Below are 288,358 nucleotides of genomic sequence, written 5' to 3'. Positions count from 1 at the left end.
TGCTATTACAAAAGGGCACTGAACTTTTACATTCATGGGAAAAAGTGTTCAGAGCTCCAAATATTTGATGAATAAATGAATCCTGTTGATCCCTGAGGGTCTCTTCCAATTTTCTGGAATTGGAATTATAGGATGAGGCTTATGTTTGCTGGACTTCTTATATAAAGTTGTATTGGTTGATTTAAGTATTTCTGTGCTTGAAGCCAGGAGGCGGGCTAGGTGACCGTAAGATTTATTCTAGTGCCGTAATTCTAATGTTTTCTTAAAGAACCCAATTTCTGTGCATCTCTAATCCCCAGGGTCCAGAGGCTCCTTGCTCCCCAGTCGGGGAGGGATCGGAATTTTGGCCAGTTTTAGGGTTTTTTTAATTCATGTCTTACTATGTCTGGAAAGAAAACAAGTCAACTCAAACTTTATATATTTACTGAAAAGTGTAGAAGTAGGGAAACTGAGAAATAATTGTCAAAATTCAAAATAAAAGTTGGCTAAAAGTTGATCTACAAAGTCTTGGTCTTTCTACTTTTGAGACAACCCTTTATCTCTCATACATTTATTCTTTCTTTCAACAAATAGTAGTTTGTTGAAAATATTAATTTGTTTTTCCCATAGTTTTGCATGGAGACTCTGCTCTCATGGAGCTTTTGGCCTAGCAAGTGAGGTGATTAAGGACTTTCAACCATTTATTTGCCATGTGATCTGAGACAAGGCTGTGCCTCAGTTTCCCTGAGAGTACAACAGAGCTGGTGAATGTATTAAATGAAATAAAATATGTGAAATACTTAGAAATGTGTCTTCCACAGAAAAAGCGTAATAAATGAGGGCAGATGTGTATATCATCCTTTTTCTGACTCTTTTGAACCAGAACAATAAGATTGTGAATAAACCTGAAGATCAATTAATTTGGAAATATTACTGAACAGCCCCATTCTCCAACCTTCTTTCTGCAGAGGGCTGCCCCTTTCTGTTTGCTGAAGCGTCATTATAGTTGGGATGAGGGAATGACAACGGGCCCACATCCAGGTCTTTTTGCTCGCTGTTCTTCTTCAGTGTTGCCGTCTCTTCACCACAGGGATAAGGAATGGAGTTCCTCTCACCTAAATGGAAAGCCCTGCTGTTCCAGGATAGGCAGTATCCCGAGCTCACTCATCCTGGTCCACTGTTGCCATGTTCCTTTCCAGAGCCACCTGGGTGGACAAAATCCATCCATGCACCATAGCATCAGAGTTGAGAAGTACTTGGGGTAGGATGTTCCGAGAGAGCTTGTGGGGACACTCAGACTCTTGCAAAAGAATCTGAGGTATAAAATATTCATCTCACGATTGTCCCTGATGTTTCAAATGAAATAGTCTTAAATGCAAGGAACTGGAAATTTGTGTGGGAGTTGGGAGAGAAAATGCATATGCCCATAAAAAGTGAAGTAGCAAAACAAGTAAGCATTAAATAAGAATATTCTGTTTATTTAATAAGTATTGTTGATTGGGGTACTGTATTAGGTATTAAGACAGATAAAAATATATTTTGCTCTGAAGAAGCTTGTAGTCTGGAGGGGAAGAGAGGTATAAAGCAGCAGTCAAGTTGTATGTATGGCAGCAATATGTAGGTATTTAGCTGGTGAAAATATTTGAAAGGTCACTGGAGAGTACAGAATAAATGCCAAATATGAAAGAAATAATTATTATGCAGAGGAGAGAGAGATGGAAGGAAGCTTAACAGGCAGGGAAGGCCCGAGGTAGGCCCTGAGGGATAAACAGCTTAGTCAGGCAGGAGGGCACATGCCCCTGCTGGTCCTTTCAGCAGGTGATGGAGGCAGGGCAGGCACTGGCAGAGGGAGATCAGGTGGTTTTCAGAGGAAGCCTGATGTGCAGCTGACAGAGCTGTTGGCTTAGGAGACCTGGGTTCTAGTCTCTGCCTGCTATTAACTGCGCTGGTGGTTTGTGTTAGTCTCCTCACTTCTTTGGGCCTCTCCTCCTTCCTGGTAAAATAAATGAATTGGGTTAGGTGATCTGCAAATCTCTTCTCCCGTTCCCATCTATGATTGTCCAGTTTTCTCACTTGGAATGTGTGGATAACTCAAATGATGAGAATTTGAATGAGGATCCTCAAACTTTGGAAAACACTGTTTCTTTCATGCCAGAGCAAGCAATGTGGGCAAATGCACAATACCCTCTTAATGTTATTTTATTAAGTATTTCTTTGCACTAGGACATTTCTCTTTAATCTCTTGCAAATGTGTTGCCGGTATGATCCTCCTACTCATTATTTCAGAAGGGACATTTCTCCCCCACATAGCACTTGCTCTTTGTTGTTTTTATTTCCTAGGGAGCAGTTTGTCCATTAGGCTTCTCCACAGACTTGGAGAAATACCTCTGACTGGAAGTTTTATGGATCTGTCATTTTGGTGGAACTTTGTCAAGCTGGTCTACATTGTAACAGAAACACTCTTAATAGACTTCTCTACTCAAAGACTTTCTTTTTGTAAAGGTAATATGCCATATACCAAAGACCACTATGGCTGTGGGTTGGCGTGGCTACCCATACAGAAATATATTGTGCTTGCTGCCATGGAACTGAAATTACAATTTTTGTGAAAGAATGAATCCTGTTCTTTTCTCTGACCACTTTCAGTAGCATAAAGGGCTGTGTCTACACAGAATCAGATAAAGGGAAGGTCTACCCATTATACAACTATTCTGATCTTTGTAGATTATCAAAATGCTGACAACTAAAAGGCTGAAAATCTTTTTGTAGTTTTTACTATCAGAATATCCTGAGTGGTTGCTTGCATGGATTAGATGCAATGGAAAGTGAGTAAAAACATTTCTTTTCTTGCTTTGTGTGATAGTTATACAGTGAGCTACATGACTTACTTCTTTCTGCATTTCAAATGGAAGGACTAATAAAAGGACTGCCTCTCATCCACCCAGGTTTTCTTTTCCTTTCTCTCCTGCAGTTCTTCAAGTTAGGGAAGGGTGGTGCTGCTGCTTTATTCTTGTGTCCCTGTTGTAAGTAGCTTAGCTCAGGGCTTTCCCCTCTCTGGGTCATTAACAAGGACTGCAGCCAGGTGAAGAGCGAAGAAGGTGCCATTCAACACCAGGACTCAGGACACAAGCCAGTGACTTCTAAAGGTCGGGGGAGGACCTACCAGTGTCTTCCTGGCTCACGTGCCCAGTGTCCCACAAGGTTACCAGGTGCACTGGCTGGGTCTCTGTCGCTGTTGCAGAGAACAGATATTGGCCCCAGCTGAGGAGGCAGAGCTGATTGCAACAGACTGATAGTGTGGCCTGTGGAGGCAAACCCCAGGCTTACTTAACTCATTTCAGAAAGCTCTCCGATGTTCCCCAAAGGACAAATCAGGTCAGAAAATCATGAATTAACTCTTGAAGAAAAGCACAAGGACAGTAGAGCTTTACAAGTGGGTGGAGTGGACAGGTTTCTGTATTCCCACAGCCTAGGAGCAGAGAAGCTGTAGGCATTTTGCGCAGAAACCTTCCGAAGACAGACTAGAATATGCATGCGGGCCTCCAGGGAAAAGCCCGGTGTGTCTTGGGTGGCCTGACCCTGAGGACAGTTACTCATTTCTCCCCCTTTGAGGGCTCACTGTTGAATCTATTGTGTACACAGCGTTCTGACCTGCCCCACTCCCTGTCCTCCTCCCTTCTGGTGCCTAGGGGAGGGGGGACCTTCTTGTCCCAGGTCCCGGAGTTGTGGTTCCAGCTTCTGTTCAAGGAAACCTGGCCATCAGCAGGACAGACGACTATGGCAGCAGCCTCGTCCTCAGCCCTAGCGGCACAGTTTCTATTCATATGACCTTTTCCAGTGATCTTTGGAGGGTCTCTGCTTTCACAGGGAGATGGACAGCTTTGGCCGGCTTCCTCTTCCCATTAGCTTGTCTACAAGGCACTGCCCTTGGTTGTGTGGGTCTGAATGGAGGCAGTCGGGGCCGTTCTAGGGCTAAAATCATAAAAATTTATGACAGCTTTGAAGGCAGATTCTCCTGCTGGTTTTAAATCACAGGCACTGTTCTCTGCCGAGCTCCATGGAGCTATAATAAAAAGGAAAAACACAAAAAAGCAGGCTGGGAAGAGCGGGGGCTTCTTGGGCGTGGGCGGGATCATCTGGGGAGTGTTTCCAGGGAACTCTGGCGGGAGGCTTCTCGTTCCTGAAGGATTTCCCTGGCGCTGCGCCCGCTGGGGCAGGATAACAGATGGGCTTCTCTTCACTGCAGGATGGAAAATACCTCTTGTCTTCGCCAGCGCCCTTCACTGCAGCCCAGCAAAGCGCAGAGCCGTGCAGACGCCCCTTCTGCTCCGGGATGCAGTCCCACTGTCATGAGGCATGCCATTTTTCTTTGTAAGGATAGAAATTGTGTTTTCACAATGTTCTGCTCCGTTCCCCAAAGCTGTCAGCCCTGAAGAATGCCCGCCATGTCCTTGTTCAGAAGCGCTGCTTGTGGAATGCTTGAGCGAAAAGCCAAAGGCATTTTCATTTTTAGAGACTGTCAGACATATTCATGAGCTTCCTGTTTACGACCCACGCCCCCAACCCCTTCCCAAGGTGGCTGACCTGATTCTTTATCTTGAGGCTTATACCACACGTGGAGACAGGAATCCCCAGGGCGGGGTATTATAATTTTTACAAGGTTAGCCTTTTTAAAACCAGACTCTTCTCACACTTACCATGGTGGTTAAGAAAAGCAGCCATCACTGAAATTCTACAAAGTATTCTGCACTTTGGCTTGTCATTGTATAATCCTCTTGAGTTGTTTCATTTATACCTGCATACACAGTCTACTAGAAAGTGTACACTAAACCAGAATTCTTCATTGAATTCTCACCACCACTGGGTGAGGTAGATATGTTTAAGTTCCTGATACGGAGGAGAGAAACTGAGACTTAGAAAGGCCAAAGTCTTCTGAAAAAGCCATACCAAAGAACAGTCGGTTAGTGTCTTTCAGAAGATGTGGACTCTGTTCTGTGCTCTGCCCACCTGGTGAACGTGGGGGTGAGTGTTGATTCTGCTTCGCCTTCCTGTCCCACAGCCTGGGCCTGGGCTGGGCAGGGGCGTGGAGGGGGAGGATGTGTCTTTCAAGCTTTGGTGGCTCTTGATCCTCAAGCTCTTGATTCTCAGATGCTCCTGAGCAGATGCTAATGAGGAGTTCAAATCAAACCTGTTTGTTTTTAGTGCAGAATTTTGGCTTATAAGTGCGTTATATACACACCATGGTTAACTGCTATCGCTTTTTGAGCTACAACCCTATTACGCCTCTCTGCTTTTCTTCTTCCTGGCCCTCTTTTCTTTCCCTCTACCTCTTGCTCCTTGCCCCCTTTTTTGAGAACAGGAGACTATTTTGAAACCATCCCATGGATTCTAAACCAACAAATGACCCACTTTTTATTGTTGTTGTTTCTGAGGTAGATGTTTTGGAGAATCTGGCTTAAGTGGCTAGTTCTCAAACCACCTGAATACATGAGTCTTGTAATCCATGTGGAAAGCAGGTGATAAAAACAGCTTCCCAGTACAGTCATTTGATGCCAATGACTTTATGTGCTTGTGCTTTTGTCAATATTGGGTAAACTGCTGAAGTGTCTGTGCTCTGCCTTCCTGAATGCTTCTGGGTGTCCAGGATGGTCTCACTCACTTTTCTAACCTCTGTGGTCCCTGGAAGATATATTAGGATTTCAGCTAATTTAATTTATTCTTATAAAAAGTGTGTATGTGTTAGAAAGCTGGGGGAAATGACTTATGTACAACCGAGAAGGGCAAAACCTTTTCATTTATGGATTTCTAGCTGCTAAACTATTGACTGGAAAAATTAATCCTTCTGGATAGTTATAAACTAGCTGTAGAATTGGATCCAGGGAATAATTCCAAGATTCTGTTATTTCCACAATGCTGCCAGGCATATTTGAAGAACTTGTGAAAACTCTTGGAAACCGACTAGCTTGTGAAAGGAAATGTCTAGAAAAAATGTTTTAAACATTTAAAACTTCTTAACTCTCATAAAGCCAGAGTAGAAAATAATGTGTTTAGTACAGAAATGTGTACTGGGGACTGTAATAAAAGAAATCTAATAAGGTTAGTTTTTTTGAGAGAAACTGAAATAAGGTTCAGTTTTTATGAAGTGTTGTCATTTGTATGGGGTTGTTTGAAGAAGTGGGAAAATTCTTTCTTTTATTCTAACTTCTCCAGAGAGCAAGATACTAAGGACTATAAAGAACAGTACAATGATTCATTAACTGTCATGATTGTATTAGTAGAATTTGTTTTTTCACTTAGCAGATTCCTTCCTAGGAAGAGCTATGTTGGTTGAGTGAATAAGCTGATAACCCACCGGAGAAGGGGTGTGAGACGTCCAAGGCTGTGCTCAACGGCTTAGAGCTTTTGGTCCGGTTACTTTCAGAGGGCGTACGTTTAGGTAATTGCAAGGATTTTGTTTTGCTGACTGAAATTTGCAAGGTTGGTAAAAGAATTAAGTTGCTTAGGACAATAGAGAGAATGTTAGAAGAATAAAGGACAGAAGGGTGATGAAGTGTTCAGTGCCTAAAGCAAGTCTGAGGGAGAAGGAAATCATTGTCTCAGGAGGATTTTTTTATATGAAATTTTGTTGTGCGTTCTAGTTTTCTTTTCTACCATGCTCCCCTCAACCCACTCCTTCAGTCTTTGGTAAAATTTGTAATACTTATTAATGAAGCTGGGTTTTCTTTTTGTTTTTGTTTTTTTTGGTTGCAAATGTAACAAAAGGCTGAGTGTGGCCTCAGGGTTGGGGTGGAGGCTATGAACCAAGACTGCTTGTGGAAGATGAGCTATATCTCTCTGTTCAAGGAAGTCAACTCTTTTAATCCCCTAACATATGCCAGAAATTAGGAGAAATCAACTTGGATCTATGTACTAGGCATGTCATTAGCTACTATTAAATTTTAGTGAACATCAATTACTTGAACCCTACAGAATATTTTTAATTTATCTAAACTTTTGCAGAGAAGATGTTGTAAGCTGAATAATGTCCTCCAAAGATATTGGGCTCTAAACTTTAGACCTGTCAATGTTCCCTTATATGGGGAAAATGTCCTTGAAGATGTGATGAAGTTGAAGATCTTGAGGTAGGGAGGTTGTCCTGGATTATCGAGGTGGGTCCAAAATGCCATCACGTGTATCCTTATAAGAGGGAGGCAGAGAGAGATACAGTCATGTGCCATGTAATAATGTTTCAGTCAGGAACAGATGGCACATACCACAGTGGTCCCATAAGAGTAAAGGAGCTGAAAAATTCCTATTGCCTAGTGACATTGTAGCTGTGGTAACCTCATAGCTAATGCATTATGCAAGTGTTTGTGGTGATGCTGGTGTAAACAAACCTAGTGCACTGTCAGTTGTATAGAAGTAGAGCACACACAATTATGTACAGGACATAATACTTGATAATGATAATAAACGACTGTGTTACTAAATGACTAGTTTATGTATTTAATATACCATACTTCATCATTATTTTATATAAGTGTGCTCTTTCTACTTACTAAGTTTTATTTTTGCTGTAAACCCGTATGCTGTGTTACACCAGCAGTAGCCTCATTGTCCCCTATTTATTGTGTCTCTTGATTGCACCATTTTCTCTGGGGCTTAATTTAATCTTCTGCTGTTTTGTGTAGTAGCATGTCATACAGGCTTGTAGCCTAGAAGCAATAGACTATATATCATCTAAATTTGTGTAAGTACACTCTATGATGTTTGCATAATCACCAAATCGCCTAACAACACAGTTCTCAGAAAGTATCCTCATCATTAAGTGGCATGTGATTGCACTACCCAAAGACAGAGGGGAACATGTTATGACAACAAGGCAGAGAGAGGTGAAGGTGCCAGCTTTAACGATTGGAGGGATGTGGCCATAAGCCAAGGAATGCCAGTAGTCAATGTAAGCTGGAAGAGGTGAGGAATGGATTTTGCCCCAGAGCCTCCAGAAGAACCACAGTCCTGCTGGCACCTTAATTTTGGCCTGATTTCTGATTTCTGACCTCCAAAACCATGAAAGAATGTGCTAATTGTCACAGTAGCCAGACCTTTGTATTTTTTTGGTTGGCATGAGTTTAGTAGTTTTTGACATTTTTTAAATATCTAAATAATATACACCAATAAGAATGATGTCAATAATATTAATTATAAAGATTCAAACATAGACTATACCACCAATTTGGAACCTAAGCCAATTGTACATGGCTTAGTTTGGTGCAAATATTTAAAATAATTAATATTGAAAGTGGTTCCCTTTTGAAACCTAAAAGGTATAATGGATGTGGCAGGAGAGAAAGAATAAGGACTAATTTAAGGAAAGAACTTGAGGCTATACTACCTTGGCATTTGATACTTAAAAAGTACAGTAGGATTCTAATAATTCTATTGTATATTAATTAATACATGTCTCATTTGGGGAAAATGTTTTTCAGAATTCTTGGTGGGAAGAGGCATAATTAAAACAAACGTGTAGTATATAGTCAGATTTAGTTCAGCTCAAAATCACATTTATATATATTGATCACCTATAATGAATCATTCTTCCAGGCATGGAGAATTCAAGATGGGGAACATATGGTTCCGTTTTTCAAAAATTAAGAGTGTCATGTATTTTGCCAATGCTAAGTTCTAGAGACAGTGAATAAGGTGAAATAACACATAGGGTCAAAATACCCTTGAGAATTCCCTAGGAAGGCACAGTGTTTGAAGTCAGTGATATCATCTCTCAGTCCAACTCCACATATTTTTCTTCCAGCACTGAATCGGGCAACTATTTTTCTAGTGAAGCACTTGAAGAAATATTTGACTTACCCATTGGAACCATATCATAAAATGATACTTTTTAACATCAGTGTCACAGCAGATGAGAGTTGCAGAAATGGAGACAGAAAGGAAAAAGTGAAACATGTTCCATGCTATATTTACTTCTCGGATATGCTCACTGCGTGAGTCATGGCTAGGATCTCCCTGCCGTATGTAAATTGTGGTCTGTCTCTCCACTTTTTGCCCCGGGTGTCTAATGAATCTGAGTTAAGTGCTCTGTGATGCGATGACACTTTTTGCCATTTTATTTGTTTATTCATTTAACATTAACAAACAGCTAGTGGGGGAGAAGGTATGGCTGAGGAAGTGAAAATGAATAAGGTGGGATTTCTGCTCTTAAGGGGGTTACTGTCTACTGGGGAGAGAAAACGTGCACATTTTGTATATTACATATTAGAAGGTGAACATTGTCAACAGAGTTCGGAAAAGGGAAGTTACTTCTGGTTGGGGATGCAGGAAAGACTTTATGGGGTAAGTGGTATTTTAGGTGGGTCAGATATCAGAGGTAGGAGTTGAGGATGTGCAAAAATCTGGGACATAACTTGCTAGATTGAGATAAAATGTGAGGAAAGCAGAATGCAGGTAAACTTCAGGCTTTCTTGGGAAATAACAATTTTGAGAGAGAATTATCAATGTCCACTTCCAGTCAAGGTTGAGTTAGGGGATACTGTTTACGTTTCTGTCTGGAACAACTAATAAATTGGACAAATATATACAACAATGGTTCTTAAGTGACCCTTGAGAGCTAGGAAGCCAATTAGGTGGCCCCTACAGTTTCTCAGACCACGACCTGGGGAGAGGTACCCAGGGAGCCTGGCAGTCTCCCTAAGGTAGGGAGGGGGGCTGGGAGTTCAGACAGGCTAGCAGGGGTAGAGTTTTCAGGGAGAGTGCTAGAAAAAAGAAAAGTTGCACAGAAATAAAAAATCTCTGGAGCTCTGCAGAAATTATCCTTAAATATATAGTAGAGCCCTGATCAGCACATGTGTATAAGGGAGCCCTCATGACTGGGAAGGAACCACCCTAAAGGGTCAGGGAGAATGGAGCTGGGAGCTCACACTAGGGCAGGGAATATGCTAGTTCCCAAGAGCTCTCCTGGGACACCTCGTAAAACCCTGGGCTTTGGCTCAAATACTCTGAAGGATCTTGTCCCAGCAATGGGGCAAAATTAACTTTAGGACACATGTTGCTGTGATTTTGCCAGACAAAGCTTAAATGTAAGATCCAAAAGGATCATAGTGTTACCAAGAAACTTAATTGTATCCCAGAATAAAGCTCAGGAACATTTGTAGAAATACATAGGCATTGAGCTCTGAAATTGGTGTCTTGTTCTCTGTGCCTCCTCCTTCTCTGTCCGCCTCAGAATGGTTCGAGCTTCAAGACCCTGTGGGCGCCTAACCCAAGGAAGCTTCAGAATGAAGCAAATGGCTTCCTTTTAGAAATGATGTCAGAGACTATTTTCATGGTAGACACATTTCCTGATTAATTAGAATGGGCAAATGTGTTCTCCCCTTGGTCTGGCTGTTGCTGCTCTGCAGAATTTAGTGAGAAGTTGGCCCACAAAGGGGGTGTACTCTGATAATGGTCCAGAAAATGAACATTTAATTTAGTGATTTATTGGTACCAGGGGATGGAGGATGATCTGGTATAGGATTCTCATTTCCTTTTATTATTCCAACTTTATAAGCAGGCAGACCATCTGTCTTCACAAGAAAAAATGTAGAAGCCTGAACAATTATGAAGTAATGAAGATCTTGTAACACAGCTATCAGGAAAACACAGGAGAGGCAGCACTTGTAAAACTGGAGTGAATATGAATCAGCAAAGCCTGCAGATGTGTGCTCTTCAATCCCGAGAATGCTACTTAGCTCATTTCCAGACTTGTTGGCAATTCATTTCAAAAGTATTATGGAAGAGAGAGCAGTTTGAGATATTTTTATGTAGAATGGTTCTTGGCAGGTAGGTTCTAATAAATCTAACTCTCTTGGCTATGTAAACACATGAGCAGATGCTGAGATAAAAAAAGGCAGAAGGACATACAGCATAGTGGTCAGAGCACAGATAACTGGTAAGTCCATCCTGGCTCTGAGTCCTTGAACTGTCATTTTTCAGCGGTGTGATCTTGGTTAATTTGTTTAATCTTGCTGAAACTCAGTTTTCTCATCTGTAAGATAAAGACGACACTATCTAACTCAGTATTCTTACAAAGATTCAGTGAGGTACTAGAAATAAAGCACTTAGTTGGAGCCCTTTGGTATATTATTTGATAACAATTATTAAAGGAGAAATCATGTAAGTCCTCATTTATCAATATTTTTGGATGGAATTACAATCATAAAAGATAAATGGCTTCAAACAGAGTCTCACATCATTTTACTGACATTGCACAACTCAGATTCTCCAGGAACCTGGCCTTGTTGCATACAGCCTTAGGAACAAGCTGGGAGGGGTAAAACTGATGGAAGTGCTTTTCTTAAATCTTTTTTGCTTTGCTTTCAAGATTTGATCTTAAATCATATCCTGTTGTTGAGTAAAGCAGGTGTGTGGCCCATGCATGCAGTGCAGTAGAGGTCCAGGATCTGAGAGATGCTTCTCAGGGCTGCCATTCAGGACAAACTCTGGCACAGGAGTAAGATGGCACTGTGTCGCAGATGCCAGATCTAACCTAGATCAGACTAGTAAGTGATCAAATGGGATTTCTACTGAACAAAGGAATCTGAACTGCTGCTCTACAAAGAGGCACAGACAACAGTGTGGGGATGGCCAGAGGGAAGGGGGTTTGGGGGCTGGATGGAGCTGGGCAAAGGGAGAGGGGATGGGGACATCTGCAATAGTGTCAACGGAAAAAATAAAGTTAAAAGAAAAAGAAAAAAAGATTCACAATCTACACTTCCATTAGGAAAAAACTGAAGAAGAACAGGCCACAGGGCTTGACATGAGGGATGGCAGATAAAACATCAGTTTTAAATGTGCTGTGGCATAGGAACATCTAAGTTTGATATGATTGAGTCCCAATATGATTTTTGGAAGCTGGTGTAAAAACTCCTAAAATTTAGGCTAATTAATTATTTGTTGTTCCTAATTTCTCTCTTGTTGAATATGAAATGACATACCTGGAAGTTGAAGAAAAGTGATTCTTTCACCTTTTTATATTTATAATTTAAAAAGGTTCCCAGGTGCTCATCTTAGAACGGCATCAAAAGCAACCACTTGGCACTGTGCTCCCAGCACTTTGCCTTGGCTGGGAAAGACTTCTGAGGAGAGCAATGAGACTACGTGGGAAATTAGAAAGGAAAGGTTGACTCGTGAGAACAAATGAAAAGGATGATCTCTGTACAGGTTGCTAACAGATGATTGATATTTTCTTGAAGAAAGACATGTTTATTGTGCCAAGAACCAAGGAGCAGAAGTGTCCAGGAGGGAGGGTGGATTAGCAGACCTGCGGCCAAGGACAGGAGCCTTGGGAGTCTGTGAACTGGAGTACGGTGTGGACTTCAGCAGACAGACTAGGCGGTCACTAGACCGGTTTGGCCAGGTGGAGTTGGTCAGCTCTTTAGTGATCATTCTGTCAGGAAAAAACAAGCAGGATAGTATGTCTAGGGGTTTAAGGACCAGAGATAGTACATCAGAGAGGTTTTGGGAGAGCAGGGCAGGCCAGCAGGTGACTCTGAAATACTGGCTGTTCTGAAAGCAGAGGCCTCTCATTCTTGGGGCTCTTGTTTCCTGCTTCCTACTGGCATGGTGGTCCTGCGCCCCGACCTGTTACCTGTGGACAGAAATGGATGAGGGCCCTCAGAAGCATTTCACCCCTTTGTGAGGATGGGGTGAGAGTGGGGTGGGGCAGAGCCACATTACTGCCATCACTGAGAGTCCTGGAATTTGTAAGTGACTCCTCCTTGGAGCCAGGCTCAAGTTTGAGTTCATGGTTCGATTCCATGCACTTGTAACTAACTTGAAACCAGCTGACCATAATTTAGGTCTGGATTTTGGTGTTTGCAGGGAGGAGTGAGGAGTTAATGTATTTGTTTTGAGTTATGATTCCTATTCTAAATCTTATCTTTTCTGCATATAGTGTCATTCAGGCCCACAAATGTCATTCATGTTTTCCTATGACTGTTAACTGATTTTTTAAAAAAACCCTCATCCCCCTCATCCCAATTTCTAGGGATTTTAGATATGAGACAAGGTATATGGCATCTAAATCCAATCAGTCTTAGCCACCTAAAATATTTTTATTTGGAAATAATTTCAAACATCAAAATTATAGAAATGGTAGAATTTTAGTATATCCTTTATGTAGATTCACCTGTTGTTAACCTTTTGATCCATTTTGACACATTTTGCTTTATAATTTGCTCTGTCATAAATTATTTTTTGTAGCTGTTTGAAAGTTGCATATAATAGAACTATTTACCCCTAAATATTTCAGTGTATATTTCCTAAGTAAGACTAATTTCTTATATAATCATGGTACAGTGATCAGCTTCAGTAAATTTGGCAGTGACCTAATTCTTTTACCTAATTTACCTTCCTACTGTCAATTTTGCCAGTTTCTAAGACTGCTTACAGTATTTGTGTATGTTTGTGTATTTTTCTCCTGAACTGCAGGATCCAGTTTAGGATCAAGTACTACACTTAGCTGTCATTTTTTTTTTTTTAGTTCCCATAATTTGGAACAATTCCCTAACCTTTCTTTTTCTTTTACAACATTACCACTTTGAAAAATACAGTCCCTTTTTAAGGTGGAACATCCCTCATTTTGGGTTTACTTATGTTTTGTCATGATCAGTTTTAGGTTGTGTAGCCCCAGTCAGAATAGTACACAAATGATATTGTGTCTCTTTCAGTGAATGTCATCCAGAGACACTCAGTTTCCACTTGCCTCCCATCTATGATGTTATTTTTTTATCAGCATCACCCAATTTTTACACCGTATAGATACTATTATCTTTCCTTGCTTTTAATAAGCAATCTGTGGTGAGACATTTTAAGACCATACAAATATCTTGCTCCTTATCAAAGTTTACTCCCCAAAGGCAAATAAGACTACCATAAAACGTACCACCAAACACCCACTGGAATGGCTAAATAGAAAGACTGACAATATAAAGATGTAGAACAACTGTGATTCTGAGGTATTAAGGTGGGAATGTAAAATGAGGCAACCACTTTGAAAACTACCTGGCAATTTGTTCTAAAGTTAAAAATGCACTTCCCATATGACCTAGGACCTTGCTCTTAGTTATGCAAGAGCAATTAAAATATATATCCATGGATAGAGCTGGAGAGTATTATGCTAAGTGAAATAAGCTAGGCGGTAAATGACAGATACCATATGATCTCACCTCTAAGTAGAATCTAATGAACAAAACAAACAAATGAGGAAAACAGAACCAGAGGCATGGAAACAAGGAACAAACTGACAGTGACTAGAGGGGAGAGGAGAGGGGGATAATGGGAGAAAGAAGGGGAAGGGTCTAGTCAAGGAACATGTATACAGGACCCATGGCCATGGACAACAGGGTGGGGATTGACTGTGGAGTGGGGGGGGTGGGTAGGGCAAGGGAGAGCAATGGGGGGGAAATTGGGACACCTGTAATGGAATAAGAATAAAATATATGTATACCCATACAAAGACTCGTACACAAATATACATGGCATCTTTATTCATAATAACCCCAAGCTAGAAGTAACCCAAATGTCCATCAACAGGTGAACACATATACAAACTTATACCATAGAACACTACTCAGTAATAAAAATGAATTACAATTTGATAGATAGAGTGGATGAATTTTAAAAATACACAGGTAGGTTTACAGGTATGAGTATGCACAACACAGTTTATTCTTGTATTACTTTTTATTGGTTCTTGCATTATTTTCCATATGAACAACTGTAAACCTACTTTTGCCCCACCCTGCATTATGGTCCATGAAAAGAAGCAAGACACAAAAGAATACGTACTGTATGATTATATTTATATTGCACTTTAGAAAAAGTAAACATCTAGTGATAGAAAGCAGATCAGTGGTTGACTAAGGCTGAGGGTGGGGGTGAGGTATTGATTGCAAAAGGGCACATAGGAAGCTTTAAGGTGATAGAAAAGTGATTATTAGTGGTGGCTACACAGGTATATCAATTTGTCAAAACTCATCAAATTGTACAAATATGAGTATATTTATTATGTGTAAATTCTGCCTCTATAAAGTTGGTAATTTGCCACCTAAATTTAGCACCCATTTATGATTTTTCCCTGAACCAACCTTTATGGTGATGCTTACAAAACGATGCTTTGTCAACTCCAACATTCACTCCACATTCACCTCTTGGTTCGTTGCATGCTTCTTAAGAAGGCAGTTACCTGATATGAGTGAGTATGTATGTGGGCCTGTGTGAGTAATGTATGCTGTGTGTACATAAAGAGAAGTATGACATGAATGGGCAGAAAACAAAAGTTGAGTCTAGAGAGTAAGCTTTGGAGTTCCATTTCCACATCAAGCAGGGCAAGGGAAGAACCTGGACTTCACATCCCTTTTTCTTGGATGACCATTGATAACTTCACAAGCTTCTACTCAGAGTTAGTAAGGCAGCCTGGCCAAGGGTATAGAAATACTAAAAAGCGATCTTCAGATTTGCTTCCTGTTACTGGAAATATCTGTTACTGAGTCCAACTTATGGTATTACTGTTGTGTCATCAGAACTTATGAACTGAGGCCTGGCTAGAAGGTCCTCAAGCAAGACCTATTAAAACTCAATAATAAGGTGCAGATTACCTTCCCTCACATTTTTAGTGCATTTGTCACTTGGCAAATGCAAGATGTTAGCCTCTAGAATGGGAAATAGATGCAACCCTGACACGTGAGTCATTTAATATTGAGCTAAGAGAACCCAGGAGAATGCACCACAGGAATCATCGATGGGAGATGAGGAAGCCTTCTGAAGCTCTAATTTCTATTATTGAATAAGAGGAAGACAGGGATGCCTATTAAGTTATTGGAAAGGTCAGCTCAGCTTGCATTTCCTTTTAAAATGAATTCCTATGAAATCAAATTTACAGAATGAAAACTCCATTAGAGTATTTTCTTGAACTCATCCAACAAATATTCTGAACACATTATAATAGAAAGTCACATGGCAATGCTAACATTTCCTCTTTTTCATCTCATTCCCTGCCCCCCATTCTTATTTTTCATTTTGCAGACAGTAGACCTCACTGGTTTTGTAAAAAGAATATAAATTTTAGGACAAAATTTATGTAATAAGGAAAACTAAAAGAAGATTGAAACAATCAAAAACTCCTTTAGAAATAATGTTCTTAATATTTGGTGAACCCTATTCTACAGATGTTTTAATCCATATATTCATGTGGGATAGAAGAAATAATTGAGAAAACTAAGATTGTATGTTACATGTTAAATAAAATATATTAAATAAATTTTTTCTTGACTTTCACTTGATTTTGCTAAAAAGGTACTAAAATAAAACTGAAGGAATTGCTGAAATCTAGTAAATATTTTTCCCTGGTATGGGAATTTCCAAAAGATCCACCTACAGTTAAGCAAAAGTATTTGGAAAAATTAAGATGTACACATGTGTGCATGTCTGTTTACATGTGGTACACATGAGGCTGTGTTTGCTTGTGTCTCGGGTTTGCATGTGCATGCATGAACGTGTGCCTGTGCATACATGCACATGTGTTTGTGAAAGGAATCTTTGGAAATTTGTAGGCAACATCATACTTTCTTCTTATTGCTGTGGAGAAACCTAGGGATAACCTGATTTTTTTACCCTATATAACTTGCTTTAATGTTGTATTGTGTATAGGTGATTTTTTATGTATTTGAACTTCAGTAACTTCTTTCATATACATTTTAGTCTTTTTACTAGCATAGAATATAAATAGCCTTTTGAGTTACAGATTTAGATCTTTCTTGATTTCAGAAGAGATACTAACATCTATTTGATATGTCAATATTGATTTTGGTAGCTAGCTTTTGCTGTATCTCAGAAGTTTCCTTCTATTACTATTTGATTTGGGGTTTTTATTTGAAATGACTGTTGGGTTTCATAAATTTTTTCTCCTTTAATATGATAATGAATGCATTATGTTTGTAGATTTCCTAAAGGAACTGTCTTTGTATTCCTGTAATAAAATATTTCTTATATATATATATTATTTCAATATACTGCTGCATTTAATTGCTAATATCTTATTTTGAATTTTGTATGTATATTCATAATTGGAATTTGTATACTTTAATCAATATTGGAATTAAGGTAATACTAATTTTATAAATAACTGCTTATTTTTACTGTGGTCCAAAACAGTTCAACTATCATAGGAACTATCTGTTTTATAAGTTTTATTTTAACGTGCCTATAAAGCCCACACATAAAATTACCTAGGGCAAGTGCCTTTTTAAAATGGCAGATTTAAAAAGTTGCTTTTTCCATACCTCCTATGTTCTTGGTCCCTTCAGATTTTCTACCTTTTCTGGGACCAATTTTGCCACCTTCTATTTTGCTAGAAAATCATTGATTCCTTTAGCTTTTCAAAAATATTAATGTGGGATTGCAGATGATATTCTCATGTCTTTTGATTTCTTCTGTACTTTATAGCATTCTTGTTCTACTGACTATTCTTAATTTTTGTTTTGTCCTTTTTTATTAATCATGTCTCTAGGGACTAATCTACTTCACTTTCTTTCTTAGAAGCAGCTTTTTTTAAAATTTATTTATCCTTTCTTTTATTTGTACTTTCACTTTTATGAAACTTAGCTTTTAAAAACAATAACTTAATTTCTTCCTACCTATGTACACTTCCTTTTTGCTTCTTTTTATCACTATATTTTCAATGTCTTATTTTGTATACTTAAATTCACCTATATTTATTTTATTTTATTTTTCCTATTTAATCTAGTTGCTGGCCTAATTAATGAACACAGCTATGCTTATGTGGGATTCGGCACATGGGTGGCTTATCTTCGTAATATTTTAACTTCTTCTATTTCTTAAATTCTGCCTGCTTAATTTTCCTTCATTCATGTTAATTTAAAATTTCTTCCTTGAATCATCAAATCTCTTCTTCAAGCTCTTTATTAAAAAATTAGTTATTTTTCTGCAATTTCTTTGAGATTATAAACGACCATTACTCTGAATTTTTTAGTGTTTTGTTTGGCATTTCTTTTCCATCATGTTCTCTATTTGCCTGCTGCTTATATTTTATTATACCTCCCTCTTTTTTGCAGATTTTTAACATACATATCCACGTTGGTTCCTTTCTGATTGTCCCTCACTGCTGAGTTAGCCTGACTACCTGCATAGTATGTGGGGGGAGGGGGCAGGTTGGTGGAAACGAGGGGAAGAATGATCAAGGGGAAGCAGATGTCCTAAACATCTACCATGTTTTGGTGCTTTTTAATCTTAAATCTCTCTCTCCCCTTAAGCCTGTTATTTCCTTTTTTCATGTGTTTTTTAGGTAATAGACTTTTTAGTTTTGTGATTTGGCAGCTCCTGACTCTTACCTGTGGGAGCTTCCTTGGCTAGAATGCTCCATCACAGGCAGCAGAAGTGACCTGGCAATATGTGCCTCCTTCAGTCCCATTCTCTCTGCTTTTCTACAGTGTTGGAATGGGTCTCTCTGAGAACATTCCCAATTTTTTTAAGACATGGTGCATGTCCCTCGATCTCAGCAATCAATCACAGGATCAGTAGCAACACATGCGATGGCTGTAAATTCACTTTTGAGGAAATGTGAATCCTGCTGGAGGCATGGGCTCTGCAAACTTCCTTGACTTAACCCAGATTCACAGGGTTTGGCTGGTAGCCTCAGAGACTGTAGTTTGTGGTTCTGCATTCAGTCCTGCTGAAGCTTTCAGAGAGCAGCAGGAAAGGCTTCTGCCTGGGCTTTCACCTTCTGCAGCTGAAGACAAAGTACAGTGGGGAAGATGGAAAGAAGCTAGGAAACTCTACCACCAGTTTATCAGTCCTTGAATTACTGAGAAATCCGTACTCACTTTAGAATAGAAATGAGAGGCGGACCACTTATACAGGAGAAAATGACTTACTGGGATTGATTTTGTTATTCTTTGAAGTCTCAGAAAGCTATGGTCTACTTACATTTTGTCAGTAAAGATGCTACATCTGATCAAGGTTGTATTTATTCACCTCTGATGTTAGCCTGTTTTAGTAGAGATTTAGTCAGTGTCTTGTGTGCTCCATTTCAAAATTAATAACTGAAAATCTGTATCTGTTTCCAAAGGTAAACCAGTTGAATTCGACAGCTGAGCAGCTTCCAGGTAGAGTGAGCCTTTGTTGAGTCCTGACAGCAAGTGAGAGAGGGGTGTGCTACTTTTTCTCAGCTCCCAATCCACCAGTCTCTCTCCGGCTTTGTAATGCTGAGGCTGGGACCCAGCATGATAGAACAGCTTTCTCTCGTGCCTGCTGGCTTTGGTTAGCTCTGCCTGTAGGAGGCACTAGAGAGGGGCTAGAAAGTTGGAGGAGGGAGAAGGGACAGGCTCTGCCCAGTTTGCTCCCTGTTCCTGTCAGCAGTGCCCCTTCACCCTAGCATCCCAGTTGGTTCATGTCTCCCCATTTTATTTCCACACTTCAAGAACCAACCTCATCACCTCCCCTGGGATACAGTAGCACCAGTCAGGTGGCACCTCTCCTCAGAGTTTTGAGAAGTACTCACAAGGACATACATATTTTAAGAAAAGTTTATCATTGAGGTCAGTGATTTATTGTAAGTAGTTCTCAGTCGGGAACTCTAAAATAGAGAGAATTAAATTATAAATATTAAAGAAGAAAATGGAAGAGGCTTTAGGGTTCTGATAATAAAATTCCTCTCTTCGGGTGTGCTTCAGTTGGCAGTAGTAAAAACACATTTCACAAACGCTTTGGTATATGTTTTGCTGATAGCTACTAACAATTGCATTGCTAGATTTCTAGGTTTGTATCTGATTATACTATGACACAAATGCAAATCACAGCTGAAGGTGAGCTCAGCTTGTGCAGTGAGAGGAAGAGACTGATCTAGATTCGGAAACGAAATCTTCATGCAAACTAAAAATATGAAATGCATCAGTAATTTCACAGCCCAACGCTGTGAAAAATTGACAAAGACGCTAGGATCCTAGATCAGGGACCGATTGCCTTTCCAGAAGCATCTGGGTAGCAAAGCTGGCCATCCTGTGGTGGAGCTCGGCCATCTGGTCATCCACCTGAGAAATCAGCTGAAGAATTTAAGCCTATGGGCCTTATCTGCTTGGGATTTTGATACTATCGTTACTTTAAAAAATATGTTATAAGCATTACTCTTTACTAATCAATCCTTTTTTAATCTTTTAATATATGTGAATATTACAATTCCACAAACCTAGACTTTGATTAGTGCTTTTCTCTAATAACATGGATATGCAACTTTTATTTACAGTGAAGTTTGTCAGGTGGCAGTTTAAGGTTTTCACATAATTGGTGCATCTTTTCCTTCATTATCTAGACTGCTGCTGTACTGAAGTGTTGTAGCTTGGAAATTCTTCAGTCTTGTGCATATACAGATGCAAAAATACATAAGTGTTTATTTAATGAGCATTTGATGACTCTCCCAATTACCTTGCTTTGTTAATATGTTGTTATAACTTAATTTCCTGGCAAGATGTTATATTTACAATCTTTTACAAAAATTTCTATTTATGTCTTTGAAATTTCAGCTTGGTTAAAGTGATTTATAAAATGTTCACTTTTAAGAGAAAAACATCAAAATTTGATCTATGCTGCTACAAAAAGGGGATGTTTTGTGTTAAGTTCTTAGGTCAGTTGGTACAGACTGACTGCCTTCATCTGGCAAACCCAGTTACTGTGGCTGACATCAATGTGTTGGCTGATTTCCACGTCTGGCTCTGTTTCAGAGCTTGGGAAGCTGATACCTTTGTCTCTGTACATTGAACCAGGCTATGCGACTACATTGGAAATCTCTGAAGATCTAGTTTGAATAATCCCTGCTTGTGCAGAATGTCTTGTTTATAAGAACTTATTCCTTACTTAATGCAAAAAATACAGTCAGCTGCTGTCATGTGCCAGGCACTGTGGCTGTGGGTAGAAGTTAGCACTAGATTACTGTGCTGGTGGAGGGAACATTCCAGTGGAGAGACAGACAGCAAACTAGTAAAAAACATACTAATAAGGTTAATGATAGTTGTAGTAAGTGCTTGGAAGGAAAATAAATGGGGTCACATGCTAATAACTGGTGTGTGGGTAAGATGGCTTGTGGGAGTCTGTGTGAAGAGGGGGCATTTGAGCTGAGGCCTGAGAGTAAGAAGGAATCAGTCATGCTGAAAAATTTTAAGAACGAGCACCCTAGTGTAGGCTGAAGAGAGAGCAAGTACAAAGGCACTGGGCAATAAAGAGCTTGGGATATTTGAATAATAGAAAGAAGGGTGGGAAATGGAGGATAGGGAGCAAGTAGGAGCATAAGAAATAATTGCTGTCATGTAGGGATCTTTAGAGATTTAGATTGGATACATAGTGCAGTAGGATATCAACAAAGCTGGTGAATGGCAGAATCTGATTTATAGCAGTAGTTATGTGCCCAAAGTATTATGGTATAAAGTAGATATTGTTGATTTTCACTAATGTAGAAACAACTCTTATGTAAAGTTTCTATTCCATAAAAGGTGCTCAGATGATTATTATTTCATTTAAATCTTTAAATTAGATTAGGTTTGATCCTGGAAAGTTGGGGAATACAGGTAATACATGAATTATTTCTTTTTATCCCCTACTGTCTTTTATGAAGAGGATCCATTCCTTAGAGAGCAATCATTTTTAATGCTTAATAGTCATGAATCTGATCAGGACCTTAAAAACTCATGCATTAGAAGCTTTAGAGGGCTCTAGAATAACTTAGTTTACTTGCGGGTTGAATGGGCATGTGGAAGGTGGGAAATGGGAAGTTTATGCATTGGAAGCTGCCCTGGGCTCAAAGTAGGCCCCCTTTATACAACTGGTAGGACTTTGGAGCAGGACATTATATCAACACTCCTTTCCTCTTTTCTTCTTCCATCTTCCTTCACGAGGCTGTGCCCAGCCCTTGGAAATTTCTGAACTGATGCTGCAGTGTAGAATTTCATGCACTGATGATGTGGTCTAGTTTCCAATTTCCCAAGCATTCTATATTTCTAAAAAATCTTACTTCATGTTTTTGTTGTGAGGCACATAAACGCGCTAACTGGGCATTAGGATTGTTTTTATCTGGGAGTGAGACTATGTCAGGGAGTTGGGGAAACAAAGAGTGTGACCAGAGGTTCACCACCTAGCTTTGGCAGTGTGGAAGCATAATGGCATTGTGGAACTTTAGCTATGAAGATAGTTTTCCATTATAAAAGTCTTAGTTTTACTTGTTGACATTGTAAGGAGGAACCAAAAGGTCAACAGTCCCAACATATTTAGGCAGTGTAAAGAGGCAGGAGTGGCACACTGATTCTTTGAGAAGAGGATTTCTCAGCCTTGGCACTACTGACATTTGGGATCATGTAATTATTTTATTTGGGGGGTGGTGAGCCTGTCCTGTGCACTGTAGGAAGTTAAATGGCATCCTTGGCCTGCACCCACTAGATGCCAGTGAAAACTAAAAATGTCTCTAGACATTACCAAATGTCCTCTGGCAGGCAAAATCACACGCTGTTGAAAACCATTATTTTAGACCTGCAGCCAGATTATTGGTAGGCCCCTCCTTTTTCTCCTGTGCCTTAATTCCTTAAGCATCATCTATGATAGTGAGAATCCAGACCATTTTCAACTTTTTCATCAATTTCTTCTGTGACATCCAGTAAACTTGAAACTATGAAGTATATCTGCAGAAGCACCTGCAGTTATTCAAATTGCTCCCTATTTAGTTGAACTTAAATGTTAAAAGATCTACGTTTACTCTGGTTATCAGGCAGGAGAACTTAGGCACAGTTGCTTAGAATGATATTAAGTGTTACAGGTGGTAAACATGAAGTGAGAGCAAAGATAACATCAAGAGAAGGAGGCAGGAAAGAATCCTTTTTACTTTATCATTAGAGCTAACGTTTGATCATATAATTCCTCAAGGTGAATAGAACCAAAATATTTTGTAGAGTTTAATTTTAGCAAATGAGAGAAAGAGAAAACAAGTCAGAAGATGTAGTATTTTAAGGTCCTAAAATAATGTTGATAAAATTTACCTTAACTTCCTAATTTTATAACAAAAATGATACTTATTAATATGTTAGAAATTTATGACATTCAACCAATTATCTTAAATGTGTGATTTGAAAATATTCTGGAATGATAAAATAGGCAAAACCTGATCCTGGAAAAATGTAATTTGGGCACTTAGTCGGTAAGTGTGCTTGGACTTTCATTCTTCAATGTAGGGAAACATCTTCATTAGGTATACATATGCACAACTTGAATATGGATAACCATCATTTAAAGGCCCTTAGTGGAAATCATATATATAATATCATTTCATTACTGTTGACTATATAATAGATGAAGAGAAATATACTTTCTCTGTATTTTAGGAGGAGGAATTCAAGCCTTTAGAGTCTTACTGATTAACCTAAGTTAAACACTAGGAGCATCATAGAAATAAGCCTTATTGGACCAACTCAACCGATCGATTTTCAGTTGTATAACTAAATTTCAACTTAATAATCTTTATAATTTTAATCATTTTTATTTTTTCAATTACAGTTGACATACATCATTATATTAGTTACAGGTGTACACCTCATTGGCTAGACATTACATAACTTACTAAGTGATCATCCTGATAAATCTCATGCCCATCTGGCACCACACATAGTTATTAGAATATTATTGACTGTATTTCCTATGTTCCTAAAACTTTACGCCCCATGACTATTCTGTAACAACCAATTTATACTTCTTAATCCCTTTACATTTTTCACCTATCCCACCAACACCCCCCCCATCTGACAACCATCAAAATGTTCTCTGTACCTATGAGTCTGTTCCTATTCTGCTTGTTCATGTACTTTGTTTTTTAGATTCAGTTGTTGATAGATATGTATTTATTACCATTTTATTGTTGATATTTTTTATCTTTTTTTTCTTCTTCTTAAAGAAGACTCTTTAACATTTCACATAATATTGGCTGGGAGGTGATGCACTCCTCTAGCTTTTTCTTGTCTGGGAAGGTTTTTACCTGCCCTTCCCTTCTAAATGATAGCTTTGCTGGGTAGAGTAATCTTGATCATAGGTCCTTGCTTTTCATCTCTTTGAATATTTCTTGCCAATCGCTTCTAGCCTGCGAAGTCTCTGAAGAGAAATCGGCTGACAGTCTTATAGGAGCACCCTTCTAGGTAACTAACTGCTTTTCTCTTGCTGCTTTTAAGATTCTCTCTTTGTCTTTAATCTTTTGCATTTAATTTTGATACTTCTTGGTCTGGGCCTCTTTAGGCTCATCTTGTTTGGGACTCTCTGTGCTTCCTGGACTTATATGTCTATTTCTTTCACCAAGTCAGGGAAGTGTTCTGTCATTATTTTTTCAAGTAAGGTTTTAATTTCTTGCTCTTTATCTTCTCCTGACCACCCCATGGTATGAATGTTGGTATGCTTGAAGTTTTCCCAGAGGCTCCTTACACTGTCCTCATTTTTTAAAATTCTTTTTTCTTTTTGCTGTTCTGATTGGGTGTTTTTGCTTCTTTATATTCCAAATTGCTGATTTGATTCTTGGCTTTATCTACTCTGCTGTAGGTTCCCTGTATATTCTTCATTTCGGTTAGTGTATCCTTCATTTCTGACTGGTTCACTTGTTCTTTCTTATGGTTTCCATGTCCATTTTTATGCTGTTGATGTTGTCTCTAAATTCATCTACAATTCCCCTAAGTTCCTTACAACCAGTATTTTAAACTTTGCATCTAGTAGATTTCTTGTCTCCATTTTTTTTTACTATATTTTGCCATGTGTAATGCTCACCCATGTTTTTGACCAATTTTCAGAAAAAAAAATTTTTGTTTTAATTTTTAAATTCAATTATTTATTTATATTTAAATACTTATTTTTTGTATTATAAAAGAATTTTAGCATTTATTTTTGAACATATTATGGTAGAAGAAATTTTATGTAACCAGTAATTACAAAACACAAGAATAGATACAAGGTATTTCATGTACTTCCTGTGTATAATGCACATCCTTATATTTTCCTCAAAAGTTTGGGCAAAAATGTGTACATTATATGTGGCAACATATGGTAGTTCTTTTTCTGGAGTTTTATTTTGTTTTTTTCATTTGGGTCATGTTTCTTTGTCTCCTCAGTTTAGCATTTCCCCCTGCCCCATGTTTGCTTCTATGCATTAGTTAGAGTTACTACATCCCATGGGCTTGGCAGAGTGGCTTAGTGTAGTAGGTGTCCTGTGGGGTCCAGTGGCACAGCTTCCCCATTTACCCAAGCTGGTCACTCGAGATATACCCGCTGTGTGGGCTGTGTATACCTTTCTGTTGTAGTTAATCCTGGATTGCTGTTGGTATGTCAGTGGGAGGGATTTACTCCCAGGTTGACCAGCTGCAGGGTCTGGCTGCAAACACTATGGAAGATCAGCTGTCCCACAGAGCAGGTTTTACTTCAGCAGGGCTCTGGTGCCCTCTGAGTCTGTCCCTTTAGTGTGACGCTATGGAGGTGATTGGGTGGAACTTTGATGTGGTCGGAAACTTTCTGTTATGTACACTGGCTCCAGGGCCTCCTGAGAGATGCAGGCCAAGGTTAACCACCTACTGTGTTCTGCCCAGGGCCAGCTGGCATGAGCTATAAAAGTGATTTGCAAATGGCTGCTACTTTTGCTTGGTTTGCAGGTTCCCAGATGAGGCCAAGCTATGAGCCAAGGCCATCTGCTTCTAGTGCTGGGCCTGGGCCACTTAGCAAGTGGTACAGGGCCTGTCAAAGCCAGATGTTTCATATTTGTGATTTAAGGAAGTCTGAAGTATAAGCCAAGACAGGCCGTTTTATGGAAAAGCCACTGGAAACACTTTGGGTGAGCCTGAAAGTGGTGTGGGGCAGGATCTCAGGGAATCACCAGGGTTGAGCAAACAATGATAGCCAGGCTGTTGGAGTCTCAGATATGGTGCTCACATGCTGGCTTTGTTGGAGATGGCCCAGAAAAGAAACAATGGCCTCTGCCTTCACATCTGTTTGGAAGAAGCTGCCCCTCCAGCTCTTACCCTGATGCCAGGAAATTCAGCTCCTTTTCTTGAGTCCCTGGTGCCTTTCAAGCTGCTGCTCCAGTGTTGGGGTTCATAGAGAGTGAGTCCAAGTAAGCCTGTGCAGGTCATTTAAGGGGAACTTCCTGGGATTCCAGAAGCCCTCCATCTAACTCAGCCACAATCCCCACAGGTTATTACAGCCAGAAGTTATGGGGACTTCTCTTTCTGGCACTGGAACCCAGAGCTGGGTGGTCTGGTGTGTGGCCAGGACCCCTTGCTTCTCAGGGGGGACCTCTGCAGCTGAGATATCCCTCCTGATTTTTATTTTCTGCACTAGCCCATTCAGTGTCTCCACTCTTTCTGCCAGCCAAGATGGCTTCTTTATGTCCTTAGTTGTAGGACTGCCATTCAGCTGGTTCAGCATTTCAGCATTTCAGGTGGTTTGGAGTGACGGTTGTTCTGTAGTTTAGTTGTAATTCTGATGTGGCTGTTGTGGGAGTATGTGAGTGCCACATTGACCTATGTTGCTATCTTAACTGGAAGCTCACTAGCACTTATAAAGCTATTAAAGGGGAAATCTGCCCACTCTTTGTCTTCAGGTCCATGCTTCATCAGGAACACTCACACAGGCCCTCGCTAATGGTACAGCTTGCCTCCTGTTGCCTCAGCCTCCAAACCTTCAACCCTTCTCATGTGTTACTTGTATCATGGCGAGCGGCAACCTTCTTGCCTACCACATTTATCACATAGCTCTGTTGCCATTTCACAAAAGTCCATGATAGTTTTTTCATGAAATTATGAAAGAAAATTTTGAGAGTATATAATTTCTTAATACCAATTAGCAACATTCTTTGGTCTTTAATAGGAAATTAAGGGGGTTTAATCTGGAAGCCTTTAGAGTTATACTATACTTTCAGTTGTAAAACCCATCAACATCTATTAAATGCTCATACTTATTGTTCCTAACTAATGTTATACCTCAGCCCTTATCTTTCTAATGTATCCTTCATGTTGCCAACAAAATTGTATAACAAATAACATAGTTATATAATTAAACAATAGGTGAGATCATGTAATTGTTCTTTTCGAGAATCCTTCAGGCTCCTCATGGTATCTAGAAGCCTGAATTCTTTAGTATAGCATTCAAGACCTTCTACAATCTAAATTATTATACAGATTTAACACTCATGATAGCCTCCTGCATAGGGTATTTTAAGACACAACAAATTATTTTTCATTATCTGTGTAAGGATCTTTGACAGTCTACTTACTGTTGATTCACCTTAGCCATGATGGAGCCAAATAAAACAACACCTAAGCATGTTATCTGATAGTAGAGAGGCCTGGTAGGATATATGGAACAGATGACCTATTCTGTTTGAGGTCATTTGTTAGGGCAGCAATAGGAAACCAATATAGTCCATATCACTCCCTAGTCACATCACGTAGTCAGTCTGTTTTCTTAATGGCTCTTCTGAAATAAAATGTTGTTTTTGTTTATCTGTCTGTCTCCCACCCCCTCGCAGCACCTGAAAAGTGAAATGTGAGGGCCTTATTCCCAAGACCCAGGTCCCGGGCGTGCCACAGAGGAGCGGAGGACACAGTTGTTGAATGAGTTCAGGAATGAAGGGCTCTTTTCTGATTTCACAAAATCGTCTGAGATAGTGAAAGGGGTCTCGTAGTATTCGGATGCTTGAAGGAACGTGAAATATAGGCCTAAGCAGATTGTGATGAATAGTGATTGGATTATATGTTTGCGATTTCCTTCTATTAGACTATGGTGGGCTCATTATTAACATATAAATACATATGATTTCTTAAACCTTTTTGAAAATCCTGAATAAATAAATTTATGAATGAATTTTTTTTTTTTTTAATGTGAAAACCTGTGTCTCCATTTTTGGCTCAGAAATGCAGTAGCTGTTTTATGAGCTGCCTCATGGAGGGAGAGGGACCTGACTGCAGGCCAGGTTCACGCTAGGATTTGCCTCCCATCCCCCAACCCCCCACAGGGCAGCCCTTGCGCTCTGGCAGCCAGCTGACCCACAGAGCTCCTAAGGCCTCATCTCATGTTCCCCTGCCCGGTGTTGCTTCCGGCAGGGAGAGGGGACTCTCTTCCTGGGGCAGTGGTGGCCCTGGTGATCTTAGCGCCTGGAGTTCTCGTTCATTTCTTACTTGGGGGCTAGGAATGATGGCCATTGGAAGGACAGGCAGCTCGGATGCTGCTGGTCGTGGCCGCAGGCCTGTGGGGGACCAGGCGGTGCGGGGCAGCCGCTCCTGCAGCCCACCACAAGCTGACCCCCTGCCCGGCTGCCCCTTCCTGGATGGCAGGTCCCCTCCTGGTTCCCATTGAGGTTCCTGGGGACAGTTTCAGGCATAGAGGGATGTCGGGTGTCTGGAAGGATTAAGAAAGCGGATGCTTTGGAATGAGGAGGTGCGGCCAGGGCTGCCCACAGAGGAGGCTGCTTCTCCCTGGGAAACGCTTCCCGTCCGGGGACACCAGCAAATCAGAAGGCAGTTCTGTAGAGGGACGGGTTTTGCCTTCCAAAGATGAAATTATAAAAACTAAGAATCAGTGTGCACTCTGCTGAGAAAACTCAAATAATTTTAGGAGTTCTGCACCGCGTGAATGTGTACAGGAAGTGGAAATGACAGGCACAGTGGCAGATGTCAGGCCCAAAAGTGTTTTGCTCACTGACATTTCAGCTGCTGCTATGAAGGCCCACAAAGAACAGCAGCTGCCGGCGGCCCCTGTGGTGTTTGCAGGGAGTTGCTCCCCTGACTGTGGCAGAAAGGCATTTGAACAAGAAGACTCTGTGAGTCTAGGGCCTGAGGGTTGTTGGCCCAGCAATGACGGGAGAGGATGCCCTGCCTGCCCTGCCTGGGACGTTTGTTTCTTTTGGGTGGCCGGACCTGGCTGAGCGGAGGCCACCAGCCCTCAGCTATCCCCCTGTCACCACGCAGCTCTCGGTGACTGCTGCCCTGAGCTCAGACCGAAGCAGCACCCAAGGCCAACTTCAGACCCCATCATCATCAACAAGTCAACCTTTGTTTCAAATAACTCACTTCCCAGAGAGCGGCCCAGTGATCAGGCCCTCAACCCCTCCCCCAGGCTGATAATAATAGTAGGTACTGATTTCCTGTCCAAAGCTGCAAACTCCAGAGAATTGAGTTATATCTCTAGGAAAATAATATTCCAATGTCACTCAGCCCCATCTCCAGCATAAATCAAGCACTTTATGTTTCTGGTTTTCTGGACACCTGGGGCAGCTTTTCATTTCCTCTCTGCCTTTTCCTGCTCCACCCCACCTGTAAATCAGGTTGACTGTCATAAGCCCTGTGTGTGATCTGCACAACCTCCCTCTTTGACATACAGCCCCTCCTGCTCTGACCTGCACAACCTTCTTTTCTGACCTCCACACCCTCCCTCTCCAGCCCGTACAACCTCCCACTCATGTGCACAACTTCTTTATTGAGCAGAGACAGCAGTAGCAATGTGGGTAGGTGAGCACTGGCTCATTTTTACAGATGAAGGGTTTCAATAAATTTATGTAATTTGGCCCAGCTGAGGTCTTTAGATGGTGGTAGAAGAGCCAGGATTGGGAATAAGACAGGGATGTCTGCTTTCACCTCTCTTATTCAATATAGTACTGGAGGTCCTAGCCATCGCAATCAGAAAAGAAGAAATAAATGGTATGCAAATTGGAAAGGAAAGTAAAACTGTCTTTATTTGCAGATGATATGACACTGTACGTAAAGAACCCCAAAGATGCCACCAAGAGAACTGATAAATGGGTTCAGCAAAGTAGCAGGGTAGAAAATTAATGTCCATAAATCAGTTGCATTTTTATATGCCAATAATGAACTAACAGAAAGGGAAATTATGAAAACAATCCCATTCGCGGTTACTTTAAAAAGAATAAAATACCTAGGAATAAATCTAACCAAGGATGTAAAATACTTGTACTTGGAAAATTATGACACTGAAGAAAGAAACTGAAGAAGATAGAAATAAGTGGAAACACATACAGTGTTCATGAATAAGAAGAATTACAGGTGTTTTATTTAGCATTACAAATAATAATAACTGTCTTGGGTGCTGTCTCAATTTCTTTACACTGAAAATTTTCAATTAATGATTTTCCCTGTTATCCTTCCAGGCAGTTGTGGAAGTAAACTTCTTTAACAGAGCTCTGTGTCAGCAGGGGAGGGAGGAAGGAAGGGAAGGAAGACATGGTTCTTCTTACTGGTACTAAAAGTACTCTAGGTTGACAGCTATGCAATCAGGGATAACACTAAAAAGTATTGAACAATCAATGCTACATAGGGCCCAACTGTCCCATCAGAACACGGCTGGATCAGAGTGCTAGAGGCCGCCTGCGGTGCCAAGTGCACCTCTGTTTGATGGACCAAGAGAAGGCAAGGTGTGGCTCCAGGCAGCAGGTACCATAAACCAGCATTTCATTTATGGATATGGACACATCTGTGCACACTGGCTGATTATCAGGTCTATGCTTGATGGTCCATGATATAATAGCTCCAAATCTATCCTTCCCCCATATCTATAATCACTTCTAAGTGAGGGCAAATGACCTTTACTGGTGAGAGAAGAGTGGTAGATTCTATTAGGTGTTTTAAAATTTATGTTGGTTTTGATATGCAAATGTTTTAGTTCTATTGACCATATAAACATTTTTCTTTATGCTTTTGTTGATTTGCCCTTATGCTGTAATGAACTTCCTCATATAGCTAGCTATCAGATAAATATTAGGCTATATTTTCTCTGAGTTTATTAAAGATGATATAATTTTTAAATTCAACTCTTTGCTACCTGTTTTTGATATCATGTGCAGCTCTCATCTGCTTTTTACCCAAAGATCCATCAGCGTCATTATACATTGAAAAATGTGTGATTTTCCCATTGATTGGTATTATATTATTTATCATGTTTTAGGTTTTTTTCTATATACTGTAGAGTTATAAGAATTAAAGAGTTATCTATTGATGTTTTGTTCCATTAATTGGTCTAAATTACCATAGATTCATGTGAGTCACTATTTAGGGGCAGAATAAAATGCTCCCTGGAATTGTACAACATGGCAGCTTTGTCTAGAAAAGCTCGACTGTTGAATTTACCTGAATCTGTGCTCCTGGAAAAGAGTGAAAGAACTTGTCCACCCTTTGTGTTCTATAATGACTTGTAGCAAAGAAGCAATTTTGCCCTTATGCCTTCCATAAGACTTAAGGATGCCTCCCTATTTACCTATTACAAGGCCACATACAGACCCCCCAAATTCCCATTTGTAAAGATTAACTAAACTGTTTTGTCCCACTGATGAATGGGAACAAATGCTTATTAATCAAAGTTGGTTAAGATTCTTTTCTTCCTCCAAGCCCCTGAGCCTTGAGCCAGCACAGAGCCCCTCCTTCACAGCCCCTCCAGAGATCAGGCTGGCCTCTGGGTAAAACAAAACAAAACAAAACAAAACAAAACATAACAAGAACCCCCATCTTTTACAGATCAAAGAGAAGTAGTTTTTGTTAGAAAAAGCATTTATTCCAGAATATTATAATCTTCTTTCCTTACCCTTTGGAATGTACTGATTCATTTATAAGCACTTTTGCAAATAAATTTAAAATATATTCAGTTCTTCTATAATTGGCTCTATAAGATTTCCATTAGAATCAGTGATAAAACACTGAATGGAAATGAGGATCAATAGGAAGACAACTGATTGGCTTTAGGGCCTGAATATATATATTTCATTGTATGTTACCTAACCTCTGACATTTTAATCCTGGTAAAATTAAGGTTAATGATAAATATGGTCAGTCAGTGATAAACATGACACATAGCAACGGAGGAAAAATGGGGACTCTACCAGGCTGGGGAATGCATGCGGACATAGATTTCTGGAAGTCACTTTACTCTGCTTCTTGTAATGAGAGACTACATGGGTTTTGGGTCTTACCTCTTAAGCTTCTGCATCTGCTGAAAAAGTCGTTTGTCCTCCCTGCCTTCAAAGTTACTATCCTCCTAGTTCAAGGTCATCACCCTATGTCACAGTTTATCTAGTGTTTTCTCAGTTTTGGATCCTTTAAAAACATCTTAATTATTTTTAGTCTGATTTTACACTTAGGTTTTCATGACTACTTTCTACAACTTACTGAGTTAGTAGGTGCATGTAATAGCTGCAACCATAACTAACTGAGAGCCTGTGCCAGTTTTGATGTTTAATGTTTACATTCATCTTAAAATGACTTCTTGTTAACATTTATTAGTCTCATTTTTAAAAAATCCTCACCAAGGATGCATATTTATTGATTTTTAGAAAGAAGAAGGGAGGGAGAGAGAGTGAAAGAAACATCAATGTGAGAGAAAAAGATCAATTGGTTGCCTCCTGTACATGCCCTGTCTGGGGACTGAACCCTCAACCTAGGCACACACACTGACTGGGAATCCAACTCGCAATATTTTTGATGTACATGTCAACGCTCCAACCAACTGAGCACCCCAGCCAGGGCTATTAGTTCCATTTTTATAGATGAGGAAACTGAGCCTGAGACCTTTTAAGTAACTTGCTCAAACTAAGTAATAGATGAAGGATTTGAACCCAGGTACTTTTGGTTTTAAAGCTTCTGATCTCATTTAAGATCTTGCTGGGTCCTCATGTCCTTGTGTGTTAAACTAAAGATTTTTCCATGCATTGAGACTCTGTTTTATGCGCTGTAAGATAAATGAAAACCTTGTAGGGAAGTATAATTCTTGGAATCCATACTTTTGATTTAGATTCACTGGATCACATAAGTATCTTTAAAAGAAAAAGAGCTTTATTTACATGTGAATGTGTATAGCAGACCCCTTCATCAATGGTTTCACTTTCCTCAGTTTTAGTTACCCATGATCAATCACAGTCTGAAAATATTCAATGTAAAATTCCTAAGTTTTACATTGTGCACATGCTGAGTAGTGTAATAAAATCTCTTGCTGTCTTACTCCGCCCTGCCTGGCTATGATCACTCCTTGTCCAGCATGTACACACTATGCACACTTGGTTATCAGATCAACTGTCATGATATCACAGTGCTTGTGTTTAAATAATCCTTATTTTATTTAATAATGGCCTCTAAGCCATTCATATAACATGTGTTATAGTGTATTATTAGAACTGTTCTATTCTATTATTAGTTATTTTTGTTAATTTATTGCTGGGCCTAATTTATAAATTAAAGTTTATCATAGATATGTAAGTATAGGAAAAAACAAACATGGTAGATATAGAGTTCTGTTTCAGGCATCCACTGGGGAACAATGTTTTCCCTGTAGATGAGGGGGGACCACTTTATAGAAATATAGATGTTCATGGTGTCTTCTTTAGTATTAAATATTTAGAAACTTAACCAATATTTTAGAAGTTGCGAGGTATAGAAACCCCTCAAATGTGCCATTAGCAGTAGCTTTCCTTGGAAATATAGAAAATATTTTAATTATTTTTTGATAATTGACATTATAAATCTTAAGCGCATTTTCCAAGTGATAGGACAAATTGATACTCTTATTAATGATTATTTCTATTAATTCGGTTGATGACCTTACCTAAGAGCCAACATTTAAATGCTTTAATTAAAAAAATGTATTTCAACAAATAATTAGTAAATGAACCTCAGTTTTTCTGGAGTTTGTGCAAAATATTACCATGTGCTGTTGATTTTACTTGGGTGGAAGAAGGTGAGGTATCCTGCTACCAGAAACTTTATCTTTCATTTTGAGAAGTTGGTGAGCAAAGCCAAATTAAGCTGGAATAACTTCTGCAGTCAATGAAAAAGAAAATACAAATCCTGTTTCCCAGGAAAGTACAATCAGCGATGACTCAGACGAATGCTGCGGCCTGATAAGAGCCCTCCTTCAGGTTTTTAATTGAAATGTGACTACAACAAGAGATTGACAGAAATCACCTCTGATTTCCTGATAAATGCACAAATCCAATGCCATTGAAAGCCGATAAGACAGATTTCTACAAAAGAAATTTTTTAAACTACCTCCTGCCCTGTTTATTCCAAAATAGGACAACTCTTTTATCTGACAACTGAATATTTAAAAGCTATCTGGGTGTCGCTGGCAGTAAAGTAGGATTATTTCCATTTTCTCAGACTTTTTAAAGCCCCTTTGCTCCCTGTATCTATCTAAATGCAAAGTAATAAGATAATATCAATAGCTACCATAAGAGCTTTCATTTTAGTTATTAAAGCAGAACACTCCCCCTCTAAGGCTGTTGGGCTCCCAATGTACTAAGAAATGTATCTTTCTAAGCAAAGTCCAATGTTTGCAATCCTCTCACCCTTACTCATACACCTTGGGGCAAATATTGCACATCAGAGCCTGGACATTGGAAAGGGAGTTGTGTGGGTTCCCTACTAATTTACTCCCCAGGAATGAAGCTTCTTGTATTTGATGCAAGTTAGAACTGAACATCTGCTTGCCTGCTCTCCTTCGCCCTGTACACGAGCAGAGCCCTTCCCTTGAATGTTCCTTACTCAATAAACACAAGGGGTTTTAAAGAGACTTTTCTGAGTTTCAGGGCATAGAGGAATGGGAGAGGTGGATTACACTGTCGAAAAGGAAAACAAACCTGTACATCTCTATTTGCTCTCTGGAGTCTACGCACGTGGAACATGTGGGCCCCCTACTGACTCTTTTCCTTCTTGGCCCTGGACGGCCACCATGTTGCTGGAGGCTGTTAATCTTCTGGTATGATGAGATTCTCCTTTCTCACTTCCATGGGTCTCAGGGCCCCAACACTTTTTCTTATATGCCAATGAGGAAACAATAAAGCACCTTCTAATTTCAACTTAAAATTTTTTTTTTATCCACACCCAAAGACATTTTTTTTCATTGCTTTTTGAAAGAGAGGAAGAGAGAGACAGAAACATTGATGCAAGAGAGAAGCATCGATTGGTTGCCTCTCAGACTGGCCCAGACTGGTGATTGTACACCCTCCGACTGGGGATCTAACCAAAACCCAGGTATGTGCCCTGAACGGGAAGCTGACCTACAGCTCTTTGGTTGTAGGATGGATTGTGCTCCAACCAACTGAGCCACACCAGCCAGATCTCAACTTTTAACATTATTTTTACAGGGCAATTTAAGTTTAGCTACTCTTTGGCCCAATATGTGGCTTCCTGATAAATGCACAAATCCAATGCCATTGAAAGCCGGTAAGACAGATTTCTACAGAAGAAATTTTTTAAACTACCTCCTGCCCTGTTTATTCCAAAATAGGACAACTCCTTTATCTGACAACTGAATATTTAAAAGCTATCTGGGTGTTGCTATCAGAAAAAGCTATCAGAAAAGCATTTGCTTTTTTTCCCCCCCAGCTTAAAGTACATTCAAGTGTTCTGTTTGGTATTTTTCACCAGTATAGCTCTGGCTCTTAAAAGACCTTCAAAACTTTGAGATGATGAATTATCCTTAAAGGGTACAACAGTCCCAAACCAAATTATTAGGCAGATGTGTAATCAAAGTACTTGAACTTTCCTTTCCCTGAGTCAGTTTCTGCCAGTTTCAGCTAGTGGAAACTTTCTTTCCAAGAAAATACAGCTGTATGGGTGAACTTCCAGAAGTTAAAACAATTTCTCCTTATTACATTAGTAGTCCTGATATTGCATAATGTACCTTATAGGGACGCTTAGCAGAGGAGAATATTTGGACAAAAGCGTAGTCATACAAAGACTTCTAAAAGAACTTGGGGAGGAGTTACAGGGAGTAAACTTTACTCCCAATCTCTCATATCTATAAATCCTCGAGACATGTTAATGCTACCTCCTTAATGTCTCTCAAATGTGTCTCTTCTATCTATTTTGCAGGTACGTGCTAAAAGGCAGTGTCTGCTATTTTGTATTTCTACCTCCTAGCCAAGATCAGCAAATAAAAGGTGCTCATTCAAAGATTATTGCATGATTGAGTGAACTGAGGAAACAATGAGAAGGAACTAGTTATGCTAGAGCTTTGAGGGTGGAATCCTAGGCAGGCAGGACTGGGGGGCTGCTCTTGCCTGGCCGAAAACTGCAAGAAAGCAAAGGGAGTAAATTCAGGGATCAAAGAACAAAGCGGAATACAGAATGCAAAGCTTGCAATGGATTTTTAGAAATCAATTAAGCAATAGTAGGGGCGTGTGGTTCAAGGTCCTGTATAAAGATAGAAGGATTTTATTTATTTACAAGCTAAACTTGTAGCCATAAATAGGAGAAGATAATCAATAATAATCAGTACCATCGTTTATTAGATGCTCACCTGTATCTAGCATAATACTAAGCATGTTATGAACATCTCATTTGGTCCTTACATCGGTTGGTTCTGTACAGGTAGATATTATTATCCTGATTTTATTTATGGAGGACTTCAGGCTTGGAGAAATTAGTTAACCTGCTTAGCGTCACATGACTAGTAAAAGATGGAGTCAGGATTTGAAACCAGAACTGTCTGAATCTAGATACTGTACTCTTAGCCTCTGTTCTATATTGTATATACATATCGCTTATGCACTGTATCTCTGTAATCTTAGTGTGGCTTGGTTATCATGTTTAGAAGAAAGAGGCAGCATGAAGGCAGGAGTGTAAGTTCAAAGAAAAACAAGAAATGCAGGGAGGAGGGGCTCTAGGCCATCTTGACTCATTTCACAACTTTGCCTGGGGTTGCCTTAATTATTGTGGGATGTGGGCTAACTTTTTAAATGATAACTATGTACCAGGTAAACACTTAATTCTCTCTGAAATGCATTTCATGGCTGCAGAATCTAAGGTTCAGAGAGCTAGTACCATCACAGTGATGGTGTATCAACATTCAAGTACTGCAGACATTTGACAAGCATTATATAGTAAATATTTAAATTCACCCAAGCAAAGTTTGTGTCTCTGAGATCCCTAATATCTGCTGAACTGTAGAATTTAGGAGTTCATAAAGCAAAGGGAAGGCCGATAAAATTAAACTAACTTGGGAACAACAGACGGCTTTTCAAGAGTAATCCTCTGTGTGTATATTATGTATGTATGATTTTCTCTCATTTTCATGACCGATTATCAGGAAGTTCCTTATAGTGAGGTGCAATAATTTTATATAATTGCAGCAGCTTCAGCAGTTTTGAAGGATGTTTCCATGGCAGAACACAGTCTCAGGGAAAACAAATTATATTGATTTATTAGCAATTCTGCAAATTTTTTGTCTGGAAGGAATCAAGGGGAGTCTTTCTATGAGGCACAAAGAAACTGCTCACTATTTGACATTTTAAATTGCTTACTTGGAATATGCAAAGCTGCAGACATCTAATTGCATGTTGTTGTTTCTGAGGAGCCACCATTTTGTGCTCAGATTTGGAGATTTTCTGTGTGATGATTAAGGGAGGGAAATGATATTTATTTACTCAAGTTGTAGAGGGCAGAGCAGAGGCTATGAACATCCAGGCAAAAGCAAAGAAGAGTGAGTCTACAGCTCTACTGGCTCTACAGTTTTACTGAAATCAGTTTATATGAATGTTGTCACCAAATGTGCAGCATGAGAAAGGAAAGCACATGGCAGCCTAAGGATCTCCTTGTCTCATAAATTCCAGCGCCGCCTGGGCTTTGGAGGCGATCTAGGCTGTGCTGCTCTGCGCGCAGGGACCCTGAGAGGTCAGGCTTGCTGTCCAGCGGGCTGGCAGCTGAATGTGGAGGAGCCGAGGCTGAACCTTGCTGGCAGGGGCTTCAGGTCCCATGAGGGTGGACAAGCCTGGGCAGTGTGATGCTGTTCGATAGTTTTGCAGAATTTTTTAAGCACTGTATGGCAATTTATTTATATGCTATTGGATCCAAGAAACTGATAATTTTTTTTTGTTTTTTTGTTTTTTTCCAGATGACCAATTGTGACTAGTTGCTGAAGCAGATCTGAAAGTGCTTGACAAAGTGCCTAATGCAGTATGTGCCCATGAAGAAATGTGGCTTGGCAAGGAGTCTCAGGGCTTCCAAAGTTTAGTGGGCCCTTCTTTGGTCTTGTGCTGAAAACGTTAATGAGGTGTTAGGATTTGGGGCTGTTACTCTCCCTCTGACGAAATGTTTAAGAAAACTCAACTTTCTTCAGAGAAATTCTGGCCTGGACTGATGGAGTGCCAGTAATAAACCTGTGCATTCTTTATTTCTTTAACCAGAATCGGTTTCTAAAAATTAAAAAAAATTTTGCCCTGGCTGGGGTTGTTCAGTTAGTTGGAGTGTCACCCTGTGCAACGAGAGGTTGTGGGTTTGGCTCCTGCTCAGGGCACATACCTAAGTTGTGGGTTCAATTCCTGGTCAGGGCGTGCAGGGAGGCAGCCTATTGATCTTTCTCTTTCACATCGATGTTTTTTTGTTTTGTTTTGTTTTGTTTTGTCTCTGTCTCTTCCTTTCTCTCTCTCTCAAATTAATAAACATATCCTCAGGTGAAGATTTAAAGTTTTTTAAAATGTTTTTTTTTAATCTGCTGGATACTTTCAGCTTTTTATCTGTATTATTTATGTGGGACTTCTATATGATATTTTACCCTTATTTTGTTTTACACTAGATTAGATAATTATAGAAGACAGAGTCTCAGTCTGAAGTAGCTTTCAGCTCCTGCTCTGCTGAGCGTGGTGGTGTCTTACACATGGAAGTCTCAATAAACATCACTTAATAAATGGACACATCCCTGACCATCTCTGGACCTTTCACTCCCAGCACCTGCAGTCGCATGAGCAAGGTGTCTGCTCCCAGTTTCCCTTCCTCCTCGATGTGGTGGGTAATGGGCACGGGGCTTCTGTTTCATGCCTGCCATCTCCTTACTCGCTGGTTTCTTCTTCCAGGACTTGTCCAGGGTGGCGCAAAAGTAGGCTTATCGTTGTTCATATGGAAAATAATACAATAATAAATAATAATACAAGAATAAACTCTGTGTTTCATGCACTCACAACTGTAAACCTACTTTTACCCCACCCTATATAGTCAAGAAAAATCTCAAGACTGTCCTCCAAACATGGAGCTGGGAGCACATCAATTTTCTCATTTCTAAGTTCAGAAACTCAGTAAAAAAATATTTTTTTACTGCTTAGACAGTACAAATTATGATTATTATATTTCTAGTGAGTTTGCTTAATGGGAAATATAACTGCCCCTGGTTTTAGTGAATTAGGCCCTTTTATTCATAACCCTGACTAGTCACAATTTTTGTTTGTTTTTCAAGACTCTTGCAAGAACAATGAACTGTTTTTAGTTTTTCTAAAGCTACTATCAACCTTCTACCATTACAATTCAAACTACTGTAGTGGCATTATTTTTTGGCAGTCTCTCTGGGAAGTAGATTTAAGGCTAATATTTAGTAATTTGAAGGCCAGTTTTAGTAATTTGATTCTTAAGAAAACTTAATCTTAGCATTGTAAATAAATCTTGGATTAAAATACATAATCCTCCCAAATTCTATGTGTATTCTGTGTGCACTCCCATTTGAGATCGAAGTCTTTGGATCACATCCTTACTTTATAATTCTAAAATATAATTTTAGTAAGTTATGCCAATGCAGGTGGAGTAGGAGGAATGTGAGGAGGTGACAGAGGTAGAGCTGAAGACCAGAGTGGATAAACTTGCTACCACAGAGAGGGAAGTGAAGAGAAAGCTTGAGATGGAGGAGAAGGGGAAAATAAATAAAGAACAGGAGGAAGGATAATTGCATAGAAACTGATTCAGACTGCGTGCTCTGGAATTCTAGCAAGTGTGAGATGTGTGATCTGGGAGGGGGCGGAGTGAATTGGCCCATGCCAGGCAACCAATGAGGTATGCGGTATGAATGGAATGTAGGGGCTGTGTCTAGAACTTAGCCAAAGAGGAACTGGCATCCTATCAGGTACCTGGGCACTAAAAATGATCCAGAGCCAGTGAATGTCTTCTCCCTTTAAGCATAAGCAAGGCTTAAATCATTCTATTCTAATAATTTTATAAACCGGGGCACATAGGACTTCCAAGGAACATATACCATCTTTGAAGATGAGCTCATGTTCAAAAATTGCAAGTTACATAAGTAAGTGATATCCAGTAGAAGCTAACAAAGTAATTAGTATCCCAAGACCCAAACATTTTAAATCAGAAAGAATCAATAAAATAATAATAAAAAGAATAGATAACACAATAAAAGAATAAAGTAATATGTAAAAGAATAAGTGAATTAGAAAAGATGAACCAAAAATTTAAAAATAAAAAAGTAGTCCTTGAATTTAAAAACATGAGAGATGAGTAAATAGATTATTAGGTATAGAAGAACTATTAGTTGAATTAATATTATTAAAGAAAAATTCCTAGGGCTTCCTGACCGACAGATAATAAGATGGAAATATTAGAGAGCAGTTAATAGGGAAAGATGATAGAAAGCCACATAAAATACACAAAAAAGAATGGAGAAGGGGTAATATTTGAAAGGATAAGAATTTTTTGTAACTGAAAAGAGATGTAAGTTCTCAGATTAACAAGAATCACAATGCATTCAGAAAAGAAATTTTAAGACCTCACTCTCTATAGTTATCTAGTATTATTGTTCTCTTCATTACAAGCCTCACATGTAATATACTCATGATAATGTAAGTAATGCACCCATGAATAAAATATGGACTAAAATAGCCCCTATAGTTGGGGAGTTTAGAGTAACCATCGTCATCATATTCACAATCATCCTCAGCATCATCAACAGTGCCATATATCAAGTCTCAGCAACCAAACTAAGCATCTTAGGCCAATTACTTCATTTACTCTTGAAGTCCTATTTCATAGCTTTGCTAGATTAACTGGAAGATGATATCTTATATGTCTTTTTTTTTAAATAAAATAAGGGAACCAAGATTAATTTTGCAGTAAAATCTTTTATCTTTTCTTACATTGTATCATGGAAACATTTAATAAATAGACCTAAAGTAATTCAAATGAATGACCAGCACAGCCAGCTTAATTTATTAAATAATTTAGTAGACAATTATTGGCCACTTGCTTTGTAGGCTAAGGTTTGTAGGCTCTCTAAGTCCTCTGAGGGTTGTGCCAATTATAGTTTATTGTGTATCAATATAATCCAAGACTTCATGGCTCAAAACAACATCCATTTATTCAGGTCCTCCAAGGAGCTGTTTGGGCTTTTCCATGGTGGTGGGAGAGTTCCCAATAAACAAGCACTTTTAGGCCTTTGTTGCATTTTGTTTGCTAATATTTCATTGGCCAAAGCATGTCACATGGCCAAGCTCTAAGCTTTATGGAAGAGAAAGGGGGGCGGGAGGGGGAGAGAAGGGGAGAGAGAGGGAGAGAAAGAGAGAGAAGTGACCAATGGGCATGGATACAGGAAGACAATTCATTGGTGTTATTTTTATAAGTTTATTTCAAGGGTAATTAAAAATTTAACAGGAGTTGAAATCTCAACTATCCAAAAATTATATGACAAACAAAATTTGAATTTTGCTATCCTTTTAAGATTATCAACCTTAGTCATTCCTTAGACTGTGATAGTCTATCTAAAGTATTCACCAAGGGAATTTAGTGTAGATGGAAAGCCAGTCTGAATTCTTTATGTAAAAGCAGGCTTCATTAAAACAGCTTCTAAAGATCTGCTCATTTTAGCTGAGTGATTGGTCTGATACAGTCCCTCAAACATGCTCCTTTAGAGAGCTTGCCTTTGAGGCTGTGAATTATTGCTTCTGTGGAAGGATCAAGTGACTAACCTTCCATTCCTATCTCACTGCCACAAGCAAAGAATCTCTTGGCCTCTTTAGAAGCTGGAAGAAAGATGATGCCCTCTAGTACATTAGACAGTGTAGCCTGCAAGAAAATAATTAATCATTACTTTCTGGGTCAGCTCCTGAAACAGTCCCTTTATCATCATCCATCTTTTTCTAAACAAGATCTTTAAATTCCACTTTCTTAAAGAAAAAAATAATGTGGCTGATTTTGTGGGGGTGGGATAAGAGTTTTTGGAGGGCATAATTTTCTTTTTTATTAAGAAAGAGATTTTAAACATTTATAAGTATATTTTTAAAGTCCTAAGTTTTCTGAGGAAAATTATTACTTGTATAGACTGTAGTGGACATTTACTGCCAACTCTATTTTTCCTTTCCTTCTTCCCCCAAATCCAGATTTCCGTATGGAAATTTGTGTGTTTCATTGAAAGCTGGTTCTGTCTTTAGCTTCAGAGCTAGAACCAGAGATGGTAGCAAGTCAATCAGTGAATTTGAAACCACTGGCCTTGGTTCAGAGGAGGGCAGATAACCTAAACTATTATTATCAGATTGAATTTGTGGGGACAATTATACTTTCTTTTCTGCATGATGAGGAAGAAGAAGCATGTAGCCTGTGGAGCTGCTGACAGCTGTCTCTCTCAGGACCACAGTGGGGCCAGCCCTTATAGAAGAAAACCACGCTGGAGGTGGGGAGGCAAGAGAGGGGGAGATCCGATCCAAGGTGACAGCAGGGAACTGCTGGAGCCCGCTTTACCCAAGTGACTGTTCGGTTACGTGAGCTAATAAATTACCTTTTGTTTAATCTAGTTTGAGTTAGGCTATATTATTTGTCACCTAAAGCATTCTAACTAATAACCTCATAGAGAAGATGAAGTTCTCATTTTGTAAAATCCCTTGAAGGCTACAGGGTGAGGACGAGGATACCTTTAAAGGATGATAATGGAGGAGAGGATGATTATAACCTAGAGGAGAGGAACTTTGTCTAACACATTGTTACCAGCAGAGCCTTGTATAAGAAAGACCTCGACAGATGACATTCAATTGCGTAGAAACCAATGATGAAAAACATACAGAAGTGGAACTATGCTCTTTTATACAGTGATAAAGACCATTTTTGACTGGGACCAGTTTGTTTTGGTATTCCTTTTACATGCAGAGTCATTTATATTAAAATTAATTTAACATTAATTTAAATTAAAATTAATTTAGAATTAATTTGTATTAAAAATTTATTCCACACCCATGATGTACCAGATGCTTGAAATACAGAGCATCATCATCATCATCTCTATTGTCAAAAATTAAAAAATCAGTGAGAAGAGGGTAGAAAAGATCAAATAAAATAAAACTCAATGTAGCAAACCTATACAAAGTGATAGAAGACAATTGATGGGATAATAATTCCACCTGCAGTCTAGGATAGTGGTTCCCAAATGCAAGTCCATGGCTATTTTTTTGTTTTCCTGTGGCAAAATGAGAAAATTAAGAACAACCAAATAGGTGAAATTTTTATAAAACTAAATCATGAAATTGAAAAACCGTCATGTATTCTGAGGTAATATTCTTCCGTTTTTTGTCTCTAACTTAATCTACATATTATGATAGGTATATATTTGTGTGGTCTTACTTGGGAAAGTAAAAATGGACAATCCTATATTACGATTCCTTATTTTTATAATATTAATAATGTCCGTATTATAAAACTTTGGTAATCACTTGTCTTGGATATAGTTGGAGTAGGCTTTCAGTAAAGATTATTCTATAATGGATCTTGGAGAATATGCACGGTTTTAATAGGCATAGTAAGGAGGCGGAGGTCTCAGCATCAGCCGCCTGATATGAGATGGTAAGGCCTGTTGGAGGAAGAATGGCATGTATTCTGGAATGTTTTAAGAGGAAAGAATGTGCAGGGAATGGCAAGCACTGCAGTTGAAATCATTGGCTTGGTTCAGGTATTAAAAGGCCTTGAATGTCATGTTGAAGAACTGAGATTTGACCTATAGACAGTTGGAGCCACTGAAGTATTTTAGAGTAAGGAAATAACATGCTCAGATATGTGGTTTCAAAAGATAATAAAAGTAATAGGGAAATGTGTTCATTTCCTTGACATTTACATTTTCAGTGGATCTAAAAATAGAAGCTAATTTTTAAATATGAGGAATAAAACTGGTAAAAGGGCTCTGATATTTATCAGCAGAAAGAATTTGTCAGTGATTCATGCAAAAATATGAATCACAAACTTGGCTATTGCAGGTTATTTTCAGTCTCTCCCTCTCCAGACACACACACACATGCACACTCATGCATGTACACACATGCATACATGGGTATACACACACATACCAGCGACTTCAGAGCACATCCCCTATCCCAGTAGTTCCCTTTCTTTCATTTTATTTTAGAGTTAGGAACAGTTTCTTGCCTGACTCGTTGCATTGAATGAAATCTGTTGGCCTTCCCAGAAGCCAAACTGTGTTTCCAAAGGAGTACCTTGGGAACCTTTGGAAGGCGTCTCGCGACTATTATGAGGAGACTGGGAAAAACAAGCTTGTAGAGTCTGGGTCTCTCTAAGGAGACACTTCATCTGGATTAAGATACAGTTGTTAGTTCATTTTTCCCATTCTAAGTGAAAATAAAATCAAAGAGCAAGTAAATTGCCATTGTACCCACATCTCAACACTGGATTAAAGTGAGGCCTAATTTAGTGGAAAGAAAATGCTTTGTGTTGTGAAGAATTTTGTTGAAGTTCTAGGTCCTGGCTATTAACTACGTGATCTTGGCCAAGCATTTTAACCTCTTCGGTTTTCAGTTTGTTCAGGTGTCTACTCCATCTCATAAAATTGCTAGGAGGTTTAAATAAAGTGACCCAAGTACAGCCCAGTTCCTGGTTCATCGTGGAGGACCACACACTGGCGTTGACTTCTCAGAAGGTGAGAATGGCAGACCGTTATCGGTTTACATGTATAGGATCTGGCAAGAGTGTAAATGGAGGCCTCTGTATCACATGTCTAAGTCCTTAAAAGTTATAAAACAAACTCACACACATATAAATAAATATGTTATATGCTTCTAGAATGGCAAATATACCCTGGCAATGAAAAAGTTCAAAACTATGTGTAAAGCAACAGTTTATAACAAATATCTGTGGACAGTGCAGGTCCAAATTAATTTCATATTTGCCAAGATAGCGATTCCTTCTGAAAGGTTTGTTGGCAATGGCCACTGGGCTCTGGCAGGAGGAATGGAAGGGAAGGGATTTCTCTTTGACTTGCTGGGCAGCCCGTTCTCACTCCTATTTTCCTCCTGACTTTCTCTTCCTCTTTCTGTGGGAGAGACCCCTTTATCCCTCCTAAGGATGGACTGTTTACTCATCTAATACTTCTACCCTTGCCCCACCACCAGCTACTTTGTGAGGGTCAAAATGTTAGAGCTTTAGGACTTTTCTTCCCCTCCCTAGTCTCATTCAAATGACCTCTTGCTGCAAATTGCCATCAACACCTCCACCCCGACTAGCAGTTCCCTTTTAAGTTTCTCAAAGGAACCTGAAGGTGGAAGGCCAGGCTCTTACATCCCCTCTGACCTATGGTCCAACACAGCCTGTCCTCCTTTACTTTTCCATATCTGGAAAGTAGCTGGACATACCAGCTGGTAGGTCTCTGCTCTGTCCACACACAAAGCAATAGCTGTCCTTGCCTATCCCTTGGGCTGAAGGGTATAAAGAGTGGTGCTTTCTCTCAAACAGCTGGACCAGGGGAGAGGCCCAAGCAGGACCTGGAATTGGAAGTAGGACCACTGGGGCATGGAGTCAAACTTCCTGTACCTCAAGCCTGGTCTAGCAGGGGAAGCACAGCCTACTGTGGGCACAACACCTCGACCCCTGGCTCTGTGAGCAGGGGCGCAGCTGGAGGAGAGCAAGACTGGGAACCCTCTAAAGCATAAGGTTCAGCACAGGGGAGCTCCTTTTCTAGTTCTCAAGGGAATGCTGGTTTTAAGAGACAATTGTGTGCACTATCTTGTTTCCTGTCACTCCTGTCTGCTTTTCAGGGCCTTTGACTGTCTTCTTCCTCTTTGTTTGATCTTAACAGTGTTTTTCCCACTTGTTCTTACTTTCTCTTCTTCACCCTTTGTACATCCCAAATGGCTGTGTGTTCTCCTCTCTTTTTCTGGACTTGCCAATGTGGAGTTTCTAAACAATCACTTTTCATAGCTTGTTCATATTAATTACTAAAATGTCACTCCTCATTTATCTCCCCCTATAGTTGATATACACGCTATTTTACCCTCTGATCCAAGAACTCCATTCTTAATTATAGTGAAAAGGGGATCTATAGAAGGGTATTCATTGCCATGGTGTGTGAGAGGATGATTCAGGGGAGGCAAAACTTTACCTCTACCCCTCTTAGGTTTCAGCTGGGATTCTTTAACAAAGAAACAAATTTACAAGAAAAAAACAAACGGTTCATTAATACATGCAGCGCATATCAGCAGGAAATTTTAACAAAAGGTAACTCAGTGCAGTGGCTTAAAATTTTAGCTTATAAAGCATGTTCAACAAAGAACAGCACATTTGTAGAGCAATGACAGTATAAAGGAAAGAAGTTTTAGCCTTGTAGGGTGGTGAACGGGGGGAAGGTAAATGTGTGGGAGGGAACTGGAGGAGGCAGGTTTGTTTGCAGATTCCTTTTGTGCCATCTCTGGGCTAAGGGTTGGTCTCCAGTAAAAGGAGAATTTATATCTTACCTTAGGCAGAAAAGGAGATTTTCCTGTGTTTGTTGCTTCTTAATTACTTATATCTGAGAATAATTTTTATGTCAAGAAGGCATTTTGCGGGGTGACATATTCTGGGTTTCTTCAATGGAGAGCTGGGGGCAGTTTGGAAATCTCCTGGAGAATCGAATGGGCAGAATGTGGTAGGTGCACACGTGTGATGCTTCGTGCCACTGACAGCCATAGAATAGGTGTTCAGATAGCAACATGTATGGATTATTAAAGCATTTTAATGCATGAAGAAGTAGCGAAGTAATACCATTTATGTAAGATAAAACTTTATATTGTTGACTTTAAACAAATAGACATCCAGATATTTCTCTAGCAACATAGGTTTATTTGGGACTAACAAAGAATTGCAATTTGGGACATGTAGTCTAATGGTAAAATCATGCACAAGTTCAGAGAACAAAGGAGAGGAACTTTATTTTATAGAGGAAAGGGGGAGTTCAGAGTGGTTGTTGTAAACAAAGAGTCTGATAGAGGAAACTGGGAGTTCAAAGTGTGGCTTTTCATTGGTCAAGTTGTAACAGTCTTTCATTGGCTGAGTGGTTATTGGCCAAAGTGAAGATCACTCTTTTTCCTGCTGGAGCAGTACACCCCGCTGGGGAAGTTGGAAAGTAGGGCTCTTTTTGTTTGGGGTAATTCATGAGTGGTAGGGTGTGAGAGCTCCCCCTACCGGCCCACCCAACTCCGATAGAAATGAGACTTGCTCAAACCCTTAAGGTTCTATAAGTGGTGATACAGCATTGATGTACCACTGAGCAAGAATCTTTCAGTTTTCCACAGGTTTTTGGGGGATGATTTGTACTTTTTTGGGGAGGTGAGTGGGAAGGATTTACCTGATTGCTCCAAAACATTTAATGGCTTACTTATTATTGTCTAAAATGTCAGCCCTTAGTCCCAGAACATTCCCTCTTGATCCTGCAATGTTTCTCAACTTAGAGGTGCTGGTGGAGTTTGGGGAGGGACAATTCTGCCTGGTGTGACACTTTCTGGGTATCGCCAGAGGGTTAGAAACCCTGACCTCCACCCTCTAAAAGATAGGGGGGCTTACCCATTCTTGGCAATAACCCCAAATGTCCCAAGATTTCCTCAGGCCCCCAAGAAGGGGTCACTACCCATCCATCTAAGGACAATTCTCCCTGAGACTTTGCTGGCCCTTTCTGGACTTTCTACAACCACCTGATCTTTCCATAATGCCCTCCCTGACTGTACCAACCCACAAAGATCTCTCCTTCCTAGGAATATACAGTATCATGTATTTGGCAGATATGTAATCTTGTGGTATCTATTATATTGTTGTCTTATGTCATTTTTAGTATGTTATATAATTTTTTATGCTTCTAGATATTATTTTCCCAGTTAATTTATGAGCTGGGAGACCTGAAAGGTGAGGGAAGGTAAAGAGAAGGCCTCCACGGTGTTTCCTGTTCTGATCAATGCCTCCCTCTAAATAGCTTTCTGGGTTAAAAGGTTTCTAATTTAGATTCTAGGAAGGCTTAGAATAATTGGCTCCAAGCAGTTTAGGAAGGGCCCGGGAAATTTCATTGTGGCTTGAGAATTTTACATTTCTGTTGTGGAGTTAAGTTTAGCTTTAGGCCATTTTGGTTGAGTGAGCTTCAATAAATGTATCAGGTAAATGAATAAAAAGTTTTAGCAAAGAACCACTTGTGAGGAGCTGATTGAAACAGCTTTCTTCCCTCAGTGTGATAATGGGAAAATTTCCATTTCTTCATAGCAAAACAGGAAAGAATATTCTTTCCCCAAATGTGTATGTCTTTTGTTCCCTCCATCCAGATTCACGGAACATATCAAAATTCTATATACAAAATGACCTGGATCTGCTGCTTCAAAACATAATCCTTTTTAACTAATATCTTGATAAGCTAATTCACAGTGTCAAAAAGCAGTTTACTCTAAAATTAATACAAAGTGTGCAAAAGCACATTAAATGAATGGCCTAACTTGTGAAACCTCAGTCATCTGTAAAGTAATTAACATAGGTAGGGTCCAGTCCCTGGAACAGGCTGTGAGAGAACTGACATGCGATGTCACGAGGCCATTTTGTTCACTGCCAAAGTGATGCCATCATGTCTCTGGATCATAACAGTCCCATTATCTGATTCTAGACAGCCCACAGGAGTGTCGGTGGGGTCTGAGTTTAGCTTAGTTGCTTGCTGGGCTAGAACAGGTATCACCCCAGCATACCTATCTGACAGGGTCCCACAGCAGCCCAGATTAAGTCCTTGTGAATCTGTGCACAGGACACCAGCCATGGGTGGATCTTCACTGTCCTCTCCGTGCTGCTCCAAGGTCACCTGCATCCCGCCAGCCGTCCACCCCGACCCAGAACCCCACCGTGCGTTGCTTTTTTCTCCACCATAATCCTCCCGCACTCCCAAATGTGTGTCTTGACATTAAAAATCACCCAGGATTTTGGAAGCACTTTTGCTAACATCGAAAGCTATTTTTCCTAATTTAGTAAAGTGAGGAGAAAGGCAATGATAATTTAGGTAAGTTTTGTTCCCCACCCCAGAAACATTTTGGAGGAAACTGGCCTTGCTTTCAATGACCTTCCTACACCTTCATGCTTGTTACTTTCAGTCTAACAGCCAATTAAATTTGCATGGGGAGAGACCTAAGAGAGCTTCTAGCTGACAGAACAGAAATGTTAGGGAACATTTAATAAGTTGTCAGTGTATAAATCACCACAGACTAGGCTTTGAGAGCTTGTAGCAGAATCCGTAAGAATTACTGAGTTAAGGGGACCTAGCACCTGTATCTGACAGGTAAGAGTGTGAATTGGTAGAAGTGAAGGAACAGAGCAGTAGGGCTCTGGCCCGCCTGCTGCCAGTGTGAGGGACCAGAATATGCCACCCCAAAATAGACCATTTGGCCTTAGGATTATCTTGACCTGAGGGCAAATGAAAATCAACAGATACAGAATGATATCTTCCTGGATCTTCCGTTATCTGACTAAACGCAGAAACTTCTGAAAATGGGAACTTCCACAAATCACCTTTTCCAGGAAAGTTTTATGGCCCTGAAGAACACAGGAAGTGGGCACCAAGGTGGACCTGCACAAACAATCTTTATTCTATTAGTTTCCCCTACATATTTACCTTCTCACAGTCTGCTGCCCCTGAAAGCTGGCAGCCCTTTCCCTTGTCTTGTCACTTTTCTACAAATCAAGCATCCTTTTGCTAAGGTGCTAATAAGCGCAAGTTCTAACCACCCCTTTGGTTACTCATTCCAGCTGTGCTTCCATGCACACGTGCAATGCACATGTTAATAAACTGGTTTGTTTTTCTCTTGTGACTCTGTCTTTCATCAATCTGATTTCATAGGGCCCTGCTGGAGAACCTAGGAGGGGTAGAAGGAAAAATAATATTTTTCTCCCGGACCAGGATGCAAGCACCCAAGTATCACCTGGGTCGGCCCCAAACAGTGAAGATATATCAAAAATCTTTTTTTATTTTATAAAGTTGCCAGTTATAAAAACAGTCATGGGGAATATAGTCAGTAATATTGTAATAACTATGTATGGTGTTAGATGGGTACTAAGACTTACCAGGGTGATCACTTTGTAAGTTATATAAATGTCTAATCACTAAGTTGTACACTTGAAACTAATATAATATTGTATGTCAACTATAGTTGAAAAATAAAACAAGTAATAAAAGTTAAAAATAAAACGCTGGGCCTTGACACAGATAAAGTCTTTGTAGTGCACTCCACAGTGCATTTGTTCTATGAAAAGAAATCATGCTGCCAGGCCAGCAGTGCTGAAAATGAATAGCAGCAACATTCTCTGCAGGACATGTGTGAGTACAGAACAGTTCTGAATTCAGAGAAGCAGGTTAGCGTCAGCTGGGCTGCAGCCGCAGTCCTCCCCTTCCCGCTCTGCCCTGGCCGCACGGCCGCCTGCTCTGTTCCCCAGCTCCTGCCTTGCCCTGACCTCGGGGCCTTCGTGCTTAGTTTTCTCTGCCCTGTTAGTCACCTAGGAACTCACATGGTTCACCCACTTGCTTCCTTCTGGTCTTTACTCAAATGACACTCTCTCAGTGAGGCCGTTCCTGAACATCCCATCTAAAATTGCCGTCTTCTCTGTTATTATTTTTCTCCTAAACTCTTATTTAACAGATTATAAAATGTACTCATTAATCTTTTTCTTTCACCACTTTGCACTCTAAAACACAGTAGTAACTACATAAAAGGGAGGCTTTTGTCTGCGTCGTTCACAGCTCTATCCTCCACATCTAAAATAGCGTAGGACACATAGGTGTCTTCACTAAATATCGATTGAAGAAATTGAGGGATTGGCCTCTGTAGCTCCTTGCAGCACCCCGTTGGCACAGTTTTCATTCTGCGCGCCTGGAGCTCAACCTCCTCCAGCTCCTGGCTTCTGACCTCCGCGGCCGCCCTCTGGCACAGACAATGCACGCTCACCGGTTCTCCTCCCTCTCTCTCCTCTGCCTCTCAAGTCCCCGCACAGCCTTCCAAAGGGAATTTGCTGCTGGCAACTATTGGTAAGGAGCTTCTTACCAATAGTTAAACAGTTCATTTGTGGGGGTTTTTTTTTTTCCTGTAAGAAGGTTCTAGTAGCATGTAGTTGTCTTTAACTTTATTCAAAACAATTTTGTTAGATTGTATGGTGACAACTGTCATATCAGTGTGCATAAAAAAACTTATCCACATTGGTGAATTTTTGTGTAATCATTTTAATATTGAAGATGGAAAAAAATATGCAACATTTTTGGCATATTATGCTTTATTATTTCAAGGAAAGTAGAAACACAACTGAAACACAAAAGATTTGTGCAGTGTATGGAGAAGGTTGCTGTAACGGAGTCGAACATGTCAAAAGTGGTTTGTGAAGATTTGTGCTGGAGATTTCTTGCTAGATGATGCTCCCTGGTTGGGTAGACCAGCTGAAGTTGTTAATGATCAAATCGAGACATTAATTGAGAACAATCAATGTTATGCCATGCAGGGCATAGCCAACATACTCAAAATATCCAAAGCAATAAAGTTATTGGTGAAAATGAAAAATGTGTCTATTATTTTACCAAAAAAACTGTAAGACATTTTGTCAAACCCAATACATAGAAGCAGACAGGTTTAGCTAAAATAACAATAATACCTGGTGGCGAATTCACCAGTTACAATGAATCTCACAAAAATATAAGTAAATATTACCCCTGGTTTCCAGCACAATGTAGAGGGCCTAGACTTGCATCTGTTTTTCTGTCTCCCTCTATCTCCTTATTAGCAGAGCCTGTAAAACAGCTCTGTCCTCTTAAATTATTTTGTGTTTCCACTTTTTTTTTTTAATCTGAAGTCCTTCAAAGTCAGTTTCCCATTCTTGTCTCTCCTACACAGTTCCTGGGAAAGTCCAGATTTTCTTGTTCGGTGTGATTACTAGGTGAAAACATCTCAGGGACTCTTCCGAATGGTGGCACCAAATGTGAAATCCCTCCCTTTCCCCTGGCTGTGGCCCAGCACTTTGACTGCTAGGAATCCGTTCCACAAATGAAATGACGTATGGATACAGCAGAATGCACAAGGATGTTCATGGCGGAGTTACATGTGGTAGGAAAAACCGAGAAATAACCTAAATTTTCATCAGGAGGAACTGATTCAACAAATGATGGTATGCTACAGAATTCTATTGCCTGTCAAAACAAGGAGGCAGATTTTCAAGAGGTATTTAACTATCTAGTCTCACAGATTGTATCTGCAGAGAATAGCTCTGGAAAGAGAGGGGGTGGATTGTTTCTGAGAAAGAGTGCCGAGGCACTGCAGTTCACTGTGTGCATCTTTGATTCAGGTCTTCTTTTATTGTCTTCAAGACAGTTTTGTAAATTTCCCAGTAAAGGCTTGCACAGGTGGTGTGAGGTTAATTAAGTCTCTAAAACTTTTTGATTCTGTTGTGAATAATGTGTTTTTCCTTTTCTCATTTCTTATTAATATGCTGTAAGAATGTATTGTATGAATGTGGTTGATCTTGAATCCAGCATCTTTCCTGAACCCTGTTCCTAGTTCTAACAAATTAGTTCTAATGGAACACATAATATTCTTATATTCAGAGTCCCTTTAACTTTCTGTGCAGCCAACCATATCCTTTGTAAATGACAATTTAGTGTCTTCTTGCTCAAGCCCTCTTTTTCTTTGCTTCATATCTGCTTTCTTTTCCATTTTTTGGCAAATCAATCAAGTATTCTATACCCTCGCAATTTCTTCCTTTTGTTGGCTTGGAGATAGTTATCTCTAAGTTTTAATATGTATAGTTACTTCATTATATAACTTTTTGTAAAGAACTCCCATATGTATTTATTTACTATACTCATTTTAAGGGTTCAACAAGAGACTTATTTTTCTGTACACAAATCAAAGAAAGGGCCAACCATCTGAAGGAAAAATAAAACAACGCAGGAGACAGGCTGGATAGCCATGTCAGGACTCTTGGGGGGAGACCTGCCCTAAGGTTTCTTGCAGATTCTTAAAGGTTGTGGGTGTTTCCAGAATTGAGCAGAGCATGTGTTCAAAGCCGTATTGATGTTAGGTTCTCCCAGTAGGCCCTGCATGGGAGCAGGATGGTTCTGATGTCGTAGGGTTGACCACTTGTCCTCCAGGATGTCCAGGCAGAAGTGACCCTTGTGTCCGTGTGGCGGTGGCGGTGGTGGCAGCATGTGAGGAGCTTCCCTGTGAGTGTGCTGTGAAGGCAGGCGCTGGGACAGTATCCACTGGGGAACTCCGTGGAGAGGGGCCTCAGGTCTTTACAGACTGTTCAGGCTGTTCCAGGGGTGGTCCTCCCCCTCCCTCACCGCTCCACCATTTGAAGAGGTGGTTCAAGTCAGGAAAGGCAGAAGTTCTCTTGTCGCCAGACTTCCTGTGGATTATCAGACTGGGCGCCTCCTTTACAGGTGGCAGATCTGGGAGGCCATCCAGACCTTGGAGACAGGCCTTGGAGAACACAACTGCAACTCTGTTATATAATTTCTATTACAATCAGAAGTTGTCTTACTCAAAGCAATAGGGATTCAGAGGCAACAGCAGTAGGAAGGAAGCTTCCATAGAAGAGATGGGTCTCGGGATAAAAGGATTTCGTTTGGCCCACACTGCAGTATCTTAAATAGTACTTAGGAGTGTCAGTGCCTCTGTTCTTGCTCAAGGTGTTACCAAAAAGGGGATAGGTCAGTGAACAGTTCACCTGGACACATGTGAGGGAAGCCAGGAAACCAAATTAAAGCCACTAATAGAAAGAACACTCAGCTCATATCCCCTCCTCAGCTCTTCCAATCACTCTGGGATCCCCTGATCCTAATTTCCTGTTTTTTTTTTTCATGGCCCCACAGTTAAATCCTTAATTGCCTTTTCATTGTCTTGAATATGGACGTTCTCAGAGATCCTTAAATTTAGGCAGTATGTCCTAAACTTCAGTATCGTTCAGGGTACAGTACCAGAACCTGTGGAATCAGAAAGTGTGTCTTTAGTGTGAGAGAACTGTGGAAGGAAATTGTATGTAAGTCTCCTCTTACTTAGCCCTGAGTAGAAGCCAGTTAGGGGTATGGGTGTCCAGGTTTGCTACATCACTTCATGTCTTCAGGTTCTGTGCCCTTTCAGTTACCTTTCTGTATGCTATTTAGTAAGGTGAAGGTTGAAGAATCATATAATTGATTAATTAGGCTGAAGAGGTCTTCAATAAGATGAAATTTGTCTCATCACAAATTATTGACTTTCTCTGTGGTGTTTTCCTGACATTCAATGCAAAGTAGTAAAGGCTCTTAAGGTCAAATCGTTTTCTTACAGCAACAAGTCCTGTATTAACTGGAGAATATAGCCCCCATAACCCCCAGGTTTGTCTTAAATCCAGAAGTTTATAGAACATATTATATGTACTTGGAATAATATGTATTTATTATAAGGAGTAGTATAATTTCATGAAACATAAATGCCATATTACACATGAGCTGTAAATGACCCACCTCTCTAACTCTTTTCTCTTTTTCTTCTTTGTTCTGATATATAACAATATTCCATAAAACTCTGGGAGGAGAGAAATCAGTGCTGCCTGCTTTCCCCCCCTGCAGTTGCTGGTATTAGAATAAAGATACCCCCGGCTGTTTCTGATTCAAATCCAACTCAAAGCTTTGTTTCTTCCAAATCCTCACGTTAAGCACATGGCAGGTGTTCAATTCATACCTGTTGATTGACTGAATTGAAATTGATTAACTTTCTTTAATAAGGAAACTGGAGACCTGCAGGCATTTTCCTTTGGTGTTTTACATGAGAATGTGTCTGCCCTGCATTCGGAGTAATCATCTCTGCTGGACACAGACTCCGAGGCCTGTGGTGAAGATACAATTTCTTGCCCCCAAAAGTATACTGGAGAAGAGTCCATGGTTCTAATTAAACTTTTCTTTTCTGAGTTTAAATTAAAGTGAATTGAATGCAGGTGGTAGAAAAACATTGAAAAGTTATTACTACATAGGCTTTTTCTCTCTCTTTTTAAAACCTGAAGTTTTAGCTAATAATCTTATGAAAAAGAATATCATTCCAATAGAGGCTGCTGCCACTTCTGCTCTCCAGGTTCTTGTTTTGTTTCCTTAGCTGGTGACATTTGTTGTGGTCCAGAGCCACTGCTGACAGCAGGATCCTTCAGGGCAGCAGTGTACTGTCTGACTTGTTTGGTCCAAAAGCACTTCTATGCCCTGGAAGACTGACAGCAAATAGGCTTGTAGCTGAATAACAAGTAGGGTTGGGTAACAGACTGACATTCCTCAGAATTTCTACAGTAACCAGTCAGTCCTTGGGCTGTACCTTGGGCCCTACTCAACCTGCAGTAAAACATTTAGAAAATCTACAGAAGCCCCAGTTCCTGTCCAAATGGAGCAGAAAAGCTTAATTTCAGGACTGGCAGGCAGTTTAAAAATCTCTCCAGAGAAGTGCTTTTGTGGATTAAGTGTGTATACCATGGCGGCTGCTGTCCATTACTGAAATGGAAATGTGAATAAACCAATTTGTTTCTGTTCAGAAAACACTTTCTTTTAGATTTTTCAAGTGAAGCCTGGGAAATAAGAAGAATAAGAAATATACCCCCCCCAATCCCCCTCCAAGAGCTAGATGTGTCAGTGTTAGGGTGTAAACCTAAGAGAGAGAGAATTCATTGATTTGGATGAAATTAAATAGAATTTACTTGAAATTAAAAAGTTTTATATTGCTTGAAATCATATATATGTATAGGATGTCATATACACGGGTACCGGGGGAAGAGAGTGTGCCACTGGGCCATGGAGGAGGAACCACCGGTGGTCGACTTCACCTGCTCTGCACTGTGAATTGGGAAAACTAACCATGAGAAGGGAAGTGGCTGGCCCGTGTCTCTTCTGTTTTCTGATGTGCTTCATGAATGCTGGGTGGAGAGTCTCTGCAGTGAGAAAGTTCTGAGGTTCAGGCACTTGGCAGGCTGATGATGAATGAAGGAGCCCCAGGGAATGACTTGCACAGGAAAAAGGAAATCATTGTTAATATCATGTTCCAGCAGAACTTTAGGTAATAATTTCTTTCTTCCCTCCCTCCCTCCCTCTTCTCTCTCTTTTTTCTTTTTTTGTAAAAAAAAGATCTATTTAAGCAACACAGAGGAGAGAAAGCAAAAAGTAAAAATATCTTTTAAAAGTCTCATTACGCAGATAAAAGCACTGTTTGCCATTTTTAAAGACAGGAGATATTACAGCGTGTTTAGATGTTGGGAGTGGTCAGGATGGAGGGAGAAATTAATGATGCAGGAGAGGGAGAGAAGGGGGCAGTCTTTGGAGCTTTGCCTTTGAGCAGGTGAGAGAAGATGGGATCTAATACCCAGCTGGAGGAGCTTGCTTCACGGAGGAGACAGCAGGTGTATTAGTTAGGGTGCTGCTTATTAGATGCTATAAAATAACCAGCAGTTCATTTTTCCCTCCTATCAACAGTCCAGTGCCAGTCAGGCTCCTGTCCCAGGCAGTGTCCCTCTAAGTGGTGATTCTAGACCTGGAGCTCCTTCCACAGCGTGGCTCTCTTGCACTGGAACCTTTCGCTTCCAGCCAGGTAGGCGGGATAAGAGAGTAGGAGCCAAAAGCTCAAGGGAGACTTTAGGGGCCAGGTGTGGAAATGGCTTGTATTACTTTGCCTATATTCCCTTGGCAACTATTCATGCTCTAACCCAGTGACAAGGAAGGCTGGAAAACATAGTCTCATGTTTGAGAAAGGAAAGAGAGAACTAATGAGCTTCTAGCCAGTCTCTGCCATAGAAAGAAGGCCGAACATATGGATGCAAATGATCTCTTGTTAGCAAATTTGGGATTGTGTGGAAGTTCTCTTCATTTCTCAGTGAAACAGAGAGCGAGGAAGTAGGGCAGCAGGAGAATTAAAGGTTGGAGGATAGAGAGAATGCTGTGTAATGGTCATCGAAGTGGACGGGTAGTAAATGCTCAGGGAAATGTAGTCAAGTGCTCGGGGCTGGCTTGTGGCTGCTGTGGGTCAGCAGGGTCCGTCGTGAAGAGGTGAGCTGAGAACTGAAGCCCACCAGGCACATATACATCTGTCTGTCACCCTCTGTGACAGCCATGGCCTTTGGAAATTATTGGCCACTGCTTTATTTCTACTTTCTAAACATGAAACATTCCTTTTTTTTAAAAACTCAAACCTGAAGCCCTAGTGGGAAAGGAATTCTGGGAAATGTAGTTTCTAGCCATAGTCAAGGTAACAAGAAAACGCAATCCTATATACTTGGCTTTATTTTTCAGCAAAGTACCTATCCACCCCTATCCGAAGTATTATACATGGACTGCCTTTATTTGTTTTCTTGTTATTATGAAATTTAACTCCATGAAGATATTTTGGTTCACTTTGTCCTCTGCTATTATCCTCTGCACTTAGAACAATGTCTGGCATTCAAAGTATTTATTGATGAATGAGTGAGTTTTTTGGATATCTTTCCAGGTGTCTTTCTATGTATGTATAACACACAACCATGTACACATAAATATAGAAATAAAATTTTATGAAACTGGGATCATCATACTCTACACTTACAGTTCTGTAACCTCTTATTTTTTTTCACTTACCTCAAAGTCATAGACCTATTTCAGTAACAAAAACTATTGCTCACTATCACTTTTTTTAATTGTTTAAAAAAAACCCTTAATGTCTGTCACAACCTAATTAATGAATTACATTGGTGTAATTAATTGGTCCCTGACTGGTAGATATTGTGCAAGCCTGGCTCAAATTTGATAAAGCAGTCTTGATGGAAATCACAGAATTGTCTGGATTGGATTTTTTGAAATATGACATTTTCAGTATAATCCAAGATTCATAAACCTATGCAAATATAGTTTGGCATTTACCCCAGCCATAGAGTGCTCCTTTAGGGGCACCTGTGTGCTAGAAGAGTCTAGGGTGAGTAAGATCTGGCATATACTCACCAGAAGTTTTCCATCAAATACTAGATTAGGCAGAGACACCTTGTACTTACTGAGTAATGTGGTCTAAGGTTTCTGAAACTTAAAACTTAGTGTGCCCAGACTCACGAACCCTCAGATGCCTGTGTATTTTATTCTTACAAATGTTCTCCATTCCTCCGCTAATAAAGTATGAGAGGAATGGGGCAATGAAAGATGATGTTTATGGTATAGGTGTTTTGGAGTGGCCAGTTGAAGCCCCATCATACACAGTCCTCTACTGGGGCTTAAGGCTGGAGGTTTAAATTGGGGAAGCGATTATATAAGAAAACTCACTGAGGAAATATGCAAAATGCTCTGCATTCAGCCCTGAGAAAATGCAGAATCTCCTTGTTACTTCTGAAAATATGGACATGCCTCAAAATCAAGAGTTTACAATCTTTACAGTATATGTGAACCACCTTGTCCTCACCACAGGCCAATTAAATCAAGCGTCTGGGAAAGGAGCCAAGACAATGACCTTCGTGAAGTCTGAAGAAAGTGAGCATGAAATTCGCCACAAGTGGATGGGTTTCTCCAATTTCCATCTGTGCTTTGGATTAGGGAGTCTGGGCGCCTGTGACTCTGTGAGGCAGGGGAGAGCTGTTTAAGTACACAGTCAGGTGGTGTCCACGGCAGCTGCGGCAGTGGCCTGGTCAGAGAGTCTACTTGTCAGTTTTCAGTGGGGACCTGCTGTCACCCATGGCTGGCAAAGCGGGAGCCCAGCTGGTGGAGCTGTGGAGCACAGATTCCTACAGTGGCCACCATTCACCTCGATTTTGATGGTTCAGTCTCTGCCTACATGCTCTTTAGCTCTGTTTTCTGCTGTCACAGATGGCTGCTGGGGCTTCAATTTGCAAACATTTCTAGCAAATAACACCGTATGCGTAAAGTGCTTACTCCCTCGATGGAAGCCACTGAGGGATCTTGAGTGAATTTACAGAGATACTGGTATTGTTATGTTCCTTATGTAATTGTCCTAAGGTTTCTTTTTTTGTTTTGTTTTTCCTAAGTGAGAAAAGTATATTATAGTAAATATATATTGTATGATCCCATTTTTGTAACAGCTAAGATAACCAAGCTTAAAATATTACTAAATCTTGGTAGCTTCATGGAGAAAGTCCTGGAATGAAATATATCAATTACTAATTTTGCTGTCCTGAAGTAGATGTGAACAGTAAGGATGAAATGGGAGAGGGATAATTAATTAACTTTTTTGAATTGTGTTATAATCACAAAGAACACATGACCTTTGTAATTTTAGAAAAAGGGATTTCCAAAATTTACAATATGTAATCAGAGATTTTTTAATCCCATGATGCTTAATATTTAAACTCAAGTAGAAGGAGGGCTTCTTACAGAAAAAGATAGACTCTTGCTACTGATGTCACTATGAAAACTTACAGTCAGTGTTCATTCATCCATTCAACAAATGTTAACTGATCCACTACCATGTCCTCGGCACTGTCCTGGCATTGTTCTAGATGCTGGTACAACAGCTATTGAAGCAGTTTACTGCCTTCTCTTGATGGAGAGATAGATAATAAACAACTGGTAGATACGTCTGGGAGCGAGAAGCGGTGGTGGAGAAAGCTGAAGCAGAGCTAGGGATCAGGGATGCGGCTGATGGTCAGGGCAGGCTCCACAGGCTCCACTTCAGTGGAGATTTAAATCAAGCAAGGGAACAAACCATGGAAAGGTGGGGGCAGTGGGGAATAAGGCTCCAGACAAAGGGAAAAACGTTCAAAGAATAGTAAGAAGGCACAGTGAAAGTAAAGGAGTGAGAGGAGGTCTAGTCATGGCCCAGATGATACAGGTCTCATTGGCTGGTGGTAAAGACTCTTCTAAACGTGATGGACACCAGTCCTTACAGGCTTATGAGTAGGGCAACACAGTCTGATATATGCTCATACATGTTAAAAGTCTCACTCCGGATGCTGTGTGAATAGACTATTAGGGGATAAAAGTTGAAGTCAGTGGCCAAATAAGAGGTGGTTTTATTGGTCCAGAGAGAAGACTAGGGGAATCTTGACCGCTTTAACTTGCTGGCAGGTGTTCGCTGTTGCTTTGATACCTCTTCTTTGTTGCTCCTGGGCATGAGGAAGACAAATCCAAAAGGAAGTCCCTCTGAGGTCACAGATGGGGATTGATGGAAGGAGCTACTCCTGAAACAGATTACCTAAGTATCTGAGCCCCTTGATCATGTAATTTGTTTTTGTCTTCTGGGCCTCCTCAAGCCCAGTCCAAAATGTATCACTTCTATGATATCATGGTATGCTTCTAACCTTATGACTTGATGTATCATATAACACAAAGCTCTTAATGGGCAACTTGAGTGGGATAGTTCGTTAGTGGTGTCCTATGCTCAAAAACACTGGGCATGACCTTATGAGGTTATGCCTCTGAAAAAATGTCCCACTTCCCCACACTCCAGTCACTCGGTTTATTAGACATTTTAATATTTTGTTACTCTGATGAATATGAGTTGAATTTTATTTTGGCACTTTCATTCATTTTAACAGCTGTATGACACTTTCAGTGAATAGACTTTCTCTGATTATTAGTGAAGTTAATCATTGTTTTATATGTTCATTGGCTATTTAGATGTTGTATGATTTCCCAGTTCTTATTAATTATACATTTTTCTCTTGGATTGTCTTTTGTCATGAATTTTTATTTGGGATATGTATTATTAATATCTTCTTGTAGTCTTGTGACTTTCCATTTTTACTTTGTTGAGCCTTTTGTAATAAAGTATGTAATTTAATATAGTCAAATTAATAATTTTCCTTATAGTTTTGGCTTTTTGTGTTCTTAGCAAAATAGTTTTTATACAGAAGTCACAGAGAATTTTTTCAAAATTTTATAGATTTGCTCCTTATGTTTAGGACATTCATTTTTAAGCATGAGTTAAAGATCTTTTCTGTTTTGCTATGTGGATCACCAACATTTTTAGCACCATTTATTGAGTAGTATATTTTTTCACTGTTTAATATATAATACCTACTCTATCATCTATCAGTGCCCATGTATATCTGGGATCCCTGAGCCAATATTACATTGTTTAAATTATTATAGCCTCATAGTAAGTCAATATCTATAAAAGAACCCTCATTAATTCTTTTCCTTAAAAACAGTTTTGGTCATTCTTGGCCTACTGAGTGAGTTACTGATCAACTTGTCAAGTTCCTTAAAAAGCTCTATTGAGATTTTGATTGAAATTATACTGAATACATTAATAGATTTTCTAATGTTAGATGACCCTTACGTTCCTGGGACAATCCTTGTTTCACCATGTTCTATCATTATTTTTCTATATCGCTATATTCTGTTTGCTAACATCTTATGCAGGATTTTTTACTTCTGTATTAACAAGTGAATTAACTTGGATTCTTAAGAAGAGGAAAAGGGTTTAAAACTGACATTTTGTGAATGATGGGTAGAACTAAGATGTGGAGTAATGCTTGCCAATAGTCTAACTCCAGGGAAACTCTATAACAAATATATGCATTCTTCTAGAATAAATAAATCAGGCAAAACCCTTAGGTCTTAATATTGTGATACCAAGAAGCAAAGATATAAGGGAACATTCCTCCTTACTACTGTGGAAACAACTGTAGCAAAGCAAAAATGACATAAAACTGTTCAGCAGAAAAATTGCCCAAGTCAATTAAATGCTAAATGTTTATGGAGGAAGAAAATTGAAAAGAGAGAGTTGAGGTTGGTATTAAAGGAAAGAGACTGATATTATAAAGAAAATATTGAGAACCCAAAAATGGGCCAAGGGATTTTGTTTGTTTGTTTTTGGAAATTGTGCAAACACCAGAAAGGTTTTTCTCAGAAAGACTCTGGTAAAATAAGCATTCATTTTCTGCGGCCTGTATCTCTAGGGCTCAGAGACACAAAAGGCCTACAGGTGGGGCCCTGGAGGGTGATGAGTGTCCTTTCCAGATGTCATGGCGGTAGATGTGGTCGGGGAAATGCCGGACTGCATTTCTCTGACAGGCAGTGATGGTTCAGAGCGCAGCTAAGCGGCCACCTTCCCCTGAGTGTGGTCAGACACCGTTTGTGAACAGTCACTTGTTAAATGGTTGACAGGTGCCCTGGCAGCGGACACAGTGCAGAAGAATGGAAGGAGAGGAGGGTAAAATGCAGCCAGTGATTTTGAATGAATTGCTATCATCCTCTCCACAGTTCCAGGGAAAGCCTCCAAACAAGTCCCAGGGTGCTCTGCTCAGAAATGCCGAGTAACACTGCGTTCAGTCGCCTGTGCGGGCTGGGCTGTAACAGCACTGGATTGAGAAGACAAGGTCAGGAATTCGGGGCCAGCCGTCCTGTGTCAGGCTCTGCCACTGACCCCTGGAGAGACCCAGAAGAATCACTTGACCTCCGGGGCTTGGTTCTCTCTGCTTTATCGAGAGACCATGGGCTATACCAAATGTTATCCCTTAGCCTTATACCACTGTTGAAAAATAACAGGCTACAACAGTGTTACAGAAACTTGAGATTTTATCTTTTAAAAAGGTGTTTAATCTTGTTTTAGTCCCACAAGGCTTTGTTCACATGAGATATTTCTTTCTTTTTTTTTTTTTCAGAATACAAAGGCAAAGCACACATAGGCGTTGCCACTGGGGCTGAAGCGGACTTGGGAGCACAGAGCTGGCCTGCGGCCTCCCTCTCGCTCACACCTCAGCAGTGCCGAGGGCGCTGTGAGGGAGTGAGATTTAGAACAGGTTGGAAACCACTCTTTTGCAGACTGAGAGCTCTGAAACTGAGAAGGAGTGACTAATTGGCTTACAGTTAGTGAATGGAAAGCTCTGATGAACACCTAGAGCTCTTGACCCCTACCTAGTCTAGTGCTCACTATTAGATACCAGGTGACTCCTCTAATAAAGATTGTCAGAGTCCAGGGGGCACAATCTAGCTCTTTGAAATTAGCCTGGGACTTGTGTTCCCACGACATGTTTTCTAACTAACCTGAAAACCCTCTAGCTACAACTAGAACGCTAGGTGGAATATAACAAATATATTGTTTGTTTGTTTTTAGGGGGTGGGAAGAAGTAAAGGACAAATAGTATTTTAAATACAAAGTTGAACTCACAAGAAAAAGTGAGTGCATTGTTTGCTAGGGTTTGCCATAACAAACACAGACTGGGTGGCTTAAGCCACTGAAATGTATTTGCTCATAGTTACATAGGCTAGAAGTCCAAGGTCAAGGTGCTGGTAAGACTGCTTCCTTTTGAGGCCTCTTTTCTTGGCTTGTAGGTGGCGGCTTTTTCACTCTGTCCCTCACATGGTCTTCTGTCTGTACCCGTCTAGGTCCAAATTTCCTCTCCTTATAAGGACACCAGCCATATTGAATTAGGGCCCAGCCTAATCACCTCATTTTAACACAATTACCTCTTTAAAAACCCCTTCTCTAAATATAATCACATTCTAAGGATAAGTGGACGAGGACTTCGACATGAATTTGGGGGTTGCTTTGATGGGGGTAATGAGATTCAGCCCATAATGCCGATTTCCTTGTTTCCAAAATGAAAGAGAGACTTAAACAGCAGTGGTTAGTGTGTGTGGGCTGATGTGGTGGGCTCCCTGAGTGGGGGGGTGAATGTCTCCGCAACAAAGCACTTTGACCTTCATCAGAGACAAGAGATGAAGTCCTGAACCTAAGTGAGGCAGAATGTTAGAGCCAAGGTCTTTGAAAGCCTATGTCTTCAGGGTAAAGATGGGCTTGAATAACCTGCTCCTTATCACAGGGCGATGGCAAGAAAGTCTATCTCAGGGCAGATTTTGGTGGGTATGACCCCAGAAGCTATGAGCTTAGAAATTAATAATTTTTTAAAAGGTGATTGGATAATAATACCCTTAATTTGTCAACTACTGGTGTAGAGTAATTTCTATAATACTGTTCCTTAAATTTGGTAGATATAGCTTATAAAATTATCTGGTCCTAGTGGATGTGTGTGTGTGTGTGTGTGCAGATTTTAATCTACAGGTTGGATTCATTATTGCTTACATATATATAACTTACATATAATATATATCATAATATATATTAGATATTCTATTAATTCTTGAGACAAAAGTAATATTTTCAGTAACTTTTACTTTCTAAGTAGAATGTCTATTTCATTTGAGTTTTCAAATTTGACAGAAATGCCATCACATATATTCTATTATGATTTTTATATCCCTGAACTATAGCATTTATTTTGATGTCCCTTTTTCCATTCTTAATGATGTTTATTTCCCCTCTCATTTTTTGTGGTTAATCTTGTTAGAAGTTTAACAGTTTCATTTATATTTTCCAAGAATTACCTTTGGCTCTGTTGGTGTCCTCTGTTTTCTCATTCTTATTGATTTTATCAATTCTGACTTTCAATTAAGAATCCATTAATTTCAATAAGATTTGGAATATCAAATGAAAATATTTCACATTTATTTATAACCCTTTTTAAAAGATTCTCTTATGTAGTCAAACAAATTTGGAACCAGAAGTAACATTAGCAATCATACCTTATATGGGGGTATTTCTTGGTCTTTTTTAGTAAAAGAACTCATTCTCTCCGACTCTCTCCAAAGGTGATTTTGGGGGAATTGATTCTCTCCCGCCCTGGCTCTAGGGGTCAACACAGAGCTCAGGCCTGGCCAGTTAGCATATTGTATCTCTCTGGACTCATTGATTCGCTCAAGGATAGAGTCAGGACCCTTACTTTAAGTGTTAACAGATTTTGTTTCATTCCTGGACTTGAACCTGGTAGGTTAGTCTCATACGTATGTATGGGCACCCAATTCTGTATATCTAAGCTCTGTCCTCAAAATCCCTGAAAAAAGCCACCCTTGGGCTACCCCTTGGGCCTAGGAGTGTGCCTCCTGGAGGGGTGTTTTCTCCTCAGATGGGCAGACTGAGGAAGAGGTCTGCGCAGCCTCTGGAAGCAGGCTCAGGGAGCATGATACCTGGATCTAGTGTGCGAGGAACATGATCTTGAAGGAAGTGAGTGCAGGGCGTGGAGCACCTCCCCTTGGCCCATGGCTTCTAGGCCCTAAGGAGAGGGACCTGGTCAGAGCCCAGCATCCCTTTTGCGTGGGTCTTCGGTGATGCGGGCCTTGCCTCCTCTACTCCCTCGCTATCTAGTTTTGTAAGAGCAGTTTCTTAGGGAATACCTAGATGGGGGAATGCCTAGCAGGGTTAAGTAGGTTGATGGGCACTGTGGCAATGCTGACAGCCTACTGTTATAACTGAACCTGCCCCCTGTTTTCAAGGACCAACAAAGACGGTGAAAGGGAGTGAGAAAACAGATTGATGACTTTGATGCCTCTGCTCCTTTTGTTTGTATAATTGATTCTCTGTCTAAAATAGGTATTTGGAGTTAAACCCGTGGACTGGACAGGGTCCTTCCAGAGTCTGTGTGTCTCATCTAACTACCTTGACCACTGACTTCCCTTGGCTGCTTCATTCCCACCTTTGAACTCTTCCCTCTCCCTGACCCTACCTTCCATGTCTACATTTCTTGTGGCTTTTGACATTCTTTTGGTGACATTTGGAATTCACCCTTGAGTCACAGCCGTAGCTGCACTTCTTGGCTGTGGATCCTTGCACACCGCTCCATCGCCTTAATGTGTGCAAAGGAGTCCCTGGGCACCGTGCTGCAGCCCTGCCCGGGTCCCCTGGTTCTAATCAGAGTTTAGCTTTTTCAGTTTCCTGGGTGGAGTATGAATATGGGTTTACAGTTATAGAAACATTCAGACACTTGGGAAAAAAGGACATTAGGAATCCTCTCTAAGATTATTTAAGCATCTTTTGGCTCAAATGTATTATTTTATAGAATGCGAATTTGACCCCATTGAAGTCTTGTGAAAGTCACACAGCCCACTAGGGACGCAGCTGGGCCTTGCACCAGGCCGCCTGCCCCTTCCTCCGCGCCCTGCGCCCAGCATGGTGACTCCCATCACTGCACAGATTTTCTCTATTTGCTGTCAACCTATAATTGCTGGAACCAACCTCCCGTGTAAGACAATACATTTCAAACATTGTATATCTTGTTTTGTTTCTTCTTTATTAGCTTAGGTTTCTCTTCTGCTTTGTTTATCCTCTTAATATCTTCTGGTTTATGCATCTAAAACAGATATGTGATTTGATTCACCTTTAATTCCCTTTCCTCTCAATTTCAACATTCTGAGAAGAAAGAAAAGAAAAGAAAAAAAATATAATTTATTTCAGAAGCCAGTCTGTGTGCTAGGAGGGACACCTCAGAATAACCCTGGGATGTTCAAGCTATTTGCTACTCACTGGCCTCAGAAAGTGGTGAAAAATATGCATAGATGTTAATTTCTCAATTTTATTCACTAATAAGTTAATTATTCATATACTATAGCCATCTAAGGTCTAGTCTCTTTTTTGTATTCTCTTTTACAGTATTGGAGCGCACACATACACAAACTGAATAAAAATGACTTATAATCTTTTGTTGAATAATCAGATCATCTTTGTAAAGAATCATGTGTTCCAAGACTGAGAGCAATTCATAGCACATAGAAAATAGTCTCTAGCCTAATTCAGTTCCTCTGTGTGTTTATGTTGCATTATTGAGGAGGGCCCATGATTTAATACATAATTTATTCAAATCGGCCAATTAGAAAAGATTTTTTTTTTGGCCTCCTATGTGAGTCTGGAGTTGTCCATATTCTGTGAACTTTATCACATTTCTCTATTCCCTTGTGGCACTTGCAGTCTGGTTTATTCCTATCTCGTCTCCTTTTCATATACATAATAGACATGGAATAAATGAATTCAGTAAATAAATATATGATAAATTTAGTTAATAAACCTAGTAAATGGATCATATGAGATATTTATAGTCAACATAGTACATCAATCTGTAAACTCATTAGTGAGGCAGTTAATGTAAAGAGAATTAATGTAATTTTCAAGTTTAGATAGAGTGAAAATAGAAGAATTTAGACAGGCTAATTTTTCCTTTTGTTATGTGTGTAATTCTGGGATAATGGGTTGGAAAAATATCTACTGCTCTATATCTCAGTTCAAAGTTTCTCGGTTACAATTATTCATAACTTGTGTCTGTAGAATTTGATAAAATATTGAATGAGTATGCAATCTATTCTTGATGTAACATCTGTTTAGTAATGTCTTTATTCTCTGCTGTCCTCACCAAAGGGAATCCGGACATTTACTGAGCACCTGTGTCTTACCAACATATTTAATCTCATCATCACAATGACCCCGTTGAGTGTGTGTATGTGTGTGCACACATGTGTACAATTATTATTTTCATTTTTGAGATGTGGAAACTTCAATTTGAGTGGTTCATGCAAATTGTGTTGGGACACAGGACTAAAGAATGACAGAACTAGGACTCAGAACTGAGTCTGACTGCTATACATGCTTCATGCATCAAAATCATGCTACCTCTCTAAAAGTCTGAGGTGAGCAATATTCTGAGTTAATGGCCTAATAACACTCTTAATTCATTTTACTTCTCTGTCAATGCTCATTTAACTTTACTGTAGTATCCTCTATTGAGTCTTCTTTGGAAAAGAGAAAAGGAATTTGATATAAATGAGGTGTGATGTTTTCTTCCCATATAGTGTTCAAGCTCCTGGAAATGGTCTTTAAATCAAAGAGTTTTCAGTAAAGACCATCTTCTGGAACCTTTCTGAAAGCTCCACAGTAGAGAAGAGATGAACGTTTAAATAAGGCTCAGTCATGTTATTAATCAAACAGTGATCATTAAGTGCCTAGCAATAAATAGATAATATCAATGATAATACTTAGTTTGTTTCAGGAACCATACTTTGTATTTTTTTTACTCAGTCATTATTGATTTCATGGGCTGCGAACACCCCATGAAAATCTTTGCAAATAGCAATATCAATTTTCAGATACTGTCAAGAACTCTTGAATTATAAAATATAGCATTATTTCCCACAATAGTTTATGTTCAAAATAAAAAATTGTCATTGGTATGTGGACTTTTTATACTTAAATAAAATTAGGGACCTGGGTTAACTTGTGAGTTAAGGGATTTTTGTTTGTTTGTTTATTTATATTGTATTTTTTCCCATTAACATTTATCCCTCATATACCCTCTTCTACCTCTACTCACTCCTCCACCGCCCAGGAAATCCCATACTGTTGTCTATGTCTATGAGTCCTTCTTCTTTTTCGCTAGGTCCCTTCATTCCCTGACTGCCCTACCCAAAGCTGTCAGCCTGCCCTCTATCTATGAGTCTGTCTCTATTTTGTTCGTTCAGTTTGTTCATTAGATTCCACATATTAGTGAAATCATATGGTATTGTCTTTCTCTGACTGGCTGATTTCACTTAGCATAATGTTCTGCGGGTCCATCCTTGCTGTTGCAAAGGGTAAAATTTTCTTCCTTTTTATGGCCAAGTAGTTTTCCATTGTGTAAATGTACCGTAGTTGTTTTATCCACTCATCTACTAATGGATACTTGGACTGCTTCCAATGCATTTTATATCATAATAGTTATATAGCATTGTTTGATTATTAGGTGAAGGATACTATGGTTTGCATAAATCATCTTATATTTATTTTTTAAATATTTCAATGAAGTAGAAATATTATCTCCATGTCAGCTTCCATGAGGTTAAGTTACCTAAAATCATATAGCTAATTAGTAGCAGAGGCTAGAATTGATTTTCTAAGTAGGTGATTTTTCAAAACTGAAATATTACAACTAATAGACCAGTAAAATGGTTCAACTGAATATTCTTTGTCAGAGTGAAAACTCAAAGAAATTAGCAGTCCTCTTTCCCAAAGAATTTCTGAGCACACTTCCCATGTGAGCAGCTGTCTTCTTGTGATGAACTTTGGAGGATGTCCAGACAGTGACCTTGCCCTAAACAAGTTTGCAGCTTACATAAGAGAGATTGAACAAGCACACAATAGCCATGCTGCCATACAAACAGGAGCCCATGGGAGGCTAAGAAGAAAGGAAGGGTCTTGCTCAGCTTTGTATTTCTTACTGGTATCTAGCAAAAAAAAAAATTTGTTTTTAAATGACCAAAGCTTTGAAAACCAGTTTAAGATTCTTAGTAAGCATTTTTGGGGGAATGAATAAAAAATGTCAAAAGCATTTATAAGGAAGTTTTCTTAAATCTGTAAAAAATATGATTTTTTTTTAAATCTTTAGCTTCTAAAGCAGACAGAGGGAAAAGGAAAAGAAAATAAGAAAACTTAGGAGAAAAGGAGATGGAATGGTGGGGAATGGTAATGGAGATAATAGCCATTGGTTCCAATTTTAGGAGCAACAAAGATAACAGAAAATGATTTGTGCTTTTTCGCTTTCTGAAGGAAATACTGCTCTCGGAGTTGCCCATGTCCTGTGAGTAGTAGGTAGAAGGCTTAACCTCCTGAAGTAATTCTAAAGAGTGATCTAAGAGATGGGACTGTAGACTTGGAGAAAAGGCTGTGATATTTGAAAACTGGAAACTGAAGGTGTTAACAATTGATCTAAAATAGCCATTGCTAGTATTTTTTTTAATTTACCTAACAAATATCAACTGAAATATATCTAACTTTGTTCTTGAATCCTCTGTATTTCAGAGTCAGAATTTTTAGTATGGTGATAAAGAGGGAATGAAGCTTTGAATCTTTAGCTTTCTATCAGAGGTTCTGTGAGAAGTAGGAAGAGAACATGTTGTCTCAGGTAGAGAGTCACCTATACACTTGGAATTTAGGTTGACATTATTAAACTGAAACATATGTTTTTGTGTATTTCTAAATTCTCTGTATATATCTAATTGCCCATCAATATACAGTTGACTGGTGAAAAACATGGGGGTTAGGGTTGCTTATTCCCAGTTAAATATCCACGTATAACTTTTGACCCTCCAAAAACTTTACTAATAGCCTAATATTGACTAGAAGCTTTGCTGATAACATTAACAGTTAATTCACATGTATATCATATTATATGGATTATACGAGGTCTGTCTGGAAAAAGTCCAACCATTGTCAATATAGCATGAACGGTTTGTGTGACATCAATACAACGTGGTAGCCAAGGAGAGTGGACTGGAATGCGTTTGCTTGAACAATGACGACTTCACTTTACTAGTCAGTGGGGATGGTAAATGCCATTGAGTCAGCATGTGTATTGTGTGGCTGTCATATTCAAAATGACTGAGCAAGTAGAGCAACAAATCTGCATCAAATTTTGTGTTAAGCTTGAACATTCCTCCGCAGAAACTATTGGGATGATTCAGAAGGCTGCAGCTACGGGCAACTGCTGATTGGCAGCTTTATCACAACAGTGTGCCTCCTCATGCATCATGTCTTGTGCAGAGTTTTTTGGTGAAATATCAAATCACCCAGATGACTAAACCTCACTATAGCCCAGATTTGGCACCCTGAGACTTCTGGCTTTTCCCAAAACTAAAATCACCTTTGAAAGGGAAGAGATTTCAGACCATCAATGAGATTCAGGAAAATATGATGGGGCAGCTGATGGTGATTAGGAGAACTGTGTGAGGTCCCAGGGTGTCCACTTTGAAGGTGACTGAGGTGTCATGGTCCTATGTACAATATTTCTTGTATCTTCTGCAATAAACGCCTCTATTTTTCATAGTACATGGCTGGATACTTTGTGGACAGACCCTGTGTATTCTTATAATAAAGTAAGCTAGAGAAAATGTTATTAAGAAAATAATAAGAGAAAATACATTTACAGTATTTACTGGAAAAAACCCCCACACGTAAGAGAGCCTCTGCAGTTCAAACCCGTGTTATATAAGAGCCAACTCTACTTTATATATAGAGAGATCTGAGGAATTCCCAAGGCTTATTGATTTTGAATTCCCTAACAGCCAAGTTAGTGCTATAAATGACTTTGCTTCCTTTTCACATAAAAACTTTCCACTTCAAAAAGCCAGCATTTTACACACTTCTCTATACAAAAGCTGCTTTGCTGGTGATATTCAGAGGCCTTGGAAGATGGCCAGTCCTTATAACAGCTTCTATGATGGCTTATTGAGCTTCGACTATATATTTTGATAAATTCTCTCTTGATTTCACATTGAAAAAAATATCCTTTTGTGGTTGAAGTCTTTGCTGATAGCAGTGTCATCGCTGTGTTGTGGCCTTATTCCTTATTATTTGTGTTACAAGGTCTCTACATTGTGGTTAGTGTGTAAGAGTTTGGGGATGGATTTACAAATATTTAATGTGTCAAAACCCATTGTAACCCAAAAATACAACAAGGACAGCATCAGGGCAAACTACTAACAGCATAGGCCCCAGAACTTGTACAGTTTGGGAGGCCATTTTTAAGAAAAAGTGTACACAAATATCTTAATTTCATAATTTGCAGATGCATATGATCATGTGAACATATTGCTAAGAACCTCCTTCCTCCGCAGGGCCTGTGGACCTGAGAGTTTGTGCTTCATTAACATCACAGTCAATTTGCCTCTGGTTCACACTTTGCCACACTACTTTCAAAATGCCTTTTCCTATTTCTTTCCCTCTCACTTAACTCCAAGTCCTTGGGGGCAGAGGGCAGGCTTTTTAAGCTGTGTATATTTAAGACGTTACAAAAAAATTGCTTGTTAAACTCAACTGAACTGAAATGTGTGTTAGGAATAGGCAGCCTTAGTATTCTCACACCTTGTTCCACAAAAACTAGGTCAAAAGATCTCAGTAGTACGAAGTAATCCTCACTAATTAGCTTTATGCTGTTTTTTTTCTCTTGACAACTTAGGGCATGATCTTGTTCTGTAAGGTCTCAGGGGGAAAAATTTAAGTGATTATTGTCATGGCAATAGTTAACAACAATGTAGATGTCAAATTGTGATATTGCTTGCAGAGTAATTTTTTTACATATAAGGAATAACTGTCTTTGGGCTTCTAATTGACTATACCAGTAAAAGTATTAGGAGGAGTAGTACAGAAAGAAAAGATGGATGTGATTTACAAAGAGCTGGGGTTTGCTTGTGTACAGTCACTTCTAACTAAAGCCTGAAAACCTAGTGGATTTCTGAAGACGAGGACAACTGATCCAGATCAAAGCAGGTGTGCAGATATTCTGCATGTAAAGGGTTTTTACCTCCCAGCAGGTTTGGTAAGCTGATCTCATGTTCTGCACCTTTTGTGTTTTGATCCAAGGAAGGGTAACCTAGGTAAAAAGTCTTAAAGGTAAAAAGACTTTTTTATATTTGAAAAATCAAACTGGCTATATTCCAAGACTAAAGTGCTCTAACCTCACCAGCTAACTCTGCTCATTGATTGATCAACAAGTTATTGAGGGAAGAAGATGTGAGGCAAATCAAGTGTGCTAATCAAAATGTTAGGCTTTTTAAAAAGATTATGAGAATGGTGCTTCCTGGAGACATTCTAGCAAAACCGCAGATGAGGAAGATGCTTTCCGTGTAATTAAGACAATGGTGTATCCCTCTGAATAGATTAAATTAAACTATAAATTTTGTAGGAGGGTTTGTGGTATGTAGATGTGTGTATGTAAATAATATCTTATGGTGATTGACATATCTGTTGAAAAGTGGAAATTTATGTCCTATGATGCTTTGACTTAAAGTCTTGTATCCATAGATAATGTATAGTATTCCCTTTTAATTTGTCACGTGTTCTTTTGTTTTGTTCTTTCCTCCACATACCCTGAATCCTTTGATCTGATTTAATGTCTGAGTACACATAGATTAAATGGAAGTGGCTTTTCAAAACCTAGTGTGGTTGGAGGGTGTAAGGGAGGGAAAAATATTTCCCTTTACCCTCTCATGTTCAGTAGTTTGGGCCTGCTAATTAAACTGATGAAAGAAAGATTAACAGAAGACATTCAAATTTTCTTTGATTTTAGTATATTTGATGTTTATTTCCATGTAGGCCTTCATAGATAAGATGTGAAAAGACCCCAAAGGTGGTTATAGTTTAAAAGCTTATATATTATTTTAACAAGTGGCAATAAATTTAGGGGGAAATGACAGGAAAAAGGAAAAGGAGTTTGAGCTCCTGAGGGTGGTAAATTGTGGGAAGGTAAATATATTGGGGAAGCTAATTAAAGATAATCGTAGTTTTAGTGAGGTATGGTTGTGCAGACACGTCTGAATAATGATGTCCTGTGATGTGAAGGAAGGAGCCCTACCTGGGAGTCAGAGACTTGGCTTCTGGCCATTGCGCTTCTTCCAGCTATATGATCTTCCAGGGAAAATCACTTTACTTGGAGGGCCCGTGTGGGGAGGCTCAGAATAGACTTTTCATCCTCAAAAATATTTTCCCCGAAACACTAGTCCTAGGAAGAGCCCCTTCAAAATATGGTTCCTTGGACAACTCTGCAAGCAACACCCCTTTCCTGGAGATTCACAAGGCACATTAGCACTGAGAATTGCTGCAGTAAAGAAATATGCCAAAGATTGTTTTATCCAACATTGTCAAATATTAATTTGACCACTGAAGAACCCTCCATTTTGATTTTTTCTTTTAAAATAGCAACTTTTAAGTACTCCTGGGACTATAAAATACTTTGGAAAACACCTAAGCTTGATGATCTGTAAAGACACCCCGCTGGTCTTACCCTTTATAATTTTAAAATTTAATTCACTTTAGGAAATAACTTATTTGTACACAATAATGTATTGAATATTCTACAGATGGGGTTCAATAAAGTGCATTTTTCAATTGAAGACTTAAAGCTATTAACACAGGAAATACGTAATACACCTGATGGTATAAAACTTGATGGTATAGGCAGAAAAATAAATTCAGCCAATAGGCAAGATATCTGCAATACAATTAGCATGCAATGGGTGGTTCAAGAAAAAGAATTTTGAGAGCGTTCTAGTTGCGAGATGCATGGGATAGTAGTGGAAATATTCAGAGTCATGTGAGAGAAGCTAATGAGTGAGGGGGAACTAGGAAGCATCTTAAAGAAAAAAAAAACCCAGAAGTTAAATTTTGATGTTAAAAAAGATGGTGAGACAGTCTTTGAAGCAGTAAGACACGGCAGTGTGTGGGCAAGGAGCACCTGAATGGAATCGAAGGTGTGGAATGCCGAGAGAGGCAGCTCTAGGAGATGGTGCAGTATTCTACTTAGGAGGGCCCTGTCCTGAGCTAGGACCTCCACTGTGGTTACAGAGGTGGAGATAGATACAAAGAGAACACTGTGACAGATTGCATGTGAGAAAGAATGGGTCAGGAGGAGGGAGTCAGAGATGACCAGGCGTAATCCATTGGGACTGGTCCAAAAGCTTAGCTCCCTGTTGCCAATCAACGGCCAGCCTAGCATTCAGGCCTTTGTAAAGATAGCAACTTCGGGCCTGCGAGGTTAGCTGTCTCCTCCACAGGGAGTATATGAAGCTATTTTCAGTGCAGGTATCTGAGAAGAGAAGGTTTATAGGGTAAAACTAGAACATCTCAAAGGGATTAAAAGAATGCATAGAGAGAAAGCAGTTTCCTATTAGAATTTAAATGAATGGTTTACACTATTTGGCTGATTTTTAAAATTAGCTGCCCTTGGCACTTATGGAAATTCTTCATGTACCTTTTTGGTAAAAGCCGTGCATAAAAGAAGAATAAAAACACAATCAAGCTTACTGAATATTTGAAAACTTTGATTTCTTGGGGGTTTTCTGTTTTAGAAGTGTTTTTTTTAAAAGAGGTGATTTGTCTAATACAGAGAAATTTAGGACTTGCTATCTACCAAAATCAATTTAGTAGCTTATCTTCTTTCTCAGTTGCCTTCCTAGGCAAAAAAAATTATCATTTGCTTTATTCTTTCTAGCCTTTTCCCACTTGATTGAACATATAGGGCCTGTTGTTTTTAATGTCTGTTTCCTACTAGATTTAAGTTCTGTTAGGGCAAAGAGTATACCTCAGTCATTGTCCTATTTCCCCTTGGGCTACAAAGCGCAGTACTCAGAAATTAAAGAAATATTTTTAAGAGTGAATTAAATGAAATTAACCAAGTTATATTGTATATATTCTATAAAAATTGGAAGTTCAATTCTTTATTAATATAACATAAAAGGTATGCAGTTTTAAATTTCCTATAAATCAATATTATATTTAATATCTGACATAATTTTCTACATAATCTGGAATGGCTGATATTACTAAATCTATTAAAGATGTTTTTCTTAATATTTAATCATGATTTAAACTCTAGAACATTGACTCTCTCAAACTTTATATAGCATATTTCCTTAAACCTTGAATGCTGTTCACAAAGTTCATTAAAATTTACCTAAACATTTCAGTTAAATTACAAGTCTTAGGGGTCAGTTTCTCTGAAATGTTTTATTTATCTTTAAAGTACATTTAATTATGGCAATAATTATAGAATGTATAATTAAACCTATTTTAACACTTTTAAAACATTAACACTGTAGCTAGGATTACTTTCTTTATTATTTGTACATCTGTTTCTATGGCTAACATTAGGTACACTTATCTATTTTAGACTTGCCTTTGAGAGAGGCAGGGTGTTCAACCTGTGGCCCGCAGGGCGCATGCAGCCCAGGATGGCTATGAATGCGGCCCAACACAAAATGATAAATTTACTTAAAACCTGTTCTTTTGCTCATCAGTTTTCATTAGGTTTGTGTATTAATGTATGGCCCAATACAACTCTTCTTCTTCCAGTGTGGCCCAGAGATGCCAAAAGTTTGGACACCCCCGCAAGGACTGAAGCTACACTTTCTAGGTTGATGCTTGGTGGCACACAGGACCTGGCTGTGTCCTCCACGGTGATTTAAACTTGCAGTAGAAGATCTTGGAGTGGGTTATTGCTATGCTTAAATTCACCCGCTATGTATGTGAGATTGTAGAGCCATAGTTCTCCTTGCAAGCTGGTGCCTTGTTGCTCCGTGTTCATCATCCCTGAGTTCCAGGGTGTTCCTCCTTGGTTCTCAATTTACTTCTTTATGCCTCATTAATAATTGACTTTTTACTTTTCTCTGTTTATGGTTGCCGCTAGTATTTGCCTGTTTTTGCATATTACTGGCCTTATTCTAAAAGGATTTCTGGAAATTTATCCAAAGAAACCCAAAACACTAACTAGAAAAAACATAAGCCCTCCCACGTTCATTGCAGCATTATTTACAATTGCCAAGACATGGAAGCAGCTCAAATGTCCATCAGTAGATGAGTGGATAAAACAACTGTGGGACATTTCCACAATGGAATACTACTTAGTCATAAAAAAGGAGAAAACTTTACCCTTTGCTACAGCATGGATGGACCTGGAGAACATTATGCTAAATGAAATAAGCCAGTCAGAGAAAGACAAATGCCATATGGAATCTAATGAACAAACTGAACAAGCCAAATATAGTCAGGCTATAGATAGAGAGCAGGCTGAAAGCTCTCGGCGGGTGTGTTTAGGGATCAAGCAGAAAGGAAAAAGGACTCGTGGACGTGGACAACAGTGTAGTGATTGTGGGGGGAGGGGGAGTACAGGAGGGTAAATGGTAATGGAAAAATACAATAAATAAAATAAAATAAGAAACATGTACAAGATAAAAAAAAGAAACAACAGTAAAAACAAATAATATTATCTATGAAAACAAAAAGGGGATGTGTTGCTATCAGAGGATTTCCAGACCCCACTGGGAATGGAGATTTACTGGGTTTTCTCTAAAACTTTCTATATTCTGCAAGATTGTCCCATACTTGCATTTTATTTTGTTTTATTTTATTTTTTAAAAATATTTCTCAATTTTCTTTTTTAAAAAGATTTCATTCATTTATTTTTAGAGAGAGGAAGGGAGGGAGAAAGAAAGGGAGAGAAACATCAATGTGTGGTTGCATTTCACGTGCTCCATGCTGGAGACCTGGCCTGCAACCCAGGTATGTGCCCTACACTGGGAATCAAACCGGCGACTGTGTGGTTTGCAGGCTGGCGCTCAATCCACTGAGCCATACCAGCTAAGGCCCATACTTGAATTTTAAAAAGGATTTCTGTGAGAGACATCCAGAAGCCTCTCTTAACTTCCTATTTCAATCATTCATTTATCCATAGCCAAATTTTCTATCCACAGCCAAATTTTCTAGAGTGGAATCCAGGTGTTAGATATAGTGCTAATCCAAGAACAGCATGTAATTGGGTTTAAAACAAACTTTTTCTACAAAGGTTTCTGTCAGCAGGGACAGGGGATAAAGACCTTGGTCTCTGTACTACTGAGTTTGGGGTACAAAAGGAGCCCCATTATAATAGCCTCCAGGTTTAGGAGGAGGAATAGCGCCCAGCGTGAAAGAGAGGAGCTGTGCACCCTCAGCAGCACGGCAGTGCACACTTTTCATCCTTCAGGTGTTTCAACTAGATCTTTATTATCAGAAATGTTGGATAGGCATTAGGACAATAAAAAGTATAATTAATCAAGGTTTGAATACTTGTATAAATGTATATATTGTCAGCGTGGCAAACTTGTTTTTTCATTTCTGCGGGGGATACTTTTCACAAATATATAAGTAAATAATTAAGGAATGCAGGAATAAATTACCATAAGAAGACTGTGATGTTTTACTGTCATCTTTGAAGCACAGATGTTACGTATACGCTCTTCAATCTTAAATAACTCAAGTAAGCCACTGAAATGTCCTGCCTTGATAATGATGTCAGCAGTAGATGCATCACATCAGGGATATGTGGGAACACAGGGCGCTGTCTACGTATCAGGGTGGGAGCCATGATCAGTGCAATTAGAGTTTAATCTGCCTCAGAGCATGTCCTGAACTTTAGTGGAGAGCCATCTTAAACCCAGGCCTAGCTCCATTGTTTATGGAGCCATTTCTCATTTTGCACCGGTATAAAATAAAGATGAGGGGCCTTTTTCAAAGAACAGGGAAAAAGTATAGTTAAAGATGCTCAAATATAATAAATACATAAACACAATAAAATTCTAAGTAAAGGGAAAAACAAATTATTAGCATGAATTTTGTCATTCATCTTTATATTGTAGAATGCTAGTTCTGAATACAAACCGAAGAGCCATTCACTCGTACGTGGAATTGCTGACATTACACAATTTGTATTTTGCAGCTTAAAACAAGCATGTGTATAAAAGTAATTACTTCTGACATTTGGATGGGTCTTCCAGTTTATGGAGAATTTTATATTAGTTTGTTTACAAATTAATATATTAGCTACTATCATTGTTTTATGGATGAGCCAACAGGGGCTCAGAGAATATATTACATGCTTACTGTCTCTACAAAGATAGAGAATCTTACTTAAGGTAATATATTCTGTTAATGCTGTGCTTCTACCTCTTAAATTATATTGCCATCATAAAAGTTTGAACTCTTATAAAACTGCAGTTAGTTTCCTTTCTCAGCACTTAATCAGACCCTGTTCCTTGTGTGATATCAGAGGCAGTGGGCTTTCTCTGATAATAAGCAGTAGTGTAGTGTGTAATGGTGCTGCACACACCCTTTACAAGCTCTGCAAAGCCTTGGACAACTAAGAATAACCATAGCACTGAACCTGAAGGATCTTCATGAAGATTAAATGAGGTACCACATGTCCAGCACTTAGCACATTGCCTGGCTGTGGTATGTAATCAGTGTGGAAAAACTAGTGTTATTATTCTTTTGGGGGGGGTCTTTTTGTTGCTCATTACTCGTATGGCAGAAGAAGATTAGGGAAAGGAAAACAAATCCAACATTTGTTAGGTTTTATACTTCCCCAAAAATATGATGAAAAATTTAATTGTAGGACTAATTGAAATAAAAGAAGATAAGACCATTTTTAAATAGTTAAACACTACATTTTAATAGTTGAAACTCCACAGTTTAGTTATTCCAAGTTCCCAGTTGCAACCCAGTTCATGTGGTAGTTATCTCTCATGAGTAGAAGCATTAGCCTCCTCTGGGCCCTGCATGGTAGGAAGATCAAAAAGAGCATATTAGTTAAAATCTCTCATCCCTGGGAAAGGAACAGACCTTCCTTTCAGTAGTTCTCAGCTTTAGAGTGAATGGTTAAACTGCCCATGTCCAGTTTGGAAGATTTAGAAAGATACCCAGCACCCACCCCGCAAAAATAAATTTCTTAACCTGGAATAATCATAAACTGTAAAATCCATCTTTGGAGAAATGTTATTGCCTCACAGCTCCTCTTTTATATTGCAGACACCCCCGGGAGCTTTACCACATTTTTTAAAACTATATTTTATTGATTATGCTATTAGAGTTGTCCTGATTTTTTCCCCTTTGCCTCCCTCTACCCAGCACCCCCTACTCCCTCAGGCAATCTCCCCACCATTGTTCATGTCCATGGGTTATGTGTATAACTTCTTTGGCTACTCTATTTCCTATACTGTACTTTATATGCCACTGGCTATTTGTAACTACCAGTTTGTACTTAATCCCTTACCTCCTCACCCATTCCTCCATATTCCCCTCCCATCTGGCAACCATCAAAATGCTCTCCATATCTATAATTCTGTCTCTGTTCTTGTTTGTTTAGTTTGTTTTCTTGATTCAATTGTTGGTAGATATGTATTCATTGCCATATTATTGTTCATAGTTTTTATCTTCTTTTTCTTAAATAAGTCCCTTTAATATTTCATATAATAATGGTTTGGTGATGATGAACTCCTTTAGCTTTTTCTTGTCTGGGAAGCTCTTTATTTGCTCTTTGATTCTAAATGATAGCTTTGCTGGGTAGAGCAATCTTGGCTGTAGGTCCCTTCTTTTCATGACTGTGAATATTTCTTGCCAGTCCCTTCTAGCCTGCAACGTTTCTTTTGAGAAATCAGATGACAGTCTTATGGGAACTCCCCTGTAGCTAACTAACTTCTTTTCTCTTGCTGCTTTTAAGACCCTCTCTTTGTCTTTAATTTTGGCATTTTAATTATGATGTGCTTTGGAGTGGGCTTCTTTGCATCCATCTTCTTCGGGGCTATCTGTGTTTCCTAGACTTGTATGTCTATTTCCTTCACCAAAGTAGGGAAGTTTTCTTTCATTATTTTTTCAAATAGATTTCCAGAGTCTTGTTCTTTCTCTTCTCTTTCTGGCACCCCTATGATGCAAATGTTGGAACTTTTGAAGTTTTCCCAGAGGTTGTTTATACTATCTTCGTGTTTTGGGATTCTTTTTTCTTTTTGTTGTTCCAATTGGTTGTCTTGTGCTTCCTTATGTTCCAAATTATTGATTTGATCCTTGGCTTCATCCACTCTGCTGTTGTTTCCCTGTAAATTGTTCTTTATTTCAACTAGTGAATCCTTCATTTCTGAGAGGATCTTTTTTATGCTGTTGAAATCCTCACTAAGCTCCTTGAGTATATTTGTAATGAGTGTTTTGAACTCTGCATATGATAAATTGCTTATTGCCTTTTTGTTTAGCTTTTTTTCTTAGGTTTTAACCTGTTCTTTCATTTGGGCCATGTTTTTTTGTCTACTTGTTTTGGCAGCATCCCTGTGTTTGTTTCTATTACGAAGTGGAGCTGTATGACTCCTTGTCTTGGTAGTGTGGCCTAATGTAGCAGATGTCCTATAGGGTCCAGTGGCACTGCCTCTGCTATCACCCAAGCTGGGTATTTGAGGTGCACCCTTTGTGTGGGCTGAGTACACCCTCCTCTTGTAGTTGAGCCTTGGTTGCTATTAGCAGGTCAATGGGAGAGATCTACCCAGGCCAGTCAGCTTCAAGAATTCCTGTAACCACTGACCACCAACCACTGTCCTCTGTGGAGGCTCAGCTGTGCATGGTCAGTGTGGTGGTGCTCCAACATGGTCTGTAGCTGTCCACTGGGTGCACAGGCCCTGGGGTTTCCTGTGTGGTACAGATACAACCACATCAAAATTACAACTAATATGTTGAACAACCATTGCTCAGAACCATCAGAAATTGAGTTAAATGGAAATCTGACAACTATAGAATTAAAGAAACAACATTCATCCAGACTGGTAGGAAGGGTTGAGATGTGGAACAGACTGGACCCACATGCCCTTGTGGTGGATAAAAATTCAGGAGGAATATCTTGGGAGGAAGGAGTCTTAGCTCCACACCAGGCCTCCCAGCCAAGAGTTCCAGTACCAGGAAGATGAGTCCCTATAACTTCTGGCTGCAAAATCCAGTGGGGTTAATGCCAGTGGAAGAAACTTCTGGAATCCCATGCAGTTCCTCTTAAGGAACTCACACATGGACTTATTCAGACTCCCTCTGAGCTCCAGCACTAGGGTAGCAGATGAAAGGCACCAGAGGTGTACAAGGAGGAACTGAAGTGTTTAGCATGAAGGCAAGACCTGGGGACAGCTTTCTCCCAGATAGAAAGATGGTCAGAGGCCATTGTCCCTTTTCTGAGCCCTCCCCCAACAGAGCCACAGAGTGGGCAAGTGGGTGCTATATCTGAGACTTCATCAACTTGGCTAATAATGTTTGCTCCTCCCTGAAGATCCCCTGAGACTTTGTCCCACTGAATCCACAGGCCCACCCAAACTGTTAACAGTGACTTTTCCATATGAATGGCTGGTCTTCACTCATGCTTCACAACAGCTTAAATCCTCTCAAACAAGCAACAGCCCACCTCAATAAACCCCCAGCCTCCATACCTCTTGCTAAGTGGCCCCCGGTCTGCCACTAGTGGCAGCCAGCCTAGATTCACAGCTTGGATTCACAGGGGAATCTCCAAGCTCAGTGCAAGCAGCAGCCATTTCAGATTGCTTTATAGCTCAGGCAGGGTTGCCCCAGGCAAAACACAGGTAGGGCTGTACCACTTTTAAGCTGCTAATTTCCCTTTCAAAGCTTCTTTTCTTTAAGTCTGAAGTGGCTTTGGAGGTTAGAGTGGTGAATGGGATGGAGCAGTGGATAAGGAACGAAATAGGAAGTGGACAGGAGATGGGGAGCAGAAGGCAGGTTCTGCCCTGCGGGTAGTGTTGACAGGCGGGAAAGATCAGTAGGCTGGAGTCAGGGACCTGGCTATCCTCTTGTATTTGCACCAAGTCCTTGAGCAGCCTTGGCAGCCCACAGAGCTAACTCTTTGAGGATCATCCCTGTTCTGACATTCTGTGATTCTCTTGTCTCCATTGTGTTCAGTCTGGTAGCTGGACCCTCTCAGTCCTTAAATGAACAAATGGAGCTAGATCTTAAGAGAAGGTGATGAGTTTCAAACTTTCCCAAACATTTGGGAAGGTTTACTTTGTATGCTGTCAATTTTATCCATTAGCACCCTCAGAATCTTAATCATAGTTGTTTTAAATTCCTGGTCTGATAATTCCAACATCCCTGCCATCTCCAGGTCTGATGCTTGGTTTGACTCTTGAAACTGTGTATTTTGCTTTCCTTGTAATATTTTTCTTGGTAGCCAGACATGCTGTACTGGGTAAAAGGAACTGCTATCAATAGGCCCTTACTAATGTGGTGGTCAGGAATGAGGAAAGGGGAAGCATTCTGTAGGTCCATGATTAGGTCTCGGTCTTCAGTGAGTTTGTGCCGCTAGTCTGGTGTTTTTCACAGGCGTTTTTCAGATTGTTTTTCTCCTCTTTTGGGAGGTACAGGATGGCTAGACAGGGCTAGAATTGAGTACAGGTAGACCTTGTTTCATTGAACTTCGCTTCACAGATGTTGCATTTTTATACAAATTAAAGGCACAGCCCTCCACCAGCAAAAATATTATGACTGGCTTTATTTATACTTGCTTTATTGTGGTGGTCTGGAAGCAAACCCACAGTAACTCTGGGTATGTCTGTATTTTCCTTCATCTAGGTCAGCTGGGCTCTAGTTAACTAGTTTCTTCTGAGGACAGACCTCATTAGGAACAGAGCGCTCAGTTATATTTCAAAATGATTCCCTTTCCCCTTTTCCTATCAGAAACACCAGGAGATTTTTTTTTCCATGGTTGTTATGAGAACAGTTTGAGCTCCCAGAAGTAAAACTCACAATGGCCTAGGGCCTTGCTCTGACTGGCCCCCCCACACCCCCACTGGAGTTTTTAATTTTCCGATTTGTCCACACTGAGCCTGCAGCAATTAGTTCATTACAGTTCAGGTTTTCCTTCTCCTGGCACTGGCTCCCATGGAGGTTTGTGCTCTGGCAAGTTGTGATTTTCTGTATTGGCCTGCCTGACTTTCCAATCTGAGGAACAGTAGTTTTCCCTATGATTTCAATTCTCTTGCATATCTAAAGAGAGTTGTTGTTTTTGCTTTTTTTGTTGTTTTTTGTTTTAGTTTGTTCAGCCTTTTACTTGTTGTTAGGGCAAAGTGGAAACTTCAGGCTCCTTACATGTGGACCTGGAATCCAGAAGTCTGGAAGGTTTGCTTTGACATACCTTTTATCTATTGACGCTAAAGTATGGCCCTATGTTTATAGGACAATCTGCTCCCCAACTCTGGGTTAATGTTGGGGAACCCACAATCTCTAGTTTTATAATACTTCAGTGAGTCTAGTTTTTTCAGGGGATATAACTTATTTGTGAACTTTTCTAGACTAATATGACAATATTCAGTTTTGTTTTAAAACTAGTGGTTGTGAGTTCCACTAACCATAACTTCCATTCTGGGTCTTGAGCTTGCTTGCTTCAGCCCCTAGCCCCTCTAGAGCAGGTGTGGGGCTGCTGTTTGATGCTGTCGTTGTATTGATAGCCAGTTGAGGCCATTTTAGGCATGTGTCCATGGTATTTAAGAAATTAAGGACAGACCTAGGACTGGTGGGTGGATGAGACAGTCCTGCCTCTGAGTGGTAACTTGCTGCTGCACAGGTGTGGATGGGCAGAAGTATGGAGTCAATTTCCCAAGGCCTGTGGGTGGTTGTAAGAAGGTTCTCAGTGTGAAGGCTGCCCAGGACTGGATGTTGCTTGGCTTTTGGTGTTCACCGGGATTTCCCAGGCAGTGTCCCACCTTGGTCCTCAATACCAGGCAGAGAAGGGCTGCTACAGGCACATGACCTGACAAAACTTTTGCTTGGGCAAATTCCACCCAGTCTTTCCAGGACCCTCCCTTCCTTTTGCCAACGCAACTACCATTCTTCCAAACCTTCTTTATTCTTCCCCTCAAAAGCTTTTGTCTTTTTGTTTTTTGTTTGTTTACACTAGACCTTCATGGTTCATTAAAACTGAAGCTGAATGACCATTAGTAACCCAAAACGAATTGCCCTTTTCCTTTTTTTGAAGGCAGAAAGGCCAGTCTTCAGTCATTCCTAAGAGGGTGGGTAGGTGACTTATTTACATTTTAGGCCTCCCTTCCATGAGTTCATTTCTTTCAGTAAAAAGGGCAAATTTTTAAATATCCATAATAAGGTGATTAAAATTAAAAATCTCATTACTCACTACCTTAAGGAGTCATACAAGCCAAGGAGAACCATGGATTGTTAAAATACTTTAAATGTTGAAGATTATTGCTCAAAGACCCACTTTATTCCTTTTATACTTCTGGTATTTTGCCATGTAAGTTAGGGGTGATTCTGCCTCCCACGAAGTGATTAAAGAATTAAAAAACAGAGTCTGCATTTCTCAACTATCCAGAATATTTTATCTATATTTAGTTCAGCAAACAGGTATTAATCAACATAAAAGCTAGACTTGTGCTGGAGAATTGGCAAGTTCTGTGATAAATAGGACATAGTTGTTGTCCCAAGAAGCTTATAGTCTAGAAGATAAAATAGATTTTAAAAATACAAGCAACATGGAGAATATGGAACAGAGATGAGAAACATTATACCTTACTTTGTGACTAAGGACGGATGCCATGAAAGGATTGAAGAATGGGAGAGATTTTGACAGTTAGAGGTATGTTGTTCTGGTCATGCGCTGAATGCCCCACAAGCTAGTCTTATCTATGGTGCTTCTCGTGACCCCAGAATAAGGATTAATTGTGCCGTGCACTCTGAGTAGCCCTGGGTGATAATGACAAAAGACAGATTAATACCCTATATCTCAAAGGAAGGATTTCTTTTTTGTTTCTCTTACTTGTTTGTTTTGCTTTCTCTTATAGTAAAAGCTGCCTCTCCTCTGGAAAATGTATTCCATTCAAAATGTGAAATTTTGTGTGCCAGGAAACAATGCATTTACTGTATTCTTTTAGATTTATTGTGTTGAGTGCACACATGTAAGGGATAGGAGGTTTGGAAGAAAAGAGACTGGATGAATTATGGTCTAACATATTAACTAATATAATTCTGTATGGGCACTCAGCACATGCTTAATAAATACTTTTAGATTTGACTAATAGATCAGAAGATATGAATTTTGTGTGTTTACAAATTACACTCGCCTTCCATTCATTAGCCTACACACCATCATTTATTAACCCTTTTAGTGAAATTCTCCAATGTTACAGACACTTGTCTTTTGAGCCCTCCTACCACTCAAATATGAGGTGTGTACCTCTTAGGTGTGTACCTAAATAGAAATAAAGCTTAAATAATATGTTTAAACATGCAAGCGAAACAATTGGCAAATATATGGTACAAATGCTTAAAAAACTCTCAGTATTTACTAAAGCAGAATGTATTCGTTCCCTGTGATGTATCTAATATGTTGTATAGCAACAGAAATGTGTAGATATGTTTACCAAAAGATATGCACTAGAAAGGGCATAGCAACTCTATTTATTGTAGCCATAAATTGGAAGCTACCCAAATGTCCTTCAATAATAAAATGGAAAGTGGAATACAAGTGACAATGAGAATGAACACTACAATCACATGCATAGACAATTATATTTTGACAAAGGCAGCAAGATGTTTTAATGGGGGAAAGAATAGTCTTTTCAACAAATGGTGATAGAACAACTAGATAGTAAAAATCAGGTATTGGAAAACACCTTTCACAATTTGCAAAAAATAATTTCAGATTAATCATAGACTTAAACTATAAAGCCAAAACTATAAAGTTTCTGGGAGAAAAAAAAAGGGGAGTATCTTCATGCTCTTGGTATAAGAAAATTTTTCTTACAGGGACACAAAAGACACTAACTATAAAGTAAATGGTAAATTGGACTTAATCAAAATTATAATCTGTGCTTTTAACAAAATACTTTTAAGAAAATGAAAAAGTCAGAATGGAATAAAATATTCACTCTATGTATCTGACAAAGGACTTGTATCCAGAATATATAAAAACTACAAATCAGTAATCAAAAATATGAACAACCTAATTTAAAAATGAGCAAGAAACTTCAACAAACATTTCACAAGGGAAATGTAAACTTATAAAATGGTACTCAGCGTCATTAATCATTCTGCAAATGCAAATTAAAACCACAATGAGGTCCCACATCATACTCACTAAAATGACTAAAGTTTAAAAAGACTAAGGTCACTAAATATAGGTGGGAATGCAAAGTGGTACAGTTTGGCAGTTTCTAATAAAAATCAATCATGTATCTCATTTCTATCTTTCCTTATATTGATAATTGGCTACAATCTCCACTATTATGCTGGACCAAAATTATGGTTATGGCCTCCTTTGTATTGTATCGGAATATACTAAAACCTCTTCATTAAGTAGAAATTTGATTGTGTTTTTTGGATATATCCTTTACCAATTGAAAGGTATTCCCCTCTACCCTTACTTTGCTGAAACTTTTTAACATCTTATAGATTAAATGAATGTTATATAATGTGCATTCTAAATCAAACTATTCATAGGATATTTTCCTCTTATCTTCCAAAGTGGTGAATCACATTAAAAGATTTGCTCAAGTTCAACTTTCTTTGCATTCCTGAAATAAACCCTACTTGAACATAATGTATTACTATTTTTAATTAACAGTAGGTTTCCATCCAGATAGCTGATATTTTATTATATTCATAAGTGTATTCATAAGTGAAATAAGGAATTTAAAGGAAATTTGAAGGAAAAAGATAAATTTATTATTTGCAAATGATATATACTGAAAACAAGTAAAAAAATCAACATGAAATAAGAGTAAGGTATGACACAGTTGCCAATTGTAAGATTTTCCTATAAAAAGAAAAACTTATGCCAAAATATCCATCCAAAAATATTAAAATTATTTCATTCATAACAGTATCAAAATGATAAGTGTATTAAAAGTAACAAAAAAATTCACAAGAAATTAATGAAGAACAATTTAAAACTCTAATAAAAAAACTGAAAGAGCTACTCTATCTTCTTTGAGAAGACAAATTAATATAAATATCAATTTTCTCCTAATTTCTCTATAACTATAAAATAGTCAATCAAAATTTTAGTTGGAGTTATTGAGGAATTTGATAAACTTACTCTAAAATTCACATGCAAATTACCTAGTTTGTTATAAAAAAGAAGAAAACTACACAGAGGAATTAGGCATACCAGATATCATTGCTCCAAATATAATAGTGTGGTGTTGGTACAAGAAGAGACACTCAGAGCAAGAGAAGAGCACAGAGACTTCAGGTTCAGAACTCAGATTTCAGGGCTGAGCTCCTTTGGCTTCAGTCTCCCGTGATCTGTTTCTTCCTATGGGAGCTACTTTATAACACTTTTAAAATTTATTTTATTTTTTGCTGTATGCTGTTCTCATAAGATTTCCTGAGCTAGACTTCAGCAGCAGCTCTGTGTCTATTTTCCTCTGCGTATGAGTTCTTGCTTAGTGACATCTGAAGTGAAGCTGTTTCCTTTAGTGAGCTTTGAAAACATCTGCTGCACTTGTTGACCTGTGAGCGGCACCACTCTCTCACCTGGGTACTTGCTTATATATCTAAGAATCTGTGAGAGACAGAGTAGAGCACACATCAGAGCTATTCCCCCCTAGAGACAAGGAAGCTGGGGTATTCATCTACCAACCCAATCCATCCCTGGATAAGGGATGCCCCCAGCTCACCCCTCCTCTCACACTCTAGTCGACCCCTTCTGTAACCTGAGAATATTTTCCTTGCCAGACAAAGCTCTGAGTCTGAGAGTCACAGGGGCTTGCTGTAAAATGCTATCTGTTGGCCCATATGGGAAGGCTGGGAACCAAAACAACTGCTATGGTACGTGACTGCCACCTTTTCCCATGTAGACTCGAGAGAACCTGGTAAAATCCTGGGGTTTTGAAGAAGCTGGTCAGAAAAACCACAGAAGCTGGGTGGTGGTGTTGTGTTCCCGTTCCTGGGGACTCCCTGGAAATGACTGAAGTTGGCGCTAGCTGCCTCCAACCTACAACAACTGGGCTAAAAACAAAGTGTAGTTTCTCTTTGGGGAAACCCCTCAGAATTGAGCCCCCAAGCTCTAAGGAAATGATCTCTTCCCTTTGCTGAAGCTGAGCTATTTATAATATTCAGTTTTTCAGGAGACTCCTACTTGTCTTACCATTTTAGAGATAAAGTTTCTACTCTGACCCATATGAAAAAAAGCACACTATCCTGACTCCTGAGAAAACCACCAGCCGCACAGTCACTCGCACGACCAGGGAGAGTCCCTGTAGCGCGAGCTGCTCAGTGTTGAAATAGAACACCGATGGCCGTCAGAAATGAACTGAGTTCCCCTTGGGAGCTAGTGGCAAAGATAATGGCCCCTTTTGCAAGCAAACAACTTAGTGATAAGGCCTCAGCCTTTGGTAAGGAGTTGAGAGGGCAGTGCAAATACTAGAAAAGGTACTATGCTGCCAACAGGGTAGGACCCAAGATTTCTTTTGACCATTTATTAGTTGTATGAATTTAGATATATAATTTAACCGCTCAAGCATCAGCTTCTCTTTATGTAAAAATGCAGGTTAACCTAACTTACAAGGCTAGTTTGAGAATCAAATGGAATAAAAATAAGCAATGCCGACACCATGGAAAATGTCATTGGCATGGCCACAAGAAAAAAAATCTCTTATAGGAAATAGATTTTACTTGTTCAAGGAGTTTGTTAGTTACTGGTTTTATCCCTTTCTTAGGGAACTCTGGAATGTTCTAGATTAATTAATTAATAATTAATGCCAGGATGGAGGGTATTATATGTGCTCTTAAGGGCTTTCCATAGCCACATTCATATATTCATTGGTTTTCAGGACTTGAAGAAAAATATTCACTGGTTTTGACAGGAGATCCTTATTGAGTCATCAAGACTTGGAAAGGAGCCCCATGGAAGGCACTTTGCATGGCAGTTAAGTAGGAAATGCTTTCCCTGGGCAGGAAAGGCTGCCCAGGGAACTCAGTCCATTCTGCAAACAGGTGGGTGTAGTGCTGTCAGCAAATACAAAGGAGCGGGAGAAGTCGGGGCTTCCATAGGAGGGCTGCTGGTTCTGGGAGCATCAGTGGCAGTTTCATATTAAAACTAGGTCACATCCTGCTATACCTATGACCAAGAGGTTCAAAAAGATCATGCTGCAGACAAGAGGAAAGGTCATTGATTCCTTGAATATATATTGAAGCATAATGTGAATCAGACAGGAATAAAGGCGTTGGGGGCTGGAATGGTTCAGAAAGATTTGTAGAGGAAGTGGGTCTTGTGAAGTGTCTTAAAGATGGTAGGAACTGAAAAAGGCCAAGGAGAGAAATGAGGAATTTAGAGGCAAGGGGATGTTACTTATGATGTTTAATTTGAATTACATCATGGTTGTTGTTTCTATTATAAACAGCACAGTATTTTTTTCTTATTGCATTATTTAATTGGTTTTGCTAATGAATATTGATTCTAATACATTGACCATCTACCAGCAACTTCACTAAACTTTGTTATGATCTAATAAATGAAACATGTGTTTCTTCATTTTCTCTTCTCTAAGATTTGGGTATTCCCTAGTTTTTATAATATTCCTCCATTGTTTCTAACCCTATGGAGACATAGGCTCTCTCCAAATTTAGCCCTCATAGTTTCTTGTCCTAGCTGATTGCAAATACTTTCTTTGTTGCCTAGTCAGTTGGAGTTGAGGGGAAACTTATGGATGTTTTCTTACTCAAATGATCCTGTAACAGCATGATGCTATCAGTTGCCCTTGGCTTATTCTTGTTTCTTGTATTTATCGTCTCTTGAGAATGGAGCTCTCTTGGTATCTCTTCCAACTTTTTCAGCAGTACTCTCTTGACCATGTTCTGGACTGTGATTAAAGGTTCACACTGATCTCATCTATTTTCTTTTGTTTCCCCCACTTCCAGCTCATAATTTGTTGTTTGTCAAGGGTTCTACTTATTATCTGTGAGCATAGTAATGTGTATGGACACATATTGAAATATAGAGAAATAAGACTGGAGCAGTTGAAATAGAAGCCTACTTTTTCCCCTGCTGGACAGTCATGTGCTCAATTACCATTTATTAAATCCTCCATCTTTTCCCAATGTTTGGAAAGGTTCTTTCTTCATAAAGTGAAATTTCAAATTTTGTTAGAATTTTTAATGAATATTTTGTACATGGAGATTAATTTAGGTAGAATTTATATACTTGAATATTCTTTCTAGCCGCAGACATGATATAGATCACCATTTATTCATGACTTCTTTTATATTCTTTAGTAAATTTTTATATCTTTCTCCATACAGTTCTTACATGTTTCTTCTGTGGCTTATTCTTAGATGCTTTATTATTTATGTTGCAATGTGAATAGGATCTTTTGAAAAGCAACATTTTCTAAGCAATTATTGCTGTTATACAGAAAGGTCACTTTTTTCTATTCTCTTTTCTTTCTGTGGTTCATTTTGAATAATTTTATTAAAACATTTTTCTAGTTCACTGATACTTCTGCTAGATCCAATATGCTATAAACCTATCTATTGGATCCTTGATTCCAATATTATAATTTTCAGTTTTAGATTGTCCATTTGATTCTGCTAACTTCAGTATCCAATATCCATAGTCACCTATGAGTTTGCTTGTATTGGCTATTGTTTTTCTTTTGGCTTTGTCATGTGGGTCCCATGCTTTGCCATGCCTAGTAATCTGTTATTGATTGTAGGACCTTGTTTATAAAAAAAAAAAAAAAAAGTAAGAGACACCAGATGATGCTCTTTGCCATCAAAGAGGGTTTACGTTTTCCTCCACCAGAAAATAGAGAGATGATTCCTTGTATTCAGCCAGGGACTAAATCAGAGCCAAGCCCAAGCTGTAGCTTTGGTAAGGCCCAGTCTACCTGGTTTTCATCTGTTCTGAAGCTGTGGCTTTTCTTGGCTTTCATTTGAGAGTGTGGCAGTTATTTGTCTCAGGATTGAGAGACTGATGGAATATCTGTTCTGCGTTTAGAAATATTAGACTTACCTCTTTTTTTTCCCTGTCCCATGAAGCTACAGACATTGACAGTTATTCTAAAGGGAGATCAGTGGTGAACTTGCAGTCTCTCAAATCTCCAGTTTTGTCTCTGTAGCCCCATATAACTGCCAGAAGCTCTGCTAGTTTTCCTGTTCTTCTACCAGGGCCCAAATCTGAATTCTAAGCCTCTAAATCAGCCCAGATTGGCATGTGCTCCTTACCAAAATGTCAGTTGCAGCTCATTGGTGTGAATTATTTATTCTTTCTAGGAGTTTGAACTCTCTAGTCCCCCTCCTCCTGGCAGGTATTTTTCTGTTAAGCACCGTGAGAATGCAGAAAATTCTACTTTGTCATCAGAGATTTCCTTCTTAGCACTTCAGCCCCCTGCCAGCACAGCTTTGGGAGGCCTATCGTTCCCATTGCTACCTAAGCTCTGGATTTCTTAATTATTCTTAGTGTGACTGTTAAAGTACTTACCCAATACTAGAAATGTCAGGCTGTTGATTTTTATGTTGACCTTGATTTCAGCACAGTGTTTTCTTCAATGTGGCTTCCTAATCCCCCCATATGGCCAGGGCTTCCTGAATTGCTTCAATCTTAGGTCTCATGTGGACACCAGACATATGGGAATAGACTTGGGTTGTGAAGTTGGCCAGAGTCCTTGAATGTGAGCACTTATATGATTGAGGCGTGACCATTAGAATTCGCTTTCAATAATAAAGGATATACTGCTCTTTTTATATAGTCACATTCCAACTTGCAAACTCTTGGTGCTAATTCATTTATTGATTAGCTGATATATATATCTGTAAGTTTTAACATCATTTGGATGGTATGTTTTCTGAGCCCTTGTGTATTTAAATTTTTCTGTTGTTGTCATACATGAATAACTACATGGTTTAGGTTATTACAACATGAACAATGAACTCTTTGTCCCCACTCCAGGGCTCTGTAGGTATTGCTTCAGTGTTTTCAGTCATTTAGGAAGTCAGAGGCCACACTCATGTTTCTTTCTTAGTAGGGAGCCCGTCTTTTCTTCCTAGCCATTAATGCTTATAGAAATTTTTTACACACTGTTTATAATCTTTCTGGTCCAGATAATTTTCTTTAATTTTGTCTGTTGACTTTAGAGTAATATCTTGCTTTTTAAATTACAATATGACATGTTCACTAAAAAAGTTTTCCAGCACAATTTAAAGAATATAAACAAATCATAAGTCACCCTAAATTCCACTGGCCTGAAGTAACAAGTGTTAACATCTGATCATAATCCAAATAGACTCAATGAATATATACAAATATACAGATGGGCAGTTTGATAAATAGATATAAATAATGCCAGAAGAATAATGGTATAAAAATATATGTTTAACTATTCAATTTCAATTGTGGTGATCATTTTGCAATATATACAAATATCAAATTATTATATTGTATATCTGAAACTAATATAATGTTGAATGTCAATTATATCTCATCAAAAAATCAGTGAGTGCTGAAGACAATCAAAATACAATAAATTTTATTTCACTTGAATTTAAATAAAAGAAAACTGAAGGAAAACCAAATGAATTATTGAACTTCAGATTTTTAAAAAACATTCCTAACCTTAACACATTTCTAAAATGTTCCTCTAATGTTAAGACAAAACATAATACATACATATTTATTTTAGAAAATATTTATTGACTCCTAGCTATGAATAACAAATTGATCAGATCTCTTATACTTCCTTTTCCTTTCTTCCTGCCTCCTCTACATTTTCTACTGTTTAATTTTATTTACTAAGCATTTGTAACATTTACATAATTTTTTTGGAAGCATAATTCCTTTAGTTTTCATTGTATGTTTAAATGGATTCAGCCCTTTTCACTAGGCCTTCTGCCACAACTTCTTTCTTGCTCTATACTTTATTTCTATTTTTTTCTTGTCTGGCTGGATTTCATTATGAATTTTTTTCCCCCCGAAAGTTCCTGTGGGTGTTGTTGTCCTTGGTTGTTTTCATATTTGATTGTGTCTTCCTGTTACCTTTATACTTGAATTATAACTTGTTTGCATAGGATATTGTTGGTTCCTACTTGTTCCTTAGCCGTGCTCACGTGTCTCCTCATCTCTGGCATGGATAATTGCTGTGGAGGTAACTGAGGCTGGCGTGATTTCTCCACTCTTGTGGATAATTTCCTCTTCATATCTGGATGCCTAGAGAATATCTTTTTGTATTAAAGTATATTTCCCAGAAATCTTGATATTGTTCCATTTAATTAAAAAGATTGTTTTTTAAATTGCAGGTTCAGTTCTTCCTTCATTTTGGGAGATCTTGAGACTTTCAGTGGGGTCCTTTATTTCAGACATCTTAATCATCTTTATATTGTATTGTATTTGTCTTCCACAGTCCTCATTTCTTCTCTGATTGCTTTGGTCTACATATTTTCATTTGCATTCATTGCGACTTTCTCAGTGTCATTAATTTGCTTGTCAGCTCTACTCATTCTATTTTAAATTTTATTATTACATAGGTCATGAATGACAATAGTTCATTGTCTTGGTTACCAATTTGTTGTCTTATTTCTATAATTTCCTTTAAAATTTTTTACTTGATAGTCTTGTCTTTGAGCTCTTATTCATTGAGTTATAGGCTTCCACAATCCACTGCAAAAATATACAAGGAATTTCTCGTTGCTTGAGTTATATTTTTCTCAGTTGTGGGCTATTACTCTCTTTTGTGTGCTGTTTCTTTTACTCTATTCCATTTTCTATGTATGTTTCAGTCTAGGTCTGGCAGGAAATGGATGGTACATACAAAGTAAGGTGGTTGACGAAAGTTTAATAAAGACACTGTTTACAAAGATATAGGTAGGATTTAGGGATGCCCAACCCAACATAGGCTGGTGCAGTATCCCTCAGCCAGCAGTGACAGGGACCCATTTCCTCCCTGAGGCCTGAAGAGGCAAGGAGAGGGCATGGCCCCTGGAGCTGGGAGAAGATGGCTACAGAAAAGGCCACCTGATGAACCGTGGTCTTCTGCAGAGAGACAGTTTATCCATGGCTGTATGTGTTTAAATGAGAGGTAGAGAATAAATACCCCAACCTTAATCTTCTCATTTCCTCTAACCTTTTGTACGTGTCTTCCAAGGGGAGATCAAAAGGCAAATGCACATAAAGGTCAACCTTCCAGGGCACAGAGAAAACAAGAGAAGGATGGAGAGAGGTGGAGAGAGAGGTAAATGAGAGACACCCAGCGCAGAGCACTTGCACAAATGCCATACCACTGCTTTTCCTGTTGCTTCTGTTTGAGTGATTCTGTTTAGATCTTCTTTATAACAATGTAGGATAATTCTGCTTAGTACCCATCACACCTAATCTAAGTATTTTTCTCTTTCCCTCCAAATCATACTTTGAAAGTGAGGCGTTGCTTCCATTTTACTTCTCAGGTGCTGGAGGCTCTCACAATAAATATGGGGATACAGGGGTGGTGGAGTTTTGATATACGATCTGGATTTTGTTTTCTCTTCTCAGATTTCCTTTAAAGTTCCTATTTCAATGTTCTCTCTGCCAACAAAGGTATACTTCCACTCCTAGGATTTGACTGACTTCTCCAAGTTTTTTTCCACATCTATGAGTTCAAATTCTGTAATGATACTTTTGCTTTTCCTTCCTTTAGTGAGGAATTTACTTCTTCTAGTGAAATTTTCATTTTTTTATATTCTTTAGCAATGTATTGAGATCTTTTTAAATATCTTTGCAACTAATCCTATTGTATTTTCACCTTGCCTTTACTTCTTATAATTTTCTTTTTTTAGATGATAGCTTCTTGGGTCTCTTAGGGACACTTGTTTTCCAATATAACTATGTATTTCTTATGATAAGTATTTTCACACATTCACTACTACTCTGAATCTTTAGGTTAATATTCCTTTCCCCCTATTTTTTTCACATATTCTCATAGGTCCAAAGCTTTTTTTCTCATTTTTATTCAAAAAAGTCAGGGACTATTTTGACTCTGTATTTGTCAAAAGACTATATGTGTGGAATTCCCTTTGCTTTGTTCATTGTCAGCTTGGGTACAAAATCAAATCCCCTCGTCAAATCTACTGTTAATAGGAGAGATTGATGTGGACAGCATCCAGTCAAATTCCTAACACTGAGCAGGCATTAGTCTAGCACAGCTTGTCTGTACTGAGGGGAGAGTTTCCCTTATTCCCAATTCTTGGCTGTCTGACACTCTGAACAGATGTAACTTATGAGAAGCTATAATCACAGGGACAACCCACTGCCAAGGCTTTTTCTGTCAGGGAATTTCCATGCCCAACTAGAGCATCTCCTTGTGGGGTCTACATGTCTGAGATTAAACTGTGCCACTGTCAGTGCTTTCTCCCCACACCAACCCCACTCTCATGTTTGGTCTGATGATTCGTTGCCTCTCAATGGATACAGGGAAACAGCAAAGAGGACAGTGAACTGCCTACTTGAGGAAGGCAATTAAGAACTGACAGACCATACGGGGAGGGGCAAAAGTAGCTTTAGAGTTGTGAATATGCAAAACACAGAGTTTATTCTTGTATTATTATTACTTTTTAAAAGATTTTTACTTATTTTATTTTTAGACAGAGGGGAAGGGTGAGAGAAAGAGAGGGAGAGAAACATTAGTGTATGGTTGCCTATTGCACGCCCACCACTGGGGACCTGGCCTGCAACCCAGGCATGTGCCTTGACTGAAAATTGAACCAGTGACCCTTGGGTTCGTGGGCCAGCACTCAATCCATCCACTGAGCCACACCAGTCAGGGCATATTCCTGTATTATTATTAATTATTATATTCTTTTTCATCTGAACAACTATAAACCTACTTTTGCCTCACTTTGTATTTAAAAATTGTTTTCAAAGTTAGAGTTTCCAGGTGAGGAGTAAGTTGATAGAGGAGGAATAGAATAATTTTTATCTTCCTTTAGACAGGTGGCAAGTCAGAATCTTTTGTCAGACTCACTCCACCACTTTTCATAGTTAATGGAAATTCTGCGCAGTATCTGCAGTGGTTTTTGGTGGCAATCTTGATTATCGTCTTTTGGGAGTCTTTACCATAGGAAGTTTTGAGTGTATATCAGTGTATCCCAAATGATGCAGTTTTCAACTGCGAGCCACGTTCCACTGGCCCTTGAAAATACTATGTGAGAAATTTGGGCATAAAGTACGCCATCAGCCTTTCTTGGTCTGATGAAATCTAAACAACTCCCTATTCATCTAGACAGACTTTTCCCTGACTGGTTGGTGCCTTTAGTTGAAAGAGGAATTCCATAGGAAGTGTAATTTTATTTAAATTTGCTGTGTATGTGAGTCTAGAAGCATTATTTACTATGTGCATGAACTTTTTGAGTAAATTAACTTTAAGGAGTGATCACTGACTAAACGAATCAATAAAGGGAGGTATGAGTAATGACTATGACATTCCTTGCTTGGCTGTTTTGTAATAATGTGATTGAACTAAATGTTTAGCTTCTTCGTGGTGTGACTGATAGAAGCAGATCCTATTAATTGACTGTGGGGCCTCTGTGACCTTTCAATGACCCCACAGCAAACATATATTTTTAATACACTGAGACCAGAGACACCAGTGTGGCTCCTTGGAGATTCATTCTTTTTCTTGGCTCCTCCCACCAATACACATAGAGCTCAGTTGCTCTAATATTTTTCTTTTGACAGCTAATTTATCTTTTTATTTCTCTGATACTAAAAATACAACTTTTCTTTCTCTTCCTCCATATATATCCATGCCAATCCTTTCCTCTTGCCATGAATACACATGGCTAATTTCCTAAAATTCTCGTCTTATCTTTTCAATAAACTCTACTTTGACAGCCTATTAAAAATTTGCAACCCAATATTTCATCTTGACTCCCACAATCACTCTTATAATGCTCTATTTTTATTCTACAGCATTTTTCATCTTCAAAAAAACCCCATAATTTATATATTTGTTATTTATATCCATCCTTCCCACTAATATCACTAAGTTATAATGTTCATGAGGGCAGGCTTCTTTTTCTGTTTTCTTCATGAATATATCCTAAGTATCTAGAACAGTGCCTGGCATATAGTAGATGCTCAATAAATGTTTTTAATGGTATGAATGATTGCGTGAATAAATGACATGTTGTTTCTCATTTACATGCTGTTTCCTCAGTCTGTCCCTTAGAGCCTTGTGTCCTCTGGAATTTTGCTTATTAGTTATTTTTTTCTTTTTGAAATATGCAACTATTGTGTTTTCCTGCACACCAACTACTCTGTAGATGACATATTCCCTTAGTTTTGGTGATGGTAGAAGGTGTTTATTGAAACTGAGGCTTATTTGGCCATGGTGTTTTTGGATAATGAAGTTCAGACTAGGGTAGTGGTAAAAACCGGTCAGGTTTGAGATGTATTTTGAAGGCAGAGCTAATAGGTTTTGCTGCTTAGTTAGATATTGGAGATATTGGACAGGAGTCGAAGAGGAGGAACGGAACTGTTATTTACTGAGAAGGAGAAGAGTGCAGGAATAACAAGTTGGGCAACAAGGTGGGGATGGGGTTCAAATAAAATACTTAGTATATGATATACAAAGTCTTAGTCACCTATTGGACACCCAGTTTGGAGATATTGAGTAAGCAATTGAATATGACAGACTGAGGTTCAGGGAAGAAGTCAGGGCTGTAAATATCAGTTTGTGATTCCTGATTGTATTGATTGTATTTAAAACTTTAGAATTGTATGAACTCACCTAGGAAACAAATGTAGACAGAGAATGGTTCAGAGGAGTTTCTCTCCAGGATTGCAGTCTTTATTGATTCAGAAGGAAAAGAAGATCCAGTAAAGAGGACAGAGAAAGAACACATATTGAGGAAAAGAATACTTAGGAGAGTGTGATATCCCAGAGGGCAGGAGAATACAGTTTTAAGGAGGAAGCAGTGCTCAGATGTGACAAACGTTATTCGTAGTTCATGTAGGATGGGGACTGTGAATTGGCCACTAAATTTAGCAACTGGAAAGTCATTAGTGAACATAATAAGAGCATTTTCAGAGGAGGACTGGAAGGACAAAGCATAGTTGGAGCAGGTTCAAGAGCAACTGAATGGAAAGGCTACAAACAACTCTCTTAAGGACTTCTGTTATAAAGAAGGCCCCGGAGTTGGCTAGAATACTGACACAGGATAGCTGGAGGATCACAGGAATTATAGGAATAAGGGATGAGGCAGGCAAGAAAGGAGGCATCTGGAGGCACCATGTTCTTGAGCTGGCAAATGCAGATAGGCTCCAGGGCGCCAGAGAAATAGTTTCTGGAGGAGCACAGAAACTTCTGAGACCTGCTGAGTAAAGGATATAAAGTTGTAAAGTCTAGCTGTATGAGAATGACTTTTAATAATATATTTTAAAATTTTGAGTTTACTATGTAGGTCATAGGGAATCACTGTATAGTTTGAGCAGAGAAAAGTATAATTGCAGAAAGACTATGATCTGCTTTCAGGTCAAAAACTTTAAAATGTAGTAACTCACTATCGTTCCTTTCTTCCCACAGACTTCCCTCCAGATTCAGCCTTCTTTTATTTATTTGACTGTAGCTAGATTGTTTATAATTTGCTTTGCATTTTTTACATTTTATCCAGAGTTTATCGTTGTTACCTGCCAAGATCAGGTCCAATATATACTACTTGGCTATACTGGAAGCAGAACTTAAGTCTTATATTCTTGGCAGAACATGCCACTTGTATGAACCTAAGGCCAAATTTGTAGACCCTTTGGCATGTTTTGTGGCCTCCTCTAGATGTCAGCTATTGCTGACTCTCACACATTGGAGTCCTTTAATTAGAATATATTATCATGGTGCTGTAATAGTTTCCAACCCAATGACATTATGAGAAATTTTACTATACTCCTAAAAATACACTGAGCATTGAAAGGCAGAACCCAGATACTGACAATAAACACTATATTTTTTTCTAAATCAATCATCTGGTCTAAGGTAGATGCTGGCTCTAATACTTCATCACTTTCTTTGCTTGTTTGACAAGGTCTCTTTGAGCATACATATTAGATAATCAGTGATTTCCCAATGAGTATAACATTGCTTCAAATCTGTTTCTTGCTTTCTCTTCATAATGACTAATAGGAATAAGCCATATATAGAGCTAAATTATCAAAGCATCATTCCTGAGAAAATCAATTTATATTTACTCAGCTTACTCAATCAATGTTAGATTAAACCAAGTTAAAATATAGAAAATGAAAGCTGGATCATACCAAGCCACTGATTCACCCAAGACAAAGCTATTTGAGTCCCTCTTTAAATGGGGCAGTAATTTTTGATGTTAGACACTCAAGTTATGGTTCAAAATCATGTTGGTCAGGGTAAAATCTTCAAGCTTCCTGCATGTTCAACATAGCATAAACATGAAGTATCAAGTCTGTGGGGATTTTGACAATAATAGACTAGGCTTTCTAGAATGTGGTGAGTGAAGAATTGAATGATTATTAACTGAGAACTCAAGGTAAAGATAAAATGATAGACTCGTTACTTGATAGGACATAATTCAACAATGTGGGGAACGTGAAGCATTATCTTACTATATTAGGGGGTCAGCAGTGTGGCTAAAATACCAATAAAAACAAACATCAGCTCCACAGTTCAGGACAGATAGCACCATTATCAGCACAATCAGCTGAGCATTGTAGTGTGCTTGCCATGGTATACAACAGGGGACAGAATGGGAAGTGTGTCTTCTTGTAGACATTAACTCATTAATTTAGTCATTCACTCAAAAATATGTATATGCAGGGCAACATGCTAAGATGAGTAAGACATAACATCTGGCATTAAAGAACTCGAGATTTAGCAGGAAGTGACAAAATGTTACCAAAATGTGCCATTAAGTGTCATAAGTAGCTCTGTACCAGTATGCATGGGCTACAGCGGGCTATAAGGGAAGGGGTTAGTGTCCCTGGCAGGGCTGCAGAGCATGCAGAGGTCAGGAAGGGCAGGCTATCAGGACGTAATCTTGCAGCTGAGATGAGGAACAGTTTATTAGGCATAAATAGCAGGGGAGGGCATTGCAGGCATAAGGAGTTGTTAGAGCAAAGACAGGATGGCTTCTCTGAGGACACAGCAATAGTTTGGGATGGTAGAATATTAGGGGCATGGCCCTGACTTGCGTGGCTCAGTCGGTTGGGTGTCATCCTGCAAACCAAAAGGCTGCTGGTTTGACTCGTGGTCAGGGCACACACCTGGGTTGCGGGCAGTGTCCGCAGTTGGGGGCGTGTGAGAGCAAATGGACTAATGTTTCTCTCACACATCACTGTCTCTCTCCCTCTCTTTCTCCCTCCCTTCCTCTCTCTCTAAAAGTAAATAAAGTATTTTTTTAAAAAGAATATTAGGGGCACAAGATGAAACTGGAGTCAAAGTAAGAGTCACATCAGGTGAAGTTATTAAAGCAGCCAGAGGAGCAGATGGGAATCAGAAGGACAATTGGAGTAGCTGATTGGAGTCCTGACTCTGCCTCTTCCGAGCACGTGTGAACTTAGTTTGCTTGCTTAGCTTGTTTAAGCATTAGTTTCACAATTCAGGAACAGAAATACGATGTGGCTCCTGAGCCCTCTAACCTTAGCTCATCTAATTCTCTCTTGTTCACTAGGATCTTGTAACACAGGACATCCTTTCTGCTTCCAAGGAGTAAAATTTACTCCTGCCTCCAAGCCTTTGCTTTTGTTGTTCCTTAGCTTGAAATGCCCTGCCCAGATTTTCAGGGTGCTGGATCCTGCTTGTCATTAAGCTTTCAGCTTAAATGTCCTCTCCCTAGAAGGGCCTCTCTTGTCTTTCATCTCTAAAGTAGTATTTCCTGTCCTCCATCTTCCTCACTTACTCTCTATCTTATCACTCTGTCTCATATACTTCTTGACCCTCACAATCATTAGCAATTATCCTACTTATAACTTATTTGTTGCCTCTGGCATATAAGCTTCAGAATTCTTCCTGTATCTCTACATACTCATTTTTCTGGAGCTAGGTTCTATAACTTTCATTTGAATCTTAAATTGGTCTGTGTTCCTAAGATAACACAAAAATCATTTATTTAAATCCTGATGATTCACTTCTTTTATTCAAATAAATTTCTAAATAGTCCAACATTTATATATTTTAGAAAATAAAACCATACTGATTTTAGAATTGCACTATCCCATCCTGTGTAGCCACTAGCCACATGTGGTTATTAATTAATAAATTAAAATTAAATAATATTGAAAAACTTAATTTCTCAGTTTTTGTCATTACATTTGAAGTACTCAGTTACCCCTCTGGCTAGTGCAGACCACATCCATCACTGACAAATTTCTATAAGACAGCGTTGGTGTATGTTCTTAAAGCTTTGATAAAAAATGCCTGTCAAAGCAGGTCACAGAACCTAGAAAGGGACAACTTTGATAAATTCACTTACCTGAAAATTAGAAACCTCTGCATAGCCAATTGTATCATCAACAAAGTAAAACAAAAGAACAAAGAGGGAGTCCTGCCTGGTGTCGCTCAATTGGTTGGGTGTTGTCCTGCAAAGCAAAAGGTCTCTTGTTTGAGGTTCGATTCCTGATCAGGGCACATGCCTACGTGTGGTATCTGGCCAACTGATGTTCTCTCACATTGATGTTTCTATCTCTTTCTCCCTCCCTTCTCTCTCTAAAAATAAATAACTAAAATGTAGAAAAAAATGACAAAGAGGGGAAACATTTTCTACTTTTATGACAGATAAAAAGTTAATTTTCACAGGTTTATGAAAAATTTACACAATCCAATAAGTAAAACAACTCAACTGAAAATAAAGCCAAATGTCAAAAGAATATGGAAAGATTTTTAATCTCATCCATTATGAGAATATACAAATCTAAAGAATAATGACTGTCCTTTAACTTGGCAAAAATGAATAGTTTTAGTACTAGTAAAGCTATGGGAAGTTGCCCTATTAATTAAATAAATTATGTATTTTCCTGAATAAATTAGGGGTTCTAAAGGAAAGAACAAAAAGTAAGGAATTAGACTATACCAAGTTTTTTGGTCAGTTTCACCTGCTATAACAGAAATACCCTAGAACTGGGTGGCTTAAACAAACAAATATTTATTCCTCCCAGTTCTGGAGGCTGGGAAGTCCAAGATGAAGGTGGCAACAGATCCAGTCTCTTGCAGATGGTTGGCTCCCACTCTCATGACCCAATTACCTCTCAAAGTCCCCACCTTCTACCACTGTCAAGCTGGGGCTTAGAGTTTCAACATACGGCTTTTGAGGGGACACAAACATTCAGCTCATAACACCAACATTGTTTGCTACCAGTTTTAAAAAATGTGCCCAGCAGGCATCATGTTACATGTTTCTACCCCTTTTTTTCTTATTTCATATTAGATTTTTGAAATTTTCCCTGTCAGCCAATAAATAGTTTTTAAAATGACTATATGGCATTACATTGTAGATATTAATTTTCTTTTGAAGACCCAGGGGTACACCATGATTGGCCTACATAAGTTATGGTGGTTCCATTCCTGCATGTCCTCCCCCTCCCCTCACCCCCTCACTCACTCCCATAGGCCTAGCGTTTGCTTTAGAAGTCGGCATGTGATCCTGCCGATGAGGCAGGAGAGAAAGCTATCAGGAGGGCTCCTGGACAATGTTTGCCTCTAGTGTTAAAAGAGATACTGATAGGAAATGGTACCTCTGCTACTGGATGTGGCAACCCTCGCTTTCAAAGCCATCTCGGGGCCCGATGCAAGCTTGCCGAAGGGCCATGCTTGCGTGCCAGTGATGACAGGGCAGACACATGGTCACACCCTGGGCCCTTGTGGATGCTGATGACACTTAATTAATCAGCCCCAGAGAGACCCTATCCCCATACTTCTTGTGAGATGAGAGAATAAGACATTTCTATTTTTTAAGTCAATGGAATTAGAATTTTATGCTACTCATAGCCAAAAACATCCTAATTTTTACAGCTGGTATATATGCAACTTTTTCACACATTTAATTTTGAAATCAGTATAGGCTCACAATAGGATGCATAAATAGTGTAGAAAGTCTGTCTAGCATCCCTCAATGGTAAGATCTTGTACAACTATAGTACAATATCAAAACCATGACATTGTCATTGGTACAACACTACAGATGTGATTCAGTTTTCATGTTTTACATATATTTCTCTGAGTATGTGTATGTGTGTGTATGTGTGTGTAAATTCTATGCAATTTTATCCTATAGATTTTTATAGCTACTACTACCTCAGGTCATAGACTTGTTCTGTCAGCACAAGGGAACACTTTTGTGCTATCCCTTTAGACCCTAAGCACCGTGACAACCACTAATATGTTCTGAGCCTCTATAGTTTTGTCATTTGGGGGATGTTGTATTAATGGAATCATATAGTCTGTAGTTTTGGGGGACTGATTTTTTTTTTTACGAAGCATAATGCCCTTGGGAACCATTCAGGTTGTTAAAATGTATAAACAGTTTGTTCATTTTTATTGATGAGGATGTTCCATTATTTGGATGTTCCAGAATTTGTTTAACCATTCACCTAAGAACATTGGAGTTTCCAGTTTTTGCTATCATAAGTAAAGCTTTCAGGAGCATTCAGATACAGGTTATTTGTGTGTGTGCATGTAGTACTGTAAGTTTTTAGTTCTTTAGGATAGATGCCCATGAGTGTGATTTTTGAGTTATGTAGTAAATACAGTTTTATGATAAACTGCCAGACAATTTTCAAGAGTTGCTGTGCCGTTTTACATTCTGACCAGCAACATATAAGAATTTCAGCTTCTTTGCAGTCACCAGCATTTGGAATTACATTACATTTTTTTCAGTTATTCTAATAAGTGTGTGGTGAGATCTCATTGAAACATTTTCAAAGGAGACAGAAATTATTAACAATTGTTATATTAAGGGAAACTGCAGACAAGAGGAAGAGTAGACATTTTATTTTTAACCTTTCTATTTGGTTTGGGTTTTCTTAGGTGAATATATTTGTTACACTTAATAGGTGAGCAGAATTAAGAATTATAGGCCATTGTTTTTTGTTTTATCTTTATGTTTAAAAATCCATAATAAATATTTAAAAATTCTGATATTTCAAATTTCAGATAAATGTATACATATCTCTCTCTGTTTTGACAATAGAATTAATGTCAAGAAAGAGCTGTAGGCTCCTAATACCATTGGCTGTCCTTGGTTTACATTTTACTATCTTAACACTCATTTACCCAAACTGAATATAATTATTCCCTTGTGCCTACAAATTTGCCAGATTACATCCCGTTCTAGAAATGAATCCATTTGTTGTCTTCTGAAATCATACAAAGCAGAATACATTTTCCTGTAAAATGCCACACCTAATAGCAGCTTGGGATTTATTTGCTTGCCTTTTATGCAGCTAAGACAACACAGCAAACATCCCATCATTCATAGCCTTCCTTGAAGTCCCTGTTTATTTTCCCACAATACTATTTTTACTCTTAATTTGATCATTTTAGGAAGAATGTTTATAACTTTGTTGGTTTTTTTAGTAGGATTATATAAGAGTAAACATGTAAACACTGGTTACATGTCCAAATAATAAATCTCGGAAAGGCCTGCAAGCCCCCTGCATTTATCAGAGACAGAAAAATTGCCTAATCCAGCAACAGAAAAGCAGCAGAAATAGAATGAAGTAGGAGCCGATGGCACCTGACACAGCAGGTGCATTGCGGCTGGGCAGAATCATTACCTTTAAAGTCATCACCTTGGAAGCTGAACGGATTGATTGTGTGTTAAACCATGCTGATTGTTCACCTTTGGCCAAAGACCACTAGTCTGAATTCCTTATTCATCACAATGAGAGAGAACCCACACCACAGGAAATTATGGGTGGGTGTCTGAGTAAGAGGATGGTAGAAAGAGACTGTTAGAATAAAAGTTTTCACTGGGTCATTTGGGAGAATGTCTGAGAAGCTGAGCTTTTCTCTGCATTGGCTGTCAGGAAACAAAAAGGCAATTCTATGATTGGGTATCTAAATATTATCCCTAGAGAGGGGAGATGAGAATGCACATAGAATGCAAAGGGGTAAAGGAGTAGTAGCAATTACTCATCTTAGCCAAGAAGGGGCTGTACAGTATTTTGTGCATGGCACAGTGTCCTTGATTTTGTCTCTGCTTATAAAAATTATGTAGTGGCCTAGTTATTTTCTCATTTAATTCATGGTCTCAAAACTAACCTTGTCCGAGGTTGGTAGCTATGAGATTGTTAATTCAGTAAAAGAGTAACTTGATCTAGCTATGGATGCAAGACTGGCATCTGAATGTCAGTGGTTGCTCCTGTATTTTCTTTCTCACATGAGCAAAATTGTTGATACAATCACACTATAGCTTCCTATATGGACCACAGCTTGGCATGTGCAATATCATGTGGCTTTTAAATATATTTCATTTATATGCCACGGCTTTTGGACTTGGCTTTCAAGTGTGTTGTCATTATTCCAAGGTTAAATGCAAACATAAAATGCACAACTTTCCCATCATCCTAGAAACCTGTCTCCAGAGCCTGTCTGATCCAGCCTTCTGCCTCCAGGCAATGTTGCCCATAATGGCTATGAAAAATTGATCTCTTTTCTGCTTTTAATGATCTAACTGAAAGGAAGAAATTTCCACTGCTGCTTTCAGAAGTCCATAACCTTCACTCTGACTCTCTGAAAATGTTTTTCTACTCTACCCTCCATGGAGACACTTGCTCTCCTGTGTACTTGAACTCATTTCCTGGAGCAGCCTTTAGAATCAAGGACTCAAAACCAGGCAGTCTTTGTGCAAGAACTGGCCAGCTGACTTGTTTTATTTTGTATGCAGTGTGTTTTACAAAGAGGAGCAATTTCATATAAAATTTATCTTATCACCTTCCTTAAAGATCTGGCTATCTGGCCACACTGGACAACAATCTGGCTGGAGCTGAGTAAAAAGTTCCTTTAAGTGGTCCAAAGGTTGCCGGCCAGAGCCTACCATGCTACTGCCCTCTGCCCCTTATTTGTGTTTCCTGCCCAGGCCTCCTACCATTTGGGCTTCCAGCCCTGGCTTAGGCTCCTTTATGCTGCTGTTTATATGTATTTCTCAAAATGGATTTTGGAATATAAGGTGGTCTATCAGGTATGTTTAATGTCTCTCATTAAACATAGTGGATCTTTCTAGAGTGTTAATTGTGCTTTGAGGTTTAGAAAACACATTATTTTTATAATAACTTCAACATAGATATATGATGGAATATAATGGGAAATGGATTTAAAGACAAATCTATAAATTAAAAAAAATAATCCTTGTTTCAGGCACAGCTGCTTCAGGCTCTGTCCCAGACTAGACCATGAGTGTCACTAAGGAGCGATATATACAAAGTCTGTTCTGGAAAAGTAGAGCCATTGTTAATATAATGAGAATGGTTTGCCTGACATTGGTGTAACCTGGCAGCCAAGGAGAGTGGACTGGAATGCATATGTGTGAACAATGACAACTTCACTGAACTAGTCAGTGGGGGCAGTAGATGCCTGTTGAGTGAGCATGTGTACTGTGTGGGCATCACATTAAAAATGACTGAGCGAGTGGAGCAATGAATCTGCATCTAATTTTGCATTAAGCATGAACATTCCTCTGTGGAAACTATTTGGATGATTCAGAAGACTTTCAGGGACAGTGCAGTGAGTGCAGCACAAATAAAAGTGTGGCACAAATGCTTTAAAGATGGTCAAGAAGAAGGTGTGGCAAAGTCACAGCAAGATCAAGACCATGTTAACTGTATTTTTTGATTGGGAATGTGCTGTCAATCACAAATATGCCCCTCCAGGCCAAACAATTAATAAGGAGTACTACTTCAATGTTCTTTGTCAGTTGAGAAATGCAATATGACAAAAAATGCTGTAGCTATGGGCAACTGGTAATTGGCAGCTTCATCACGATAACACACCTGCTCATACATAATGTCTTGTGCAGAGTTTTTTGGCAAAACATCAAATCACCCAGGTGACTCAGTTCCCCTGCAGCCCAGATTTGGTGTCCTGTGATTTCTGGCTTTTCCCAAAACTAAAATCACCTTTGAAAGGGAAGATTTCAGACCATTGATGAGATTCAGGAAAATACAGTGGGACAGCTGATGGCAATTGGGAGAACTGCGGGGTCCCAAGGTGCCTCCTTTGGGACTGAGGCATCATTGTCCTGTATACAATGTTTCTTGTATTGTTTTAATAAATGTCCCTATTTTTCATATTAAATGACTGGATACTTTCTGGACAGACCTCGTACCTTAATCTTTGCCATGGGAGTCATTTTGGTGGAAAATTATAGAAAAGCAGTGCTAATATGATAATTTCAAATCTATCTGTTTCTATTTTTCAGACTTCCAGAGTATCACAGAATTGTTGAAATGCAAGAAAATGCAGACATTAACTAACCTTTAATTAACCAGTTTGCTGAGAGCATAAAAAAAGTACACATACATAAAGCCAGTCTAGGCAGAAAGAGAATTGAGATATCCAGATTTCCAGTCCTATTAAATGTATAATTGCTAAACACAATGTCAAAAAGTTATACTTATTATTATATAGTATTACTATCTCTTTGGTTTGATGATTCTATTTGTTAATTATAGAATGACAGGTATAAGATAACTTATTTCTCAAAGAAATTCAAAATTCTTCCCTGACAGAGTATGATAAAAAGCTTTTCTTGATGATAAACTGAATTATCTCAGGTAAGACTCTAATGGAAATTGCTGGTTATATCAGGAACTACTGATTTGATTTTATAGGTTGGCACCTTTTAATCATGAATTTTTTAACTATGATAGTTTTAACCATGAATTCACAATTATCTGAAGCACTATAGTTGCAGGAGAGAGAGAGCGAGAGAGAGAGCTAATGCTTTTATTTTTGGCACTACAATGAAAATGGCATGTTCATAGATCAAACCTTATGCTTCTAGTTTAGTAAGAGTCATACATTTGTTTTTCTCCTTTATAGTCTCTTGATACTTATTCTTATTATGTAGTTGGTGATTAGATTAAATTTGCATACCTACAGTTGAATAGTAATTGGTAAAATTTTGAAGAAAATGGTAGTACAACAGAAAGAACTTGATAAATTCTTTGAATTTGTGGAAGCTGTAGCTTGAGTTGCAGAAGTAGTGAACTGATCTCAGAGGAGTAACCATGAGTCATACTTGAGTTTATTTCTTGGCCAATCTCCAATTGCTTCTTTTTCAAATTCCTTTAGTTATTTATATCAACTACTATTATGGATCATAATTACTTTGATTTGTTTTGAAAGAAAATGATTAATAACTACTGCCAAAAATACATGATGATGCATAAAGAGTATTTCACATCCTATGCAAGTTCGAAACTTATGTATTCTTTATAAATGGCTCTGTTGTATGAAGTGTAGTTAGTGTAATAATTTTGCTTGGTGAATCTTTAGTGTTTGCTTTTTTATATATAAGGGCAATAATATCACTGTTGGTTGAAAAGGAGCTCCAGGAATTTATTAGATCCAAACATATAAATTGCCTTGTGTTGGTCAAAGTGGTTGAATATTAATAATTTCATATGGTTTAACCTCAACCCTCCAGTTGTCTTACTTCTCATATTCATAGGATCTTAAGGAACCTCCTACTCAACAGATCCAAGAACAAACTCAAAATCTTCTCACACAAACCTGGTGTCCCTGCCTTAAATAGCACCACTGTCCATTCTGCTCAGTAACCAAAAAAACTATACCTCATGCTTTATACCCGATACTATGAAGTTTGGTCCTTACCTGTCTCTAGGACTGCTTTCTATGCATCGCTACCATGGCTTACTGTCATTTCCTCAGGTCTGGGTACCATGCTTCCTGCCTGGAATACTCTTGGCATATACCTGTCACACCCCTCCTCTGCAACATAAATTTCTATTAATCTTTCAGAGTCCTTCAGCTTTAATACCTTGGGAAAGCCTCTATGTTTTAACATATGTCAAATTCCTATAAATATCCCTTCTGGAACTGTGCTCTTTTTCTTTCTAATGTGTACATCATTTTTTTTTTTAGGTATTTGGAAGTATTCTTTATGTATTAAAAAATTCACTCCTTCCATGTGGATAGTTCAGTGAATTTTGTCAAACTACCACTACAATCAAGATAAATAATATTTTCATCAGTATAAAAAGTGACTCATGCCCCTTTACAATCAATCTCCTCCCTTCATCCTTCAGCTTGTGATAATCTTTGATGTGATTCTGTCTATGGTTTTGCTTTTTTCCCCAGGAAGTCATATAAATGAAATATATATTATGCAGCTTTTATTTTTTAGATTCTTTGTTTAGCATAATGGTTTTAAGATTCGTCCATGCTTTTGCATGTATCAGTAGTTCATTTCTTTATTTCTGAGTAACTTTTTTTTTGTTAGGTGTATGACAGTCCATATCCATTCAACCCATTCATCTCTTAATAAATATTAGGCTTGTTTCTAGGTTTGTTCTATTGAAACAAAACTGCTATAAACATTCACATACAAGATTTTTTAAAATAAAGGTTTTATTTATTTATTTCTAGAGAGAGGGGAAGGGAGGGAGAAAGAGAGGGAGAGAAGCAGCAAAGGCTGGTTGCCTCTTGTGTACCCCCCATTGGGGACCTGGCCCACAACCCAGGCATGTACCCTGACTGGGAATCGAACCAGCAACCATTTGGTTTGTAGGCTGGCAATCAATCCACTGAGCCATATCAGCCAGGGCCACATACAAGTCTTTGATGAACAGATATTTTTATTTCTCTTGGATAAACACCTAGAATAGGAATTGTTGAGTCATATGGTAAATGTACAGTTAGTTATTGTTGTGTAAAACTACCAAACTGTTTTCCAAAAGTGATTGGCTAGTGGTTAACACTATTAGAGTTCCATTTACTCTGTGCTCTCACCAGTAATTTGTATCACAGGCCTTTTTACATTTAGCCATTTTAGCAGTGTAGGCGTATTTTATTGTGGCTTTAATGTGAGTAGTTAACTATCTAATAAGAATGATGTTGAGTATCTCTTCATGCGCTTATTGTTATTTGTAGAGCTTCTTTGGAAAAGTATGTTCAAGTCTTCTGCCCAGTTTTTAGAGGTTGTTTGCCTTCTTACTGTTGAGTTATAGAAGTTTAAAAATATATTCTGGATGTCAGTTTGTTTGTTTTTAATCAGACATCTGATTTGTCAAAGTGTTTTTACAAAGTGATTGTACTATTTCCATCCCTGACAGCAATTTATGAGAGTGTTAATTCCTCCCCATCCTCATCAACACTTGATATAGCCAGTCTTTCTCATTTTAGCCATCCCAATAGACTTTATTTTATGTGAAAGTTTTGATTTTTTGATTGACAGAAAAATTGATAAAATAATACAGAAAGTTTTTATTTACACTGCACCCAGTTTCACCTACTATTAGCATATTACATTTGTATGGTACATTTCTTAAAATTAATGGATCAGTGTTGATGCTTTATCATTAACTAAAGTCCATACCCTATTTCAATTTTCTTAGTTTCTCATAATTCCTTTATTCTATTCTAGGGTGCTATTTAGAATGCCAAATTATACTTAAGTTATCATGAATCCTTAAGATCCTTTTGGTTATGAGACTTTCCTATTGTTTTTGATTTGAATTTTCTTTACGATTAATGATGCTTAACCTCTTTTTGTGTGCTTACTTGCAATCCGTATATCTTCTTTGGTGAAGTGTCTGTTCAAGTATCTTGTCAATTTTTTCCATGTTAAATTCATTTTTATTTATCAGTTACAGTTGATATACATTAATATATTAGTTTCAGATGTATACCCCAGTGATTAGACATTACATAACTTACTAAGTGATCATTCTGATAAATCTTGCACCTATCTGACACCATATAGAGTTATTAGAATATTATTGACTACATTCCCTAGGCTGTACTTTACATCCCCATGACTATTTTGTAAAAACCAATTTGTACTTCTTAATCCTTTTGTCTTTTTCACCTATCCCCCCACCCCCTCCCATCTATCAAAAGTCAAAGGGTTTTCTGTATCTGTGAGTCTATTTCTGTTGTGCTTGCTCACTTATTGTGTTTCTTAGATTCAATTGTTGATAGATGTGTATTGCCATTTTATTGTTCATATTTTGGATTAATTTTTTTCATCTTCTTCCTAAAGACAACCCTTTAAATTTCATTTAATACTGGTTTAGTAGTGATTAACTCCTTTAGCTTTTTCTTGTCTGGAGAGCTCTTTATCTGTCTTTTGCTTCTAAATGATGGCTTTGCTGGGCAGAGTAATCTTGGTTGTAGGTCCTTGTTTTTCATCACTTTGAATATCTCTTGCCAATCCCATCTGGCCTGCAAAGTTTCTGTTGACAAATCAACTGACAACCTTATAGGAGCTCTCTTCTGGGTAAGTAACTACTTTTCTCTTGCTGCTTTTAAGATTCCCTCTTTGTTTTTAACATTTGACATTTTAATTATGGTATGTCTTGGTGTGGGTCTCTTTGGGTTCCCCTTGCTTGGGGACTCTCTGCACTAACTGGACTTGTATATCTATTTTCTTCACTAGGTTAGGGAAATTTTCTGTCATTCTTTTTTCAAATTGGTTTTCAATCTCTTGCGATCTCTCTTCTCCTTGTGAAATCCCCATGATGTGAATGATGGTATGCTTAAATTTGTCCCAGAGGACATTATATTATCCTCATTTTTTTTTCTTTTTTTTTCTTTTCTGATTGGGTGTTTTTATTTCCTTACATTCTAAATCACTGATTTGATTTTTGGCTTCACCTCCTCTACTGCTGTTTCCCTATAAATTGTTCTTTACCTCAATTAGTGAATCCTTCATTTCTCACTGGATCTTTTTTATGCTGTTGAGGTCCTCACTAATTTCCTTGAGCATCCTTTTTTTAAAAAAAGATATTTTATTGTTTTTCTATTACAGTTGGCCCATTTTTTCCCCATTTATTCTCCTCTGCCCAGCTCATCCCTTACTCTCACACTCAATCCCCATCCTGTTGTTCATGTCCATGGGTTCTTCATACATGTTCTTGACTAGTCCCTTCCCCTTCTTTCCACCTTTGTCCCCCTGACTCCCTTGAGCATCCTTATAACCAATATTTTGAACTCTGCATCTAATAGATGCTTGTCTCCATTTTGTTTAGTTTTTTTCCAGAGTTTTGTTCTGTTCTTTTATTTGGGACATGTTTCTTTGTCTCATCATTTTGGCAGCCACCCTGTGTTTGTTTCTATGTGTTAGGTAGAACTGCTATGTCTCTTGGGCTTGGTAGAATGACTTAATACAGTAGGTGTTTTGTAGGATATGGTGGCACAGCCTTCCTAATCACCTAAGTTGGGCACTTGAGGTGCTCTCCACCATGTAGGCTATGTACATCCTCCTGTTGTAGTTGAGCCTTGATTGCTGTTAGCACATCAATTGGAGAGATTTACCCTTAGGCCAGTCAGCTGCTAGAACTGGCTGGAACCACCAATCTCACACCACTGTGGAGAATCAGCTGTGGAGGGACCCATCCCACAGAGCAGGACTTACTTCATTGGGGTTCTGGTGCCTGCTCGGTGTGCCCCTTGAGTGTGTCACTTTTGGAAGTGGTCAGGTGGTGATGCTTTGATGTGGTGTGACACTGTCCACTGAGTGTACTGCATGTAGGGACTTCCAGGGGGTGCAGGCCAAGGTCAGTTGCTGCCTGTGTTCTGTCTGGGGCCATCCAGCATGAGATATAAAGCAGCCTGCAGATGGCTGCTCCTTGTGCTGGCATTGGAGGTGCCCAGGAGAGGCCAAGCTATGAACTAAGACTGGCTACTGCTAGTGCCAACCTTTGGGCTACTTAGATGTATTGTGCATGCTGAGGCCAAATACTGCTTGTATGAGAGATTTTAGGAAAATCTGAAGCATGAGCCAAGACAGGCCTTGTGTATGGAAAAGTTACTGGAAACAGCTTAGGTAGGCCTGCAAGTTAGGTATGGCAGGGTCTAAGGGAATCACCAGGGTGGGGCAAATAGTGATAGCCAGGTTGATGGAGACTCAGATATGGTACCCACCTGCCTATTCTTGGGGGAAGGGCTTAGATAAGGAACAGGGCCTCTGCTAGCACTTCTGTTTAGGAGGAAGCTGTCCCTGAAGCTCTCCCCTGACACTAGACAACTCAGCTCCTCCCTGTGTATCCATGGTTCCTTTCAAACTGCCCTCCCAGTGCCATAGTCAGAGGGAGCAGGTCCAAGTAAGTCTGTGCACAGGCCCTTTAAGAGGAACTGCCTGGAATTCTAGTAACCCATTGTCTCACTCAGCCATAATTCCCACTGGTTTTTACAGTCATAAGTTATGGGGGCTTCCCTTCCTGGCACTGGAACCTTGGGCTAGGAGGCCAGGGGTGGGGCCAAGACCGCTCACTTTATAGTGGGGAACCTGTGCACTTGAGATATTCTTCCCAATTTTTATCTGCCACACATCAATGTGGGACCAGCCTGTTGTGTGTCTCGGCCTCTCCTACCAGTCTTGAGGTTGCTTTTTCATTAAATCCCTGGTGGTAAGACTTTCATTCAGCCAGATTTCAGATGGTACTGGATGATGGTTGTTCTGTAGTTTTAATTTTGATCTCTTGCTTATTTTTTATTGCTTTTTATTATTGAGTTTAGAGAATGTTTTAATATTCTGGATGCAAGTCTTTTTATCAGACATGTGAGGTCTGTCCAGAAAATATCCAGCTGTTTACTATGAAAAATAGAGATATTTATTGAAGAAGATACAATAAACATTGTACATAGGACAATGACATCTCAGTCCCCTTCAAAGTAGGCACCCTGGGACCTCACACGGTTCTCCCAATTGCCCTCAGCTGCCCTGTCATATTTTCCTGAATCTCCTCAACAGCTTGAAATCTCTTCCCTTTCAAAGGTAATTTTAATTTTGGGAAAAGCCAAACGTCACAGAGCACCAAATCTGGGCTGAAGGGAGGCTAAGTCACCTGGGTGATTTGATATTTTGCCAAAAAGCTCTGCACGAAATGTGACGCGTGAGTGGGCACATTGTTATGATGAAGCTGCCAATCACCAGTTGCTCATAGCTGCAGCATTTTGAATCATCTGAATTGTTTCTGTGGAGGAATGTTCAAGCTTAACACAAAATTTGATGCGGATTTGTTGCTCTAATCACTCAGTCATTTTGAATGTGACAGCCACACAAGGGCATGCTCACTTAAGGGCATCTACCACCCCCACTGACTAGTAAAGTGAAGTCGTCATTGTTCACCCTGTACATTGCAGTCCACTGTCCTTGGCTGCCAGGTTACATCAATGTCGTGCAAACTGTTCTCATTATATTAACAATAGCTGGGTTTTTTCCAGACAGGCCTCATATATGTAAAAGTTAGTGTTTCTGGTGTTGCACACAGCATGCTCTGGCTCATCTTAAACCAGATGCTTTATACTTTATAGACTAAAAACAGAATATGACTTTCAGGGATTGAAGTAGAGCATCATACTTGTGTTTTATCTCTGTTTTAAGGTTGTTAATTTGGAATTATATTTGGCTGCAAGTAACAGAGTTTTTGATTAACAGTTGATGAAACAAATGGAGTTTTGTTTACCTCATATAATAATCTAGACAAAGGCAGTTACTGGTATGATTCAAATGCCCAGAAATGATATTAGAGATTCAGAGTCTTTTCTATTTTGTCTCTACCCAAGTATTTCTCCTCATGATTGTAAGATCGCTCCTCTTACTGACCAGATATACTGCCTATTTTCAAAGCAAGAATTGGGGGGGGGACAATTTCAATAAAAGTGTGAGAATAGCCAACTTACTAGATCTGATAGTCATTGCTAAAACTGAGCTACCATATACAGCCACAAAGGAAGCTAGGGACATGAGTGTTTAGATGAATAATATCTCAGCCTTAATAAAAATGGATTTCAATTAGCAAAATAAAAGAGGATAAATGATTAGGCAAGTAACAGAATTTGTATGGGGGTAAGAGATAAAATGGGTATTTTAAAACCTTCTTTTACAAGAACAGCCTTAATAATTACTATTCTTTTTTGACCAGACTTAACCAAGCAAGGTATTTTTTATTAAACTAAATGAAAGATATTACATTGGCATAGAATGTTAGAAATGTAACAGATATATAGAAGTGGAAAGAAAGTGGGCTTTAGAATTAGAGATTACCTTTTTAGATTTGTCACTGGCTTTCACTAGCTTACAAACTTTAGCTAAATTTATTACCATAGTGTCACTTTCCTTATTTATAAAATTCTTGTTTGCTGTGAATAACATTTTCTGTTTCTCATATATCAAAATAATTTAAAATGATGTCCTGAACATTGTTAATGACTCACTCTAAAGAATCTGAGTTCTGTCACATTTCTCAGAAGATTGACAATTTTTGTTTGATTGCTTAAACAGTTAACTAACATGATTTCAGTCTGCAAACTCTGTCTCCCCGTAACTGGCACCAACTGAAATTTCAGTTCAGGTTCCTCCACTGTAGCTGGGGTGCTTGGTGTCTGTCTCACACAAGCATAATTCAGGGATCAGCCAGCTATTTGGGCATGCTTCATACACAGAATTTGGAGCCCTTCCTCTCTGAGTTTTTTTCTCTTTCCAGCTTCTGTTTGTATTGAAATCTGTCCCCTGTCTTCAAGCCAGTAAAAAAATATAGGCTTCTAGTTGACTTTTAGCTGTGCCTGTGTGATTCAGTCTAGGATCTTACTTCAGGCTAAAAGTAATAAAAATATGAGAAACTTCTCTGATGCTTTTCCTGTCTTCTAAGTGTTTATCTCCTTCCAGAACTAGCCTATTTGGGGATATAGTCTAGTGCTTTGGGGTAGTTATTTTTTCTATTTTCTTAGAGTATATAAACAGAAGAGATGGTTTGAAAGGAATCAGTCGGTCATGATCAAAAGCAGGACCTCAGTTTTCTTATCTATAAAATGGGGAATAATAATTATGTGTCACTGTGTCTTATGGAATGTTTATGTATATCAAATAAAATAATACATATGAAAATTGTGAACTGCATAGCACCATTCAGTAGTAATTTGTTATTATTTCACGGATGAGAAAATTCGGGCCCAATGAGGTTAACTGATAGTTGAAATAACTGACCTAGTCAGTATTAAATCTAAGACAGCAATCTACATTCCCAACTCCCAGTCTAGTCTTATTTCAAATACACCATGCAACTTCCTTCTTTTTCAAAGTTTTTCCTCAAGGTACAGATGAAATATACCAGATTTATCCAAGTTTGGTGAGACATTGAATGAATTCAGTGAATCAAAACTAGCCAGAGTGGTTGTGTGCCTGAATAAATGAAGTGACTGACCAAAATCATTGCTCCTATAACAGCTTAGAGAACCAGAAGTGGCAAGTTGGGTCTTTCATTGGTTGAACAAAAAGTACAGTACCTCAGGGAGAGGAGATGCTCATAGGTTGTCCTTTGGGAATCTTCAACTGCCCTCTGAGCATCCCATGTTCTATTTTCCAATTCCAGGCTGGTTAAGGTCCAATATTTTTAATGGTGTGGGGAATATTAATGCTTTTTTCAGTGTCTCCTCTTACTTTATATAAGACACGGGTGATTGAAAATAAAGTCTCATTTGAGCAAGGTTATACATTACTTTATTTTTGCATATTACATCAGCTGAGATGCTCCACAGCCTGTATAAGAACAGAGATATGAGTATGTGGTGTCTTTTCCTCTGTCTACACCCCCAGCAAGAAAGTCACAGGGGTCATCCAGATTCTTGCTAAAGCTGGTGAATTATTCCAGGCTATTTGTCCTTTTGAACGGGGAAGCAAGATGTGAACAGCAAAATGAGGAAACTTTACAACTTAACCATGTGTTACCAAAATTTATTAAGGAAGTGCCTTGAAATCTTCAAACTGGATGCTGAAATGCATGGGGAAAAAATCTGTAGAACATGAACAAGGTCCCTAAAGTAATTTCAAACTTTAAAACTCTTTCCTTTTATAGTTACCAGCTTATCGCTAGTGTGGCTTTTAGATAAATTTTGCAGACTATACAAACCTTGCATCTTAGTCTAAGTAATTCTTCATCCTTGATTTATCTTGCTCTCAATGTGCTGCTGATCACCGTAGGATCTTGTGCTTGGGAACCAGACTCCCAAAGCAGGTTTTCCCAGGGTTCCATTTATCCAACCTTGAAGTAATACGTAAATACCCAGGCAGAAAACTGGATACTTGGATTTCCTAGGCCAGTGTTTTTCCTTTTTTAAAAAGCTTTTTTAAAATCCTCACCCGAGGACATGTTTATTGATTTTAGAGACAGGAGAAGGAAGGGAGAGAGTGAGAGGGAGAGAAACATGAATGTGAGAAACACAGATCAGTTGCCTCTGTACACACGCACATGCATACACGCCCTGACTGGGGACTGAATCTTCAATGCAGACATATGCCCTGACCTGGAATCCAACCCGTGACATTTTGATTTACCGGGATGATGCTCCAACTAACCAAGCCAAAACAGTCAGGGCTAGGCTGGTGCTCTTCAACATGTGGTCCACAGACCAACAATGTCAGAATCTCAAGGTATTATTTAAAATGAAGAGTCCTGGGCCCCAGGCAAGCTGTGGCATAAGTATGTCTACGGAGGGTGGCGTAGGGCAGAAACCTGTATCTTTAACAAGGGCTACAAGCCATTGTGAGAACTGGCTGTTCCAGATAAGATCTTACATTTAACCAAGGAGAGGGCATTTTGATTGTGGAATCAAACCTTTGAAATGTATTTTTAGGAAGGATTTCAGGCTTATACCATGCTGACCTAAAGAGGACCTCTGAGCTTCAAGGTAGAAGATATGAGGCACTGAAACTCCTCTGTTTCTCAGTAAATCTCATGTTGATATGCATTCTTTAGAAGAACACATGGCATCCTTTCTGATGAAATTTGAGTAAAATTTTAAATTCTTAGAAAATATATTATGATGTCTTTAAAAATTCACTCTTTTAACATGTAATTATCAAACAGCTATCATGAGTAGCTATTAATTTTGCTAAGAGAAAAAACAGTAATAAATAGCCCTTCATAGACTGGGAAGAAGTTTAAATAAGCAAGACATCTATTTTACTAAATGTGTTTATGAAATATGAGTATATGACTCGGCATTTTCTCCTGGCCATGATTTTCAGAAATTAAATTAGCGAAGGGATTGTCTTTCAATTTGCTTACCAAACTATTAGGAAATTCTATTTTTTTTAATAGTTCATTTTTTATTGTATTTTTCCCATTACCAGTTATCCCCCATACCCTCTTCCAGCAAGAGTCACAAAGTTGCCATATCACTATCCCACAATTCATTTCCTTTTCAGTTGAGTTTCAATGCAGTCAAGCAATTTTCTTTTGTATTCACTTCTTTTATCTAAGCAGTCAGTCCACCCATTTTTTCATTTTACTACTTTAGTTTTGTGCTGGTGTACTTACCATATTGGAGTCATAACAAAAGAGAATATATTCTTATCGATAAATTAAATTTTATCCTTAAAAGCATGCATGCTTTCAAACACGTAAAATATGACTTACAAATGAGAAGTCCTTGTTCAGAGCAAGCTCTAATACATTATATGTCAAAGTTAAAATAAGCAATTGCAAATTACAAAGATAGAATAAAGATATTCTGTCATTTTGGTACATGTAGTGGGGAAAGCATGAAAGAAGAAGAGCTCATATATCAATCATATCAGTGTTGTATAGTTATTGAACCTTTATAAGCAGGAGTCCCCAAGTGATTACTCAGTGCTGAAGGTCTGGACTTATTACATAAAGTATCCGTCAAAGCCAAGATGATGAAGGATAAGCAGCTTCTGTGTGATTAATGGGTACAAGAGCGCAAAACAAAGGAGATTAAGAAAGACAATGGGTTTTATTGATAGAGTAAACTTCAACTCTCACCAAGGCAAAATACTCCTTTAGCCAGCAACCCATTAAACTGCCTAGAAAAATACTTCTATGCCCCAGGTAAAGACCTAATATGAGCTTGTATATCATAGTACAATTAGCAAAGTCATTCATGAAGTTCAATGAGAAACATTTGCTTAAATTAAAAATTATTATTTTTAAAAGAGACCAAATCAAGATAATCTTATGAAGAAGGGACAGAATTTTATTTCATCCATAAAACCCTGTGAGCTCAGTTGAAATATTATACTGAAGCTGCTGCAGGTACAATTAAGAAGGAATTCTGTAGACAATGTTATTCCAGAACCTGCTTGTATGTACATCTTCCTACCTATTGATTCTTTTAGAGAGAGAGAGAGAGTGTATGTGTGTGTGTGTTAGGGTGGCCATATTTAGGAAGTAAAAATACAGGACATCCACTTAAATCTGAATTTCAGATAAACAAATACATTTAGACATAGTAAACATTATTTGTCGTTTATTTAAAATTCAATCTAACTGGATTCCCTATATTTTGTCTGGCAACGTAATATGCCTATGTATGGATGTCTGTGTGTATTCAGTTTTCTTGCTATAAATACTGTTCTTAATGCAAGAACAAATAATATTTACCTAGATGATATTGTTAGAATTGCACAATTTAAAGCAGAAAGAGACTTAGACATAATGTAGTTTAATAATTATATTCTATACTTAAGGAAACTAAGACTCTTAACAGATTAAAAAACCTGTCCAGATCCCAAGCTAGTTAATATCTAACGAAGGAACTAGAATATATTTTTCCTGGCTCCTGGTTTATTCTCTTTCTAGAATAAATTTTGTCTCTTAAATCCAAACTCCCCATTGGCTTTTTAGTGACAAATTTGGGCCAGAGAGATCACGTTATTTAGACAGACATATGGAATGAAATACACACACATACACACACACACACGTGTGACGTGGAAGGAGAGTTCACAGCAGCATGTTATATATAAAGAACATTTGCTATTTGGAACTGCTGAGCATCAATCTTGCCTTTCAGTATTAGCACTCAAAACTTATTTTAGGGAAGAAACTTTCCCCTCACTGAATATAGTCTGATGGACTATTGATTAGGACAGCATTCCTATCCAAGGAGGGGGCACATGGCCAGCCTAGGCCAGTAAGTAGTTTTTACCTCCAGCCTTCTCCTATTGACTGGTTTGAGTTGTAAGGCAAGAAACAAGAAGAATATCCCCCACCATTTGTCCCTACCTAGGCAGTAAGGTGGTATCAGGTCATTTATTGCAGTAAAAGTGACTGGGAAAGACAATGGAGCAGTTCATACTTCCAAGACCCTTTGGAGCTAATTATTTCCTTCTGTTTACTGTCTGGTTCCTCAACTCCTTTATTGCTTCCCAATAAATTATTTGTATAGCTCAAAAAAATAGTGTTGGTTTCTATTGCTTACAACCAAAGAACTGTAATTGACATAAAATATTTATAAATTTCTAAAAGAAACTGAATTGTAATTAAGGCATGGAAAGAACTTTTAGTGTCATGGGCAATCCATGAATTGAAGAACGTAAAAGTCACTGAGAATTTAAAATGTGTATCTTTTACTTGTATGGGTACAAAATTGGTCTGAAAAAGTTCAGTTGCCAAAATCAAATATAAAATTCAGAGTTTTATGTAGATTATTATTAACAATCTTAAAAGATCTAAATATAAAAGCTAAAATTACAAAGCTTCTAGAAGAAACAGAATAAAATTGCTTGAGAAGTCACAAGAAGTATAAACCATGTAAAGAAAACTTTGATAATTTGGACCTCATCAAAATTGCAAACTTTTGCTTTTCAAAAGATACTGTACAGAAATGAAAAGATGACAAGCTACAGACTAGAGGAAAAGTTTTACAAAGGATTGTTTATAAGATCTAGGTTTATTACAGCAATGTTAAATTGTGTGAAGAGGGGCAGTCAACAAGGAATATTGCTTAAAACAACATGAATTACCACCACATACTTCTAAAAGTGGCAAAAAAACCCCCAAACAAACTCCACACAAAAAAAAGAACAAACAAACAAACAAACAAACACAAACCGAAACAAACTCCCCACCCCCAAACTGATAGTATCAATTGCTGGCAAGGATGAAGAACAATGGGAACTCTCATTCATTCCTGACGGGAATGCAAAATGATATACCTACTTTGGAACACAGTTTTGCATATTTTTATAACTGTAAATATAGTTTTATCACATGATCTTGCAGTTGCATTCTTAGGTATTTACCTAACTGATTGAAAACTATGTCTGCCCCAAACCTGTATCTGAGTGTTTATAACAGCTTAATTTATAATCAGCAAATATTGGAAGCAGTTGGTATGTTCTTCAATAGGTGAATAGATAAACTGGTACATCAATAGAGTGGGTTACTAGTCAGTGATAAAAATGAATGAGCTATCAGCCCACATAAAAGCAAAAATGAATATTAAATGCATAATGCTAAACAAAAAAAAAGGCAACTTAAAAAGGCTGCATACTGTATGATTCCATTTACAGACCATTATATCACAAAGTACATATACATATTAATGTATATAAATTAAAAAGATAAATTAGAAGTTGATAGATCCCAGGATGAAATGAAAACAACCTAATTGTATTACAATTAGTAAAATAACCTGACTAAGGAAGACAATAGGGGGAGGGAAGGTACTGACCTAAGTAACTTGGTAAATGAATGGAGACTGCAAGACAAGAGGAACTGTACGTAAGGGTAGTATTCTACTTGTTAAAGTTATTTCTTGGGTGTATGGAGTAATAATTCTGAAACCTCTCTACATACATATTGGGAATAAATAAGTAAATGGATGGTAGATACTGGGAGCCAGGCTGCAGACAAACAAAGGTTAAGCTAGAATGATCCATGTGGTAATGAATTCAAATTGGAGACAAAAGTATGAACTTGTATTTATCTTAATATAAATATATATGTGGCTACAGATAGAGATATGTGCATATATATGGATTAGTATACATACATATATTTTCTTACTCTGTCATCTAACAGAAACTAGAAGTAACAACATCTCAGTGGCAACTTCTAGCAAATTTATTACCTAGATTTGGGTTTTTAATATCATCACAAAGAGAAACAGTGCTCCTTGGAGAAATGGCTGAATCTAAGGCTGGGGCAGGAAGTATTGAATGTAAAAGATAAGCTAGACCACCTTGAGGTGCCAGAAAGTAAGTCCTCGAAAAATTATAAATTGACTGGGAGCATATCAAAGGGACATAGGAGCCAGCTAACAAAGAAAAACCCAATGGCAAAAACTGGAATAATTTAAGAAACAAAATAATTGATTTAATGTTAGATTATGACTCAGAATATAAAATAAATATCCATGAATCTATAGTGATATAAGTTAATAACTGAATAGATACGCAAAGAGACTAGATTAATATTCTACACAGAATTCAAAATTACTTATATAAATGTTCTTACCTCAGAGGGTAGAGCAAAACACCCCACCCCTTAACTGTGGGCTTAACATATTGACTTCCTTCTAGATAGTTTAGTGTGGAAAGAGGAAAAAACGGAGAACTTTACAGTGGAGAGAGCTGACGGACACTACCTCAGCCAGGTGATCAAGGTTACATCCATGATAAGTCATGCTGATAGCATGTACTCTTGAAATAATGTAATAAGAAATGGTACCTCACATCTGTTATCTTCCCAAGGCCACATAACTCCATTTTAATCAGGAGAAAATCATCAGACAAGTACAAATTGAGGGATGTTCTACATAATACCTAACCAGCACTACTAAAAAATGTCAAGGTGATCAAAAGCAAACAAACAAACAAACAAAAGACTGAGAAATGGTCACAGTTCAGAGGACCTGAAGGAAATGTGAACCTGAGGTAACATCATATCCTGCGTGGGATCCTGGAACAGAAACATGACATCAGTAAAAACTAAGGACATCTGAATAAAGTATAGACTTTAGTTAAAAATAGTATATCAACATTGGCTCATTAGCTGTGACAAATGTACCTCATGAATGAATGTCAGATGTAGAAATTAGGATAAGCTGAGTATGGGGTATACAGAAACTCTGTAAATATTTATAACTTTCTGTAAATTAAAAAGCATTTTCATAATATTTATTTAAATATGCATGTGTGTGGAGAAGGAGAGCATTTCTTAAAATCTAGGTAATATGGCATTCAGGTTTCTGTTTGGTTGTGTTGGTTTTCCAAAAACAAGTAGTTGGTTCTGAACTCATTTAATGATTTTAAGTCAGAACCTTTGTATCTTCTCAGGAAATTGTTTGTTTTTGTATTTTCTTCTAATCTGTCAATAATTCCATGAGCAGGATTAATTGACTTTGTGCTTAGAGAGATAGCATTAGAAACATGAACAATGTGGTGGTTACTGAAATAAAACTTGACTTTTCCTAACAATTATTGCTTAAGTCCTCTTGACTTGTGAGGAAATATTCCCCCCCAAATTAGAGTTTTTATACTTCTTAAAATCCAGAGAATTGAAAAGAAAGGTAGACATAAAACTTTTAAATTATTCTAATGAAAAAATTAAGTGTTGGAAGCAATTCAACACATTGAAATGTTTGGAATCCAACCCATAAAAATGCCTGTAGCCACCCTGGCGAAAGAATTTTTATAAAAATAGAAAGAATGTCAAAAACAGGAAGCTATAAATACAAGCATACCTCAGAGATACTGTGGGTTTAGTTCCAGACCACTGCAATAAAGCAAGTATTGCAATAAAGAGAGTCGTAATCTTCTTACTGGTGGAGGGTCTTGCCTTCAGTTTGTAAAAAATGCAACATCTGTGGAGGGTAATAAAGCGGAGTGCAATAACATGAGGCATACCTGTACCGTAGTACATCATTGAAAATAGCTCCAAATGGGGAATCTGCTTAGTTAAGACATTGAATGGTCAGCAAGCTTGCATTTCTCCTATTTGTTTCTCCTCCCTTATCATTTCTTTCCTGCTGAATTTACAGATTCACCATTGCAAAGTAACCAAATTTTAAGCCTCTTAACACCTTAGTTTTTCGTAGCTGTTTGCACAGTGTGAAGGGAAAGGAATGGTATTTTAAAAATTAGCTGTTTTGTTTTGTGTTTATGCTTTCGTAAAAGCTCTACTGTGAAATCAGAAAGGTATAGAAATTCTCAACTGTCCCATATTAGCTGAGAAAGTATACGCGTGCACGCGCGCACGTACATCCACTCACAGACGTTGCACTACAAAACCCGCAGACTGCATGCTCACCTGTGTCGAGAGGCTAGCTGCACAGAGAGAGTAAGCAGTGCCGCTTAATCCAGAGAGGCTGCTAAATGAAGAGAGGTTAAGAAAACTTCTAGCATATACAGGATAAGTTGTCAGACTTGTCAGCATAATGTTTGCTGAGACTAAGAGAGAACAGGGCATAGGACGGGTGAGTTTTAGCATAAAGGAGAGGGATTGTGAGCAGGAATTGCCCACAAGGGAAATTGAGGATGGGAAGTTGGCATGAGAATGCCTCAACAAACAGGGGCAGCAGGACCTTTCTTACCTCTGCAGGAAAGAATAAAACTTCATTTTGCAATTTTGTGCTGAGGAACCCTCTGTAGGGAAAACTCCAGTGTAGCCTCATAACCAGAATAACTGGTTTTGAGAGTTTAGAGCAGAATATTTCCCTGTGTTTTGTCACATGTAACAGAGAGAAAAGGTTACTGCAAGAGGACTCAGGACCTGCTTCTCGTCTACGCTGTTCTTCTAATTTAACTTACAACTTTGGGGAAAGCATCTCACTTCTCTGACCTTTGTTTGTTTGTTTGTTTTTAGATGGAATTATTTGACTAGAAGCTCTTTAATCCCTTCCAAACTTACTTTTCTAAGAGGCTAGGAGGGTGATGTAAGTTATCTGATCAAATTTCTCAGATACCTTCCTCGGAAAACTAGCACATTAAGAATGTAGCTTTAGATGAGGGTTACAGAATTCAGATTCCACAACTAAATAGATGGGTTTCCGTATTATGTCATTCCCATGCTCATTTTTTCTCTTTTCTAAAGTTGTGAATATAAAGATTCTTTTGTATCTGACGAAATTGCTTAGCTATCCCTCCATTGTTCGCCCATAACTTTCTCTCCCCTTTATACGTTGCTCATAGTACTTAGAAGTGAAGTTGAAGCAAGGTCAGATATTTGTTGGCTTGAGTCCAGACTCCAGGGCTTGAGGGACCCCATGCAGCAGAGCGCATTCCTATTTCTAGTGGCTGCGGACTCATTCTGCGTCTCGTATATTGTGTGCATGTCACCCTCAGAACATTGCAGAAAGATCCCTTATTGTTCTTTGGACTAATTTGACCGCTTGGAAATATTTAAGATTATATATGCTGAGTTCCTGGAAGTGATTCCATGGCTCGATTTAGGCTTTTGACTCTGATATTTTGAGTTCAGCAAGACTAGTTAAGAAAGTCCGTTCTGCATAGGACATATTTCCATTACACCCCCTGGAGTGGGTCCCTGACCACGGTGGCGGTAATATCATGCTTCACTGCTTTGGACTTTGAGGACTCTAGGAGGCTGGCAAGCTGTTGGTCTCTCTCTGACTGTTGTCTGTCAGCCTTGTCACTGGAGCATGGATAGGCATTGGCAGGAACACTCTTTCTCACAGGAAGCAGGCATCTGAAAGGGGAAAGAGAGGATTTCTGCACGTCAGCCATCTCCAGGATTTTGAGATGGCAATTGAGTAGGATACAGATGATGTACTATGTGAAGCTCCTAACCACGAGTCTTCAGCTGACAAATTAGGGGATTTTTTCAGTTATTAGCTGCTTGACTGATTATCTGAGGGCGCAAACTGCTTTGGACTGATTCTTGGTGACAATCTTGTTAAGCTGTGACACTCCATGTCTCTAATGTCTTCATTCTAGTATAAAATGTTCATATAAAGTCCATTCAAAGGAAATAGTAAGATTTCAGCAGTCAACTTAAAAACTACCTTCACATGTTACTTATGGAGTGATTTTAAATACAGGAGAAAAGGAAATATATTAATCAAATAAAATTGACCAACATTTCCCATAAGGGCAAACATAAAACTTGGAATGACAAAATCCTTGAGTTAAAAAATATGGTGGTTCACTTATATTCAACATCTAACCACAGTGACAATAAAAAGCAGACAAACATTGAATTCATTGTGTTACTGTATTAAACTCTCTAAAGACAGTGCATCCCTTGGTGCTTGTGCCCAAGGGACATTCTCCTGTCCCCCTTCATCTTCGTCATATACCACTGGTTGTGAAAGAGGTATGATTTTGAGAAGTAGAATAATTTAAGCATCCCTTTCTTCTGTAGGATGTTTCCTAGCATGTTCTTAAAAAAATTAAAAGCTCAGCCCTGGCTGGTGTCACTTAGTGGATTGAGTGCCGTTCTGCAAACCAAAGGGTTGCCGGTTTGATTCCAAGTCAGGGCACATGCCTGGGTTCAGGGCCAGGTCCCCGGTAGGGGGCACACAAGAGGCAACCACACACTGATGTTTCTCTCCCTCTCTTTCCCTTCCCCTTTCTCTAAAAATAAATAAATAAGGTCTTTAAGAAAAAATAATATGAAAACTCAGTTCTTTACAAAGAAGAGCTGGAATTCTTCCCGTTTTGGAGGGCATTTTAGAGAAATTGCTCTGTGTCTAGTGACACTGATTCAGTTTATCATTTTGGAGTTGCATTCCTACTTTGCTTGACACATAACTTTCACTCCCCACTATTTTTTTCTCCTTTTCGCTTCTATTTCTCTAACCTTTAACATTTCCTTGTTTCCTATTTCTGTCATTTCCTTTCTTTTGTGGTGTTTCCCTTTAAGGGTATGGATATAAGTTCTTCGGGGCTGAAGACAGTTATTATTCTTTTGCACTCCTCACCGCCTAAAGTAGTTATTAGGCGGTGCTGAGTCAGCTCATTCTGGTGACGCTGTGAATGAGCTGTATCCCCAGTGTCCTATCTTCAGCAGCCCTGCTCAGCTCCTGTGGACTCATGTCTATGGTTTCTTTTGTGCAGTCAGTCCATCTGTTACAGAACGTGGACATGTTGGGAAGGGGGCCTAGATGCTATTAATGGAACAACGCCCCTCCTTCCCTGGTATCAACTCTGCTCTAGGTTCTTTGCCTGTCACCCTTAAAAATTATGGCTCTCAGTGGCAGAGTTTGGTGAAAAAAAAAAGGAACTGTTTATTTAAGAGCTATACAGGTTTTGAATAATGGCTAAATGTTGCTGTTAAATCTCAAAATCCCTTTAAAACACCCACCAACACACACAGTCCTGCCTTCCCCGCTTTGCCCAGTCAGGCCAGCCAGGCCAGTTAGGGGTACCATCCTTCAGAAGAAAAAGAACAGAAGTCCTGGGCTTGGCTAGCAGGCCTCTTGCTGTTCCCAGCGCCATCTGCTGCGTTGCCACAGTCTCCAGTTCTTAACTCAGAACCACATGGCAGCTTCTCATGGTCCACTAGCAAGAGTCCTTTCTCCCCTTTCCTTCCTGCATGGTCTTAGCATTGTTCCCTCGCCCCGCGGAGCAAACAACCTCCAAGCTCTCATGCACCCGTGCTGTAACCCGGGGAGCTGCGTGCATGGCTGCTATATCTTGCTTTCCTGCTTTCTAAGCTGCCAGGTCAAGGGAGACCCGACTCCGCTCCCAAAACTGCCTGGTCAAAAGCCTCTAGCATGGCTGCTGCGCCTGGGTTTAAATCTTGTCAGGAATCTTCCCCCACAACCCTACTTCCGACCTCTTGGCGGGCGCGGTAAGCGCTGTAACCCCAAGAGCTGCTTCCCAGTCAGGTCGTGGGTTTAAGTTACACAAAACCTGCTGGTTAGCCTTTGATATGCAAAGTAACTATCTTTGCATATGAGGTTTGAAGCTATCCTGCTGTTACTGACTTGCAAAGTAACTCTCAAAGGCCCTGCTCCTTGTCTCCCATTTCCCCATAACAGCCCACCTTGGGGATGGGGAGAATATCCTATGTTTTTCTTGGATACCACACGTTTTGGACCCCATTACAAATATCCCCTTTGGGGGAGCCCTGGCTGTGCCCTGTTACACATCTCATATTTAATATTTCTCTTTTCCTGATGCCTTCTGTTTTTCCCAGCATTATTGTCTTTTCCAAAGAACCCTGCCTTCTCATGATATGCCTGAAGTAGGACGGCTTCATGTTGTTGCTTTTTACGTCCAGCAATGCTTCAGACTTAATTTGCACTAGGACCCACTTGTTTGTGTTTCTGGTGGTTCAGGATGTCCGTAGATCTCTCTTCCAACACCATATGTCAAATGAATTCCATTTTTTCCCCAATTAGCATTCTTCACTGTCCAATTTTCACATTCATACACCGTAATTGGGAATACGAGTATATGGATGACCTCAGCCTTGGCCTCTAAGGACACATCTTTGCTCTTGGGCACCTTTCCCAGTTCTGCCACTGCTGCCTTTCTGAGTCCCCGCCTTCTCTAGCTTTCTTGGCTGCAGTCTCTATTTGAACTCAAGGCAAGCAAACTCTTTAACAATTTCAACGTTTTTGTTCTCTATGTTAAAGTTGTATATTTCTTCTGTAGTCATGATTTTTGTCTTCAGGATGTTCAAATACAATCCTGCTTTGGAACTTTCTTCTTTCACTTTCATCATTTTTACATTCTGCCAGTAAGATCGTATCATCCGTGTACCTTAAGTTATTGATATTTTTTCTGCTAATTTTCATTCTTTTTTCACCTTAACTAGTAAGAGACTATTATTAGGTTCCTACATGTAGCTGTTATAATGTTATGCACTTGATAGTTGTCTGTTAATTTTTTTCAGTAACCACAAACAATAGGTTTAATTATCTGAATTGAAAGATTAAAGTTCACTATGCATGGTGACGGATGCTAACTAGATACATGGTGATCATTTCACCATATATACAATATTGAATCATTAAGTTGTATACCTGATGCTAATATCATGTTATGTCAACTATATCTCAATAAAAAAGATTTAAAAAGTAAGATTAAAAATGATTAAGTAACATTCTTTATATCAAACCCCAGTAAATAGTAGAGTTTATATGTCAGTGCAGAATTATTTGACTCCAATGATCAATCTTTTGAATTTACAGATTTATATTGGACATTTCTCTGAAGTCTAATAACCTGTTAACATTTTACATTATTGTGCATTTACTGTGTACCAGTCATGGTGTTAAATATTTCATACATATTACTACACTGAGTTCTCAGAGCAGTCACCTGCAGCGAGGATAGACACCTCACTGAAGAGGTTAAGTAACTTTCCCGTGGTCGCACAGGTAGGAAATGGCAGCGCTTTAGAGCACGGCTCTGGTATCCTGTGCCACAAGATGCTAAATCTTGAGCCAGTTTTCTAGGGTAAATTTCATGCAAGAATTATATGTATTCATATGTGACCCTGACTGCTTTCAGCAGGAATAAAGGACAAGTGACAACTGCAAATTTATACAGCATGTGTATTTTTATAAATGTGTTCTTTCTGTTTTAGTTTGTTTTAAAAAGGGACCTAGCTGTATTAAAAATGTTCAGTTTATTCAGTGACCCTGGCTAGATTTGGCTTGCTATGGGGTGAAACACTAGGCTTTGGGGGCCAAATTATTTGAATACCAAATATACGTTCTTCCAATTCAGTCATTTGCTAATTGGTTTCTTCCTACCTGAGAGGAGCTGGCCTGGTGTTTGTGTCTACATTTAAATAACACTTGCTGACCTGAACCTTTCAGTAGATCCTGCAACCTGTGATTATAAGGAAGTATTTATACATTTTGAAATCATGAATTTCAGATTATGGGGGGTAACTATGAGCAGCATGGCAACAACAACCGCTTTTGCAGAGCTGCATTTTATTGCTTTCTTTCATGTACAAAGCACTAGAGAGAGACATAGAAAACTATGACATTACATTCTAAATCTTTGAGAAATCAAACATGTATCGAACGTGCTGTGGATTTCTTTGAAAAGCAATTTACTTTGCAAATAAAATTAAAATTTCAACTCTCATATGTGCTTCTTCATGCAGAAAATGCTTTGCACTATGTTAGATTTTGCCCAGAAAGTTATTTTTTAAAGCTGGCAACTGAATACTTTAAAGTCTTTCAGGTCAAACTGGGCTGGTATTAAATTATGGATGGACTTAGCCAGGCATGGTTCATTTATATTGTACTTACATTTAGTGGAGAGCTGAACAGTGGGAAACCTATCAAAATGCTTAATCAGATAGTGATCCCACATTCTAAAAGGTGCTGGCGTTTCTTAATGCAGTAAAATTTCACGCAGAACAGCCGAGGGCTCAGCTGCACACAGTTGACGCCCACACAGTGCATCCCAGCTCTCTTCATTGCTGTGCAGTCCATTTATGGGCAAGCCATTCTCATGGCTCCTGGGAGACTGGCGCTCAACCGCTGAATCTCACAGCTAGAGATTCTTCTGCAACCCGTTTGTTTCCTTTTGGGTTTAAATCCTGGCTCTACCAGTTACCAGCTCTCTGACCATGGACAGGTCATTTAGCTTCTCTAATACTGTTTTGTCCCCAATGAAAGGAGATGAGAATACTTATAGGATTATATAAAGGTTCTGCGCAGTGCTGGGTAAGTAGCACATACTCAATAAATTGGTAGCTATTAATACTGTCTGTAGGCAGAATTCCTATTTACTCTAACCCAGGGAGTTGTGATATTATCCCGTCATTAAATATCATTTGAGATGAGATTCTGTTCATTTTTAAGCAGCATATTTCTACTTTTAACTTTTGTTTAAGTTTATTTTCTCCTGCCACATTAAAGATTTAAGACAAATTATCAAGGGCAAATTCCTTTTTATAGGTAAAATGTCAAGTCATGCCCTGTAAACATTTTTCAGGCAGTTTTTCAACACCCACAAGAGATTCCTTAAGAGTTAGACCTACAAGGTCTGAGGATCTGGAGAGCGGCTCTCTGCCTGTGACACATGGGGCTGGGTATGTTAGGAATAAGCACAGCTGACAGCACACCGACCCCGTGCCAGTCTGTGTACTCAACAAGGTGGATAAAAAATAAACAAGACACAGTTCTTTACTGCTGAGCTAGCTGGGGAACATGTAACCAACCTCATATTATTTAGCTTGTCACAAATTTATTGTTCTAATGAATACTCGATTCTAGTCTCTCAGTCCCCTTCTCCCCACCTTTTTTTGATAGTTCCCTCTATTTCTACCCAGGCATCCAAATGGTCTCCTCCTGCCAATCTGCACAAGGCCCTGGCGAAACTGTATACCTCTCCCGCCCCTTCCCGCATCTCAGAGAGCTTGAAGGCAGTGCTGCACTATTCCCGTAAAACTCCCTGACAAATGCCTAGGGGGTCTAAAACACTTGACACAATTTCCAGTGGTAAATTTCTAACACTTCAGGCCACCAGGCAAACAGCCATTTGACACTGATCCTGAGGAGAAGTCTGTTCCTCTTTATAGTCCCCAAAAATCTGGTAACTGGAAGGTTGCCTGTCCCTAAATTCTACGAAGGTCTAGGTAAAGCTGAGTAAAATGGACCAAATATTTAGCACCTCTCCATAGTAAAGACTAAGGAAAGACTTTTATTCTGGAATTGGTATTTGAGGGACTAGGAGTACTGGGTGTGGAGCCCAGAATAATCTTTTTAAAAATCATTAGTCCCTTTTGTGTGAGAACTTGTGATTTTCTGTTCTGTTCTTAGAGTGGGACACTTGAGTGAGGTCTTGGTTGGAGCAATGGGCTCAGAGTTCTCGGCCTGGGTAGTTAGAAACTATCCAGTTGGCAGAGTTCTACTCTTTCTATATCCCCATAGAAATCGTGTGTTCTCAAAACAAAAACAAAATAACCCACACAGCACTTGCACTATTTTATAAAGCCCTAAATTGGGCGGATAGAAAAGAGGAAGATGAGGTTTAGAAATGCTGAGCTCAATGGCCTTCAAACTTTTATGTTCACAACACCCTCTAAAAGAATTTTGTAAAACATTTACATGGTAAACTTTTTGTCATAAGTTTAAATAAATTATTTCTGATTGGAAATATTGATGTTTAAAAATAAAACACCATTCCTTTCATGTATCTAATAGGTTATAAATATAACAGGCATTTGGTAGCCAGCAACATCCTTTAAAATTTACATGAAAAACTCTCTAACTAGACATTTTGCATTATCCATTTTTCTCCTTGAAACGGAGGCAGGAGATGGTCAGGAAGCTGGAAACTCCAGAGGTGCCCCAGGGCTAAGAACAAAGAAAAACCGAGACCCTGTTCTAAGACTGCTAGTTTCAGCATCTGGAAAAGCATTGAATCCTAGTAGATCAGGAATGCACCTGTGCAGAAGGTGCTACCTGACCCCTGCTTCATTATAATATCATTATAGCAAATTAGCATTGTGGGACCCTCTTCCCAGAAGCCAATCAAAGAAATCATGGGAGACCCACCCTAAAGGAATAAAAGCCCTCTAGCCCCTGAGTTCCGGGCTACTGTTAGGCTCTGCTCTGCTCCTCTCTGCTCTGCTCTGCTCAGAGCTGGCCTGCTCCCATGTTCTGTGTGGCTTAATAAATCTGCTTTCTCTCTTTTTCTGCTATAAACTTTGTGTGTTAAGTTCAGTTTTTTGTCCGTGATCACCAAGAACCTGGTTACCTGTGCCCACTTGTGACAAAACTGCATTTCCATTTCAAATCCCACACAGAATTTATTCTAATTGCTAGTTTAACTTTAGTTTTGAAAGCCTTTTCATTGATACTGGTCATCCTCTCATACATTTATGCAACTGTGTGTGTCTTTAATTTTTCAAAACATTATCACTTTAAAGTTCTAAGAATTAAAACTTTTTTCTTGAGTGAGTTATTACAATTATTAACACACACTTGGTTAAAACAATATTTATAATACGTATCATTATTAAGCACAAAAAGTAACATGTTATTGCAAATATATCTCATCAAAATCAGTGGAGTATCCTGTTGCTGATTTATCCCTTGGTTTGCTGCCCTGGGGAAAAGTACCTCAGAGGAGTCACTGCTTAAGATGCTGGACTGAGGAGGGAATATACATTTTTGTTATAGAGTAGACAAAGAGCTGCTGTGAAAAGTGGTGGGGGAGAGAAAGAAAGATAACTTTTCAAGCAGATGAGTTTTAGAAAAGAAAACACGTAAGTTGAGAATACTGGTACTTATTTTCCTAAAACTCTCCATGCCCACTCACCATTGGAAGGTGTTTGAAAACTCTGAGGGGTACTCATGCCCGTTTGCAGAATAGTGACCCATTCTGCAAACACCTGCTCATTTTACAAATGAGGAATTTGAGCCCCAGAGAGAGGAAATTGTTTGTTCTAGTTTCAAATGGTGAATGAACGGCATGTCTGGGACTTGAGTCAAAGTCCCTGGACATGTATTTTGGTGCTCTTTATTTCATGCTACAAGAGATGCATTGTCATACTGCCAGTGGGAGATCACTTATGTCCTTTGTGACATAAACTCACCTGCAAGTCTTGAATCATATTCCATGAATCACCTCATCCGTTTGACTGGACACCAGAGGACTGCATCTCCTAGTTCCATAGGCTTTGCTATGATGTTTCAGTCATCATGTTATGGAATTAATTTGTCTCTGTGTCTGAGGCTCTATCCTTTAGTCACCAAATAGTTGCAAGTAATGGTTCCCCCACAGGAGCTAGTATCTCCTTTTTTTTTGTTATTTATTTATTTTTTAGAGGAGCACATTTTCATGCCAAAATATATTAGTGAAGATTAAATGAAACTCAACTGGTTTGGGCAATCTATCCTTCTTACAGATGTATCAGCTATTCTAAAAACAAACCCTAAAAAACCCTAAAATTGCAAAACAGTTCTGTGTGGCTGATAATTGCTTTATTTAAAGTTATGTAAGGTTTTGTCCAGACTCTTAAAAGCTATCAGAATTAGTGTTCTAATAACTGTTTCTTTTTTCCTGAAATATCCTTCTTTGGACACACTATCATCTATTCATTCCAAACAGCTACAGTGTGGTATCACTTTTGATATTCAGCTACTAACCAGAGCAAGAGAATTACTTACTACTCTTGCAAACACGGGTCTTGTTTCTCTATAAACATAGTTCTGCCCTGTGTTCAGAACTCCCAGAGCAAAGTTGGTGAAGACAATGTTCCCTATGGCTCAGTTCCTTGTGATGCCTTATACTGGCCACCAAGTGTCACTCTTGCTCTTTTTGCTATTGAAAAAATATTTTTATTGACCAAAGCACACTTAATCCCAGTCCTGATTCATAGATTCTAGTTCTGATTGCATGTGGTTGCATCTTAACTATCTTTCTTTTTAAACATCACTTTAGCAACATAGTGCTGCTAGTTTGGGTCTTGCTGTTTGGGTTAATAGCATAAAGAGGTAATAGCAACAGTGTATAGACATGATGGATGTGGGCTTTTGTGCCCCACTTACCTGGCCCCGCTTATTTCTCATCTTGGAGGAATTATTCTGACAATCCTCTATGCAGGTGACCATTCAGAGTCAATCACTTGTAGATTCATGTTAATAGGAATAAAATACTGGTTATTTGTAGCAATAGGACCATATAATTGGAAAGGAGTGGAAAATGATGGGAATTCTTTTTCCTTACTCATATGAAGCCAATTACAGATGCAAAACATAGAGTACACTTTTGAGAAAGAGATGGTTTGTGCTAAGGAAACACACTCCTAGAATCTCAATGACAAGATCCTGTAGTGTATGGCATTTTAGTTCATTCTTTTAAGTTTTAGCCTATAGATGGGGAAGGAGGCAATCAAACTGGATGTTACTAAAACATTTTCAGAGTTGATGTCAATACCAACTTGATGTCTATCAGGGCTTGCAGGTAGAAATATGCTTTTGATAAATAGTTACGTTAATTTTTCTAGAATGTACATTCCTAGTTCAATGGTCAATAGAAAGAAAATGATACTTGAGACTCTTGTCAAAGGATTAGTCACATTGCAACTTCTTGTATCTATCCTTTGACCTTCTGAAATTCACAAACCAGAGCTGGAAGCCTCAGTATTGGATGAGACCTGATTTGATATGACCTAGGGCTGTGATTAAGAGATTAGACTCTTGTGTGTACTGCAGCTCTCTGATTCCCTAGAAGTTCTCTTTACTGGGGCAAGCTGAGGTGTGTAGATTAAAACTAAGGGCTAGGGTAGGATTGGAAACTATGCTCACTGACACCCTCTCACCCCCAATCCTATGTAAGAGGCATTAATTTTAATATTCCATGTACATCTTTTGGGTTGCTCTATGAAAATAAGGATGAGTATAGCCCTGATGTGGTAGCTCATTTGGTTAGAGTTTTGTCTCTATACGCCAAGGTGATGAGTTTGATTCTCTGGGCCACTTAGCAAGGGATACAGGGGCTGGGGGCTCACTGAGGTTGGCTGTTGTTTGTTTGATGCTTGTATGAGAGAATTTGGGAAGATGTGAACCTTGAGCCAAGACCAGCCATTCATATGGTAAAGCCACTCTTAGCAGCTTGAGTGGGCTGGTAAGTTGGGTAGGGTGGAGCCTCTGGGACTCTAGGCTGGGCAAGCAGTGTTAGCCAGGTTGATGGAGTCTCAGATATGGTACCAACCTGCCCACTCTGTGGCTCTGTGAGGGGAGGGTTCAAAAAAGGAACAATGGCCTCTATCTGCCTTTCTGTTTGTGAGAAAGCTATGCCCAGCTCTTGCCTTAATGCCAGACATTTCATTTACTCCCTGTATGCTACTGGTGCCTTTCAAGCTGCTACCCTGTGCTAGAACGCAGAAGAAGTGGACCAGTAAGTCTATGTGCTGGTTCTTTAAGAGGAACTGCTTGGGATTCCAGAAATTTCTTCCACTTCCTTAATCCTCACTGATTTTTGTAGCCAGAAGTAATGGGGATTTATCTTCCTGGCGCTGGAACCCTGGGCTGGTGGCCTGGTGTGGGGCTGGGACTCCTTACTCCCAAGATATCCCTCCCAAATTTTTATCCACCATACATGGGTGTGGGACCAGTCCATTCAGCATCTCTGTATCTCCAACCTGGGTGGGTGTGGTTTCTTTAATTCCATAGTTGTGAAGCTTATATTCAGCTCTATTTCTGATGGTTCTGAATGATGGTTGTTCAACAGTTTAGTTGTAATTTTAATGTGGTTGTACAAGGCAAGCCGCGTTTACCTATGCCTCCATCTTGACCAGAAGTCTAATGGAATCTTTAGTAAGGGTGCTGGTGGAGATGAAGTAGGACCACAAAAAATAGGATAGAGACATTGGGCTGACTTGGGAAGACCAAATAGTCTTGAACTTCTCTTCAATTCCTTTTGCTATCGAGGACTTCCATAAAAGCCTTTCAGTGACTGTAATTGAGATGCTAGCCACCTACACTGATGCCATTTCTCTTCAGTACCCATCCCTACCACCTCTTATTGCCTCCAGGACAGTTACAAGATTTAGAAACCAGTACAGTTAGGAGGATTAAATAGAAAGGCTATTCAGAGCAGAGATAGCCTGTAGGCCAAAATCATATAAGACCTCAGCATCTATAGTAACAGCAGCCTGGGAAGCTTGTGGGACTGAATTCTAAGGGTACTTAAGCAAGTGGGATGAGATAAAAGACTCAAAGAGCCAAATACTTTGCTATGGATGTACCACCAAGGAGCCAGGATTTGATATGCTGATTTAAGCACTTGGAAATGGTATTTGTCATCTGCTTGGCCAGTCTAAACCTAACCTCAGAGATGGCCTTGATTTTTAAAAAGTTGGAAAAATGAAACTTCCCTAGAATACCATAAAGGTGTGAATCTAAAGACTCAGGGAAATGGAGATGTTGGAATGACCTATTATTTGCAACCTGCAAAACCACTCTCTAACTATTTTCCCTGGGACAGCCTAGAGCTTAACACATGCATTGATGTTTGACAATAAAAGGAAATTCCAAGTTTTTAAAAACAATATTTTATACCTGTAAAACTTCTTTCCTGAGTTCTCTTATAAGATTTTCAAGTATAATTTGTTAGAACATTTATCACAATAAACTGTGGAAATAACATTATAAAACATGAGAGTTATTCAGAATAACAGAACAAGATTTAGAATTAATGGCCATAGTTATGATATAAACCAAATAACTGCCTGATGTAAAAAAAAAAAGTCATTATTATAATACTATCCTCAAAATCAGAACCTTGGTAATGTCTTTTGATAAACTGAACTTAAATAAATAATTTCCATTGCAAAAGCCACCTTTATTTAGACTTGGGCACTAAAAATCAAAAGAATCCCATGAAGCTCTATTCTTTTCTTTTTTAAAAAATAATACTGTTTGACAATTGTATGTCAGTTTGCTTCCTGAAAGTATTTTTATATATTATTCATATATTGTATCACACCTTTATTTTCAAATGAATATACATATGATTATAATTTAATTAATCCTCACAAAGGAAATTCTTCTGCAATCATTACTCAGGTCAGGAAGTAGCACCCGGCCAGCACCCTCAGACTCCCTGTTTGCACCTAATTGATTACAATCATAGTCCTCTCCCTAAAGTTCACCACTCTTTTAGATTTAACTTGTTTGGTTTTTTTTTTTTTGACATTTTGCTACTTATGTATGCACTTTTAAGCAGTCTAATTTATTTTTCCTGATTTTGCATTCAAAATTTTTATTTAAAAGTGTCAAGCAAAGAGAAAAGTCACAAGTGTAGGTAATTGAAAGGGACATTTCTGGCATCATTAAAGAAATTTAAATACAGACTGAATATTAAATAATTTTAAGAAATTTTCATTTTTCTTAAGTACAATGATGTTATTTTGGCTGCATAGAAAAATATTTTTAATTTTGGAAATACATACTAAAATATTTAGGAATGCATGATTAAAAATATTTAAGTATAAACAAATGAGTTTTAAAAATCTAAATGCTGCCCAAACTGCAATAGGAGAACAGAAGATTTTAGAGTAAGACCTTGTCATGCTTTGCCAACAACTATTATCTACTTAAAAGCAGCTCCTGGCTTGCTATTGGGTCCTGGTAGAGACTGAGTGAATGGCCATGAGTCACCAAATGAGTACATGACCTCAACTGCCAATCATGGACAGGCGTTATCTAATCCACTGAACCTTAAAATTGGACATGCACAGAAACACTCTCTTATAAAATGGGGACAGGTCTGAGCAGGTCCGAGAGGCAAAAGTGAACTGCATGATCAGGTGGCTCAGACTCCGCCAGTGCCTGCTCCTCATGCTTCACTGCCTCTCCCCCAACTGACATCTGTGACTTTATGACTGGTTTTCTCTGACCAGTTAATGGAAAAGGGAAAAGTATGGTATATCTACCCCACATGCCAGGGAAAAACAGCTATATATACTACACTCCCTCAGGGTGTGGTGGGGAGAAGGTGGGCAGTGGTAAAGGGAAATTTTTCCATTCGGCAGAACTTAGGGTGGTGCATCTATTGTCTACCTGGCTCGGAAGGAGAAATGGCCAGAGTTGCAAATCTGCATTGATGCATGGACGGGAGCTTACACTTTGATCAGCTATTCAGAGATTAGAACAAATTGGAAAATTACTGAGAGGGACTTCTAAGGAAAAGGGAAGTAGATGCTGCTTTCAGAATGGCACAGAGTAGGAAGATACTCCTGTCCCAGGTAAACGTGTACCAGAGGGCAACCACTTTGTAGGACACCCTCAATAATCAGGTGGATGAGGTAACTCATTCTTCAGATGTCAGCCTCTTTTCCCAGCCTCCTTGGAACCTACTTAATAGATCCATGTACAATGTGGGGATAGCAGCTGGCTGATCTGGCTACTGCTGTGCTGAATGCCCAATCTTCTAGAACCAGAGGCTGATGCTGATCCCCCACATGATAACATTCAGCCATCTACCTAGTGACACATAAATTCTGTCATCGCTCCCATCACTTGGTGTTTATAGGGAAAATACACACTTCGCAAGGGATTTGTCTTCATTGTCTATAAGATTTCTGATAGTGCTACCATTTGTGGACTAACAGAATGCCTGATTTGTTCATTGCCAAAGTATCTCATGCAATATCATCACAAATGTGACCAGGGAACACATTTCACAGCGAAAGAAGTGAAACAATGGTCTTATCCTCATGAAACACGCTGGTCTACCCTACCTATCACCCTGTGATAGCGGGCTTAATAGAGTGGTGGATCACTTGGTAAAGACAGTCTCCTGGAGGATTTGAGTGCTGTCCTGTAGGATGAAATTCTTACCTTAAACTTACAGCTAGTATATGGTGCTTTCTCTGAAGTCAGAATGCATCAAAGCAAATGACAAAGTTGTAGTAGTCCCTCTCACTATTATCTCTAATCATTCACTTGATTTTTTTGTTTTGCTTCAGGTCTTCATGAATGGTTAGTTAGAGGCCCTAGTGCCCCAGAAAGGAATGCTTCCACAAGGAAACATAGTCATAGTTTTGATGAAGTAAAAAATAGGACCACCCCCATAGCCATTTGAGGATTTTCATGCTAATGAACCAACAGAGAATTGGGTCACTGTACGGGCTGGAGTAACTGATCCAAGTTAATTTCCAAAAAGAAATTGTGTTTCTGGTTCAGAATAGGAGAAAAGAAGATTGTGTTTGGAACCCAAGAGATTTCAGTTGGAAGTATGACCAAATTAACATCATTTTGTGTTAATTTGGGAGGTGAAGGAAATGCGTGTCTCTTGTATTGGGGACATGAGCTTTTCACCCATTTCAAGAATAAGAGGGAACTAAGGAGGGGGAAGGGATGGATTCTGCTGCCTACCTGCCATTTGCCATTTCAGAGCTGTCTTCATCTTTCTTCACTCTTGTCTATGCCACAGGAAGCTGACCTGTATGGGTTATATAAACAAACCATCTTAACCTTTGTCTTCCAATTGAGTTTGGCCAGTGGGGAGCCCCAGTCGGAGGATGGAGAAAGAGAGGAAAGTACATTCATAATATTTATTCTGCTATCCCTATCACTGTGGGAGGGAGGCTCTGGCCAACTGGTTCCCTTTGCTACTTCTCTCAATAATCTTTCTGTGTGATTGGCTCTCATTGAGTGCTAGTACTCTCTTCCTTCACTAGGGATGTAGGCTTGGTAACAGGGTCACTCTTACCCTGTAGTACTGCATACCTTTCATATTTTCTCTAGATGCTGCTTTTGCTTTTCAACTTGGTTTTTTTTTTATGAATCTCCTCAAATTATTGTAATTTGGTGCCATCAATTTCCTGCTGGGCCCTGATAGATATTACGGGTGTTATCTTAGCATGTTTGTATGATGATGGGGATGACGTAGTAGAGAAGGAAAACTGGATGCTGCAAAATATACTTGCAAGAGAGAATGTGTTTCATAGATGACAATATGGGAATGGTGGCAGGTTTGGTCTTAGTAAGGAGCTGGGAAAATTTATCCATTGTAGCAGGAGGGAAAGCAGAGTACATGAACAGAAGTGCAAGTGTGTTGATAAATTTGTTGTTCAGGTATAGAAACTGTTATTTGGTTGCTTTTATTTTCTCAGTAAATTAATAAATGTAAGTTCATTAGCAAAGACTTCTTAAACAGTACATAAAAAGTACTAACCATAAAGTAATGATAACTTGAATAAAAATTAAAGAATTCCCATTAAAATTAAGAATGTCTAATCATCAAGACACAAAAGAGTGAGAAGAAAACACAAATGTATCTGTATATCTATCTACATCTCTATCTATCTATCTATCTATCTATCTATCTATCTATCTATCTATCCATCCATCCACCCACCTATCTACATAAACACAAAAGGGTATAGATTCAAGATATATGAAGAACTACAAATAAGTAGGAAAAAGACAAATAGCCCAATTAAAAAATGGACAGAATACTCACACTACTACTTGACATAAAATGATATCTAAATGACTAAACACATATAGAGAAGTGCTCAATATCATTATTCATTCCCTTTGAAATGCTGATTTAAATCACAGTGAAATATACTACACTCAAATAGTAATGGCTAAAGTGTAAAAGACTTCCAATAGCAAGTGTTGATAAGAATTGGACTTAACTTAATGAAATTAATTTGTTTAGTGTCACCAAAGGGTAGTGGCAAGGGAATTGAGCCTAAGGACCAAGAAGTGATTACAGCATGGACTCTGGAAAGTGACCACACAAAGGAGGAGATGCACAGTGAAAAGATCAGTGATGGGACCTCATGTGCCTAAAGTAGTTTTGGGGTTTTAACTCACTTTTTGTACTTAGTATTAAGAACTTTCCATCTCTCCTCATCTTGTTTCCATGAATTGTACCTCAGGGAGATAGGGACAATAAATCCAATGTTTTCAGAATGTATGGGGGAGGTATCCACAAAATGCTGCTTGCCCTTGAGGATGCTTTTGTTCCAGTTGAGTAGATAGATGCATGCCTTTAAAATGTCAGTTAGTTGATATAAACACAACGTTAATCTTTTTGTATGATCTTATATTTGTGTAAGTTGAAGCTATTCCTTCCACAGGAAAACAGCTGTGCAGTAACTTCATTTCATGATGAAAGTGTGACGAGCTAATGGGAGGTGACTGTTGGAATGGCCAAACTGTCTTCAGTACTCATTTCAATAAACATAAACTTTCACCCCGGTGTTAAAAGTAAATGAATAATTTATATAATAAAGAAAGAACTACTTTAATTATTGTGCTGAAGAGATTCTCAGGGTTGTTAGACAAGCTGCCAGGCTAACATATTGGCTTTTAAATTATTTCACTCATTCAGCCAGGAAAATGGTTTTATGTGTTTTCCCCCCCCTTCCTGAATACAATAAAGAATGAAAGATAGCCAGCCTGGCTCATGAATACATAATGAACGGTGACTAGAAGAGATGAGTCTGGTAACACCTCAAAGAGTAAATCAACTATAAACTATCCCCTCGTTAATTTTTTTGCTCAGTTAAGATGCTGTTGTGCATTGGAGGCAACATGTAAAGACTGAGTCTTTGGGAAAACTTCAGCTCTGGTGACTTGTAGGGCAGGTGCAAATGATGTTCTCATCAGGTATCACCTGTGAAGGCTAGGCACTCTGGCTACAGTGTTTTGCTTGTTTTTTTCTTGAATTATGTTGTTCTCTGCCTCTAAAAAAATTGTTTTTATTTCTTTCACAGTGCAACTGACATCCATTTTCTCTAAGGACTGCTTAAACAAAGAGATTCCATACCATTTCCTTCTTCTCAGTATTGCATGGTTTATCACTCTTATTAATCTATTATGACTGAGAATCAATCTATTATATGCTTGTTTTATTTCTAGGTTTCAATTTTATATCATTTGTTTCTCAAATTACACTGTAAAATCCTTGAGAGTCAGAGCGTTGTCTGGCTACTTTCCTCATTTTGCATATCACAGTGTTTTGCACTCAATGTCATTGTTTAATAATTAGATGAGTGGAAACATGGATGGTGGGTGGAAGGATGGTTGAGTGAATGAATTTAAATATAACTGTGTATCTGGTTTGATGGATGGGTGGGATAAGAGAGGATGACAAAATATTAATATTCCAGGCTATGTTCTTTTTTGTGTGTTTGTTATTAGTTTTATGTATGGAAGTAACCAGCCAATTTCTTAGCAAATTAAGCATTTTGAATTCAAGTAATAAAAGCTGTAAACTAGGAAAGGCAATATTCACCAAACACCATGGAATATGAAAAACAGTGACATTTATTCAAGAAGATACAAGACACAAGAAACATTATACACAGGACAATGACACCTCAGTCCCCTTCAAAGTAGGCACCTTGGGACCTCACACAGTTCTCCCAATCACCACCAGCTGCTCTGTTGTATTTTCCCAAATCTCATTGATGGTCTTAAATTTCTTCCCTTTCAAAGGTGATTTTAGTTTTTGGAAAAGCCAGAAGTAGCAGGGTACCAAATCTGGGGTGTAGGGAGCTGAGTCACCTGGGTGATTTGATGTTTCACAAAAAAAAAACAAAAACTGCATGAAATGTGATGAATGAGCAGGCCCATTGTTGTGATGAAGCTGCCAATCACCAGTTGCCCATAGCTGTGGCCTTCTGAATCATCTGAATGATTTCCATGGAGAAATGTTCAAGTTTAATGCAAGATTTCATTCAGATTAGTTGCTCTACTCGCTCAGTCATTTTGAATGTGACACCACACAGTACGTATGCTCACTCAACATTGTCTACCATTCCCACTGACTAGCACAGTAAAGTCATCATTGTTCGTGCATGTGCATTCCAGTCCACTCTCCTGGCTGCCAGGTCACATCGATGTCGTGCAAACTGTTCTGGTTTCATTAATAATAGCTGGACATTTTCCGGACAGACCTCATATGTATCTATATATCTATATCTATATCCAAATAGTTTGATCTTTGGTATTTCAAAATACCATGATCTTTTGGTTTTGCCATCAAAATGATCAGATCAGTGAAGCTCTCATAGTGTGGAATAGCAATATCACAAAAAGCAAGAGCTTGTAGGAGCCTCAAATTATTCCACACACTTCAGGAAAAATAAGACCAGTAGCAGCCATAATGTTTTATAAAATACTATTTTTATTGTAAAAGAAATATATGCTCATGAAATAAATTTTAGACAATATAAGATTTAAAAACAAGTGGTCATGACATGTAACTACAACACTGAAACGTAATTATTGTAAATATCTGAACAAATTTGCTTTTTCTCTCTGTGTGTGTCTGTTTATATACATGCACATGCATTTGTATGTGTGTACTATTTTGAAGTATAGGTTGAATGTACGGGCTCAACCATCTGTCATCCTGAATCAGAACAAGAGATGAGAAATGAGAGAGAGAGTTGCTTCTCTTTGAGGTCTGCAGCAAAGACTGTTTTCAGATCTGTTCTTTCCATAGTCATCTATTATCAGCTGTCTGCTGTTTTTCCCCCAGGGAGCCTTAAAATCTGTGAATTGTACCTAAAACTGTTGGTAAAGCAAACTTTTTGCTCTATTGCTGATTTTTGCTTCTTCCCAGAGTCAAGAAGAATGCAGCCCCCTCCAAGATCTCTATCCTAAATGCTCAGCAGAAAGTCAGGAGTGGGGAGATTTCAGGCTCCGGCACCCAGGTGGCCATCTTCCCAGAAAATTGCTTGGGATCTTGATAGAATGTTTTCTCTGTTTATTATAAGCGAGGCTTAAAAAAAAAATCAGTAATGGATTTATTAAACTATTTTAACCTGACTGCTCTAAATTAAGATAAGACACCTAACCTGTTCTAGATCCTGATATGGTTTCTTGAAACTCTCCTTTTAGATGCGACTCAACTTGAGGTAAAGATGGCAGAGTTGACAGTGCCTATGACAGAGGGGTTTTAGGCAGAGAATCCTGTTGCTTTCACTGAGAGGAGCTACCTCAGAGAGGTCTTTGAAGAGGCCTCCCGATTCTTCTGACTTCAGTGGGACTTGGGGAAAGCCTGCATTGACAGGCAAAATTGCTGCCCTTTTTTTCTGGTTTGGAGAGAACTGCTGTGTGTGAGACAGAGCATGGAGACAGGCCTCCCAGTACCTCAGCAGGTAGGTGAGAAGTTCCTGTTTTACATGCCTGGCCCACAAATGTGGGAAATGCTATGCCGGAAGGTCTGCCACTGGCACAGCAGAGCGATCCTGACAGCCTGACCTGCATGAGGGCGGGAGGAAGGCAGGACAGTGAGCAGCTGAAGAAAATTTATAACCCATTCAACGGACTCCCTGACTTGGAAGAGAGGACCTAGCTGATCAGGACAGGTGGCTCCAAATTAACTAGAATTAAGTAAAAGCCTGTGGGAACTTTCAAGGAAATAAAACTAGAGCATTAAAAGTACTTAGGGAACAAGATATGATCTTCTTTGCATTTGAAAACTGGAAAGATGAGCACAGAATTTAAAAGAAACATCTCACAATAGGGAGCTAAAACACAGAGAGGTGGATCTCATGGAGAAAGTGGTAAGAGGTTTGGAGGACAACTCCAGGAAAGCTATGCTGGGTATCCTGAATTCTAAGGGTCAAGAATAATTCATAATAGATTCTAGCAGGGTGGAAATATTGCACATATATATGTCAAATAGCTTAGGATATCTTATCAGTATCACTAGAAACTAGAAGAAAATGGGATAAATGGTATAAATCATTGAGAGTGAAGAACTGTGATTCAAGAACTCAATTTTCAACAAATAATAAAGTAAAAATTAAAATAACACATCATTGTCACAATCAGATTAACATGTGTTAAAAAATACTGGTAATAGCAAGTATTGGCAACTGTGAAAGGAATTGGGTATTCATACACTCTTTTTCTTCATCTTCTTAAAGGAGTCCCTTTAGCATATTTTGCAGTGCTGGTTTGGTGGAGGTGTATTCTTTTAGCCTTCTTTTGTCTGGAAAACTCCTTATTTCACCTTCCATTTTAATTGAGAGCCTTGCTGGGTAGAGCAGTCTTGGTTGCAGGCCTTTGCTTTTCATGACTTGGAAGATTTCTTGCCTTTCCGTTCTGGCTGGTAGTGTTTCTGGTGAGAAGTCAGATGCTAGCTGTATCGGGACTCCCTTCTATGTTACTGCCTCTTTCTCCCTTGCCCCCTTTAGGATTCTCTGTCTTTGATATTTGCCATTTTAATGATGGTGTGTCTTGGAGTGGGCCTCATTGGGTTCCTCTTGAATGGGACGCTCTGTGCTTCCTGGACTTGTGTGACTTTTTCTCTCCTCCAATTAGGGAATTTTTCCATGATTACTTTTTCAAACTGGTTCTCTATCCCATGCTCCTCCTTGTCTCCTTCTGGTATCCCTATTATACAGACATTACTACATTTCAGGTTGCCCTGTATTTCCCTAAATGCCTCTTCATTCTTTCTGAGTCTTTTTTCATTTTCTTCCTCTTTTTGGGAGCTTTTTTCTACCTTATCCTCCAGCTTGCTGATTCATTACTTTGCTTCATCTAGCCTGCTTTTGATTCCTTCTATTGTGTTCTTCAATTCAGAATTTGTATTCTTCATTTCCTCTTGCCTTTTATTGTTAGTTTTTATGTTCTTTTTCATGCTGGGATAGTTTGCAGTAAATTCCTCTTAGTTTTTTGTAATTCTCTCCGAGCTCACTGAGCTCATTGAGTGTCCTTAGAGTCGTTTTGAACTCAATATCTGATAATTTACTTGCCTCTATTTCATTTAGTTCTCTTTCTGGGGATTCCTTCTTTCCTTTCGACTGGGGGATGTTTCTTTGTCTTCCCAGTATTTGTGAGACTCTTCTTTTTTGCTTCTGCTTGTTAAATTGATCTGTCTTGATTTCCTGACTTTGTTTTTGTATATTGCTTGCCTAATTCTATTATTTAAAAAAAATCTTTAAATGACTTGTTGGCATTCTTTATATATTTTTTTGATAAAATGTTTGTAGAATTTTTTCCCTAAGAAAAAAACAAAAAAAAATGTATTAACCATTTTTTATATGTGTTGCAAGTATTTTCCTATTTTATTACTTGTCCTTTAATGTTTTTATATGTATATAATGGTATAATCTTAAATGTTTAATATAGTCATATTGTCAATATTTTACTTTATAGCTTCTGGGTTTGAATATATTACCTCAGGGTAAGAAAAACATTAGTTCATATTTTCTTCTAAAACTCCTTAGATTTTACATATTGATTTTTAATTCACCTGAATATTTTTTGTATAATGTGTGAAATAGGGCTCTATATTTGTCCTATTTCAAGTAATAGTGGTCCATGAACTTTATTGGTTGAATAGCATTATTTTTCCCATTGACTTGAAATATCAGTTTAATCATATTTACATTGTTAGATATATATGTTTGTTTCTAGAATTATCATTTTATTTCATTGATCTTGATTATTTCTGTTTTGGTGTCATGTTGTTTAAATTGCTGAGACTTTATAATGGATTTAAATTTTTTAATACTTTATAATGGATCTTGACATTTAAAAAACAAATAAATAAAATCATCTACATTTTAAAAAAAGAAAAGAATGAACTCCTGCCTTTTGTGACATGGATGGAACTGGAGAATATTAAGCTAAGTGAAATAAGCCAGTCGGTGAAAGACAAATACCATATGACCTCACCTATAAGTGAAATCTATTCAACGAAATAAACTAACGAGCACAATCAACCACAGGCATGGAAACAGGGAGCAGACTGAAAGTGGCCAGAGGGGATGGGAAAGGAGGACAATGGTGGAAAGAAGGAGAAGGGAGTAGACAAAGACCATGTATGAATGGCCCATGGACATGGACAACAGAGTGGGAGTTGACTGTTGGGGGGGGTGGGATGGGTGGAAGAGGGCAAAGGGGGAAAAGTTGAGACAATTGTAATATAATAAACAGGATTTAAAAATTAAAAATTAAAAAAACTTAATTTTCAGTCAATATATCATTTATTATCCATCCAGAGGGCACTATGTTAGATAAGATTGTAAAGATTAAACAATATTACAGTGATGTAAATACTGACATGAAGGGATTTTGCAGATATAAAGATCCAAGTTAGTTGACCTTAAGATATGAAGATTAACCCACATGGGTCCCACCCAATCAACTGAGCCTTTTAGAAGCAGATAGTTTTCTCTGATTGGTAACAGGAGATGAAGCCAGAGATTTTTTACCATTGCTGGCTTTAAAAGATGGGGAGGTCTGCTTGCCAAGAAATGTGGGCAGCCTTTGGGAGCTGTGAATGACCCACCTGAGAGACAACAAGCAAATAAGGACCCCATTCTACCCACAAGGAACTGAATTTGATCACTGCTCTGAATGAGTTCAGAAGTGGATTCTTATTAAGAATTTCCAGATAAGAACCCATTTAGGCCAACACCTTGATTTCAGTCTTGTGAAAACTTAAGCAGAGATTCTAGCCTGAATTTCTGACCTATGCAATTTTGAGATACTATTGGGTGTTGTTTGAACTTTAAAGGGTTTTCCCCCCAATTTTTTTGGAGAAATAATTGACATACATCACTGTACTTTAAGTCATACATACAACATTATGGTTTGATTTAAATATATTGTGAAATTATTACCACAACAGTTTCAGCTAATACCCATCATCTCAAATAGATACAATGAAAAGAGAGAAGAAAAAATGAAGAAAGAAATTTCTCCTTGTGATGAAAACTCTTAGGATTAATTCTGTTACCAACTTTTCTGTAAAGCACTGTTAACAATAGTCATCACATTGTACATTACATTTCTAGTACTTGTAACTGAAAGTTTGGACCTTTGATCACCTTCCTCCAAGTTCTCCCTCCTCCACCCTCTACCTTTGGCAACCACAAGACTCATCTTTTTTTCTGAGTTTTTTTAGATTTTACAATATAAGTGGCTGACAATATTTGCTTTATTCTGTCTGACTTATTTCACATAGCATAATGACTGTGAGGTCCAACCATTTTGTTGTAAATGGTAGGATTTGCTCATTTTTAATAGATAAACAATATTATATTTGTATATATATCACAACTTCCTTGTCCATTCATCCATTGATGGATATTTAGTTTTTTTCCATGCCTTATTGTAAATAATGCTGCTATGACCGTGAAAGTGCAGATATATTTCTGAGTTAGTGTTTTTGTTTCCTTTGGATATATTCCCAGAAGTAGAATTGCTGGATCACATGGTAGTTCTATTTTTAATTTTTAAAGGATCCTTCATACTGTTTATTTCTAGATGTTTTTTAAAATGTATTTTAGAATTCCAGTTCACATACAATATTATATTAGTTTTGGATGTACAACACAGTAATTAGGCATTATATACAATATCTTATGATGTTATCATCCCAATAAGTCTAGTACCCATCTGACCCCTTACATAGTTATTACAAAATTTTGACAGATACATTCCCTACTTTACATCTCTGTGACTATTTTTATAACTGGTAATTTGTCCTTCTTAATCCCTTTCACCTTTTTCACCTATGTTCCCAATCCTGTTCCCATCTGCTAACCATCAGTTTGTTCTCTGAATTTATGTGTTTGTGTGTTTTGTTTATTTCTTTTATTTCATTTTATAGATCTCACATGTAAGCTGAAATAATAATATGATATTTGTCTTTCTGTCTGATAAAATACCCTCAAGGTCCAGGCAGGTTTTTGCAAATGACAAGAATTTTTTCATTTTATGGCTGAGTCATATTTCCTTGCTTATATGAATTACATCTTCTTTATTCATCCATTAATGGACACCTAGGTTGCTTCCCTATCTTGGCTATTGTAAATAATGCTGCAGTGAATATAGAGGTGCATTTATCTTTTCAAATTAGTGTTTTTAATTTCTTCAGATAAATACCCAGTAGTGGAATTACTAGGTAAGATGACAGTTCTATTTTTAATTTTTTGAGGAACCCATAATCATACTGTTTTCCATAGGGGCTGCGCCAATTTACAGTCCCACCTACAGTGCCCAAGCGTCCCCCTTTCTCCACATCCTCATACTCGTTGGCTGGTTTTTTTTGATGACAGCATTCTGACAGGTATGCGTCAATATCTCATTGTTGTTTTAGTTTGCATTCCCCTGATGATGAATGACCTTGAGCATCTTTTCATTTGTTTATTAGCCATATGTATGTCCTCTTTGGAGAAGTGTCTATTCAGGTTCTTTGTCCATTTTTTAATGTGATTGTTTGGTTTTTGTTGTTAAGTTGTATGACTTCCTTATATATTTTTGATATGAACCCCTTATCAGATATATGATTTGTAAATATTTTCTCCCATTAATGAGGTTGTCTTTTTATTTTGTTGATAGTTTTCTTTGCTGTGCAAAAGTTTTTAGTTTGATATAGTCCCATCATCCAAAAAGAAATACAAAAAAATATTGCTAAGAGCAATGACAAAGACTTTACTTGTTTTGTTTTCTTCTAGGATTGTTACGGTTTCAGGTCTTACATTTAAGTGTTTAATACAGTTTGAGTTTATTCCTATGTACAGTGTAAGAAGGTGGTATAGCTTTATTTTTTTTGCATGTATCTGTCAAATTTTTCCAAAACCGTTTATTTTCTTTCATTCATTTATTAAAAATGAAGTTTTTACTCCATTGTATATTCTTGCCTTCTTTGTCATATATTAATTGAACATAATAGGCATGGGTTTATTTCTTGGCTCTCTATTCTGTTTTATTGTTCTATATGTCTGCTTTTGCATTGTTTTGGTTACTATAGCCTTATAGAATAGTTTGATATAATGTGGCATAATACCTCTAAACTTGTTTCTCCTCTGAATATTGTATGGGCTATTTTGGGGTCTTTTGTGTTCTATATCAATTTTAGGATTATTTTTTCTAGTTCTGTGAAAAATGTCATTGGTGTTTTGATAGAGATTGCATTGAATCTATAGACTTCCTTGGGTAGAATGGACATTTTAATGACATTAAAGATTTTGGGAACATCTGCAGAGTGAGCCAAGGTAGGCAGCTTATGTGGAGGAGATGCTGGAAGAGAACTGGGCCAGGAGGGCAAGTTGGGTGAGACAGGGTCTCAGGGAATCCCCAGAGTTTACGAACAGTGTTAGCTAGGTTAACGGAGAGCTCAGATTTGAGGCCCCGCTGTACGTGCTGGCTGGGTTACGGGAGCGCTCCACAAAGAAACAGTGGCACCTGCCAGTTATTTTGTCTCTGGACAAAATTGTCCTGGCTTCAGCCCCTGCAGTCCTTGCCTTGAAATGAGTCAATTTAGTCTGTCGTCATATGTCTCTGTTACTCTTTGAGCGGCTGCCCCTGCACTGGAGCTTAGAGCAAGTGAGTCTGTGAGGGAGGGAGGCTGTGCACGATCACTTGGAGAGAAATCTCAGTCTCGAACTTGCCTTGGTCTTTCTCAAATGCAACCCCTGCTGAATGAGCCACATGTATGGGTACTCCTCTTCCCAGCACTGATGCCCCAAGTTGGAGGGGGCTCAGTGAGGGGTGAGACCCCTTATCCCTCAGGGAGGACTTTTACCGTGAAGACATTCCTCCCAATTCTTATTTGTCACACCATGAGCATGGGACCTCCATGGTCCACATATCCACCCCTCTCACCAGTCTCACTGTAGCTGCTTCTTGATTTCCTTCGTTATAGGACATCTATTCAGCTAGTATTCAGGTGGTTCTCAATGATGATTGCTCTATAGTTTAATTCTGATTTTGTTGTGGATGAGGGAGGAGGCAAGGAAAGAGTTAATCTACTCTGTCACCTTGACTGGTGACCTCCCTTTATCCTGCTGTCCATAGTGGCTGCACTAATGCACTACTCGACAAACAAAGCCCAAGGGTGCCCTTCTGTCAGCATCCATGCCAGCACTTGTTATCTCTTGTGTTTTTGATGGTTATACCTTTTAACAGCTGTGAGGTGATATCTCATTGTGTTTTTTTAAAGTTGTATGGTTTGTGTTCATTTGTTATGCAGCAAGAGAAAATTAATAAAAAGATATTTTAAAATACATACATTTTTAGAGAGCAAAATGCCCCAATGTCCTGTGCTGAAGGAAACACTGTACTCTCATTGAATTAAAACAGAAATCTCAAGGTAGAAAAGAAAATATGAAGAACAAAGAGGAATAAGCAATGAGGCTTTCATTGTAAGTGATTACATCGACATGAAAATAACTGAAATTTCTAAGATGTAGTTTGTTGCAAATGTTAATGAGTTAGCCTGGTAATTAAAATTCTGAATTATCTAATCAAAACCCAGAATGTGAAAGGGATTAGTGATCAAGTATAAGCATCGTCCCCCGGTGTTTTATATGGTCAGAGAGGGTAGGGACTGGAGAGCAGAGGGAAGGGTCAAGCTAGGTTTCTGTCCAGGAGTGAAGGTAGAAAGAGAAGAGGGTTCACTCATCCAGTAAAACTAAGGAAAAGAGAAAAGAAGAAACCACTTAGTTTATTAAATAGTAAAAGTAAAATAAGATGGAGAAAATACAGCCCTGTATGTTAGTTGTTGCAGTATATGGGAAGTACTGAATTTACCTGTCAAAACACAGAGTGGCAAAGTGGGCTACAAATCCATTATGCTATTTGTAAGAAGTATGTTTAAAAAATAATAAATGTCAAAAATAAAATATTAAGCAAAGATATATAAGGTGAATACAAAGTAAAAGAAAATTGAAACATATCTGATGTGCTGATAAAGGGACCTTCCAAGCCAAAAGCACTTAATGAGACAGAGAGGGGGGTTATGTGCTGGTGAAAGTGGCAATCCACCAGGGAGATAAAACAACCACAAACTTTAATCACCAAATAAGAACGGCTAAATATATAAAGCAAAAATTCCTCAAAATACAAAGTCAAGATGAAAACAAAATGATACCTTTTAATATATGTCCCTTAGAATTTAATGAATCAGGAGGTAGAGGATTGAAATAATGCAACAAACATAAATATATATCTATGCAAACTTTGTACTGCATAAAAAATATGCTTTGCTTTTTCATGCTAATAGAACTGTTACTTTTTAAAAACCAGTCATGTATGTGGACAAATAAAGGTTAATAAATTCTAAAAATGTAGAAATTAAGCTATATTTCCAGTAAAGCCAACTATGTGAAAAGTAAGAATTCTCTACCAGAAAATGTCTGTATCAAAGAGAAAATCAAAATTGTAAACAAATATTATCCTCAAATTTTCAAAACTTAGAAAAAAACTTCCAAACAGGACTAATAAAACATAATTAAAGATGCGCATAGAAGTTATATGTCCTTAAAAAGGAGAGACTAAAAATAAACTAAAAATATGTAATGATTAAACATCTTGCCATTTCTGGGATAGCATAACATCATAATAAATATTTTTATATTGCTTCTTTGGTTTACTAATTTTTTTTAGGATATTTGTACATATTTTATCATTAACAATGGCCATAATTTTAATTTTTTTAGTATCTGTCATATTTTGATATCAGATTTATATTTGTCTCCTACAATGAGCTGGGTTGTATTCTTTTTTTTTTTCCTTTGGAAGAGTTTGTTTAAGCTTGTTATTAATGTTATTATCACTATTATAACTATTTCCATTAAGTATAATGTTAGTAACACTTGAGTAAACAATTATCTAGATTTGATTCTTTCCTTGTGGGAAAGAATATTAACTGGGTGAAAGAAGCGAGACACAAAGGAGTACATACTGTGTGACTTTATTATATGAAAATCTTAAGGCGGACACATCTAATCTGTAGTGATAGAGAGGGAATCCGTTGCCACATGTAGTGAACGGGAAGGGATGTGAAGGAAATCCTTTGGGGGAGCCGAAAGTGTTCTGTATTTTGATTCATTATATGTAGTTAACAAAACTCATCATATTGTATACTTTAAAAATATACATGTTCTTATTTGTAAATAAAGCTGATTTTTAAAAATATGGTCATTTGTCTCTTAATGGCATGCTAAAGCTTGCCTTTTACTCTTCAAAGTCAAGAAATTGTATTTTAACACTGCAAGATTCTGAATATTTTGTGTTCTCTCTGCTTTCTCCCTTTTTTACTTGAAAACTAGCCAATTATTTTATGAGCTCAACTCTTTTTTATTTTACCTTGTCAAATGCAGCCTGAGTTAGTCTTCTAAGGCTGCCATAACAACATACCACAGCGTGGGTGACTTAAATAACCAAAAGTTATTTTCTCACAGTTCTGGAGGCTGGAAGACCAAGATAAGGTGCTCATATGGGAGATTTCTCCTGAGGCTTCTTTTCTGACTTGCAAAGGATAGCCTCTTTGTTGTATCCTCACATGGCCTTTTGTTCTGTGCATTGGTCCTCATTCTCTCTCTCTCTCTTTCTCACTCTCTCTCCTTCTCTGTCTCTTTTATAAGGATACTAGTCATACTGGATTAGAATATCACTCTTACGACCTTATTTAATTTTGGTTACCTTCTTAAGGTCCCTATATCTTAATATAGCCACATTGGGTGTGTTAAGGCTTGAACATAGGAGTTTGGGGGGGCATATTTCAATCTATAACATTCTACTTTCTAACCCCTCCACTCCCCAGATTCATGTCATTCTCACAGGCAAAAACATTTACCTCATTTCAACAACCCCCAACTTCTTAACTCATTCCAGCATCAGTTCTAAGTTCAGGGCTGCATCTAAATATCATCTAAATCAGGTAAAGGAGAGACTTGAGGTATGGTTCCTCCTGAGGCAAAATTCCTCTCCAGACAAGTTATGAATCTCTGAAACCAGACAAGTTATGTGCTTCCAAAATATAATGGTGTCCAGGCACAACACAGACATTCTCATTCCAAAGGGGAGTAACTGGAAAGAAAGAATGGGGTACACATCCCAAGCAAGTCCAAAACCTAGTAGAGCAAATCCCATTATATCTTTCTTTTCCCCTTATTAGATCTTAAAGCTCATGAATAATCCTTTTGGGTTCTCTCCTCTCTGCTCTCCAAGCCCACAGAGGCGTGATTCTAGGGGCCTGGACGGCCTTCTGCCTGGTCTCTGAGTAACAGCCTTGGCCCTGAGGCAATGGGTGGTAGCATCCTGGCCGGGTAAAAATGACGAGGAGACAGCCTTGCCCTTGGAAACCAAGGAGGAGATGGCCCTGCCGCCCCGCTGTGGTGGCAGTGGCAGTCTTGCTGAGTTTTGAATTACCCTTAGGGTCATTCTTGTCTTTTCCTGAACAGTGATGCGTGTTGGCAGCCAGACGGCTCTCTTGTCCCATCCTGTAGAGTCCCAGAATTCTACCAGCCTTTCTTCATTTCATCCTATCTCTGTCCCCTTTTGTCCAAATATTAGTATCCCTACTGGTAACAATCCCTTCAATGTATCTTTCTCTCCTCTCACATTTTACTATAAGCAATCAGGAGAAACCAGGCTGCATCTTTAACACTGCTTAGAAACCTCAGCTAAATATCAATGTTCATCATTTCCCACAAAACATAGAACAGAATTTGGCCAAGTTCCTTTCTACTTAGTTGGCACTGTGTCTGTCTTCAAAGCTTCACTGTTCTTTCAAGCCTGCTGCGTCAGCATGGTAGGAAACATGATAATACCAGTGAATTCTATGAGCATCGGTCTGTTGCCTTGCTTCATTTGCTGGGAGGTGACTTCGTTGATCAGAAGCAGTGCTGTGTAGGAAATACCATGACAATGGACAAGGCAAAGGCATCTCTAAGTCCACAGATGGTAGTTTTGGAAGGAGCACTGCATGCAAGGAAGACAAATCCACATCCAGAGTTAAGTGTCTCTTCCAGTAAGAACAAAATGTCTCCCAGTCCACGATGGAAATGGTTCAATGTAATCAGCCTGCCACTAGATAGCTGGCTGATCATCCCAGGCAATGCTGCCATGTTGGGGACTCAATGTTGTTCCTAATGCTGCAGGCTTGCACACCAGCTAGAGACATTGCCTGGTCAGCCTTGGTGAATGGAAATTCTTGTTGCTGAGCCTATGCACAACCTCTCTCCCTGCCACCATGGCCACTTTGTACACGAGCCCATTAGATGATGACGGGTGGCTGGGAAGAAAGGCTCACTGGTGTCCACAGAATCGGTAATCCTATCTTACTTATTATTAAAATCCTCCTCCGTTGAAGTCATCCTTTGGTGACATGGGATACAAATATATTCACATTTTTTGCCCATTCAGAGAGATCTATATATATAACCCTTCGCAGACTTCCTTGTCACCACTTTTTCATTGCTGCTTGTTCATTGGTGTATAATCCACCCCCAAGTTTCTGTAGGCAACAATGCTGCCAAGTATTTTTCTGTGTATAACATGGATACCACTTAGAGAATGCCCATTATCAGTTTCCTCCTTATCCAAAGAATGACTACTTAAGCCACTACCATATATTTTAAGATTTTGTTATGCCATCATCCCACTCCTCATACCAAACTATGAATTAATTAGATTAGTAAATAAAGCATCTCAGGGGTTTAAAGCAGCAAACAGTTAATGTTGAATGATTCTGCAGTAGGGCTCTGCTCATCGCTCTTGCTCAGGGACTCAGGCCAAGGGAGACCTTACACATGGCTTCAGGGTGAGAAAGAGTGAAAAAGCTTTACATTGGCAAGGTGGTGAAGTATGATCCCTTGTGTACTCAGAATTAGAGGAGATCTGGCTATTGGTGTACTTAATATTGTCTACCTTAAGAGCATAAGGTTAGACATTAAAATTCATCACTTCCTCCCAGTCACTTAAGACCTATGCACCTCTAAAACCAGAACACTAACAAGAGCAATTAAATTCTAATACAAATTCTTGCATGGTTAAAGGCATAAATGCTATAATAAATATAGGCCTTTATTTGAGAAAATTAAAAGGTAAGCATGGCTTGCAGGAAACTTACAGCTGATGAATAATGAAACTGAGAGCAAAATATGCAGAGTTCCAGAAGAATCAAGAAAAATGCCCTCCAAGAGAGGACACTTGGCTAAACTCAACCCAACAAGAATGTGATTGGATGGGTGTCATGCATGGATTTATATTCCTCTGTGGCTTTATGTATTTTGGTGTTTAGTGTAGTTTGTTTTCAACTGCTATTATTTGTGTAAAACATTAATATGCTGGAGAGAAAAAATCATGTATGAACCAACAGTACACAATTATCCCCTATTTAACAATGACATATGAGCTTATTATAAACATAATTGCAGAAATACGCATTGTAGCAGAAAGGCTGTATTCAGTAGAAGAGTGGTATGGCACCATATACTCTATAGTTGTCAGCCTAATTCTATTCTGAATGAATCAGGGAAGGCTTTCTGGAGGAAATGATTAAAGCTGAAGGATTTTTCATTGTTCAGCTGTTGTTAATGATAAGAAGAAAGCATTTAAAATAGAGGGAAAATTGTGGGAGACATTCTTAGAGGCATAAAACAAATACACCTGGGATTTTTGCAAGGAACTAAAGGAAGTTCGGTATTTTTGGAGGTAAGAGGGCAGTTGGCATGAGATGAAACTAGAGATTGAGAACACAGCCAGACCATGCAGGGCCTTCAGGCAGTATGAAGTATTTTTTTTCCCCTTAGTAAGAATAGAAAGGAGTGACAAGATAAAATGTGGCAACTAATGATGAATAGATTGTTACAGGACAAGAATGGGAGGGGGAGCACAGTGAGAAGGCTATTGCAGTTGTCTAAGAAAAAGCTGATGGCGGCTCAGACCCAACTAATTACAGTGGGGACAAGAGCATATGGGGAGCCTGTGGAGTCCACTAGATGAGGTTAATTTTAGATCTGATATCCCTAAAATATTACAGATCTTGTCCAGTCGTTGGCCAAATATAGAAGCCTGTATATCAGAAAACAAGTATGGCCTGAGGATAAATTTGGGAGCTGACAGCACAAAGGTGGTTATTAAAACCATGGAATGAATGTAAGAATTTAGGAAGAAAGTACTTGGGAGAAAGAAAAATGAGCTTACATGATGCTTATCTCACAATTTTTTTGTACGCAGCGAAGTTTCTCTAGCTCTCCATCCTCTAGGTCAATAAAGCTTAACCTCCAAGGAAACAATGGCTATGGTAATACTGCAAAGGGAGCAGTTTACGAATCAGATTGTGCCCCAACGGGGCACATGGCTGTGCCTTCGGTGGTATTTATCCATGTTGGCTGCTCAGTGGAGTCCCTGGAAGAATAGGAGGTAACCAGCTTTCTTCTCCTAGTCTAATCTTCAGGGGAGTTATGTTGACTGAGCAGCTGCCAGTGGCCTGCATTGGGTCTGGTCCAGGATGCTGGGCTGCCATTCTATAAATAATATCACTGAGGTACATTGGCTCTACCACCTACTAATCATGACACTTCAGGCAACTTCTCTGTGGCTTGATTTGCTTATATTTAAAATGGGTATAGTTATACTAATGATAAAGTTGAGACACTATGAGGATTAAATTATTTAATACACATAAAGCACTTAGACCAGCATGTAGCAAGCTTTAAGTTAGCATAAGTTACAATTATTACCTATCTTTAGATTCAGTGTGGGCACAGAAGCACGGGTCAAGAAAAAAATGATAGATAAAAAAATATAGTTTAATGACTTCCCTCTATGAGTATAGCAGGAAATTAAAGAAGTTAGTGGGTACAATACTGAAAATGCCCATGTGTTTATATAGCTACATAGCCAACTGCTAAATGGTTTAATGCCTCCAGCGCCAGGCACTGTGCATTCCTACAGTAACTCCACGAGCCAGTGAGTCAGAAACTCCCCTAAAAAGCAAAGTTTTCTTTAACATCTTTGTAGGTTACCATTCAGACTGGGAAATATCAGTTCATGAATCTGAGTTGAAAGTAAAACAGTGTTTAATGAGACAGAGTTTACTGGGCTGGGTATCGGCAGGACTTGAATCCCTAATCTGTCCTCTGGTTTACTCAGAGAGGCTGAAGTTGTCCTTCATGGCAAACATGGGTGTCACTCCTGTATCACGCATTCTTCTTTCATTTGGCAACTATTTATTGAGAGCCTACATTGTGCTGGGGTGCCTTCCAGGATGTATCAGTGATCAAAACAGGCAAAGATTCCCATTCGTATGCAACCTGCATTATAATTTATAAGGAAAGCATGGAGGTGTGGGTAATTCATGGACAACAGTTCACATAGGTTTCCTGGAGATAAAATTTCCATCCTGACTAAAAATATGTTTTACTGGTTCATCCTGACTTTCTGACAACTTTGTTTGTATTGGTGAGCACCCCTTCTCTCTGATGCTTCCTATATTCTCAGCTGATACCACACACTTCAGATCTGTAAGTATACTGGAAACCACCTGGTTCAAACTTTTCATTTTGTAGATGTGACAGTTGAGGTCCAAAACATTAAAAGAATTTGACTGAAGTCTTCAGAGGGAGCAACTGCTTTGTAAAAGGTAAGATTACTGGTGACAGATTTCCCCTGAAAATTAGGTGAAAAGGAATAAGTAAAATAGTTCAGTGACTTTTTCTCCCACTCTATTGTATGATGCCATAACTTTTAAGCCTTCCGGCTGATGTTTACTTCTAATGTATTTCTATTGCACATCAGTCAGAAATGGGTTTGTACCAACATAGCAGGGGCTTAAATAAAATAGAAATTTATTTCTCTCTCAGATAAGAGAAATATAGAGATAGGCTGCTCAGGGGCGGCATGGTAGCTCTGCAGTGTTCCTGATTCAAGTTTTTGCAGCCCACCTCTCCACCATCCCTGCAGCGTGGCCCTTGTCCTCATATCCAAGTTCACTTGTCTAGCAGCCATCATACCTGCATTCTAGACAGCAGGATTGTGGAAGAGAGTGGCAAAGTATGAGAGCCATTGTATTAATATCAGTCAGGGTATGATTAAAAAAAGCAGGACCACTGAGAGTGAAGGAGAATAAGGGATTATTTTAGGAACTTAACTTCCTAAACTGTGGGCATGAGTTAAACTGTTCAAGTTCTGCTGTGTTGGTTCTGTGTGTGGTGCTGGGCCTGAAGACAGCAGGATAGGCCCTTTAGATGGAAAGATGGCCATTTCCATGGTCAGGTTTTTGTGCCAACCGGGCTAAGCTGGCCCAGTTAAATCAGTTCCTGTGAAGGTATTTTGTAGATGTGACTAAAGTCTATAATCATTTCTCTTTATTTTTAATTTTTATTTTATTTTTATCCTCACCTAAGGACATGCTTATTGATTTTAGAGAGAGGAGAGGAGAGGAAGAGAGCGAGGGAGAGAACCATTGATGTGAGAGAGAAACATCAATTGGTTGCTTCTCGAACGCACCCCGACTGGTGACTGAACTGCAACCCAGACATGTGCCCTGATCAGGAATCAAACCTATGACCTTTTGGTTTTTGGGATGATGCCCAGGTGAGCCGTACCAGCCAGGGATAATCAGTTTACTTTAAGTAAGAAAGATTATCCTTGATAATCTGGGTGAGCCTGATTCAATCTGTTGAAAGGCAGAAATGAGGCTTCCAAAAAGATGAAATTTTACTTTTGGACAGTGGCTTCACCTCATGCCTGAGAGGGCCCAGCCTGCTCTTTCTGAAGGGCTGCCTGACACATTGTGGACTTGATTGGCCAGCTTCCAGTGTGGGCTGATTTCTTGTAATGATTAACTTTATATGCTTCCTACTGGTTCCATCTCTCTGGTGTAGTCCTGAAGGACACAGACATGATGTGACAGAGAACAAGGATACACTGGAGCCCAAGAGGACACAGTAAAACCTGCACTAATCTACATCTCCAAACCTCCAACTCCGATGGTGCTGGTGACCTTCAGGAAAGGCTGGTATTCTTTGTCATGGAGCTAATGTGTACTTTGTCTAGGAGCTGGAGAAACAGCAGGATCCAGCAGGAGTGGCTGCAGACTCAGCTGCTATGTCATGCTGACAAGATGAGCCAGTAGGTCAATGAGAAGGTGCATAAGTGGCAACAGCACCTGACTTTACAGTGACCTTCAGGGTGTAAACATGGCTGCTGCTTTACTTTCCAAACTGTGCAAATGTCTCCTCAGGATCCTAGCCCAGAACCATACAGAAAGGGAAATTCTGAGAAACGTTGCTGCAGTTTCATAAGCTAGGTTGACACAGAACAAAATCACTACCCCCAGTACCTGGGAGCTTCTACATAACAGTTTATTTTATATCTCACATGCAAAAATGTGCAGACCACATCTGGTTGCATGTCTCAAAATCAGAGGTTCTCTTCTAAAGAGAGGGAGGATGGGCAATGGGGTTGATGGCTAATACTTTTTGTTGCAGCGCTAGTTTTATGGGCCCAGTTCCTACCTTCCAGAGCCTAAATTTTAGGAGTGGCAATTAGACATTGCACACACCCGTGTTGATCTTTGGTTTTCAGCTAAATAGAAATACTTCACCTTCATAGATAGTCCCTTGGAAAACTTCATGGAGTGTTTTTATGTTTAAAGAACTTTTCATATTTCAAAATATTATCCCCAGGGCAGCAGTAAACCCCTATAAGCAGCTGATTCTTTATCCTGGATGTCAGATGGGTCTTACAGATTAGCAGCAGCCTTTTAAAATGCCTTTTGAGGGGATGTTTAGTTTCCCTGAGAGAAGAAAATGCAGGATCAGTGACCAGGGACCTCCTGTCTATATAGAATGCCTTGGGGATCTGCCCTCATACAATGAAAAGGAAACCCACTCAGTTTGTTCTCTGTATCTATGAGTTTGTTTCTGTTTTGTTTGTTTAGATTCCACATGTTACCAGGTTTATTGTGGTGATCACATCACAAGGTATATAAATGTCAAATTGCTATGTTATATACCTGAAATATACTATAATATTGTATGTCCGCTCTACTTTAAAAATGTTTTTTAAAAGGACAGAAAAAAAAAGAAACCCACTTATATTGTGAATTTACACAAATAAAATAGATTTTCTTTAAATGCTACTTTGTACAAATTCAACCAAATCAACTATAGCTCCTTTTTGTGCAATAATAATAATACCTAATGTTTTGGCCTCGAGCACAGGCCAGGAATTGGTCTAAGCAGTTTAGATTATGATATTTCATCTCAGAAGGACCCAATGAGGTATGTACTATTACTGTCACCCACATTTACAGAGAAGAACCTAATGTACAAATTATCTTAACAAGATGTTGTAAGTGCCAGGAAGAACTCAGGACATGGGGCTCCAGAGCCCCATGCACTTTTCTCTTGTACTTTCCTGATGGACCCCTGGATCCTGACTCCTCTCAGAAATAGCACATCCAGAATCTTCTCTGTATTAGAGCAGGAAAGTGAAACACAGGGAAAAAGGCTTTTGATAACAAGGACCTAAACGAAAAGAGGTTTCTAGACGGATAACTAGAAAGTTAAAATTAGAAGGCCTCTTCGAGGATCATTCTGATTAAATACAGTTAAATAAATAATAACCTCTCACTATTAGGATCAGCTCTAAAAGAAAAAACCTGAGGCCAGCAGGTGGAGGAGAGGGGAAAAACTGGCCGAGGTCGATGGGTGCGGCTCCTGGCCTCAGACCTGCAGGAGTGCCTGTGGGGAGATCAGGTCTTCCTTCCACGCCTGTCAGTTAGGTTCTGTGAGGGTAGATGCTACTGGTGTTTCTCTGCAGCACCCAGGGGTCCTTCAGGGGATTTGCAGAGCGCAAGGGCTCAGGAACTGGTTCAGTAAGGACTTGAAGGGAGAGACTTGGGGAGCCAGGTGTCAGTGGGGGGCCTTCTGGACGAGTGCACTAGGCTTCATTGCACGCTGAATGTAAGGCTTAGAGCTTGTGTTGTTTTCTGCTGTGTCACCAGGACCCCTGGGGCTGGGAAACCCATATGTGACACCATAAATAGCCTTTTTGTTGTTGTTGTTTTTGAGGGGTGGCTGGGGGGTTTGACACAGAGACCGTCCAGATGTGTGTATTATGCTGACAGACAGTCCTGAGATCCCCACCCCGATCCCCGGTAAGGAGGCAATCAGATGGCAGAGGGTGTGATTTTTGCATTGCTGTTGACATGGCTTCATACCTCCTTGACCAAGTGACTGACAGACAAAAACCCAAACAGGTTGAGTGTTACTTCGGAAAATACGAAATGAGCCTGAAGCCTGAAAATCCATGGAGGACTCCTCTACTCACCTCCCCCCAGCCTGATAACAAAAGGTCCCCAGCATGACAAACTGCCTGCCTGAAATTCACCTGCCTCAAAGTCCTCTTGGCCCCATGCTCTTTCTTTTTTAAACTTAGAAATGGAACACATGAAACAGAGTGAACAGTAGCAATCAAAATCCAGAAGGCTAGGGACATTTCTGCCATTCTGAGAATTTATGAACATCCCCTGTTTCTGGAAGGCTCTCGGAGCCGAAATGCTCAGCTTGGCTGGTGAGTTCCCTGCAGCAGCAGCTGGCAGTGGAGCTATAAATAGAACGAGGCGGGAAGCTCCGCGCGGGCGGGAGCGAGAGAGGAACGAGGGCGGGAGCGGGCGCGTGGAGATTCCCGGCTCTCCCTCCGCCTGCCTCTGGCGCGTTCAGGGCCGGGGATGCCAGTGCAGGGGGAGGGCGGGCGGGCTGCTGCGAGGGCGGTGTTAACCCCCGCGATACCTCGGGGCTCCGCGGGGCTGCAGAGGACCGCGCGATGGAACACTCTGGGCATGGGAATGAAGACGCGTTTCTAACCTTGTAGAGGGAAAACCACCATCTGCGATTTCCATCCCTCCCTCTCCTTCCTCTTAAGCACTGGTTAACTCTTGAAATTCGGCCTTGCGCGCGCGCGCACACACACACACACACACACACACACACAGGAATTTGTTCCATGTCGTGTTTTTTTTTTTTTTTTTTTTAGGGGCTTAAATCCAACCCTGAAAATTAAAACCATCCCCAAATTTGGTCTTGGGAATCATGCTGGCTTTCATAGTACAGCGCAGGGCTCCCGCCCGCCCCCGTTCTGTTTTATGCTGCTTAAGGGCAATTACTTTCCTCTGGAGAGTCCATCAAGGGGAAACGGGGTGTGTGTGTGGTAGGGGGTGTGTGTGTGTTATTTTGGGCGCAAGCACACCCCTCGGTAGCCTCTAGGTCTGCAACACCCTGAGCATTCTCGGCCCCCGCCAGCCGGGCTTGTCCCTGGCCAAGGACTGGAGAAGGAGGGAGTCTCCAGTCCTGGCAGGGCATCCTATCACTAGCTTCGGCATTTTTCACCTTCGGTGCTGAAGCAGGGACCTGCAAGTAGGAGTTGGATTCTTCAAAGGTGGACCCCGACCAGCCAGCTACCAGTGGGCAGCCCCGTGGTGTCCCCTGCCCGGACCCCTCCCAGGGACTCCTGAAGCCCCGGAGGAGGGGGGCACGGAGGGCCGCGCATTCTCCCGGGCTTAGAGCTGTCACGGAATTTGACACCCGGAGAGGCAGCTGGTCTTTGGCCAGGACTCTTGATCCTTCTCAAATGGAAACAGTTTCTCCCAGTGAACCTGCTGGAATTCTCAGTGGAATCTCACTTCGTCTTTGCTTCCTGGTGCATTTAACCAAGGCCGCATTTCCCACTTTGGAGCAAGGAAGGCTCCAAATGGAGCGGGGCTCCAGGTTGCAGAACGAGGTAAGCTCGCGCTAAGGTGACATTGACTGGGGGCCATGGATTTAACCGGACCATCCTCCCCCAGGCAAACGGTGAAGTGAAGTTTACCTTGGGCTTCCCCTTCCCCCATCCCCCTCCTTGGGCCTCTACTCTTCTTCACCCCTCTCATCTTTCCCCTGCCCCTTTTCATACCTTAAACAGAAAAATTTTTCTGGGTGGGTGGTTGACAGAGCGACTCCTTTATGTTATTTTCAGTGTTTTAATGTTCCACACCAGAGGCCAATGCCACAGTGTGACCTGAAATTCCCATCTTCCCCCATCCCCACCTTCCATCCTTGCTCCCTTCTCTCAGTTCTCTGTTCCTCTTTCCTTACCCATCCTACTGATATTTCTTTGCCTTCCCCCATTCTAACTTCTCTTTCCTGTCTTTGAAAATACGAATCCGACTAAAAGGAGAGGGGGGAGAATGTCATGACTTTGTGTGTAATATTAATATAAAGCTAGTGTTATAGGATGCATGGATTGATGGTTTATGAATCATTGGTTCATCAAGTATTGCTGAGCACCTACTCTGAGCTGTTATTTAACTTTTTCTTGTGTGGGGCCACCAGACTGTTCTCTTAAAAATAAACTACCCCCTGAACTTTTCTCCAAGTGCCCCTCTACTTTTCTCTAGGCTGCGGGCATATGAGGAGGTGGTGTGGCGCCTGTGAGAGAGGGGGAAGCTCATTCTGACCAGGCTGGTTTAGTGCCTTGTGCTCTGAAGCCGTGGAGTAAATAACGAAAATCATACATTAATAATAATAACTGACATTATCAAGCGCTTTTTGGTATTGTTCTAAGAAATTTACAAGCATTAACTTATTTAAAACTCATAACAACCCCATGAAATAAGGAATATTATTATCCCTTGTTGTACACATGGGGCAACTCAGGAACAAATGACTTAAGTAATTTGTTTGTGATAACGCAGCGAGTCCGTGGGGGGGGGGGGTATTGAAACTGATTCTAGAGCACAACTCTTAATCTATTATATATCTCTCAGCATATATTCATCCCTCCACTCTGCGCTCAGCACTGTTCTAGGCACTGATGATGGAAGAGTGAATAAGGCAACCAAGATGCTTGAACTTGTATTTTAGTTGGAGACAGACAACATATCAGCAAACAAACTAGGTAATTTCAGGTAGTGGTAGATGCCACCAAGAAAACAGAGTAATGCACTAGAGAGTGGCGACCTTCGCATGGTGAGAGGTCTGAGGAGTTCTCTTTGTGCTGGTGACATTCAGGTTGTGAACTTGAAGCAGTGAGGGAGGAAATGCAAATAGCTAGTGAACATATGAAGTGATATTAATTTTCCTTAGTAATTATGGAAATACAGATCAGGCCACATTGAGATATCCTTTTACATCCATTTGGCTGGCCCTGAATTTAAAAAGATTGACAATTTCAAGTGCTTGGAGAAGATGTGTATCCACAGGACCTTCCAACATTGCTGGTGGGAGCGTGGCTTGGTACAATAACTTTGGAAAACAGTTTGGCATTATATCCTAATTTGAACATTTGTACACCTGTGATCCAATAGTTGAACTTCATTCTAGATTTGTACCAATAGAAATTCTTGCATGTGTTTAGCAGGAGAAGTGAACATAAGTATTCATAACTGGTTCCCAATAATGAACACCTGGAAAGAACTCCAATGCCCACCATTGGTGAATAGATGAATAGTGCCATATTGTCACGCTGAGAAATATTATACAGCAGTCAAAATGAATAAACTAAGTGACACATTCTATAACTGGATTTGAGCAATATAATATTAAGTGAAACTTGTCTATACTATCAAAGACTGCTAAAATAACACCCCCCCATTATGTAGGATTACATGTAGACGTAATACTGTTATATAAATAGGAAATCAAGAGAATGAGAAATGAGAATTGTATTTACGGTTACTTTAGTTGGGGAGAAGCAAGAGGGACCATATGGTTAGAGGCAAGTCAGTGGCGAAGTCCCAGCTGTGTTTTGGCTGGTAGGGCCAGGAATGCTTATCACATTAAAAATAACTGCTAAATAATGAAATAAAACTAACCCTGTCCTATGTACTGTGGTTCAAGCTGGAAGGGAGAAAAGAAGACACCTCAGTCAGAGGGAAGGGAGCTTGATGTTTTATATTTCTAAGGGAGAGCAAGGTGGTCAGAGGAAAGGTGCCGGGAGGTCAGAGAGGCAGGCTGGGACCAGATCATTTAGGGCCTTGCAGGTTAAGGTGATAATAATCAAGAGTTTTAAGCAGGGAAGTGGAGTGACAGGGTTTAAGACTTTAAAAGGCCACTGTGGATGCTATGTGGAGCAGAGACTAGGGGAGGGGCACTTACAGGGCCACTGCAGTAGTAGAGAAAAAATGGCGGCAGGAGAGTGACTATGATTCTGCAGGTTATTTACTGCACAGGGTGCTAGTCTGGAGGTCAGGTGGAGGATGAAATCCGGCCTGTGCTCTGCTCGTCAGCAAACATCCGGGCGCCTGGCTGTGAAGGCCTGGAGGAAGGGCACCTTTTCTCAAATATGCTCAAAGGGCTCTGTAGGCCTGCAGTAGCCCAGTGGTGGATCGGGGTGGTGAGAATGGACTTGAAGAGAAGTGGATGGATTCAGGACATGTGTTGAAGGTAGAATGGACAGGACTCATTAATGGATTATATATAGGGGCCTGTAATTTGACTCTGAGGACATTGAGGCTGTTACAAAGAAGAGGAAGAACAGGAAGGGAAGAAAATCATAATTTAGATATATTAATCTTTAAATGCTATTGACAGCCAAGTAAACATGCCAGGTACAGAGCAGGTGTGAGTCTGAGGCCTGAGGGGAAATTTGGAGCAAGAGACATAAGCGTGGGAACTCTGACACTGTACGCAGGTGGTATAATGCAAGTTCCGCTACTTAGTAATCATTGTCAGATTGTGAATTCATTTGGGACAGAAAGTTTTTATTTGTCTTTTTTATGTCTAGAAGAGTGTAAAGTAGAATAGCTTATCGATAAGTTTTGGTTAAGTAACCCTGGCTGATGTGGCTCCATGTTTGAGTGCCGGCCTATAAACCAAAGGGTCGCAGGTTCATTCCCAATCAGGGCTCATGTCTGGGTTGCAGGCTAGGTCCCCCAGTAGGGGGTGCACGAGAGGCAACCACACATGGATGTTTCTCTCCCTCTCTTCCTCCTTCTCTTCCCTTCTCTAAAAATAAATAAATAAAATCTTAAAAAAAAAAGTATTGATTAAATCGATGTCAGAAGGTTACATAAACAATATAGATGTGAAGAAATAGAGAGGAGACAGAGGAGGCGTCCTTGGTGTCTGGACCTTGCCAGTGTCTACAGATGAGGCCATGTAGTTTCTAATCCCTCCTGAAGCAGGTCTAATGGGGGTGGCAGCCCATTAGGAGTATGTAACCAGGGGTCTCTGGGCCAGTGTCCCATGTTGGCACTCAGAGCTGTTCAGAGAAGCCAGGAATGGCAAGGACTAGTGAGTGAAGACACAGAGTGGCCAGGAGAATCCTGCAGGTCAGAGAAGGAAGATGAGGGAGCACTGAGCTAGATCAGGGAGTCACCAAGAATGTGGCAGGCCTTGCAGGTGCTGGAATAGAGTGAAATCAGAAAGTACAGAGGACCAAGAGGCTGAATGAAAGGATCTAAGGCCGTTGATAAAATAGAGACACAAGTTTGTTTTAAAGGCCAGTGAATTGCAGGCATATGAGGTCTGTCCAGAAGGTGTCTAGTCATGTAATATGAAAAAAAGGAGACATTAGTTGAAGAATATGTAAGACACAAGAAACATTGTACACAGGACAATGATGCCTCGGTCCTCTTCAAAGTAGGCACCTTGGGACCTCACACAGTTCTCCTAGTCTCCATCGGCTGCCCCATCGTATTTTCCTGAATCTCATTGAAATCTCTTCCCTTTCAGAAGTGATTTTAGTTTTGGGAAAAGCCAGAAGTCACAGAGCACCAAATCTGGGCTATAGGTTGACTGAGTCACCTGGGTGAGTTGATGTTTTGCCAAAAAACTCTGTATGAGACGTGATGTGTGAGCAGGTGCAGTGTCGTGATGAAGGCTGCAGTTGCCCAGAGCCGCAGCCTTCTGATCATCCAAATAGTTTCTGTGGAGGAATGTTCAAGCTTCATACAAAATTTGACACAGATTTGTTGCTCTACTCGCTTAGTCATTTTGAATGTGATGGTCACACAGTACACATGCTCACTCAATGGTGTCTACCACCCCCACTGACTAGTACAGTGAAGTTGTCATTATTCACACATGTACATTCCAGTCCACTCTCCTTGGCTGCCAGGTTACACTGATATCACACCAACCATTCTTGTTATAGTAACGAGACTTTTTCCCAGCAGACCTCATCTTTGACCATGTTCAGGTAGCTAGCTTGGGATGGACCACAACATTCCTATCAAACCCCAGCCCCACAAGACCTCAGGCTGTGCTGTCCGTTGTGACATCTCATTTAGGAAATGGTTTCTGAGTCCTTCCCAATGCTAGGTGTCCCATCTCATCACCCTCCCAGGCCTCCTCTGCAGCACTTGCCTCACAATATACTCCTGATGCCAGGCCTGAGGGGCTGACCTGCCCTCCTACATTTGGGCCTCACAAGGTTCTTTCTTGTCACCACATTTCATCACCTTGTTGACATCTAGCTCCCCCGCTACCACCCTCTTATTGCACTTCACATCTCTTTACCTGTCTCCTTTCCTCGAATGGACATCCTTTGACTCTGCTCACTCACATATCTCTACTACCAGCACAGTGACTGGCTTATGGTATGTGTACAGGAATTGGGGAAGGAAGAGAGGGAGGGAGGAGGAAGAATTCTCTTTTTTTCACTTGGCATTAAGTTGATGAAAATGAGACCGTGTTATTCTCACTAATAATACATGAGGACGTCTCTTTTCCCAGACAGCCGGTTACAATATTACTTAAGAATGTAGACCTAGAGTTCAGTTCTAGCTCTACCACATACAGCTTGGTGAGGTCACTTACCCTATCTCAGAGATTCAATTTCTTCATCTGTAAAGGTGGGTAATAACAAAATCTGCTTATATTGTTGAGGTGTTTATTTTTCAATCCTTACCCAAGGATAATTTTTTTCTTTGCTTTTAAAGAGAGAGGGGAAGGGATGGAGGAAGGGAGAGAAAGAAACATAAATGTAAGAGAGAAACATTGATTGGTTGCCTCCCATACACACCCACACCGGGGCCTGAATCTGCGGCCTGGGCATATGCCCTGACCAGAAATCGAACCTGCAACCTTTCAGTTATGGGCTGAGACTCCAGCCAACTGAGCCACACCAGCCAGGGCTTGTAGTGAGTTTTAAATAGGATAATATGAAGCTTCTTAGCATAGTGCCTGTCAAATGATAGGGACACAGTAAAGTTTAGTTGTTATTATTTTCCAAGGCATTTACTTGTCAATTCCTCCTTTGTTCACTGGCTTCAAGGAATGCTTCTAATTCTGAGAATTTAGGCTTTTCACTCAGAAGAGCCAGTGTTCTGGTGCAAGGTAGTAGTCATTTTTGGCAGATGGGGAACTATTCCTGTGCACATGGGCATTTCCTGTTTCATTTCTCACATTATTTCACATACTTCATGGCCAACCAGGAGTCTGAACAACAGAGCAGATTCAGAATTTATTCATTGAACCTTCCATAAACAGTGATTGAATGTCTTACTATGTATGTAGATAGAGACAGTGTGATGAGTAAGACACATTCCCTGCTTTCAAGGAAATCATAGTCTAGTTAAGGAGGCAGATAAACAGATGATTACAATGTACATATCACTTCTGTTGCAGGCCCTCCCCACCCAATGAACATAGTAGTTGTTTGGCCCTTTGTGTTTCTACATACACTTCAAATTATTCCAAGTGATTTTCATAACAGCTTTATGAAATGGGTAGTGATTACTACCCTCGTTTTGTGAATGAAGCTTATAATTTCATTGAGCAGATGCTTTCAAATAAGGCAAACTGTCTTATGTGGGACACGGCTGTGATCTGTCTTCCAGCCTCTTTCATTGTCCTTCTATTGTTCTTATTCAGAGGTCAATCTAGTTTGCCACTCTGGTGTGGCTGGGGTTTAGGTTTGATTCTGTTTATCCCCTTGGACTTGATGGCCAAGTTTAGTTTCCCTACTAAGGTTCCCTACTGGGACCTTTGCTTTCTGTTGACTTAAATTGACAAATCATTCCATTCAGATGGCTTTGTACAACTATTCTGACCTCCAGGACTCCACCTTGGTACTGGCCTCAAATCAAAGCCCAGGTGCAGGGCCGGACAACTCCCCAGAGGGAAGGGACTAGCGAGAGAGAAGCTTATGAAACTAGGAAGAAGAGCAAGTAGCAGAAAAATCTTCCCATTTCTCAGTTTCACTATGTTTGTTCATTCATTAGTATTCTGGATGTCTCTCCTGAATGGGGAAAGAATAGAGAAGTCATTAAAGCTCCTTAAAAATGGAATGACTTATTTACACTTTCTCAGACATGTTTTAAAAGCAGTTGGTTATTTATGAAATACTTAGAAAATCTGTGGATAGAGAACACATCAGTGATTAAAATCTGCTTACAGTTACTCACGTAAGAAGTATTTTTTTTAGTTTTAAAAATATTTAGGGAAAGTAAAGCTCACAGACTTACTTGTCATGTGATGACAATGTGAAGAAGTGAGTTTGTTGCTGAAAACATAAGCTTTTCCAATCTAATCCTGTATTTTTTATTTTTGTGGAAGACATCGTTAGTATGGGGATCTGTGCTGTCCACAGGACGCCTGCTCAAGCATCTGCCAGCCCTGCGGTGCGGCAGGAGGAAGGCTTTGACTGTAGCAACGCAGAAATGCAGAGAGAGCAATTCCTTCCACAGTGACTTAGGTTGCTTATACTACCTTATGCAGGGGGAAAATTGGTTAACTGGTTCTTCTCTTTGAATGTAAATATCAAGTGTGTGAAACACGTGAGAAATCAAAACCATCATTTATCAAAGGTGAGTTTTGAAAAGGCCTTTTCAAATTCCATTTGTGGCAACATATTAGGGATCAAGTTATATGCTAATTGACTGGTAAAGAAATCCTCCTAAAATTTTTATTTTGTATGCAGGGAGACTAATCTGAATTAGTAAAAAGTCTAAATTATAGAGTATGTGTTTTAAGAAATAGCTTTATTTTACTTTGAATTCGTGCAGTAATAGTACCAACAAAGTATTTTGCATGAGTTTCTTTTTTCATGTATGGATAAGACTCATGTAATTATTAACATCGGTTTAATATAAACAGGTAAGTCCTTAAAAAAAAAACACCTGTTTTATTTTTAAGGTGGCTAAATATTTATGGTATTAATTTGCTTGACAGAACTCTTGAGTACATCTAGTTCAGCCCAAGCTAGTTCAACAGAGCATATAATTTCTAAATTACTAAAACCTCAATGATTTTGACTACAAGTTCACATTGAAAACCAAGTATCCAGTCACAGACAAATCTTGACTTTCTACTTAACTTTAAGGCAGTTTTTTTTCCCCTTTCAGGTTGGAGAAAAATTTACCATCTGATTTATATTGACAGCTTTGATGTGTTCTGGAAGAGACAGGCCTTGCCAATTGCAGACAGCTGTGTTCAGTACACTCCTAACTCAAGAATCCAGCCTCTACTGTGCATATAAAATTTTTTTATACAGCTTCTCAAATAAATGACTGACCACAACTAAGCCAAAAATGATGATTTTCATGTATGTATCTGAAGAAGCTGGCTGCTTTTTGTCAAGGCATCTCTGGCCAATTAGCATTGATTGAATGTTTCTGTGATGTTTTTTCCTACCTTGATTGCAAATCAGAAATCTGATTTTGTCTTATGTGGAATGGTAGAGATAAATGAAGGTGGAACATGGCCAGGCCAAACCAGTGCTTCTTAAATTCATGCTTTTCAATACACAGATTCCTGGGCCCCATTCCCAGAGATTTTGACTCTGAGTCAGGATTTCCCAGAATTTCAATTTCTAACAAGTGTCCAGGTGATGCTAATGGGACAGGTCTGTGGAACACACTTTCGACAACACTGGCATCGGCCATTAATTTTCAGGAAACTCAGGTCATAACAATAACACAGTATTACAGAAATCAATAGGAGTGTCCAACATTTTGGTGTCTCTGGGTCACACCAGAAGAAGAGTTGTCTTGGGCCACATATTAAATACACAAAGTAATGAAAACTGATGAGCAAAAACAAAGGTCGTAAGTAAATTTATGATTTTATGTTAGGCTACATTCATAGCCATCCTGGGCTGCATGTGGACCATGGGCCACGGGTTGGACTCCTCTAGAATATGAACAATCTAGCTGAGGGACATACAGCAATGCTAGGGTAACGAACTGAGCAGCTGGCTCAACTGACATGGTTTTAGCATGGAAAGTCCCAGGACACCACTCAGTCCCAGGCAAACTGGAAAGTTGGTCACCGTAAAAGGCATGCTAGGCTAGCTTGTCATGGCGGCTTTACTATTCTTTGAAGTGATTGGTGTTTTGCTTAAATTTAAACCCATAGTGGGTTTCAAGACAAGCCACTGAGCATACTGTGAAATGATATGTAACCAAGTGTAACTGAGGCACTGCGGGTTGGAGCCGTCAGCTTTTCAAAAGCTCTTTTCTTACAAGCTGTGTGGTAGATCTAGAGTTCCTAAACTTGTGTGCACATTGGAATCACCTGGGGGAGCTTCAAAAGAAAGAAACAGCTGCCTATGTTCCATGCCCCCCAGTCCCACTGTGAGTTAATTGTTTAGTGTTTGGCTTCTCCTCTTTGTAGAATCCAGATGATTCTAATCTGCAAACAACTCTGAAAATCGCTGCAGGAAGTGGTTTCTGAAGGTGGCAGCTATACATACCTCCCCCTTTCTGCACAAAATGCATTCATCATGTGAAGAGATAGGATCTGTTTCCTGCTCCTTGAATCATGCTGCCTTTTGTGACTTTTTTTGAACAATAAAATTCAAAGAAACTAAATTCTGGGACTTTGAGTGCAGGCCCTGAGAGGACTGGTGGCTTTCGCTTCCTCCCTCTTGGAGTACAGCCTCCACGTGGGGATCAGACTATCCCAAGTCTACAGGGCTGTGAGGCAGCTCCAGCTTGCCTCCTGGAGAGCAAGCCACGGAGGGAAAGAGCAAGGAGGTGCAGATTTTTGAGTGAGGCTTTGTAGGACCTTTTAGTCCAGCCCAACTAACAGCTGACTTTGGCCAAGTGAGTGACCCCAGCTGGTGCCACCAGGGCTGGAACCATGCAGGCAAGCTGTCCATATCTTTGCGTTAAGTCATTTCATTTTGGGTGGTGAGTTGTGGAACACTATATAGCTGAAGTACAAGTGTTTAAGTGTATTCCTTCCACTGATTGGTAATAATATTATAAAGCGGCATTTTGAAAGGCCCTGTATAAATGAGCAATGCTTTATTTGTTATCTCCAGATCCAAGTACAAAGCAAAATCAAAACTGTAGCACTTAATATTTGAAGGGAAATTATTTTATTAATAAAATTATTAGTGTTAGTGGGCAAAGAGACTTCACTGTTGTCAACAAAGTAGCTTCAATATGCTAGAAAGCAGAGCCCAAGGCAATGTTTAGAGTGCTATCAATTTATTTGGGATATGCTACCGCAGAGTGTGAAGGTTAACAAGGCCAGAGTAAATGCGATGTAATACGGGGCGATGCCATGTTTTACCATACCAGCTACTGTTTAACAAGGAGCTGGGGAGAGACGCAGTATGTCCGACCAACACATGCTTACTTGGTATTTGAGACTTTTCCAGAAATGTTGCAGGGAGGAACTATATGTTGTGGCAATTTATGGCAGAGAAAAAGAAAGAGGAGCTTAGCTTCCCAGCTCCCTGTTACATCATTTCTTGTTGGTGAAGGTTTCCCCCATGGGAAGCGAACTCCACATACTCTTAGCTCTTCAGTGGCTGCTTGGGAATTGGGCACCATGCCACAAAAAGTTATTTTTCCCGAGTCCAAAAGTGGAGGGGCACTTGATCATGGAAGAAGTACTCACCAAGAGAGACAGAAGAAAGAGGGAATCTGAGAAAGTGCAAAATGCTATTGTGTGGTTTTTGTTTGTTTTTTTATAAATAAAAAAATTAATTTATTTTTTACCAAAACAAACATTATAAGATAACTTGGATACTACTTTTGCAAGCTGCATCCTGAGGCTGAATTTATCCATTGGTATACAAGTAGATCCCCCTTCTGATGTTAGACATATGTGCAGTATCAATTCCAACATGAATGCTTTCTTCTTCGGCTCCAAGGATTTGGTTCTTATTTTACTGTTGTGCAGAGTCAAGTCTTTTCTGGCAAAGAATGGAGAGTGCATGCTTTATAGCCTTCAGAGAGAAGCAGGTTAGCAGTGAGCTGTCACTCCTGAACATCCATTCTCTTTGATAAGCTGTTAAATCTTACTAGCCAGGTCTCTTTTTGCAACAGGAAAAGAGATTTTGAGTGTAAACATTGTGCCATGTTTAAATATTTCATGAGGCAGAGTTGTTCCTAAATGCCAATGCTTTATATGACTGATTCCATGACATGTTGCAACCTAGTCCCACCCTGTCTGTAGGAGCCATTATGTAAGAGAGTTAGAAGTCTACTTAACACATTATAGGGTTTATTGTTTGTGCATACTTTTTCTGGAAAAAAATGTTTTCATTGTTTTTTCAGCCATCTGCTGATGATATTTTTTCCTTTTAATTGTTTTACGTCTGTAAGCAGTGAAGATTGCCAAGTAACACTGAAAGGGCAGGAAAAAAAGAATTTTATCTGCAATTAAAGTCTGTGAAGTTAATGTGACCATTGCTTTTCCTGTGAACAGGAAACTTCCCCTCCTATTTCCCATAATAGGGTGACTGATTGTGATGATAGTCATAACTGAAATGACTGATTGACTGTGATGATATCCTTCTCTACTTGGGGCACCAAAGGCAGAGGGGCGGGTCTTCCTCTCATATTTAGAGAAATATTCATGAATCGTAAGCACTGAAAGACTCTTGTAGCATAGATCAAGATTTAAAGATTTGTAAAATATCTCATGTTTTTGTTCTTATGCCATGTGGCAACATGTGAATGGTTTTTGGAAAAGCCTGTGTCACTGTTTTCCAGTGACAATTATTAAGTTTACCTTATTCTCAAATGAAGATTTAACATGCAGCTAATGTCCAGTTAGTCTCCACTTCCTGTGAGGATGGAGTTTCTAAATGTTCCCTTGAACAGTGATAGATTTTTGGACCTAACTGTGCTCTTGAATTGAAGGTATGCTCTGTATGTTGAGATAGAGAGGTGTTATGTATATAATGCTCTTTCTTTATTAGATGAAAGAACTCCAATCCAAACGGGCTCAAAAATAAAAAAATAAAAAAGGAAATTTGTTGGCTCAGGTAAGACTAAGACTGCAGGTATGACCATCTATAGCCAGTATTCAAGCAATGATATTGTGAAGAACTTTCTCCCTTTTTCTTTATCTCTTTTTAATTTTGTCTCTAACTCTTGATTCTTCTTTTGTCTGCGATGGTTTTGTTCTCAGGCACACTTTTTTTCTTGTGGCTCCATGATGCCCACCAAAAGATCTAAGCTTTATCTCAAGCTTAGCTTTGTATTAACAAAAATTCTAAGATTCATTTTAAATGGAAAGGTGTGTTCAGATTTGGAAGGAATCTGAGAGTAGAAGAGGGGTTATTTTTAGGGGAAATTCATGATGCTATAACAGAAAAATGGAAAAACAGGCAGGCAAAATAACAAACATCCACTACTGTGGAAATGAGACTCACTACCTCCTTGTTGAAGAGATTCAGCTTTGAGAACTCACATGTCCAGTTTTGTTGGTTATCAGAAAATGGACCCAAGTTTCAGAAGCAGACTCACATTAACTAAGCCCAGAAAGACTGATGTATAAACCAAGTGCCAATTTATTAGTTCACAATGAAACAGGCATTCTAATAACCTCAAATGCCACTGTGGACAGAGTGGTCGATTTTCTTTCCTTAGGCAAAAGACAAGGAAAGCCACTCGAAAATATTTGCTAAATGAGAATGGATCAGAACCAGAGGACCGCAACGGTCCACTGGACGACCTGCCCTGGGAACCAGAGGGCTGACTTTCCTAGGGACAGAGCCACATTGTGTTGGGATGGAATATGAGAGTTTCTGTGAAATTTTGATCCTTTGGACTTTTCTTTTGACTAATATTTATCAAAGGGTGGCCCACACCAGCTGCATTAAAATAACCAGGAGGCATGATAAAATGCAGATTTCTGGTCTCACCCAGACCTGCTGTATTGGATTGATGGAATGAATCTTTATTTTTCAACAAACTCTCCTGATTTTATCTCTGTAGTATGAGAATTACTCCTCTAAGCTAATTAAACTCTTCCATTCACACAATGTTCTAACAAGATATAACTGAGTAGATTTCTGCTTAATAAATTATTAAACATTTTGGTTTTGACTGTGTATCTATCATAGCTCTCAATTTAAGGTATTTTTAGGTTCATTTTAATTTAAAAATTCTGATTATGAAGTAATTATGTAGAAAGTTAGCGAAGAATGGAAAAATATAATAAGGGATTTAGTGAAACCCTCTGTAATTTCATTACCTTTTGTTATCTTTCTCTTTTGTGTGTATGGATCCATACCCTATACCTCCCACACAGGGGTCTGGGTATATTATACATAGCATTTGAGCCCTCCTTTATCTACTTCAATTTAATCTGAGAGCATCTTTCACTGTGTTGTTAGTTTTCACTTACATGAAACTAACATTTTCTGGGAGGGAGACTTTTAGATACATTCTTAATAAGGGGATGTTACAACAAAGTCACAGCAGTCATGGTTGATGGTTAATTGTCACAAGATTGGTAAGTACATTAATTCTCCTGTTGGTGAAGTTGTTTACAAAGTTTAAGTGGAAGAAGACTAAATTTACATGAAATAGTCTAATGAATGTATTTTCCATAACAATTGTACTCAGTCTCAAGGTCAGTCATCCTTGGAAAATAACTATTAAATTAATTTCTGAATAGTACATGAAAGATTTTGCCCCTTTTAGAAGACAATCTTGGGCAGACACTCATCTTTGAGCTTATAAGATATAGAAAAAACATGGGTTTCACAGAAAATTTATGGCCACATAGAAATTTTATGGCTACATAATGGTCTGCAATCATACCAGACCCTATGATTCACTGTTCCAGGTCAGCTGAGCCTGTCGTCCTAGGCCTCAGGTCCCCAGCCAGAGCTGCCTGACTGTCCCCTCACACCGTTTCTATGGGTGAGAGCCTGGCTGCTGTTGCTTCTGCTGGCTTACATTTCAGGGTCCCCACACACAGCACCCACTGACAAGGAGAGATTGCAGAGGCTCTGCCTTCCCTCTTGGTGCTGGATGAGCCAGGTAAAGATCCAGAGTTTGCAGGATTTACTGCATAATGAATGGACTTTGACCAAAGAGAGATCAGAGAGGAAGAACCCATGGACAAACTCCTTGCCTTTCTTCTCATATCTGCAGACTGTTTGAAGATGCAGGAGTCTGCACAGCCTACCCGGCATGGAAGATGCACAGCTGACTTCGTAGTAAAGTTATTGCAGCTCATTATATACGGCTTTGTTCATGGCATAATTATGCTCAGAGACTGAGATTGTGTTTGCTATAATTTATTTAACCTAGGTTCACTGTGGGAATTATAGTTCATAATAATATTCCACAAGCCAGGATAATGTCTCTTAATAAGCCAATAAAGGAATAATATACTAAGAACCAATGTTAGAATAATTACACTATGATTCCAGGCAAAGGGGAGATGAAAGGAAGAAAGTGCAGCCTTAGCTGAGGTGTTCTTTTCTACCAGTTTGTTCTCAGGAGAGTCAGGCCTTCCGTCTCTCAGCTGCTGGCTTAGGTCCCTTGCTGCTGGGGCAACTGGGTAGTGGAGGACCACAACAGTGTTGGCAGGCAAGGTGGGGTGCTCTGCAGGTTATTACTGCAGGCACCGTTACACAGCTTGGGTCACAGCCTATGAGGAATAGCCTCATCAAGGCAAGAACAGACGTCCCTTCTCTTCCTGAGACTGCCGCACAGTTTAATACCACTGCCCACCAAGAGCAACTTGGCCATGGCAGGCACCAATGTCTCAAGATCTTGGGAGAGCTATTTAAGGCAGCAAGAAGTAGCCTTGCCCAAACCAAACCCTTTCAAGTGCTGTTCAAACCTCTTGGTTTTTACAGTGTAAAAGTCCATCACATGATGGACAGCACTGCCTGCAGTTACTAAGGGGTCAGTGATAATGGTCCTCACCACTCTAAGTGCGAGAGTTGGATACGGAAGTGCTAACGTTCCAGCTTCCAAAGAATTTCATCAATACGAGTTCAAATCACAACCAACTTTATCCAAAACAAGCTTTCAAAACATGGATTTGAAATCATAAAAATTCAGTACACAGCAATCCACCCTGTGGTTCCAAATCGCTTATATTTTATTTATGTATCCTAAGGACCTAATTCCTTTAGAAATCTAAGTTCACTTATCAATACACCCTGTGATTCTAAATCACTTACAATTCAATCACAGTTGTATTTTGTGGGTAAATTTCCTTTGACACACTCAAGTCAGTAGACAAAATATAGCTCCCCTACTTTGCACTCCATAACGTGGGATTTCATTCTCATGCGATTGGTGGTAGGTAGGCATTGTTTTACTTTCAGGTTTCTCAGGATAGGATTTGAAGGATAATATCTACAACTTTCAGAAATTTGCCAGAAATTTATTGGGGCTTCTTATTACTGCCCTTATTTATTTTTTTAAAATGGACAGAAAAATTATCTTTCCATTTAAAAAAATTTCTCATTGATTTTTGTTTTCTATGAGGATCTAAGACATTTTTATTGAGCTATAATGGACATATAACATTATATTAGTTTTAGGTGTACAATATAATGAGTCAATATTTGTACCTATTATAAAATGGCCACAATAGTAAGCCTGATTCACATCTGTTATCACGGTTACACATTTTTTCTTTTAATGAGAACTTTTAAGATTTACTGTCTTAACAACTTCGAAATATACAATACAGTATTATTAACTATAGTCACTATGCTGTCTATTACATCTCATGACATTCATTTTATAAATTAAAGCTTGTATCTTTAATCCACTTCACCCATTTTTCCCACCTCCCACCCTGTACCTCTGGCAACCACCATTCTTTTCTCTGTATTTATGAGTTTAGGTTTTTGTTTGTTTGTTTGTTTTGTTGTTCTTTTTTAGATTCCAAGTAGAAGTGAGATTATTTGATATTTGTCTTTCTCTGTCTGGTTTATTTCACTTAGCATAATGCCCTCAAAGTCCATCCATGTTGTCATAACTGGCAAGATTTTCTTCTTTTTTGGTGGTTGAATAATATTCATATACACACACATTTTCTTTTTTCATTCATCCATCTATGGACATTTAGGTTGCTTCCTTGTCTTGGCTGTTGTAAATAATGCTGCAGTGCATGTATTCTTTTGACTGATGTTTTAATTTCCTTCAGGTAAAAGCCCAGAAATGGAATTACTGGATCATATTGGAGTTCTATTTTTATTTTTTTAAGGAAATTCCATACTGTTTTTCATAGTGGATGCACCAACTTAGACTTGCACTAATTTAGATTTCCATCAACAGTGTATAAGGGTTCCCTTTTTTCCATATCCCCACCAACACTTGTTAATTCCTGTCTTTTTTTTTTTTTTTAATATAATGGCCATTCTGACAGGTGTGAGGTGATATCTCATTATGGTTTTGTTTTGTATTTCCCTGATTAGAGGTGTTGAGTATCTTTTCATATGCCTGTTGGACATCTGTATGTCTTCTTTGGAAAAATGTAGGAATTTGAAACTGATTAGCAAAACTAGGTAAAATTTATTTGCTCTAAAATTAATTGGCTTCTTAATTGATGGGATCTGTCTTGAGAGTAGGTATGTTCTACCAAAATCTTTCTTTTGCCATATTATCTACAATTTCATCAATAGAGTTAATCTCTTGTGAATATTAAAAGCTACTGTGTCTGTGACAGGGAGAAAGAGAGAGGAGGGCCTTTCAGGTAGCCTATTAAAAAAAACCTTCTGAAAGGGGTCAATACCATGAGTTGCTATCCAAAAACAGAAAAAAAAAATAAATAAACAACCCCCCCCCAAAAAAAACCCCAGCAAAAAAAAAAAAAGAAAAAAGAAAAAATCCTTGCAATTTATGTAGTTAAAATAAAGAGGAAACACCAAGAAGAATATTTGAATGGATGAACAGATCAGAGGCCAAAAGAGGATTTTGCTTATTTCATATTTGTTGAGAAGCAGCATTTGTGGGTTTTTAATGAAAAAAACATTAGGGCAATGACACTGGCCTCTGTTTTCAGCCCCTCCTCACATTGTGCCAGCTCTACACTGTGAAGGAGCGTCCTTTGAAGTATTATCTAAGTGAAAGGATGGCTCTGTGTAAGAGGAAATTGACTCAGAATTTTTTTTCAATGGCCTAAGGAAATTAATGTCCTCAGAAGGAGTCTGAGGACACTGTCAGAATTATAAATAACTTGGTGACGATTTAACAATGGAAAGAAGAGTCACTTTTAAATCTTCTTCAGAGAAGACAGACTCCATGAAAATTAAAAGTGATCCACTGGAGGTTGTTTAACATGCAAAATTCACTTTAATATTGAAAATGAAGTGATGTTGTTGAACTGTAGTCCATGCAAAAGTTGCTGGTTTACACTCCACTGAACCACAACACATTAAGGAGACAAGTTCATTTCTTCCCTGCCTCCCTCTTCCCCTCCCTCCTTCCTGCTCTGTTAAACCTAAATCCTTAGCACAGTGCCTAGTGCATCATTAATTGGGAAGAAACATAAATTGAGTGTGTATCGAATGAAATTGGTGTAATGCTCAGTTTAATTGCCAAGCACAGATTGCAGATTGCAAGAAGTGGTATACATTTCATAGCCACGCACTTCAGAGATTTAAAAATTCTAATTGACCTGTGATTACTCATGAGTTTCTTAAAGGTGTCATTGAGTGATTTGCCTGAAGGCATGAGCTCAGAGGGTTGGATTTTGAAAGAGCAAGGATATGAGATACAGAAGCAAATGATCCATGAGGAATTCTCTATATTTGTACTTCCATGTAAAATTTTGGACAGAGTCCCAAAGGTTAAGTGAGGCTGACCATTTACAAAAAAACTTTCCAATTCCTCTTTGATCTGCAGGCTCACCAATTTCATTTGTCCTTGAGATTTTACATGTGACTTACTTTAGCCAGTGGGGCATTGGCAAACATGCCGCAAGGAGAGTCTTGAAAAATGCTTGCACATGGGGCTTGTATTTTGGTGCTCCGGGGACCCATGTCACTGGTTCTACATGAAGAAGCCTAGACTCGCTTACTGCATGATGAAGGGCACATAGCTCAACTGGCAGGCAAAAGCAGAGCCACATAGCTCACCGCGGGTGCGTGACTGAGCCCATGTGACACAGGCAGAAGGAACACCCCACTGTTTCTAGCCCAAACTGTAAGCTAGATAGTTATTTTAAGTCACTAAGTTTGGAATGGTTTGTCATTTAGCTATAGGTAATTAATACCCCAACAAAACCCCGGTAACACTGTATAGAAATCCCACCCTTTCTTAAATTCCTCCTCAATAGTTCTTAGGGTCCTCAGTGGGTGTCATTAGTGTACTTTCTCGGCGATATAATATTCTTGGCCATTGGGCCTCACCTGCATTCTCCCTCTTTGGCTCAGGGTCCCTGTGCAGCTGGTGTCAATGGCAGTTGTCAGTGCCCAAAGGGGCAGCGCTGCGGCCAGTTGCAGTGGACATGATGTTCCTCCTGGCATCTGCTGGAGATGCCCACACTGTAACGTGCAGTCCAGCTCATGTTGGGACCTCTGCTATCTCACTGTTAGGACAAAGTGAGAGGGATAATTAGGACAAAACCAGAATAGATGTGACTTCAGGGCTCGGGAGACCTTAGAGGTCATCTATACCAACATGAAGATGTGAGCTTCATAGCTTATATCCATAGATGGTACTTCATGAAAGAGGATCCTTGCAGAGAGAGCTCTGTCACTGGCCCAAGCTCCCATGGTACATGAGTGTCAGATCTGGGACCAAATCTAGAACTTATTTCAATTTTAATCACTTTTGCTTTCCTTATATAATTTAAGATTTTCCAAAAGAGAAGTGTAATTTTTTGGAAAACTTATTAATAGTAATAAAAAATAAAGCTGAGGTATGATGAATTATTCCTGCGAAGCAATTTGATTGTAATGGCAAAAAGATGCCCATTTTTCTTTTAAATTTGTATTACTCTATTGAAATGGCTGTTTTATTTAGAAGAGTTTTGGAGATGGAGCTACAACTTAGGTAGGCCATGGCATTTGGAGACCTAAGCATCTTCTCCCAGTCAAGCCAGGGTCACATGAAGTTGGAGTGGTGCACTCCGGAAACTTCTGCCACTTCCAGCAGGGGCCTGCCTTAACTCAGACACTGATTCCATGCTGCATCAAGCTGGGTTTGAATGGGGGACCCCAGAACCGCCCTGACATTACCAAGACCTGATGTGGAGGTGAGGCTCAGTGTGGCAGAGAGAGGCCTGGAGTGTGGACAGCCACAGTCGCCACCCTGGACCCTACATGACGGGGCTCCACTGTACTGTAGGGGCAGTGGGGCATGGAGGATGCAGGGCACTAACAATGCTGGGGCGTTCATAGCCCAGGAGCAAAAGGAAGAGGGCCCTGCCCTGAATCTCAAGGGCCTGTGGCTCTTCTCTCCTCCACAAAGCTTTTTTGAAGCATTCCCTTTCCTTTTTATCTTCACTCTTGTCATGGCAACTGGCTTTCATGCGCAGTCCTTGGGAAACTGAGAAGTAGGCGGCTGGAGCCAGTGCGGGAGTACGGACCTGTCTTCTCCCGCAGGCCCCGAGCCCACCCAGCACTGGGGCAGCAGGGCAGTCACTTCAACACATCATCTATAAAAGCAAAGCTGCTAGACACAAAGCAGGTGTGTGAGAATGGAGAACACAGCTCTGCTCCAACGAGGAGGAGGCCTCCCTGTGGTGGGGCATCAGAGAATGGGCACCGTGAAGGCTTGCCCCTCTCCTCAGCTGCCTCTTTGTGCCGTCGGAAATGGAGGTCAGGGGATACTCTATTTACTGAGATTAATGTATTTCTTAGGTATATTTTAAAAATATTCTCAAACTTTTCTCTCTGTGTATAGTCTTTCATCTATGTTACTGGTTTAATAACACTGCTTCAAATAAAGAAAATAAGTATTCCTTGAGGAAAATGATCAGCATAGTTACAGTACAGATCTGAGGAGACCACCCGCTGTGCAAATGTAGCACAGAAAAATCAGGGCAAGCTAGTCATAGCATTTCAATTTCAAGCTTCTGATAGGTATTAAAAACTGATTAACAGGGATTTTAAAATATAATAAAAAATACCTTAAGGGTCTTGCTTTAAATTGGAAATACAAATTGAGACTCACATCAATGACTTAAGGTAAATTAGAATATGAAACACACAGGCCCTACAAAGCAATGACCTTGGTCGTGAATACAGAATGGGGGGCTGGCTCATCCCTGTTCTGTTGGCATGAAAACTAGTGGAGCTTTGATTCTTAGCTTGATTTCCTCTCCATACACATTATTTCATGTATTTGCAATTCAGTGCCTATTTGGGGTCATCGCTGAGCTAAGAAGGAATCTAAGAAGGAAGGACATGGTCCAGGCTCCTGCCCCAACACCCTGTGCCGTGATAAGGACCAATGATGAGGTCACCAGAGTTGAGTAACATTCTTGGAAAAACAAGTGGAAGGAGAGATCAACTCCTATGGGGATGGGACTGTCTAGATGAGAAGGTAGGTGTGCCTTACAGGCTGCTAAAAGGTGGAGATGGGGAGATCTTTCCCAGAAAAGAATTTGGAAGCCTATAGGAATGTTTAGAAAGTGGTTTGCTTTTGTTGTGGCTGAAGTATAGTTGGGTAGAGGAAAATGTGGATGGTGAGACAGGAAAATGTGGAGTTGGGGTATACTGCCAGGGGTTTTGGATTCTAAATCGAGAATTTAGACCTGATACATCAGGCCCTGTTACTTCTTCCTGCAAAGTACCTGCTTACATCATCAGCAGACAGGGTATTGATCAGAATTATTAGTGAGGAAGAATGTTATTGTGTGTGTGTGTGTGCGCGCGCGTGGGCATGCGTGCGTGCATGCGTGTGTGCGTGTGTGTGTGTCTGTGTATCTATCAGCCTTATCATCTGGCATCAGAAATTTACTTGGAAGTTCTCTGTGTGGTGCGGAGATTTGGATTAAAACTTGACTTTTGTAGTTTGAGTATACTCAGACCTTCTCCCTATCCCCAGCCTTAAATATACCCAAACCATTTTAAGCATTTTTGCATTTCATACAAGCTGGCAGAATTTCAAATGTATTCTAATACAAACTCCAAATCCAAAATCAGTCATTCAACAACTTGACAAGCAGTGACTATAATACAGCACTGTTAGCCATGATAAAATACAAATAAATCACTATTCTCATGAGATATAACATGTAACCAGAATTATGTTAAGCTCTTTCTTAATTAAAGAGCATGGCAGAGTGGAAATAGGTTGGACTTTGGAGTTGGGCAGACCCAGGCTCAAATGATAGCTCTTCTCCTTCACGGCCTTCCTGACCTCAGCAAGTTACTCCAAGCCTCAGCTGCCTCAGCTCTAGAATAGGGATAATAATAGTTAAAATATAGAGTCACTCAGGGACTAGTTGTTGTTCTTGTTTATTCCAGTCTGTGATGCCGTAGAATGCAGACCATACATGAGGACAAATGGCCTGTTTGATTTTGCTTACCTCATTGTCTGGCACACAGCAGGCTCTCTGTAAATATTTACTGGAGGGAGGGGGGTCTTAAGGTTCACCTGCTGAAGCATTTCTCAAATGTTTCTTGCCACAACCATAAGGTCTAAAAGGAACATCAATAAGCAATACTTCTTTAATGAGAGAAACAGAGACAGGCACACATAGTGGCGGTGGGAGGGAGGACAGGAAATTGTATAGCCTAGGTTGTCTCAAAGCATCCTCTCTGTCCTGGCGCCTCCATAATGCATGGCTGCATTTCCATCAGGCTCACCCTTGCCCTCCTGAGCTTCATTGTTTGGAATTTACTGATTTTGTGAAAAGAAGACCTAGAAGGAAAGAGCCCGAGCCAGTTCACGTTTGGTTGCTATATTTGGAAGTGGGAAGAGATGTGGTATCTGCCACTGGGAGCATCTCTCCTGAGACCCACGCAGGAAACCAGCAAGATGCGGTCTCTCCTCCAGGCTCTTCTCCACAGAGCCAGGCTGCAACCAGAATATTTGACTGAATGGTCATGGGTGAGAAAAAGTAACTTGCTCAAGGTCACACATTTAACAAAGAGCAGACTTGTTGCGTATTTATGTTCTGACGTTGTCATCAAGGGAATTACAGCCACATAAAAAGATTTGGGATTTTTTTTCTTTTCATCTATTTTATGAAAGAATCTGTGTTAGATCTATGCAGGCTTGATAGAATATACAAGTGAAACCTTCTGGGCCTGGGGAGATCTGTGTGGGAAAAGTTTTATTTACACATTCAATTTCTTTAATAGACATGGGAGTTATTTCAATTATCAGTTTCTTTTGTATACATTTTGAGTCTTTTGTGGAATTTGCTTATTTTTTCTATTTTGAGAAATGTATTGCTATAAAATTGTTTGTAATATAGTCCCTTTTTGTCTGTATGATTCTGTAGGATGCATAACAATGTGTCCTCTTTTAGTTTTGATCAGTCTACCTAGAAGTTTATCTTTAGAAAAAAATAATTTTTTATTTCATTGGTTTTTTATTATTTATTTATATATTATATGTCTGTTCTACTCTGTGTTTAATTAGCCCTTTTAGACTTATAAGATAGAAACTTAGATAATTGGTTTTAGGCGATTTTTTTTCATGAATATTCATTTGAAGCTGTAGATTTCCCTCTAAGCACTGCTTTAGTTGAATCTCACAAGTCCCGAAATTTGTATTTATTTTCATTTAGTTCAGAATGCTTTCTAAGTTCCCTTATCATAATCCTTGTTGATCCATTTTTGGAAGTTTTTTTTAATACTAGAATCTTTCTCCTTTTATTTTTTAAAATTTATTTTTACTGTACTCTTTCCATTACCATTTATCTCCCTTAGGCCCTCTTCCACCTCCTCCCACACTGTTGTTCATGTCCATGAGTCCTTTTTCTTTTTTGCTTGATCCCTCCACCCCCTACCTCCCACTCCCCGCTTAGCGGTCAGCCTGCTCTCTATCTAGGAGTCTGTCTCTATTTTGCTAGTTAGTTCAGTGTATTCATTAGATTCCACATATAAGTGAAATCATATGGTATTTGTCTTTCTCTGACTGACTTATTTCACTCAGCATAATGTTCTCCAGGTCCATCCATGCTGTCACAAAGGGTAAAATTTTCCTCTTTTTTATGGCTGAGTAGAATTCCATTGTGTAAATGTCCCATAGTTGTTTTATCCACTCATCTACTGATGGAAACTTGTGCTTCTTCCAAATCTTGGCTATCGTGAATAATGCTGCAGTAAACATAGGGGTGCTTATATTCTTTCAAATTAGTGTTTGGGTTTCTTCAGATAAATTCCCACAAGTGGAATTGCTGGGTCACAAGGCAGTTCCATTTTTAATTTTTTGAGGTAACTCCATACTGCTTTCCATAGTGACTGCACCAATTTGCATTCCCACCAACAGTGCACAAGGGTTCCCCTTTTTCCACATCCTCACCAGCACTTGTTGATTTATTGATGATAGCCATTCTGACTGATGTGAGATGACAGCTCATTGTGGTTTTAATATGCATTTCTCTGATGATTAATGACATTAAGCATCTTTTCATATGTCTGTTGTCCATGTGTATGTCTTCTTTGGAAAAGTGTCTGTTCAGGTCCTTTGCCCATTTTTGAATTGGATTGTGGGTTTTTGGAGGTTTATTTGGTCTTGAGTTTTATGAGCTATTTATAAGTTTTGGATATTAACCCCTTATCAGATGTATCAGTGAATGTTCTCCCATTCAGTGAGTTGTCTTTTCATTTTGCTGATGATTCCCTTTACTGTACAAAACCTTTTTATTTTGATGTAGCCCCATTTATTAATTTTTTCTTTTGTTTCCCTTGCCCAAGGAGATATGTCAGAAAAATATTGCTGCAAGTCTATGTTTTCTTCTAAAATTTTTATGGTTTCTGGTCTAACATTTAAGTCTTTAATCCATTTTGAATTTATTCTTGGGAATGACATAAGAAGGTGGTCTAGTTCCATTTTTTCTGCACATATCTGTCCAATTTTTCCAACACCATTTATTGAATAAACTCTGGCCTATTATATGTGCTTGCTTTCTCTGTCAAATATTAATTGACTATAAAGGTGAGGGTTTATTCCCAGGCTCTCTGTTCTGGTCCATTGACCTATGTGTCTGTTTTTATGCCAGTACCATGCTGTTTTGATTACTATGGCTTTATGATATAGTTTGATATTAGGTAGCATGATTCCTCCAATTTTGTTCTTCTCAAGATTGCTGAGGTTATTTGGGGCTTTTTGTGGTTCCTTATACATTTTTAAAATATTTGTTCTACTTCTGTGAAATATGTCATTGGTATCTTGATAGGCATTGCTTTAAATCTATAGATTGCTTTGGGTACTATGGACATTTTAATGATGTTAATTTTTCCTATCCCTGAACATTGCATGTACTTCCACTCTTTTGTGTCTTTTTCAATTCTTTCATTTGTGTCCTATACTTTTCTGAGTACAGGTCTTTTATATCCTTGGTTAGATCAAGTAGGATTTATTCTGGGGATGCAAGTATGGTACAACATCTGCAAATCAAAAAATGTAATATACCACATAAGCAAAATGAAGGATAAAAACCACATGATCATATCAATAGATGAAGAAAAAGCATTTGATAAAATCCAGCACCTACTTATGATAAAAACTCTCAGCAAAGTGGGAATAGAGAGAACATACCTGAACATACTAATGTCCATATATGACAAACCAACTGCCAGTATCATATTCAATGGGCAAAACTACAAGGGTAGTTCCTTAAGATCAGGAACAAGACAGGGATGTCTGTTTTCACTTCTCTTAATTCAACATGTTACTAGAAGTCCTAGACACAGCAGTCAGACAAGAATAAAGACAAGGCATCCAAATTGGAAAGAAAGAAGTAAAACTGTCATTATTTGCAGATGACATGATACTGTACATAGAGAACCCTAAAGATTCCACTACTAAAGAAACTACTAGAACTGATAAATTAATTGAGCAAAATGATACGAAATTAATTTCCAGAATCAGTTGCATTTTTATGTGCCAATAATGAACTATCAGAAAGCAAAATTAAGAAAATCTTCCCATTCACAATTGCTTCATAAAGAATAACATACCTTGGAAATTATTTTTATCTAAAATTTTAAAAATTGCAGATGTTTATAGACAGAAGATTCTTAGAGACTATTTCTATTACAATTTAAGGTTTATAGAAAATTGAGCAGGCAATACAGAGAGTTCCTTTATAACCCCCTCTCTCTCTTTCTCAAAGCTTCCACTGTTATTAACATATTAGCTTGGTACATTTGTTAGAACTGAACCAATACCAATACATTATTATTAACTACATTTATATTAAGGTTCACTCTTTGTGTTGTATATTCTATGGGTTTTGACGAAATTAAAATGATGTGTAACCACCATTTTAGCAATAAACAGTTTCACTACCCTAAACATTCCTTGTGCTTCAGCTATTATTATCCCTCCCTCCCTACACCAGCCCCTGGCCACTTATCTTTGTCTTGTCTTAGCAGTTTTGTCTTTTTCCAGAATGTCGGAATCATACAATATGTAGCTTCTCTAAGATCGGCTTCTTTCACTTAGTAATATGCATTTAAAATTTCTCTTTGTCTTTTCCTTGGTTGATAACTCATTTCTTTTCATTGCTGAATATTACTGTACTATATGGGTGTATCACTTCTGTTTATACTTCGAATTTTCAAAGGACATCATGGTTGCTTCCTCTTTTGGGCAATTGTAAATAAAGCTGTTATAAACATTTTTATGTAGGTTTTTGTGTGAATATGTTTTGCAATAGGTTGAGTAAACAGGAGTGTACAACTGTTGGATCATATATTAAGGCTATGTTTACTTTTGGGGAAAACTGTCTTCCAAAGTGGCAGTATCATTTTACATTCTCACCAACAATGAATGAGAGTTTTTGCTCTGTATCTTCATAAGCATTTGGTATTGTCAGTTTTTATTTTAGCCATTCTTATAGATATACAATGGTATCTTCTTGTTGCTTTTATTTTCAGTTTCCTAATGACATGTGATATGGAACTTCTTTTCATATACTTATTTGCCATCTGTGTATTTTATTTGTTGAGGTGTGTTTTCAGATTTTTTGTTTATTAAATTTTTTTTATTGTTAAGTTTTAGGAGTCTTTGTATCCTGCAATTTTACTGTAATTCCAGATTTAAAAAAAATTGATGTCCAGTTAAATTGTGTAAGAAAATACATTCTGTAAAATGTCAATTATTTTAAATTTACTGAGACATGTTTTATAACCCAGAATATGATTGAACTTGAAAAATGTTCCAAGTGCACTTGAAAATAATTTTATTTTGCAGTTCATAAATAGATTGTTCAGTAATAAATTAGTGTTACTGAATTTTATCTTTTATTTCATCAATTTCTGAAAAAAGATTATTGAAACTTCCAACAATTATTGATAATTAGCTTGTGCTTACTCTGCATAATGTGGATTAAATCACTGTCTTAGGTAATAGAATTTAAGTTTGAGAAAATTTCCAGAAATTTTCAGTCCTCCTCTTTGTACATTAAGTACTAATCTGTGATCTGAATATTTTTTGTTAATATTTACCTTAATACCTTTATTGTTTTAATTGTTTTACATATTTTCTTTCTGAGATTGGAGGTTTAGTGGATATTTATTCTCGTGGTTGTGTCTCAGGAAAAACTGAAGGGTTAAATCAGTAGATATCTTCTAATTAAATGGGAAAATCTGAATTTCAAAATGTGAACTATCCTGTGCTGTCGGTCCCGGTATGTTTCCATGTATTTAGAGCAAAGATAATTTCATATATTTTTAATGACCCAAAATTTGATGTGGTATGTCTTACAGTACTGTATGAGTTGATGGGTAAGGATTTTGAAAGTATTTATAGTGGTTAAGAAGACTTAAGGGTGAGAAAAAAATTCAGGATATTTTGATTCTCTTGAGGCTTCTTCTATGGCACACTCATATATCATAATGATGAGCTAATATTTCCACAAAAAATGCATCAATATATGTGTAACCCAACGAGGAAAACTAGTTTTATGTCTTTGCTGAGAACAGATGTGAAAAATTACCTCAAATTTGAAGGCTGGATAAAACCTTCATAGGTTTATGTGCCCTACAGGAAAGAATGTGTCCATAACCAGTACTGTATATTTGTGTCTCCTCTTATTAAATTCCTTCAATGAAAAAATGTCTATAATTTATTGTATTCTTTTTCAACCTTCTCGTAGAAGGAATTCTTCCCTTAGTCAAATCTTAATAAGGATTGTGATACTTCAGAACCCAAATCTCAAGATATACGGAGGACCACAAACCCATCACAATAGTCAGGCACTGTGACAGAATCTAAAAACCGTCTCATAATATTCTCTCTGTGTATTACTCTTATATATCTTTACAGTTTTTGAATGTAGATATAGTATGTATAAATTGAATAAGGAACATTTGAGTAGAGGTTTATGGTTTAGAAATTATTTTTCACGTTATTTCAATACTCATATTACCATCCTGAGAAAGATACCTACAATTTTCTCTGCCCAGTGTTTTTTCCTATTTCTTTTCTTGTGGTACCAATAGCTGTCTTCCTGTTTCCTTAGGGAAATCCCTGCCTTGCTCACATGGTTCCTGTTAATCACAGTCCTGTGCTGCCCTCTTGCTACAGAGTCTGGCCAATCGAAACAACCACCCTCACCGTCCTATTCACAGTGACCGTTAAGAAATTGCATGTGATTCCAGTGGGCCCTGTAGGAGTTCTCCCTGCTGCTTTCCTGCAGAAATTTGATGTAGAGAAAAATGTCCTCTTGCTTTTGGGGTCGTGCTGCTAGATGGATATTAATTTGGAGCTGCTTTGAAAATCCAAGTTCTCTAGAGTAGGATAGAATGAGGTCAAAATGTTGAGCTGAACATAAATGAAATAAAGAGATAAGAATTACTTATTGGGTTGCAGTCCTGAATCCAGCCATATTTGATCTGTGCTTCATGAGCTAATTTTCTTTTTCTTTAAGGTAGTTTAAGATGCGTGTCATTGTTCCTTCAAGCTGCTATGACAAAGTACGATACACTGGTGAATTATAAACAAATTTATTTCTCACAATTCTGGAGGCCAGAAAATGAGATTAGGTGCTGGGGTGGCTGATTTCTGGTGACAACTGTCTTCCAGGCAGCACATGGCCAACCTCTCATTGTACCGTCACAGGCAGAGAGCCGGGAAAAGAAGCAAACTCTGGCGACTCTTATTAAGGGCACTAATATCATACCTGAGGGCTCTACCAAAATAGCCTTGTCTAATCATAAATTTATCTCCCCAAGGCCCCACCTCCTAATACCATCACATTGGGGAGTAAGGTTTCAACATTTGAACTTGTAGGGGAGGGATACAAATATTCAGTCCATAACAGTGGATATTTTTTTTTACTTGCAACCCAAAGAATTTTCCTAATTATAGATATTTTTGCCTTGTTTTACAGATTAAAAACTGAGATTCTGTGAGATTAAGTAACCAGTCTGTATCTGTACATAATGGGGAGGCTCGAATAAATCCAATTCTCATTTCAACTAATCACCTTGTCTGCCAATTACCATGCTGCTCACGAATAGACATCTTTTGGTGTTTTGGGTTTTGTTTTTTTTTTTAGTTGTTTTTGTAGTTTTGTCCATCTGTCTTCCTTCCTTCCTTCCTTCCTTCCTTCCTTCCTTCCTTCCTTCCTTCCTTCCTTCCTTCCTTCCTTTCTCTCTTTCTTGCGGCTGACCTTTTTATTTCCCTAAAAACAGCTTGCTGACCTGACTGTATAAGGCTTTCTGCTCATGCCCTAGCACTTGGGTGATATCTGTGTAGCTACCTGGCTCTGTTGTGACACTGTGCTTGTCCTCCTTCCTCCAGACCAGATCCCCATGCTCCAGTTCTTCCTCTCAGAATAGGCCATCACATCTCCCAGGCTTGAGTCATATGAAATCTGGTTCTGAAGATGACTGGGATGGATTCAAGATGGCCATTTTATTTTAGAATGGAACAGCTCTATTGCAGAGTGCAAAGATACCCTGCAGTGGACAGGTGAAGGTGGAAGAAAGGATTCTCCTATTTATTTCAACATGTGTTGCTTGCCCTACCTGTCCCTAGAAAGCCCATCCTGTGAGCCCAAAAGGCAAAAGACAAAAAAAAAAAAGGGGGGGGGTGCTTAAAAAGTACTGCCACATTTTTTGAATAAGAAAAGGAAAAAGTAATGTGATCCTTTAAAAGTTCAGTAAGGTAACATTTCACGATTCAGCTTTGCTGGAGAAATAGCTGCTCCATAGTGAATTTTAAGGAGATATTTTAAGCAGCAAAAGCCTTATAAAAACATATTTTGACCATTATAAGATGTAAATCCTTCTAAGATTTTTGCACTGTCTCCTGCTTTGCTCTCTGACTCAGAACGCTCCTAATGTAAACCATTTCCTTAGAGTCCTGGGGGGTTGTTATTGATAATTTCTGATGATCACACAACATAGTGTTCCGTGCTTTTTTATAATTCAATCTGCTTTTTATATATTAATTTTCCTTTGTATTTTAAGTGCTAATTTTCTCTACCAACTACTCCTCCTTATGACTGTTAGTATGTTGTTTGCTGTTGCTCTAAATCTACTCTCATATTTTATACATATTCTGCATGAGACCTGCCTCTAGCCTCCTCTGTGGAGTAGGGGATGAAGAATTCGTGGCAGCTTTTTCTCTCTGACCACAAACATATCTCTTCCATTTACCTCTGTTGCCTCAAGACAGGCTTGGACACAAAGCACCATGAGGTCCCAGGGAGAGAAAGAAAGCAGAACTTGGCTAAAGGCCTGCTCACGCACTGGCATCTTGCTGACCACTTTTAGTTTCCCAGCGCCCTGCCTTATCTCATTTAAACCTCACAACAAGGCATAGGGCAAAATGTGCCAGGCACTGTGCTAGATGCTTTACACACATCATCTCATTCAGTGCTCTGAACATTCCTGTGCCCCTCACAAGAGGAAGGTTAATTTGAAAATAAAACACAGTATAGTGCCCTGGGCCCTGGGGCAGATTTGGCAACATGATGGAATTACAAGTTCCATCCTAAAAGGCTCTCTTTAACAAGTTCAATTTCCCAGGGTCACAAAGCAAGTGGCAGAACTGAGATTCAGTCCTGATTATTCAGAGGTCATGCTCTTAATCACCATCCCCATGGTCTTAATTCCTTATCTACACCTTGTACTTTTTCCCTCTGCTTAACACAGCAGGTGGCCTTGAGGGCTTCATCTGCCTGACTCCTCCTGCCTCTTCTTCCTCAGGGTGAGAGTCCACTCTCTGTATATTCCACTTACCTACAGAGGATCTCCCTTGGTCCCCAAGAATCCCTACCTGACTCCCATATTGGGCCCTGTAGATGCACCTGCTGTATCCTTTTGACATATTGGCTGAAATAGTTCAGTTGTCCCAGTTATCCAAATTTACATTTACGTAAGTGGGCCTGTCTCTTACCAAGCTCGTCAGCACTGCATATGTTTGAAAATAGGCTATATTATGGATCTGGTCTACAGGAAATGCTCATGTGGATTTGCCGAGCCCTTGCCATAACGTGATGGCCCCCTGGGTATGGATCCACAGGCTGTGATCACTGCCTTGGAACAGCATAATTTCATGGCAGAGAGCCAGGCTCAGCAGTCAAGCAGACTTGGGTTCAAACAATGACTCTGCAAGTCCCTAAGTTCCATGATCTTGGCCATGAATCTCAACTATCACCCCACAAAACTACCTTTCTCTAAGGCTTGTTGTCACATTTAAATGAGATCAGGCATTTAAAATGCTTAGTACATATTATCAAAGCAGCAATCTATTCCTGTATGGGAGTCCATGGTTTGGAGGGTAAAAGGAGGTAAGACAGAAAACTAGGCACCACCTTTAACCACAATGCACTGGATCCTGGGCCGATTTCATAACACAATCTGGAATTACAAGTTGTGTTTCCTAATAAAATCAAAATAAGGACTTGCATTGTCTAGTTGGCGAAGAGAATTACAATCAAGTTATATGATAATAGCCCATACCTCACAGGGCCATTCCATAGGGTGTTATTGCCCCCACCCCATCATGGGCTTCTGTTCAGAATCCAGACCTGGACTTTCAGAAATTCCTCATCTCCTCCAGGTGTGGGTAGTACCACTGTAGCCTCAGGACAGCCCTTCTCCCCCGCTGGGTACTGCCAAGCTCTGCCCCTTCCCACAGACCTTCTTCTCCTTTCACTGTCTCCACACCCTGACCTCACGCCCAGTTCTCCTGAAGGCTTAGGCTTCTATCACAAAAGCCAGGAAGCCATTACAGGCTACTTCTGTCTGGGACTCTGTGCAGACCTGTACCAGGAATGGGGAGCAGAAGATGTGTCTGTGCTTAATGCGGAAGGGAACGTGGAAATGGCACAAAGGGAAATTCCTCTTTGCATACTTAGCCTTTCTCACATGCCTAACATGCATGGCTCTAGTAGAAGGTGCTGTGGAGGATCCAGAGCCCCACAGGTTCATCCTTCCTCACAGGGAAGTCCTGAGATTCTGCCACAGAAACTCCAAGGATCCACCAGGCCAACTAAAAATCACAGATATGGAGAAGAAAGGGCTCGAAGAGATAGAACATTCATTCCGAATCCTTTGGAGGGTGGCCCAATATAACAGCAACTGAATTAAGCATACTTTGTATACTGTATCCCATGTAATCTTTCCATGACCCTAATAAAGCAGGTTCTGCTCTTCCATTCTGTGGATGAGGAAACAAACTCAAAGAGACCAAGTAACTAGTCCATGGTTACCCAGCAAGCAAATATGTAGAGGAGCAAAGATTTGAATCCAGGTCTCTCTGACTCTGTGCTCTGGCAATTACATCTCTTGCTGTAAAGGGATCCTGAATGTATTAAGTCTAAAGAGTAGATGTAGCCTAATGGTTAGATGCGATAAAAGTTTTTTTGGAAATAAACTTTTAAGAAAGTTTTTTTTTTGACTGGGTGACATTACAAATTAATTGTGGGTCCTAACTTAGGTGGTGGGATATGTCTTTGGGTTTGGAGGTAATTCCCACAGAGTCCAGTCAATTTTAATCTGTTTGGATTGCAGACTGTCTGACCTACAAATGAGTGCCAGCATTTAAAAGGAGAATGAAAAGCAGAACGTTACAGTGTCTGTGCAAATCCATTAGCACTGCTGGAAACTGGCTGTGTCCTATAGTAGGTGAGTCACAAGTGTCATTTGTGTATGTTTAACATTCATTCATGCTTCATGGATAAAGCACATAAGTTTCCCATCCGTTTAAAGTAGTAGGGTGCAAACCTTTTGATTAGAATTTCTGTTCTGCTTTTAGCTCTGAGTGTGGCCACAAGCCCCACCCACGATCTTTAAGTGAGCCACTTTGTCAGGCGTCCTCCTTCCTGATTCCTCCTCTCAATTTTCTGCTTACTGGTTTCCAGTGTCCTAAGTTTCTTCCAACCTGTATTAGTTTCTTTTGATGCTGTAACAAATTACCATAAACTTAGTGGCTTAAAATGACACAACTTTATTACCTTGTAATTCTAGAGTTCAGAAATCCAAAAGGAGTATTATGGTGATAAAATCAAACTAATGGAAGAGCTGTTGCCTTGCTTTTGCCAGCTTTCGGAAGCTGTCTTTCATCTTTGGTTTATCGCCCTTTCTTCTTTGGTTTCAATACTTGGCCCTGTTTGCCTGACCTTCCCACCTTCTATTTTTTTTTTTTAGGAAACTTATGATTGTATTGGACCCACCTAGGTAATTTCCCCATCTCAAGGTCTTTAACTGCAAAGCCCCTTTCACCATATAAGGTAACATTCACAGGTTCTAGGGATTAGGGACTATCTCCATAGCTTTGGAAGAACTGTTCAGTTTACCATACCTTCTTATGAAGGACTTCTCAAAGAAGAGAAAGGATCTGAGGTGTCATGAACATAACATGAAACTTTGAGCAAAGAGACTTGACTCCAGTCTTGAATTTGACACTACATTGATTGTTAGACTACAAATTAAGCACCTCACTTCTCAGATAGAATTGTATAATTGGGTCTTTGAATTAATTCACTAATATTCCTCCAAGCTATAAAATTGCATAACTTGATAAATTATTTATATTAAAATATAAGTGACTTGAAGCAATTTCACTGTGGATTAGTCTTTTCTTCAAAGGATTGACTTTATTCTGAAAATAATAGTTCATCAAATTTGATGTAAGAAGTATTTTCTTTAATCAAAGAAACATTCAGACCTACTGGAATTAAACCACATAGGCAACCAAGTTTCTTCTTCAATATTAAGGTCTGTTCAACTTGAGGCCGGTCACATACATGAATATACAGACCAAAGTTTTTCAAAGTATGGTCCATGGATCTCTGAAATTGAATAATCTAGGACACTAATTTATTAAAAATGGACATTTCTGAGCCCCAGTTCAGTGTGTTATAAGGGCCAATGGCATATAGTAATTGACTCAGAGTGAATCATATGAACAAAAAGTTTGAGAATCATTAAAAAATAAACATTTTTAGTACAACTTATAGCATGATAAAAAATAATAAATTGTTAGACTAAAAAAGGTTATTTCACTCCCTTTCCCACTTCTGTATTTATTTTGCAGATAAGAAAACTGGGGCTTAGAGGAGTGAAATTTCTTGCCCAAGTCCAAGAACAACTTAAGGCAGAGTTAAGACTACAAATCAAGTCTCCTGACTTCACATTTAGGGCTCACTGACAGTTGAGCTATTTAAGTTTTTCTTTGGGAAAAATAATTTTTTGACCAGATTACAGTATTTTTCTGTCGACATAGTAGCCCCTACTTTTCAAATGATACCTAGTCAAAAGGACTGTCTATAGAATGACTCACCACATATGCCATCATTTTGTAACTGACTTCTATCATTGATGTTAGGTCCACAAATGAAGTTTCTTTTGAATAGCATATTTAAAGAAAATTTGATTTATAAAATATTAAAATCAATATTCAATAAGTCATTAAATATATTTATGCTCTAAAATGTAAACTATCATTCTTAAAATATGCTCCATTGTATTAACTGTATAGCAATATGAGATGCCCTATGTATTACTTCACAAATTACAATCTATTATTTTATGTTTGTTCCTAATTTAAACTTCACTATAAATCACAATATTATGGACCATAAATAAATGATCTACAAGCAGTGGATGAAAATAGAGTAAAAAGAAATGAGACATCTCAGAACATAAATTTGACTTTTTGAACCATGTGAATATTTTACTTATTCCAAAAGGAAAATTGAATTTAAGAGGATGGGGAAAACCACTAAAATTAAATTGTTTTTAAATATTAGCAAACTGGATCCAGTAATACATTAAAAAAGACTATACACTGTGATCAGGTAGGATTTATTCTGGGGATGCAAAGTTGGTACAATATTCATAAGTCAACAAGCATCATACACCAAATAAACAAAAAAAAAAAACCACATGATCATATCAATAGATGGAGAAAAAGCATTTGATAAAATTCAGCACCATTTATGACAGAAACCCTCAGCAAAGTGGAAATAGAAGGAGCATACCTAAACATAACATAGACTATATATGACAAACCCACTGCCAGCCTCATACTCAATGGGCAAAAACTGCAAGCTTTTCCCTTAAGATCAGAAACAAGACAGGGATGCCTGCTTTCACCTTTCTTATTCAACATAGTACTGGAATCCACAGCAATCAGACAAGAAGAAGAAATAAGAGCCATCAAAACTGGAAAAGAAGAACTGTGATTTGCAGATGACATGATACTGTATATAGAGAGGCCTAACGATTCTACCAAAAACCTCCCCACTAGAATTGATAAATGAATTCAGTAAAGTAGCAGCATACAAAATAGATACCCAAAATCAGTTGCACTTTTATAGAAATGATAAATTATCAGAAAGGGAAACTAAGAAAACAATCCAATTCATAATTGCTTCAAAAAGAATAAAATACTTAGGAATTAATTTAACCAAGAATGTAAAAGCCCTGTACTTGGAAAATTATAAGACATTAAAGAAATAAACTGAAGAATATACAAATAAATAAAAGCATATAGTGTGTTCATGGATAAGAAGAATTAAAATGTCCATACTACCCAAAGCAATCAATAGAGTCAATGTAATTTCTATCAAGACACCAATGGTTTTTTCCACAGAACTAGAAGAAATATTCCAAAAATATATATATGGAACTGAAAAAGACTCAGAATGGACTCAGCAATCTTGAGCAAGAACAAAGTTGGAGGAATCCCACTACCTGATAGCAAACTATACTACAAGACCATAGTAATCAAAACAGCATTGTACTGGCATAAGAACAGACAAATAGATAAATGAAACATGATAGAGAGCCCAGAAATAAACCCACACATTTATAGTCAGTAATTTTGACAAAGGAGGCAAAAACACATGATAGGGTAAAGATAGTCTATTCAATAAATGGTGTTGGGAATATTGGATGGATCCATGCGAATAAAAGAAACTAGACTACACTCTTACACCATACACAAGAATAAACTCAAAATGGATTAAAGATTTAAATGTTAGACTTGAAATCATAAAAGTCCCAGAAGAAAACATAGCCAGGAAAAACTCAGATGTTTCTCATAGCAACATTTTTTCTAATATATCTCCTCAGGCAAGGGAAACAAAACAAGAAAAATAAACAAATGAGACTACCTCAAACTAAAAAGTTTTTGTACAACAAAGGAAATCACCAGCAAAAAGAAAAGACAACCCACTGAGTGGGAGAAAGGATTCATCGGATTCATCTGATAATGGGTTAATACCCCAAATGTATAAAGAACTTAAAAACTCAACCCCAAAAAACATATAATTCAATTTTAAAAAATGGGCAAAAGACCTGAGTAGACATTTCTCCAAAGAGGACATGCAGATGGCCAATAGATGTATGAAACGATGCTTAATGTCACTCATCATCAGAGAAATGCGAATTGCAAACATAATGAGATATCACCTCACACCTGACAGAATGGTGCTCAGCAATAAATCAACAAATGACAAGTGCTGGTGAGGATGTGGAGAAAGGGGGACCATCATGCACTTTGGTGGGAATGCAGACTGGTGCAGCCACTGTGGAAAGAAGTATGGAGTTGCCTCAAAAAATTAAAAATGAAACTGCCTTAAGACACAATGGTTCCACTTTCGGGAATTTATGTGAAGAAACCTGAAACACTTATTTGAAAGATATAAGCACCCCTACGTTCATTACAGCATTATTTACAATAGACAAGATTTGGAAGCAGCCCAAGTGTCCATCAGTAGATGAGTAGATAAAACAACTATGGGACATTTACACAATGGAATACTACTTGGCCATAAAAGGAAGGAAAATTTTACCCTTTGGCACAGCATGGATGGATCTGGAGAAGATTATGTTAAGTGAAATAAGTCAGTCAGAGAAAGACAAATACCATATGATTTCACTCATATGTGGAATTTAATGAGCAAAATGAACTAACAGCAAAATACTGACAGACTCAGAGAGCTGGCTGACAGCTCTCAGTGAGGGAAGTAGAGGTATTGAGCAAAAAAGAAAAAAAAGAGAAAGAACTTCTGGACAGGGACAACAGTGGGGCTTGCCAGCATGGCGGGTAAGAGTGGAAAGAAGTAGAGTAGAGTATAGGAGTGTAAGCAGTGATGGATGGAAACTTGAGATGGTGCACACACGTGCAGTTTACAGATGATGTGTTGTAGAATTGTGCACCCAAAACCTGTATAGTTCTGTTAACCAGTATTATACCAATAAATTCAATAAAAAGAGAAAAAAAATAAATGCATATCAACTTTATAACAACAAATAAGGGAAAACAGTCCAAATAACTTTTATATGTGGTTCTCTGACTTTATCCCTTTGGTGAGATATATTCTAAGAGCAAAATTATTTCCAACAATATGTTAATTTTGTAAATTTGTTGGAAGTGGTATGGGTGTGGTATTGTTGAATTTTGTGTATTACAAGATTACTCGAACTAAATACAATATTCTTGGAAACCAGTGTTCTCACTGTGGATAAGAATAAAATATAAAATGAGAAAAGAGAGGAGGAAGTCCCTCCTTGGATGTATCAGTACATTTGAATATTGCGTGTGTGTGTGGGTATGTGTGTGTGTATGTGTATGTGTGTGTGTGTTGTGCTCCTAAAGGGCCCGGAAGCAATGTGCGCATGGTGGCATTGAGATGCCTAGAGCCAAGACTTTGGTTTCTAAATGAAACTCTTTGCAGGGATTATGAATTTGGGGTTGGAGGGGAGTATAAACGAAGCCTAAAATACATTGTTATACCAGGGAGTAAGAAGTGCCCCCAAACTCATATGAAAATGTCAAGGTTCATAAAAGAACTCCCACCAGCCACACTTGGAAAATTCAAATATTGAAAGAATAGTTTTAATAATAAACATTAAGAACTACATATACATAATTATAAGTATCTCAACCTTATAGATATTTTTCAAAATATATTTGTTGTATATACAGGCACATGGATCTTATATTAAGTGCTTCATTAATTATCTTTCAGTATTAATATTGCTATAACTTGTATTTTATATGATTGTATATTAAAGCTGAGTATACCTAAAAAGTCTAAATTGAATACTATTTTGTGTGTAAGACTGTGGATATAATTTGGCAGTTTTTGTGATTTATGCTGGAATCTATTTTGTAAACTTTGTGAATAGCCATAGAATTTTAGAATTAGGGAAGATTTTCGGGAATATTTGATTTAATATTCATTCATCCCAGAAATAGTGTTACAAGACTTACATGACAGAATTACATTAGTAGACCCGGTACAGGCTGCATACTGTGCATCTCTAGGGGGCGCCATTCGCATAATGGTTAGGCAACCATTCACATAATGGTTAGGCGATGGCACTACCTGTGGTTCACACAGCACAAAGTAGGATGCAATGATTTGCAACACCCTGGTTCCTGGAGCTAAAACAGTGGAAAAGACAAAACATCCTCAGACCTCTGAAACTTGTCGCTTTAGAGAAGAAAATACATACATAGAGAAGAGGCAAATATACACATGATAAAAGTGACATGGCAGGTTTCTGAGAGGGGCACTTACTACAGAGGTGTGGTTCGGAGATTTCCTGAGAAAATGTCATATCTCCGCTGTGATCTGAATAAAAAAGAGAGGCTGGGGAAAGCAAAGGAAGGGGAGACCGATGAACGAAGAATGTTGAGGCTCTCAAAGCTGAAAAGAGAAAACGGTGCTTGGAGAGTGGAAATAGTCCTGCTGCAGGAACAGACACGCTCAGGACAGCCAGCAGCTGCTTCGAGTCACCTACTCTATCTTCTCCTCTGATTCACTAATGAACATATTAAATTACAGCAGATTTATCCATCATAAGTACAATTATATACACTTGGCTATGTTCTGTCAGCAATTACACTACGGTGTAATCTCAGATAAACCCTCACCCTAGACTCGAGCTTGTCTGTTCCAGAGAGCGGCGGCTCTGTGCCGCTCCTCTTTGCGCATCGCAAAATCCACCCACTGTTTGCTGGCAGTTCACCCCTAGAGATGTGCTGGTTGTTGAGCTGTTGAGGTCACCATAAGTAAAAATAACTGAAATATAAATAATTATTGCAGAGTGATGTTTGATCTGGATATGAGGTATCTGCATACTAAACAGCTAAAAGCCAAAACAGGCTAAAAGCAAAAGCAAATCAACTTCTCTGCCAGCCTTCTGTTTGCTAGTCCAGTTTGCTTCTGGTATCCTTCCTGTTGGCAGTCATTGTAAATCACGTCACCTGTATGTCAAACAAAATTAAATTGATAAAATGATGTGAGTCAATCTTAAGAGAGCCTTAAAAAATCAAGATATATTATGTTTCCATTTTTAACAATGTTTATGTAATACTGCTGTCACCTAATCAGATTATCTTGTAATTTTATTTTAAGTAATCAAATACATTTCACATTATTTTTGCTGTCAAGATACCAGGGTAATTTGTTGCTAATGGTTTACCATATTTGCTCTCTTTTTTAAATTTGGTTCATAAAATTTATAGGAATTAAAGTTAGTCCTGAAGGAAGTTCATGAGTGTCTTAGTCCTCAGCCCCTCAGCTGAGTTAGTTAGAAACAGGACTTGTAATTTTCATTTGTTATCATGTTTTCTTATGTTTATTCTAAGATTTTATGTTATATATAAATATAACAATTATATAATAAATATTATATATTATTTTTATCAGATATGGTCATCTATTATTTTTCAAAAGTTGTTCTTATGGTTGTAGTATTGTTATCCAAACTGATCATCATGCTGAAATATATTATTCGTGCTAATATTTTTCTCCAGAAATTCCCTATAAAAAATTTCAAACATACTGGAAAATTGAAAACATTTTTAGTGAACATCCATGTATTCACTATCTGGTTTCTACTGTTAGTAGTTTACCATAACTGCTAATCCTTTTTAGTTGATTTTTGGGTGGAGGTGGAGGTGGAAGAGGATATAAGGGAGATAAATAGTAATGGGAAAACACAGTACAAAATGAACTATTAAAATAAAAAAACCCCTTAATTCTCTTAAATTTTCCAGATGAACAATTATTGTGCAAATATTTTTTTCTAGATATCAGTATTACATGTCTTGTTTCTTGACTTAATTTAAGAAATGCTTTTTAAATAATGACTGTTGTATTCCCATGAACAAGAAAAATATGTCCAGCAGTTTGACGTTCAGCAGAATATTGGTGATGATTTACTTAGATTTTTTTTTATGTTAAGGATGTGTTATTCATATTATAACAAGATTTCTTTATGAGAGATGAATGTTGAATTTCTTCAAATAACTTTGGGCATTTATTGAAAATCATAGTTTTTCTGATTGACCTATTAATTTATGAAATATATATTGAAATTCTATTTTGTCCCAGGCCTTGGTGCTAAATTTATCATGATAAAAACTCCAAAGGTCCTGGTTCCTGCCTTCTTGGGGATTACAGTCTAGTGGAGTTTGTATGATAAATTGTGGTAATAGATGTCCTACTATTATAACATCCTGTCATTAATTGAATAAAAACCACTTGGTCTTAGTATTTTATTCCTTCAATATATGGATGAATTAGAATTTTTAATATTTTGTTGAGAATCTATGCATTTTTAATTCACCAATAAGATTTATCAGTAACTTTTGTTTTGATTTGTTTTTGTTAGGCTGAGTTTGCCAAGTTCTCACACATTGGTTATGCTTGCTTTATATATTGGGTTGGCCAAAAAGTTCATGGTTTTTTTTTTCTGTAAAATAAAAGACACATTTTTCATTTTCACCAATAACTTTATTGATTTGGATATTTTGAGTATGTAGCTATCTTCCACATGATAAAAGCTCGATTGTTTTCGATTAATGTCTCGATTTGATCGCTATGAACTTCAACTGGTCACTGGCCATGGAGCATCATCCAACAAGAAATCTCTAACACAAAACTTCGCAAACCACCTTTGACACGTTCGATCAGTCACAGCACCTTCTCCATACACTGAATCTTTATTACTTTTTGCATTTCACTTGCATTTTTACCTTTCTTGAAATAATAAAGCATAATATGCCAAAAATGTTGCCTATTTTCTTCCATCTTCAGTATTAAAATGGCCACACAAAAATTCACCAATTTTGATATGTATTTTTAAATGCACGCTCATATGACAGCTGTCACAATACAATCTAACAAAATTGTTTGGAATGAAATTAAAGACAGCTAAGTGCTAGTAGAGCCACCTTACAGAGAAAACAGACAAACTTTTTTGTCAACTCAATAATTTGCTATCTTTTCCTCTGACATGGAAATTTGCATGGTATAGTGTTAGAACTAGCTTTTCCTTGAAGATTGGGAAGAATGTGTTTAATTCAAAATCATTTGTTTTCCAACAAATCCACCAATTTCACTTTAATTTTTATGTTTCTTCTCGTTGAATAGCACAGAAAAATCTCTCTATATTTTTAACTCTCCATTAGTGGCTCTGTCTTTTTTTTCATTTTAATTTGCAACATTTGTAAAATTGAGTCCCATTTTGCTTCTATACTAGATAAATGCTATACCCTCACAAAGGGACTGGTGATATTTTAATAACCTGCTAAAAGTATATATAATATGATTCTTTTTTTCTAAATAAAAAGGATATACATTATTTCTTTCTGAAATTATGTATGTGAATCTGGTAAGAGTGGCTAACTTTGTAGAGGGAGTCAGGACTAAGAGGAGTCCTTTTAAATATATATATTTCTGTACTGCTTTAATTTTCTTACTATGTGCATTCACTTTTAATTTATAAAAAGTAAGCAAGAGTTCTCTGAACAACAGGATGATTGTTAATGGTCATGACCAATAGTGTTCTCTTTATACTTTTCTGTATTTTACTATAATTTTATTTGAAATTTTAGCTATGTTATTTTCAAAGAGTTATTCTGTTTATTTCTCTTTAAACCCAAAAGGGTAAAAAATGATCAGTTAGGGTAGTGTCTAGTAGTAGCACCTAGATTCAGGGGTGTATACCTTTGTATCCATTTTGTGATCATATCAATCATTGTGGGTCAAGGCAAAGAGTGAATTAGAATTATGGTTGCCAAAATATTCTTCTCCGAAGTGAAAGTGCTGTTTGCAGTCTTAGTGAATCATGCCATTCCCTCTGTTTCTCTTCCTCCTAGCAATGCAGGAATGAAGGCTCAGGGACTGGTAGTTCAGAACTCAAGGTCAAATACAGACTTTATTTTTAGAATGAGTGAAGTAACTTCTTCTTGAATTAATGAAGATTTCTCTTAGACCAGAGAAAAATGGAGCTTTAGGAAAGCAGCTATATTTATTTTGTAATGAATTATCAGCAAGTAATTAAAGGTCAAGGCAGTTTCCTTCCCAACTCTTACAGTGTAAGGGGCAAAATGTCAAAATGTCCAGGAGCAGCGTGATGAAACTTTGGATCTTAAGAATTACTTTTGGATTAGTTTGCTATATATGCCTATGCTCTTCCTTTTAAAATTTAATTATATATTTGATAAGAGCAACATATGAATGTATTGGCAATATAGCTCATCAGTAAGTAGAGGATAACAGAGTGGTAACTTTTCTTTTGTTCTAAGCATGGTTTGTAAACCTTAGTGTGTATCAAAGTAACCTAGATTGTTGTTAAAATACAGATTCCTGGGCCTTGTTCTCCCAGAATTTCTGTTTCAGTAGGTCTGGGTGGGGCCTTACAGGTTCTTCAGTGCTGTTGATGCTGGTGGTCTGGGGTCCGCACTTGGAACAGTAGAGGTTGAGGGCTTTTATGGGGCCAGCTGGTGGGTCAGTTGGACCTTGATTAATGGCTTATGGTTTGGCCCTCATTTCTTTGGTATGCAATTATAAGCTGTTAATAAAACCCAAACCAGTGATTCTCAGACTTTAGTGACAATAAGAATAAGAATCACCTGAGGACTTTTTGAGCGGTAGGTTTCCAGGACTTCTCTCCATAGGACTGGGCGAGGCCCAAGCATTTGAACTTTTTAATAAACATCATCAATGATTTTGATGCAATGGCCCAAACACCGTAGTGTGATTAAAAACCACATTGTTGTCATATGTAGGGCTTGCTATTTCTTAGCATCTTGCTCCACACATTATTAACTCCTAATGTCAGACGCATATAGTCAGCAATTGATGCTGATATATAAAGAATAGCAATTTTAGTAAGAAAAAGCAGAGTTGAAAAGAATGAAACTCTCTGCCCTCCTCACTTGATAAAGGCCAGTTAGTTTTCTACATCCCTGTCCTAAAACATCACTGTACGGTGGTAGCCTTGCCAGAATTAAAGCCACCGTGTCTTAGAAGGCCTCACATTTATATGATGGCCTTGCAAGCCTAATTTGTATAGAGAAAATATAACTTGTGAGGTGTGGGCAGACAATGGGAACAAGAGTAAAAGAAAAATAAATGACCACTTTATCTATATATGTAGACAGAGATGTAGAGAATCAACATAAAAAACAGAAATAGAATTCATTTCCTAGGACTACAAGTCCAAGGTTGAGACCTTCTTTTAATCAGTAAAAGTTTCAAAAGTTTGCGTCAAAAATAAATAATTATTTAACTTCCTTCAATACGATGATGCTTTAAAACTTTGGTATCGTAGGCCCTTACTTTAGAACATCAGTGGTGTGACCAGCAAGATTCAACTTAGAGCTGTGTAGGTGTACACAAAATAACCAATAGTGAAATGACAATAATACAATGGATCAGTCACATTTTTGTGGAAAATCAATCACTTTTAAGCTTACTAGTTTAATTGCCAAGGACAGGAGCAACCTTCTGTTTGAGCCCTTTAGTATTCAGCTGTTTCATTTGTGGAGTAACTTGCCATATGCTCTGAGGCAAGGTGGCGATGATGGAAATGTTGGATATTCTAGGTCTTCTGCCTTTCCACATAAATTCTAGAATCAGCCTGTTCATCTACAAAATAGCTTGCTGTGGTATTGATTGCTTTCTCTTGAATCTATTGATCTGTTTTGGAGAAATTAACATCTTAATAATATTGAGTCTTCCAACATAAACATGGAATAGTTCTCCATTTATTTAGATACTCTTTGATTTCTTTTATCAATGTTTTATGTTTTCTATATACAGATCTTGTACATATTTTGTTAACCCCCAAATGTCTCAGGTGTTAAATGGAAATGGACTAGGAATCATCTTATCTATATATCTTTTACCCACTTTTGAAAGACACATTTGTGCTCAAAATATTTATGTGTTATTTCTATTATTTTAAAAATGCTATGTGTACTTACATAATGAATAATGGGAAGCAGCACTTCATCTCAGGGATTTAATTGAGACTGGTAGCAACTGCTGAGCTGGAAAGTAAATGCCCACAGAAACTGACAGTAGCCATTCATCTCAAGACAAGGGAGGCCCAAGGAAGTGGGATTTGGTCTTTTTTATTCCATGAGGAATTAAAAATCTCTATTTTTTATGTGAGATATTCCTATTTTTAAATGTTGATAATTAGCCCTGGCTGGTGTGGCTTAGTGGATTGAATGCTGGCCTGTGGACCAAAAGGTTGCCAGTTCAATTCCCACTTAGGGCACATGCCTGGGCTGCAGGCCAGGCCCCCAGTTGAGGGCGTGTGAGAGGCAACCAATCAATGTTTCTCTCACACATCGATGTTTCTCTCCCTTTCTTTCTCTTTCCTTTCCTCTCTCTCTAAAAATAAATAAATAAAATATTTTAAAAAATACGATGTTGATAATTAAAACAAACACGGTGAGTTGGGGACAGGGGGACAAACAGTAACTTTGGTGACTGCATGAATTCCAGAGGCCACCAGTTTATGATCTACTATTTATTTTACTAAAAGGGGAATTGAGGCTCCAGTGGGGTAGGATAAGCAATTTGCTGAAGGTTACACAGATAATTAAAATCAGGTATATTTTTGATTTCCAGATCATAGTTTTGTTTTGTCTTTTAAAATTTATCCTAGGCTTTTACACAGTTTATTGTGCTATCTTCTGTGCAGTAGGAAAAAGTTTAAGCTTTAAAATCACCAGGTAAAATGTAATTTTAATAACTTGTGAATTAGGCATTTATTGCTTCATTACATATTACCACAAATTTAGTAGTTTAAAATAAATACATTTATTATCTCCCTTTCTATGTGTCAGGCATCTTGGCACAAGTTAGCTCTGAGGGTCTCTCATAGGGCTCATGGAGGCGTTGACCAGGGCTGGGGTCCCATCTGATGCTTGGCGGGGGAAAGATCTGCTTCAGAGTTCCTGTGGTTGTTGGCAGGATTCAACTCCTTTTGGGTTGTTGGAATGAGGGCCTTAGGTCCTTGCTGACTTTTGGCTGAATTCTTCCTGGAGTTCTTTGCCATTTAGGCTACTTCATAGGGCAGCTTACTTACTCAATACCAGCAGTGGATAGAAATCAATATCTTTGAGCAAGAAGGACGTTACAACATTAAGTAACTTAACTGAGGAAATGACTTCTCATCAACTTTGCCTTATTTTCTCATTTAGAAGCAAATCACAGGTCCTGCCAACACTTAGGGGGAGAGGATTACACACAAGAATGTGGAGTATCAGAAAGTGGGGTCACCTTAGAGTCTATCATAAATAGTGTCAGAGATAATTACAGCCTTTTTCCAGAGAACCACAACTCTTTTTATTTCCTTAGCCATAATACCCTAGAGTGTAATGACACAACTGAATATGATCAAATAAATACAGTGGGGTGGAACATATAGGGAGGAATCAGGTTTTTAAATTATACTTGTCCACTCATGTGGAGCAGAGACTGTCAGGAGGAGGAAAAGTTTGAAAAAATAGAGAAACAACTGATAACAGTTCAATTAAAGTTCAAAGGGGTCCAAAAGTGGGCATCCTTAATGCCCCAGCAGTGACAGACCACAGGGATAGGGAATCCAGGTGAGCAAGGCAGATGTTCCCCATTGAGGGATTTGTCAGCAGTATGTCCCCATCAAGGTGTAAGGATTTCTAGCAGTACTGCAGTTCTTGGACTTGCAAGAACATGAGGAAGGAACCAATGCTGCACAGAATAGCAAAATAAAGACATAGATCTAAGAAATATCTGTGCACAAATTTTTAGAACTGCAACAAACATTTCAGGGGAGGGCTTGGAATAAGAAACCTAGATGTCATACCTAAATTACAAGACCAGTTCAGGTAAATCCCAGAGCACTTACAACTCTTAACTCCTTAAATTTCTTTTGTGCTTGGACAGCATGGAGTCTAGGGGTTGTAGTAAAATTAAACCTACAGCTCTGTGAAGAGGGAGCCCTAGAAGAGAAAATCTTGCAGGATCTTTTGACAGGTGATGGCTCAAAGGCCTTGGGGACCTTGGCAACATAAGTAGCCTCCCTTTCATCTTCCCATTTTTTTCTTTGACACACTGTCTCCAGGGCCTACAAATATTTTCCTCCAGTTCCCAAGGGCTTTTCTATTGTAAGCCATTTTCAAATAGTGGAATAAAAGACCTTGTATCTTAGTCTTTGAATTTCAAATATTCTTGGAGAGCTAGAAGTCTTACATAGGAAAGTGGTCTCTTATCTATGTCTTTATGAACGCATACCTACAGAGAGCTGCTTCTCCTTCAATAAAAGGTCATCTGTCTATTTACTCATGAAATGATTTTTTGTTGAGCCCCTATCGGTGCTACGAACTGGGTTAGTGCTGGAATAAACCTGTTAGGAAAATGTACATTATTCATGCCCTCAAGATCGTTTAGTCTAGTGAGGTATCAGACCTGTCAAAGATTCACCTGCACATGGGAAAGCTGGGGCTCTAGCAGGGCATAGTAAGGGAGAATGTGGTGTCTTAGCCATGGGTCATCATAGAGGAACAGGCTTGGTGGATGAAGACTGCTTTCTCCCATGTTAAGGATTTTATTTTATTGTTTCTATAGCATTACCAGGATGGAGCACTCTTTTTTTTTTTTTTAAATTTTAAGAGATCAGTTCACGTATACAATTAAGAATGGATTGAAGAGGGGACAAGTGTGGGTTCGGGAAGATCAGTAGGATGGATATACAGTAAAAGATAATGTAGCTTGGCTAGGGTGGTACTATAGAAAATAAGTTTAAAAGATACTTTAGGAAATGTAAATCAAGAGGCCTATGGAGACAGTGCTTTCTGTCTTGAACAACAGAATAGATGGGAGTTCCAGCTCCTGAGACAGACATCAGTTGAAGAAGCCCATGTATTTCAGGGAAGGAGAATCCAAGAGCAGATTATGAGTTAAGATTTAGATTTGTGGACTTCAAGAGGCATCTGAAATGTCCAAAAGAAAATATCAGGTAGGTAGTTGCTAGATGGGCCTAGAACTTAGAGTAAAAGTTTGGGTTATACGTAATTCTAATAATATTTGGTAATTCCTGGGCTTAGATGATATGGCCCAGAGAAGGAAAAAGGAGGAGAAATAAATGGACCAGAATGCCATAAATACTTTATAAAGCCTCTGGGTCACAATGGGCTTTAGCAAAACACACTGATCTAATTTGACTTTTTTAAATCAATTAGTTATGGTGACTTTGGGCCTGAGGATAGACTAGTAAGTACATAAACTGAATAAAGCAGCTACTCTCATAGCACTGTAAATTTAAAGAGCATTTTTATATTCAAACCTAATTAAAAGCTAAAAATGCAGATAAATATGTGGGTAGAAAAACAGGAAGTATCTATATTGAATGTGTTTTATTTTTCAGGCTGAATTAAAATAATTCCTGAAATGATTAATAATACCAGTTCTGCACGTGGAAGTGAGGGCGTATTACTCCACAGTGTGCATGTCTGCATGTGGCAATGGCATCTCTCTCCGTCCTCTTAGTTTAGAGAAAATAATTCCTTTGATTGGGTAAATTTTTAAACATGGAAACTTGAAAGGTAGAAATTAATTTAATCAGTTAGCGGAAGTCTAAATTGCTTTATGTTTTGATTCCAAATACTGAGATGGGAATGCCCTCGTTAAGGATGAAGAAGGAATCAGGATTCCAAGAGCAGATAGGAATCTTATGAAACCATTGAAGACAGTTCTCCTTGGGGGATTTTGTAAAACTTGAAGAAAGTTTTGCTTTCTCTATCTTAAGGATCTCTTAATAGGACCATTTTATTACTCTCATTTGGGAGACTTTCAATATTTAATTAATCTTTTTATTAACCAATAATTAATCTTTTTTCATATCTAGTCAAATTTCTTACTATACTTTAAGGCATTTTTAACAATGTAATGTAATTATTTATATATTCTGACAGTCAGTATTATTTTACATTAGTTTTAGGTGTACAGTGTAGTGGTCAGACAAGTATGTAATTTACAAAGTGAGGCCCCCGTCACTTCGGGTCTTTCTAATACCCATCTGGCACGGTGCATAGTCACTACAATATCAGTGACTATATTCCCTATGCTGTCCTTCACATCCCTGTGACCTTCTTGTAACCACCAATCTGTACTTCTCAATCCCTTCTCCTTTCTAACCCAGTCCCCCAAACCCCCTTTCATCTGGCAATTCTCAGTCTGCTCTCTGTAGCTACAAGTCTGTTTCTGTTTTGTTTGTTTATTTTGTTTTTTAGATTCCACATATCTTATTCAGAATGACGGGCAGCTGCCTGGAATCTTCCATATAATAATTCTTCATGTAAGTGGGGAGATTAAGGAAGTCAGATCTTATCATCATCATCCAAGTTAAAATAAAAGGAGCAATGTGCAATTACATATTTAATATGGAGAAAAAATAAAAAGTATCATAGATAACCAGTGACTGGCAACCCACAAGGGGAAACAACTCCAGTCAACCAAGCCTTTTCTCTAAAGTCCCTTTTCCATACCTTTTTTAATATATATGTCTATTCTTCTGGTTTCTCTTTAATTGTGGAGAGTAGAAGTAAATATGTAGAAAGATGGTCCTGTGTGTGAAAAGTTAAATCGATGAAGACTCTTCCTGTTGTCTTGGACCACATGGGCGAAATTTATTTGCTAATTTAACAAATGTGCATGCAGTCTCTTGTCTGTACCAGGCACTATTAAGGTTCTTGGGCTACAGCTGAGAAAGTACAATGAACAATTGAAACATGCCTTCCTTCCTGGACCATGAATAAAACAGAATGTATGGGTGACTCTGGATGTTGAAAACTAGACTACTTCTTGCTAATCTAGTCCAGTTGTCTTCAGAGAGCACAACTACTGTTGGTTTTATAGTCGGTTGCTCAGACAATATCCATTGAGTGTCCACTTATGCCAGGCATTGGGCTCTGATGGAGCTTGTCACCCAGCCAGGAAGAGGAAGCCAGAACACAGATCATCACATGACAGCCTGAGGCAATCAAAAGGTTTTGCAACATAACACAGGGTAACAGCTGGATAAGTGGCTAGGATTCTAAGGAGGTGTTTTACTAAATTATGTCATAAAGTATATATTTTTCCCCTTCACAATGTTAGTGGAACATACATAATGTAAAAATAATTTGAGGTCAGCCTGTATTCCTATCAACTAACAGAGTCTCTGTGGTAGCATGGTGTGGAGAAGTTGTAATTCTCCTTCCTCATTCTGGGAATCTCTTTGCTCCAAAGCAATTTAGTAACCTGTCAGGCTTGTATTAAATTCACTAACCCTAGTGATTATTCCATATGATTATGTTTATTAAATATATGCTTCTTAGTAGCAAAATGTGGACAATAATTTAGATGTTCCAGGAAACTTTAAACTTTTCTAATTTGTGCAAATGTCCTTTTTGTTTGTTAACTTGCCTTTTAAACACCATATTAAATACTAACCATTTGTCACTTGCAGAATGTTTTTACTCTTCCTCAACCATGGCCAGTGTTGTGCAACTTATAAAGACAACAAAGTAACATTCTCTGCTGTGGGTTAGCTATTAGAAGTCTGTATGAAGGCACCCGACTGTGTAAGGCTGGTGAAAAAGCCCTTCTGAAGATCCTACCCAATCACTTAACGTGCATCATCCTTTATGGAAGATGACACCAATGCCAATGTTGCTACAGAAATGTCAGATTCTCTTTGTAACAGATGTTGTTATCCAGGCTTCCAGAGTTTTACCCCCTGGTTGGAATCATGGTAGGCTATCTGTCACTTAAGAGATCACCATTCTGAGTGACTGGGGAAACACTGGCACATTGCAGAGAGAGAAAAAACATTGTGATTTTTACAAGGGAATAAAGAGATTGTAGTAGACAACTTTGGGGTTATCGCCAAGCTGAATAACCTGCTTTTTCTTTTGGTGTTTGATTCTAGATGAGGAATGGGCTGACCAACTTTGTGCTGTATAAGCCCTACACCCTTGGCCATAGATGTTTGGTCCAGTGGTAGATAAATAGGTGTTTGCTGGAATTTCTTGGTCTTTTGGAATTGGAATATAAACACACCTGCCTTTGTTTTTATAAGAGAGTTCAGAACATAACTAAGCATATTGGAAAAGGGCTTACCAATAACCAGAAAGCAGCAGACCTAGGACCCAACTGGAGGTGTTTGTATGAGAAAGGGACTGTAACCATGTGACTTTGGAGCTGTGGGGGTACCATATTCTGCCCTGTGAATGCAGGAGTGAAGAAAGCAGGTCTGCAGAGATTGCAAGGAATGAAGCAGAAGGTAGAGGATAGAAGAGATATGAGAGATATGAGAAGGTAGAGGATAGAAGGAGAATCCGAGTGGTTCCAGTTCCTTCCAGGTGAAGTGGCTGTGAAATGCATACCCAGGAACCCAGATGGGTTGTCAAGCTCCCTCAAGTCACAAAGGGAGAGTGAGAGAGAGCTGAATCCCCACAGGAGAACCACAAGGTCATTGTCAGAGGAAGGGAGAAGAGAAACCAGGAAAACAAGACAGCGGATGACCTCTGTGGTCCAAGTGGCAAAGGGAGAATGGTTCAACAATTGGGAGCCTTTTGCGTACCCAGTGAAAGTGACCCACAAATTATATGAGGAGTCATTGTAGAATTTGGATTTTTAAAAAGAATTTTTAAATATAAATGCAAAGTAAATCATTATTTTCTTTATCTCTATTAGTATTGATTTTGTGATCACTTAACCAGAACTGGGTTGATATTTGGCTCATATAGTATATGAAGAAAGTTTTCACTAGGAAATTAATTGTCAGAAGAGAGTTGTTATTTACTCACTTAAATAAATACTTTAGGAGGCAGTTTTGCAATACCTCTTTGCTAATGATTATAAATATGTTTTTCAGGCTCACTTTGAAAATTAAAACAGTGTTGAGTAACTCGAATGTAGAAATGATATTTCTCCTGGTGATAGTAGTCATTCAGATTTGGTAAATTTCTATTTGGACTTCATCCATTTTTTATTTTCTGGCAAGTTGTAGGAGACTGGTCTTGAACAATTGTCAATTAATTTTTGCTGCTTAAAAAATTATTCTTGGTTTAAAAAGATGAGGACATGTTCTAATCTTTTTCTTCTCAGGACAATTACTCACCAGTTTGTTTGATTCATCACAAAATTACCATCTGCTGCCATGAGTATGAGAAATTATGCAGGGAAAGGGGTAGACAGCTCTTGTTTGATAATGGTCTTTTGCTGCTTTCTCTGCCTTTAATAAGGTTAGGAGGGCTCTGTGACCTTCACAATGGTAGACATTCAGCCATGGAAAAAATGGGAGTAGAAAGCATGAGCACATGGGGGCAAGAGGGGACTCTACTTTCTTCTTTATTTTTATAGGAGAATCCAGGACATGACTCAGCATATTGGAAAGGCTTGCTTAATGGTAGCAGAGAGCATCAGACCTAGGACCCAGCGGGAGGTTTTCTAACTTGGTCACTTTTGCACCAACACTGTGTGACAACTCAGAACCCGAGGAGCTATTTTCAGCAAAGCTTAAGGAAGGCAATCTGCATCTTATCTGTTCTCCTACCCACCTCTCTGTGACTGCTAGGGAAGCCCTTCGAGTGCGTCACCATTCCTTTTCCACTAAACGGCGAATGTCTCAGCTTAGTCTTAATACCTGGGAGTGGCCAGCACCAGTGCCCGGGTCACTGTTTCCTCAGCAGTGGCAAAATGCTTGGGGCGCCAACAATCTGCCTATGAAATGATGGGAGAACAGTAAAGTACTTAAGTCTATGGGCCTGTTCATTAGTATGTGTAGACCCAGGTGGCCAGAAAAGCAACAAACCAAAGGGCTCAGAGGAAATAAGACTTGACCTGTCCTGGAAGGAGCAGAAACATTCAGGGAGGTCATTGAGAAGAAGGGAAGATTTCCAGGTGGGCAGAACCATACGAACCAATATAGAAATGAGAATAACAACATGATTAATATCCATGGAGCCTTTATAATTGTGCAAGGCACGTTACCATGTGTTTGACATGCACTATCTCATTTAATCTCTCCAGACAGGTACTATTGTCATTCTTACGTTAGTGCTGAGGAAAGAAGGAAAGGGAGGTGTCTTGGCTCAGCACTAGTGAGCGGCAGAGGCTGGAGTACATCTGATGGATATAGCTGCAGAGGGCATGGGAGGCTGGCCCTGCTGTAGCCAGAGGCTTGTGTCGTTATATGGCTGCTGTGTACCGCTAGTCTTTAGCTCGAACAGCGGTCCAGCAATGGAACTAGAGATCTGTAAGAGGGAGGGTTTGCTCTACGGAGTTTCCCCAGCTTGGGGAAAAGCTAAGTCTTTGATGTTCATATGATTTCCAGGAGACTTAGAGCTATCAACACACACCCCCCACACACATTTATTATATTGGAAATACTGATATGTGAGAGAAAGTCATCCATACATACCTATTGGATAGCTTTGGTCTGTCAAGCAAAACCAAGACCACATTCCCCGTGCCACTGATGGAGGCATCCTTCTTGCTTTCCCACACTCAGGAACATCTGGAGGACGTGGCGCTTCCAGAGACAAGATCAGGGGGTTGGGGGAGGGGTTGAGGGTTTAGGCCTTGGAGTTGGACAGACCTGAGCTCTGACCCCATGGCCTCAATTTCTTCGTATGTAAGATGAGGGTAATAGTGGTGATCTTACAGGATGGCTGTGATGAGTAACATGCAAAACCCCCCAAAGTTGTTGATACCTTAACAGGGAGACAGTAAGCCCTCAGTAAATATTAATAAAAGCCACCTGGGCAGGAGAATCAATTTATTCTTCTCTAAGTTTGATCACAATAGTTTTCAGATTTAGCCAAAGCTATTCTGTGGCCTGGCCCAGGAGCTGTTCCTAGAGTTTGGTGGTCTGACCTGCAGACCACTGACTGCTGTCAGCACCTTGCCCTCCATTATTTGAGTGCCATGGGGAGGTGCTGTGTTCAGGCAAGCAAATCAGGCATAAAACTAATATAGATCCGATAAATTAGGAGAAATTGTGTATTGTAGAATTTTCTCATTTAAAAAGCATTCTTCATTGGCTACCTTTTAATAAGAAGCCTTTTTGTGTTAACCTTTTTTTAGCTTATGTAACATGAATTTACACACACCAGTTCTCTAATCTGACTTCACCATATTTAGCTGATGTTATTTTTAACCACTATTATCTTACACACCAACTGATGCAGGTAAGCAGCCCCTCTCTCTGGTCCCTTCTATTTTTGGCAAAGTCTTACCTCTGTGCCTTGAGTATTCTGTTCTCCCCTCTTGGGACACCTTCTTCCTCCTCTGTGTCTTGTCACATCCTCCCTTTTCTTCACAGCCCAGTTTAAGATCTGCATGTTCTAAGAAGCCCTCATTGTAGACCCCAGTCCACACTGATACCTCCCTTCTACCCCTAGTCATTTTGAAAGGCATAGGACATATTTGCATCAGCCTTTGAGAAAAGCATACCTGTCCTTGAAATCCATAGAACTCCAAAAGGCTTTTGTCACTGAGCAAAATGACTCTAGCCCAAACACTCCATTTAGGTGGCCATGCTGAACGAGAAGGACGAGGCAGGCTTACTATATCCTGGCGTCTAGATGTATAAGGTTGTGAGATAGTGGAGATTATCATTATCATGCCATGAGGAGAGGAGGGAAAGTCACCAAGGACAAAAAGACACACACACGTATACACACGCGAAGTTATTTGTTTACTCAACCAAGGGCATATACAGAATCTATGCCAGGGGAGATCAACGATAGCTCTTGTAAATGAACTTCATTTAGGGCAGTGTTGGTATCTTTGATCATCATTTAGCCAGAAAGCTCTTGATTTCTTTAAAGTAAATCCCCAAACATTATGGAAATGTACCTGTTTTCTGTGATTTCGTTAAATTAGACTTAAGTTCATTTTTCATGTGGAAAACGAGCTTCAGACTTCAGCATGATGAATCGTTTCCTCCTGCGTGACAGCGGTGGAGGAAGTTCGTTTAGTGCAGCTGCCGTCGTCCTGGCTGTCTCCGATTCTGTTCTGGGCCCGTGGTGATTAATAGGATTACATTACAGCGAGCACAGCTGCCTATTTGTTTATCCCAGCACCGAGGTCAATGCTGAGGCTCTTATTTCAGGGTTCTCTTGGTTTCGAAACCTAGTTTATCATGTTCATAAGGTAATAAACTTCTGCTGTATCATTGCCCCATTGTGATGCTAAGTGAACTCCCTCAGAGCCATCGAGATTTGGGAATTTGGGTCATGTGTTTGGGAAGTATTGACTGAGCACTGAGAGTGAGCAGCAGTGCTGGGCACTTGTACTGTGCTCAGGAAGTCAAGGCCATTTTATACTTTGGGATCCACTGGCAGAGAATGAGTGGTAGCTTGCGAAAGTCAAGGTCGAATGGCAAGTGACTGATATCTTACTGGGCTTTGGTATCGTCGGTAATAATGTAAATAGTAAATTAAACTAAATAATTATTATTTTCCATATTTGTTCAGATTGTGAAACACCTTTCCATTTTGTGGAGCATTGAAAAATACTGAGATATTTAATTAAATTTAGTTTGATTTCATGTAAACTAGGAGATATATATTACACACCTGTATCACTGTATGATTCTGGGAATGGCATATGTAAAAGTTTGAGCTGCTCTGTCTGGGATCAGATCAACCCTTACACTTGGGCAAGTGAGGCCGCTGCCCCAGTCCTCGTGCCTTGAGGTGCCCTAAACCCCTCTCTGATGCCTGGAACTGTCCTGGGGGCTTTTAGTGCTCTTCATCCAGGGTACCCTTGGCCTGGATTGGGACATGAGTGGGCCCCAATCTCATTTTCTTCCACTTAGGGTATCTGCAGCTCTCCATTTCATGTAGAAGGCTGACCAGATATCCTGAGGAACTGTGGAATTTGCAGCTGTGGAATTATCCCAGGACTCCATGGCTGGGTTCATATGTCTGGGCCCTGGTTCCAAAGGGAGGCCTAGTGAGCAGATTGCTGTTGCTGGCCAGTGAAGTATGTATTTATTTTGTGAGCTCTCACAAGATCAGGCTGTCAAAATGGTGCTCACATCTTCACTTTGGGTAACTCACACACGTTGGGCACAGGATGAGTTTAAGGTCCTTGAGGTATCTGTGGTCCACCACTATCCTTCGTGTTAGTGCATTTGTAAGGATCCCTGTTTTGGCTTTTGCCTGGCCATGTAATGATTGTTACCTCCAGTCTGCCATGCCTGAGGGTTTGGAGGCAGCTGTCCTGAGCCCATGATCTCCTGCACCCAGGGCGGTTGCCCCATCCTCTCCACAGGCACCGTATCACATGCTGGGCTGCCCTTAGGGGTGGCTGTGCCTTTCTCCCCACAGGCATTTTAAAACCTGCTCTACAGTGTAAATGGACCCTCCCAAATGAAGTAGCCTCTTGCCTCAGTTGATGCGGTGATGTCTGGCTCTCTCAAGCTGCTGGACAAGGAAGAGACCTTCCTTGTCCTAATGAAAATGCTCCCTTTATCTTCCCCACTGGTGGCAATGTGTGGGGCAAGGGCGAGGTCAATGTGGGAGGATCGTATTCTAGGAATGCTGTGATTATATCTTAAAGGGTTAAAAAAGACATGGGGTCAGAGGATGCGTCATTCTATATTTAGACCACACTCTTCTGAGCAGTAAACTTAAAATGACCAGGAAAAAAATATCATTTGCATTTTCCTGCATCTTTTATGTAAGACTTCATTGGTAGACATTGTCAGTGAAGTGGAGTAAAAACTTCTGTGACAGCCAATGGAAGCTGGTGTTGGTGCGCAGCACCATGGGTGATGTAGTCAGCAGTAAGAAGGTACCCAGTGTTGAATAAATGAAATTAGGGAACTGCAGAGGCAAGAATACCTACATTTAAAAGGAAAATACAAACAGGTTGTGAAGGGGCATGGCATTGTGAGTAGTATGTGCATTGCTACCTTTCCTCATAGTGGGTGATAGGAAATTAGCCAGGAATGATGCCTATGACAATAAAACATGCATTGATACGTCCTGGACCTGCAAGAAGAGATAGTGTTTGGACACTAAGAAACTTCACATGCAAACTTGAAAAATAAACATTAGGTATCTCTGCCTATTATTCTATCTCTTCATTGAAAAATCTCTATACCTTACATGAGCCTATGAATTCTTATATTGAAAAATTCAAATTGCCACTACTTAGACATGGGGCCCACAAAATTATTTGTCAAGGGTCCCTACACTGTAGGGATGGCCCAGTTAGGCAGAGTATTTATTAGTTGTACTTAGGAAATAAGAGGCTCTCTGCGCTGCCTGTTGGAAGCTTCATGTGGAACTTAGACTCAAAGCTGGAATTTACTCTCTTCAATAAAAAGGAGAGAAATGTGAAGCACGCTACGCCTCAGCAGAGAAGGAGAGCCGAAGAGGGAGGAGAGGATGGAAGAGAAGCCCACGGACAGAGGAGAAGTTGCCCTTGGGGTAAGAAGTCACAGCGGAAGACATTTAGTTAAGAACACGGGAGGAAAATAATCTCTTTTTAGTGGAAGATGAATACCTTCCTTTTAAAATATGGGCTATATGGGTTTGGGAATGCAGAGTCACCATTTTCAGCAACTGGTAATTAAGAACTTTTGAAGAAAGATGTGTCTATCCATTGTCAAGCTGGCTTATGTGACAAAGAGCCGTGGGAGAGACACGGTATAAGAACGGCAAAAAATGGACAGTGCAACACAAAGATAAATCCAGATTAAAAGTGAACCAGGCAGCACTCCTATTAATTGAGGCCATGTTTTCTTTTGTCCAGAGATCTGTTATATCTCTAATTCATTGTAATTTTCCAAATGACTATTGACAGACTCTTTAATCACATTTGCAAGAGGCTATTATTTTGCCCATTTGTTTTCTCTATGCTCAGAGGTTTGTATGTATTCAAAACAAGCAGGTGCATTCTCGGCATAGTGTCATTTCTACTAAGGTGAGTTCAAATGCCCGGTAGGTGCCTTGTCTTAATGCTTTTTGTCAGCTCAAATAAAATCGTCTTTCATGTTGTCTTTGGCCTCTATTGTCTTTTGGCCTCATGTTGTCTTTTTCCCTTTTGACTTCTGGATATGTCTGAGGGTTCACATTACTCTGTTGTATTTCTCTTAGTCTATGTGCTCCTACTTCCAGTTTTTAGTAAATGTCCATAAAATGCGGCCCCCTCAGGCATCCCTTTTGTAGCTACTCTGATTTCTTGATATTTTTTCCTTGTTCTTACTAATTGAAATTATTGGCTACACCAGGTCTTGTCAGCATGCAGGTGCTTGTTGAACTCATCTGGTCTTTAACTGCATTCTAAGAAATAGTATATTGAAAGGTCTGTATCTCTTTAAACAAGGCATCAAAAATACCTCATGCGTGTTATACTTCATAAAATATACATTATGAATATATATTTCATTGAATTCTCTCGTTTTCTATTACTTTGATCAGCTAAAATGCCTGCCATAAGAGAGACAATATGGAGGCAAGGATGATAAGCAGATCGAAATTGCCAAAGATTTAACTTCAAAGTTATTAGATGTTCAAATAAAAGAAAAGGACCTTTAAGTGACGCCCAAGTTCTCCCTTAACCTCACAAGTAATTCTTGAATATTCATAGCTCTTCTTTAGAAACCTAGAAAAGAAAAATCACAGAACAAACCACCTTTTCAAAACTGGAATTCACTGTGAGCAGTAAGGTAAAGAGCACTTGTGTACCTTTGGAGAATCTAAATTATTACAGGTAGAAAGTTCAACCTCAGAAACATGGTCTGCCTCCTGGAATTCATTGTGGGTAGTGAAGTAAGGAACATTGTGTGTGCCTTTGGGGAATATAAATTATTGTGAGAAGAAACTATAACCTCAAATAACTCCCCTTACCCACCCACAGTTACCTGGGCAATCGCATCCATCCCTGTTCACCTTCTCTCTCTGCTCCAGGTACTGGGGCCCCTTCCCGAGTCTTCAGCAAACACTCTTGCCTCAGGAAGGTGCATTTGCTGTTTCCTCTGTTCTGAATGTCCTTCCACCAGAAACCTGTGTAGCTTGTCTCTTCACTTCCTTTCAATAATCTGTCAGCTCTCTCTAGCTCAACGTGGCCTTTCCTCCCTGGTTGGAGAAAGTTGTCACACACCTCCTGCACGCACACTCTATTTGTCTTCTGGGCTTTATTTTTCTCCTCAGCACGAGCATATCTATCACTGTAAGTATTTTATTTATCTATCTTATCTTTTCTTTCCACTTCACCAGGTGTAAGCTTTGGAGGATAAAGACTTTTTCTCTTCGGATCATCGCTGTATCCCCAGCACTAAACTAGTGCTTGAGGCATAGCTGGCCCTCAATAAATCTTTGTTGAGTGAATAAATGAGACATCAACTACAAGGGGCGATTGGCTACCTAGAATTTTGCTTTACTCTGTATATGGGGGGAGGGGCAAAAGCAGGTTTACAATTGTGAGTGTGAGTAAACCTTTTGCCCCACCCTGTATACTGAAGAAATAGCATCATAACAGAGTATGTTGAACTGAGGGATTTGGTATCTTTCTCTCTCATATATATATATGGCTAGGGTATAAAAAATCAATTTTTTAATACCCTCATGATTGGTATTAGGCTACAAGTTAAAACAAAAACAATCCCCCTAAACATCAAATTATTTATATTCCCTGTTTTTAAAAGTCATGCTAAGTGATCTGGAACCTTTTTTGGGAGAGTGGGACTACTTTCTATATGTTGTCTTGGGATCTCAGATGAAATTGAGGTAGAAAGTTTTATTTTTATATCCTGTTGCATTAGCATTAACATCTTAAAATTTATTTTAATGACTATCGATGGGATTAATCTGAGTAAACTAGTGAAAATGAAATTGTAGGGAACATTGCTCCCAAATATATTCTGAAATAAATAGGAAAAATGTTTACCTCTGTTCATGTCTCCTGCTCTACAGCTTCCTATAAAAGGGAGGTGTTCAGTTATTGGATGGTTTCTCTGCTTCTCTGTAGATCTCTGCAGCACAGCTTGAAACAGAGTCTTAAGGTCAACCCAGAGTCAGCTTGGGGTATTTTTCATAGAAGCTTGCATTTGTTGAACATTTACTATGTGCCATCTATGGGTTTAAGCACTTTATGTGTAATGACTAGTAAATTGTTCCGCAAATCCTGGAAGTTAAGATATATTATTACCTCACACTGCAAATAGACTTCTGAAGTTCAGAGAGTTTGTCACTTGTTCAAGTCACAGAGTCATTAAGCAATTAGAGCCAAAGTAGATTCCACACTGTAGTGGAAAATGTATTGTATCATGAGCCAGGATATCCAGTTCAAATTGTACTTCTGCATCTCTCTGCCTGTGGATGTGACTAGACATTTATAACTTCTCAGAACATCAGGGCCACATCTGTTAGTGAGGGATTTGAGATGTGGGCTAAAAGTAAAATTTAAGTGTATTTAAACCTGATCAGAAATGTCTTTTTGATATGTAGACTGAATAATTATGATCAAGTTTTGGGTGGTTTATTAATTAAAATTCAGGATTTTTTTTTTCTAGAGCTCCTACTATAGAAAATGAAAAATGATTGTATTGGTTTCCCAGAGTTGCCATAACAAAGTACCACAGAGTGGATGGCATAAAACAACAGTTTATTGTCTCAGAGTTCTGGAGGTCAGAAATCTACGGTCACGGTGCGGGCAAGACCAGTCTCCCTCGGAAGCCTGTGGGGGGTCCTTCCTTGTCTTTCCCAGTCTCTCATAGCCCCAGGCATCACCTGGCTTGTACTGGCATCACTCTTGTCTGTCTGCACTTGCTGTTCCTCCTGGGCCTCTTCACATTATCCTCCCTCTCTGTGTCCAAATTTCTCCAAATTTTATAAGCACACCAATCATATTGGATTAGGGCCTACCGTAATTACTTATTTTAACCTCATAACCCCTGCAAAGACCCTGTTTCCAAAAAAGGTCACATTCTGAGGTACTGGAGGTTGTAACTTCAGCGTATGTTTCCAGAAGACACTGTGTAACAGCGATTTTATTGATTCATATTCTTTTTGGGACTCATGTTAAGATTAAACCATGGTGCTCTGTTTAGTCTGCCTGCTTTCCCTTAAGGGGATCCTTATATTAACTGTCTGGATTCCTTATTCAGGTTATTTTCTAATACTTAAAAACAGGAAATCCAATGAAAAAATATCAAAGACAATTCCAGTAAATATAAATCTTATTTGAGCTTCCCTACATTCATGAATTCCCCCAAGCCAACTCCAAATTCAGAGTAATATTTATTTTCCTTGGCTAGGTAAAATAAAACTATGTGATTTTCTCAATAAATAAAAGCGCCTTTGATTATGTTATGTTAACTTGTATTAGTCAGGGCCCTAGCTGAAAATGGATGACACACCGAGATTAAAATAATTCAAGGCTTCAATAATGGAAAATTTGCGAAGGTGTGGGTTTGGTGTCCTGTGCTAAGAGAAGCAGAGCTGTTACTATCCCTCGAGCTGAAGGAAAGCAATGAGAGAGGTGTTACTGGAGAGTAGAAATAGCCTTTAATTGTGGGGCACAGGAGGGAGCAAGGTAATTCTACTTGTTCATTCAGTCCTGTTGTGTCTCTCCTTTAGCTCAATCCAATCGCAATCCACAGTAGAAGAGAGCCCTATATAGTGCATACGTGTCAGGCTTGCGCGGGTGGAGAGCAGAATGAAGTACACGGGAAGATGACCCAGCACAAGATGTGATTTTAAAAAGAATTTCCAGAGAAAATCTCTTAGAAACTAATACGTACATATGGAAAATTGAAAAGTAAGTATAGAATCCAATAGTGGAGATATAATATCTGAATAAGACTTCAAGAAAGAAAAAACAGAGATACATATTTGGGCACATTTAAAGGAGATTTAGAGAACTGGAGAAGAATTTGAAAGCACACTAATGTTAAGCCCGTAGGAAATTAAAACAGTTATTAAATCTGAAGAAAAAAATTGTACAAGAAAACAATATAATCAAAGTATACCAATTAGTTACACATATTAAATAATCATAATAAGGTAAACACTAAAGAGAGTATAATACTCTTTGGGGAGGATGGAGGAGGAGGAAATAGGGAAGTGGCGTGAAGCAGTAGAAGTACAGAAATGGTGAAAGAGCTTCTGATTCTCACCTTTCATTGTGGAAAAGACAGCAGTTAATCTCCATGCCCTCAGCTGCCCGCCCTCCCTATCCCTATCAAGTGGTACACTGTAAAATAAGAGTATTTAGTGGTGTTGACTTTAATGCCCAAAGAAACAGCTCAAAGACTTTATAGACAGGTACCTCTGGGGAATAAGCAAGGATGGAAAGTAGGTCCATAAATACTAATGGTTTTTATAACAATCCTTTTAAAAAAATTTAACACATAAAACTCTGTATCATTGATAAAAGCAAACTTTAAAAACAGAAAGAAACAGCATGGGATTGGAAATAAAACTGTTCCAATTACAAATCTGTTGTTTCCTTATTGTGAAACTTAACCTCTCTGAGCCTCCCTTTCTTTACAAGAAAAATCATGACTAAATGCAGTAACTTCTGTGAAGCACTTAATTTTAGTACGTACTAACCTTAAGCAGGCTTTAGTAAATGGCGGGCGTTGAACTTAGTTAGGTATGTTGTCTAAGCCTCTGAGGAGGAAATTTAGGGTTAGCAAGGGTCAGTAATGTGTTCAAAGTCACACAGCTAAAAAGCAAAAAGCTGCATTTGGCTCTGGGAGTCTGAGCTCTGTGCCCACATTTCACCACCATATTGCCCTCATTCCTGCTATGCCTTACACATAGAACCTAATTAATCTTTATTTCAATCATCTATTATAACACCAGACTCATAATGGGCAATAATCAATACTTGAATAAATATTATTAGGCTGTGAGTTAAATATTCCCCCCCACCGCCATTTAATCATTAGCTTTTTATATACACAGACCATGAGGTTCACCTGTTTTAGTTTACCTACTAGGTAAAAATTGTAATCAATATGTACTGCAATACATTTGTTTTTTAAATAAGGTATAGTCAACCCTTCCCAAGCTTGCTATTGTATGCTAAAAATATTTCTTCAAATTCTATGATAGTTTTCTTCAGTAATGTTCATTCTCTTTTCTAAGTATACACAAGCCCTTTAGATGCACACTTTTCGGAAGAGAGCATGTCGTAGATACTGGATGCATAGTTTTAACTTGTGTTGACTTGAAATAAACCAATCAAATAGCTATCTTGTGTGAGAAAGTCTCCGAAAAGGACCTAAGAGTGGATTAAATAATAAATATTTTGTATTGCATCATTAAGCCTAAAATGAGAGTTTATCTTATAAATATCATAGAAATGTCTTGATATAAGACAGGGTGGTAATAATTCTTATTCAAGCCTTGGAGAAATGCAGCAGGCACGCATGGTTAAGTTATGACTACCTCATTAGTTCTAGAAATCTAGAAAAAAATCAGAAAAGCTAGCAAGAGTGATTAGGAGCTGGTGAAATGATTTATGAGAAAAGATGCAATAAATTAAGCAAGAATAGCTTGGGTAAATAGTGATAAGGAAACATAGTATTATTGATTACCTGGAAATAAAAATGGGGAAAAAACTGGTGGGGGGAAATAAGAATAATTATTATGACAGCACTTTAAAATTTTTTTGTTTTTAAATCAATTTGCTGTAAAGGGTATATGGCAACATTAAAGAACATTTAAAATGGAACTGAGTTAAATATAATCTTCCAAAGAACAAAAGTCTAGAAAAATAAATTAATTTTACTTATTACTTGTATCTTAATGTTAAAAGTGGTCAAAATTTGCAGCAATTCTTCCAGTTTAGCTTATATTTTTCATCATGTTAGTTTTTAGTTAAATTTATAACTATAAATATTTAGTGAATATTTTCAGATATGTGAAGAAAACTTCAACTATTTTAACTCTGAAGTGTATTGTTAGGAAGTAGCTTGACAGTGAATTCAGTGAATGTTCTGTTCTGTTGTTTTTTTTAAACAAAGTTTGTTAATGTAATCTAAATCTCAAGAGAATATTCTGTGAACATATTTGTTCTCTTTGTTTTTTTATCTAAGAAAAATATGACAAAGGATCTGAGTTTTAGGAGGGTAGGGCATGCGCCTCTTTTATTCACTGTCGTATCTCTGGAATCTAGCACAGTTTTTGGTCTTTAGTGTTGCTCAATAAGTATTTTTGAGTAAATGAATGATTTATACATTTCAGTACTTGACATTCCACCTATACCATTTATCGAATCAGGGAATAGAGTTTCCTTAAGGTTGCATATGCTTACCTTTCAATTGGGTGGAGATCATATGTATAGTGACTAAAGTTGGGACATACATTTTTAGATGAATAGCAAATAATGCTATTACTTACTTGCTCTATTCTTTCAAGGAGTGGTTCTTTCACACTTGGATGATCAACTTTAAGAAATACAGATACCTAGGTTGAATTAAGCAAAATCACTTTTCTGGGTGTGGGACCATCTGTGAGGGAGGAAAGAGGAGGAGAGGGAGGAGGGGAGTAACATAGATGATGCTAAAGCAAAGGTGGAATGAGAGACACAGGTCAGAGCTACCAGTTTTCATTATTGTTTCTAGATTTTCCTTTAGGGTTATAATTTGATGTCTGGTTACACTGTATGACAATTACACTAGCGCTATGGAGAGTTCAAAAAGCAAAGGAAATAAATACTGTACGTTCTACATTAGAAGCTCTCTGCCTGCTCCAAAATCCATTTTGTGTGCTTAACTGGAGTAATTGGGCTGCTGTTATGTTACTTGAAATGTGCAACAGCCTTGGCTGGGAGGCTCAGTTGGTTGGAGCATCATCTAGTATGCCAAAAGGTTGCAGGTTCAATTCCTGGGCAGGGTGCATACCTAGGCTGTGGGTTTAATCCCCTATCTGGGTGTGTACAGGGGAGCAACCGATTGATGTTTCTCTTTCACAAGGATGTTTCTCTCTCCCTCCCTTCCTCTCTCTCGAGAAATCTATCCTCAGGTGAGGGTTAAAAAAAAACATATCCTCAGGTGAGGGTTAAAAAAAAAAAGATGTTTAGTACCTAATCCTTTTACAGGACAACCCCTCTATTCTTCACTTTCTAATTTGGAATTTTCTCTCTTACCTCTCTAGAATATAACTTAATGTACTTTTCAAGAGAACATGAATGGCGTTTTTTCTGTGTATTTTGCTTTTCTTGGAATTTCACATATGAATAAATGATTTGATAGACATGAAATTTTGAGTAAAACCATTTTTACTAAGGAGTCTGTAAATTTGCCATTTTCTTTTGGCATCATGTGTTCTCCAGAAAGGTCTGAAACTGGCCTGGCTTCCTCACCAGCTTCCTGCCCCACCCCCACCCCCTCACACACTCTTTAATTTTGAAAACAAAGGAAAACACACACACAGGCATACACACACTACAAAAAAAACAAAATATAGGCATAATCTATGTGTTATTTTTTGGAATCATACACACCCCAGAGGTTATTATAATAAATAATAATAAATAATACATAAAATCTATTATATGGTAATATATGGTATATGTTACAGAGTTTAAATAATATAGTACTTACTTTTTAATGAACTTTTCCTTATGCTTATACAGCCACATCTACATATTCATATATTCAATTGTTCATTTATTTTTCAGTTGCTCTACATATTGGTCAATGAGTTGCTTTTTAAAAAAATATCTAAGAATATATTATAAACTTTGTTTTAGATCATTTTACATAGCTACTCATGTAGAATACCTACAATTAAATGAAAAGGCAATTAAAATACTCTTGCTTTCCAGCTGTATGTCTAGATGAGACCAGACTTTCTTTTCAATATGCTTCAACCAAACCAACGTAGTTCAATGGAGTGAATGCATTTTTGTTTTACAAAACAATTATTCTTTATATAAGCATATTATTTGTTTTCACATAAAATGATTTCATTGTCACTTTGTAATTAATAAGTGCATGTTTTAAAAGATTTCTTACTTTTCATTTCCTAATGGCAAATGATCAACATAGCACGTGTAGACAGAGGCATTCTTGGGATCCTCAATAACTTTTAAAATTGTAAAAAGACCCTGAGACTAAATTTGGAGATTGGCTGACATACAGAACAAGACTTATTTTCAAGACTGTTTACTAGCTACATGCTGTGTGTGCCTGGTACCCTCTCAGGTCTTTGTGGCTTTGGGGGTTTTCTGGTATTGCTTTCCACACCCAATGCCCACATGTTCTCTCTGAACTACTTACCTTAGAAATATACATCAGTATAAAAAATAATGTCTAGAAGTGGAGTAATTGACCCCTCAAAGATTCTATGGGTAATTTGATTTAAATATTTGTCACCATCTACATAAATGCACTAACATTTTACTGCCTAATTTATAGATAGAAATTCCTACTTTGATAACACCAAGCTAATTTACTCAAGTAAGAACAAAATTAATCAGATAATTCATATTCTCTAAGTCGATGTTGGCTTATGAACATTTTAGGATTACCCTTTGTTTGCTTTTTTCCTGTTTACTTATTAATGGCTATCAAAAGCATAAAATTAAAAATGTTTTTATTGATTCCTACAGATTAGTTTATTGCAAAAAGTTACTGTTATCATCATTATTTTTGAAAGTCAAATATCAATGGGAAACTTTCAGGTGTAAGACTATGTTACCACCCATTCCCCCACTTTCCTTTAATGTGTTTTTTATTTTATTTTTTTAAAAATTACATTTATTGGGCTGACATTGGTTGGCAAGATACAAGTTTCAAGTGCAGATTTCTATGACACATGGCCTGTATATTGCACTGTGTGCCCACCACCCAAAGCCAAACCATCTTCCATCACCACATATTGGGCCTCCTTTACCCTTTACCACCCTCACCCCCCATCCCTCTGGTAACCACCATACTATTGTCTGTGTCTATGTGCTTCAATTTTATATTCCACATATGAGTGAAGTTGTGGTTCTTAGGTTTTTCTGACTGACTCTATATACAATGGAATACTACTCAGCCATCAGAAAAGATGGGAAAAAACACTGCTATTTGTGACAATATGCATGGAACTTGAAAATGTCCTATGTGTTTTTACTCCAGTCCCCCTTCCTCTGGCTGTGTGGGACAACAAAGGGGGCCGCGATGAGAGGAGTCAGGAGAGTCAGTGGTAGGTTTGGAGTTGTCTGTCTGTTCTTGTTATTGATAACAGCTTCAGCTGCAATAAAGAAGAACATAGAGAGAGTGAGAGAAGTTGAAAAAAAAGGCCAGGTCAATGAACAGCCCTATCAAATTGATTATATGATGATATATGGACAGTTTTTCCTCAAAATAAAAAGCTTAATGGATTTTTTTTTAACTTTTCAACTGGTGGTAATGTTGCCCTAGAGTTATCACTTCAGATCCTGCTAACACAGAACTTAGTTTGAAGAAAGGTGGAATGGCATATTTTTAGTACATTTGGCTTTGGAATTGGTGGGATTGTCTAGAAAAAGATCTTTGTATGATGTAACAATGAATGTGCTCTCTATCCCATTTCTTAATTAAAAGAGGAAATGAAAATACTAATATTTGTGTTCATGCAATGTTAACACTGTAGCTTCATAAGTAAGAATGAGGATATTAAGCTGTTCTTATTCCCAGAGCAGTAAAATAGTGACAGATAAATTATATTGTTTTCACTCATGTGGATCTAATCCCTATTTTTTATCTTATTAATTTCTTCTTAAATATAGAATAGACATTAAAACCAAAAAGTCAAATCTCAGATGTTATGGATGAGAATAAATGCTTTGGAATAAGAATGAAAATGTCTCAGTTATAGCTTCAATTACCATTTTGTTTCTGCAACATTGATTTAGATTCAGGTTTCTATAAGGAAAATGTCACTTTTTTTTTAAGTGATATTTTAGGATTCAAAAAAAGCTGTTAAGGTCATGAAAGTGGGCAGTAAATTTTCATTTCAGCACAATGAACACTTAAAAAAAATTTTTGGTAATTTTCCCATTTTGCCCAAAATACCCAAACAATATTTTAAAAACCCTCTGATCCAATAGTATGTGTAGGTGAATTAGTCATATATATATAATTTTTTATTGGCCCAATGTGTACCTACACAATAGGCATCATTGAAGGGTGTTTTGTTCAACTGTGCCCATTGCATTTTATTTTCCTCACACATCTCTGTGAGAGCCTATTCTGTGGCAGGCATTATACTCAGAACTGGGGTTATTGTGATGAACAAGAACAAATTGGTTCCTGCTCTCACAGAGAGCATATCATGGTGAGAAATAATATGTATGACATATGTATAGCTTGAGGGGTCAGAGGCGGTATCTTCAGATTCAATAAGACATATGAAGGATGAATAGGAGTTACCCATACAAAGGGGAGAGAAAACATATTCCTGGAAAAGAGGACAGCATGTATAAAAGACATGTGATAGCAGGGAGCATAACTAATAGGAGGAACTGAAAGAAGATCAAGGTGGATAAAGAGCTGAGAAAGATCAAGGAGATAGGATGAGGCAAAAAATATATATATATATATATAACAAGGAAGATATAGTACTCAAAAGGGGAGATGGTATTGGCCTGAATGAGGCTGGTGATAATAAGATTTGAAGAGAAATAAGTATACTAGAGTTGAATTAGTATTGACAAGATGAGATTTTGAAAGTGAGAAGGTATGGGTCGAGAGTGAAACACAGGTTAAGCAGCTGAGCAGATAGGTGATGGTGTCATTTCCTGAACCTTAGGAAACCTTAGGAGTTTGAGACACTCACTAGATAGCCAGTAGGCAATTAGATGCATGAGTCAGGAGTTCAAGTTATACTCAATAAGGCCTGGAAATGCATATTTGACAGCCAATGGCAAGATGGTATGGCAGATATATTTCACTTGCTATATATTCCACTTTCAGATGCATTTCTCACCCTTTTCAACCCTGTTCTCACTCTAGGGGTCTGTGTCTTTTAATCAACAGGTTTTTCTGTCCTCTGATTTCAGATTAGATTCTTCCAATAGGGACCCTGTCAGGAACTATGAGGGGCCTGAGTTTTTACCATACTTTTAAGCAAACGAGTCAGCTCATCACAGAAGCTAACAGAAGACATGAGGACTCCAGGTCAGAGATAAAAAAAGCCGTATAATTTACAACAATAGAAACAACTAGAGTATCAGCATTGTCTTGGGTGTGCGGTTCCCCAGACCTTAATGTCCCAGGGCAATGTGGGGAAGGCCAGGTGACACCTGCACAGGAGAAAGTCCTTGAGCTTAGGGAACCTGAATATTTTATAATGGGCAGTAAATGTGCCTGTCTTTGGCTCTGGAGGGGAACACTATCTCTGTCTTCCAAGACTATGTGCTGTACCAATATTGTTGAAAAGATAGTTCAGAGTGAAGCAAGTCAGTGTCTCTGCTCTCAAGATGCGCAGAGACATGAAAAATTCATGGAGAATTTCTCCCAACAGTCCTTAAAAGGCAGTCAATGGGAGGAGTGAGGAGAGTGAGGTCAAATTCATCTGCTTCCCTCCCTTGGAGATTGCTTAGGTCTGGTCAAGTCCCTCAATGAAAAGTCACTGCATCTCTTAAGGTGACTTGCTCTGCACAACCTCTTAGAAATCCAGTTATCGTACACTGCCCTAGTTCCTTTGTGTCTAGGGATGGTAATAGTTCCTTATTTGCCCTGTCCCCAGTTTACTGCACTATCATATGAAGCTCCCTCTCCTCCTGTCCACTATGTAAATAGCTCCTTTTTGGATAAACCCTTTATGATGTGTCCCAACTTGAGTGTACTATCTGTTTCCTGTTAGAATCCTGAATGATACTAAGTTCACTGAGTCATGGGAGTGGATGAGATGGGACACAGTGAGGACTGAGAAGAAAAAAAGAACAAAGGGAAGATTCTGAGAAATACCAACATTATGTGATATGTAGGGAAATATGAGCCCAATAAAAGAGATTTCAGTGACCACAAAAATCTCACCTTCAGATCTTGTAACATAGACTTCCTTTTCGGAGGTTTGGTTGAAGCTACTCTAGGGTTCCGGTGAGATGGGAAGGTGCCATGATGTGTGGCTGGCACTAGACAGTCAGCAGGATGGAAGATGGGACCTCTGGCGTGATTTTCGTACCCATCCTATGGCCTTAGATATCTGATTTTGCTAGGACATTGCAAGTACCTCTGTTACCAGAAATGGTGGAAATGCCAACTTGCTTATTTTCAGCGAGAAATGTTACTGGGGTCCAGGTGAAATGTGTAACTCAGCAGCATATACTTGTAGACATGTAAAAGTTGCTTTTGGGGGGTTGCATGTTGAGCAAGATGTTTCCTAATCCAGGCTGCATCATTTAGCTCTACTTTTCTGGCTCTCCTTTGAGCATCATCTCTATACCATCTCTCCTGATAGTCATAGAATAGATACATTACAATAACTGATCAGATTATAGCTATATTCTTACTTTTCCTACCCTGGCAATAGAAATATTTGGCTCTGGAGCATATTTGTGCACATTATTTTCATGTCCATTTTGTGTGGACTTCACTGTTTACTGCTTCTGCTATTCTCTCCCCTTCAATCAGGCTCGTAGGGAGTCTGCTTCCTCTTGCCCCCTCAGGACCTGGTAACTTGGGGACAGGGGATGTGTGCCCTCTAATTTGCACAGCTTAGCAGAGCTAAAGGATACCTATGTGAAGGCTATAGGTGAAGAGGCCTATGAAGTGCTTTACAAAATACTCAACATAGGGAAGTGGTCAGTAAATTGCTGTTATTAATGGAATGGTCAGAAGACATGGGATCTTTCTGCTGCTGCAATTATATCATAAGCAAGCCGTTTTCTGCTGCCTCCTTTTTAGTGTGCTTTATCTCAGTCATTATGCAGAGTATTGACAGAAGAAGGCATTTCATTATTCAATGTGTGTGGGGGGATCTGTCCTCTTTTGAAACTCATGTAATGAGCCTGATTCTCAGAATGAGTGTGTTGCCTTTTCCAGTGAATTGCGCTGTGTCTTACAGGAAGGATTACAAAAGTATTCAGAAGGATACCTGGGCATTACTTTCCTGGGAGACATAGCATAATAAAGCCAATTTGCCATTACGAGATATTTAGAACAAATTAGTGGCCCCAGAATCAGCATTAGTCAGGAAATCTGTTTCTAATGCACATCCTTGGGACCAGGGTAAACCTAAAATTAAGATAAGAAGTACTTATATCATATACGGTAAGAACTAATACAGCCTCTAACTGGATTAAGACAATCTATTTTTACCTCAGTCAAAAATAATTTAAATTTATGTTCCCATTTTAACATTAAGACTAAATTCTAGAGTCGTTCCCATCAAAAAAATCATTGATGAGCTAAATTGACTACATCCTTTCCACATGGCTGCTGATATGGATAGCCTGGACTATTGGAAACAAACTCATTTTAGACAGTCTGTTTAGGTGACGCATTAGAATGGGATAGAATTAGCAACCTTGGAATTTTACCGAATTAAAGTTATCTAGCAACATTAGAGCCTCCAAGGGAAAGGAAGCACAACACAGACTAAGGGCCAGGACATGACAATGAAAACTGGAACACAGTGACTGGAATTGAGTTCTTGAGATTGTGGGTGCACATTTGAGATTTACATATTTCAGTTTAATAATGCAAGGAGCCTATAAATTGTGAATAATCTAGCCTCCTCTTTTGTTAAGCACAAGCTTTATAGCCCAGGTTAAAACTGTAATTAAATAAAGCATCTAATAAAGACTTTATATGCCAAGAATTATTTTGGCCTTTTTTAATAATAATAGTACTTATTTAGTGCTTATTAGATGCCAGCCACACTGTTTTAAGTGCTTTATGTGTAATAATTAACTTAATGTTCCTCATGATCCCTTGAGGAAGGTGCTATTATCACACTTTACAGATGAGGAAACTGAGACACAGGAAGTCTACCACACTTAAACCTACAAAGCAAACAAGTGTTAGAGGTCAGATACACACCCCCATAGCCTGGCTTCAGGCTCTGTGCTCTTGCCTATTTTCTACACTTGCTCTGATTCTTGCAGATGTGTTTTTTTCTTGTTAACTTTGCCAATTGATAGGAATACGGAGTCTGTATTGTCTCATGATATTTTAATCCTCAATTTAAAAAGAATTCCTTCTAATCCAATTTAATTCTGTGATTCAAACACTCTTAGCCAATAGCCTAAACTCTCTTTCTCTTCTTCCTTTTGGATCTGGCAAACCCTTGGTCCTGATGAGTTCAACTCTTTGTTTTCTTGGTGTTTACTCCATAGCAACTGAGAATGGCCGGAGGAGGCCACAAAGGCCACGTGAGCAGATGGTTTTATGTTTTCGATATCACCACCCTCAGGTGGGTCTTACATGCTGCCTGGCACTATTTTTCTAATCAACACACTCTACGATGTATGACTTTTCCAAACTTTCTGTAGCCAGTTGTGTTTTTCCAAAGATGGCCACATCCATATCCCACTTGCAATTCACAATGTGAATTTGTTATTCCTTCCATTAGAAAGGTGAGTTTTGTTTCCTTTCTTTGGATCGGCAGGCATGTTATTAAAGAAGTGGTTTTCAAGTAGGTCATAAAAAGTGATGTAGTTTACACCTGGTTCTCTTAGAGGCTTTCTTCCAGTCTAGAACTAGGTACTGTGCTGTGAGGAAGCACAAGCACACTTCTTAAAAGCCTCTAGAATACATGGGGATATTCCAGCCAACCGCCCTAGCTGAGATCCTAACCCACAGCCACTATCAGCCTCCAGACATGTGAGAGAGTGCACTTTCTCTCTCATGATTTTCGGCACCAGTCATTGAGTTACCTCCTGCCTTCACATCTTAGCTGAGGTCTTAGACATTTTGGAATAGAAATAACCCATTTCTGTTATGACTTCTCCAAATTCTTGACACACAGAACTCTTGAGGACAGTAAAATAGTTATTATTGTTGCCACAAGGTTGATTTGTAATACAGCAGTAATAACTGAAATGCCTTCTCTATTGTTTTTGTTTTTTTAACTCCTCTTTGCCTCCCCTCACCTCTGAGCAGTAACCTCGCCATTTACTTCAGAGCAAGTAGAAGTGATCAGGTGAGAATGCTGCCTTATTTTCAATGGACAAACATACAGATCCACCACTATGTACACTCATTCTCTTCTTTTCTCCTATTATAGAAGAGTAATTCCTCTTACTTAAAACTCAGAATTTCTACGTATTCTTCATAACCTACCCCAGCTAGCCAATAAGCTAATAATAACTATTATCTCTTTTTTTTTGGTGGCAAAATTTTATGGTTTTCTTATTATCTTTTTTATTATATTTTAAACCTCTTCTCTATGACCTTGCTTCATTCAAAAATATTGAGGTGTAATTGGAGTATAATAAATTGCACATACTGAAAATGTGCAAGTTGGCTAATTTAAACATTTATATATTCATCTGAGAAACCACCACCACAATCAAGATAATGAACATTTAACCCAAAAAGTTTTCCTGTGCTCATTTGTAGTCCTTCTCATGCTCCACCTCAATTCCAAGCAATTGCTGACCTTTCTGTCACTATTGATTAGTTTGTTTATTATTGAATTTTGCATAAATTGAATCACATAGTATGCACTCTTTTGCTTGGGTTCTCTCAGTTACCACAGTGATTTTTTTTAGATTCATTCATGTTGTTGCAAATATCTATTGTTAGTAACTCTTTGTTGTTGAGTATTATACCCGTTTTTAAATATATATGTAATCTAGGTAGTATTATAAATACTACACACATATACACACATTCACACACTCTCAGAGGCTCTGTGAATACATGAGTCTGATTTTGAGATCTCTATTTTGTTTCAATAGCCTACTTATCTTCCTCTGTGCCAATACCATCTTTTCTTTAACAGAGCTTTATAATGGGCAAGTCCCCTATATTTAATTATCTACTTTAGAATAGTCTGGCCTATTCTTGTCCAGAAGACACTTCTCTGTCCTGTCCCCATGTGAACCTCCAGTTGATTGAGCATCCCTTCAGTTCACGAAGCCCGATTCTTCCTTGACAAATCATAAGCCTCAATGTCTCAGGCTAATATTCTTCATAAGGAATAGGCATTGGTTATGTCAGCTTGCTATTGTTTGATTCCCTTTCAGCAAACTTTATTGAAAATAACCTAATCATATGTACAGTTTTTATTTATATTTTCTTTGTATGTTATTCTGTGGATAGGAACACTCTGCTGGCTAAGCTCTCTGTTCTCAGCTTTGGTGCATGATATAATGATGTGTTGTGGTTTCCTGTTGGGTGTGTAACAAAGACCAGTCCCTGTCCCACACTTGTCAAAATTATGCCAAATGTCAATAATTAGAATAAGGTTTTAATATCATTAATGATATTTGGCCAGGGGACCCGAGAATTCTGACTTTATACTACTACCACCTCTCCTTACTCCTAACACACACACACACACACACACATACATATGCATATATACAGATATATGTGTGTATACGTGTACTTGGGATAATGTCAAATTGAAACGTTCTCACTGGAACTTAGGTCCTCTGGATTGGAAGGCAAGGGTAACCCGGAGGATGAGGGTAGGGACTCTTCACCTCCCTCAGACAAAACTCTAAGACTACAGTGAGAGGTAAGAGTTAGAGTGAGAGAAAGAGTAGGCCAGAGTATATGAAAAAAGATGCTGAATTTTCCCATCAGGGAAATACATTTTGACTGCAAAGGATGAAGTAGAGGCAAGTGGGAGAAATGAGTGGACATGCCCTGAGGATTAGATTCTAGATCTCTTTTCTCTTCTGCAGCTGAGTAAAGATAGGAAGAATATTAAAGAACTACTATCATATGCTTTATCTTCTAATGCACTCTGACCTCTCCTGCTTGCCATGTGGCCCCATAAGAGTCCAATATGACCAATCAGTTTCATGTTTTCCCCTCGTGGTGAGAAGTGAGGTGGAGATATTGAACATGAACTTAGATGTTCTCCTTTCCCACATTCTTGGGACAGTTGGGTTAAGTATTAGGAACTTAATTTAGATCCCAGGTTACTGATGTTTTATAGAATCCACTACTTAATACATCAAATAAGATAAGGGTCATCAAAATTGTTTGAGATAAGGTGATTATTTTAAGCAATGTGAAACAAGAATAGGTTTAGGCCTCGTTCTTATTAACTTGCACCTTAATGACTTGGAGTATTTCTAGCTCAGTGAGATGCATACTTTCTTGTTATAGTGAATAGAAAGATGATCATGACTACTTAGAATGTTCTGTGTTTTGCCATGTATAATGCACATTTTTTTGTCCAAATTTTTGAGGGAAAAATAAGGATGCACATTATACATGGGTAGTACCTAAAATACCTTGTATCTGTTCTTATGTTTTGTAATAAGTTGTTACATAAAATTTCTTGTACCATAATATGTTAAAAAATAAGTGCTGAAATTCCTTTATAACACAAAAAACAAATATCTAAACATAAATGAATAAAATATTGGGGTGGGTAGGGCAAGGGGGAAGTAATGGGGGGAAAACTGTAATTGAACAACAATAAAAAAAGGTTATGCAATTACATTTTTGGATTTAATATATTTAGTTACATTTAATTAGTACATTAAATTATCATCAAATTAAAAAAATTAAAATGATAGTTTTTTTTTTCCCCCGGAAGCTGGGACCAAACACATGGGTGAGCACTATACACGGCAAAATAGGGTATATTGTCATTTACTAGGAACCATCTAAGTAGAAAATTGATTGTTATTTAATAAGTGTCAAAATTTTGGCTTGAGGTCAACTACACTAATCCAAGAGCATCATTTTTTGGCAGTTATTCTTCATCACTCAAATAACTTACATGCAACACTCTGGCAGAGCAGGTCAAATCATTCAATTACCCAGCAATACGTTTTATAACCTACTCATCTTGAAGAATTCTCCAAGAAGCTACTTTACATAAAGTGAGATCTTGTAGGGATCTTATTAAAAATGTATTAAGGCAGTAGTGGGAAAACATCAGTGACCATACTGAAATCCCTCCACGTTGAACTCCTTTTGGCCCTCTCAGTGGTGTGCAGCCCTGAGGGTCCCTCGTCTGCACGCGAGGAGACCAGAGCTTTTGTCAGAGCGCAAACCTGGCCCAGTCTGCAGATGCCCCGGTGCCGCACCCCATGAGACAGGGAGGGGTGGCTTCATTTTCCTACCCATGTATGGACGCATTTTCATAAGATGATGCCAACCATATGCCATTTTCCATGTGCTGAAAATCAAAACTTATGGCTCTTTCTTTAACCGAAAACGTAAAATATTTGTATCTCATGGCTTGTCAGAGAATACAGACTGAAAATGTTTCCTATTTTTTTCCAAAACCCAAAATATGTGTATGTATGTGTGTGTGTACATATGTATACACATACACACCTTAAATTGGAAACTCAGACCCTTACAAACCATCTTACTTAGGCTATCATCAATGTCCTCCTTATGAAAATACACAAAAAATATTTCTTCATGATCTCAAGCTATGCTTTCCCTGATAATTAATTTATTTTCATCATTTGGGTGCTCCGAGTCTATTTTACTCTTTGCTTTGGCCTACTAGGATGTTCAAATTCATATTTGTTGTCCAAAGTTAACAACTGAATAAGATGTGATGGTCTGACTTCTAAGTACTAGTCCTTACATTTCAATTCTGATATTCTGCTGATCCCTAATTTTTCATGTTTTCTTTAATATTCTTGTGTTCTATGCATCACTGATCATATCTAAAAGTACTAATGCAAAGCTATTTTTAGGAAGGAGATATGCACTTCAGTAGCTTTGTCCTTAGCTGGGAGGCCACATCACACCAGGCATTTAAAAGTAACAACAATGACGAAAAAATAACCTTTTACGGTTCCCTTATTTCTGACACAGCTCCCCCGCCCCCCAGGAAATGCCTTCTGAGTGGGAGCAGAAACTTAATACTTCCATTTGCTTTAAAAATCAGTGCTATTCCTCTGACTAAATCATTTTGGAAAATCAATGAAGGGGATCAATGAGATTTACAAATTATTCAATGAATAAGTTCTTACAAAAGCACCACCGCAATTTCCTCTTCACCCCCCCCCCCCGCTCCTTGGGGACAGAGCACAAATCCATTGTATACATTTAGGTTCTTATTACTCTTCTCATTGCATATGTGGGGGTACATTGTTACCACCTTATATATTTAAACCTTATCTAAAATTCTGGAATTCCTGAAATGCTCTTCTTAAATGCTTCCTTTGGGAGCCATTTTATCTCCATTTTCATATCTTTCCCCTGATGCCCAACCCTAATTATGAATCAATGCCTTGGTGACTACTCAGCAAGATTTTGCAGGGTGACTCTAAATGTACTCTTTGATCTGCAAGAGGTCATTTTATGGCTGGTTGGCCATGTCTTTGTGAGTTCTCTGAAGTTTTGTAGCCTGAAACTGAACTAAATTGTGGAGGGAAATATTTTATCAGTATAATCATTTCAATTTGCAGGGTGTACGGTACTGGGAACTGTAGTTGTGGTGTAAAAGCGATAAAGGTGAAAGCCATGGAATCTGGTCTGGGTCTTAGGGTGCTGCCCTGTTCCAAGCTTGACTGAGGGCAGGGAGCTTTAACAGAGACTTTGTAGAAGCCCTCAGAGATGATTGCAATGGTTTCTCCAGCCGGTTCTCAATTCTGCACGGCCCACTTTACTCCAACATAACAATCCACACCTGAAAATGACCTACTAGCACCATACATTAATTGAACAAATGTTTATTTAGTGCTGACTAAGGGCAAGACATCATGCAAAGTACTTAATAAATATTAACAAAGGAGGTAGGAAAGGTACTTCAATTTCCGGGGTTCTTACCTTGTGTTTCAAATTCTAAGACTGACAGTATTAGCTGTTAAGCCAAGTCTTCAACTGTCCCAGCCTTCTTATCACCAAGCAACATATTTTAATTCTGAATTTTTCCAATAACCAGTATCTGTGCATAAAAGCCAAAGGTTGCACTGATTTTTATAGAACAGAAAGAGAAGGCTTATACCCCTTCACCTCTCTTTTATCTATCACTGGGATATTCACAGGTTCTTAAGAATTGGAGAGTGACCCGAGCCTCCGGAAATAGGAGAGACATAGTGTATGGGAGTTATACTCCATAATGGGAGCTTTCAACGGGGAAAAACACAGTGCGGTGACTCATTCATAGCTCTCTCTATGCGTGCATTATATATGGGGTATGTGTGTATAAAATTTTTCATTTAGTTAGTTCATTTTATTGTGTATTAAAATTTTCCATATCAGTACATACAACTTTAGTTTGTTCTTTTTACATGGTTGTTTCAATGACTTTTCCAGTTTATCATATCCTCTATTAAGCATTCTTCTATTTATTATCAATGAAATTGTTCCCAATTTTTCCTATTGCAAACATTGCTGCAATTAAAAACATATACATTCTCTTAGAGAACATGTGCAGGAACATCTCTAGCATTGGAAGTTTGAAGACCCTTCAGTACACACCCGATTTTGTATGATGGTTTCCAGATTTTGCATTGACTGGTCTCTGAAATTGTAACATGCTGATTTTCAAGAATTTGTATTTAATATAAGAGAAATTCAAAAGAGGAACTTTGAAGAATTCTAATGGAAACATGATCTCCTTCCCAGGAGAGAGATTTTCCAATTTGTGTGTGTGTTTGCGTGTCTGTGTGTGTGTGTATTACCTTCACATTATTAATGCTTCACCTTGTGTGGATTGATGAGTGCTTCAAAATGTTATAGAATATTTTTATTAAATTCTTCTTCATTTTCTATTAGTGACTATGCCTAAAAGTGCAAATTCCAAAATGTCTAAGAAAATCATCAATGTTACTGGCTATGGAATGGTGGAGTCAATAAGAATGTAATTGTGAAATAACGTCTTTTATTTTAATGTTTCTGAAACATCTCTATGAAAAAGTAGTATAAGGAAAGGAACATATAGCAAGGACTCACGGACAAAACCAAAGGGGAAGAGCTGAGGGAGGGAAGGAGGGAGGGGGCAAGTGAAAGTGGTGGGGGGTAGGCAGAGACAAATGTATTTGAAAAAATAAATTAAAAAAAAAAAGGAAAGGAAAGAGTCTTTTTATATCTAGTTTTCACAAATTCTAAATGGGTGCATTTTCCCCCAAATACCTTTTTTAATGAAATGTTTCTTACAACTCAAATATGATTCTTAATCTCTTCAAGTGGCTTGAACTTAAGGACAGATGAAATAAGTGTTGAACAGAAAAAGATTTTAGAAAACCCAAGGACAGTTAGCAAATTTTATACCCCAGTGTAACCTCTTAGTGGTTGTCACAGCTTTACAAGATCAGTGAACTCTGTCGGAAACTTTGTGCTACCTTAGAAAACAACACATACACACAATGTTTCAGAAGAATCGCCTCCTGCAATAAGTTTATTTTCTAGCCAAGTAGTGACACAAACAGATCCACAACAGATGTATAATGGCTGCCCGATGGAGTTTAGAATCGTCTAGACAAAAGCAATTAGAGTAGATTACAGGAATTGGCCTGTCCACTGTCTCATTTTAACTTTATAAAGCATAAGTTTTGCAGTATTTCATACTTCACTTCTCTTTTTATTGTGGTTCAGATACTTGTCTCCATTTCCGCCCCCACTCCCTGCTCTCCCCTGCTCCCTGACCCCCACCTCCCACCCTCAATCCCACCCCCCTTTTGTTTGTCCTTGGGTCCTTTATAGCTTTGTGCAGTGGCAGTATCATAGCTAATGAGGTTCATACTTCACTTCTGAACTGACCTTTGCTTGAAATGGGATGTCCTTTATCCAAGAAGACTGGAAGAATTAATTCTATATTGCATGTGCTTTGATGTATATTTCAAAGATTTCAGCTACAGTCAGGCAATCTGTGTTTGCTCATATGCAATGGAAAACCTCTGTCTGGCATGTCCTTGAAGATGAATTTGTCTGTTTCCCTTTACAGTGAAACAGCATTTCATGAAATTTAATTCATGATTAGTTCCAAAAGGCCTACTTCCTCTAGTTATGGTTTAATATACAATATTTCATCCTTGGGATGCTTTTGGATGCTCTAAAAACAGCCAAATATCAATTAAATGAACTGGATTTCTCTGTCCAAGGCAAGGCAAGGCGGGGAATGGGAAGTTGTCATTGGAGCCCTCAGTATGTGCCATCGGCACACCCTCAGTAGGCTGTGTGTGCTTTGCGGCACCCTCACTTCAGGAAATAATTAAAATCTTTACCTCCCTCTAACACCGCTTCACTTCTACCATCTAATACTATTTACTGCTGGAGACTTTTTTTTTCTTCTCAGCATGTAATAGCAACTTGGGCATTTTTGGAGAGAGGCTGTGGTTTTAGAAGAGTTTTTCTAAAAAGACTAGAAATGATTAACGTTGTCATGTTGACAATTATTTTCTCTTTAGGCAAGGGTTATGGGGAACTCTTGCTTTAATATCCCTTAACACATAAGGAAACTTTTAGACCCTGTCACTTACATGTATCACCAAGTTTCTACCTGGGGTGGGAGGCCTGTTTTTGCCTGTAACTACTTCTATGGATTTTGGGTCTCTGCCACATTCAACTAGACACTTCTAGACACAGAGTTTGTTGTTTACTCTAAAGAAAAATGTGCTCATGAATACCTCAAAAGATTCTTAAAATGTCAGGTGCATGTACAAAGGCAAATATGATTCACAGTTGGATATGGTGGGATCTGTGTAGCTTTTGAAAAGATGAGAACTTCGTTGGTTTACTTAGAGAGAAAAGACTGGTGGGATTATTTTTACCATGAAAATCCTGTTAAAATTAGCTTTAGTTCTGTAGATGAAATACTTTTTCAATTCCTATAGTGAATGATGAAAGGAGACATAATGTATAGGTATACTCAAGGGCACATATTTTCCAGGGGAAAAATAGATACCATAAAATTTATGTAGTAAATGACCAAAATGAAATTAAATCTATGAAATACTATTTCATTTATTCTGAGGGTTAACATAGCCCATAAAACTAGTGGCAATGGTACTTTAGTTGAATTGTTTATAATCTGCCATTTTGCCAAAGTTATTGTGAACAATGAAAACAATGTGCTATTCTTAATGTTCTATGTCAATTCTGAAAGGAATCACAAGTTATATTAGCCCAAAACAGAATGAGTTTCAAAGGTAATTGCAATTCTATTATTTCTTAGACTAATATAATATACTCATCCATATTTTTTTACTGGGGAGAATTACATTTAATCTGTAATTGTCTCCCCTTGTTTTTGCCTGATAATTTCTCAACTGACTTTGCTTTGCTAATATAGACTATTGTTTCTCAACCTTAATAATATTAACATTTTGAGCTGGATAATTCCTAGTTCTTACGCCTATTTTGTGCAATGTAGGATTTTTAGCAGCATTCCTGGCCTCTAACCACAGGGTGTCAGTAGCACCTTCCCCTTCCTGTGGCAATCAAACCTGCCACCAGACATTGTCAGATGTCCCCTGGGGGAAATATTGCCCCGGGTTGAGAACCACGGCAGGCAAAGTAATAACACTATGTCTGGTTCTAATTTATTTTGTATTTAATTCCTTAATTACTTGTTCATTTGGAAATAATTTGTCATTCATTCATGTCAAAGAAAATTATAAAATAAATGTTGAGTTTGCTTTTGCCAGGGCTTGAAAGACTTTGGGAGGCTGAACATGTAAGTTTAGTTTATTAAACATTTCGCTCATGGGCCAGTGGTCCTCAAATACTTTACATTCAAAATATCATGAAAAAACATTACATACATGACTGAGAAGAATTTAATTGCTTTTGATGATACATTTATAATAAGACAATGCTATTATTATTATTATTACTAGAAGCTATTAGCCATTAGTTATGACTCTCATTTAAATATAAAATTAACATATTTCGAAGATTTCTTTCATTCAACACATTAATTAATGAGAGAACAAGTAAAATGTTAAACTGGTCCAAAGAGCATTTGAGAAGCTAAGTATTCGTAGGCAATAGATAGAATGAGTCTTAGACACAAAACTGGTTAATGTCTCCTAAGTACAGTTATAAAACTTCAGGGGATTTATTTTTTACCAAAGAGATGATTCACAAGATAAAAGTTTACAAGTTAGTATAGAACTTCACTAACTCTTAGACCTTTACTCAATGTTCTTAACAATAGTAGACCACCTATTTAGTGAGACTTTCAGAGGTGAGAAAAGAGATATGAATTTTTTTAAAAAAGTTGTTTCCCCTTGAAGAAAAAAGAAAGAAGAATGTTATGACTCAAGTGCCGAAATCTGTCCACTTTAGATAAGCACATCTTAAACTTAGACTGCCTTTCAGTTTTAACGCACGTTCTTATACAGCCATGAAAGCCAACAAACCTAACCTTAAAAATGACTCCTTTGTATTCTTTCTATTCACTCATTTCCTTCCACGAAGGAAGAAAATGAAGGTAACGACTACACTGAAATAGATCAATAAAATGTTTTTTTGTATTTTTGTCAGTCTTTATGTAAGAAATACACAGACTTCTTGAGGTATGTCTTCTCTGACTTCTAGAGAAGCTCAGCTTTTCCCATAACTTAAAAATGATAATAAATAGATGGAAGGGGCCACAGGACAGTCCCCTAAACTGTTTGCCATCCAGTCGTTGCTTTCCACTGTGGTCTGATTTGCTTTTTCGGGAGAATGTGTCCAACTGAAGATAAAGAAATTCAGACACAGCACAGCTATGTAATCATGTTACATTTCAGGAGAAACTGTGTGTGGTGTATACCTCCCATCCGACAAACTTGTTAGAGATAGGCCATTTCTATAGAAGTAAGATATTTTCAAAGCTGTCAGAAGATTATCAGAAACTCCAGATGAAAAATTCCAGGTACAGATACCTCTTCTTCTCTCCAAAGCCTGACCTGTTTGTTTCCCTCGCGATCCCTCTCAGATGCATAGCCTTCCCATTTCAATTCATTTAGCTTTTTCGTGGGGCTCCTCCTGGATTTATGTAATGCTATTCTTTTCATATTAAGTGCTTCCTTTAAACAGTCTCAAGAATATAGCAGTTAATTTCCCATTGCATTTTATCTCACTCTAAAATTTAGATTAGTCATGGAGTTAAGGTTTCATTTGTCATTTTGTTAAGGAGGTCACATCGTGTGGCTGTATTAAATTTAGGTTGTACTTTTATGTTCTGGGTTGACGTATTTTCTGAGTTTATACCAGAAGTACTTGGCAAGGGAATTTATCTTTTCAGTTCCTTTTCTATGACGTCCTATCTCCTCTAATTCTGGTAATAGTTTAAGAGGGAGTATGGAAATGTTTAGCCCTTGGAAACTGAATGCAAAGACATTGGCATCTGTAGGCTTGTTTAGATTATTCCAAGAGAGAATTCACCTGATAGAACATAGACTTAAGGAACCGTGTTAATTACCAATTGCTATGTAACAAATTGTCCACAAAGGTAGCAGTTTAAAACAGTAAACATCATCTCACAGATTCTAGGACCAGATATCTGTGTGTGGCTTAACCCTATGGTTCTGGCTCAGGTTCTCTCAGAAGGTTTTAGTCAAGCTGTTGGCTGGGGCTGCAGTCCTCAAGGCTTTGCTAGAGCTGGAGAGTTGGTGTGCAAATGCACTCATTTTGGTTTTTATTGTATTTTTCCCATTACCATTTATCCCTTTATACCTCCCCTCCCACAATCGCTACCCTGTTGTCCATGTCCATGAGTTATTTAACCATCAACAAAACAAAAAGACAACCCACAGAATGGGAGAACATATTTGCCAATACATCTGATACGCGGTTAATATCCAAAATTTATAAAGAACCTATAAAACTCAACACCAAAAAAACAAAACAAAACACAATCCAATTAAAAAATGGGCAAAAGACCCGAATATGCACTTCTCCAAAGAAGACATATACATGGCCAATAGTCATACTAAAAGATGTTCTGCATCACTAATCATTAGAGAAATGCAAATTAAAACTACAGTGAGATACCACCTCACACCTGTCAGAATGGCTATCATCGATAAATCAACAAACAAGTACGGGCGAGAATGTGGAAAGAGGGGAATCCTTTTGCACTGTTGGTGGGAGTGCAGATTGGTGTGGCCACTGTGGAAAGCAGTATGGAGACACCTCAAAAAACTAAGAATGGATCTGCCTTTTGACCCAGCATTTCCACTTCTGGGAATATATCCAAAGAAACCCAAACACTGTTTGAAGAACATAAGCACCCCTATGTTCATTTCAGTGTTATTTACAATCGCCAAGCAGCCCAAGTGTCCATCAGTGTATGAGTGAATTAAACTATGGGACATTTACACAATGGAATACTACTCTGCCATAGAAAGGAGGAAAATTTTACCCTTTACCACAGCATAGATGGGCCTGGAGAACACTGTAGTATGTGAAATAAACCAGCCAGAGAAAGACAAATACCATATGATTTCACTCATATATGAAATCTAATGAACAAACTGAACTGACAAGCAAAATAGAGACAGACTCAGAAAGAGGGCAGATGACGGCTAAGTGTGGGGGCAATTAGGAGGTGGAGGGGAATTCACTCGTTTTGAATGTTGATGTGCCTTTGTTCCTTGCTGGCTATTGGCCAGATGTTGTGATGTGCTGCTTCCCAGGGCTGGTTGTAACTTGGGAGCTTGCTTCCCTCAGAGTGATACAAGAGAGAGGGAGAAGAGAGCAAGACAACACCCAAGATAGAAGCCACCATTTCCAGAACCTAAAGAAGCGGCATAGCAACAGATGAGCCATAGGATACGGTCACACACATAGTACAAGATATGGTACAAGCAAGAGAGCTCCTAAGTCCATAAAGTCCATAAAGTCCATAAAGACTCCTAAATTGACACCAAAAATATTATAGCTCTCATTTATTAGATGCCCACTAAGTGCTTTACTCAGATTACCTCCTCTCTTCCTCCCCGTGAAGCTTTCAAGCAGAGAGTATTATGTTCATTTAGAAAACAGAGTCTAGCCTAAATTCACGGAGATTAATAACTAGCCTAAAGTCACGGAGCCAGTGAGTTAGTGAACTGCACATGCACTCCTCACTGTGCTATACTTTCTTTACCTTGGGAATCCGCCCTGTCCATCTTTAGACATTGTTTAAACTTCAAAACGAAAATGTCAAACACTTTTCCCCGAGGTTTCTTGGTTCATTTCCACCTCCCTAGGCACAGTCCCCATTCCTACAGCAATGCCACCTACCTGGTTCCTCAGAGGATAGCATCTGCACATTAAAATAAGGCTCAGCCATATAGCAGTTTTTAATTCTTTTATTTTATTAAACACTTAAAAAAATCAAATATCACATTCTCATAATGTGATAGAGACTATGCAAAAAAATATAAAATGTGTGTTTTACCTTTAAGGAATTCAAAATATTTAGAGAGATAAAACAGAAGAAACAGTTGCAACCTGTCATATTTGTTCACTTTAATTAACCCAAAGTTCCCCCCTTTCCTTTAAACTATTAAATATATTTTTAAGAAACTTGAAGGTGACTTCTGTAGGTCAAAGCGGAGTGTCCATGAGTCTTTTATCCAGTGGGCCAGGATGGGTACACTCTGGACAAATACAAGAAAACAAAACGGAATGCAAATCAAATGCTGAATAAGAAATGGCAAAATAGTGTGCGTTGACAAGGTCGTCAGCCTTGTGGTGGTGTTCCCCTCTCCCAGAACCATGGGGACATTTCCACCTCAAGTCTCAATTTGAGCTCATGATTTTTTCCACACCAAACTTTAGTCAATCACTCCTACAAAGTCTCATTTTGTATAAGAAAGGACATTTTATTATATTTAAGATTTAGTTTATTCCCTTATTGTTACAGTTACAGCTGGCAGTACACTGCAGACAGTATTTATTGTCCTAACAAGTATATTCCTGCTTAAATCCCTTCTATCTTTATGGATAACCCTACATACACATTGAATTTGGGGTGCTTTGCATTGAAATAAGTGCATGTATTATTTTAATAAGAAAAATATCAGCATTTTCATTCTAGTTATTTTTAAAATAAAAGCTAATTTTCATGTAAAAATAGTGTTTATAAGCTGCTACTGTATTAATATCAATGGATAGTTTGACATTATTTATATGCATATATAAAGGTTCCATCAATGCTTGAAAGAATAAATCTATGAAGAGAACAGAGTACTTGCATCTGAATCCACCTTTATTAATAATCATTTCTAAGTAAAATATTATTGGAGTATTGGCTAGGAGAAATACCAGGTTTGAAGTTCTGTTGCCTTTCAGGGTCTTTACAGGAAAGTCCTCTGGCATTTGTGGTGTTTCCAACCTCTAAGTTTGATGCCTCACAGATTTCTTAAAAAATATTTCTTTATTTTTCAGTTACAGTTGATGTTTAATATTATATTAGTTTCAGATGTTCAACCTAGTGATTAAACATTTCTATAACTTACAAAATGATTGTTCCAATAGATCTAGTACCCATGGCACCCCATACAAGCTATTACAATATGATTGACTATAGCCGGGAATATAGCCACAGTTATTTGTAAGTGACTCTGCATTTGGTGCTTTTGTTTGCCAGCTACACATACACCCAGATGGGAATGATCAGTAGAGTAAGTTGTTGCAGAGAGTAAATGTAATTCACCTTTCTCTATAAAAAATTCAGAATTTATTGAGCAGAATGTGATAGTAGAAAATTAACATACAGTATTTATAAATACATTAAATAAGCAATTTAAAGCTTTGTACTCTTAAAAGCCCAAGAGGGTGACAGTAAGATGCCCTGTCTGGTGGCCGAGGCAACCTGGACCTTTTCTGGGCAATCTTGGCTGAAGCAGAGAGGAGGTTTTTCTCTGCCCAAATGGGGGTGTAAAATGGTAGTGAAAACCTTTTCATTGAGTTCTCTTTGGATAATTTGGTTATCATTTTGCATTAAATTGGAAAATTGTTAAAAAATGTTTCACTCAAAAACTATTGTACTCATCAGCTACGGTTAATGTCAAAACTTTTAATCCAGTTTTAATAAATTTTACATAAATAGATCATGAAAGAGATTGCCAAACAGAATAGAAAAGCCAAATCACTACCAAAAATAATGATTTCCCAGGTAATAACGAAGAAGTTTCAAAGAGTTTGCTATAAATTCTAAATATATACCAGAATCTCAGTGAAAAAAAAAGTAATAATGGAAAGGTATTTCCTCATTATGAGGGAACATATAAATCATTAAATCATGATAAAATATGATCATTATAAGACTAAAATTAATACAAAAAACATAATTAGAACTATCATTTTACTCTGGTTAAAAGGTAATTTATAGAAATTTTTAATGACCAGTTTTGGGGATTTGCTTTCCATAGATGATGAAAATCTTTGTATTAACTATATTTCTTTGTGTTTCTATAATTAATGTTGAAATATAACTGCTACATAATGAGAGAGGAACAAGTATTTTTTCTAGATTAAAAATTAGCTTTACACACTTAACTTTTATTCAAGAGGCCAAAAATTATATATACTCTTTTCCTCTCTTTAGTGTAACCTACATGATAGGCACAATACTATATCTAAAACATGTCATTATCCAGGTGCTGTATTTGAACCAGGACATAAGGCATGACTAAAAGGAATATAAAATACTATATTTAAATAATTTCTTGATTCAATGAAGAAAAGAATAAACCTTTAAAAAGTTAAAAGATGTTAGTATATGAGGTCTGTTTGGAAAAAGTCCAGCCATTGTTAATATAACAAGAATGGTTTGCACGACATTGAAGTTACCTGGCAAACAAGGAGAGTGGACTGGAAGGCGCACATGTGAACAATGACTTCACTGTACTAGTCAGTGGGGGCGGTAGATACTACTGAGTGAGCAAGTGTACTGTGTGGCTATCGCATTCAAAATGACTAAGCAAGTAGTGCAACAAATCTGCATCAAATTTTTGTTAAGCTTGAACAGTCCTTCACAGTAACTATTTGGATGATTCAGAAGGCTTTTGGGGACGATGTAATAAGTGCAGTGCAAATAAAAGTGTGGTGGAAATACTTCAAAGGTGGTCAAGAATCTCTGAAAGTGATCCATGTTGTGGAAGGCCTGCAACAAGCAGAGCACCTGAGAATGTTGAACAAGAACAGGCTGCAATCAACAAAGATCAGCGACTGACAGTGAGAGAACTAGAAGCTCATCTGGGGATTCCAAAAGCTACTGTGTCCGAGATTTTGACGCAGGATCTTGACATGAAATGTTACCCAGGAACATTCCATGGCTTCTGCTACCAGAGAAGATGGAACATCACGCTGCAGTTGCTAATGACACTGGGAGAACTGTGTGAGATCCCAAGGTGCCTACTTCAAAGGAGATTGAAGCGTCATTGTCCTAGGTACAATGTTTCTGGTCTCTTGTATCTTCTTCAGTAAATGTCTCTATCTTGCATAGTGCATGGCTGGATTCTTTCTGGACAGACTTTGTATATCAAGAAAGAAAGGAAGCTAATATTTTACATTTCTCTGAAGAAATTAAGTCAATATTCTAATAGTAATGATTAGAATTCTTCCTCTCTCTCTCCTCTCCTGCTCTCCTTCTCTCCCACTTTCTGTATATATAAATGAAGTAGAGAAATGAGAAATGTTCAAGAATGTTGGATAAGGAGATACATACACAAACAAGAACAAATCATCCCATATACATACAATACTTGAATTTACAAGTTGAGCTTGAAAACTCCAGCTGGAGATGGGGAAATGCTAGTCAAGAAGCTTTCTCTGAGAAAATTTTGCGGGGAATTTCCACATTTATTATTTAATTATTTAAATTTCCACATTTATTTTGTCATTAAATGGGTGTTTTGGAGGTAAAATTTACTAACATTGTAACGCACAGATCTTAGCTGTACAGTTTTGATAAATGAATCCACTTTATCTGTTTTCTTAATGGCATCTTTAGATTAGTTTTTAATTTGATGAAACATTTTCTTTTATTATTAATACTTTCTGTGTCTTAAGAACTCTTGCCTACTCCTACTTCCAGATGATATTCTCCTTGTTTTTTTAAAGGCTTTATAGTTTTTTTCATTTAAATCAATGTTTTGTATAGTGTAAGGTAAGGATCAAGATTAATTTTTTTCATAGGTACATCCAGTTGTTTCTACATCTTTTGGTGAAAGGATTTTGCTCTGGCACTTCTGTTGAAATCAATTTACTGCATAAGTCTACATCTATTTCTGTACTCTCTTTTGTTACTTATTTTATGTATAGCTGACTTTTTGATTGCTGATGCTTTATAGACAGTCTTGAATTTGGGTTGTAAAAGTCCCCTAGCTTTTTAAAAAAGATTATTTTAAATATTTTATACCCTTTGCATTTCTATTGGGTTGGCCAAAAATCTGTTCAGTTTTTTGGTAAAATAAAAGACACATTTCTCATTTTCACCCAAACTTTGTTGATTTGAATGTTTGGAGTATGTTGATGACCTCCTGCTTGGTATAACATTGCTTCTTCTCAATTAACATCTCTATTTGATTGCTATCAACTTCAGCTGGTCTACCCAACCATGAAGTGTCGTCCAGAGAGAAATCTCTAGCACAAAACTTCACAAACCACTTTTGACACATTCGATCAGTCATAACACCTTCATACACTGCACAAATCTTTTTTTGCATTTCAGTTGCATTTTTACCTTTCTTGAAATAATAAAACATAAATGCCAAAAATGTTGCATATTTTCTTCCATCTTCAACATTAAAATGTCTACACAAAAACTCACCAATTTTGATAGGTTTTTATTTTATTTTATTTTTTAAATTTTATTTTATTTTATTTTATTTTTTCATTGTTCAAATACATTTGTTTCCATTTTCCTGCCATCGCTTTTTATAGGTTTTTTTTAAAAAATGCACTTTGATATGACAGTTGTCACAATACAATCTAACAAAGTTGTTTCAAATGAAGCTAAAGACAACTAAGTGCCACCAGAGCCATCTTATGAAAAAAACAAATGAACTTTTTGGTGAACCCAATATATCTATTTTGAATCAGCTGGTTAAATTCTATAAAAAGTGTCTGCTGGGTTATTGATTGAGAGAACTAGCATTGGATCTACTAAGCTATGAACCTGATATATTTGTTTATTGATTGTCTTTAATTTTTCTAATGATATGCAGAGGTATGCATGAGTGTTAAATTTATTTTTAAGTATTTTATGTTTTTATGTTATAAATGGAATAAATTTTTAATTTCATTTTCTAATTGTCTGTTGCTAACACACAAATATGTTGTATATTTACCTGAAATTCATTGGCTTTCCCACATAGCCTCCTCAGTTATATGTTTTTGTCGATTTCTTAAGATTATTTATGTATACAATTAAGTCACATGAAAATAAAAGCAATTATCTCCAGTTATTTTTGTGTAGACATGATGTTAAAACTATAATATTACAATGAAGTAACAAAAAAGCTGTGTAAAACATATTTTTAAAATTACATTGATGGGGGTACATCAGTTAACATTATACAAATTTCAGGTGTACAACTTTATAGTGCGACATTTATATGTTTCATTGTATGTTCACTACCCAAAGCCTGATCTTTTATCACCAACTATTTGACCTCCTTCACTTTCTGGTAACCATCATACTGTTGTCTTTGTCTGAGTTTGTTTGTTATATTCTCTCATTTATTACTTTTTGTTTTCTATGCCACATAGGAGTGAAATCATACAATTCTTGTCATTTTTAATCTGACTTATTTCGCTCAGCATGATACTTTCAAGATCCACCCATGTAGTTGCCCATGTCAATATCTTCTCTTTTTTATTGCGAAGTAGTACTCCGTTATATGGATAAAGTGCATCCATTCTCTTATTAATGGACAGCTTGGCCATTTCCAGTTTTGGATTCTATGAATAAACTTGCTATGAATGCTTTCATGCTAATGTGTTTGTAGACATGTGTTTTCTTTTCTCTTGGCTAAATACCTGAAATTGCTTGGCCATGAAATAATATTCATATATTTGAATTCTAGTTTTAATAAATGTAGTTTCTCAAAAGCTGCCAACCTTTTCAAAGGCATTGTTTCATTTTCAAGAAAGTTTCAGGCACTCTGTTACTTCTTTGCCAACATGTTTTGTGAGTCTTTAATTTTAGCCATTCTACTTTGTAGGTATTGGTATTACCCTGTGCTTTTAATTCATATTTTACTAATAAGTAGATATTGAATACTCTTTAAAGTGTCTATTGGCTATTCATATATCTTCCTTTTGTGAAGTCTTCTCAAATAACTTGCCCTTTTTTATTGTTATTTTTATAATTGAGTTATAAGAGTTCTTTTATATTCTGAAAAGCGGTCCTTTGTGCATTTATTTTTCCCCAGTATATGTACTTATTTTTTAATGATGTCATTTGTGGAGCAAAAATGTTTAACTTTGATAGTTTATCAATTTTTCTTTTATAATCATTTTGTTCTCCTTCCTATTTAAGAAATCTTTGCTTGGCTCAAAGTTTCAGAGATACTCTTCTACATTTTCTTCCAAAACCTTTATAGTTTTAGCTTTTATGTTTAGGTCTATAATCTACCTCAAATTAATTTTATTTGTTTGTATGTGGTGTGGGATAGGGAGTGGTGTTCTTTTTAAAAATATTAATATACATTTATTCCAGGACCCTTTATTAAAAAACATTTCCCCCTTCTGAATTACTTTGGCATCACTATTAAACATCAAATGATCTTAGAAACATAGGTTAACTAGTGGGTTTTCTATTTTATTCTGTTGATGCAGACTAACTATATCAACCTGTCTTTATTACTCTAGTTTTATAGTAAGCCTAGAAATCAGGTAGTATAACTCTTTTAACTTTATTCTTCTTTTAATATATTTCTATGAATTCATGATTCTTTATATCTCTCTACAAAATTTAGATTCATCTCTTCAATTTCACAATGTCTGCAAGTTATCAAGGAACTGCATTGACTTTATAGAGAAGAAATGACATCTTAAAAATATTGAGCCTTCTATTTAATAAACATGTTTATTTATTAAGTGGTTTTTAAAAAATTTATTTCAGGAATATTTTGTAGAAGTGCAGAGGATTTTAATATCCTCTTTTAAACTTGTTCCTGAATATTTTATGTTTGCACAGTTGTGAGAAAAATGGTTTTCTAATTTTATTTCCAATTGTTAGCTGCTGTTATATAATAATATAACTATTTTTTATATTAGCCTTGTGGCTCCCTATCTTGCTCAATTCACTTTCTAGCTTCTAGTAGTTGTTTTTAAATTCTGTAGAATTTTCTGTGTAAACAATGATGCATCAGCATGTAGTGACTATCACTTTTTTGTTTCTGATTATGTTGTTTATTCCCTTTTCTTACCTGTTTCACTGGTTACAATTTTTAGTACAATGTTGAATGAGAGCTTTGAGAGTGGGTATTAATTATCTTGTTCCATAATTTAGGAGGAAAGCATTAATACTTCACCATTAAATAGAATGTTGGCTGTAGTAGGTTTTTCATAGATGTTCTTATTCAGAATGGGAACTTCCCTTCTTTTTTTGGTTTGTTAAAAATGTTTTATTTCTAATCATGAATTTGGTGAAACATTTTTGTTCATTTATTGAATTGTTCATAACTTTTTCTTTATAATATTAATAGAATGAATATCTTGGATGTTTTTAAATTGTTATTGTTATTCCAATCTGGGATTTCTGGAATATATCTCACTTGATTATGATGTATTATCCTTTTTATATATGGGTAAATTGAATTGACTAATATCTCTAATTTTTTCCAAACTCAGGAGTGTTATTGTTCTGTGGTTTTCTTTTAGAAATAAATATCTTTACATTTTTAGTGTCAAGATTATGCTGCCTACACAAATAAGTTTGGAATGTGTTCTCTTCTCTTTTTTATGAGAGTGTGTATAAGACTAGTATTCCTTCCTTAAATAGTGGAGAAAAATTTTTTTTAGTAAAACTATCTTGGCATGGAAAAATTTTAAACTGAATTAAACTTTTGATATACATAAAAATATTCATAGTTTCTCCTCATCTTTTGTCAGTTTTAGTAAGCTATGTTTCTGAAGAATTCATGCATTTTATCTAAGTGTTGAATTTGCTATATAAAATTATTCATAATATTCTTAACATCCTATTCAATAACATCCTTGTTATTTCTGTAGGATCTGTAGTTACAACTCCACTTTCATTACTGTTATTTGTAATATCTGTGCTTCCTGCTTCCTTTGTTTCTCTTGATCAGACTAGCTAGATGATTTTAAATTTTGTTGATCTTTTCAAAGAATTATCATTTAGGTTTTAAAACTTTTTTGTTTGCTAGTTTTCCATTTTACTGGGTTTTTTTTTCAATCTGTGATATTTCCTTCCTTTTACATTCTGAGTTTGCTTTGCTCTTCTCTTTGTGGATTCTGCAGATAAAAGTTAGGCCATTGATTTTTAGTCTTCATTCTTTTCCAATGAAACTACTAAGTCCTAGAAAAGTAAAATAACGTGCTAAGGATATGCACCTTTATAATGATAAAGTTATTTCTTAGACATAGTCTAATAGCTTTTAGTCCAGTATTTTTCCATGGGATCATATCGCCCACTTTATGTTTCCTGTGCCTGTATCTACAGCATTCTAAGTTACTTAGGTTTTTCAATTTGTTCCTAAGGATTGTGAGAGGTGAAAGCTCATTTTTACAACAAAGGACCCAGAGTACCATAGCTCTCTAAATAAATAAATGCTGTAATGATCAGGATTGCCTCAGAGCTTTTGGAAATGCTTTGATAGGTGTGGAATTCAGAAATGATTCCATAATTGGAAAAACCCCAAAATGTTATCAGATTGGTAACACTGTTGATAAATTCCTGGAAGTGCTGGGAAAATAAAGCAACTTAGTAAGGTCAAAACATCATAGAAAGATATGTATAAAGAGAAATGTTGGGAACCAAAAGATATTTTGATTTCACATTCTACAGTCATGAACAAACTATGTCATTTCTTCAGAATTATTGAGAAAAGCTTGTACTGCTCAGTAAGAGTTATGCTTTAGAATATTATTATAGCGTGGCCTTGTGCAGTCACACTTCCATCAAATTTGCTTGTGGCTACAATGTTTAGGATGCTTGCTTATGTTTAAAAACATATGCTGATGTTTTAAATGTTAAGACAGAATAACTATGTGATGGAGTTCCATTTCCTTTTGTTTTAAGACTAACTGAGATATATAATGTAAAATGCTTACACTCTCCTGGTATGGGATAGGCACTCAAATAATGATAATTAATTGTCCTTTTTCTCCTTACTACATTAACTGTAATTTCTGAGGTTTCGAGTTATCTTTAAAATAATTGCTTTTGGATTTGATTCTGTAGTAGGTATAATATTCATTGAATGTAAATTGGTGTGTGTTTTTTGTTTTTGTTTTTGTTTTTTTAGTAACATGTCTGTGAATTATTCAGCAGCAATCATTTTACTCTCTTGTGTACAGCAGAAATTTTCAATTTTAAGGAACTAAAAATCTACTTGAGTGTAGCCAGGCGATTTTCAGTGTTTAAATGAAATGTTGCAATATAAAACTTTATTTTAGTTTGTGGCTGAAGACAAATAGATATGGCTCAGTTCATGAGCATCTTGTACATCTCCTAGGTGATTCAAAATGCTTAAATTAGAAAGGGCAAAAAGAAAAAGGAGAAAACATGAAACAGTGGAAAAAGCACAGGACAAGGAGTAAGTATTGCAGAACTAAGTTCAAGGCCTGCTCTGACATGATCTGAGTGTATGTGTCTTAGTGCAAATTATTAAACCTTTCTTGGCCTACATTCCCTCTCTGCCCTCCCCCAAAGGTTAAGAATAATTATTGGATCCAAGATTCTATTCATTTTTATATGTGACTAAAACATTGACCATATGACAATCTTAAAAAAGAATAAGATAGGAATTGATTTCAGCAAGGAATGAGACTTGCATTTTATTCATTAACGGAATTTGAATGATTGCTCAGAATTCAAGGAACATGACTAACAATGAGGAGAGACCAAGCAAAACAGAATATGCTAACAGGTGCTCATCAGCTAGTTTTGGTAAAACATTTGGTTTGATCAGATTGAAGACAATTATGTTGGGAACAGACTGAAATATAATGGTGACTGCATTAAGGAGACAGTTGAAGATTTTGATTTGTATGTAATAGTTCAGATGAACTCTGTAGCGGAAGCCTAAATTTACAGAGGAGAATGAGTGAAACCTTATTTATATTGTTCATTTCTCTTTATTTCCATGTTGTTGATCACTTATTCAATTCCTAGCAGATGTAATGTCAGTTTCCTTCCTCTTTCTTTTGACTGAGGAATTGTGAAATTTCTGTAGTCTTAAGTGTCATCTCAGTGGAAAATTACAATATAGTTCTATGACCAATTATATTAAATAACTACATGTTTATAAACATTTTTGCCAAAAAATTTGGTATCATCAGATAGTTGGTAATTTGGATACAGTGTGGCAACCCCAGAATATTCAGATGAAAAAGTGCTGGATTGTATTTACTAGTAGCACTTACAAGTGTCTCCTCACATTAACTCATCAGAAATTAAAATTGAAAGATGAGAAAAGGGTCAAAAAACAGTCATTGGAAAAAAAATGAAGGTCAGTTTTCTGGTCAATAAGAAAGAGTGAGCTCATATAATAAATGTTATTCATGTTCCATCAGAGGCTAGATAAAATAAGTATAGTAAGTAAACAAATAAATACCTAGCTAGCTAGATAGATGATAGATAGATCTGAGCTCAGAAGCACAAAAGGAAAGATCCCAGATACAAAAATTAATGTAAAGCCAGGAAGGTGCCCATGTACTAAAATTAGAAGTTCACAAAGGATAGTCATATTGGTCTTCTAACACTTCATGACAACAACTTTGAAACCATAAATGAAATGGACAATTTATTTGGAAACTATATACGTGAAAAACTTTTTGAACTGGTTGTCCTTCCCCTCTCCTATAGGCTCAGGTGGCATTACAAAATATATTAAACAATCCTTCATAGAGGTTATTTTTATTTTGTGCAAACTTACAGAGAAAGAAGCTGAAACTGCTCAACCATTTATAAAGCCAGTATAACCTTAACACTAAACTTGATAGAATAAGGAAATAAAATCACTAGACAACCTCTATATCAAAATTGATGCAGAAGTTCAAAACATACTGTTGTATATCCAACATTAGAAATGTTTAAAATTAAATATATAATCATCAATTAGGGTTTGTCTCTGGAAGGCAGAAGTGATTTAACATTAGAAAAATCTATTAATGTGGGGATTTTTTTATATTCATGGCTATTAATTTTATGCTGAATGGCCTGTGAGGCATTGTAACTGAAAGCAGGTCCTGCTGCCTGCAGCTAGGAAAGCCAATACCCTAGAGCTGGGCTGATGTAAAGGAAAATGGTTTATTTGCAGGCTCTGGCCATCTGGAAGATGGGGGACTCATGTCTCAAATCCCAGCTGCTCCTCTCAGTGCAGGCAGAGATTTTTATAGGGAGGGAGCGGGGAACAGTACAAAGAGATCAAGGGAGGGGGTTGTAAAGTTATCTACCTGCAGACAAGCACAGTCTGTTCCGATAAGGAAAGTGATCATTTGCTGTGTATCATACTGGCTTAGTCATCCTGGCTTCACATCATCCTGGTTCCACATATGAAGGTCAGCAAATCTGGAACTGGGATGCTTGAAGGTTGGGGTCTCTATCTTTTGAAGTTAGTTCCTAGGATTCTTATACAAACATGCTGGTCATCTATAAACTACATATTAGAGTCAGCACTTACAGAAACAATGTCAAAAGAATAGTGGGGTGGGTTTCAATTTTTCAACATTATAATATTCTGGGTAAGAGACAGGTTTATTATTAATTACCTTATAGTAAATAATAAGCACATCACCTCTCTACCCTCTTTTACTCTGGGCCTTACCCCGGGGGTAATACAATAAAAGCCAGATAGAAAAACCCCCTACATGAGCAGCTGGACATGCCATAGGGAGGGATGAGACCTGTGGATTCATTCTTTTGATATATAGAGGATAGTCACATTCCTTTCTTCACGTAAAAAAAAAACATTTTTATTCATTTGAGAGAGGATGTAAAGAATCATTGATTCTCAGTTTAAATTTTTTGAAATGTAGAAATGTCTTTCTAGGTGTCAGGTAAATGGCTGGTGTTTCTGGCTTTTAAGACCTAGAGATGATTTCAAGGTCTGTCATTCATACCATTTGAAATGTAAATACCTAGAGAAATAGGGCCTTAGTCTTCCTGGAATCTTGGGGATTAATTTAGGGACCTGGTCTAGGTCATAACCATTTGACAATCTTGATGCTTTCAGAGAGCATAGCAATTAACTAGACAAATGGCTATAGACATTTCTTATAGCAAGTTTTTAGGGGCAGTGGAGGCAAATATTATCTTTATATTATATACATTTCTGTCTATAAGAAGGCTAGGACATTGACAATAAGCTAGAATAAAATTTTACTACAAGTCTTAAATGATGCAAAAATACAAGAATAAAAATTTTTTATAAGGATAGAAAAAAGAGATAATTCTGACATCAACTACAGTCTAAATGATGTGTACACAGAACATTCAGGTAACCACACAAATGAATTATTAGCACTAATAAAATTCAGCAAGTTTGGTTGAATGCAAGATCCCTAAATAAAACTTGATAGAATTCCTATGCAGTAACAAATTAAAACTAAATTTGTAAAATAAAATTTTGTTCATAATAGTAAATAAAACTAGGAACTAGGAACAATTCTTATAGAAACTGTATAAATTCATTTGAAAAATTAGAATTTTTAATGGAAAAAATAAAAGAAGATTAAAAAAAGAGGGCATATAATCTGTTCATAGAGGTCAGTTTCACTATTACGAAATCTCAGTTCTCCTAAATCTGTGAACTCACTGCATTACCGATTCAAATCCCCAGGGAATTTTTTGAGGAATTTGAAAAGCTGATTCAAAAAGTCGTATGAAAGAATGAAGGTCCAAGGAAGAATATTTTGAAGAATAAAGAGAACTTGCTCTATCAAAAATTAAGAAGTAATATAAACTTAGCGTTCTCCAGAGAAACAGAGCCCATAGCAGATAAATATCGAAAGCAAAAAAGAAAAGATCCCTGAGATAAAAATTAATACAACATCAGGCAGGTGCCTGTGTACTAAAGTTGGAAATCCACAAAGGATAATCATATTAACCTTAGAACTTACTATAAAACTTTGTGACAATAATTTTGAAAGCATAAATGAAATAGACAATAAATACAGGGTCCGACAGGAGTTAAACCTGCTTGAGTGTGCTTGGTAGGGTAATAATACGGGTGTAATAATGTATAGTTTTAATTTGAACATTTCCCCTAAAATGTCATATGGTGTGCTTGAGTGTGATATTGTTATGTTACAGAATTACATGATTATGATTTTGTAATAAAAGATTTTGTAATTAAAAAGGGGCATTATTTGTGCTGGACCCTGTATATATTTTAAAGGAGCAAGGGAGGAAAGAAGGGTGAGGCGGAAAGAAAGAGAGAGAGATTGATTTAATATAATGAATACAATGAATTAGCTCATACAATTATGGAGCCTGAGGGGTCCCGAGATCTTCAGTCAGCAAGCTGGAGACCCAGAAGAATCTCTGTATATTTCCAGTCTGTACCCGAAGGCCTGAGAAAAAAGAGAGCTGATGGTATAAGTTCCATGCTGTGCAGAAGGCCGATGTCCCAGCTTATACAGTAAAGCAGAAGTTGTTCTTTGTTATTTAGCCTTTTTGTTCTACTTAAGTCTTTAATTGATTGAATGAGGTCCACACACATTAAGAAGGGCAATCTGCTTTACTTGATTTACTGACTCAAATGTTAATTCTGTCCAAAAACACTTTCACAGACATGTTCAAAATAATGTTTGACCAATTGTCTGGGCATTTCATGACCTAGTCAAGCTGACACACAAAATTAACTATTACAATAACTTACTTAAATTTTACTTACATCACTATATACCAAGTCCTATTCTAAGCACTCTGCATAAGTTTATTTAATACTCACAGCAACCCGTGAAATAAGTATGATTTTATATTCATTTTAGAAATGAAGCAGAGGCTTAGTGAGATTAAGAACCTAAACATTTATTCCAATGACATAGAATAGAGATTCCAGAAGGACACCCACATGCACATAGAGCCTTGGAATATGATGAAGATAATATTGCCAATTGGTTGGAGTAAAGGTGGTGTTGAGACAATTGCTTATCCTTAATAAAAGGTTACTATTTTAGCTCACAGCATACACCAAAATAAATTCCAGATGAATTAAAAGTCTCGAAGTGAAAAACAAAAGTTTAAAACTTAAAAAAAAGTACACGATTATCTTTATAACAACATTGTAGCGAGAAATTTTCTAAGATGAAAATAAACCGAAAAACAGATAGATAGTATGCATCAAAATCTAAAACATCTGTAGTCATTATGTCTTAAAAGTTTAACAGGAACTCACTGCCTGCCAAGCATTACTAGTCACTTTAATACCATATCAACTCAGTTAAATCCTCAGAAAAGAAGCTTAAGATGTACATGTCTTATGATCCAGCAATTCTGCTCTAGAATGATGCATTAGAGAAATTCTTGCATATCTTTGCTGCTATCCTGTTTATAATAACCCCAAATTGAAAACAACCTAAATATACTAGCAGGAATTAAACTGATGAATAGATATGTAAGCAATGGCATATTTATGTAATTGAAGTATTTAAGATTAATAAACTTATTCTATATGGCCAGTATAGATCCAGTCCCGATGAGAAATAAAAGCAAGTCAAGGAGCCATGCATACGGTATACTATCATTAGTCTACTTTTATAAATACAACAAAAAATTAGTTTGTATATTGTTTATTAATATGTAAAAATGTTAAAGTGTATAAATATATGATAAAATGTAAACAATATGTAATAAGCTTCTAATCTATCTTTGATACATTACTTTTTTTTAAAATGAGAGTAAATATCAAATGTTAATATTTATTAATTCTTGGTGATATGGGTGTAGATGTTTTAAAATGTTACCACCTTTACTCATTTATACTTTTAAAATATTTAATAACAATTGAAATAAAATAAGAAAAAATGTACCAAAAGACAGAGTGAAGTAGTCATAGTATTTTTTTATATATTCAGTGATTTTAATTAGATATTGACTAGAGGAGTATGATAGGTTAAGGAGAAAAGAAGATGTTATTCTCCATAGCCCCCTTCTACACTCACAGAATTTAAGGTTATTGACTCTCAAAGTAGATAATCAGAGTATTTAGGCTGAAATTATGAAACTAGCAACACAGTACTTACAAAGGTTACAGACTGGAGCTGAAGTGCTCAAAACACATCCATGGTGACAGTCCTGGGTTCTTTAACTATGAACATGTCAAGACATGGATGTAAAGAACTAAGTAGAGTATCTGCCATACTATACATGCTCAGTAAGTGTCAGTTATTATTATTATTAATGTATGACTTGAGTTATTGGTGAATTTGAACTTTATGTTTTTAGTAATAAAGTAAGATATAAAGTCTTTATAAGTCTTTGGATGTTGGGTAAAGGGTGAAGATCAAGAATTAGAAGAGTTTAGACACTACTGTTAGAGATGTGTTACCTTGCTGCTAGGAGCAATTTGTTACTTAAGAGGCATTTGCTCTCTCAGCCAAAGCATTCCCATGCCTTATTTATGGCTCAGAGTGTCTGCCTTCAATAACTAGGGAACTTAGCCTCTAAAATCAAAGATACTAACACTTCCCCATTTTTCTGCTGTTGCAACTCTAGTTTATGACAAGAGCCATTTATAATTAAATGGTCTGCCTCAACTTAACAAGAGCTTTTATGTAGTATAAGGTATGTGGGAAGAAGTAACTCATTTAATTAATCAAAAATTAATTCTGAGTTACTAGGGGATCCACATTGGACATTACTTGGTGGACATTACGTACCTCAACATAATAAAGTCCATATATGAAACACCTACAGCCAGTATTATACTCAATGGGCAAAAACTAAAAGCTTTCTCCCTACGATCAGGAACAAGACAAGGATGTCCGCTCTCACTGCTTCTCTTTAGCACCATATTGAAAGTCCTAGCCACAGCAATCAGACAAGAAAAACAAATAAAAGCCATCCAAATTGGAAAGGAGGAAGTAAAACTATCATTGTTTGCAGATGACATGATAATGTACATAGAAAACCCCATAGACTCCACCAAAAAATACAAAAACAAAAAACAACTCAACCTAATAAGTGAATTTGGCAAAGTATTGAGATACAAAGTCAATATTCAGAAACTGAAGGCATTTTTATACACCAACAATGAAATGTCAGGATCACAAATCAGGGAAGAAAATCCCATTTGCTACAGCAACAAGAAAAATAAAGTACGTAGGACTAAACTTAACCAAGGAGGTAAAAGACCTGTATGCAGAAAACTATACTACACTGAAGAGAGAAAAAGAAGACACAAATAAATGGAGGCATATACTGTGTTCATGGATTGGAATAATTAACATCATCAAAATGTCCATACTACCCAAGGCAATTTATAGATTCAACATAATCCCTATTAAAATACCAATGATGTATTTCACAGATATAGAAAAACATTTCAGAAAGCACATTCTTTTCTTTTCCTTTTTCTTTCTTTCTTTCTTTTTTTTTATATTTCTCCCTCAATGTTGAAAATATAACCTCCTCTTTAGCAACAAATCTCTTTGCGTCAGGACTGCCACTGATTCAAGCTCTAGAAACACAGAAGACACAGAAATGAGAAAAGATACCTTGTTTATATGAATGACAGCAGTATGAAAATTTTTGTGTCTTTTTACTTTAAAAAATTTCAACTTCATTGAGATATAACTGACATGCTGTTCAATTCTACCATCTAAATTGTGAATTCAGCTCTGGCCAGGTAGCTCATTTGTTTAGAGCATCATTCTGATACACTATGGTTGCAAGTTTGATCCTCAGTTGGGGCACATACTAGAATCAACCAATGAGTACATAAATAAGTGGAACTACAAATCAATGTTTCTATCCCTTCCTCTCTCTCTCAAATCAATAAATAAAAAAATTAAAATAAAGTATACAATTTATTGCTATTTAGTATGCCACAGGGTTGTTCAATCATCTCTACAATATAATTTTAGAACATGTTTAACCATTTGAAAATTGCTAAACTATTTACCAATGACTGCATCATTTTTACATTCCTACCAGCATGAAGATTCCAGTCACACCACAATTTTAGCAGTCCTTAAAATATCATCAAAATGTCCATACTACCCAAAGCAATTTATAGATTCAATGCAATCCCTATTAAGATACCAATGACATATTTCACAGAAATAGAACAGACATTTCAAAAATTTCTATAGAACCATAAATGACCCCGAATAGCCGCAGCAATTTTGAGAAAGAAAAACAAAGTAGGAGGGATCACAATACCAGACATCAAACTCTACTACAAAGCCACCATACTCAAAACAATCTGGTACTGGCACAAGAACAGACCCATAGACCAGTGGAACAGAATAGAAAGCCCAGAAATAAGCCCAGATCTCTATGGGCATCTAATATTTCACAAAGGGGGCAGAAGCATAAAATGGAGCAACAATAGCCTCTTCAACAAATGGTGTTGGGAGAGCTGGACGGCTACATGCAAAAAATTGAAATTGGATCATCAGCTGACACCATACACAAACATAAACTCAAGATGGATAAAAGACTTAAATATAAGTCGCAACACCATAAAAGTCCTAGCGGAGAACATTGGCAGGAAACTCTCAGATATCCCACGCAGCAATTTTTTCACTGATATGTCTCCTAAAGCAAGGGACATAAAAGAAAGAATAAACGAGTGGGACCTCATCAAAATAAGAAGCTTCTTCACGGCTAAAGAAAACATCAGCAAAATGAAAAGGGAGCCAACCCTATGAGAAAATATATTTGCTAATGATACATCAGGTAGAGGTTTGATCTCCAAGATATATGAAGAACTCACTCGACTCCACTCCAAGAAGACAAATGATCCAATCAAAAAGTGGGCAAAGGACCTGGGCAGACACTTTTCCAAGGAGGAGATACAGAGGGCCCAGAGACATTTGAAAGGATGCTCAGCATCACTAGCCATCAGAGAGATGCAGATCAAAAACCACCACGAGGTACCACCTCACACCGGTCAGAATGGCCATCATAGACAGATCAGCAAACAACAGGTGCTGGCGAGGGTGTGGAGAAAAGGGAACCCTAGCACACTGTTGGTGGGAATGCAGACTGGTGCAGCCATTGTGGAAAGCAGTGTGGAATTTCCTCAAAAAGCTGAAAACGGAACTGCCTTTTGATCCAGTGATTCCCCTGCTGGGACTATACCCTAAGAATCCCAAAACACCAATTCAAAAGAACCTATGCACCCCAATGTTCATAGCAGCACAATTAACAATAGCCAAGTGTTGGAAGCAACCTAAATGCCCATCAGTAGATGACTGGATCAAAAAATTAGGGTACATTTACACAATGGAATACTACGCAGCAGAAAGAAAAAAAGAACTACTACACTTTGCGACAGCATGGATGGAACTGGAGAGCATTATGCTAAGCGAAATAAGCCAGGGGGCGAAAGACAAATACCCTATGATCTCACCTATAAGTGGAACCTAACCAACAATACAAAGATGCAAGGAAAATAAGACCAGCACCACTGAAAGGAAAAGAAACCAACAGAGACAAGAAGGAAGGAGGGAGTGGGGGCGGGGAAAAGGAAGGGAAGGGGAAAGTCAAGGAACATATAGCAAGGACTCATGGACTAAACCAAAGGGGAGAAGTTGAGGGAGGAAGGAAGGGAGGGAGGGAGGGAGGGGGCAAGGGAAAGTGGTGGGGGGTTAGGCAGAGACAAATGTATTTGAAAAAATAAATTAATTAATTTAAAAAATTGTCCTCTCTTTTTTTTTATTTTAGCCATCCTAATGAGGTAAAGTAGTATCTTATTGTAGTTTTGAGTTACATTTGACTTTTGATTAACATGTTTATTAGTTCTATTATTGTTTTAGTTGATTCCTTAGGATTTTGTATATACTAGATGATATGGTATATGAATAGAGAGTTTCACTTCTTTTTCAATCTAGAAATCTTTTATTTATTTATTTATTTTGCTGCCTACTTACTATGACTAGAACCTTTAGTACAATGTTCACTAGAAACAGTAAGAATGGACATCTTTATATTGTTCCTGATTTTAGGGAAAGACAAGCATTCATTTTTTTTAAACATTTTTTGATGTTAGCTGCTGGTTTTGAGTGGATTCTTTTTATCCAGATTAGGTAAGTTTTCTTCTACTAGTTGGCTATTTTTTATCATGAGTGAGAATTAGATTTTGTCGAATACTCTTTTTGGCTCTATTGTGATAATTACATGATTTTTTCCTTTATTCTATTTATATAGTGATTATATTAATTGACTTTCAAAGGTAAAACCAGTTTTTCATTCACCTTGGTCTTAGTATTGGTATTTAGCATTTTCTATATGTTGCAGAACTCTGTTAGTATTTTATTAAGGATTTTTTCCTTCTATATTCATAAAGAATATTATTCTGTAGTTTTCCTTTCTTGTTATGTCTTTTGTATCAGAATAATAATTACTATCATAGGATGAATTGGGAAGGGTGCAATCCTTTCTATTTTGGAGGAGAGCATGTAGAAGACTGGTATTCATTCATTTTTGAATACTTGATGGAATTCACCACAGGGCCACCTGAGTCAGGGCTTTCTTTGTGGGGAGTTTTTAAATGGCTTATTCTATCCATTATTCATGATTGGCCTACTAAGATTTTCTATTTATTCTTGATTCAGTTTGGATAATTTGTGTCTGTCTTGGAATTTGTCCATTTTACCTAACTTGTTGGCATCATTTATTCATAATATTCTCTTATAATGCTTTCTGTTTCTCTAAGATTGATGATGATGTACTGATGTTCCTGATTTTGGTAATTTATACCTATTCTCACTTTTTGCTTATCATTCTAGCAAAAGTTTTGTCAATTTTGTCAGTATTTTCAAAGAACCAAGTTTTGGTTTTATTAATGTTCTCTATTGTATTTTTTCTCTGTTTCATTTATTTCTGCTCTATTTTTTATTAGTTTCTTCCTTCTACTTGCTTTGTGTTTAGTTGCTCTTATTTTTCTACTTTCTTAAGATGTAACATGAGGCTTTTCTTAAGATGTAACTGAGATCTTTGTTCCTTGTTAATACATGCATTTACAGATCGAAGTTTTACTCCACACACCAATTTAACTGCATCCCATAAACTTTGTTATGTTTTAAAAATATTTTCTAATATCCCTTGTGATTTCTTTTTTGACCAATCGGTGATTAGTGTATTCAATTTCCAGATATTTGTCAATTTTGAAAATTTCCTCCAGTTATTGATTTATAATTTAATTTCTATGTGGTCTGAAAACATATATTCTATTATTCCCATTATTTTAAATTTATTGAGGTTTGTTTTATGGTTTAGCATTTTGTGTACTATGGAAAATGTTCTGTGTTGTGTGCCTAGAAAGAATGTGTATTCTATTGTTTGGTGGAGTGTTCTAGAGAGATTGTCAATTCTAATTGGTTATAGAATTGTTCACGTGCCCTATTTCCTTGTTGATCTTCTGCCAGGTTGTTCTACCCATTACCTCCAGTGGGGGATTAAGATCTCCAACTCTCTTTGTTGAATTGCCTACTTTTTCCCTTCAGTTCTGTGCTTTTTGCTTCTTCTTGCCTTGTCCCTTTGAGTGTGAAACTTCCATCCCCTGAGTGAGTGGCGGAGAGGCCATCAGGGCCCTGGGGTTTTCCGCCTGTAGCACCTGGAATGGAGCTTCTGCCCTACAAGTGGCTGTTCACTGGGGAATACAGACCCAGTCCTGCTGACCTCACCTGCCTGGGATAGAGCTTCTGCAGCATGGGGCTGGCCGATGACTGGTTCCAGAAGCCTACTTCTTCTGGTGTGAAATTGTAGATTCTGGGAGCTGAAGGGAGAGGGAGTTCCTGTCTTCGTGGCTGTGCAGGCTTGGGGCAGAGCCACCCAGGGGCTGGAGAATGGGTGCAATGAACTGGGGCGCAGCCCAAATGCCACAGACTCTCACTCTTCTTACTGAGATTTCATAGGTTTTCTTGAATGAATGTTTCTTCACATACTGTAGAACATTTAGAGCAGTTTCATAGAATATGAATAATTAATTATGGTTTTTTATAATTAGCACCAGTGAAACTGTTGTTTTTCTTGGGAGAGAGTCTGCACAGCTCTATTCCTTAATTCCCAAAGCCCTGCTCCACCCCCTTCACCTGTTTAAGATTCTGAAATATACTGATTTTTTGCTTCCTTCTTTTTCCTCTCCCACTTTCATTTTATTTTGGTTATTTATTCTTTTTTTAAATTTTTTAAATTAATTAATTTATTTTTTCAAATACATTTGTCTCTGCCTAACCCCCCACCACTTTCCCTTGCCCCCTCCCTCCCTCCCTCCCTTCCTTCCTCCCTCAACTTCTCCCCTTTGGTTTAGTCCATGAGTCCTTGCTATATGTTCCTTGACTTTCCCCTTCCCTTCCTTTTCCCCGCCCCCACTCCCTCCTTCCTTCTTGTCTCTGTTGGTTTCTTTTCCTTTCAGTTGTGCTGGTCTTATTTTCCTTGCATCTTTGTATTGTTGGTTAGGTTCCACTTATAGGTGAGATCATAGGGTATTTGTCTTTCGCCCCCTGGCTTATTTCGCTTAGCATAATGCTCTCCAGTTCCATCCATGCTGTCGCAAAGTGTAGTAGTTCTTTTTTTCTTTCTGCTGCGTAGTATTCCATTGTGTAAATGTACCCTAATTTTTTGATCCAGTCATCTACTGATGGGCATTTAGGTTGCTTCCAACACTTGGCTATTGTTAATTGTGCTGCTATGAACATTGGGGTGCATAGGTTCTTTTGAATTGGTGTTTTGGGATTCTTAGGGTATAGTCCCAGCAGGGGAATCACTGGATCAAAAGGCAGTTCCGTTTTCAGCTTTTTGAGGAAATTCCACACTGCTTTCCACAATGGCTGCACCAGTCTGCATTCCCACCAACAGTGTGCTAGGGTTCCCTTTTCTCCACACCCTCGCCAGCACCTGTTGTTTGCTGATCTGTCTATGATGGCCATTCTGACCGGTGTGAGGTGGTACCTCGTGGTGGTTTTTGATCTGCATCTCTCTGATGGCTAGTGATGCTGAGCATCCTTTCAAATGTCTCTGGGCCCTCTGTATCTCCTCCTTGGAAAAGTGTCTGCCCAGGTCCTTTGCCCACTTTTTGATTGGATCATTTGTCTTCTTGGAGTGGAGTCGAGTGAGTTCTTCATATATCTTGGAGATCAAACCTCTACCTGATGTATCATTAGCAAATATATTTTCTCATAGGGTTGGCTCCCTTTTCATTTTGCTGATGTTTTCTTTAGCCGTGAAGAAGCTTCTTATTTTGATGAGGTCCCACTCGTTTATTCTTTCTTTTATGTCCCTTGCTTTAGGAGACATATCAGTGAAAAAATTGCTGCGTGGGATATCTGAGAGTTTCCTGCCAATGTTCTCCGCTAGGACTTTTATGGTGTTGCGACTTATATTTAAGTCTTTTATCCATCTTGAGTTTATGTTTGTGTATGGTGTCAGCTGATGATCCAATTTCAATTTTTTGCATGTAGCCGTCCAGCTCTCCCAACACCATTTGTTGAAGAGGCTATTGTTGCTCCATTTTATGCTTCTGCCCCCTTTGTGAAATATTAGATGCCCATAGAGATCTGGGCTTATTTCTGGGCTTTCTATTCTGTTCCACTGGTCTATGGGTCTGTTCTTGTGCCAGTACCAGATTGTTTTGAGTATGGTGGCTTTGTAGTAGAGTTTGATGTCCGGTATTGTGATCCCTCCTACTTTGTTTTTCTTTCTCAAAATTGCTGCGGCTATTCGGGGTCGTTTATGGTTCTATAGAAATTTTTGAAATGTCTGTTCTATTTCTGTGAAATATGTCATTGATATCTTATAAGGAGATCATTTCAGTGTTAGTAACAGGAAAGGGAATTGTAGAATGTATAATCAATAAATAGTTTCTTCTTGTTGGGATCTATAGCTACCATTTCTTACCTATTTCATGAACACAGGTGGTTTCATTGAGATTTCTGTTGAGTTTGAGTCTGATAAAATCATAGATAAAATAACACTGAATCTGCTCTAGTTCCTGTTTAACATTGAGGTACTGCTATGTGTGAGCTTCCTCGGGCAGCACTGTGGGGACAAAAGCTTGGAACCCTATTCAAGCAAACCATCATATATTTGGTTTGCTAGTACAATCTCTTGCTACATGGCATTAAATCTCAGGCCAAATTTAATATTGGCTTCTGATTCTTACCTGGATTTAAGACTGAAGCTAAGGTATGTATTACCCCCAATTCAGACAGAGTTTTTGTTATAATGGTAATAACGTATCAATTATATTTCTCACTAGTAGTCATGATCCCTGTGGTCCTGGCACAATTCAAATTAAGGCAGAAATCATTTGCATGACATAATTGATTTAATTGGACACAGGGCTTTGCCCCTATCATGAGATCAGGTTATTACACCTCGAAGAAAGAGGTATTCCTAAATATTTTATAAATCCCCAAATTAAAACAATTTTCCAGGTCTGTCCTATCAATTCCAGTTATTTTCTAATACTTTTTCCACAACCATATAATGTCAGCAAGATCTCCATAGGGAGAAGGAAAACTTACCAAGAGAAATAGTGTAATGGAGCCCACTTTCCTTTTTATTATGAGTTCCAGAAAATCATCTTGTCACTGTAAGTTGCTATTTTTTGATATTCAGTTTCCACCTGAAAAAGTTAAGTGTTCTGGTTTTATTTGATATCTTATTTGGTATTAATTATAAGAAAGAGATATTATTTACCTTTTCTATTTTATTTTGTGAGCATCCTAATTGGGTCCAAACTCTGGAAGCATCCTTACTTAACAAAGGAATTCCAGCAGGAACGGAAAGCCATTATATGTTTCCCCACTATTCAAGGCTATTTTGCTGGGTAGAAGATGCTCAGGAACAGCAGACAAGGGAGGGAGGAGAGTTCTAAGTTTTGGGGGGCCCTTTGGATTTAATGTCTAATTCTGTTTTAATATTAGAGCTCTTTTGTTTAAGTCAACTCTTACAGCATGGTGAAACTCACAGTCTAAACCCATTGGCCTTGTGTGACAGGACAAAATTCTCATGTCCTAATGTTCCCCTTCCCACAATCTGATCTAAATTCCTCATTTTGCAGGTTAAGGCCCAGAAAAACTAAGTGACTTGTCCAAAATTAGTCAGGCCTCTTGCCTCCAAGTGTGATCTTTTGAGCTTACAGGGCTGCCTCCTGGGAGAGGTAACTTCAAGATGTAAGACAGATTTCTTTTTAAATTAAATCATCTGTGTTAGTATTGTATTGCAGTTGACCCAACGTTGCCCCTTTGCTCTCCTCTGCCCATCCCGCCCCCCACTCCCATAGCCATCCTTTTCCTTTTCCTTGCCCAAGACTCCTGGACTCCCTTGTTAGTAGCAGTGAAAATGAGGGTGAGCATTCATGCTCTACCTTCCTTGCCACAACATACCCTCTAGTTCCTTTTTTTAATGGCGGTGTTGCATTCCAGGGGAGCCTCCAAAAGCCTGAGGGACTTTGTGGAACAGAGTTCTGGACTTAAAACTTTAGGCATGTAGAGTGAGAAAGATATATTTTGTTGCATCAGTCCTCTGAAACTTCAGGTTCTATTTGTTACCACAACTTAACATGTTCTACCCTTATTAAAATAATTTTCAAAACTCAGTAGGAAAACAGAGCACTTCAAGCCAATTTTGCATAAAAGATTCACTTTGAAAACAATGTGCTGAATAGTCTGATAATGAGAAGGTAGCATCTATTCAGTCAATTGTGGACTAAAAAGAAGAAGCAAGCTTAAATGGAGGTGAAGGCATGACAGGATTCTTGTTTTGTTTATTTGTTTGTCTTCTGTAATTCAGTAGCCTACACCTATGCTTTGGCAAAACTCATTGTTGAGTGTAGGTGAAATTGACTAAATTGTAGTTGTGCAACATGAAATGCTAATAGGACTTACAATTTAAACTTGAGGTTCTAACTTTTTAAACAATATTTTAAAATTTATTTGAGAATAGTTTGGTTAAAATCACCCAGTAAGGAAGACATTGAGGATATTAAGTTTGCTAAATGACTTCAGTGGATCCTAATGGTACTAAAGTATCAGTAATCTGACTTCTTTTTATGCTGCACAGCTATTTTTCTGTTACATTAACTTCATTTTGTATTTTTTGGATCATTCCCATGCAGCTTAGAGTGCACTGAGTTGTGACCTAATTGCCTTATTATGCAATATTAAATAACCTATAAAAAAAGGATAGAAGTGTGAATTAAAAGAAATGAGCCTTGGTCACTGTTGGTGGTATAGGACAGCAAAATAATAGATTCATCCCCAATATATATAGGATATTAAGCAAAACATATCACTAGAATAAAGACCTTTCAGAATTTTTTTGGAAGGAAACACCCCAAAATGGACCAATGTGAACTCATTTAAATCTGAATTAAGTGAAGAAGTAAATATAACTCAAGGATAGATTCTATTTTACAAATAATACATCCTTCTCAATATTTTATGCCTAATTTAAAATGTCCATATCCTACCTTCTCCCAGTAATATATCATAAACCATAAGTGATGATACTTCCAGGTCTTTAAAAATTACCTAAGTCATCCATTTTCAAAGGCATCTGATTTTCTGCTATAATTAGAAAAAGGAGGTTGTCAGAACAGATTTATCCTGTTATTTTTCAAAGGTAGGATTGTTATGCATTAACTAGTACTAAATAGTAGTTTCCCACTATAACTGTTTTTTACAGTTCTATTCAAGAAAATATTTCAAGACCAAAGTTCATAAAAATTGGGACAGTTCTTGTAACTGCTAGTTAGCTGGGTTTGTTTCCTTCTTTGATTGTATTTTTTGTTTGTTTTGTTTTTACTTTTACAAAGTAGACAACTCTGAAAGAGTACATATATCCAATCTGAAACCAAAACATTCTTAACATATTTGCTAACTTTCTTAATTAAGATACTTGTTTCTGGGACTTTAGCTATCATCTCAAAACACATGAACTCTCATATGAAGAGATCTTAAATTAAGACTTTCCCCTTTCTTCCAGGGTTAGTTTCTAAGGTCATTTTAGTACTAATTCAGGTCACTATTTTTTTTAACTTCTCTCAAATAGTGCCTTCTTTCTGTCCCATCATCGCCCTCCTTGCCCTTCCAGACCCTCATAGCTCAGCAGCACTGGGGTAGTGGCTCCTTTACCGTCTTCTTGCTTCTCTTTCTTGACTCCAGTGTGTCTTCCACATGACCAGACAGCCTGCCTAAAATACTCCTTTCATCCTGGTTTTCACCTATATAACACATGAATAGAGTAAAAGAATTATAGTGGCAGACTGTTGTTTTCTCTGTCATCTTTTTATCACATCTTAACCAAAAGTCCCTCCACTCTAGCCAAGCCAACCTGTGGATTTGGCAAGAAAAGAGTTACTTTCCTTCCTTGTGAAACATATTCCTTGTGTTCAGTACACTAAACCCTTTCCTTCATGATTATGTACTAAAACTCTAAGGCAGGAAGGAATCATCTTGTCTCCAGTTTTTGAAAAATAGTCAAGGGTAGTCACTACAGTTAAGCCAATAATCAGATTAGAACCCCAGATGCAAAATTATTACAAATCAGACCTCCCTTTGCATTCTCTTCTTGAGCTGCTCTCTCTTCATATAAAAATTTCCACCAGGTATTTCTGCATTAATCAGTTCCTGGATTTTGAGCCTCTGGTAAGAGATAAGAAGGATGGATTATCTCATCATCAACTGAAAATCACCTGTAGGTTTTACATTTTAGAAGCTCTTTTTGCATATTTATGTTAAGAAGTAAGTATAAATTTGTCCTGTAACTTTTCTTTTTGGGCCAATATTTTTTTGGTCATTTTTCATCAGTTTTAATTACCTAGGATAAGACTATGAAATAAACAACTTTTAGGACTTTACCACCTAGAATAGGAAGCATTTTAATTAACTAGCCTGCTATCCAAGCTATACTCAGGGATAAAGGTAGAATTTCTTTTTTTTTCTAATTGAGGTATAATTGACATGTAACATTAGTTTAAGGTGTGCATAATAATTCAACATTGGTTCTTTTTAATTCTAATGTAGAACTCAGTTATTTTATTGACAAGAACATTAAATTTAGTCTAATGAAACTACTTCAGCTGGATTCTACTCTCTGGCTATGGTTTTCAAATGTTCTCAATTTAGTGACTCACTTTTTCTTAACCAATAACTTTCCATTTATCTCTTTATTATGACATTACTATATCAAGAAAACAGAAATAGTTTGAAAATTCAACAACATGTGAAAAAGTGAAAACCAGGTCTGAGAAAAGAAACTGAACTCTATTTGGTATTTGGGTTAGGCCCTCATAGAAATTGATAATTAACACAGGGCTCTGTAATAAATGACAATTATGGATGCTCAATTGATTTGATTCAGTTTTGAACACTTTGGGAAAACTTAGGTTGGTGGATCTCGATGTCCCTAAAACCAGTATGTGTGGACTTCCTCGGACAGAGCATCTCCGAGTGTGGTCTTAGAACCATGTGAATCAGAATCATCTGAGGTTTTCTGTAAAGGATTAATTTCAGAACTTCATTCCAGATTTTTAAAAAATGAAATAATTGGGATGGTATCTACAGATGCAGAAAAAGAAGTTGATAAAATCCAACACTCATTCACACTGAAGTTTTCAGAAAACTAGAAATAGAAATTCCATCAACTTGATAAATAGTATCTACAGAAATCTACAGCAACTTACAAATCTACCTCATACTTAATGGTAAGAAACTGAAAGCTTCCCTACTGAGATCAGGAACAAGGAAATAAAGTCTCCTGTCACTACTGTTTTCAACATCATACTGGAAATCCTAACTAATGCAATAAGAAAAGAAAAGAAAAGAAAAAAGAAGAGGTATACAGAATGGGAAAAAAGAAATAAAACTTTGTTCACAGATGACACTATTCTCTATGTAGGAAATTCAAAAGAGTTGACCCCAAAAACATACTAGATGAAGCAGAGGATCGAATCAGCAAGCTGGAGGATAAGGTAGAAAAAAGCTCCCAGAATGAGCAAGAAAATGAAAAAAGACTCAAAAAGAATGAAGAGGCATTTAGGGAAATGTAGGACAACCTGAAACGTAATAATATCCATATAATAGGGATACCAGAAGGAGAAGAGGAAGAAGAGATAGAGAACCTGTTTGAAAAAAGTAATAATGGAAAACTTCCCTAATTGGAGGAGAGAAAAAGTCACTGAAGTCCAGGAAGCACAGAGGGTCCCATTCAAGAGGATCCCAGTGAGGCCCACTCCAAGACACATAATCATTAAAATGGCAAATATCAAAGGCAAAGAGAGAATCCTAAAGGCAGGAAGGGAGAAACAGGTAGCAACATATAAGGGAGCCCCAGTATGGCTATGAGCTGACTTCTCAACAGAAACACTACTAGACAGAAGGGAATGGTAAGAAATCTTCCAAGTCATGAAAAGCAAAGGCCTGCAACCAAGACTGCTCTACCCAGCAAGCCTCTCGATTAAAATGGAAGGGGAAATAGGGAGTTTCCCAAACAAAAGAAGCCTAAAAGAATACACCTCCACCTAACCAGCATTGCAAAATATGCTAAAGGGACTGCTTTAAGAAGATGAAGAAAAAGGGTCTGTCTATGACTACTCAGTTCCTTTCACAGTCACCAATACTTGATAGTATCAATATTTTTAATACTTATTAAACTGATTGTGACAATGATGTTATTTTAGTTGTTCCTTTATTATTTGTTGAAACTAAACCTGTTTTTGTATATTTCCTGCCTATTTCTATTATTTTAAAACAGCTTTAAATGACTTTTTGGTATTCTTTATCCCATTTTTTAATTAAATGTTTGTAGAAATTTTTCCCTAAAAAAAACCCCTAAAAATGATTAACCCTTTTTTAAATGTGTGGCAAATATTTTTCTATTCTATAACTTGTCCTTTAACATTTTTAATATGTATATTACTATATAGTTTTAATTGTTTAATATAATCATATTGTCAATATTTTACTTTATAGCCATGAGTTTGAATATTTTACTTTGGGGTAAGAAAAATATTATTTTGTATTTTCTCCTAAAACTCCTTAGATTTTACATATTGATTTTTAACTCACCTGAATATTTTTTGTATAACTTGTGAAATAGGGCTCTATATTTGTTTTATTTCAGGTAATAATGGTCCACAAACCTTATTTGTTGAATAAGCCTTATTTTCTCCATTGATTTGAAATATCAATTTAAACATATATTACATTGTTAGAAATATATGTTTGTTTCTAGAATGCTCATTTTATTTCATTGATCTACTTGATTATTTCTGTGCTGGTGTCATGTCATTTTAACTGCTGAGACTTTATAGTGGATTTAAATTTTTTAATATTTTATAATGGATCTTGACATTTAAAAAAATAAATGAAATCAATCTGCATTTAAAAAAAAAGAAATAAAGATCTCCTACCTTTTGAGACAACATGGATGGAACTGGAGAATATTATGCTAAGTGAAATAAGCCAGTCAGTGAAAGACAAAAACCATATGATCTCTCCTGTAACTGGGATCTATTCAACAAAATAACTAATGAACAAAATAAATCATAAGCATGGAAACCTGGAGCAGGCTGAAAGTGATCATAGAGGATGGGGAAGGAGGACAATGGTGGAAAGAAGGGGAAGGAACTAGATGAAGAACATGTATGAATGACCCATGGACATGGACAACAGTGTGGGAATTGACTGTGGGAGTGAGGGGTGGGGTGAGATGGGTGGAGGAGGGCAAAGGGGGAAAAATTGAGACAACTGTTAATAGAATAAACATGATTTTTAAAAAAGAGTTAAAAAAAATCTTTGAAACTAATAAGCAATTACAACAAGTTTTCAGGATATGAGGTTAATATATGAAAGGAAATTGCTCTCCTATATACCATCAGTAAACAAGTGGAATTTGAAATTAAAAATAAAATACCATGTATATTAGCACAGATCGAAATACCTAGATATAAATATAACAAAATATAACAAGTAATGTAAGAAAACTAAAAAACGCTAATATAAAAAATCCAAGCATAAATAGAGATATAGTCCATGTATTACATGAATAAAAAGGCTCAATATTTTCAAGAGGTTAGTTTTTCCATTTTGATCTACAGAGTCAATGCAATCCCAATCAAAATCCCAGCTAGTAATTTTGTGGATATTGGAAAACTTATTCTAAAGTTTATGTCAAAAGACAAAAGATTCAGGATAGCCAACATAATATTAAAGAAGAACAGAGGACTAACCTACTCTGCTTTAAGACTTACTATAAAGCTATAGTAATCAAGACAGATTGATACTGGTGCAAGAATAGACAAATAAATCAGTGAAAATGAATAAAGAGCCCAGAAATAGTCCCACATAAATATAGTCAACTGATTTTTGACAAAAGATCAAAGGCAATATAATGAATAAAAGATAGTCTTTTCAACAAATTGTACTAGAACAACTGGACATCCATATGTGGAAAAAAAAAGAAGAATCTAAACACAGTCCTTACACCTTTAACAAAAATTAATTCAAAATAGATCACAGACCTAAATGTAAAATGCAAAAGTACATAAGTACTAGGGGAAAACATAGGAGAAAATCTAGATGACCTTGAATAAAAGTCATAAACATATGACTTTTTAGACATAACACCAAAGGCACAATCTATAAAGAAAGAATTGAAAATACTCTAGGCCTCCTTGCACAAATAAAAGGACAACAACCAATTAAAAAAAATAACCAGAACTGCCAGAAAACTGAATTGTATGGATGTCTGACAACCAAGGAGTTAAGGAGAAAACATTTATCCAGACTGGTAGGAGGGGTGGAAATGGGCAGCTAGGGCAGAGAGGACATGTGGCAAGGCAGTGGCTAGAGGACCGGGTGGCCCCACGTTTGCATGCAGATAAACTGGGAGAAACAGCTGGGGAGTGAGACAGACCACGTGATTCAGCGGGGGAAAACAAAGTGCCCCCAAACCTCTGGCTATAAAAATCTGTGAGGAATGCAGCAGCTGGAGAAACTTCCTGCCTCACAGGAGAGTTCGTTGGAGAGATCCCCAAGGGTCCTAGAACATACACAAACCCATGTACCTGGGAATCAGCACCAGAAGGGCCCAATTTGCTTTTGGGTTGTGGGGAGAGTGACTGAAAGCCAGCTGTGAGCCAGGCAAGGGCATTGTTCCCTCTTGGACTCCTCCCCCGCATACAGCACCATAATGCAGCGACCTGGGTTTCTCCACCCTGGCAGAAAATTAAGGCTCCACCCCTTCTAATGTAACAGATGCAGACACAAAGAAATATGGCCCCAATGAAAGAACAGATCAAAGCTCCAAAAATAGAACTAAGTGATGAAGAGATAGCCAACCTATCAGAGGCACAGTTCAAAACACTGGCAATCTGGATGCTCACAGAAATGGATGAGTACGGTCTCAATGGAGGAAAAAGTGAAGGCTATGCAAAGTGAAATAATGAAAAATATACAGGGAACCAACACTAAAGGGAAGGAAACTGGGACTCAAATCAATGATTTGGAGTAGAAGGAAGAGCTAAACATTCAACTAGAACACAATGAAGAAACAAAAATTCCAAAAATGAGGAGAGGCTTAGAAACCTCCAGGACAACTTTAAATGTTCCATCATCTGAATCATAAGGGTGCCAGAAGGAGAAGAGGAAGATCAAGAAATTGGAACCTTATTTGAAAAAATATTGAAAGAGAACTTCCCCAGTCTGGTCAAGGAAATAGACATGCAAATACAGGAAGCTCAGAGAATCCCAAAACAGGAAGCATGCACCAAAGCACATCATAATTACATCACCCAAGTTTAAAGATAAGGAGAGAATCTTAGAAGCAGCAAGAGAAAAGGAGAGTGACCTACAAAGGAGTTCCCATAAGGCTATGAGCTGATTTCTCAAAAGAAAACTTATGGGCAAGAAGGAGCTGGAAAGAAGTATTCACAGTCATGAAAGGCAAGCATCTACATCAAAGATTACTCTATCCAGCAAAAAATCATTCATAAATCAAGAAAAAGGAACCATGAGATACAAATAGTTGTTTTTCAGAACAGTGAAAACAAAAAAGAACCAATCAGAAATTTTGGAATTAAAAACTATGGTTATTTTTTAATTAATAGACAAACATATTAAAGAGATAATTAATAAATTAGAAGACCTAGAACAAAACAGAGTATAAAATGGTGAAGTTAGACCTGAATCATGAAATGTTCTGAAAAGTTCCAGCATATACCTAATATGTGTTCTAAATATAAATATACTTATGTGTGTATATATATATATATATCTGCTCATCCTGGAAGCAATATATATAGATATATATTTATAATGGAAAAGACGCTACATTTGAAGAAATGAGATCTTATCTTTTTTTTTTTAAATTTATTTACTTTTTAAATACATTTGTCTCTGCCTCTCCCCCACCTCTTTCCCTTGCCTCATCCCTCCTTCCCTCCCTCAGCAATTCCCCTTTGGTTTTGTCCATGAGTCCTTGTTATATGTTCCTTGACTTTTCCCTTCCCTTCCCTTTACCTGCGCCCCCCCGCCCCTCTTGTCTCTGTTGATTTCTTTTCCTTTCAGTGTTGCTGGTCATATTTTTCTTGCATCTTTGCATTGTTGGTTAGGTTCCGCTTATAGGTGAGATCATAGGGTATTTGTCTTTCGCCCCCTGGCTTATTTTGCTTAGCATGATGCTCTCCAGTTCCATCCATGCTGTCGCGAAGTTTAGTAGTTCTTTTTTCCTTTCTGCTGCGTAGTATTCCACTGTGTATATGTACCATTACTTTTTGATCCAATCATCTACTGATGGGCATTTAGGTTGCTTCCAACACTTGGCTATAGTAAATTGTGCTGCTATGAACATTGGGGTGCATAGGTTCTTTTGTATTGGCGTTTTGGTGTTCTCAGGGTATAGTCCCAGCAGGGGAATCACTGGATCAAAAGGCAGTTCCATTTTCAGCTTTCTGAGGAAATTCCACACTGCTTTCCACAATGGCTGCACCAGTCTGCTTTCGCACCAACAGTGTACTAGGGTTCCCTTTTCTCCACACCCTCGCCAGCACCTGTTGTTTGTGGATCTGTTTATGATGGCCATTCTGACCGGTGTGAGTTGGTACCTCATGGTGGTTTTGATCTGCATCTCTCTGATGGCTAGTGATGCTGAGCATCCTTTCAAATGTCTCTGGGCCCTCTGTATCTCCTCCTTGGAAAAGCATCTGCCCCGGTCCTTTGCCCATTTTTTGATTGGATCGTTTGTCTTCTTGGAGTGGAGTCGAGTGAGTTCTTCATATATCTTGGAGATCAAACCTCTACCTGATGTATCATTAGCAAATATATTTTCCCATATGGTTGGCTCCCTTTTCATTTTGCTGATGTTTTCTTTCGCCGTGCAGATGACGTATTTCACAGAAATAGAACAGACATTTCAAAAATTTATATGGAACCATAAACAACCCCGAATAGCTGCAGCAATTTTGAGAAAGAAACACAAAGTAGGAGGGATCACAATACCGGACATCAAACTCTACTACAAAGCCACCATACTCAAAACAAGCTGGTACTGGCACAAGAACAGATCCATTGACCAGTGGAACAGAATAGAAAGCCCAGAAATAAGCCCAGGTCTCTATGGACATCTAATATTTGACAAAGGGGGCAGAAGCATAAAATGGAGCAACAATAGCTTCTTCAACAAATGGTGTTGGGAGAGCTGGACGGCTACATGCAAAAAATTGAAATTGGATCATCAGCTGACACCATACACAAACATAAACTCAAGATGGATAAAAGACTTAACTACAAGTCGCAACACCATCAAAGTCCTAGCGGAGAACATTGGCAGGAAACTCTCAGATATCCCACGCAGCAATTTTTTCACTGATATGTCTCCTAAAGCAAGGGACATAAAGGAAAGAATAAACAAGTGGGACCTCATAAAAATAAGAAGCTTCTGAGATCTTATCTTTTGAATTGAACAATTACACTGAATATTTCCCCCTAAGGTTAATAATAGAAAGCAATAGAATAAATAAAATCTTTAATGCTGAGGGAAAAGGAATCATAACCTGAGGCTCTATACAAGACAATGTTATCTTGCAGGAGTAAGTATAAATTAAGCTTTGGACAAAGTCTAATAGAATTTACTTCTTACAGATTCTTGCCGAGAGAACTATAAAAGGATGGAGTCCAGCAAGAGGAAAAGTGAATCGAAGGAATGAAGTGGGATACAAGCAATAGTGGTAAGTAAAAAAGTAGTAAAATATGTGCATTTAATTCAAATATAGAACACGGTGATTGTACTGAAAAAATTGTTAAAGTCAGGTCAGCTGAATTTGCTTTGATGGGACACTCCTCTCTGCTATGGTTTCAAGTATTTACAATGTAGGAACTCACTCTTTTCCAACTATTAATTGCTGTTCCTCTCACTACCTGACCATCATACAATACTAAAAAGACAAACAGTTGGAATTTCCAATAATGTTAGAAAAAAACAGAAGGTAACTTTTTATTTGTCTTTGTAATCTCTGAGAAATCTCATCTTGTTCTTAGAAGAGTGAGTACCGTGTAAAAGATGCTTAAAAAAATATTTCTCAAGTTAATACATATATTTTTAATTAAATTTTAAAATAATTTTTGATGAGAGCATTTTGGTGGGATTATATATCAATGCACAGAATCATATCACTGGTTTCTTCTTACCAGAAAACAGTGATAACTGTGAAGCTGATTAAAAATACGTTTCAATGTCCACATTTTAAAAACTTCTAGCAACCTTCGAAGAATGATTTTTGGGGAGGTAGTTTTCTGTGGAGTGTTTAGGTCCTTGAGTAAATCTTAAGTTTAAAATTACTTGGTTTTCTTGGGATAACAAAAAAAGATGGTTCTTGGTTGGAAGGACAAACATATTTTTAGAGATAAAGTTCTAGTGAAGTGTTCTGTCAGGATATGTTGCCTGGTCATTTTTATATGGAACAGGGAGACATAAGCTTTTCACCTTCACTTGCTCAGCCTAGAAGCAATGTTTGTGTTGACGCTGCATTGCTACCCTAGTGTTAATTTAGGGGATTCTCAAAGGTGGCCTAGCAGTTCCAATCTTGTGGCAAAATCATCATCTTGACAAAATATAATGGTCATTCTCTTACACCTTTGCTCCACACGCAGCTTTCCAGTCAGAAGTTGGGTACATTGATGGTACTGGCACTAATAGTCAAGACACTTTTGTTAATTCTGTGATTACCTTAGAAAGACATGGCTTTTGACCATATTTTCATGGCTGCCAAGCCTGAATGAGCCATTAATGTTAAAAGCTAGGTTTTTCATGAAGCAGGTGGTCCTGGTATCAAAATATCTATCTATTTGTTACTTGTTGTAAAGTCAACTATGAGAAAGTCTAGGTCTTTTATATGTTTTGTTGTTTTTGATTTGGAGTTATTGATTATTAAAACTGGTTATGTGGCTACCTACTGAGGGTGAGCTGCACAGGGAGTGTATATTTGGACTCAGATATTTAATTACTTAGGGCAGAAGGATGAATGCCAGAGCTCCTAATCCATATGGAGGTCTTTTTTGCTTTCCTCCCTTCTATCTTTTTGTCTACTAATAGCCAGTTAGCATCCACTGATTTTTTATTACAAAAACAAAACATAAACCTAATAAATAGCTAATCATTTCTGCCTTCTTATGGTATATATTTAAAAGAGGATATATAATTTGGATCAACAGTTAAAGAAATTAAAAAAACCTAGTCACAATTATACTCCAATTAACAGCATCTATTGTTCGACATTAATGCTTTCCCAGGCTTCGGTACAAAAGTAACCTGTGATTAGTCTACTGGAATCAAAAGATTTCCAAGACGTGTAGTGAGAATTCTGGTGCTTTGGGGCTTCAGAAAAACTTTTTTGGAGAAAAATCTCAAGGAAATGCTTTTATTTTTCCTTTCAAAATCATCTTGAACTAACTGCTTTGAAATTATGAGAAAGAGGGGACTTATGTCCATTTTCCTTTAACCATATTTCTAAATGTTTTAATAAAATATATTGATAGTGTATAGTACTTTGCACCTGTAATAAAATCAATGGTCGTTTTGACAATAAGATGGAAGTCGCACTGGGCACTTGAAGCCAGCCATGATAGGTAGGGAAGTGTATTATTCAGACTCCTTTTAAGAGATATAAACTACAGCAATTTAACAGAATTTAATTTAAAGAATTGTCAGCCAGGAATTGAAAATATGGAGAAGAGAGCAGTAAGGTTTCATAGAGCATCCCTAGGGCTAAGAGAATAAAGAAGAGAGGCTAGGATTATTAAAATTTAGAAGCTTGGATGAGGGACTCAGTGACTGGGACTCAGGTTTCTGAGGAGCAGTTGTTAGTGCTTCGGGAATGCCACAGAGGTGCTGCATGGGACTGGGAACCAAACCTCGGTGGAAGGGGCGCCAGTTGGCTACAGGGGATCCTCTGAGGAGGGGCCACAGCGATGTTGGTCCTGTGAGTGCCGGGAAAAAATCTAACGGGACCCTAGCCAATGTGCCTCAGTTGGTTGGAGTGTCATCCCTTATACCCATACAGCAAAAGACGATAGGTTCATTCCCTGGTCAGGGCACGTATGGGAGGCAACCAATTGATGTTTCTTTCTAACATCTGTCTGTCTGTCTGTCTCCTCTCCCAGTTCCCCCCGCCCGCCCCTTTTCCTCTCTCTAAATTTAATAAAAATATTTTTTAAAAAATTTTAAAAATCTCACTGGTGTTAACTGTACTACTGGAACAACCAGCCACTGGCAGGGAGAGTCTTTTTTGGGTGATGCTGAAAGAAATAGGAATCAAAACAGGACCAGGAAATAATCTGGTAGGAAAGTATATCTTCTCTCTCCTCTAATCTACTCTCTCTCTAGTGCACCCTATTGCCAGAGCCTAAAAGTGATCTAGCTAGCAAAAAGCTGCTTTGCAGAGTCCCAGCCTCAGAATCACAAAAAATGAAGAGTGGATTTAAAGCTAAGAGATGATAGTTTAATATCAAGCACAAAAAACAAAACAAAGCAAAACAAAACTGACTTGGCTTGCTTGTCTTCCATGAGATTATTTCACGAGGATTATATTCAGTATTTGTGACTTTCATGTTTTAGGTAAAAATAACTATTTTTAAGAAAATATTTTTATTGCTGAATTAGCTCAATGGAAAGTGAAAAGAAAGTTATTGAATAAATATCGTTGGCTGAACAAATGCATGTGCTTCCCCTTGTCTTTTAAAATGGCTTAAAGGATGTTTTTAAAAATAACCTTAATTATAAAACAATAATAATTCATGACTGGAAGAAAGCGGATGAGGAAAAAGGAAAGCTGATGACTTTGATTCATGCAGAACACCGTAGAAAAGGCAAGCTCTAAAGAAAGCAGGCGACACTGCTGCAGATGTGGGAATGATTCCCAGGGAGCTGCAACTTTCAAGTCAATGAATGCAAGAAGTGGTTGTGGCTTCTGGACCATGGGGATCAGTAGTCGTGTCATTTCTTTCTGAAGGGAAAATAAGTCTCCAGTGGTGCTGAGCACTGAGCAGTAGCAGTTGGCTGTCAGGATAAACTGATGACTGTATGTAGGCTGTAAAATCAAAGAGCAGTCCCTTGTGTGGCTAGTGACCTCCAGGAGGAGCGTGGAGCAGCGGGGCAGAAGACTGGGTACAAACAAACTCACCAACAAAACATGCCCTGTGCTTTCCCACAATCCCCTGAGGGAGCTGTCCAAGAAAGGAGCAGGCATCTCAAAGAATCAAACACTGACTCTGGAATACAAAGATAACCAGAGAACCAAGGACTGCATGAGAAATCTATCACTATGAGAGTCAGTAAATTCACCAAATAGATGACTTTACACCTGACAATTTAGTTATTTGACTATACAAAAATAGTGAAAGAAACTATAATTGATATTGAAGAGATGATATAACATCTATTTTTTAAAAGGCATTATTGGAAGAAAAATATATTGGTAATAATGAATCATTGGTCATTTTAAAATAATCTTAATTATAAAATAATTTATGACAGGAAGAAAGCAGACGGGAGAAAAAGAAAGCAAATGAATTTGATTCATACAGAACCACATGGATTAACAGCAATACTTATATTAATTTGAATATCTTGGTAGAAATTTCAGTATCTCATTACTTAGCTTAATGGCAAAGTAGACACGGTTAGAGAATAAGTTAAAAAGTCAAGGATTTCTTCAATATACAGAACCAAACACACACATTAAAAATGACTACTGTAATAAATGTTGAAAAACTTTATGTTACATGGAAGATGTGCCCATAATGTGCAATATCCCGTGTCTTCTAAGCATTCCATGCACATAGAATAGAGAGGGTAAAATGGAAGATAAATCAAATAAATTATTTACAAAACATTTCAAAGTGAAGTACAACACTAATTCAAAGGCACCGTCAAATGACCAGTGAATTAAATAATGTAAGATGTATAGTTTTGTCTCTTCACTGTTATATCCCTAATATATAAAACAGTGCTTGGCACATAGTAGGTCCCCAGTGAATATTTATTGAATGAATAAAACTAAACATAAAATAACAAATTGAGAACACCATGGATAAAGAAAAAAAATCCCAAATGTCTACGAAGTGAAAAAAAGAGAGAGAGACAGAAATGAGAATTAAGTTTGCATTAGACTTAACAATAGGAGACACTAAGTGGGGCAAAACTTCAAATTCTGAGGGATATTGATTTTGAACCTAATATCTGATAGCCAACCACAGGAACATTTAAAGGTGAGTATAAAACAAGACATTAACTAATATGCTCAGACTCAGAAACATAATCATCCTCAGGCCCTCTGTAAAATAACTATTTAAACTTGTGATCTGGCAAGGTAAAATGATTGAAGAAGGGCATAGACTGGTGAGCAAGCAAACCAATAAAACAGGCAGTAAAGTCCATATAATCATGCTTCATTTAAAAAACATAACAATTTAGGACTAAAATCCCCAACTACCTCACCGGAAGAAACAGTGGGTCAGGCGATGGTTAACGGTCAGTAAGGATTACACTGCAGGAGAAAGGAAAAAATTGCTGTTATTTTTTCAGTAGGTTTATGTACAAATACATTTAATTAAAAATATGTTTATCATAAGGGAAACCATAGATGAAGTATTCTTAAAATACAGAGAATAAAATAATTTTTTAGAGTATTTGATTTTTAATAATGTTTGATTATTTTTAATTTTTTAATTTTTTATTTTTAAATTACAATTGATATTCAGTATTATATTAGTTTCAGGTATACATCACAGTGTTTAGACATTTATATAACTTATGAAGTGATTTCCCCCCCAAAAGTCTAGTATGCATATGACCCCATACATAGTTATCATGATATTATTGACTATATTCTCTATGCTGTACTTTAAACCCCTGTGATTATTCTGTAGATGCCAATTTGTGCTTCTTAATTCCTTCACCTTTTTCACTCAGCCCTCCAACTCCCTACTATTTGGCAACCCCTTCCCATCTGGCAACCCCCTCCCATCTGGCAACCATAAGTTTATTCTCTGTATGTATGAGTTTGTTAATTTTTTTTAGATTTCACATATAAGTGATTTCATATGGTATTTCTCTTTCTCTGTTTCTTTCTAACTTACTCCACTTAACATTTTACTCTCTAGGTCCATCCCTGCTGTCTCAAATGCTAAGATTTAATTCTTTTTTTTATGGCCAAGCAACATTCCATTGTATATATACCATTTATGCTTTATCCAATTATCTGTTGATGGGCACTTAGGATGCTTTCATACCTTGGCTATTATAAATAATGCAGCAATGAACATAAGGGTGTTTATATCTTTTCAAATTAGTGTTTTTAAAAATTTAATCTTTATTATATATTTCTTCCATTACCATTTAGTCCCCTTATAACCCTCTCCTCCGAGCAGTCACCACACTGTTAAATTAGTGTTTTGGATTTCTTTGTATAAATACCTAGAAGTGTGATTGCTGGGTCATATGGTGGTTCTATTTTTAAATTTTTGAGAAACCTCTATACTGGTTTCCATAGTGGCCGCACCAATTTGCAATCTCACCACCAGTGCACACAGGTTCCTTTTTCTCCATATCCTCTTCAGCCAATACTTGTTGTTTGTTGATTTATTAATGATAGCCCTTCTGACAGGTTTGAGGTGATACCTCATTGTGGTTTTAATATGCATTTCAATACAAACATTCTTAACATTGATAGATACTCTCAAGTCCTCAGTAGCAAAGTTTACCAATTTATACTCTATCATCAACATTTAAAAGTGCTCCTTTCCTTACCTTCACAATACTTAATATAAACAAACCATTTTTCCTCTCAATCTGATCATATTTTGCAACTTGCCATTTATTATAATAAAAATGTATTATGGCTATCCCTTGAGGTCATTAAAAAGAGAAATCTAACTCATTCTTTAAAAAAAAAGATTTTATTAATTTATTTTTAGAGAGAGGAGAAGGGAGGGAGAAAGAGGAGGGAAACTCTTAATGTGTGGTTGCCTCTTGCATGCCCCCAACTGGGGACCTGGCCTGCAACCCAGGCATATGCCCTGACTGGGAATTGAACCAGCAGCCCTTTGATTTGCAGGCTGGTACTCAATCCACTGAACCACACCAGTCAGGACATCTAACTTATTCTTTTTAATAGTTGTGTAATGTTTCATACTAACCGGTACTTTAAGATTATACTTGTTTTGTTGTTGTTGCTCTCATTAATAGTAAGCATTT

The 288,358-nt window shown here is 38.2% G+C and overlaps 1 protein-coding gene and 1 long non-coding RNA gene across 2 annotated transcripts; one reads left to right on the top strand and one right to left on the bottom strand.

Annotated features, from left to right (window-relative positions):
* Window positions 1-48,591: 48,591 nt before the first annotated feature.
* On the bottom strand, window positions 48,592-48,864 carry LOC129083496 (ragulator complex protein LAMTOR5-like). Its single transcript, XM_054589331.1, has one exon. It carries the CDS (start codon window positions 48,862-48,864, stop codon window positions 48,592-48,594), a length of 273 nt encoding a protein of 90 aa, XP_054445306.1.
* A 114,985-nt stretch (window positions 48,865-163,849) lies between these two features.
* Window positions 163,850-281,836, top strand: LOC129083903 (uncharacterized). Its single transcript, XR_008530511.1, has 3 exons — window positions 163,850-163,968; window positions 195,490-195,603; window positions 281,749-281,836. It is a non-coding gene; the product is annotated as an uncharacterized LOC129083903 (long non-coding RNA).
* The last annotated feature ends 6,522 nt before the right edge of the window (window positions 281,837-288,358 follow it).

Source organism: Pteronotus mesoamericanus, unplaced genomic scaffold (assembly GCF_021234165.1).
Source record: "Pteronotus mesoamericanus isolate MK-2021 breed Mesoamerican mustached bat unplaced genomic scaffold, CSHL_Meso_final scaffold_167, whole genome shotgun sequence".
Classification (NCBI taxonomy): domain Eukaryota; kingdom Metazoa; phylum Chordata; class Mammalia; order Chiroptera; family Mormoopidae; genus Pteronotus; species Pteronotus mesoamericanus.
This window is presented reverse-complemented; position numbering and strand designations above follow the sequence as displayed.

Coding starts and splice junctions, on each gene's coding strand:
- LOC129083496 (XM_054589331.1), bottom strand. CDS start 48,864: ATGCAGGTGACCTTGGAGCAGCACGGAGAGGACAGTGAAGATCCACCC.